Raw genomic sequence first — 288,358 nt, 5'->3', positions numbered from 1 at the left:
GTCTTCTCAACTCAAAAGAAAACAATCCAACCCTACCTAGTCTCTCCTTATAGCTCAATGTTTCTATCCCAGGCATCGTCGTGGTGAATCTCCTCTGTACCCTCCCCCAATGCTATCACATCCTTCCTACAGTGAGTTGACCAGAACTTCACAGAGTACTCCAGCTGTGGCCTGATTGATGCTCTGTACAAGTCGAACATTACCTCCTTGCTCTTATACTCTATGCCATAACTGATTAAAGCAAATATCCCATATGCCTTCTTAACTGTTCACATGTACTGCAACTTCAGGGATCTAGAAATAATTCCCTAAGTTCCTCTGAGCTACCCAGTGTCCTGCCATTCATTAAATACTCCCACAGCTTGTTTCCTCTTCCAAAGTGCATCACCTCGCACTTATCAGGATTAAATACCATCTGCCATGGTCTGCCTATTTTGACCATATCGTCCTGTAACCTACAATTATCGTCTTTGCCATTAATTGCTACTGATCTTGCTGTCATCTGCAAATTTGCTTAACATTCCCCTCACATTATCATCTATATCATTTATGTACATAACAGACTATAATGGTCCCAGCACTGATCCTTGTGGTACACCACTGGACACCAGCCTCCAGTTATTCAAACAGCTTTCTACCACTACCCTTTGTGTCCTATTACTAAGACAGTTGCTTATCCATCTTGCCAAGTTTCCCACAATTCCATGTGCTTTAACTTTCTCAATCAGTCTCCCATGTGGGACCTTGTCAATATTTGCTAAAATCCATATATATCAACACAGCTTCCCTTATCCACACACTTGATCACATTTTCAAAACCTTCTACCAAGTTTGTTAAGTATGACCTCCCTCTGACAAAACCATGCTGACTATCCCTACTTAACTTATGCTTGCCAAGTAGATATTAATTCGCTCCTTCAGAATTTTCTCCAACATTTTCCCTAGCATGATATAAAGCTAACCGGTCTGTAATTTCCTGGTTCATCTCAACCACTCTTCCTAAAAGCTGGAACCATGTTTGCCGTCCTCCGGTCCTCTGGCATGTCCCCGATGGCCAGAGAGGAAATACCTTCCAAAATGTCCCAGACTCCCCCATTACTATCCCTGGATATGTCCTGTCCCACCAGCAGGACATACTCAGCAGATGTGGTGGCACGGTGGGATACAGTCAAGATGGAATTGCCCTGGAAGTCCTCAAGATTGACTCCAGACTCCACAAGTCTCATGGCTTCAGGTTAAACATGGGAAGGAAACCTCCTGCTGATGACCATGTACTGTCCTCCCTCAGCTGATGGATCGGTTCTCCCCACGTTGAACAACACTTGGAGGAAGAACTGAGGATGGCAAGACACAATATGAATTCTGGGTTTTCTTTTATTTATTTATTCATGCGATGAGGGCATTGCTGGTAATGCCAGCATTTATTGTCCATCCCTGTTTGCCCAGAGAGTAGTTAAGAGTCAACCACATTGCTGTGGTCTGGAGTCACATGCCGACCAGACCAAGGAAAGATGGCAGTTTCCTTCCCTAAAGGACATTAGTGAACCCAGATGAGTTTTTTCCAACAATCGACAATGGATTCATGGTCACCATTAGATTCTTAATTCCAGATTTTTATTGAATTCATATTTCACCATCTGCTGTGGTGGGATTTGAACCCAGGTCCCCAGGACATTAACTGGATCTCTGGTTTAATAGTCCAGCGATAATACCACAAGGCTATTGCTTCCCCCTAGGGGGATTCCAATGTCCACCAGCAAGAGTGGCTCGGCAGCAGCACTACCGATCAAACTGGTTGGGTCCCAAAGGACATAGCTTCCAGACTAGATCTGCAGCAGGTGGTGAGGGAACCAACAGGAGGAAAAAACATATTTAACCTTGTTCTTACCAATCTGCAAGCTGCAGATGTGTCTGTCCATGACAGTATCAGTAAGAGTGACCCCTGCACAGTCTTTGTGAAGATGAAGTCCCATCTTCAATTACGAATAACCTCCATCATGCTAAATGGGAGAGACTTAGAACTGATCTAGCAACTCAAGACTGGGCATCTATGAGGTGTCGTAGGCCAGCAACAGCAGCAGAATTGTAATCCAGCACAATCTGTAACCTCATGGCCCAGTGTATCCCCGATTCACCCATTATCATCAAACCAGGGGACCAACCCTGGTTCAATGGATAATGCAGGAGGGTATGCCTGGAATACCTGAAGATGAGGTGTCAACCTGATAAAGACACCAAACAGGATTACTTGCATGCCAAACAGCATAAGCAGCAAGTGATTGACAGAGCCAAGTAATCCCACAACCAGTGGATCAGATCTAAGCTGTACAGTCCTACCACATCCAGTTGGGAATGGTGGTAGATGATTCAACTACTCACTGGGGGAGAAGGCTCCACAAATATCCCCATCCTCAATGATGGAAGACCCCAGCATATCAGTGCAAAAGGTAACGCTGAAACTTTCACAGCAATCTTCAGCCAGAAATGCCAAGTGGATGATCCATCCTCCAGTGGTCCCCAGCATTACAGATACCAGTCTTCAGCCAATTAGATTCACTCCACGTGATTCACTCCAACTCTCAAGAAATGGTTGGAAACACTGGATGATACTATCAGCCCTTGACAACAGACCTATGCTTCAGAACTCCCCAAGCCAAGCTGTTCCAGTACAATTACTGGCATCTCACTGACAATGTGGAAAATTGTCCTGTACATAAAAAACAGAACAAATCCAACCCAGCCAATTACCAACCCATCAGACTACTCTCGATATCAGTAAAGTGATGGTATGCGTCATCAACAGTACTATCAAGCAGCACCTGCTTCGCAATAACCTGCTCAGTGATGCCCAGTTTGGGTTCCACCATGGCCATCCTGACCTCATTACAGCCTTGGTTCAAACTTGGAACAAAACAGCTGCATTTCAGAGGGGAGGGGAGGGTGACAGCCCTTGACATTCGACCAAGTGTGACATCAAGGACCCCTAGCCAAGTTGGAATCAATAGGTATCAGGGGGCATACTCTCTGCTGGTTGGAGTCATACCTGGCACACAAGAAGATGGTCATGGTTGTTGGAGGTCAGTCATCTCAGCTCCAGGACATCTCTGCAGGAGTTCCTTAGGGTAGTGTCCTAGGCCCAATCACCTTCAGCTGCTTCATCAATGACTTTCCCTCCATCATAAGGTCTGAAGTGGGGATGTTCACCGATGATTGTACAATGTTCAGCATCATTCACGGCTCCTCAGATACTGAAGCAGTCCATGTTCAAATTCAACAAGATTTGGACAATAACCAGGCTTGGGCTGACAAGTGGCAAATAACATTTGTGCCGTATAAATACCATGCTATGACCATCACCAATAAGAGATAATGTAACCACCAACCCTTGTCATTCAATGTGTTACCATCACTGAATCACCCACTACCAACATCCTGAACTGAATTGGATTCAACACATAAGCACAATGATTGCAAGACCAGATCAGAGGCTAGGAATACTGCAATGAGTGACTCACTTCCTGACTCCCAAACCTTGTCCACAAGGCACAAGTCAGGAGAATGATTGGATACTCTATATTTGCCTGGATGGGTGCTGCTCCAACTCAAGAAGCTTGACACCACCAAGGACAAAGCAGCCCACCTGATTAGCACCACATCCACAAGCATCCACTCCTTCCATCACTGACACTCAGTAGCAGCAATATGTACTAATTACAAGATGCTCTGCAGAAATTCACCTCAGATATTACCTTCCAAACCCATGACCACTTCCATCTTGAAAGACAATGGCAGCAGATAAATGGAACATCACCCCCTGTACATTCCCCTCCAAACCACTCACCACCCTGGCTTGGAAATATATCGCTGTCGCTGGGTCAAAATCCTGGAATTCCCTCCCTAATGGGATTATTTGTCAACCCACAGCAAGTGGACTGCAACGGATCAAGAAAGCATCTCACCACAACCTTCTCAAGGGGAGTTAGGGCCCAGGCAGTGATGCCTACATCCCATAAATCAATGAAGACAAAAATTTGCCTTGCCTCCCACAGCAGCCTGGCCATCCAGGCCAGGGGATTTTTCTGTTTTTAAGCCTAATATTGCCTCCAACAACCTCCCCATTTCCTATATCAAACTATGCAAGTTCCTCACAGTCCTTTTTCCTGAATTCTGTGCCTATGTTCTCCTTTTCCAGAATGAAGTCCAAAGAGAACTATTCCAATATCCTGCAGCTTCACACACATGTTGCCCCCTTGGTCCTTCATGGGCCCTACGCTTTCCCTGGTTAACTTTTTCCCTTTAATATATTTATAATGTAGTTGTTGGAGGTGATTCTTAAACATAGGATTTACATGCATTTGGAAAGGCAAGAAATGATTAGGGATTGTCAGCATGGATTTCTATGAGGGAAACCATGTCTCACTAATTTGATTGAGTTTGTTGAGGAAGCAACCAAAAGGATTGATGAAGGCAGAGGGGTAGACCCTGTCTACATGGACTTTAGTAAAGCCTTTGACAAGGTTCTGTATGGTAGTCCACTTAGTCAGGCTAGATCTTATGGATTCAGGAAGAGCTTACCAACAGAGTAAAAAATTGGCTTGATGGTAGGTGACAGAGGGTGGTTTGGAGGGTTGTTTTTCGGACTGGAGGCCTGTGACCAGCAGTGTTCCACAGGGATCAGTGCTGGGTCCATTGATGTTTGTGATTTATATAACTGACTTGGATGAGAGGGTAGGTGATATAGTTAGTCAGTTTGCAGATGACACCAAAATTGGTGGTATAGTGGACAATGAAGAAGGTTTTCAAAGATTACAAAGAGATCTTGATTAATTGGGTCAATGGGCTGAGGAGTGGCAGATGGGAGTTTAATTTGGATAAATGTGAGGTATTGCATTTTGGTAAAATGAACAAGGGCAGAGCCATGCGTGGTGCTGTAGAACATATCTCATAAAACCTTTAACATTCTAACAGGACTAGACTGGGTAGATGTAGGAATAATGTTCCTAATGACCAGAGAGTCCAGATCCAGGGATCACTGTTCAAGCGTGTGTGATTGGCCATTTAGGATTGAGATGAGGAGAAATGTCTTCACATACAGAATGGAGAGTCTGAGGAATTCACTCTCTCACAGAAAGTGGCTGATGCCAAGACATTGTATGATTTCAAAAGAGTTAGATACAGCACGTGATGCGAAAAGGATTAAAGGATAGCGAGGAAAAGTAGGAGCAGGATATTAAATTGGATGATCAGCCCTGATTATGATTGATGGTGCAGCAGGTTCAAAGTTTATAAAATAATGAGGATACAGTTAAGTTAATGATAGGTGGCTTTTCTCTAGGATGGGGAATTTCAAGGCTGGGGCATTTTTTTAGGTGAGAGGAGAGAGATTTTAAAAAGACATGAGAGGTTTTTTTTTACACGGAGGATGGTTCATGTGTGAATGAAACTTTCTGACGAAGTGGTAGATGAAGGTACAATAACAACATCTAAACGCATTTAGATAGATATGTGAATAGGAAAGGTTTAGAGGGATATGGGCCAGGATCAGGCAGGTGGGACTAGTTTACTATTTGGGATTATGTTGGGCATGGACTGGTTGGATCAAAGTATCTGCTTCCATGCTGTGTGACTCTATGACTGAAGATGGTGCTGGAAAAGCACAGCAGGTCAAACAGCATCTGAGGAGCAGGAGAATCGACGTTTTGAGCAAAAGCCCTTCATCAGACATTCCTGATGTGGTGCTGCCTGACCTGCTGTGCTTTTCCAGCACCACTCTCTCGACTCAAGTCTCCAGTATCTGCAGTCCTCATTTTTCACCTCTATGACTGAATGGCATACTCCTATTCCTACTTCCAACATCTCTCTGCTTATTTTCTGTGACTAGAATCTGACAACATCCAGATGTCATTGCACCTCCCTCATTACCAATCTAGCACCATTCAGACAATGATCCACTTTCATGTTTTTGTTCCCAAAGTGAATAACCTCAAATTTACCCACATTATACTGCACCTGCTATTCATTTGTCCACTCAGCCTGTCCAAATGGCACAGAGCATCTCTGCATCCTCCTCACAGCTCACCTTCCATCCAACTTTGTGTCATCTGCAAACTTGGAGAGATTACATTTAGTTTTCTCTTCTAACTCCTTAACATATATTGTAAATAGCTGGGTCTAAGTACTCATCCCTGCATATAGCATTCTTCATTGCCTGCCACTCAGAAAATGACCCATTCATTCATTCTCTTTGTTGTATTATTTGGCAAAAGTGTGGCGGGTGTAGAAAACTGTGGAAAATGTGAAATTATTCACTCTGGCAGTTAGCATAAAAATGCAGAATCATGCTAAAATGGACAATGATTGCAGAATTCTGACACATAAAGGGAAAGAGTAAGATTATTTTAATGTATTCATGGAATGTGGGTGTCACTGGCTGGGCTCAGCATTTATTGCCCATCCCTAATTGCCCCTTGAGAAGGTGGGGGTGAGCTGCTTTCCTGAACCGCTGCAGTCCGTGTGCTGTAGGTTTGCCCACAATGCCTTTGAGAGGGAATTCCAGGATTTTGACCCTGCAACAATGAAGGAACATTGGAGGGATTTGGAGGGAAATTTACAAGGGGTGGTGTTTCCATATGTCTGCTGCCCTTGTCATTTTAGATGGAAGTGGTTGTGGGTTTGGAAGGGATTGTCTGAGGGTCTTTGGCGAATTTCTGCCGTGTATCTTGTAGATGGTATACTCTGCTGTTCTGAGTGTCAGTGCTGGAGGGAGTGGATGCTTGTAGATGCAGTGCCAATCAAGTAGCTGCTTTGTCCTGGATGGTGTCAAGCTTCTTGAGTGTTGTTTGAGCTGTACCCATCCAGGGGCAAGTGGGGAGTATTCCATTATACTCCTGCCTTGTGTCTTGTAGATGATGACAGGCTTTGGGGAGTCAGGAGGTGAGTTACTCAATGCAGTATCCTGCCTCTGACTTGCTCCTGTAGTCACAGTACTTGTATGGTGAGTCCAGTTGATTTTCTAGTTAATGGGAACCGCCAGCATGTTGATAGTGGGAGATTCAGTGAGGTTAACGCCATTGAATGTCAAAAGATGATGGATGTATTGCCTCTTGTTGGAAATTGTCATTGCCTGGCATTTATGTGGCTTGAATGTTACTTTTGCCACTTGTCAGCCCAAGCCTAGATATTGTCCAGATCTTGTTGCATTTGGAAATGAGCTGCTTCGGTTTTTGAGAACTCACAAATAGTACTAGCCCCAGATGTTAATAAGAGGTTGTTTATGTCATTAACACTTTCCCTACTTTGTTTCTGACCCATTAGGAAGAGCTGATGGACAAAGTGATCCAAACTGCTACGAGTCTGCTCAATGACAGGAGCATCCAGACAGCAGCAGTGGAAAGTCAGGATACCAAGGAGCAGATACACGGTTATCTCAAAACCTTGAACCCAAGTAAGAGGACTGCCATTGCAGTGACTGAGGACCCGTATGTCACCATCTCTAACATCGGCTCTGAAATGTACTGGGCATTAATCCAAATCTGTCGACTCAATCCTCTGTATTATTTCTCAAAAACCAGTTTCATAAAAGTGGTGAGGGAAATTCTGTCAAAACGGAATTTGAAAGTTCGCTCTTTAGGGACTGGAACCTGCACAGACCACTTCATGGACCTGATGTACCACCTCATGTCTGAGCTCTACAAATACTTGCGCTGGTGTCTCTTTGTGCAGCACGCCCGGTTGTACAGGTTCCTTGTAGCTGTTGGCCACATGAAGGTGATGAACACAGTGACCAAGTTAGAGTGGGAGCTCTTTCTGAGGGGGACCCAGGATCTGAATTATGATGTATCAGCCCAGAGTACGTGTGTCCTGAAGCCCAGCTGGGTGAGTCAGGAAACCTGGGACAGTTGCTGCATATTAGAATTGTTACCTGCATTTCAGAACCTAAGAATCTCTCTCGCCAAGAAAGCCGATCAATGGCGAGAATACTTTGGCCTTTCATCAACTGTGATCAGTGCAATTCCTTGCTCCTCATTTGCACATCTTAACACCTTCCAGAGGGCTATCCTGTGGAAATTCTTCCAGCCCCACAAGCTGAGTGTGATCATGAATGATGTGGTCAGCTGTGAGCTGGGAGGAACATTGACCAGAGACCTGCGACCTACCACCACATCTCTCTTTAACTACAGCTGGCAGAATGTTCCAGTCATGTTTCTGCTGCCTGAAGATGGTTCACTGAGTCTCTCCACACACCCACTCTACTGGATTGAACAGATGGCCAGAGAGCACCAGATGCACGTGAGTGTCTTTCACTGACAGACTTGGTCAAGCCATGAATGTTGTTGGCCTCAGCACCATACCAGTTGAAACCAGTGCAGGAGGGGGTTGCAGAATCAGATGGTGTCGGGGGGGGGAGGTTGGGGGGTGGGGGGGGTGGGGTTGGTATCTGGCCATCATGAACCCTCCAGTCGGCTGACCAATCAGCCAGAATCTGTTTGGCCACTGGATCATTCACTCACCTTCCACCCATTAGGTTCAAGGGATTAAATTCCAGTCATATTCCATGTTCTTTCCACTGTGCAACATCCAATGATCAGTGTGGCTGGAGAAGGTGGGGGTGAGCTGCCTTCTTGAACCACTGCAGACCATGTGCTGTAGGTAGATCCACAATGCCTTTAGGGAGGGAATTCCAGGATTTTGACCCAATGACACTAAAGGAATAATGGTATATTTTCAAGTCGGAATGGTGAACGGCTTGGAGCAGAACTTTAGGGGAGTGGCATTTCTATGTATCTGGTGCCCCTGGCCTTCCAGATAAAAGTGGTCATGGGTGTGGTCATGGGTGTGGTCATGGGTGTGGAAATGCTGTCCAAAGAGCTTTGATGAATTATAAAACCAAAAGATATAGGAACAGATGTAGACCATTCAGCCTGTCAAGTTTGCTGCACCATTCAATGAGATCCTGCCTGTTCTGATAATCCTCAACTCCATGTTCCTACCTTTTGTCCATAACCTTACAGATTAAAGTCTGCAGATGACACAAAGCTAGGTGGGTGGTTAAACTGCTTCAGTGTGATTTGGGCATGTTAAATGATGGGCAAATACATAGCAGATACAATTTAATGTAGCTAAATGTGAGGTTATCAACTTTTGGAGCACAAAACAGGAAGGTAGATTATTATGTGAATGTCAATAAATTAAGAGAGGGGAATATGCAATGAGACCTGGGTGTCCTCAGGCACCAGTCACTGAAATTAAGCAGCAGGTACAGCAGGCTGGGTGTAGGCAAGTGGTATTTTGGCCTTCATAGTGAGAGGATTTGAGTACAGGAACAAGACTGTCTTGCTGCAATGTACAGGGTCATGTGGGACCACATCTGGAATACCATGTGCAGTTTTGCTCTCCTTATCTGAGGAAGGATGGTCTTGCTTGAAGTTAGTGCAGCAAAGGTTCACCAGACTGATTCCTGGGATGAGGAGTAGATTGAATTATGAAGAGAGGTTGACTCAGTTGGGGTTATATTTACTGGAGCTCAGAAGAATGAGGTGGAATCTCATAGAAACCTTTAAAATTCTAACAGGACTAGGCAGGGTGGATACAGGACGGATGAAAATGTGTTGCTGGTCAAAGCACAGCAGGCCAGGCAGCATCTCAGGAATAGGGAATTCGACGTTTCGAGCATAAGCCCTTCATCAGGAATGAGAGAGAGTAGCCAAGCAGGCTAAGATAAAAGGTAGGGAGGAGGGACTTGGGGGAGGGGCGATGGAGGTGGGATAGGTGGAAGGAGGTCAAGGTGAGGGTGATAGGCCGGATGTTCCCAATGGCCAGGGAGTCCAGAACCAGCGGTTACAATCTAAGGATATAGGTGGGCCATTTATAAGACCATAAGACATAGGAGTAGAAGTAAGGCCATTCGGCCCATCGAGTCCACTCCACCATTCAATCATGGCTGATGGGCATTTCAACTCCACTTACCCGCATTCTCCCCGTAGCCCTTAATTCCTCGTGACATCAAGAATCTATCAATCTCTGCCTTGAAGACATTTAGTGTCCCGGCCTCCACTGCACTCTGTGGCAATGAATTCCACAGCCCACCACTCTCTGGCTGAAGAAATGTCTCCGCATTTCTGTTCTGAATTGACCCCCTCTAATTCTAAGGCTGTGTCCATGGGTCCTAGTCTCCTCGCCTAGCGGAAACAATTTCCTAGCGTCCACCCTTTCCAAGCCATGTATTATCATGTAAGTTTAAGACTGAGTTGAGGAGTAATGTCTTCAGCCAGAGAGTGGAGAGCCTGTAGGATTTACTGCCACAGAAAGCAGTCCAGGCCAAAACATTGCATGATTTCTAGAGCAGTGGATAAATCACTTGGGCTAAAGGGATCAAAGAATATGGAGGAGAAAAAGGAATTGGCTATTGAGTTAGATGATCAGTGATGGCCGGGGTAAATAGTGGAGCAGGTTTAAAGGGCTGAATGGCCTACTCCTTCCTCTTCTCTGTCTTTCTAATTAATCAGTTCCTTCTCAATGTTGCAGTGCAACAATCAGTTGCTGGAGGATGAAAAAGTTTAGACAATAGCAACCAAAAGCATCTCTTTGCCTTCCTCTGCTGAAGTCTCTGAAGGGTTGAACTCTTGTCACTCTAATGTAACTTGCACTCAAGAGCAAGGGGTGCACTGTATAGTGGCCCTTTTCAATGGACACACTGCTGATCCTGGGCTGCAATAGTGGGAGGAGTCAATGTTGAAGGCAGTGATTTGGCTATTGGTTCAGGAAGCTTCTTTATCCTGAATGGTGTTGAGCTTTATGAGTGTTGTTGGGGAGTTTACCTAGAGAGATAGGTAACAGTGTTTGACAGACCATTCTGTGTTTCAGAATAAAGTCCATGTCATTTCTTGTGGAGCACATGATGATGTGGACAAGGTTCGAAATGAGTTGCAGTTGGCCATGAGCAAAGGAAGATGGCTGATTCTGAACAATTGTCACCTATTGGAACACTGGGACAACGAGCTGCTTAACATTCTCCTTCAGCTAACCACTACCTATAAAGGTGAGGACAACATCCAATCAACAAACCACAAGAGAAAATCTTCCTCCACACTGTCACCAACACTCAAACATACCTAGGACAGGTTTAGATACAGAGTAAAGCTTTGTCTACACTGTCCCCATCAAGGGCTCCCAGGACAGGGACAGCACAGGGTTAGATACAGGGTAAAGCTGCCTCTGCACTGTCCCCCATCAAACACTTCCAGGACAGGGACAGCACGGGGTTAGGTACAGATTAAAACTCCCACTACACTGTCCCCATCAAATAAATTTTCAATGAACTAATGAATCAATGGATGACAGGATAATGATAGAAAAAGGTTATCCAGACCATTATTGTCTGTATTCGCTATCTGCCAGAGCAGTTCATCTTATTCCATTCTTTTTTATCTCCATGTAGCTCTGCAAATTTTAACAATCCAAATGCCATTTGAATATCTTGTAGTTGAATGTCACTTCCACACTTCAGGGCCATGTATCCACACCCTAATCACTCAGGTTTCTCCTCACGTCACTATTGTTGCTTTTTGCTGATCTCATAAATTGATGTCCTCTGGTTCTTGATCCAGCCAATGTAACCTCTTCCTTTCAGCTTACCTTCCCACCAAACGCGCTTCCATTACAGTCTCCAAGTATGATGTATGTGATGTTCTTGAAGAGGAGACACTGACAGTTCTAACCAATGCCGGCCTCATCATCCATCGCGATTTCCGCCTGTGGCTCATTTGCAAAAATGGTTCTGCTGTCTCCCTGCCAGGTACGTCTCTCATCTCCATCATGTTGTGTGTGCTGTCACATCTCTCAATATCTCTCGTGCTGTCAAGTGTCCCATGTCACTCATTCATTTGCCACTAATTTCAGTTTACAATCTATGCCACATTGATATTGTCTTCTTTTCTCTTTCTCATTTTGCTTCAGGCCTTGCCTCCATTAAATTACTTTAAAGTTTGGTGCCTCTTAAAATGTGCTGTCCCTGAATCTGTCTTCTCCCAATCATGTTCAACAAATGTCATTGTTCATTCACTCTCCATGACACTTTCCCATTTTGTTACTTTTCTTGATCAGCAAACCCTGCCATTCTCCTCCAAACTCAAATTTTGAAACAAAATTAACAAATAAACCTTGTGTCTCCATAAAGATCAAGTTTTACATCCACACAAAACAGCATTGTGTATGGGAATTCCCTGGTTAAGTAAGCACTGAACATAGAATATAAGTTCCAGGGCATGGGTGCAGTTCTGAAAAAGTTAATGTTGTAGTTGTATTAGGGCAGTAGACATAGTCAGTATGGATATCAGTAAGACCTTTGACACAGTTCCATTTGGTAGACTGCTCTGAAAGGTTGCAAATGTGTTGCTGGTCAAAGCACAGCAGGCCAGGCAGCATCTCAGGAATAGAGAATTCGACGTTTCGAGCATATAATCCAGGGGGACCTGGCACATTGGATACAAAACTGGCTTGATGGTAAGAAGCAGAGGGTAATAGTGAAGGATGCTTGTCAGACTGGAGGCCTGTGACTAGTGGAGTTCCGCAGGGCTCGGTGCTGGGCCCATCACTGTTTGTTATCTGTATCAATGATTTAGTTAAGAATGTACAAGGCATGTGTAGTAAGATTTTTGATGACACTAAAATAGACGGTATCATGGACAGCGAGGGAGGTAATCAGAAATTGCAGCAGGACCTTGATCAACTGAGAAAATAAATGGCAAATGGAGTTTAATATGGATAAGTGTGAGATCTTCCATTTTGGAAAGTCAGATCAAGGTAGGAGTTTCACGGTGAATGGTAGGGCCTTAGGGAGTGTAGTGAGACAGAGGGACTTTGGAGTTCAGGTACACGGTTCTCTGAGAGTGGAGTCACAAGTAGATAAGGCAGTGAAGGCGGCTTTTGGGCTTTTGCCCAAAACATTGAATTTCCTGTTCCTTGGATGCTGCCTGACCTGCTGCGCTTTAACCAGCAACACATTTTCAGTTTTGGCACACTGGCCTTCATCAGTCAAAGCATTGAATATAGAAGTTGTGAAGTTATGTTACAGTTGTACAGGATGTTGGTGAAGTTGCAGTTAGAGTAGTGTGTTCAGTTTCGGTCACCTTGCTGTTGGAAGGATGTTATTAAACTGGAAAGAGTGCAGAAGAAATTTACAAGGATGTTGCCAGGACTCGATGGTCTGAGTTACAGGGAGAGGTTGGACAAGCGAGAACGATTTTTCTTTAGAGCGTTGGAGACTGAGGGGGATCATATAGAGGTGTACAAGATCATGAGAGGCATGGACAGGGGGAATGCACTTAGTTTTTTTTCCTAGGGTTGGGGAATCGAGGACTAGAGTGTATCAGTTTATGGTTAGAGGGGAAATAATAAAAGGGAACCTGAGGGGCAACTTTTTAACACAGAGGGTGGTATGCATATGTAATGAGGGGCCAGCAGAAATGGTTATAGAGTCATAGAGATGTACAGCATGGAAACAGACCCTTCGGTCCAACCCGTCCATGCTGACCAGATATCCCAACCCAATCTCGTCCCACTTGCCAGCACCCGGCCCATATCCCTCCAAATCCTTCCTATTCACATACACATCCAAATTCATCTGGTAGCTCATTCCATACACGTACCACTCTCTGTGTGAAAAGGTTGCCCCATAGGTCTCTTTTATATCTTTCCCCTCTCACCCTAAACCTATGCCTTCTACTTCTGGACTCCCCCACGCCAGGGAAAAGACTTTGTCTATTTATCCTATCCATGCCCTTCATAATTTTGGAAACCTCTATAGGGTCACCCCTCAGCCTCCGATGCTCCAGGGAAAACAGCCCCAGTCTGTTCAGCCTCTCCCTGTAGCTCAAATCCTCCAACCCTGGCAACATCCTTGTAAATCTTTTCTGAACCCGTTCAAGTTTCACAACATATTTCCGATAGGAAGGAGACCAGAATTGCATGCAATATTCCAACAGTGGCCTAACCAATGTACTGTACTGCCACAACATGGCCTCCCAACTCCTGTACTCAATACTCTGACCAATAAAGGAAAGCATACCAAACGCCTTCTTCACTATCCTATCTATCTGCAACTCCACTTTCAAGGAGCTATGAACCTGCACTCCAAGGTCTCTTTGTTCAGCAACACTCCCTAGGACCTTACCATTAATTGTATAAGTCCTGCTAAGATTTGCTTTCCCAAAATGCAGCACTTACATTTATCTGTTTGAAGGTTTTTTTTTTAGATTAGTTTAGATTGCTTACAGTGTGGAAACAGGCCCTTTGGCCCAACAAGTCCACACCAACCCGCCGAAGCGCAACCCACCCATACCCCTACATTTACCCCTTACCTAACACTATGGACAATTTAGCATGGCCAATTCACCTGACCCGCACATCTTTGTGACTGTGGGAGGAAACCGGAGCACCCGGAGGAAACCCACGCAGACACGGGGAGAACGTGCAAACTCCACACAGTCACCTGAGTCGGGAATTGAACCCGGGTCTCAGGCGTTGTGAGGCAGCAGTGCTAACCACTGTGCCACCGTGGGCCCACGGTGGCACAGTGGTTAGCACTGCTGTCTCATAGTGCCAGAGACCCGGGGTCAATTCCCGACTCAGGCGACTGACTGTGTGGAGTTTGCACGTTCTCCCCGTGTCTGCGTGAGTTTCCTCCGGGTGCTCCGGTTTCCTCCCACAGTCCAAAGATGTGCGGGTCAGGTGAATTGGCCATACTAAATTGCCCGTAGTGTTAGGTAAGGGGTAAATGTAGGGGTATGGGTGGGTTGCGCTTCGGCGGGTCGGTGTGGACTTGTTGGGCCGAAGGGCCTGTTTCCACACTGTAAGTAATCTAATCTAATCTGAATTAAAATCTATCTGCCACTTCTCAGTCCATTGGCCCATCTGGTCAAGATCCTGTTGTAATCTGAGGTAACCCTGTACACCTCCAATTTTGGTGTCATCTGCAAACTTACTACCTATACCTCCTGTGATCACATCCAAATCATTTATGTAAATGATAAAAAGTAGTGGACCCAGCACCGATCTTTGTGGCATTCCACTGGTCACAGGCCTTCAGTCTGAAAAACTACCCTCCACCACCACCCTCTGTCTTCTACCTTTGAGCTAGTTCTGTATCCAAATGGCTACTTCTCCTTGTATTCTGTGAGATCTAACCTTGCTAATCAATCTCCCATGGGGAACCTTGTCAAACGTCTTACTGAAGTCCATATAGATCACATCTACCGCTCTGCCCTCATCAATCTTCTTTGTTACTTCTTCAAAAAACTCAATCAAGTTTGTGAGACCTGATTTCCCACGCACAAAGCCATGTTGACTATCCCGAATCAGTCCTTGCCTTTCAAAATACATGTACATCCTGTCCCTCAGGATTCCCTCCAACAACTTGTCCACCACTGACGTCAGGCTCACTAGTCTATAGTTCCCTGGCTTGTCCTTACTACCCTTCTTAAATAGTGGCACCACGTTTGCCAACCTCCAGTCTTCCAGCACCTCACCTGTGACTATCGATGATACAAATATCTCAGTAAGAGGCCTGGTTGAGGTGGGTACTCAACAATATTTAAAAGGCATTTGGACAAATTTATGGATAGGAAAAGTTGAGAAGGATATGGACCAAGTGCAGGGAAATGGGGTTAGTTTGGATGGACCAGTTTGGGCCAAAGGTTCCCTTTTATTCTTTCCTCTTTCACCTTAAACTGATGCGCTCTCATCCTTGATTCCCCAACGATAGAACTATATGAGCTCCATGCAATCACACATCATCTTTGGGTGAAGGCAGGAAGTTCTACACTTACCTTCATAAGCACTACGTGTAGTCTGTGCAAGTCCTGAGATTCGTTAATAAATATTCCTGAACAGAAACTAGTTACTGCTATCATAGAGCACAAAACAGATCCTTCGGTCCAACTCATCCGTGCTGACCAGGTATCCCAATCTGACCTAGTCCCATTTGGTAGCATTTGACTCATATCCCTTTAAACCCTTCCTATTCATATACCCATCCAGATGCCTTTTAAATGTTGTAATTGTACCAGCCTCCACGATTTCCTCTTGCAGCTCATTCCATACTCGCACCACCCTCTGTGTGAATTACCCATCAGATTCCTTTTAAATCTTTCCCCCCTCGCTTTAAACCCATGCCCTCTAGTTTTGAACTGCCCCATCCTAGGAAAAAGACTTTGTCTATTTATCCTATCTATGCCTCTCATGATTTTATGAACTTCAATAAGGTCATCCCTCAGCCTCCGACACTCCAGGGAAAATAGCCCCAGCCTATTCAGCCTCTCCCAATAGCTCAAATCCTCCAACCCTGGCAACATCCTTGTAAATCTTTGTGAACCTTCTCAAGTTTAACAACATGCTTCCTATAGGAGGGAGACCAGAATTGAGTGCAGTATTCTATAAGGGACCTAACCAATGTCCCATACAGCCACAGCATGACCTCCCAACTCATATACTCAATGAAGGCAAGCATACCAAATGCCTTCTTCACTATCCTATATATCTGAAACTCAACCTTCAAAAAACCATGCACCTGCACCCCTACTTCTATTTGTTCAGCAGAGAGACCTACTACTAACTGTATAATGGTTAATATACCCAGAGCCCTATCATTAACTGTGTACATCCTGCCTGGTTTGCCTTAGCAAAATGCAAGACCTCACATTTAAACTACATCTGCCACTTCTTAGCCCATCAGCCTATCTGGTCAAGGTGCCATTGTGCCCTGAGATAATCTTCTTCGCTGTCCACTACACCACCAATTTTGGTATTATCTGCAAACTTACTAATGATACCCTCTATATTCACACCCAACTCATTTGTATAAATGACAAAAAACAGTGGACCCAGCTCTGATCCTATAGTAAAAACCAAAAGAAATTAGCACTGAGGATGTCACCTAGACAGGGGACGAAATGTCTGCAACACAAACTCCCAGCTCGGCGTACAGAACCACAACAATGAGCACCTGAGCTACAAATCTTCTCACTAACTTAATCTATCCAAAAACCCAACAGATTATCCAGCGGCTACTGGACATGCACATGGACAGCAGCCTCCTGTGTGGCACCTTATCAAAGACCTTTTGGAAGTCTAGATAGACCACATCCACTGGGTTTCCCTGGTCTAACCTACTTGTCACCTCTTCAAAGAATTCCAATAGGTTTGTCAGACACGACCTCCCCTTACTAAATCCATGTTGACTTGTTCTTATCAGACTCTGCTCTTCCAAGAATTTTAGAAACCACATCCTTAATGATGGATTCTAGAATTTTACCAACAACCGAGGTTAGGCTAATTGGCCTATAATTTTCCATCTTTTGTCTTGATCCTTTCTTGAACAAGGGGGTTACAACAGCTATCTTCCAATCATCCGGGACTTTCCCTGACTCCAGTGACTTTTGAAAGATCTCAACCAATGCCTCTGCTATTTCCTCAACCACCTCTCTCAGAACTCTAGGGTGTATCCCATTATGGCCAGGAGATTTCCCTTGTTTAGTCTCCCTTGTTTAAGCACAGCACCCGGTTATTGCATTTTATCTTCACACTCTCCATCTGTATTCTAAATTCAACCACACTGTGATCGATCCTTTCAAGAGGATCCCTAACTATGCCCTCATTAATTATTCCTATCTCATTACTCGGGGACCAGACCTAGGTTAGCCTGCTCCCTCTGCAGTTCCATTACATACTGTTCCAGAAAACTATCGCAGATACACTCAATCAACTCCTCCTCAAGGCTACTCCAACCAAGCTGGTTCGACCAATTGACATTTACATTAAAATTGCCTATGATAATTGCCGTACCATTTTTACAGGCATTAGTTATTTCTTTGCCCATCCCAATGTGATATTATAATTTGATGGCCTATAGATTCCCCTAGCTGTGACTTTTTCTTCTTGGAATTTCTAATTTCCACCCAAATGGATTCAACCTTATTCTCCATAGAACCTATATCATCTCTCACCACAGCCCTGATGCCGTCCTTGAATATCAGAGCTACACCACCTCCCTTTCCTTCCCGTCTGTCCTTCCAAATAGTCTGGTACCCCTGGATATTTAACTCCCAGTTGTGACCATCCTGTAACCATGTCTCCGTAATGGCCACTAAATCAGATTCATTCGCGATGATTTATGCTGTTAACTCATCTACCTTGTTACAAATGCTATGAGCATTCAGGTAAAGTGCCCACATGCTAGTTTCCATACTCTCATGATTTCCAACATCTCTAATAATATTAGATTAGATTACTTACAGTGTGAAAACAGGCCCTTCGGCCCAACATGTCCACACCGACCCTCTGATGAGCAACCCACCCCCCTACATTTACCCCTTCACCTAACACTACGGGCAATTTAGCATGGCCAATTCACCTAACTTGCACATCTTTGGACTGTGGGAGGAAACCGGAGCACTCGGAGGAAACCCACGCCGACACGGCAGAATGTACAAACTCCACACAGACAGATGCCCGAGGCAGGAATTGAACCCGGGTCCCTGGTGCTGTGAGGCAGCAGTGCTAACCACTGTGCCACTCTAAATATCTCTTGAGTTATCTTCCTTTTTACTTTTATCATAGTCTGTCTTGTACTTATGTCTGCCCTGCACACATGCTAACTTGCTGCTTAGCTTTTTATTTACCATCACACTTCCTGTCATTTTCCCTTTCCATTCCCCTCAACTCACTAGTTTAAAGTCCCAGTGACCAGCCTATTTATCCTTTTCACTAGAACACTGGTTCCAGATCGGTTCAGGTGGAGACTGTCTCAATGGTACAGATCCCCCTGGTTCCAAAACTGATGCCAATGCCCCATGAAATGGAACCCCTCTTTCCCACACCAATCCCTTAGCCATGTATTTACTTCCCTAACTTTCTTATCCTGTACCAATTTGCACGTGGCTCAGGCAGTAATCTGGACAATATAACCCTTGAGGATCTGTTCCTTAATTTCGTTCCTATTACTCGATAAACCCCAAACAGGTCTCCACCCTAGCCTTGCCATGTTGTTAGTCCCACAACAACTGGATCCTCCCCCTCCCACTCCAATAACTTTTCAAGCTGGTCGAAGGTGTCCTGCACCCTGGCACTGGGCAGGCAATACACCATGCAGGACTCCCGAGCTGGCTCACAAGGATACTATCTGTCCCCCTAATTATAGAATCCCCTATAACAACCACTTGTCTTTTTGCTCCCCCCTTTGCCATGGTCAGCTGGCTCATGCTATCCACAGCCCTTTTCCTCAAACATGCAGGAAGCAAAAATCTCAGACCTGTTCGACAAGGTCAAAGGATGAGGCTCCTCCACTCCTGAACTCAGGATCCCCCTACCTACCTCACTTACAGTCACACCTTGTTGTTCCTGATCGCTAACTGAATTTGAATTAGATTAGATTAGATTACTTACAGTGTGGAAACAGGCCCTTCGGCCCAACAAGTCCACACCGACCCGCCGAAGCGCAACCCACCCATACCCTTACATTTACCCCTTACCTAACACTACGGGCAATTTAGCATGACCAATTCACCTGACCCGCACATCTTTGGACTGTGGGAGGAAACCAGAGCACCCGGAGGAAACCCGGGCAGTCACAGGGAGAATGTGCAAACTCCACACAGTCAGTCGCCTGAGTCGGGAATTGAACCCGGGTCTCAGGCGCTGTGAGGCAGCAGTGCTAACCACTGTGCCACCGTGCCGCCCAATTAATTACTTAATTAGCCAGGTGTGACTGTCTCCTAAAACAAAGCATCTAGGTAACTCTCCCCCTCCCGGATGTGCCGCGGAGTTTGAAGCTCAGATTCTATATAATCAATTCTGAGCCGGAGTTCTTCCAGCAACTAACATTTGCTGCAGATATGGTCACTGCCGTTCACAATGGGATCAGCCAGCTCCCACATTATACAGCTGCAGCACCTCAACTGTCCAGCCATCTCTACTTAGTTATAAAAAGAATAGAAGGAAGGTGTTAATTATTCTCCATTTCTCTCCATATCCTTGGATGTGTTTCACCTCATCCTACTAACTTGCTAACTTTATGTACAGCCTTTCAAATAAATACTTCTTTAACAAATTAGGGCAGTATGGTGGCTCAGTGGTTAGCACTGCTGCCTCACGGTACCAAGGTCCATGGTTCAATTCCAGCCTCAGGCAACTGTCTGTGTGGAGTTTGCACGTTCTCCTCGTGTCTGCATGGGCTTGCTCCAGTTTCCTCCCACAGTCCAAAGATGTGCAGGTTAGGTGAATGGGCTATGCTAAATTGCCCATAGTGTTAGGTGCATTAGTCAGAGGGAAATGGGTCTGGATGGGTTAATCTTCAGAGGTTTGATGTGGACTGGTTAGGCCGAAGGGCCTGTTTCCAATCTAATCTAAACTTTAACCCCATCAAGTGTCTCCTCTTTCCCTGTGACTTAGGGAGTAGCTTTTGACTTGGTTAAAGCCAGTATAAAGTATCTTTTAGTACCTTGGCCCAGCCTCCCAGATCCCTGTGTGTGTCCATCATCGATACATCTTCCTTCTATTCTTTATATGTCAGTCACTGCCAGTTTGTTTTCCAACTCCTCTCCCCTTGTGTCATTCCACTGATACCCTGGGTTTCAGCATGTGACCTGTGACCTATACGACATTGTTTTGCAGGAATATTAAGGCATCATGTGACCAAGTTGATTATTGAGACACCATCAATGCTACAAAACACCTTACATCAGTCGTACACGCAGGCCCGGATCAAACAGGGAGATACAGTGACAGCAGAACGCCTTACTCTCCTCACTGCACTACACTCAATCCTTCTTCACCGGCAGCACTATAGAAACTGGGCTCAGGCGTACTCCTATAACTGGTAAGTCACTCGCAGACTCAGGGAACACACGAGCCTTGTTCCAAAACTCTCCCAGAATCTTCATCCTCAGTCCCACCCTGGCCTCATTCCTCTTTCCAACCTCCTCACCACCCCCACTTCCCCAAACACACATACACCTCCCCACTCCCTTGAATGTCTCCTACAAACCAGGTACAGGGTGTGTGGGCCTATCCAAGATGTAGGGTAAGAAGATAGTTGATGAAAGGGTATAAACAGCTGTGCTGTTCAGCTGCTGACCCGATGGACTGAATGGCCACTTTCTATGCTGCACCAGTCTGATTTTAACATTTCCTGATACAGGACACAGGCAGATTTATTTGCTGCCCTTCAAACTCAAGTGAAACTACAAACGACCTGGGACAACTCGGGCATTCTGCTTGAACGTCTCATCGGTAAGAACTTCTTTTTTATTCACTCATGGGGCATGGGCTGAATAACAAATTGCATTGATATAGCACCTTTAATGATGATGAGACACTGCAGTGCATCTTGTAGATGGCATACACTGCTGTTACTGAACACCAGTGATGAAGGGGGTGGATGAATAGGAGAAACGTCTTCAGACAGAGAGTGGTGAATCAATGGAACTCATTGTCACAGAAGGCTGTGGCGGTCAGGTCATTGAGTATATTTAAGACTGAGATAGATAGGTTCTTGATTATCAAGGGGATCAAGGGTTATGGGGAGGAAGTGGGAAAATTAGGTTAAGAAACTTATCAGCCGTGATTGAATAACAGAGCAGATGCGATGGGCTGAATGGCCTAATTTCTGCTCCTATGTCTTATGATCCTTATGTTGAAGGTGGTGGCTGGAGTGATCAACGTGAGGATTGTGAAGTGAACACTGTAATCAATTAACACAGCAGGGTCCATACCCTGAACCCAGGAGCAACCAGGGATTTCACTAGGTGTAATCATCAACCTGAAAATGACACTGAGTCATCAAGTGAGGATCAGAACAGGAGACCAAAAGTTGGGTTAAACATTTCTGTTTTAAGGAATATCTCAAAGGAGAGTGTTAGAGAGAGAGCGAGATGTGGGGGTTTTAGGGAGAAAATTGCACGTCCAGCTAACTGTCCAGGGATGGATTATGAATTGAATTGAATTGAATTTAATTTAATTTGTTATCATGTGTACCAAGGCACAGTGAAAAGCTTTGTCTTGTGAGCAATACAGACAGATCACAGAGTTAAGTAGCATAGATCAGTAAATACTAGGTAAACAGCGGCAAAAACAAAAACACAGGTACAGGTGAATGTTGAGAGTTTGTGAGTCCATTCAGTATTCTAACAACAGGAGGGGAGAAACTGTTTTGAAACCGGCTGGTGTGTGTGTTCAGGCTTCTGTACCTTCTCCCCAATGGTAGAGGTTGTAGAAAAACATTGCCAGGGTGGGATGGATCTTTGAGAATGCTGGCGGCCTTTCCTTGACAGCGGGCCTGGGAGATGGATTCTATAGATGGGAGGTTGGCCCTTGTGATTGTCTGGGCCGAGTTCACCACTCTCTGTAACTGTCCCCGATCCTGAATGGTACAGTTGCCATACCAGGGAGTGATACATCCAGGCAGAATGCTCTCGATGGTGCATCTATAAAAGTTGGCACGGGTATTCACCATCATGGCAAATTTCCTCAGCTGCCTGAGGAAGAAGATATATTGTTGGGCCTTTGTAACCAGTGTGTCCACATGAAGAGTCCAAGACAGCTTATTGTTGATGACCAGTCCCAGGAGCTTGACACTCTCCACTCGTACCACCTCTGTGCTGTTAATGTGGAGGGGGTCATGAGTAACATCCCGCTGAAAGTCAATAACGAGTTCCTTGGTTTTGCCGGCATTGAGAGCTAGGTTGTTCTCAGTGCACCACTTCTCCAGGTCTTCCACCTCCCGTCTGTAGTCTGTTTTGTTGCATCTGAGATTTGACCGACTATGGTGGTATCATCAGCAAACTTGTAAATGGCATTAGTCTGGTATTTGGTGACACAGCCATGGGTATACAGTGTGTACAATAAGGGGCTGAGTATGCACTCTTGGGGGGGGCTCCAGTGTTGAGTCTTAGTGACAATGAGATATTGTCCCCAATCTGCACTGGTTGTGACCTGTGGGTCAGAAAACACAGGATCCAGTTGCAAAGAGTAGGGTTTAGTCCGAGATCACTAGGTTCAGTAATCAGTCTCGAGGAGCTAGTCGTGTGGAAGGCTGAACTGTAGTCAATGAGTAGGATTCTTACATAACTATTCTTGGTGGCAAGATGTTAGAGGGAGGAGTGAAGGGCAAGTGATGTGGCATCTGACGTGGATCTGTTGGTCCAATAGGCAAATTGGAGTGGGTCAAGAGTAATGGGGGGTGGGGGTGGGGTGGGGGGTGGGTCTGGAGTTGATTAATGCCATGACCAGCCTTTCAAAGCACTTCACGACCACAGAAGCTAGGGCCACTGGATGGTACTCATTGAGACATGCTGCATAAGCCTTCTTAGGCACAGGGGTGATGTTGGCCCACTTGAAACAGGCAGGGACAGGGGCCTGCTGCAGGGGGAGGTTAAAGATGTCCGAGAAGATCTCTGCCAGTTGATCCGCACATGTTGTGAGTGCACGGCCTGGTACTCCATCTGGTCCCATCGCTTTCCTTGGATTCACATGAAGGAAAACTGATCTGACCTCTGAGGCAGTGACTGTTGGGATAGGTTCATCAGGATTTGTCAGAATAGGTGTTACGTCTCTGCCACCCAGCCAGGGAGACCCTCCTCCCATGAATCAATAATAATTAAACAAGAGGAAACAGATTTACAATAAGTACAAGAAAGCAGCAGAGAAATGAGAAAACATTACTTTGTTCAGCAAGTTGTTGCGATCTGGGGTGCATTGCTTGAAAGGGCAGTGGAAACAGATTCAACAAGAACTTTCAAAGAAAATTTCAGAATTGCAAGGAAGGATGAGGGGAGTGGGACTAATTGAATAGATCTTTCACACAGCTAACACAGGCTCAATGGGCCAACAGATCCTCCTGCTGTTCCGTAGCAATCTATGACAAAAAGGGAGACCTGCATTTATGTAACACCTTTCATAACCTCAGATTGTCCTGAACTGTTTTTGAAGTCAAGTAAAGTATTTATGAAGTCTGGAGGAAATGGAGGCACCAACTCGCACAGAGTAAAATCCCACCAACACTGACAGCAGTGTACAGACCAGCCTGTTTAGTGCCACTGATTAAGGGAGAGTAGGGAGGGAGACAGTAGGGAGAATCACCCCTACTCTTTACATAAATATCCTGCACTGTGGCCCCACTCTCTGATCTACATGACTTGCTGAGTTGAGGCAAGATGTCATTTCTTTTTCACCTGTTGTTTCCAGGCATGACTGTGTACAGTGGTCACCTGTTAGACAGAGAGGATCAGGCAGCACTGGACAGCATTATTAACCACTGCCTGACGAGTTCCGAGGGTCCGTCCAGCAAGGGAATCCGTGGCCTCATTACATTACTCATCGGCACCAAAGGTAATGAATCCTGCAACCCATTAGCTTCAGTCCTTTAGAATCACAGTCTTGTTACAGCACACAATGAGGCCATTTGGCCCTTCATGTCTGCACCGACTGTCCAAACACTTCATGCCATTCTGCTGCCTGCTTGCTGTAATATTGCATATTACTGCTTTTCAAATAACCATCCAATTTTCTTATGAAAACCTTAGTTAATTCTGCCTCCCCCACACTCTCAGACAGGACATTTCAGACCCTAATCACTTGAGTGAACCTGCCTCTTTCACCCAAATGGCATCACATGACATAATCCATTTGGAGTAATATTAATGGGCTTTTCTTTAGTTCTTTATGTCAATGGGGCTTGCCAGTATTCCTTCAATTGATCAAACTGCTATTCTTATAAAAGCCATCTTCCAATTGTGGAATTGAGCATGAACCTTTGTGACTGCATTCTCTGAATTTCTGTAATCGATACTGAATCTAGTTGACCCATCCAGTTTAAGAATTAAAACTACTGGTGAACTCCAGCTGCTTTAACCAGGTTCATTCCAGCACACACTGAATCTCTGTTTTCACCGGGCCGAGCTGACAGGCTGTTGTTTTCTTCGTCCTGATTCTCCTACACCCACATTGTGTCGCATTAATGTAGAACACCCAGGCAAATCTCTGCAGATTGCCTTATACCTCCTCAGTGGTTTTAGGAGGTCCTCTCATTGGCCTTTCTCTAAATTTGAGAACAATATAAAGACCAGGCCTTTTTACTTTGTGTGTGTTCTTTTAAACTATGGCCTAAAATGAGAAAGAGCTGCTTTAAAAGCAGTGTTTGTTTTGAAAGGAAATAACCTGAAACATTTGCAGGCATCACGTAAACATTGTGCTGAACAAGCAGTAATCACAGTTGAAGAAAAGAATGAAGGGGAATCGTATATAAACCTGTAAAGGTCTCACAAGACTAAACAGAGTAACCACAGGAAAGATGTTCTCAATCACCAGGGAATCCAGAACTCGGGAGTTATAGTTTAAGGATAGGGAGTAGGCCATTTAGGACTGAGCTGAGTAAAAATGTCTTCATCCAGAACTGGAATTCACTTTGACAGAAAACTGTGAATGTTTTTAAGAAGAGATTGGATATTGTTCTTTGGGCTAAAGAGATCTAAGGGCATGGGGGAAGAGTGGTCTGAGCTGGATGGTCAGCCATGATTGTATTGAATGGTGGAGCAGGTTCAAAGGGCCGAATGGCCTACTACTGCTCCTGTTTTCTATGTTTTTGTGTTGCTTGTAGGCTTCAATACTTTGGTCCTTAACATGGATTCTTGTTATGGAAGGCAGTGAGGTTTTGAATTCCTTTAAGAAAATAACTCTAAGAGCTTCTAATGTTGGTATCCATCTGTCAAAATTACTTTGCTTAATCCTTTCAAATTGACCGAGGGAATAGGCAAATCTGTAGCAGACAGAGTTCAATGTAAGCAAGTGTGAGGTTATCCTTTTGGACTGAAAAAGGACTTTCTAGATGGTGTGAAGTTAAATTCAGTGGATGTCCAAAGATTTACAAGGATGTTGCCAGGGTTGGAGGATTTGAGCTATAGGGAGAGGCTGAAAAGGATGGGGCTGTTTTCCCTGGAGCATCGGAGGCTGAGGGGTGACCTTATAGAGGTTTATAAAATCACAAGGGGCATCGATATGGTGAATAAATAAGATCTTTTCCCCAAGGTAGGGGAGTCCAAAACTAGAGGGCATAGGCTTAAGGTGAGAGGGGAAACATTTAAAAATTTCTCAGGCAAATTTTTCTTGCAGATGGTGGTGCGTGTATGGAATGAGTTGCCTGAGGAAGTGGTAGAGGCTGGTATAATTACAACATTTAAAAGGCATTTGAGTGGACATATGAATCGGAAGTTTAGAGGGATATGGGTCAAATGTTGGCAAATGGGACTAGATTAATTTAGAATCTGTGGTTGGGATGGATGAGTTGACCAAAGGGCTCTGTTTCCATGCTGGACATCTCTATGATTCAATGACTCCATAATAAAGACTTGGTGTTAGACATTTAAGGGACATATTGGGATACTGGGATACTCAGAATAAATAAATGAGGACCCACTGTTTGCTGTTAACTAATGAAGTTAGGGAAAGGATCAAAATTAAGTGAGAAGCTTAAAGTTGCACAGAAATGACGTGCAGCTCCACCTGTCAATGCCCTTTAGACAGCATTATCAGGATACAATCCAAAGTCTATTGTAAACTGCTGTCTGGTCAGTTCCAGAAAGTTCTGCTCTAAGAAACTATCTCAGAAACATTCTGTGAACTCTTCACCCTGTCAATCTTATTGTTCCTTCTTATACTTGTGCTTAGAATCCCGACAGTGTGGAAACAGGCCATTTGGCCCAACAAGTTCACACCAACCCTCCAAACAGTATCCCACCCAGACCCATTTCCCTACCCTATTACCCTACATTTAAACCCTCACCAATGCACCCAGTCTACACATCCCTGAACACTATGGGCAATTTAGCATGCCAATCCACACAAACCTTCACATCTTTTGGATTATGGGAGGAAACCAGAGCACCCAGAGGAAACCCACACAGACACGGGGAGAATGTGCAAACTCCACACAGTCATAGAGTCATAGAGATGTACAGCATTGAAACAGACCCTTCGGTCCAACCAATCAATTCCGCCCAGATATCCCAACCAATCTAGTCCCACCTGCCAGCACCCGGCCCATATCCCTCCAAACCTTCCTATTCATATACCCATCCAAATGCCTCTTAAATGTTGCAGATGTCGCCCGAGGCCAGAATCGAACTTGGGTCCCTGGTGCTATGAGACAGCAGTGCTAGCCAATGAGCCACTGTGTCGCCCTAAGCCATTCAGCCCATCGAATCCACAGTGACCTTCCGAAGAGCAACCCACTCTATCCCTGTAACCCTGCATTTCCCATGGCTAACCCACCTAGCCTGCACATCCTTGGGCGCTATGGGGCAATTTCCCTTGTCCAATTTACCCTAACTTGTACATCTTTGGACTGTGAGAGGAAACTGGAGCACCTGTAGGAAATGCATGCAGACACGGGGAGAATGTGCAACCGCCACACAGACAGTGGTCTGAGGCTGGAATCGAACCAGGGACCCTGGTACTGTGAGGCAGCAGTGCTAACCACTGAGTACCATGGAAAGGACTAAAACCCAACTCTGGTGGGACTCAAACTCACAACCTTTGAATAACAACTTCAATAATAATGTTGAAGTCCAATGACTGTCACCCGTAGTCTTATTGCTGTCCCTTTATCACTAATATTTGTTTGTTTTGGCAATATTGTGGGCATGTGCAGAGGATCAGATCCCTCCCACAAGTGACTTCTTTCTTCTCCTATTCCTCATCCCCACCCAAACCTATTCCACATCCTGATCTCCTGAACCAAGGTCATGTCCAACTATTGCACCAATGCCATCATTGATGAACATTATAGAACATAGAACATAGAAAAATACAGTGCAGTACAGGCCCTTCGGCCCTCGATGTTGCGCCGACCAAATCCTACCTAACCTACACTAGCCCAATAACCTCCATATGCCTATCCAATGCCTGCTTAAATGACCATAAAGAGGGAGAGTTCACCACTGCTACTGGCAGGGCATTCCATGAACTCACAACCCGCTGCGTAAAGAATCTACCCCTAACATCTGTCCTATACCTACCACCCCTTAATTTAAAGCTGTGTCCCCTAGTAACAGCTGACTCCATTAGCGGTAAAAGGTTCTCAGTGTCTACCCTATCTAAACCCCTAATCATCTTATACACCTCTATCAAATCTCCCCTAAACCTTCTTTTCTCCAATGAGAACAGCCCCAAGTGCCTCAGCCTTTCCTCATACGATCTACCTTTACCGAGCTTCTTCATTTCCTCAAAGGTTCAGGACCAGACTTTGACCAATTGGTAGTGTCTGTCGAATCATATTTATTTACTTCACTATGAGCTATCAATATTCGGTCTTTGTTATGAATGTCAGGTATATTTAGATACAGAGCCTTTAGTTTTGTCTTTTTGTTACTTTAGTCAAACTGAGTTATGAAGTTTGGTGTATTTGTAATTGGTTATCTCTTTGTCCCTTAATGCTATTCTCTGACCCTCATTTTCCCATTTTGTTTTTCATATTTCTAACCTTGTTCCGAGCGTTTGAATTACCACATTGAATCTCTTGGTCCCAATATTTTTCTTATTATTCATTCACGGGATGAGAACATCAATGTTTAGGCCAGTATTTATTGCCCACCCCTAACTGCCCAGAGAGAAATTGAGAGTTAACCACATTGCTGTGGGTCAGGGGTCACATGTAGACCATACTGAGTAAAGATGGCAGATTTCCTCCCCAAAATGACGTTAGTGAGCGAGATGGTTTTTCCAACAATGGATAATGGGTTCATATTTGTCATTACAGTCTTAACCCCAGATTTCTTAACAATTTTATTTCTTAATGTATAACAGAGAATAATTAACTAACCACTATTTCTGAGATGTCTTTGATGTAGGTGAGAGTGGCTGGGGTTTTCTGGCCTCCACCTTCTTCTGGCTTTGAAAGGATTAAGCTGAGAGGGGTGTTGTTTTATCGGAGCAGTATTCCCTATGTCTACTTCATGTACAATAGCATTAGCCTTCCCCATCTGATTCTTACATATGTCCTTATACTGCAGTAATAAATCTTTCTATGCTCCTGAGACAGGTTGTTTACTAACTTACTCCACTCCTCAAGGACTTCTTCATTTTTAATCTATTCAAAATCCACATCATCTGGATTTGATTCCTCACTCTGTAGGGCAGTAACTAACACCTGTTTCTCCAGTTCTTTCTCTCTCGTATAATATGGTTTCAACATGTTCACATAACATACCCGATGCCTTTTTTTCAATCTGGCATTTTTACTAGATATTTCACCTGACTCAACTTTTTCTCAATTTGATAGGGACCACTAAACCTGGCTTTGAAGGGATTTCCTGTTAATGATAACTGTACTAACATGTTATCCCCCAGAAAAATGTCCGAGTCTCAGAGCTTTTATTTGCCACCTGCTTCATTCGATACTGTGCCCTCTTTAGGTGCTGTTTAGATAACTCACCTACTCGATTTAGTCTCTGCCTCATCTCTGATACATAATCCAAGTGTGAGATCTCTGACTTTGGTCTTTCAATTTTTCTTTAATTAATTTCAAAGGACCTCTCACTTTATGACCCAATATTAACTCAAAGGGAGTGAACTGGGAAGAGTCATTTGGGGCGTCTCTAATGGCAAATAATCATTCAGATAATCCTGACTCTTAATGTGGTCTTCAAGGTCTGGTGCCCCCTTTCTAAAGCTCCCTGGGATTCAGGATGATCCACACTGGATGTAAAGTGCTGTAGACCTAAACCAGCCATAACCCCCTTAAACAGCCTAGCAGTAAAACTAGACCCTTGGTCCAATCGAATATCTGTGGTAGCCCATACCGTGTGAAGAAAGCTACTAACTCCTCGACCACCCTTTTTGCCTTAATACTCCATAATGGAATTTCCTCTGGAAATCTGGGAGACACATCCATTATGGTCAATAAGTACTGGTTCCTACTTTTAGTTCTCGGAAGGGACCTACACAATCAATTATAACCCGGGTGAAAGGTTCTTCGAATGTGGGAATTGAATGGTTTTATTACTGCCTGTGGCTTTGTTACCATTTGGCACATATGACACGTATGGCAAAAGGTAACCACATCCTTGTGCATTCCAGGCCAATAGAAATGCTTTTGTACCTTAGCCTGAGGCTTTCATACGCCTCGGTGACATTGTACAGGTAGTTTATGTGCTACCTGTAACACTTCTGTCTATATGGTACAATCTGGTGCACTTTGGTCCATTTCTCCTCTGCACTAACCTGTCGCAGTCTCCATTTCTGTCTGAGGATTCTACCTTTTCGATAGTAACCTTCAGGAATATTCTCTGCCTCCTTTTCAGAGTACGCATCCACATATATATCTTTTATCATCTTGTCTTGCTGTTGCAAGTCTCCGAGCCTTTCATGACTAAACACTTCTGTCTGGGCCTCTGCCTGTGCAGGTTTTTCCTGCATCATTACGTCAAACAAGGTATCCGCTAACTGAGCATTGTGCTGTGACTTAGGATAGTGGGATCTGGTTATAACACAGTCTGGGAAAATATCAGGATACTTCTCCTCAGTTTCTTGGTCTTCCTTGGGCTTCTCCAAAGCAAGGGGTGTCACTCACATCTTAGATCCTGCCAAATCATTCTCAAGGACAAATTGAATCTTGGAACTGACACTCTGTCAATCGCTCCCACTGTAACGTCCCCAGTCTTAAGTTGGCACTCCGACCTGGTCTTACACAGGGGTACACTAAATTTCTATCCATCTATGCCACAAATTACCACACTCTTGGGTAACAGATCTGGAAGAGTGCATATTCGCTCATCTCTTAGTATCAGCAACTGGTTAGATCCTGTATCTCTCAAAACTAAAACTTCTTGACCTTCTCCCCCTGTCCTTTCTGAGTAAACTTTACCCACAGAGGTGAACTCTTTGTAGCGATCAGGTATTAACTCCACACCCAGCCCCTATCTAGGCTGGGCACTCTCCTGCGGGTCCTCAGCTCTTTTTGGAGTCTCCTTTACTATCTTCACTAACGTCACTAGCTTAGCTTCTTTTACCACAGCTTTTCCCACAATGCCTTTCTTTAATGACCAGCACTGTGTCTTTACGTGTCCCACTTTACCACACTGGAAACACCTGAGACCTCTTATCTCCTTTCCACCCTCTTGGGCTTCTTTTTTATCCTGTGGTAAATTCTTAACAGTGTTCTCTTCTCTTGGTTTAGATTAGATTAGATTATTTAGACTAGATTATTTACAGTATGGAAACAGGCCCTTCGGCCCAACAAGTCCACACTGACCTGCCGAAGCACACCCATCCAGACCCATTACCCTACACTTACCCCTTCACCTAACACTACGGGCAATTTAGCATGGCCAATTTACCTAACCTGCACATTTTTGGACTGTGGGAGGAAACCGGAGCATCCGGAGGAAACCCACGCAGACACGGGGAGAATGTGCAAACTCCACACAGTCAGTTGCCTGAGACGGGAAGCTTGTCTTATGCACCAACTTATATTCATCTGCTAATTCTGCTGGCCTTCTCACTTCCTGAGCTTTCTGTTCCTTCACAGGAATTCTTACCATCTCTGGAAGTGAGTTTTTAAAAACGTTCAGCAGAATGATCTCTCTTAGAGCCTCAAATGTTTTATCTATTTTCAAAGCACACACCCATCGATCAAAATGACTATGTTTAATTCTTTCGAATTCAACATAAGTGTGACCTGGTTCCTTCTTTGTGTTTCTGAACTGCTGCCTGTATCTTCTGGTATCAATTCAAAAGCACTTAAAATAGCCTGTTTGACCTCTTTATAATCTCTTGGCACCTCATCTGACATCACAGCAAATACCTCACTAGTTCTGCCTACCAGTTTAGTATGAACTAACATTACCCATAAATCCTCGGACCACTCCATCTGCCTAACAAATTTTTCAAATGAAAAAAAGAAGGCTTCAACACCTTTCTCATCAAAATGTGGCAGAGTTTTGACATATTTATATACATCATTATCTTCTCTTTTAATCTCCATCCTGTTAACTTGACTTTGCTACGTCGGAACTTCTCAAGTTCAAATTCACTCTCTCTTTCTCCTGTCTCTCTTTGCTCAGCCAAGAACCTTCTCTCTCTCTCTTTATTCTCTCTCTTTGTTTATCTCCTAACTCCATTTTCCTCAATTCTAATTTAAGCTTTTCTCCCTCTACTGCACTTGTCTGTTTCTCTGACACATTTATGTGTTTGAGTAATTCCCTTACAATTTCAGCTTTACTTTTGACTTTGGTTAAAGCGAAATCTAACTTCTTTGCTAATTTTAAAAGTATGGCCGTTTTCATTGGCAGTTCTCCTCTCAACTGTTCAATTTTCCCCGGACTTGTACCCCAAAAGCATTTGTTGTGTCATTGACTTTTAAGATTATCAATATACTAAATTAAAATTGGATTGGAGTTTGATATTTTTTGGGGTATAATTTAAATTGATTGGCCAAATTCAAATTTGTGTTTTTTTGTCTCACAATAACTTAGTGAAAGCTGTTTGTTCTTAATCAAATGTTACTTCGTAATACTTTGTAAATTCTCCAGCTCTTAGTCCTTCACTTTCTTAAAGGTACACCCACATCTTCATAACATACCTGCTAACTCTTAAAGTACACCCACATCTTCATAACATACCTGCTAACTCTTCAGTACACCCACATCTTCATAACATACCTGCTAACTCTTCAGTACACCCACATCTTCATAACATACCTGCTAACTCTTCAGTATACCCACATCTTCATAACATACCTGCTAACTCTTCAGTATACCCACATCTTCGTAACATACCTGCTAACTCTTCAGTACACACACATCTTCGTAACATACCTGCTAACTCTTCAGTATACCCACATCTTCGTAACATACCTGCTAACTCTTCAGTACACACACATCTTAGTAACATACCTGCTAACTCTTCAGTACACCCACATCTTCGTAACATACCTGCTAACTCTTCAGTACACCCACATCTTCATAACATACCTGCTAACTCTTCAGTACACCCACATCTTCATAACATACCCGCTAACTCTTCAGTATACCCACATCTTCATAACATACCTGCTAACTCTTCAGTACACCCACATCTTCATAACATACCTGCTAACTCTTCAGTACACCCACATCTTCGTAACATACCTGCTAACTCTTCAGTACACCCACATCTTCGTAACATACCTGCTAACTCTTCAGTACACACACATCTTCGTAACATACCTGCTAACTCTTCAGTACACCCACATCTTCGTAACATACCTGCTAACTCTTCAGTACACCCACATCTTCGTAACATACCTGCTAACTCTTCAGTACACTCACATCTTCATAACATATCTGCTAACTCTTCAGTATACCCACATCTTCGTAACATACCTGCTAACTCTTCAGTACACCCACATCTTCGTAACATACCTGCTAACTCTTCAGTACACCCACATCTTCATAACATACCTGCTAACTCTTCAGTATACCCACATCTTCATAACATATCTGCTAACTCTTCAGTACACCCACATCTTCATAACATACCTGCTAACTCTTCAGTATACCCACATCTTCATAACATACCTGCTAACTCTTCAGTACACCCACATCTTCATAACATACCTGCTAACTCTTCAGTATACCCACATCTTCATAACATACCTGCTAACTCTTCAGTACACCCACATCTTCATAACATACCTGCTAACTCTTCAGTACACCCACATCTTCATAACATACCTGCTAACTCTTCAGTCTTGCTGAAAAGAGAGATGTGGCTGAAGCTTTTCATCTTGCACTAATCAGGACAAACACACGACTGTTTGAAAACTATCATAGCAAATCACATTGCAGGAGGAAAGAAGGAAGAACGAGTCAGCTCTAATCTGATCAGGCTCTGCCATCGAGAAGGCACCAGGAAACGAGAGGCTGCCCGGCTCCTGGGTAACTTAAAAAAGATGCACAAGTTTGAACACATTCCAGTTGTTTGCACAAAATGGGTCCCCGCGTATGAATGTCAGTGATAGGAAGCATAATAAATCATGTTCTGAACTTTGGGTTACTTTAAATCAGTTATTGTGCTTCCCAGTTGTGGGATCACCAAACAGTTGACATTGTGTTTTGTGACTGGTTGAATTGATTTTTATGGGACACGGACGTCACTGGCTGGCCAGCAGTTATTGTCATCCCCAGTTTCCCCTAGGGAAGGTGATGGAGAGTTGACTTCTTCACAGCCACGATAGTTCATGTGTTAGAAGTATTCCAGGATTCTAACACAGTGACAGTGAAGGAATGGTGAAGGATATATTTCCAAGTCAGGATGGTGAGTGACGTATGGTGTTCCCATGTATCTGCTTCTCAAGATAGAAGTGGTCATGTGTTTGGAAGGTGCTGTCTAAGGATCTTCGGTGAGTTTCTGCAGTGCATCTTGTGGATAGTATACACTGCTGCTCCTAAGTGTCAGTGGTGGAGGGAGGGGATGTTTGTGAGTGTGGTACCTTTGACAAATGGTTTGATTTTTGATCAACCAATCTCTGGGATGGTCAGACCGGTGTAGCATCAATCCTGAAAATCATATACAACATTGCTCAATTGTGGGGGAGACACAATGGTGTTTTTTGGACTGATGGTAGTTTCCACTCGCAGTGTCTGTGTGTAGCAGCTGGGGTAAGTGTCACTGTTGGTTAATGGTACCTCTTTCCTTACCAATCTCTATGGTACCCGACAGCAGTTAGCCCTCCAGCCTCCTTTTTTAGCGTAGAAACACCCAGATTAGGGGCAAGTGTCACCCAATGAGCCTTCTGAGCCTCTTCCATCATTCAACAAAGATGTGATTGCTCCACATTCTCATCAATCTCAAAAAGCTTTCACATGCAGATTTGAAGCTTTCCCTCAATTCTCTAATTTACAGATTTCCTCCTGGATTTCAATTCTTCTTCCGACTGATCCTTCACGCTCTGTTTTACCCCCACCTTGGCCAGGACCTCAGTCATTAGTTATGTGAGGAACGCTGTCTGATAGTGAGGCGCACTGAGAATAGGAGAAATCGGGAGAATAATGAATTCCAAGTGATGGTCCTCTGTTTTCGCTTCTGTTCCAGGGACACCGTTGACAAATCTGACACATGAAGACATTGAGAAACGGATCAACCAGATGTCCAACTCCATCGAATCTGTCACAATTGGAATTTGCAATGGCTTCGAGGAACAGCTGTTTATCCAGAACAGTGAATTCATGAGCACAATTCTGTTCATGGCCCAGATCCCCGGTCACCCTGGTCACATAGACATCAGCCGCAATGAGAGAGTGATAGCCCTAGTGACTGATATTCTGGACATTCTCCAGGATCTGAAGACCTCAATGACAACTAACCCTGAGATTGAAGACAGAGAGGGGAAGTGGCTCAGTGCAGAGCCCATTAGGAGGTTCCTCCTAAGGGAAAGATCTCATTTCAAGCATTTGGTTGACCAGGTCCTGTGTGATCTCAACAATGTGATGCATGTTCTGGAAGGATCCAGACTCTCCAACCTTGAGTCAGATGACATGATTGAATCGCTGAGGTCTGGCCACCTTCCTGGTGTCTGGAAGTCACTGAGCCGAGTGAGAGCACCACTCCTGCAGTGGGTACAGCTCCTGAGGACCAGGCTGGAACTGCTGAACAATTACTTGGCTGGTCCAGAGGCTCCTGTATCCTACAACCTGACAGCATTTCAGTATCCACGACTGTTACTCAGTGCTCTGCTGCAGCAGAAAGCTCAGTCCGAGCACCTCGACCTGAACAGATACAGCATACAAAGTCAGGTATGTCATTGCAGCAATGTCAGACTGGGCCTGGGCAAGTCTGGGGACTTAACATTGCAGAGCAGAGACCAGAACGTATCCAGCTCCCTTACCAAGCCCAACCTCTGATCCTCTCCAATTCCAGTGTCTACAATAAAGCTAAACCAATAGGCCAGTTACTTCCTGGTTCAGACCCATTCCTCCAATCCCTCGGCTTCAGAGAGAGAGAGAGAGAGAGAAGCACAATTAAATGAAAACAGTTTATTGATCCAGGATTCCATTCCCTTCAATGTGCTTTCACTCTGAGCATTTTCGTAATGAAACCAGGTGGTTCTCTGCTCCTCTCACTAACTTCCATGTGTCGGAAGTTATTCTCCAAAGAACCAGGCAAGGAGATGAGGATTTATTTCCCTTAACAAGCTGCTGTGATCTGGAACATGTTGCCTGAAGGGGCGGTGGGAACAGATTCAACAGGAACCTTTCAAAAGGGAACTGGAGAAATACTTGAAGGGGAATTATTTTGCAGGACCATGGAGGAAGAGCAGAAAGGGTGACACTCAGGAGAGGTGTTGGTGTAGTGGTCATGCCACTGAACTAATAACACAGAGCTTCTGGAGGCATGGGTTCAAATCCCACCAAGGCTTACAGTGACATTTGAAGTCAATTATAAAAAGAATTGACCGTACAGAAGAGGCCATTTAGTCTACACCAGGCCCATTGCCTTAAATGTTATGAGATTTCAAGTGTATACCAAGTATTTTTTGGAGGTTGTGAGGTTTCCTGCCTCACCTCCCCTTCTCCCAGGCCGTGCCTTCCAGACTCCCACAATGGTGACCATGTGACTCCAGAGCCCACGAAGTGGGAATTAAACATGGGTGATAAATGCTTGTCTTGTTAGTGACACCAACATCACAAACTGGACCGGATCACACCTGGAATGTGACCGGATCACACACCCGGAATGCGACCGGATCACACACCCGCAGTGTGACCGGATCACACACCTGGAATGTGACCGGATCATACCCGGAATGTGACCGGATCACACACCCGCAGTGTGACTGGATCACACACACGGAATGTGACCGGATCACACAAACTGGACTGGATCACACATCTGGAATGTGACTGGATCACACAAACTGGACTGGATCACTTCAAACTGATGCTGGAAGCCTAGTGATGGGAGATAAGGAAATAGCAGGAGAACGTAACAAGTACTTTGTGTCAGTCTTCACAGTGGAAGACATGAGTAATATCCCAACAATTAAAGGGAGTCAGGGGGCTGAGTTGAGTATGGTTGCCATTACAAAAGAGATAGTGCTAGAAAAGTTAAAAAGTCTTAAAATTGATAAATCTCCTGGCCCCGATGGGATACACCCTAGAGTTCTGAGAGAGGTGGCTGAGGAAATAGTGGAGGCGTTGGTTGAGATCTTTCAAAAGTCACTGGAGTCAGGGAAAGTCCCGGATGATTGGAAGATCGCTGTTGTAACCCCCTTGTTCAAGAAAGGATCAAGACAAAAGAGGAAAATTATAGGCCAATTAGCCTAACCTCGGTTGTTGGTAAAATTCTAGAATCCATCATTAAGGATAAGGTTTCTAAATTCTTAGAAGAGCAGAGTCTGATTAGAACAAGTCAACATGGATTTAGTAAGGGGAGGTCAGGCCTGACAAACCTGTTGGAATTCTTTGAAGAGGTGACAAGTAGGTTAGACTAGGGAAACCCAGTGGATGTGGTCTATCTAGACTTTCAAAAGGCCTTTGATAAGGTGCCACACGGAAGGCTGCTGAGCAAGGTGAGGGCCCATGGTGTTCGAGGTGAGCTACTGGCATGGATTGAGGATTGGCTGTCTGACAGAAGGCAGAGAGTTGGGATAAGAGGTTTTTTTTGGAATGGGAGCTGTTGACGAGCGGTGTCCCGCAGGGTTCAGTGTTGGGGCCGCAGCTGTTCACGTTATATATTAATGATCTGGATGAGGGGACTGGGGACATTCTAGCGAAGTTTGCTGATGATACAAAGTTAGGTGGACAGGCAGGTAGTACTGAGGAAGTGGGGAGGCTACAGAAGGATCTAGACAGTTTGGGAGAGTGGTCCAGGAAATGGCTGATGGAATTCAACGTGAGCAAATGCGAGGTCTTGCACTTTGGCAAAAAGAATAAAAGCATAGACTACTTTCTAAATGGTGAGAAAATTAGTAAAGCCAAAGTACAAAGGGATCTGGGAGTGCTAGTCGAGGATTCTCTAAAGGTAAACATGCAGGTTGAGTCCGTGATTAAGAAAGCGAATGCAATGTTGTCACTTATCTCAAGAGGGTTGGAATATAAAAGCAGAGATGTGCTACTGAGACTGTATAAAGCTCTGGTTAGGCCCCATTTGGAGTACTGTGTCCAGTATTGGTCCCCACACCTCAGGAAGGACATACTGGCACTGGAACGTGTCCAGCGGAGATTCACACGGATGATCCCTGGAATGGTAGGTCTAAAATATGAGGAATGGTTGAGGATCCTGGGATTGTATTCATTGGAGTTTAGAAGATTAAGGGGAGACTTAATAGAGACATACAAGATAATACATGGCTTGGAAAGTGTGGACGCTAGGAAGTTGTTTCTGTTAGGCGAGGAGACTAGGACCCATGGACACAGCCTTAGAATTAGAGGGAGTCAATTCAGAACAGAAATGCGGAGACATTTCTTCAGCCAGAGGGTGGTGGGCCTGTGGAATTCATTGCCGCAGAGTGCAGTGGAGGCCGGGACGCTAAATGTCTTCAAGGCAGAGATTGATAGATTCTTGTTGTCTCGAGGAATTAAGGGCTACGGGGAGAATGCGGGTAAGTGGAGTTGAAATGCCCATCAGCCATGATGGAATGGCGGAGTGGACTCGATGGGCCGAATGGCCTTACTTCCACTCCTGTGTCTTATGGTCTTATCACACACCCGGAATGTGACCGGATCACACATCCGGAATGTGACCGGTTCACACACCCACAGTGTGACCGGATCACAGACCCGGAATGTGACCGGATCACACACCCGCAGTGTGACCGGATCACACACCCGGAATGTGACCGGATCACACACCCGGAATGTGACCGGATCACACACCCGCAGTGTGACCGAATCACACACCCGGAATGTGACCGGATCACACACCCGGAATGTGACCGGATCACACACCCACAGTGTGACCGGATCACAGACCCGGAATGTGACCGGATCACCCACGTCCGGAATGTGACCGGATCACACACCCGGAATGTGACCGGATCACACACCCACAGTGTGACCGGATCACAGACCCGGAATGTGACCGGATCACCCACGTCCGGAATGTGACCGAATCACACACCCGGAATGTGACCGAATCACATACCTGGAATGTGACCAGATCACACATCCGGAATGTGACCGGATCACACACCCGGAATGTGACCGGATCACATACCCGGAATGTGACCGTGCTAGTTGATTGCCCTCAGTTACCGACTGCTGACAGGTCAGTGTCTCCTCATGTTTCTCTCCTGCTCCTGCCTGGAATCAGTTTGGAGGTGAAGGGTTGAACTGAGCTCTCTCTGCAAACAGTTGATAGTATCACTGAGTGAAGCCAGTCTGTCCATGAGATGCTGATCAATGTCAAGACATTTGTTTAATATGTTTCAGGTCTTGGGTAGTTCCCTCCCTCCCACCACTCCCCCAGTGGATGGTATCTACATAACCGGCCTCAGGATACATAATGCACTCTGGGACACGACACACAGCCTCCTGCAGGATACTCTCTCCATCAAACCCTGCAACATTCCAGCGGTGTGGCTGAGGGCAGAACATAATGAGGCAATCAGCACCCAGCACTTTTACCCAGTCTACAAGTGCCCAGTCTACCAGGGAGCAGAGACCATTATGGTGGACCTGCAAGACAGCAATGTGATCACCCACTTACCCCTCGAGTCAAGGATGGACCCTTTGGTCTGCACACAACGACGAGTTCATATTGTGAGCGTCATCTGAAGCTAATGTTCAACATCAACATTGCCCTGAGCTAAATGAAAAATAAACAGAATAATAAATTTAATTGCTGTAAAATCAAACTGCTGGAAATTATCTTAATCCAGTGACATGCACAACTACCAGTTTCCTGGAGCCCACAAAAATGGAATCTTAGCCTCATGGCCATGAGACTGTTTTCTGCTTCGCCATTCAGTGTGATCTGATAATCCTCAACTCCACTTTCCTGCCTTTTCCCTGGAACCCTCGATCCCCTCACTGATTACAAACCTGTCCATCTTAGCCTTGACTCAATGACCCAACCTTCACGGCCCTCTGTGGGAAAGAATTTCACAGATTCACTCCCCTCTGGGAGAAGAAATTTCCCCTCATCTCTATCATAAATAAATTTTTCCTTATTCTAAGATGATTCCTCCCAGTCCACATCGGAAAACAACCTTTCAGCATCTACTCTATCACGATCCCTAAGAATCTGCAATGTTTCAATAAAGTCACCTTTAATTTTTCTGAACTCAAATAAATACAGGACCAACCTACTGAACCCCTCCTTATAAGGACAGCCCCTCCATAACTGGCATCAGCTGAATGTACCTTCTCTGAATGGCCTGTAAAATCAAACAGCAGGGAAGTGTCTATCTTTCCTTAGAAAAGGGAACCACAGTATTCCAGCTGTTATCAGACTATGCCTTGTATAGTTTTAGCAAAATCTCCCTCCTTTTATACTCCATTCCTTTAGAAACAGTGGCCTTCCTGATTACCTGCTCAACTTCGATGACATCATTTTGTGATTCATGGATGAGGACTCCCAAATCCCTCAGTGCTTTCTCCATTTAAATAATATTTGCTCCTGTACTCCTCCTGCCAAAGTACTTCACATTTCCCACATTATATTCCAACTGACAAGTTTATGCCCATTCAGTTAACATGCCCACATCCCTCCATAAACTCTTTGTGTCATTTTCCCTACCTGCTTTTCCAATCACTTTGTGTCATCTGCAAACTTGCTGATAGTATTCACTTTCCTCATTCAAGTCATTAATCTAAGTTGCAAATAATTGTGACCCCAGCACTGATCCCTGTGGCACTCCACTGCATCTCTTGGCTTCAAACAGGTCAAGAAATCTTTTAACATCCATCAAAATAGGACAATGGAGGCTCACTTTATGTTCATAGGAGAGATTGTGCTTCTGACAGTATGGTGTTCCCTCAGCACTGATCCTCTAACAATGCCGCACTCCCTCAGCTTGGACCCTCCGACAGAGCGGCACTTCCTCAGCACACTGACCCTTTGACAGTGTGTGTTCCCTCAGCACTGACCCTCCGACAGTCCCCACTCTCTCAGCACTGACCCTCAGACAGCATGGCTCCCCTTAGCAATGAGCCTCCGACTGTGCAGCACTCATTCACCTTCCGACAGTACCCATTCTCTCAGCACTGATCCTCAAACAGTGCGGCACTCCCTCAGCACTGACCCTCTGACATGCAGCAGTTCCTCAGCGCTGACCCTCCCGACAGTGCAGCACCCTCTCAGCACTGACCCTCTGGCACTGCCGCACTTCCTCAGTGCTGACCCTCCGACAGTGGGATACCTCAGCACTGACCCTCTGACACTGTGGCACTCCCTCAGTGCTGACCCTCCAACAGTGGGATACCTCAGCACTGACCCTCTGACACTGTGGCACTCCCTCAGTGCTGACCCTCCGACAGTGCAGCGTTCCCTCAGTACTGACCCTCCAACAGTGGGACACCTTAGCACTGCCGCTCTGACAGTGTGGCACTCCCTCAGCAGTGAATCTCCAATGGTGCAGCACTCCTTCAGTAGTGATCCTCCAACAGTGTGGCACTCCCTTGGTAATGACCCTCCGACAATGCAGACCCTCCCTCAGTAGTAACCCTCAGAGATCCAGTTTCTGTCTTGAATGACTCAATTGAACCTGCCTCCACATTTCCAGACAGTGCATTCCAAACTCCAACAATTTGCTAAATCATCTTTTTCTTACAACACCCTTCCCTCGATTGCACATCATTTTGTGGATGGCACGGTGGCACAGTGGTTAGCACTGCTGCATCACAGCGCCAGAGACCCAGGTTCAATTCCCGCAACTGTCTGTGTGGAGTTTGCACATTCTCCCCGTGTTTGTGTGGGTTTCCTCCGGGTGCTCTGGTTTCCTCCCACAGTCCAAAAATGTGCAGGTTAGGTGAATTGGCCATGGAAAATTGCCTGTAGTGTTAGGTGAAGGGGTAAATGTAGGGGAATGGATCTGGGTGGGTTGCTCTTTGGAGAGTCGGTGTGGACTTGGGCTGAAGGGCCTGTTTCACACTGTTAATCATCTAATCTTAACTCTGTGCCTCTGGAAATAGGTTTGCTTTCTGAGTTGGAAGGTTTGTTTTCAGACATTTCATCACCATACTAGATAACATCTTCAGTGAGCCTCTAGACGTAGCTCTGGTGGTGTAGCCCACTTTCTATTTATATATTGGGGTTTTCTTGGGTTGGTGATGTCATTTCCTGTGGTTACATCATTTCCTATGGTGATGCCATTTCCTAATCTTTTTCTCAGGGTTGGTGTATGGAGTCCAAGTCAATGTGTTTGTTGATAGAGTTCCGGTTGGAATGCCATGCTTTTAGGAATTCTCGTGTATGTCTCTGTTTGGCTTGTCCTAGGATGGACCTGTTGTCCCAGTCAAAATGGTGTCCTTCCTCATCTGTATGTAAGGATAGCTGGATGAGGAAGTACACCACTTTGACTTGGACATCACCATAGGAAATGATGTTACCACAGGAAATTACATCACCAACCAAATGAAACCTATATCCAGCATTCACATCTTTCCTATAGTGTGTCACAACTGATATATAATACTCCAGCTCAGGTCTAACAAGTGCCTTGTAGAGGGTCAACATCACCTTCTTGTTCAATAACAAAGGGCCATAATTTTCAAGTGAAAGGCAGAAAGTTTAGATAAATTTCAGGAAATACTTTTTCCATCCAGAGGATGGTGGGAATCTGGAATGCACAGCCTGGAAGGGTTGTTGAGGTGGGAAACTTCACAACCTTAAAAAAGTACTTAGATGAACACTTAAAATGTCATAACAGTCAAGGCTATGGGACATAGAGTCAGAGAGATGTACAGCATGGAAACAGACCCTTCAGTCCAACTCATCCATGCTGACCAGATATCATAGAACATAGAAAAGTACAGCACAGAACAGGGTCTAGATTAGAGTGGTGCTGGAAAAGCACAGCAGGTTAGGCAGCATCCGAGGAGCAGGAAAATCGATGTTTCGGGCAAAGGCCCTTCGTCAGGAATAGAGGCAGGGTGCTTGCAGAGTGGAGAGATAAATGAGAAGGAGGTGGGGATGGGGAGAAAGTAGCATAGAGTACAATAGGGGGATGGGGATGGGGATGGCGGTGATAGGTCAGAGAGGAGGGTGGAGTGGATAGGTGGAAAGGAAGATAGGCAGGTAGGACAGGTCATGAGGGCAGTGCTGAGCTGGAAGTTTGGAGTTGGGGTGAGGTGGGGAGAGGGGAAATGAGGAAACTGATGAAATCCACGTTGATGCCCTGGGGTTGAAGTGTTCCGAGGCGGAAGATGAGGCGTTCTTCCTCCAGGTGTCGGATGGTGAGGGAGCAGCAGTGGAGGAGGCCCAGGACCTCCATATCCTCGGCAGAGTGGGAGGGGGAGTTGAAACCTTGGGCCACAGGGTGGTCTGGTTGATTGGTCCCGGTGTCCCGGAGATGTTCCCTAAAGCGCTCTGCTAGGAGGCATCCAGTCTCCCCAATGTAGAGGAGACCACATCGGGAGCAATGGATACAATAAATGATATTAGTGGATGTGCAGGTAAAACTTTGACGGATGTGGAAGGCTACTTTAGGGCCTTGGATAGAGGTGAGGGAGGAGGTGTGGGTGCAGGTTTTCACAACTCTCTGCATAAAGAACCTACCTCTGACGTCTCCTTTATACTTTCCTCCTAATATCTTCAAACTATGACTCCTCATACCAGTCAATCCTGCCCTGAGGAAGAGTCTCTGGCTATTGACTCTATACATTCCTCTCATTATTTTGTACACCTCGATCAGGTCTCCTCTCTTCCTCCTTCTCTCCAGAGAGAAACGTCTGAGCTTATTCAACCTTTCTTCATAAGGCAAACCCTCCAGTCCAGGCAGCAACCTGGTAAACCTTCTTTGCACCCTCTCCAAAGCCTCTGTATCTTTCCTAAAGTAGGGAATCCAGGACTGGACACAGTATTCCAAGTGTGGTCTCACCAGGGACTTGTAGAGCTGTAGCAAAACCTCACGGCTCTTAACCCCGATCCCCCTGTTAATGAAAGCCAAAACACCACATGCTTTTTTAACAATCCTATTTACTTGGGTGGCAACTTTGAGGGATCTATGTAATTGCACACCCAGATCCTTCTGTTCCTCCACACTGCCAAGAATCCTGCCTTTAATCCTATATTCAGCATTTAAGTTTGATCTTCCAAAATGCATCACTTCGCATTTATCCAGGTTGAACTCCATTTGCTATTTCTCAGCCCAGCTCTGCACCCTGTCTATGTCCCGCTGCAGCTGCAAATGTGTTGCTGGTCAAAGCACAGCAGGTTAGGCAGCATCTCAGGAATAGAGAATTCGACGTTTCGAGCATAAGCCCTTCATCAGGAATAAGAGAGAGAGAGCCAAGCCGGCTGAGATAAAAGGTAGGGAGGAGGGACTAGGGGGAGGGGCGATGGAGGTGGGATAGGTGGAAGGAGGTCAAGGTGAGGGTGATAGGCCGGAGTGGGGTGGGGGCGGAGAGGTCAGGAAGAGGATTGCAGGTTAGGAGGGCGGTGCTGAGTTGAGGGAACCGACTGAGACAAGGTGGGGGGAGGGGAAATGAGGAAGCTGGAGAAATCTGAATTCATACCTTGTGGTTGGAGGGTTCCCAGGCGGAAGATGAGGCGCTCCTCCTCCAGCCGTCGTGTAGTTGTGTTCTGCCGGTGGAGGAGTCCAAGGACCTGCATGTCCTCGGTGGAGTGGGAGGGGGAGTTAAAGTGTTGAGCCACGGGGTGATTGGGTTGGTTGGTTCGGGCGGCCCGGAGGTGTTCTCTGAAGCGTTCCGCAAGTAAGCGGCCTGTCTCACCAATATAGAGGAGGCCACATCGGGTGCAGCGGATGCAATAGATGATGTGTGTGGAGGTACAGGTGAACTTGTGGCGGATATGGAAGGATCCCTTGGGGCCTTGGAGGGAAGTGAGTGTGGAGGTGTGGGCGCAAGTTTTACATTTCCTGCGGTTGCAGGGGAAGGTGCCGGGGGTGGAGGTTGGGTTGGTGGGGGGTGTGGATCTGACAAGGGAGTCACGAAGGGAGTGGTCCTTGCGGAACGCTGATAGGGGAGGGGAGGGAAATATATCCTTGGTGGTGGGGTCCGTTTGGAGGTGGCGGAAATGGCGGCGGATAATACGTTGTATGCGCAGGTTGGTGGGGTGGTAGGTGAGAACCAGTGGGGTTCTGTCTTGGTGGCGGTTGGAGGAGCGGGGCTCAAGGGCGGAGGAGCGGGAAGTGGAGGAGATGCGGTGGAGGGCATCGTCGATCGCGATGACCCCTCCAACCTTTGTGTCATCTGCAAATATACTAACCCACCCCTCAACCTCCTCATCCAAGTCATTTATAAAAACTACAAAGAGCAGAGGCCCAAGAACAGAGCTCTGCGGAACCCCACTCCTGTACTCAATACTGAGCAATAAAGGAAAGCATACCAAACACCTTCTTCACTATCCTATCTACCTGCAACTCCACTTTCAAAGAACTATGAACCTGCACTCCAAGGTCTCTTTGTTCAGCAACACTCCCCAGGGCCTTACCACTAAGTGTATAAATCCTGCTAAGGTTTGCCTTTCCAAAATGCAGCACCTCACATTTATCTAAATTAAACTCCATCTGCCACTCCTAAGCCCATTGACCCATCTGATCATGATCCTTTGTATTCTGAGGTAACCTTCTTCACTGTCCACTACACCTCCAATTTTGGCCTGTGACCAGTGGGGTGCCACAAGGATCGGAGCTGGGTCCTCTGTTTTTCATCATTTATATAAATGATTTGGATGTGAACATAGGTAGTATAGATGGTAAGTTTGCAGAATTGAAAGCAAACCCCCCACCACCACTCTGTCTACCTTTGAGCCAGTTCTGTATCCAAATGGCTAGTTCTCCCTGTATTCAATGAGATCTAACCTTGTCAAACGCCTTACAGAAGTCCAGAGACTACGTTTTCCACTCTGCTCTCATGAGTCCTCTTTGTTACTTCTTCAAAAAACTCAAATCAAGTTTGTGAGACATGATTTCCCACGCATAAAGCCATGTTGACTATCCCTAATCAGTCCTTGCTTTTCCAAATACATGTACATCCTGTCCCTCAGGATTCCCTCCAACAACTTACCCACCACCGAGGTCAGGCTCACTGGTCTATAGTTCCCTGGCTTGTCCTTACCGCCCTTCTTAAATAGTGGCACCACGTTAGCCAACCTCCTGTCTTCCGGCACCTCACCTGTGACTATCGATGATACAAATATCTCAGTAAGGGGCCCAGCAATCACTTCCCTAGCTTCCCATAGAGTTCTCAGGTACACCTGATCAGCTTGTGGGGATTTATCCACTTTTATGCTTTCTAAGATATCCAGCACCACCTTCTCTCCAGCATGTCATTTCCGCCCCACGGAAGACTCTACCATCGACGTCACTTCCGCCGCCAGTGACATCACCAGCCGAGTACCTCCTTCCACAACCACTTCTTCTGTAATATGGACATTTTTTCAAGATGTCACCATCTATTTCCCCACAGTCTGTATCTTCTATGCCTTTGTCCACAGTAAATACTGATGCAAAATACTCATTTAGTATCTCCCCCATCTCCTATGGTTCCACACAAAGGCCGCCTTGCTGATCTTTTATGGTCACTATTCTCTCCTTAGTTACCCTTTTGTCCTTAATGTATTTGCAAAAACCCTTTGGATTCTCCTTAATTCTATTTGCCAAAGCTATCTCATGTCCCCTTTTTGCCCTCCTGATTTCCCTCAAGTATACTCCTACTTCCTTTATACTCTTCTAAGCATTCAACTCGATCAATTTTGTCTATACCTTACATATGCTTCCTTCTTTTTCTTAACCAAAATCTCAATTTCTCTAGTCATCCAACATTCCCTACACCTTATCAGCCTTCCCTTTCACCCTGACAGGAATATGCTATCTCAGCACTCTGGTTATCTCATTTCTGAGGGCTTCCCATTTTCCAGCCGTCCCTTTAACCTGCAAACATCTGCCTCCAATCAGCTTTTGAAAGTTCTTGCCTAATACTGTCAAAATTGGTCTTTCTCCAATTTAGAACTTCAACTTTTAGATCTGGTCCATCCTTTTCCATCACTGTTTTAAATCTAATAGAATTATGGTCGCTGGCCCCAAAGTGCTCCCCCACTGACACCTCAGTCACCTGCCCTGCCTTATTTCCCAAGAGTAGGTCAAGGTTTTCACCTTCCGTAGTAGGTACATCCACATACTGAATCAGAAAATTGAGTCTTGTACACACTTGAATTCCTCTCCATCTAAACCCTTAACACTATGGCAGGCCCAGTCTATGTTTGGCAAGTTAAAATCCCATAACATTACCACCCTGTTATTCTTACAGATAACTGAGATCTCCTTACAAATTTGTTTCTCAATTTTCTGCTGACTATTGGGGGGGTCTATAATACAATCTCAATAAGGTGATCATCCCTTTCTTACTTCTCAGTTCCACTCAGGTAGTGCAGAAGCCTCCTGTGACTATCCTCATTTCAAACAAGTATGTTGCTTTAGAAAATGTAGGGGGTGATGGACTCAGGGGACTGTAGCACAAACAGCCAAGTTTCTGGAATCAAGGTAGGCTCTAATGTAATGAGGGGTATGTCGAGTTCCAAGTGATCGATTGTAATAGGGTACTCCCAAGTCAGAGGCACAGACAGGCATTTCTGTGGCCAATGGTGAAAATTCAAAATGGTGTGTTGCACTCAGTTCCACTCAAATAACTTTCCTGGATGTATTTCTGGGAATATCCTCCCTCAGTACAGCTGTAATGCTATCCCTTATCAAAAATGCCATTCCCCCTCCTCTCTTGCCTCCCTTTCTATCCTTCCTGTAGCATTAGTATCCTGGAACATTAAGCTGCCAGTCCTGCCCATCCCTGAGCCATGTTTCTGTAATTGCTGTGATATCCCAGTCCCATGTTCCTAACCATGCCCTGAGTTCATCTGCCTTCCCTGTTAGGCCCCTTTCATTGAAAGAAATGCAGTTTAATTGATCAGTCCTACCTTGTTCTCTGCTTTGTCCCTGCCTGCCCTGACTGTTTGACTCGCTTCTTTTCCCAACTGTACCAGTCTCAGATTGATCTCTTTCCTCACTATCTCCCTGGGTCCCACCCCCCCACCTTACTAGTTTAAATCCTCCCGAGCAGTTGTAGCAAATTTCCCTGCCAGTATATTAGTCCCCTTCCAATTTAGGTGCAATCCGTCCTTCTTGTACAGGTCACTTCTAGTAAGAGGATTCGCAGTAGGTTACCCCAGAAGAGATTCCAATGATCCAAAACTGTGAACCCTTCTCCCCTGCACCAGCTCCTCAGCCACACATTCATCTGCTCTATCTTCCTACTCTTATCCTCACTAGCTCTTCATTGGATAAACATATGGATGATAATGGAATAGTGTAAATTAGATGGGCTTTAAATTGGTTCCACAGGTCCGTGTAACATCAAGGGTCAAAGGGCCTGTACTGCGCTGTAATGTTCAATGTTCTAGCTTGTAGCATCAGCAGTAATCCAGATATTACTACCCTCGAGGACCTCCTTTTCAAATTCCTGACTAACTTTCTATATTCTTCCTTCAGAATCTCATCCTTTCCCTTCCTATGCCGTTAGTTCCAATGTGTACAATGACCTCCTGCTGGCCTCTCTCCCCATTGAGAACATTCTACACTTTCTCTCGAGACATCCTTGATCCTGGCACCAGGGAGGCAACACACCATTTTGAATTTTCACTGTCGGCCACAGAAATGCCTGTCTGTGCCTCTGACTTGGGAGTACCCTATTACAATCGATCGCTTGGAACCCGACATACCCCTCATTACATTAGAGCACATCTTGATACCAGAAACTTGGCTGTTTGTGCTACAGTCCCCTGAGAGTCCATCACCCCCTACATTTTCCAAAACAACATACTTGTTTGAAATGAGGATAGTCACAGGAGACTTGTACACTACCTGACTACCCTTCTACCTTTCCTGGAGATAACACATCTACTTGACTGTATCTGTGCTTTTTTCTTCTTTCCTATAACTGCTGTCCATCACACTCCCAGCTCCAATAAATTCCTTACTGCCACTAACTGTTGCTTCAATCCATGCGATCTGATAGGATTCACAACCAAAGACACTTCCTGCGGTCATAATCATCAGGAACATGGAAACTCTCCATAAACTCCCACATATTCCTCCCTAATAGTCAAAGGGAAATTGAGAAACAAACTTGTAAGGAGATCTCAGCTATCTGTAAGAATAACAGGGTGGTTATGGTAGGGGATTTTAACTTTCCAAACATAGGCTGGGACTGCCATAGTGTTAAAGGTTTAGATGAAGAGGAATTTGTTAAGTGCGTACAAGACAATTTTCTGATTCAGTATGTGGATGTACCTAATAGAGAAGGTGCAAATCTTGACCTACTCTTGGGAAATAAGGTAGGACAGGTGACTGAGGTATCAGTGGGGGAGCACTTTGGGGCCAGCGACTATAATTCTATTAGATTTAAAATAGTGATGGAAAAGGATAGACCAGATCTAAAAGTTGAAGTTCTAAATTGGAGAAAGGCCAATTTTGACAGTATTAGGCAAGAACTTTCAAAAACTGAATGGGGGCTGATGTTTGCAGGTGAAGGAATGGCTGGAAAATGGGAAGCCTTCAGAAATGAGATAACAAGAATCCAAAGAAAGTATATTCCTTCTAGGGTGAAAGGGAAGGCTGGTAGGTATAGGGAATGCTGGATGACTAAAGAAATTGAGGGTTTGGTTAAGAAAAAGAAGAAAGCATATGTCAGGTATAGACAGGATAGATCGAGTGAATCCTTAGAAGAGTATAAAGGAAGTAGGAGTATACTTAAGAGGGAAATCAGGAGGGCAAAACAGGGACATGAGATAGCTTTGGCAAATAGAGTTAAGGAGAATCCAAAGGTTTTTTTGCAAATACATTAAGAACAAAAGGGTAACTAGGGAGAGAACAGGGCCCCTCAAAGATCAGCAAGGCGGCCTTTGTGTGGAACCACAGGAGATGGGGGAGATACTAAATGAATATTTTGTATCAGTATTTACTGAGGAACAGTAAAAAATGAGGTCTGCAGATGCTGGAGATCACAGCTGCAAATGTGTTGCTGGTCAAAGCACAGCAGGTTAGGCAGCATCTCAGGAATAGAGAATTCGACGTTTCGAGCATAAGCCCTTCATCAGGAATAAGGTTTACTGAGGAACAGGCTATGGAAGATATAGACTGTAAAGAAATAGATGTTGACATCTTGCAAAATGAGGAAGTGCTGGATGTCTTAAAATAGGTAAAGGCGGATAAATCCCCAGGATCCAATCAGGTGTACCCGAGAACTCTGTGGGAAGCTAGAGAAGTGATTGCTGGGCCTCTCGCTGAGATATTTGTATCATCGATAGTCACAGGTGAGGTGCTGGAAGACTGGAGGTTGGCAAACGTGATGCCACTGTTTAAGAAGGGCGGTAAAGACAAGCCAGGGAACTATAGACTGGTGAGCCTGACCTTGGTAGTGGGCAAGTTGTTGGAGGGAATCCTGAGGGACAGGATGTACATGTATTTGGAAAGGCAAGGACTGATTAGGGATAGTCAACATTGCTTTGTGCGTGGGAAATCATGTCTCACAAACTTGATTGATATAAAATAATCAAATTTCCAAAAGCATTTGATACAATGGCACACAAAAGGTTAATACACAAGATTAGGTTTCAAAGAATTTGTGTTATATTAGCTTAAGTGCAGAAATGGTGAATAGATAGGAAATAGACAGCGGGGGAAATGCAGCATTAATACTGACAGGCTGCAATTAGTGGTGTGTTGCAAGGATTAATGCTGGGAATGCATCATGGTTTACAAGCTATCTTAATGACTGAGAGACCAATGCATCCAAATTTGCTGACAACACAAGTCCAGGCAGTATGTAAGCAGCAGCCTCTAAGTTCTCCTCACCAAAGTTTAGAAAGATTAAGTTTGTGTCAATTGATGCTAGATGAAGTATAAGTACGAGGTCATTCACTTCGATGTAAGAACTTCCCTTGAAAAAAAAACTGAAATGACATCACCCACTTTAAGAAACCAAGACCTATAAATAGAGAGGCAGGACATACCAGAAATTCTCACTGATGAGGTTACTGAGTATGGTGACGAAACTTCTGAAAACAAACCTTCCAGCTCAGCAAGCTTATATACTTCCATCAACCTAAGCTACAAATCTTCTCAAAAATCACTAGTAAATGGTACATTAAGTTCCGAGCAATCAACTGTGATAGGGGACTCTCTAGTCAGAGGCATACACAGATGTTTGTGTGGCCGAAGATATCAGAATGGTGTGTTCGCTCCCTGGCCAGGATCAAGGATATCATGGAAAGGGTGCAGATTATTCTAAAAGGGGAGAGGGACTACATTGGAACTAATGACATTGGAAAAGTTTCTGAGGAGAGAATATAGGAAGTTAAGCAGGAATTTAATAAGGAGGTCCTCGAAGATAGTAATGTCTGGATGACTGCTGGTGCCATAAACTAATGAGACTCTGAATGGGATGGTAGAGCAGATGAATGTATCGTTGAGGGGCTGGTGCATGGGAGAATAGATTCACATTTTTGGATCACAGGGATTGTACCTGAATTGGAAAGAAACTAATATACTGGCAGGGAGATTTTCTAAAGCTGTGCAGGAGAATTTAAACTGGTAGGGGGTGGAGGGAGGGGGTGTGGGAGGAAGAGCCCAGGAAGATGGTGAGAAAAGAGATCAGTCTTGAGCTTGGTACAGTTAGAAAAAAAAAGCGAGTCAAACAGTCAGGGCAGGTGGGAACAAAGCAGAGAACAAGGTAGGACTGATAAACCACATTTATTTTGATGCAAGAGGCCTAACAGGGAAGGCAGATGAACTCAGGACATGGTAGGAACATGAGACTGGGATGTTGTTGCAATTACAGAGATGTAGCTCAGGGATGGACAGGACCGGCAGCTTAATACTCAAGGGTATAAATGCTACTGGAAGGATAGAAACGGGGGCAAGGAAGGAGGGTCAGTGCTCTTTTTGATTAGGGGTAACATTATGGCTGTACTTGGGGAGTATGTCCAAAGTTATTTGGGTGGAACTGAGAAATAAGAAAGATACGATCATCTTATTGGGATTGTATTATAGGTACCCCCCAATTGTCATAAGGAAATTAAACAAATTTGTAAAATATTTGTAAGAATAATTAGGGATTATGGTAGGGGATTTTAATTTCCCATACAGTGAAACTGCCACAGGGCTTGAATGGAGAGGAATTTGTTAAGTGTGTTCAAGTCATTCTGCTATAATATAGGTTTCATCAGCATGAATTGGCAATAGTGTGATTGACGAATGTGCATTTTACACAATGCAGACTTTCTGCTGAACGGGTATAGTGAGTTTTTCATAGTGTGATGTTACAGAGGAACACAACTATGACGTTAGATCAGAACAACCCATACAAGAAAATGTTCGGATTCAGTATGTGGATGTACCTCCCAGAGAAAGTGCAAACCTTGACCCACTCTTCGGGAGTAGGGCAGGGAAGGTACCTGTGGGGATGCACTTTGGGGCCAGTGACCATAATTCTATTAGCTTTAACATAGTGATGGAAAAGGATAGATTGGATCTAATAGTTAAAGTTCTAAATTGGAGGAAAGCCAATTTTACGGTTTTAGGCAAGAACTGTCAAAGGTTGATTATGGGTGGACATGTTTACAGGTAAAGGGACGGCTGAAAAATGGGAAGCCTTCAAAAAAATGAGATAAAGAAAGTTCACAAACAATATGTTTCTATTAGAGTGAAGGGAAAGGCTAGGTGGTGTGGGGAATGCTGGATGACGAGAGAAGTTGAGGTTTGTTCAAGGAAAAGAAAGCATGTGTCAGGTATAGATAGCAGAGATCAAGTGAATCCCTAGAAGAGTATAAAGGCAATAGGAGCGTACTTAAAGTGGGAAATCAGGAGGGCAAAAAGGGGATATCAGACAGCTTTGGCCAACAGGGTTAAGGAGAATCCAAAGGGATTCTAAAGACAAAAGGGTAAGTAGGGAGAGAATTGGGCCCCTCAAAGATCAGCAAAGCCTCTAAAGTATGGAATCGCAGGAAATGGGAGAGTTACTAAACGAGTATTTTGCCTCAGTGTTTACTGTAGAGAAAGACACAGAAGATATAGAATATGGGGAAATAAACTGTGATATCTTGAAAAATGTCCATATTACAGAGGAGGTAGTGCTGAATGTCTTAAAATGCAGAAAGTTGGATAAATCGTCCGGGACCAAATCAGGTGTACCTCAGAACTCTGTGGGAAGCTAGGGACCTCTTGCTGGGATTCTTGTATCTTTGATATCTGCAGGGGAGGTGCCAGAAGATTAGAGATTGGCTAACGTTGTTGTAAAGAAAAGCCAGGTTACTAGAGATCAGTGACCCTGACATCGGTGGTGGACAATTTGTTGGAGAGAATTCTGAGGGACAGGATTTAGATGCATTTGGAAAGGCAAGGACTGATTCGGGATAGTCAACATGGTTTTGTGCGTGGGAAATCATGTCTCACAAACTTGACTGAGTTTTTTGAAGAAGTAACAAAGAGGATTGATGAGGGCAGAGTGGTAGATGTGATCTATATGGCCTTCAGTAAGGCATTTGATAAGGATCCTCATGCGAGACTGGTTTGGTTAGATCAGACTCGATGGGCTGAATGGTTGAATTCTGCTTCTATACATCTTATGAACATGGAATACAGGAAGAACGAGCCATTTGGCTCCAGAAATGCCTCAAAGGTAGTGGATGGCTGCCTTTCAGACTGGAGGCTTGTGATCAGTGATGTGCCACAAGGATTGGTGCTGGGTCCACTGCTTTTCATCATTTATACAAATGATTTGTTTGCAGTGACACCAAAACTGGAGGCGTGTGGATAGCGAAATTGGTTACCTAAAAGTACAGCGGGATCTTGATTTAATGGTCCAATGGGTTAGTGTAAAAAATGAGGTCTGCAGATGCTGGAGATCACAGCTGCAAATGTGTTGCTGGTCAAAGCACAGCAGGCCAGGCAGCATCTCAGGAATAGAGAATTCGACGTTTCGAGCATAAGCCCTTCATCAGGAATGGTCCAATGGGTTGATGAGTAGCAGGTGAAGTTTAATTTAAGGTAAATGTGAGGTGCTGCATTTTATAAGACCATAAGACATAGGAGTGGAAATAAGACCATTCAGCCCATCGAGACCACTCCGCCATTCAATCATGGCTGATGGGCATTTCAACTTCACTTACCAGCATTCTCTCCATAGCCCTTAATTCCTTGTGACATCAAGAATTTATCAATCTCTGCCTTGAAGATATTTAGCGTCCCGGCCTCCACTGCACTCTCTGGCTGAAGAAATGTTTCTGCATTTCTGTTCTGAATTTACCCCCTCTAATTCTAAGGCTGTGTCCACGGGTCCTAGTCTCCTCGCCTAACGGAAAGATTTTCCTAGCGTCCACCCTTTCCAAGCCATGTATTATCTTGTAAGTTTCTATTAGATCTCCCCTTAATCTTCTCAACTCCAATGAATACAATCCCAGGATCCTTAGCCGTTCCTCATATGTTAGACCAACCATTCCAGGGATTATCCATGTGAATCTCCATTGGACACGCTCCAGTGCCAGTATGTCCTTCCTGAGGTGCAGGGACCAAAACTGGACACAGTACTCCAAATGGGGCCTAACCAGAGCTTTATAAAGTCTCAGTAGCACAACGGTGCTTTTATATTCCAACCCTCTTGAGATAAATGACAACGTTGCATTTGCTTTCGAAATCACGGACTCAACCTGCATGTTTACTTTTAGAGAATCCTCGACTAGCACTCCCAGATCCTTTTGTATTTTGGCTTTACGAATTTTCTCACCTTTTAGAAAGTAGTCCATGCTTGTATTCTTTTTGCCAAAGTGCAAGACCTTGCATTTGCTCACATTGAATTCCATCAGCCATTTCCTGGACCACTCTCCCAAACTGTCTAGATCCTTCTGCAGCCTTCCCACTTCCTCAGTACTACCTGCATGTCCACCTAACTTCGTATCATCGGCAAACTTCGCTAGAATGTCCCCAGTCCCTTCATCCAGATCATTAATATATAACGTGAACAGCTGCGGCCCCAACACCGAACCCTGCGGGATACCGCTGGTCACTGGCTGCCATTCTGAAAAAGAACCTCTTATCCCAACTCTCTGCCTTCTGTCAGACAGCCAATCCTCAATCCATGCCAGTAGCTCACCTCAAACACCATGGGCCCTCACCTTGCTCCGCAGCCTCCTGTGTGGCACCTTATCAAAGGCCTTTTGGAAGTCTAGATAGACCACATCCACTGGGTTTCCCTGGTCTAACCTACTTGTCACCTCTTCAAAGAATTCCAACAGGTTTGTCAGACACGACCTCCCCTTACTAAATCCATGTTGACTTGTTCTAATCTGACTCTGCTCTTCCAAGAATTTAGAAACCTCATCTTTAATGATGGATTTAGAATTTTACCAACAACCGAGGTTAGGCTAATTGGCCTATAATTTTCCATCTTTTGTCTTGATCCTTTCTTGAACAAGGGGGTTACAACAGCGATCTTCCAATCATCCGGGACTTTCCCTGACTCCAGTGACTTTTGAAAGATCTCAACCAACGCTCCGCTATTTCCTCAGCCACCTCTCTCAGAACTCTAGGATGTATCCCATCGGGGCCAGGAGATTTATCAATTTTAAGACCTTTTAGCTTTTCTAGCACTTTCTCTTTTATAATGGCAATCATACTCAACTCAGCCCCCTGACTCCCTTTAATTGTTGGGATATTACTCATGTCTTCCACTGTGAAGACTGACACAAAGTACTTGTTAAGTTCTCCTGCTATTTCCTTATCTTCCATCACTAGCCTTCCAGCAGCAGTTTGAAGTGGCCCAATGTCTACTTTTGCCTGCCGTTTGTTTCTTATGTATTGAAAGAAACTTTTACTATCATTTCTAATATTACTGGCTAGCCTACCTTCATATTTGATCCCCTCCTTCCTTCTTTCTCTCTTTGTTATCCTCTGTTTGTTTTTGTAGCCTTCCCAATCTTCTGATTTCCCACTGCTCTTGGCCACTTTATAGGATCTCTCTTTTTCTTTAATACATTTCCTGACTTCCTTTGTCAGCCATGGCTGTTTAATCCCTCCCCAGATAATCTTTCTTTTCCTAGGGATGAACCTCTATACAGTGTCCTCAATTATACCCACATACTCCTGCCATTTTTGCTCTACTGTCTTTTCCGCTAGGCTCTGCTTCCAGTCTATTTTTGTCAGTTCCTCTCTCATGCCCTCATAATTACCTTTATTTAACTGTAACACCATTACATCCGATTTTGCCTTCTCTCCTTCAAACTCCAGACTGAACTCTACCATATTATGATCGCTGCTTCCTAAGTGTTCCCTTACTTTAAGATGTTTTATAAAGTCTGGTTCATTACATAGTATTAGGTCCAGAATAGCCTGCTCCCCTGTGGGCTCCATGACAAGCTGTTCCAAAAAGCCATCCTATAAGCATTCCATGAATTCCCTTTCTTTGGATCCACTGGCAACATTATTTACCCAGCTGCAAATGTGTTGCTGGTCAAAGCACAGCAGGCCAGGCAGCATCTCAGGAATAGAGAATTCGACGTTTCGAGCATAAGCCCTTCATCATTCCTGATGAAGGGCTTATGCTCGAAACGTCGAATTCTCTATTCCTGAGATGCTGCCTGGCCTGCTGTGCTTTGACCAGCAACACATTTGCAGCTGCGATCTCCAGCATCTGCAGACCTCATTTTTTACTCGAACATTATTTACCCAGTCCACCTGCATATTGAAGTCTCCCATGATCACCGTGACCTTGCCTTTCTGACATGCCTTCTCTATTTCCTGGTACATGTTGCGCCCCTGGTCCTGACCACTGTTAGGAGGTCTGTACACAACTCCAATTATGGTTTTTTTTGCCTTTGTGGTTCCTCAATTCCACCCACACAGACTCCACATCATCCGACGCTATGTCATTCAGTGCCATAGATTTAATTTTGTTCTTAACTAACAAGGCAACCCCACCCCCTCTGCCCACCTCCCTGTCTTTTCAATAAGTTGAAAATCCTTGGATGTTTAACTGCCAGTCCTGAACCCCCTGTAACCACGTCTCTGTGATGCCTACCACATCATAATCATTCACGATGATCTGTACCATTTTGGAAAGGCAAAGCAGTGCAGGACTTATATCCTTAATGGTAAGGGCCTGGGGTATGTTCTTGAACAGAGAGACTTGAACTGCAGGTTCATAGTTCCTTGAAAGTGGTGTTACAGGTAGATAGGAGAATGAAGAAGGCATTTGTATACTTTCCTTGATTGGTCAGAGTATTGAGAATAGGAGTTGGGAGGCCATGTTGTGACTGTACAGGAGAGTAGTTCGGTCACTTTTGGAATATTGTGTGCAATTCTGGTCTCCCTGCCAGAGGAATGTTGTGGAACTTGAAAGGGTTCAGAAAAGATTTACAAGAATGTTGCCAAGGTTGAAGGGTTTAAGCTATAGGGAGAAGCTGAATAAGCTGGGGCTGTTTTCCCGACAGCATCGGAGACTGAGGGGTGACCTTATAGAGATTTATAAAATCATGAGGGGCCTGGATAGGCTAAATAGCTAAAGTCGTTTCCCCAGGGTTAGGGAGTCTAAAACTAGAGGGTATAGATTTAGGGTGAGAGGGGAAAGATTTAAAAGGGACCTACGGGGCAACTTTTTCACACAGAGGGTAGTGCATGTATGGAATGAGCTGCCCGAGGAAGTGGTGGAGGCTGGTACAATTACAACATTTAAAAGGCATCTGGATGGGTATATGAATAGGAAGGGTTAGAGAAGATGGGCCAAGTGCTAGCAAATGGGATTAGATTTATTTAGGATATCTGGTCAGCATGGACAAGTTGGACTGAAGGATTTGTTTCCATGCTGTAAGCTCTATGACTCTATTTGGTCAGCTTGGAGCACAAACTAGTCTGTATTTCAATCATTTTATTGTTATTTTTTAAAAAAAAGTTCAGCATTTACACTTAATGCTGTTGTTCCAACCCCAAAAAAACCCCATACATTTTACACAATATACAAGGGGGCTGTCTTTGTAGCCTCATGACAGTGAAAACCTTACACACTAGCACACACACGCGGGACTGTTTAGCACCATCCTCTCTCTCTTTCTCTCTCTCACACTCACTCACCCACATGTATAGATTAGCTTTTCCCCCGGTTACCCAAGTTCAATATATAGACATGTAGTTAAGGATGCTCATTTCATTCATCCACATAGATACACATTTATATAATATACAGATATATCCTCTTTATGTACAAGTTTTTGTTACTAACAATTTTGGCAAGTCTTTTTAAAGTGTCTCCAAGTGTCTCGTCATCATCAGAGATGGATGCCTCTGTGATGGCTCCATTATAAGGTGCTTTAAATCTTTCCCAAATCACTCCCGGCTTGAGTGCAGTGGGTTTGTAAAGGCAGTACCGGCCTTCCTCATTCCACTGCTGTTGCAGATCCCCCTCCGATTTTCCCATAAGGTCAAGTCTTCTTTGGCAAATTGGAATGGATTGCGTGGAGTTTGATTGCAGATTGCTGGCCATGCTAGGCCCAGTGAGTGAGCAGACATGTGTGCCAACACACTTCCCAGCCAAGCCCAGCTCATTTCATATCAACATCAAAATCCAGGACTAGCAGCTTTGTCTCCTCTGTTCCATTCCGACTGCCCACTGCACAAATGAGTTTTGTTTTGGAAGCTCTGAGTCTCCAAACCACACCACCACTGCCTCCACTCTCAAGCGCCACCAGGTTACGAATGAATTCACCCGTTTTAAGGTCCCACAGTTTCACTGTCCCGTCGTCAGAACTGGTGACCACAAACTTCTGGATGAACTGCAGGCATGTGACAGCACTCTGGTGTTTGTTTGGACCTGTAATGGGAATGAAAACAAAAAGTACTGGGTTCGTATCTCAATCATCTTTTACCCAATCAGGAGGCAGAGCTGGGAGAGATGCCAGCCCATGGGGCACGTGGCCTCAGATGTCCTGCCCTGTAATCTGATAGGAAGTGCTTCAGTAGACGCCTCTGTGTTGTACAGTCAGTGACTGGGATTTCAGGCTGTGCTGATCTCCCTTAACGTGGAGGACAGGTTGCCACACTAACCCAGTTTCCTTCAACAAAAGGACGGGACAGGGTCATGGCAAGGAGGGGAAACAGTTGTGGCAGGGTGGGGAAGAGCTGGAGATGGAAGGATGAGTGTGAATTCATGTGTGTGTGAGAGAGAGAGAGAGAGAGAGAGAGTAAATGAGACAGAGATAAAAAGAGACAAAATGAGAGAGAGAGAGAGAGACTAGCGCACACACATGACAGTATGTGAAAGTGTGGTTGTGATGATGGTGTATGAGGAGGGACATAGAAGCTTACAAAGTAAAAACGTGTGCAGAATTACCTGAATACATGTCCTACATTAATCTCTATAATGGATCAGGAAGGTAGCGTTTATACGAACATAAGATGACATCGTTTTGGTCTCATTATGTGTTCTTGCTATAGAGGGAGTGCAGCAAAAGTTTACCAAACTGATTCCTGGGGATAGCAGGACTGATGTATGAGGACAGATTGAGTCATTTTAGCATTAGAAGGATGATGGGACATCTCAGAAATCCATAAAATTCAAACAGGACTGGACAGGTTAGATGCAAGAATGGAAAATCTTTTAATTTTGAGATGAGGAGAAATTTCTTTACTCAGTATGGTGAGCCTATGGAATTCACTGCCACAAAAACTATTCAGACCAAAGACTTGTGAGTTTTCAAGAAGGAGGCTGTCATTGCTCTCCTGGTTGAAGGGATCAGGGGATGTAGGGGGAGGGGGGGATTAGGGTACTGAACTTGACTGTCAGCCAAGACCATAATGAGTGACAGAGCAGGCTTGAGAAGCCAAATGGCTTACTTCTGCTGTTTGCTATTTTTCTACTCCCAGAGTGGTGGGCACAGTTGAATTCTCTACCACAAAATTTAAACAAATGACTTGGATGTGAACATAGGAGGTATAGTTAGTAAGCTTGCAGATGACACCAAAATTGGAGGTGTGGTGGACAGCAAAGAATGTTATCTGAGAGTACAATGGGATGTTGATTAGATGGGCCAATGGGCTGAGGAGTGGCAGATATTTTGACACAGAGGGTGGTGTGTTTGTGTATGGAATGAGCTACCAGAGGAAATAGTGGAGGCTGGTACAATTACGACCTTTAAAAAGGCATCTGGATGAGTATATGAATATGGGTTTAACGGGCCAACTGCTGACAAATGGGATTGGATTTATTTAGGATATCTGGTCAGCATGGACGAGTTGGACCGAAGAGTCTGCTGTACATCTGTGACTAATTTTAGGTAAATGACTACACTGCAGATTATTAATGCTTCCCAATATGTACATCCTGACCTTCACCTGCCAGAATTTTAGTCATCCACTTTATTGCCAAATAAACATAGATTCAGCCCATGAGATGAAGATATTGGCACTTGGCTGGGCACATCCCAAACTAGCACGAGATAATGTCAACAATCTGATTCGTTGGTTTTTATCTGGGTCAGGGTTTCTGTGCACTTGTAATCTGCCTCAAATTAATGGAATCATCATAGTACAACACGAACACAGAGTTCACCTTTCAGGTCAGACTGACCATCTTTCAGAGAATTCGGAATGTGAATAGACCCTGACTCTAACTGCCTGACTAAATGTTACCTACAATAAGGCTTGCATTACAGGGAAACAGGATTTTTATTGTACCAAGTGAGATGTTAAAGGGTTAATTTGTTCTGCTAACATGGAAGAAATTGGATATCCCAGAGGTGTGTTTTTCTGTCCTAATCATACTCTGTAAATGCTGCAGTATAAGGAATAACCCAATCGCACACTGCTTTCAGGAATAACCTAATCACACACTGTTTGAAGGAATACCCTAATTGCACACTGCTTTCAGGAATAACCTAATCGCACACTGTTTGAAGGAATACCCTAATCGCACACTGCTTTCAGGAATAACCTAATCGCACACTGCTTGAAGGAATAAACTAATCGCACACTGCTTGAAGGAATAATCTAATCATTTTACATTGTTTGTATCTTGCAAGTATTCTCAGGGGAGCAGCAGTGGATTCTGTTTTGTGTGCATGACTGACTGTGATGTTAAACCCTGTATCAAGGGACGATTGTTCCCTATTCAGGCAGTCTCGCTTGACACGTTCTGCAAACACTTTGAAGTGTGTTAAATCATCCTCCAAAAGCTTGTACTTGCTGAAATAAATTGTGGCTGTTCACAGAAATTGGCGTATTGCAGTTGCATTAAGCATGTAAGAAGGGAGCCTAACACAAGGATACCACAGATGCAACAGGTTACTTCAACTCAAAATAACAAACCAGGCTCCCCAGCTTCCTGTAGCCTGTCAATTATTGGTGCATTTCCCATTTACTTGTCGCATTCAGATCGAACCGGTGTTCAACAGACTGCAACAGTAGGTCATCCAGCTCTAAAAGCGTGCATTTCAATCAAGGCAGCTCAGAATGGTGAACAGCCTCTCTCCCAGTGACAGTGATGAGCACAGCTTCAGAACATGTGGAACCCACGCCCATCACTTCAGTCTGTGATTTTGTTGTAAGCTAGAACTCACCACTAGCATCCACAAAACAGATCATTCATTCCTTCAAATTGTTATTTGGATCTTTGCCACACTAGCATAGTATTGGCTGCCCACTTGCAAATCAACACAGAATAATACAACAGGCAAATGGAAACCAGGGTGGATACTGATGACAGGCTGTCTCCTCAGCCTAGCATTAGGGAACCAGCTGGGACTTATGAAACTTCAAAATCATTTCAGCCAAATGTCATTATATTTGTAAAATTTCTTGTTGAAGGTGAACTACAAATTTCTAACGCTGTGCACAAAACCCCTGGATCAGGTGGCTCAGTCAACAGGCCTCCTGCTCCAAAAATGGATTCAGTTCAGCAAGTCAGACATCAGCGCAGAGGGACAGTCACTACAAAATGAACCCAACCAGAACTCTCCACCTGGGAAGACCAGCCAGCCCTTATCCCTTACAGTGAAAATGTGGAGCACAGATTCAAACCCTCAATCTCACCTTGTAATGTTTGCAAACATTGACCCGTCTTGATATCCCAGATTTTCACAGTGGAATCTGCATTCCCAGATACCAGGATGTTATCCTTCAGTTCCATACCACTCGTCAGAGACTGGTGTCCCATTAAAGTGTGCAAACAGTTCCCATTTTCTGCATCCCACACTCGTATTGAAGTGTCAAGGGAGCCGCTGACAATGTGGACACCATCATACTGTGCAAAACAAAAACAGAACATACAGACTTTACCATCTCAAGTAAGAGGAGAGACACTGACTGACAGAGACTATCAGGAGATTTAGGGTGCAATAACCTCTACATCACACTACCAGCAGGCTACTGTGTTCTCCAGCATTATTCACTAACTCATCAGTGCAGGGCTCAATGTTAAACTGACATTTTGTACTTCGTGTTTCTTCCAAACAATGACATGAGATACTTTCACTTCAAACTTTCCAGCTTTGGAAATTCTAAGAACGGGAATAGCAAATTTCTAAAGTTACAAAGTTTGGAGAATGCAGGAGGAGAACTCCAAAACAGAGCAGATAAGCAATTTTACTGAGTACGAACATCAGAACTGGTGTAGAACAGTAAAGAAGTTCTTTCTGGCCAGTAACCTGTCTGCACTCCATCAGATGCTCAACAATTACCCTTTAGCAACTTCTTCAATCTCTTGTTTCCCAGGATCCTAACATTGTCTTTCTAAAACGCTTTGTGGATTGCCCAGAGACAGGCTTGTGGGTGATCCAGTCAATTACCAGCACACACAGATATGGCTGATATATGGTGACAGATAGAATTGAACATACACTGGGAACAGATTATATTTACCTGAAGTGAGTAGACCCTGTTGGTGTGGCCCTGAAGCGTGTGCACACAGGTTTCAGTTTCTGGATCCCAGACCTTTACTGTGTAATCATAGGCACCACTCACAACCCTCTTTCCATCGTACTGCACACATCGTACTGCAGCCACATGTCCCAGTAATGTATGTAGGCATCGGCCAGTGTCTATGTCCCACACTCGGAGTGTAGCGTCTCTTGACCCACTCACTACCCTGTGGCAAAGAAGCAATAAGCATTAGGATTGGTCAGCTGCAGTTCTCCAAATCACCTTTGCAGCCAGAGCCGTCACTCTGCCCGTGCTATAATATAAAAACTGCAATAAGTTTGTCTTTTTATTTCAGACAGACTCCAGTTACTTTCACAGGATTGCCCGAGATAGTCTCCATTTCAATTATATGACCTTAAAGTTACTTTTGCAAAAACAAATTTGAGATGCTGGTTTGGGCATTTGGACTTTGCTTACGAGCAGAATTAAAAGAAACACTGTACATTTCAACCTGACTGTGTTTACTACTTAAACATGCATGATCTCAAGCTACGTCTGAAGACTTTTAGACAACATTTTCCATCAGATGGGAAAATAAGAAAAATGTTAAATCTTAAAAATATTACTGACACACGTAGGTGTGGTTGTGTCACAGATCATCCTGCACATAGAGTCACAGAGATGTACAGCATGGGAACAGACCCTTCGGTCCAACCTGTTCATGTCGACCAGATATTGCAACCCAATCTAGTCCCACCTGCCAGCACTTGGCCCATATCCCTCCAAACCCTTCCTATTCATATATCCATCCAAATGCCTCTTAAACATTGCAATTGTACCAGCTTCCACCACTTCCTCTGGCAGCTCATTGCATACACGTACCACCCTCTGCATGAAAAAGTTGCCCCTTACGTCTCTTTTATATCTTACCCCTCTCACCCTAAACCTATGCCCTCGAGTTCTGGACTGCCTGACCCCAGGGAAAAGTCTTTGCCTATTTACCCTATCCATGCCCCTCATCATTTCGTAAACCTCTATAAGGTCATCCCTCAGCCTCCGACGCTCCAGGGAGAACAGACCACAGCATAGTCAGCCTCTCCCTATAGCTCAAATTCTCAAACCCTGTCAACATCCTTGTCAATCTTTTCTGAACCCTTTCAAGTTTCACAACATCTTTCCGATAGGAAGGAGACCAGAATTGCACACAATATTCCAACAGTGGCCTAACCAATGTCCTGTGCAGCCGCAACATGACCTCCCAACTCCTGTACTCAATACTCTGACCAATAAAGGAAAGCATACTAAACGCCTTCTTCACTAACCCACCTACCTGCAACTCCACTTTCAAGGAGCTATGAACCTGCACTCTAAGGTCTCTTTGTTCAGCAACACTCCCTAGGACTTTACCATTAAGTGTATAAGTCCTGCTAAGATTTGCTTTCCCAAAATGCAGCACCTCGCATTTATCTGAATTAAACTTCATCTGCCACTTTTCAGCCCATTGGCCCATCTGGTCAAGATCCTGTTGTAATCTAAGGTAACCCTCTTCCAATTTTGGTGTCATCTGCAAACTTACTAACTGTACCTCTTATGCTCGCATCCAAATCATTTATGTAAATGACAAAATGTAGAGGACCCAGCACTGATCCTTGTGGCACTCCACTGGTCACAGGCCTCCAGTCTGAAAAACAACCCTCCACCACAACCCTCTGTCTTCTTCCTTTGAGCCAGTTCTGTATCCAAATGGCTAGTTCTCCCTGTATTCCATGAAATCGAACCTTGTTAATCAGTCTCCCATGGGGAACCTTGTCGAACGCCTTACTGAAGCCCATACAGATCACATTTACTGCTCTGCCCTCATCAATCTTCTTTGTTACTTCCTCAAAAAACTCAATCAAGTTTGTGAGACATGATTTCCCACGCACAAAACCATGTTGACTATCCCTAATCAGTCCTTGCCTTTCCAAATACATGTACATCCTGTCCCTCAGGATTCCCTCCAATACCTTGCCCACCACCAAGGTCAGGCTCACTGGTCTATAGTTCCCTGGCTTGTCCTTACCGCCCTTATTAAACAGTGGCACCACCCTAGCCAACCTCCAGTCTTCCGGCACCTCACCTGTGACTATCAATGATACACATATCCCAGCAAGAGGCCCAGCAATCACTTCCCTAGCTTCCCACAGAGTTCTAGGGTACACCTGATCAGGTCCTGGGGATTTATTCACCTTTACCCATTTCTAGACATTTAGCACTTCCTCCTCTGAAATATGGACATTTTGCAAGATGTCATCATTATTTTCCTACAGTCTATATCTTCCATATCCTTTTCCACAGTAAATATACTGATACAAAATACTCATTTAGTATCTCCACCATTTTCTGCGGCTCCACACAAAGCCCGCCTTGTTGATGTTTGAGGGGCCTTATTCTCTCCCTAGTTTCCCTTGAATAAAAAAGAATTCTAGGTAATCCAAGATGGAGGTCGGGAAAAATTTCTGGATGTAAGAGCTGCTCCTTTTTCTTTGAGGTAGTTTACGTGTTGGAGGTGATTTCCTCGAATTCCAGGAGCAGCAATGACTGGTTTATGTGCTGTTGCATTTTTTGGAAATTTGGAAAAAAAAATTCAAAACAACAGCAGTTTAAACAGGAGAAGAGCAGACAAAGGAAGCACATGGTGAGGACAGTGCAGGGGGGAAGAGAGAGAGAGAGAGAGAGCGCGAGAGAGAGCGAGAGAGAGAGACAGAAAAACAGCGAAATTCACATCTAATCTTGGAAGAACTGTTGGGCGAAGTTCACAGCACAGAATCAGATAAGTTAGTTGTTGTTTTAAGTCTGTCCAAGAGAAAGGCTGCAGTAGTGAGTACAGTGGATTCTTTCTTGATAATATGTTTTTGGAGATAAGTCTCTTGATTAAACTTAAAATATAAGCCATTGCTATTAACTTAACCAGGGGCAGTGTTTGGAGAGGAATAAGACGGTGTTATTTTCTGGGTCTGTAGACAGTGAAGGAGCAAAAATGGCCTTTGCAGTGATATGTACTTCTTGTCAGATGTGGGAGTTTAAAGAGAGTTTAAGTGTTACTGCGGATTATATCTGCCATAAATGTTGTTGGATGCATCGAGTATCGGTTGGAGAGACAGATAGAAGCGATGAGGAATTTGCAACAGCATGTGATGGATGGCAGTTATAGGAAGGGGGGAAAGTCTCAGATACAGTCACGTAGATGGGTTAACTCCAGGACGGGTAAGAGAGGTAGGCAGCTAGTGCAGGAGTCTTTTGTGGATATACCCATTTCAAACAGGTATGCTGTTTTGGAAAATGTAGGGGGTGATGGATTCTCAGGGGAACGTAGCACGAACAGCCAAGTTTCTGGTATTGAGACTGGCTCTAATGCAATGAGGGTTACGTCAGCTTTCAATTGTGTTAGGGGATTCTGTAGTCAGAGGTACAGGCAGACGTTTCTGTGGCCAACGAGAAAAAGCAGAATGGTGTGTTGTTTCCCTGGTGCCAGGATCAAGGATGTCTCAGAGAGGGTGCAGAATGTTCTCACGGGGGAGAGGGGCCAGCAGGAGGTCACTGTCCACACTGGAACTAACGACATTGGAAGGAAAAAGGTTGAGATTCTGAAGGGAGATTACAGAGAATTAGGCAGAAATTTAAAAAGGAGGTCCTCAAGGGTAGTAATACCTGGATTACTCCCACTGCTACGAGCTAGTGAGGGCAGGAATAGGAGGATAGAGCAGATGAATGCATGGCTGAGGAGCTGATGTATGGAAGAAGGATTCACATTTTTGGGTCATTGGAATCTCTTTTGGGGTAGAAGTGACCTGTACAAGAAGGACAGATTGCACCTAAATTGGAAGGGGACTGATATACTGGCAGGGAAATTTGCTAGAACTGCTTGGGAGGATTTAAACTAGTAAGATGGGGAGGTGGGACCCAGGGAGATAGTGAAGAAAGAGATCGATCTGAGACGGGTACAGCTGAGAACAGAAGCAAGTCAAACAATCAGGGCAGGCAGGGACAAGGTAGGACTAATAAAGTAAACTGCATTTATTTCAACGAGGTAATTTCTCCTTTGAATCCTCACACTTCCTCCAGACCAAAGAGGTAGCCATGGGCACACGTATGGGCCCATGTATGGGCCCCATTTATGCCTATCTCTTTGTTGGCTACGTAGAATAGTTGATCTTCCGTAATTACACCAGCACCACTCCCCACCTCTTCCTCCGCTACATTGATGACTGCATTGGCGCCACCTCGTGCTCCCGCGAGGAGGTTGAGCAATTCATCAACTTCATCAACACATTCCACCCTGACGCTAAATTTACCTGGACCATCTCTGACACCTCCCTCCCCTTCCTGGACCTCTCCATCTCCATTAATGACGACCGACTTGACACTGACTTTTTTTTTAACAACCCACCGACTCCCATAGCTACCTGGATTACATCTATTCCCACCCTACCTCTTGCAAAAATGCCATCCCGTATTCCCAATTCCTCCGCCTCTGCCATATGTGCTCCCAGGAGGACCAGTTCCATCATAGAACACACCAGATGGCCTCCTTCTTTAGAGACCGCAATTTCCCTTCCCACGTGATTAAAGATGCCCTCCAATGCATCTCATCCACATCCCGCACCTCCGCCCTCAGACCCCACCCCTCCAACCGTAACAAGGACAGAACGCCCCTGGTGCTCACCTTCCACCCTACAAACATTCGCATAAACAAAATCATCCACCGACATTTCCGCCGCCTCCAAAAAGACCCCACCATCAGGGATATATTTCCTTCCCCACCCCTTTCTGCCTTCTGCAAAGACCGTTCCCTCCGTGACTACCTGATCAGGTCTACGCCCCCCTACGACCCACCCTCCCATCCTGGCACTTGCCCTTGCCACCACAGGAACTGTAAAACCTGTGCCCACACTTCCTCCCTCACCTCTATCCAAGGCCCTAAAGGAGCCTTCCACATCCATCAAAGTTTTACCTGCACATTCACGAATATCATTTATTGTATCCGTTGCTCCCGATGTGGTCTCCTCTACACTGGGGAGACTGGGCGCCTCCTAGCAGAGCGCTTTAGGGAACATCTCTGAGACACCCGCACCAATCAATCACACCATCCTATAGCCCAACATTTCAACTCCCCCTCCCACTCTGCCGAGGACATGGAGGTCCTCATTCACCGCCGCTCCCTCACCACCAGACGCCTGGAGGAAGAACGCCTCATCTTCAGCCTCGGAACACTTCAACCCCAGGGCATCAATGTGGACTTCCAACAGTTTCCTCATTTCCCCTTCCCCACCTCACCCTAGTTCCAAACTTCCAGCTCAGCACTGTCCCCATGACTTGTCCGGACTTGTCCTACCTGCCCATCTCCTTTTCCATCTATCCACTCCACCCTCTCCTCCCTGACCTATCACCTTCATCCCCTCCCCCACTCACCCATTGTACTCTATGCTACTTTCTCCCCACCCCCACCTTCCTCTAGCTTATCTCTCCACGCTTCAGGCTCACTGCCTTTATTCCTAATGAAGGGCTTTTGCCCGAAACGTCGATTTCGCTGCACTTTGGATGCTGCCTGAACAGCTGTGCTCTTCCAGCACCACTAATCCAGAATGCATTCATTTCAATGCAAGGGGCCTAACAGGGAAGGCAGATGAACTCAGGGCATGGTTAGGAACATGGGACTGGGATATCATAGCAATTATGGAAACATGGCTCAGGGATGGGCAGGACTGGCAGCTTAATGTTCCAGGATACAAATGCTACAGGAAGGATAGAAAGGGAGACAAGAGAGGAGGGGGGGTGGCATTTTTGATAAGGGATCGCATTACAGCTGTGCTGAGGGAGGATATTCCCAGAAATACATCCAGGGAAGTTATTTGGATGGATCTGAGAAATAAGAAAGGGGTGATCACATTATTGGGATTGTATTATAGACCCCCCAATAGTCAGAGGGAAATTGAGAAACAAACTTGTAAGGAGATCTCAGCTATCTGTAAGAACAATAGGGTGGTTATGGTAGGGGATTTTAACTTTCCAAACATAGACTGGGACTGCCATAGTGTTAAGGGTTTAGATGGAGAGGAATTTGTTGAGTGTGTACAAGACAACTTTCTGATTCAGTATGTGGATGTACCTACTAGAGAAGGTGCAAAACTTGACCTACTCTTGGGGAATAGGCAGGGCAGGTGACTGAGGTATCAGTGGGGGAGCACTTTGGGGCCAGTGACCATAATTCTATTAGATTTAAAATAATGATGGAAAAGGATAGACCAGATCTAAAAGTTGAAGTTCTGAGCTGGAGAAAGGCCAATTTTGATGGTATTAGGCAAGAACTTTTGAAAGCTGATTGGGGGCAGATGTTTTCAGGTAAAGGGACGGATGGAAAATGGGAAGCTTTCAGAAATGAGATAACAAGAATCCAGAGGAAGTATATTCTTGTCAGGGTGAAAGGGAAGGCTGGTAGGTATAGGGAATGCTGGAGAAGTAAAGAAAAAGGATACATATGTCAGATATAGACAGGATAGATCGAGTGAATCCTTAGAAGAGTATAAAGGAAGTAGGAGTATACTTAAGAGGGAAATCAGGAGGGCAAAACAGGGACATGAGACAGCTTTGGCAAATAGAATTAAGGAGAATCCAAAGGGTTTTTACAAATATATTAAGGACAAAAGGGTAACTAGGGAGAGAATAAGGCCACTCAAAGATCAGCAAAGCAGCCTTTGTGTGGAGCCACAGAAAATGGGGGAGATACTAAATGAATATTTTGCATCAGTATTTACTGTGGAAAAGGATATGGAAGATATAGGAAATAGATGGTGACATCTTGCAAAATGTCCATAATACAGAGGAGGAAGTGCTGGATGTCTTGAAACGGTTTAAGGTGGATAAATCCATAGGACCTGATCAGGTGTACCCGAGAACTCTGTGGGAAGCTAGAGAAGTGATTGCTGGGCCTCTTCCTGAGATATTTGTATCATCGATAGTCACTGGTGAGGTGCCGGAAGACTGGAGGTTGGCAAACGTGGTGCCACTGTTTAAGAAGGGCGGTAAAGACAAGCCAGGGAACTATAGACCAGTGAGCCTGACCTCGGTGGAGGGCAAGATGTTGGAGGGAATCCTGAGGGACAGGATGTACATGTATTTGGAAAGGCAAGGACTGATTCGGGATAGTCAACATGGCTTTGTGCGTGGGAAATCAGGTCTCACAAACTTGATTGAGTTTTCTGAAGAAGTAACAAAGAAGATTGATGAGGGCAGAGCAGTAGATGTGATCTATATGGACTTCAGTAAGGCATTCGACAAGGTTCCCCATGGGAGACTGATTAGATTAGACTAGATTACTTACAGTGTGGAAACAGGCCCTTCGGCCCAACAAGTCCACACTGACCCGCCGAAGCACAACCCACCCATACCCCTACATTTACCCCTTACCTAACACTGCGGGCAATTTAACATGGCCAATTCACCTGACCCGCACATCTTTGGACTGTGGGAGGAAACCGGAGCACCCGGAGGAAACCCACGCAGACACGGGGAGAATGTGCAAACTCCACACAGTCAGTCGCCTGAGTCGGGAATTGAACCCTGGTCTCAGGCGCTGTGAGACAGCAGTGCTAACCACTGTGCCACAGTGCCACCCAAGGTTAGCAAGGTTAGATCTCATGGAATACTGGGAGAACTAGCCGTTTGGATACAGAACTTGCTCAAAGGTAGAAGGCAAAGGGTGGTGGTGGAGGGTTGTTTTTTCAGACTGGAGGCCTGTGACCAGTGGAGTGCCACAAGGATCGGTACTGGGTCCTCTACTTATTGTTATTTACATAAATGATTTGGGTGCAAGCATAAGAGGTATAGTTAGTAAGTTTGCAGATGACACGAAAATTGGACAGCGAAGGGGGTGACTCAGATTACAAAAGGATCTTGACCAGATCGGCCAATGGGAATGAGAAGTGGCAGATGGAATTAATTCAGATAAATGCGAGGTGCTGCATTTTGGGAAAGCAAATCTTAGCAGGACTTATACACTTAATGGTAAGGTCCTAGGGAGTGTTGCTGAACAAAGAGACCTTGGAGTGCACATTCATAGCTCCTTTAAAGTGGAGTCACAGGTAGATAGGATAGTGAAGGCGGCGTTTGGTATGCTTTCCTTTATTGGTCAGAGTATCGAGTACAGGAGTTTGGAGGTCATGTTGCAGCAGTACAGGGCATTGGTTAGACCACTGTTGGAATATTGCGTGCATTTCTGGTCTCCTTCCGGAAAGATGTTGTGAAACTTGAAAGGGTTCAGAAAAGATTTACAAGGATGTTGCCAAGGTTGGAGGATCTGAGCTGCAGGGAGAGGCTGAACAGACTGGTGCTGTTTTCCCTGGAGTGTCAGAGGCTGAGGGGTGACCTTATAGAGGTTTACAAAATTATGAGGGGCACGAATAGGATAAATAGACAAAGTCTTTTCTCTGGGGTCGGAGAGTTCAGAACTAGAGGGCATAGGTTTAGGGTGAGAAGGGAAAGATATAAGAGAGACCTAAGGGGCAACATTTTCACGCAGAGGGTGGTACATGTATGGAATGAGCTGCCAGAGGATGTGGTGGAAGCTGGTACAATTGCAACATTTAAGAGGCATTTGGATGGGTATATGAATAGGAAGGGTTTGGAGGGATATGGGCCAGGTGCTGGCAGGTGGGACTAAATTGGGTTGGGATATCTGGTCAGCACGGACGGGTTGGACCGAAGGGTCTGTTTCCACGTTGTGCATCTCCATGACTCTATAATATAATTGTAAAAACCCTTTGGATTCTCTTTAATTCTATTTAAATCTCACATCCCCTTTTTGCCCTCGTGATTTCCCTCTTAAGTATACTCCTACTTCCTTTATACTCTTCTAAGGATTCACTCGATCTATCCTGTCTATACCTTACATTGCTTCCTTCTTTTTCTTAACCAAATCCTGAATTTAGTTAGTCATCCAGCATTCCCTATACCTACCAGCCTTTCTTTTCACCCTAACTGGAATATACTTTCTCTGGATTTTCGTTATCTCATTTTTGAAGGCTTCCCATTTTCCAGTCGTCCCTTTACCTGTGAACATCTGCCCCAATCAGCTTTCAAAAGTTCTTGCCTGATACCATCAAAATCGGCCTTTCTCCAATTTAGAACTTCAACTTTTAGATCTGGTCTATCCTTTTCCATCACTATTTTAAATCTAATAGAATTATGGTCGCTAGCCCCAAAGTGCTCCCCCACTGACACCTCAGTCACCTGCCCTACCTTATTTCTCAAGAGTAAGTCAAGCTTTGCACCTTCTCTAGTAGGTACATCCACATACTGAATCAGAAAATTGTTTTGTACACACTCAACAAATTCCTCTCCATCTAAACCCTTAACACTATGGCAGTCCCAGTCGATGTTTGGAAAGTTAAAATCCCCTACCATAACTACCCTATTATTCTTACAGATAGCTGAGTCTCCTTACAAGTTTGTTTCTCAATTTCCCTCTGACTATTGGGGGCGGGGGGGCGGAGAAGAGGAGGGGTCTATAATACAATCCCAATAAGGTTATCATCCCTTTCTTATTTCTCAGTTCCACACAAATAACTTCCCTGGATGTATTTCCAGGAATATCCTCCCTCAGCACATAGTTCACCTTCAATCAACGAACAGTTCAGTTTCATTAAAGAATAATAATAAACTTGAAGTCGGTCACTGAGGAGTTAGCATTCCCACATTCAAGGCTTTGGATTAAGCCCTCGGCAAACTTACTGCAACTGATGGTCAAACTGATCTGATTTAGGGTACCTTAAAGTGATTGAGTGCAATGTTGGCGTAAGCTGGTTTTTAATGAGCACCCAGATATAGCTCTATTCAGGCCAAATGCACAACTCAGGTGAAGCTCCAAAACCAACTGGTACAGAAGTGGGTACATCGAATTGACGCAATAAAAAAACTTGTAGTTTCAAACGTTAACATGCAAAATTGTGACAGAGCTGAAAGTGTTTCAGTTTGTATTAAATCTTTGGTGTACTTGATTGTTTTTTAGTTCATGGGATGCACATCGTTTTCAAGTGCAACATTTACTACCCATCTCCAATTATCCTTGAGGTGGTGGTGATGAGGTAGCTTCTTAAAACACAACGGTTCCAGTGTCACGGATACATCACAGTGTTGTAGCAAGGGGATTCCACAATTTTAGTCCAGAGACAAAGTAACAATGATATAGTTCCAAGTCAGAATTGCATGGGAACTTGTAGATGATGGTGTCCCTAGTGTCTGCTATCGTGATCCTTCCAGGCAGGAGAGGTCGCCAAGCTTGAATATTGTCCAGGTCATACTGCATTTGAACATAGAGTGCTTCAATACTGTAGTTATTGTGAATGATACTGAACACTGCATAATCAGTGAATGTCCCCACTTCTAACCCAATGATGGATAGAAAGTCATCGATGAAGTAGCGGACGATGGTTGGCCCCAAGAAGCCCTTGCAGAGGTGGCCTGGAGCAGGAACAACTGACTTTTATTTGTGTTCAGTGTGACTCCAAACCATGCACAGCTTCTCCCGATTCCCAGTTACTCCAGTGCTGCTTGGGCTCTTGTTGCCACACTCAGTCAAATGTTGTTGTAATGTCAAAGACAGCATTACCAGGTTGTTTTATTCCAAGCTTTGCAGAACAATGGAGTTTTTTAAAAAAGAAAAGTTGCCTGTAAAATCACATGACCGGTGATAGGCACTTGGATGCAGACCCTGCTGGGACTGTTTTAAACAATAACTGATTTAGAAACATGTTTGTGTCATCTGGCTTGGTTTGAGGGAAGCTCAAGAGGAACATGAGTTGAAGCAAAGTCCAAGAACAAGCTGTCCAGTTAATCAGCCTCATTTGGACACAGAAAACCCTAGAGTTCAGGCAAAACCAATTCATTCTTGTAGGAAGCTATGTGGCATAGATCTCTAGCACAGAATCTGTCCCTGTTGCTCAGAAAGGAAGGGGGAAGAGGAGCAGAACATTCGTCACTGGGGACTCCACAGTTAGAGGGACAGATAGAAAGCTCTGGGGGAACGAGAGAGATTCACTCTGTGTTGCCTCCCAGGTGCCAGGATTCGTGATGTCTCAGATCGTATTTTCAGGATCCTTGAGGAGGATCAGGGAGCTAGGGTGGAAGCTTAGTGCTAGAACAACAGAGTTGTTATCTCTGGTTTGTTGCCTGTGCCATGTGCAAGGTGAGAAATATAGAGAGAGAAGAGTTGAACATGTGGCTACAGGGATGGTGAAGAAGGGAGGGTTTCGGATACCAGGTTAATTGGGGCTCCTCCTAGGGTAGGTGAGACCTCTACAAACAGGATGGGCTTCACCTGAACCAGAGGGGTATCAATATCCTAAGGAGGAAATTTGCTCATGCTCTTTGGGAGGATTTAAACTAATTCAGCAAGGGGGGGGGGGGGTTGGGAACCAGAATTACATAGTCCAGGAGATTGAGGGTAGCGAGGTCAGAAATGAGGTTTCAAGGTTGCAAGAGTGCACTGGCAAGCAGGAAAGTAGTTTGAAGTGTGTCTGCTTCAATGCTATGGGAATCCGGAATAAGGCGGGTGAACTTGCAGCATGGATTGGTACCTGGGACTTTGATGTTGTGGCCATTTTAGAGACATGGATAGAGCAGGGACAGGAATGATTATTACAGGTTCCAGGATTTAGATGTTTCAGTAAGAACAGAGAAGATGGTTAAAAAAAGTGTGGTATTGTTAGTCAAGGAGAGTATTCCGGAGGCAAAAAGGACATTTGATGAGGACTCATCCACTGAGGTTGTATGGGCTAGGGTTAGAAACAGGAAAGGAGAGGGCACCCTGTTGGGAGTTTTCCATATGCTTCCAAATACTTTCACTGATGTTGAAGAAAGGATAGCAAAGATAATTCTGGATAGGAGCGAGAGTAACAGTGGTTGTTATGCAAGACTTTAATTTTCCAAATATTGACAGGAAATACTATAGTTCGAGTACTTTAGATGGGTCAGTTTTTGTCCAGTGTTCACAGGAGGGTTTCCTGACACAGTATGTAGACAAGCCAACAAGGGGCGAGGCCACACTGGATTCGGTACTGGGTAATGAACCCGGCCAGGTGTTAGATTCAGAGGTAAGTGAGCGCTTTGATGATAGTCACCACAATTTGGTTATGTTTATATTAGCAATGGAAAGGGATAGGTACATAATGCAGGGCAAGAGTTCTTTTTGGGGAAGGGCAATTATGATATGATGAAGCAAGATTTAGAATGCATAGGATGGGGAAGGAAACTGCAGGGGATGGGTACAATTGAAATGTGGAGCTTGCTCAAGGAACAGCTACTGCGTGTCCCTGTCAGGCAGGGAGGAAGTGGTTGAGTGAGGGAGCCATGGTTTACTAAAGAAGTTGAATCTCTTGTCAAGAGGAAGGTGGCAGTTTATATTAGGATGAGAAGTGAAGGCTCAGTTAGGACACGTGAGAGTTACAGGTTAGCTCTCTCCTTAGGTCTTTCATGGCTAAGAAGAGCCAGGAAAGGACATGAGAAGTTATTGGCTGATAGGATCAAGGAAAGCCCTAAGGCTTTCTATAAGTATATCAGGAATAAAAGAATGACTAGAGAAAGATTAGGACCAATCAAGGACAGTAGTGGGCAGTTGTGTGTGGAGTTAAAAGGAGATAGGGGAAACGCTAAATGAATAGTTTTACATCAGTATTCACTTAAAAAAAAGACAGTGCTGTCAAGAAGAATACTGAGGTACAGAGTAGATCAGATGGGACTGAGGTTCACAAGGAAATGGTGTTAGCAATTCTGAAAAGTGTGAAAACAGGTAAGCCCCCTGGGACAAATGGGAGTTATCCTAGGATTCTCTGGGAAGCCAGGGAGGAGATTGCCGAGCCTTTGGCTTTGATCTTTACGTTATCATTGTCTCCAGGGACAATGCCAGAAGACTGGACGGTAGCAAATGTTGTCCCCTTGTTCAAGAAGGGGAGTAGAGACAACCCTGGTAATTATAGACAAGTGAGCTTTCCTTCAGTTGTGGGTGAAGTGTTGGTAAAGGCTACAAGAGGTAAGATTTATAATCATCGAGAGAGGAAGTTTATGAGGGATAGTCAACACGGCTTCGTGAAGAGGGGTCATGCCTCACAAACTTTACTGAGTACTTGGAGATGGTGACCAAACAGATGGATGAGGGTAAAGTAGATGATGTGGTATATATGGATTTCAGTAAGGCATTTCATAAGGTTCCCCACAGTAGGCTTCTGCACAAAATACACAGGCATGGGATTGAGGGTGATTTAGCGGTTTGGATAAGAAATTGGCTAGCTGAAAGAAGTAAAAACAATGACTGCAGATGCTGGAAACCAGATTCTGGATCAGTGGTGCTGGAAGAGCACAGCAGTTCAGGCAGCATCCAAAGTGCAGCGAAATCGACGTTTCGGGCAAAAGCCCTTCATCAGAAATATTTAGCTGAAAGAAGACAGAGTGGTGGTGGTTGATGGAAATGCTCATCCTGGAACTCCGTTACCAGTGGTATATCGCAAAGATCTGTTTTGGGGCCACTGCTGTTTGCCATTTTTATAACTGACCTGGATGAGGGCATAGAAGAATGGGTTAGTAAATCTGCAGTTGTAGAGTTGTGGACAGTGTGGAAAGATGTTGCAGGGCTCGGCGAGTGGTGGTAAATGGAGTTTAATGCGGAAAAGTGTGAGGTGATTCACTTTGGAAGGAGCAACAGGAATAAAGAGTACTGGGGTAATGGCAAGATTCTTGGTAGTGTGGATGAGCAGAGAGATCCCGATATCCATGTACATAGATCCCTGAAAGTTGCCACCCGGGTTGGTAGAGTAAGGCAGCAAACAGTATGTCAGCTTTTATTGTAGAGAGATCGCGTTTTGGCCCCACTTGGAGTATTACGTGCAATTCTGATCACCCCATTACAGGAAGGATGTGGAAGCTTTGGAAAGGGTTCAGAGAAGATTTAACAGGATGTTGCCTGTTATTGAGGGAAGGCCTTATGAGGAAAGGCTGAAGATCTTGAGGCTATATTTATTAGAGAGGAGGAGGTTGAGGGGTGATTGATTGGAGACATAAGACAATCAGAAGATTAGATAGGGTTTTCCTCGGATGGTGATAGCTAGCACGAGGGGACATGGCTTTAAATTGAGGGGTGATAGATATAGGACAGATGTCAGAGGTAGTTTCTTTACTCAGTAGTAGAGGCTTAGAGAACACTGCCTGCAACAGTTGATAAACATGGATGAAAATGGAATAGAGTAGGATGGATAAGCTTCAGATTGGTTCCACAGGTTGGCGCAACATCGAGGGTTGAAGGGCCTGGACTGCGCTGTAATGTTCAAATTCATTCCAAAGTGATCAAAGAAAAAACTCAATATTGTATTTTCTGAGCAAGCTATATCTGCAACACCAGCCAGAATGAAAGAAATAGACTCAAACAATCTAAGCTTTATCCCTTTTATATTCATGAATAACCCATTGGGGAAAGAGGTCTTTATTTTGAAACCCAGAACAACTTGTATGGAAGTCAGTCTTTTTCCTGTAAAGTGAGCACATTTTTGATTTTGTTTTGCCCGATTGATTGATTGCCATGTGTACCAAAGTACAGTGAGAAGTTTGGTTTATGATCAGTACAGGCAGACTACAGTAAGCAAGCGTATACAGATCAGAGGCATACAGGTTACATTGCATAGGGCATGTGCTCGGCAACATCAACATTAGCAAGATCGGCATTATTTGAAATTCGAGAGTCCATTCATCAGTTAAATAATGGCTGAGAGCAAGGTGCTCCTGAACCTGCTGGCGCATATGTTCAAGCTTCTGTATCTTCTGCCTAATGGGAGAAGTTGTAGGAGATCATTACTGGAGTGTGGTGGGTCTTTTTTGATGATGTTGGCAGCCTTTCTGCAGCAGCGAGCCATGTAAATGGAGTCCCTGGATGGGAGGCTGGCTTCCATGATGGTCTGGACTGTGCACACAACCTTTGGTCCTGGGCAGAGCAGCTGCCATACCAGGTCATTATGCACCCAGGCAGTATGCTTTCAGTGGTACATCTGTAAAAGTTGGCAAGGGTCCTTATGGACATGCTGAGTTTCCTGAGCTGCCTGAGAAAGAGGCGTTGTTGTGCATACTTGACTGTCGCATCCACGTGGTGTGTCCAGGATAGGTCGTCAGTTATCATCATTGAGGAATTTGACACTCTCCATCCCCTCCACCTCAGCTCCGTTGACGTAGATGGGGTTGTGTCCTCCTCCTTTCTTCCTGAAGTCAATGATCAGTTCTTTAGTTTTTGCCGACGTTGAGAGAGGTTGTTCTCATTACGCCATGTAACCAAGCCCTCTATCTCCTTTCTGTATTCTGACTTGTTCGCTGTCCATCCTACCATGGTGATGCCATTAGCGAACTTGTAGATGGCGTTTCTTCGGAATTTGGCAACACAGTCATGTGTGTACAGAGAATACAGTCGGGGGCTGCGGATGCATCCTTGGGGGCTCCAGTGTGGAGTGTTATTGTGGAGGAGATGCAGTTTTCTGTGTTTACTGATTGCAGTCTGTGGATCAGAAAGCTGAGGATCCAGTTGCAGAGGGTGGAGCTGAGACCAAGGTCTCAGAGTTTTGAAATCAGTCTGGAGGGAATTATGATGTTGAAGGCGAAGCTATGGTCAATGAGCAGGAGTCTGACACCAATTCCACCTTGTTGTCCGGATGGTCCAGGAATGAATGCAGAGTTAGGGAAATGGTATCCACTATGAACCTGTTACATCAGTAAGCAAATAGGAGATCAAGGCAAGTTGGGAGACTAGAGCTGATGTGGGCCAAGAACAGCCTCTTGAAGCAGTTCATGTTTACGTACTTCAGAGCCACTGGACAGCAGTTATTAAGGCACATTGCATGTACTTTCTTACGTATGGGGATGATAGTGGTCTTCTGGAAGCAGGAGTCCACTTCGGTTGGAGGAGAGAGACTGTGAAGATATTAGTCTTCACAAATTGGTCCACACAGGATCTAAGTGCATGGCCAGGGACACTGTCTGGAGCCGTCGCTTTCCTTGGGGAGATCTCAAAGGATACTTTGAGATACTTTGGTACATCTGACCTTAATGTATTCAATTATTGAAACCTAAATTAACTATATTTTGCTTTGATAGCAAGCCAATACTGCACCTAGTAAAAAACAGAGTTGATAGATTTTGTTGCTAAAAAATGGATTTGGATAAAGTGTTTAATTCGTCATTTCAGTAACTTAAAGTATTTCTGGATGTTGTTGTGACCCAATGAAGTAGCAAGATGAGCGAGTCAGTGCCTTCTGCCACCTTGGTCCTAACTACAGTCCCTCACCTTTTCTGTTGACAGAACCACTCAGAGCATTTGGTTTGCAGCAACATCACTGCTAAAGGCACTTTAGGTTCATGAAATGAGCCCACATTTCAGCTTTGTAGTGGATTACCTAGGATGCCTGTTAGAGTGCTCAAGCCAGAAACTCTCATTACAATGGAGCATTCAGATTGAGTGTGGGGTGCTGGAGAAGCACAGCAGGTCAGGCAGCATCCAAGGAGCAGGAGAATTGACATTTCAGGCATAAGTCCTTCATCAGGAATGAGGCTTGTGGGCTGGGAGGCTGAGAGATAAATGGAAGGGGAGATAGATGAGAAGGTGATAGGTCAGAGGGGAGGGTGGAGTGGAGAGATGGGGAAGACGATGGACAGGTCAGGAAGGCAATGCCAAGTTGGAGGCTTGGGACTGAGATAATGTGGGGGGAGGGGAAATGAGGGAAGTGGTGAAATCCACATTAATTCTGTGTAGTTGCAGGGTCACAAAGCAGAAGATGAGGCATTCTTCTCTCCAGGCATCAGGTGTTTAGGGTTTGACAATGGGGGAGGCCCATGATCTGCATGTCCTTGGAGGAGTGGGAGGGGGAGTTGAAGTGTTCAGCCGTGGGATTGGTTGGTGTGGGTGTCCCAGAGATGTTCTCTGAAATGATCCGCAAGTTGGTATCCTGTCTCCTCGATGTAGAGGAGACCACATCGGGTGCAATGGACACAGTAGATGACATTGGTGGAAGTAAAGAAATTTACCTGTTGGATGTGGAAGAATCCTTTGGGACCTTGGTCGGAGGCGAGGGGGAAGGTTTTGCACTTCTTGCGGTGACAGGGGAAGGTGCCAGGAGTGTGGGGTGGGCTGGAGGAGGCGGGGGGGGGGGGGGGGGGGGGGGGGGGGGGGGGGGAGGGGGGGGTATCTGACCAATGAGTCACAGAGGGAATGGTCTCTCCGAAATGCTGATGGTGTGGACAGTGAAATATATCCTGAGTGGTGGGCTCTGTTTGTAGTTGGCGGAAGTAGCGAAGGATGATGCTACGTATACGGAGGTTGGTGGGATGGAAGGTGAGGATCGGGGGGTTTTGTCCTTGTTGCGCTGGGAGGGGGTGGGGCAGGAAATGGAGGTTTACAGGAGGGAATCATTGATCACGTGGGAATGGAAACTGCAGTCTTTGAACGAGGCCGTCTGGGATTTTCTGTGGTGGGATTAGTCCTCCTGGGAACGGATGCAGTGGAGGTGGAGGAATTGGAATTAAGGACTGGTGTTTTTACAGGAGGCAGGTGGGAGGAAGTGTAGTCCATAGTCCATATAGTGGTTGGTGGTTTTTGTAGAAGATGTACTTGCAGGGTGGATATTGTGCCAGTGCCGGCAGCAGTGGATCTTGTTCTGGTCACAGAGGTGGGTGCCTGGACAGCGGTCCCGGAGGTGGGTGCCTGGACGGCGGTCCCGGAGGTGGGTGCCTGGACGGCGGTCCCGGAGGTGGGTGCCTGGACGGCGGTCGTGGAGGTGACATGGTTGGCCGTGCCTGCAGTCCATGAGGCGGCAGGGTGTAAGTGACGTCATAATTCACCGTGACAGTCGTGGCTGGAGTAGCCTTGTGGCTCATGGTGACCGAGCAGTTCCAGAGGGCAGGAACGGTTGAGGAAACCCATGTATTGAGGCAGTGCATGAAAGTTTGCATAACCTGGGCTCTTTTATGTCCAATATGGTGAAAAAAAATGTTTTTTGAGCATGACAGTTCTTCCAAGGATGTAAAACAGGAGAGGTCCTTTGCAGGTCTGGGAGAGTGTGGCCCTGGAGCTGAGGCAGGGCTGACTGCAGGGAGAGTATGGCGCATGGCTGAGTGTATGGAGCAGAGCATTCAGAAGGAGAACCTTTACTGGAGGCTTTGAATTTGTAAGATGTACTGGTTGTCCTGTTCAGGTCCAAATTGTGTTGGACTGAATATAGTCCAGAGTCTTCAGCATCTGGCAGTCCTCACTTTCTCCTTCAGATTGTATTCAGATGTATACTTGTTATGCCAAGGCATACAAATCCATGGGCCAAGTGTTTGAAAATTGGATTAGAATAATTAGGCGGTTGCTTTTGACCAGCCCGGATTTGATAAGCTGAAAGGCCTTTTTTTCTTTGCGGTTGACATCCACAATTCTGACTTTAAATGTGTCTCAAGTGCTGGCTTAAGGAGAGACAAACAGGCGACTTGGATTCAAAAGGTTCCTTTCATTGGTTCAGAGAGACCAACAGGAAACAAACACTGACACATGTAGGGAGCAGGGTAATGGAGACAACTGTCTGGGAGGGCTGACATCAGATCAATATCACCTCCCAGAACACAGCTTTTAGGCTTCAACATTGATCTACTGGAAAGGAATATTTTAATTAGAAGCAAAAAACTGCATTAAATGTTTATGTAATGCATTTTAAGTGATAAACTGGAAGGATACAATTTTCAGGACTTCATGTCTATCTATTCAATCAAAAGCATGTACACAGATAGCCTCCAGGCTCCATATTTTTGCAAATCTCAAAAACACTAATCTATAGCTAATATGTTAGACTTTACTTGGTTTGGGAGGGAAGTGAAGAGAGAAGAAATCAGGAGAAATTTATTTACCAGAAGGAAGGCATAACTGAGCTTCTTCATTGTTGCAAAGTGAGTGGATATGACATTCTCCTAGAAGTATAGATGGTGAGGGCAAGACTTAAAAGGTATTCAAAATCATCACCTCCGAGTAAATACAGAGAATGGTTTTCCATTGGCAGGAAGATCATTAACCACAGAGACGGAGATTTAACGTAACTAGCAAAATAAACATGGAGAATATTTTTAAAAAGCTGCTGAATGTTATGAAATGTGCTGGCTAAAAGGATGGCGGAAGATGATTTAATTTAAAACTTTCAAAAGGCAATTGAAAAGCTGCAGGTTTGAGCTGTGGAGCACTAATTGGATAGAAGCTATTTAGGGTCGACCACTTTATCTGACATCCAAGTGACATTTCAGCTCAACATTGAACCTCTCAAAAAAAATTACAGATTAATATTTTATAAACTTATCAAATAGCTTAATACAAAAAGGTACTTTTTTTTTTATTGGACCAGAAATGTGTTTACATTTTTCTGGGGATGTGGGTGTTGCTGGCTGGGCAGCGTTTATTGCTTGTCCCTGGTAGCCCTTGAGAAGGTGGGGGGGGTGAGCTGCCTTCTTGAACTGCTGCAGTTCATGTGCTGTAGGTGCACCCACAATACCATGAGGGAGGGAATTCCAGGATTTTGATCCAGTGACACTGAAGGAATGGTGATATATTTCCAAATCAGGGCAATGGAGTGTGGCTTGGAGGAGAACTTGCAGTTGGTGGTGCTCCCATGTATCTGCTGCCCTTGTCCTTCTGGTTAGAAGTGATTGTGGGTTTGGAAGGTGTTGGTTAAGGAGACTGCTTGTGTGATTACAGGAGTTAGGATGTGCAATTTCACAAATATTTTTAAATCAACGTAAGGTTTTCAAAAGGATAACGAGCAGAAGATCATTTAGACAGGTTAGTAAACTGTGGGGAGGGACTCAAAGATTGAGGATCATTAGAAGAATGAAAGGTGAAATTAGAGGAAGATTTCACAGGTTTCAAAGGCAGACCCTGGAAGGTTAAATGATTTGCAGGACAGGAATGTAAGCAAGTTTTGAGAAATGGACTAGCACAGGCTACTCCAGCTGAATAGGTGGCACTGTCCCTTAACCTGGCAAGTATCATCATTCAACATCACATTCCTTATTTAGGCATTACATCTAAGATTGCTTTGAGTACCATTTATCCAGATGTTGCCTTACTTGTTGCCATGGAGATGCATGCAGCGTACGGTGGAGGCGTGTCCGTAAAGCGTGTGAATACATTCACCCGTTTCTGCATTCCATACTTTCAGGGTACGGTCTGTCGAGCCACTGATAACGATATTTCCTCTCATCTGGGAGGACCAAACTCCACCTGTGTGTCCAACCAGCGTCTGCACACACTGCAAAACAAACCAACAATGGAGTTCTAAAAACAACCACGAGCAATATGACAGAAAATAAGAACTCAACAAAAGAAACAGCCTTTTATTTATAAACATGGTTTTATCATGCCTCACATGAAACAGGGCACAGTACCTCACAAAATACACTACTTTGTGCACAGCAAATCATCCATTTTATAGAGAAATTTCCTCTAACCAGATGGAAACGAAACAAAGATCGGATCAGTGGTTAATAGTGAGAAAGAAGATGTGAACTGAAGAATGGGAATCAATAGATTGCTGGGTAGAAAAGCTGCAAATAGAATTCAACTTGAACAAGAGGGAGCAACAAACATGGCAAGGAAATACACTATAAAAGGTCAGATAGTGGAGAGGAACAGAGGGACCTTGGAGTACAATTTCACACATTCCTCAAGGGCAAGTCGATTAGGTGGCCTGAAAAACGGGATTCTTCTCTTTATTAACGGAGGACCAGAATGCTGTGAATAGTACCACCTAACTAGCAGGTTTGGTTGCATTGTGGGAGCTCCACGTAAGACCTAGGGAAGATGTTGTTTGAAGTGGAGAATTTTGGTTCCAAAAATAAATGGAAAGCCCAAGGTTATTCTGTATGGAATAGAGGAGGCCAAGAGAAGAATTTTTAAAAATTATTTTGTGGGATTATGGGCATCACTGACTGGCCATATCTAGTTGTCCTTGAGAAGGTGGGGATGAGCTGCCTTCTTGAACCGCTGTAGGTTGACCCATAATGCCCTTTAGGAGAGAATGCCAGGATTTTGACCCAGTGATAGTGAAAGAAAGGCAAAATATTTCAAAATTAGGATCATGAGTAGCTTGGAGGGGAACGTCAAGGTGGCAGCATCCACTGCTCTTGTTGTTCTAGAAGGAAGTGGTTGTGGGTTTGGAAGGTGCTGTCTGAGGATCTTGGGTGAATTTCTGCAGTGCATCTTGTAAATGGTACACACTGCTGCTACTGAGCATTATTGGAGGGGGGAGTGGATCAAGCAGACTGCTTTGTCTGGACTGATATAGAAAAACGACAAGGAGCATGGGTGAAGTGGAAAGGAAGAACCTATTTACCCTAGCAGGAAGATCAATGGTTGAAGAGGCATAGATTTTACTCACTTAGGAAGGGAAGTTGAGTATTTTTTTCCCCACCCATAGGATGGTGGGGCTCCAGATCGCACTTCCTGAAAGGGTGAAGATGCATCGAACTCCATCACACTGAAATAATAACTCAAGTGCTGTAACCTAGAAGAGCTGAATGGCCAATACCAGTTCCTATATCTAATATTAGCACACAGGATAAGAAATCAAGAGCTGGCAAGTGGAATTAAATTGCAACTCGCTAACTCAGTCAACACAGACATGATGAGTCTAATGGCTTGCTGCCAACCTTTTTATTTTGAGTGAAGAGATACGGCAGCAGTTAAATGGTTTAGGTTCAGGAAGTAATGCTGCCTTGTCTCCATGTTCAACTTTTATTTAAACATGTGAAGCAGACAGACATATTGCAGAGTCTGCAGCCTAGTCTTCCAGCTGACAACCCCATTCTCTATGATCAGTGAAGAGCATTTAGTTGTGTGCAATTCCTCAACCTCTCAGTAGTTGGGAGATCATGTTGCGGTTGTACAGGACATTAGTTAGGCCACTTTGGAATATTGATTTTCTTCCTCTTGGAAGGATGTTGTGATACTTCAAAGGGTTCAGAAAAGATTTACAAGAATGTTCCAGGGCTGGAGGATTTGAGCTATAGGGAGAGGCTGAACAGGCTGGGACTGTTTTCCCTGGAACGGCAGAGACTGAGGGGTGACCTCATAGAGGTTAATAAAATCATGAGGGGCATGGATAGAGTAAATAGACAAGGTCTTTTCCCTGGGGTGGGGGAGTCCAAAACCAGAGGCATAGGTTTAAGGTGAGAAGGGAAAGGTATAAAAGAGACTTAAGGGGCAACTTTTTCATGCAGAGGGTGGTACGTGTTTATAGAATGAGCTGCCAGAGGAAGTGATGGAGGCTGGTACAATTACAACATTTAAAAAGCATCTGGATGGGTATATGAGTAGGAAGGGATTGGAGAGTTATGAGTTAAGTGTAAATGGGACTAGATTAGTTTAGAATATCTGGTGGGCATGGATGAATTGGACAAAAGAATCTGTTTCCATGCTGTACATCTCTATGAATCTACTTTCTATGGAGAGTACTGTATTTCGATGTTGGGTGGATCTCATCTCAAGTGTGTGGAGTACAAACTACAGAGCCTGCGAGATCAAGGGAACTCAAGAGGTAATTTTCTGTGTTCAGGTTTGCCTGCCTAATCCTTTTACACCTCAGCTAACATTCAGAAGGATTTTCACACAACAATCTGACCAATATTTAACTCCTGTTAAGAAATCACTGAATAGGAAAGAGATCGCTTTTTACAGGGTTGGTAAGAGACTCACTTCATTCTTTCCTTCTTACAGATAGATTCCTCAAACAGTACACGTTCCTAAACAGTTGGCTGACTGCAATTTACACTGAAGGAATGAGAGGGGTTTAAAAAAAAACTGGCTCAAACTAAATTATCCACAAAGCTTCAGATCGAGGGACAGGTACAGTGTGGCTTCAGGTTTACAATTCCCTCATTCTACAGAGGCCACGAGGCTGAAATACATTGTCTGAAAAGGTAAGGCCACCCACCTAGATCCCATCCATACAACACAGACAAATGGCAATAGAGTTTCAAAATTGTGCACTTTGAGGGGAAAATCTGGAAAACTAGCAAAAAGCACACAGATTTGAGCAATTCAACTGTCGATAGAATGAGAGGGAAATGGCGGTGAAACAAATAGACAAAACTTTGGGGTGGTGGAGTATTTCTGTTTTTCAGCAGCAGCAGCTTGAAGGGCAGGAGCTTGGACCAAGGGCCTGTCAGGAAAGGTGAGTCACTGATTTAACTTTTTACACATGACACCGGACAGCAGAGGTTTCTGGGAAAGGAGGGACTTTTTTCCCTCACAGCTACATAAGTGAGTGTTTTCTAAATCCAAGACCCTACACCTTTGGCCTCTCACCCAACCACCTACTCTAACCTTAAATACCAGGGACACATCAGGTAAGTTTCTCTTCTTTTTTTACTTTCTGATAAGGCAACTAACAGGGATGGCAGTGCAGGAACAGGAATGTTCCTCCTGCATGATGTTTGAGGTGAGGGACGTCATTAGTGCCCCATCCAAGTACATCTGCAGGAAGTGCACCCAAACTCTCGCTCCTCCAAGAAAGGAAAGAGGGAAAGGAGGAGAGTGTTAGTAATTGGGGATTAAATAGTTAGAGGATCAGATAGAAGATGATTTGTTGGGAGCAAAAGAGACTCATGGTTGGTGGGCTGCCTCTCAGGTGCCAGGGTCCGTGCTGTCTCTGATCATGTCTTTGGGGCCCTGAAGGGAGAGGGTGACCAGCCCCAAGTCATGGTCCATGTAGGTACCATTGACACAAGAAGAAAGAGGGATAGGGAAGTAAGACAGGATTTCAAGGAGCTAGGGTGGAAGCTGAGAGCTAAAACAGTGTTATGATCTCTGGTTTGCTGCCCGTGCCATGTGATAGTGAAGCAAGGAATAGGGAGAGATATCAGCTGAACACATGGCTGCAGGGATAGTGCTGGGGGGGGGGGGGGGGGGGAAAGGGTTTCAGATACTTGAAAATTGGAGCTCATTCTGGGGAAGGTGGAACATCTACAAACAGGACGGTCTTCACTTGAACCAGAGGGGTACTAATATCCTGGGTGGGAAATTTGTTGGTGCTATTCGGGTAGTTTTAAACTAGCTCAGCAGGGGGATGGGAACCGGAGATGCAGTTCCAGTGCACAGGAGGAGGAGGAGGAGACATGACATGGAGGGCATGAACAGGATTTCATGGTCACAGGAGTGTGCTGACAGACGGCAAGCTGGTTTAAAGTGTGCCTTCAATGCCAAAGTATCTGGAATAAGGTAGGTGAGCTCGCAGCATGGTTAGGTACCTGGGACTTGGATGTTGTGGCCATTTCGGAGACATGCATCGAGTAGGGTGAGGATGGATGTCGCAGGTTCCAGAGTTTAGATCTTTTGTTAAGAACAGGCAAGGTGGTAAAAGAGGGGGAAGCGTGGCCTTGTCAGTCAAGGAGAGTAGAAAGGTGGCTGAAAGAACTTTTGACGAGGACTCGTTTGCTGAGGTAGTGTGGGCTGAGGTTAGAAACAGGAGGAGAGGTCACACTGCTTGGAGTTTTTTTTTATATATACACCTCCACAGAGTTCCAGGGAGATTTAGGAGAGGATTGGCAAAATGATTCTGTGTAAGAGTGAAAGGAACAGGGTGGTCATTATGGGGGACTTTAACTTCCCCAACACTGACCGGAAATGCTATAACTCTAGTGCATCAGATGGACTAATTTTTGTCCAATGTGCGCAGGAGGGTTTCCTGACACAGTATGTCGAAGGGCCAACAAGAGGGAGGCCTCACTGGATCTGGTGCTTGGGAATGAACCAGGCCAGGTGTTTGCTTTACTGGTAGTTGAGCACTTTGCAGAAAGTGACCATAATTCAATTAAGTTTAATTTAGTGATGGAAAGGGATAGGTACATGCCACAGGACAAGAGTTATCAATGGGACAAGGACAATTATAATGCAATTAGGCAAGACTTAGGAGGCATAGAATGGGGTAGCAAAATGCACAGGATGGGGACAATCGAAATGTGGAGCTGGTAAAAGGAACAGATATTGCGTGTCCTTGACATGTATAATAAGGTAAGGCAATCTTGGTTTACCATAGAAATTGCATCACTTGTTAAGTGGAAGCAGGAGGCTTATGTGACGATGAGACAAAATGGTTTCAGATGAGGCAATGGAGTGTTACAGATTAACGAGGAAGGATTTAGAGAGAGTTGAGAAGAGCAAAGAGAGGACACGAGCAGTCTTTAGCAATTAGAATAAAGGAGAAACCTAAAGCTTTCTATAGGTATGTGAGGAATAAAAGGATGATTAGGGTAGAAATAGGGCCAATCAAAGACAGAAATGGGAAGCTGGACCTTGTGGAGATTGGAGAGGTGGTGACTGATTATTTCCCCATCTGTTTTCACTCAAGAAAAGGAGAATATTGTTGATGAGAATAATGACATCTGAGGTATTAGACTAGAAAGGATTGAGGTTAGTAAGGAAGAGGTGTTATCAATTCTAGCAGGTGTGAAAGCAGACAAGTCCCCTGGGCCGGATGGGATTTATCCAAGGATTCTCTGGGAAGCTAAGGAGGAGATGGTGAAGCCTTTGGCTTTGAGTTTTGAGTCGTCATTGTCGACAGGTTTAGTAGAGGACCGGAGAATTGCAAATGTTGTGACCTTGTTCAATAAGGGCAGTAGGGATGACCCAGTGAGCCTTACATCTGTTGTAGGAAAGGTTTTGGAAAGGATTATGAGAGATAGGATTTATAATCATCCAGCAAGCAACAATTTGATTGCAGATAGTCAACATGGTTTCGTCAAGGGCAGGTCGTGTCTCACAAATCTCATTGAGTTTTTTGAGAAGGTGACCAAGTAGGATGAGGGTAGGGCAGTTGAAGTGGTATACATGGATTTCAGTAAAGCCTTTGATAAAGTTCTACATGGTAGGCTGTTGGAGAAAATACAGAGGCATGGGACTGAGAGTGATTTAGCAGTTTGGATTAGAAACTGGCTTTCTGTAAGGCGGCAGTGAGTGGTGGTTGATGGAAAATATTCAGTCTGGAGTCCGTTTTCTTGTGGTGTGAGAGCAAAGAAAAAGGAAAATTTACAGCCCAGGAACAGGCCCTTCGGCCCTCCAAGCTTGAGCCGATCCAAACGTACTGCTTAAACCGGTCTCCCAATACTTAAGCATCTGTATCTCTCTGCCCCCCATCGACTCATGTAATTATCCAGACGCATCTTAAATGAATCTACCGTGCCTGCCTCTACCACCTCTGCTGGTAACGCTCTCCAGACACCCACCACCCTGTGTGAAGTACTTGCCGCGTGTATCCCCCTTAAACTTTTCACCTCTCACCATGAAAGCGTGTCCTCTCATTATTGAATCCTTCACCCTGGAAAAAAGCTTATCTCGATCCACCCTGTCTATACCCTTCATGATTTTGTAAACCTCAATCAGGCCCCCCCATAGCAGGTGTGCTACAAGGATCGATTTTGGGACCGCTGCTGTTTGTCATTAAATGACTTAGATGCATAGCTGGATGGGTTAGTAAGTTTGCAGATGACACTAAAGTCAGTAGAGTAGTGGACAGTGTGGAAGAATGTTACAGGTGCAGGGGGACCTGCATAAACTGCAGAATTGGGCTGAGAGGTGGCAAATGGAGTTCAATGCAGATAAATGTGAGGTGATTCACTTTGGGAAGAATAACAGGAAGCAAAACACTGGGTCAATGGAAAGATTCTTGGTCGTGTCAATGTGCAAAGGGATCTTGGTACATAGATCCCTGAAAGTTGCCACCCAGGTTAATAATGCTTAAGAAGGCATAAGATGTGTTAGGTCTTATCGGTAGAGGGATTGAGTTCTGGACCCGTAATCTCATGCTGCAACTATACAAAACGCTACTGTGGCCACACTTGGAATACTGTGTAGAGTTCTGATCACCCCATTACAGGAAAGATGTGGAAGCATTGGAAAAGGTGCAGAGAAGATTTACCAGGATGTTGCCTGATCTGGACCGAAGGTCATATGAGGAAAAGCTGAGAGACTTGGAAAGAAAGCTCAGAGGGGATTTGATAGAGACATACAAGATGATCAGAAGATTAGATATGATAGACAGTGAAAGTCTTTTTCCAAGGATGATGATGTCATCTTGTATAAGTGGCAGCACTACAAATTATAGAGTGATAGATTTAAGACAGATGCCAGAGGCAGGTTCTTTACTCAGGGAGTGTAAAGGCGTGGAGTGGCCTGCCTGCCAATGTAGTTAACACAGCCACATTAGAGAGATTTAAACAATCTTTGGATAAGTACATGGATGAGGATGGGATAGTGTAGGGGGATGAGCTTAAATTAGTTCACAGGTCAGTGCAACATCAAGGGCTGAAGGGCCTGTCCTGCGCTGTATTGTTCTATGTTCTATGCAGGAGTTCTTTAAGGAAGAGACTAAGTTGATAGATGAAAAAAGGGCTGTAGATGTCAGATACATGGGACTTTTGGAAGGTGTTTGATAAGGTTCCCATGGTAAACTAATGGAGAAAGTGAAGTCACTTGGTGTGCAGGGTGCTTTAGCTAGGTGGATAAAGAACTGGTTGAGCAACAGGAGACAGAGAGTAGTAGTTGAAGGGAATTTCTCAAAATGGAAAAAGGTGCCCAGTGGTGTTCCACAGGGGTCAGTGCTGGGGCCACTGTTGTTTGCAATGGACATAAATGATCTGGAGAGCGAGTTGGTGGTCTGATCAGCAAGTTTGCAGATGACACGAAGATCGGTGGAGTAGCATGAAAGCATTGGGGACTGTCAAAGAATACAGGAGAACATAGACAGACTGGAGAGTTGGACAGAGAAGTGGCAGATGGCGTTCAATCTGGGCAAATGTGAGGTGATGCATTTTGGAAGGTCTAATTCTAGAGCGAACTATACCGTAAACGTATAGGGAAAAGTTGATGGGCAGAGAGATCTGGGAGTGCAGGTCCATTCTACCCTGAAGGTGGGTGCACAGGTGGATAGAGTGGTCAAGAAGTCATATGGTCTACTTGCTTTCATTGGACGGGGTATTGAGTATAAGAGCTGTCAGGTCATGTTAAAATTGTGCAAGACATTGGTTCGGCTGCATTTAGAATACCGTGTCCAGTTCTGGTCACCACATTACCAAAAGGATGTGGACGCATTGGAGAGGGTGCAGAGAAGGTTTACGAGGATATTTCTTTGCATGGAAGGTGTTGGCTATGAAGAGAGGTTGAGTAGTTTAGGATTGCTTTCATTAGAAAAAAGATTGGGGGGGTGGGGGGAACTTGATTGAGGTTTACAAAATCATGAAGGGTATAGACAGGGTGGATAGAGATAAGCTTCTCCCACGGTGAGGGATTAAATAACGAGAGGTCATGCGTTCAAGGTGAGAGGAGAAAAGTTTCAAGGGGAACACATGTGGGAAGTACATTGCACAGAGGGTGGTAGGTGACTGGAATGTACATTGCACGGAGGGTGGTAGGTGACTGGAATGTACATTGCACAGAGGGTGGTAGGTGACTGGAATGCATTGCCAGCAGAGGCAGGCACGGTAGATTCATTTAAAGTGGGTCTGGATAGATGCAAGATTAAGTGGGGAGCAGAGGGATACAGATCCTTAGGAATTGGGCAATAGGTTTAGACAGTGGATTTGGATCGGCTCAGGCTTGGAGGGCCGAAGGGCCTATTCCTGGGCTGTAAATTTCCTTTGTTCTTGTGTGTGGAGCAGTCAATGCAGACATACAAGTATTTGGGGATTTTTTTTGAGGGGGTGGGGGCAAACTCAAGATGAGACAAATGGTTGGGCTGATTGTGAGGGAAGCCAAATAGACATCAGGATGTATACCTCGCCTGTTATTGCAGACCATACTTTGAGAGTGTTGTCATCAGAACCACTCAAAATCCGGTTTCCTGAGAACTGCAGGCAAGTGATGACATGATCATCATGACCTTTCAGCACCTGAAAATACAAACAAAATAATTGTTTTACCAGTCAGCAGCACTAACACTGAATGTGAACATTAAATATCTGCAGAATTATTTACATCCTGTTTAATTTCACAATGCAGCTAACTCTGGCATCTTTATCTGCTCTTCATGTCAATTTGGAGATTAAAACCTCAGCCATAATATTCGGCTCCTAGTCCCTGCTCTTCAGTCCTAGGTTTCTCTGCAGCTCTTCTGTAAAACATTAAGTAGATACTCATTTGGTCCGTCACTTTTTATTTTGCAAGAGAAGGCAAAATTAATTGCACAGCACTGCTCTCTTTCCCTGCTAGCATACTTCATACCTGAAAACCTCCTGTACTGGAAATTATTTCCCAGAGCTTGCCAGTATTAACTCGGTTTGTCTATTTTTCACCAACTTATTTCAGTAGCAGTTTGTCTCAACCATAAACAGCTTTGTTTTCAACCGAAAGCCCAAAATTTCATGTTCTGGCAGAAAAGACTGCTGTAACGATCAAGAGGAGGAACCCTCAATCTCCTCCAACCCAGCTGCAATACACCACTCAATGTGGGCTTTTGGTCAGTAGGCAGGATGATTGCCATTACAGAAATGCCTCAAATATGAAAGCAGAATGCTTCCAGATAAAAACTTTGCCACTTCATGAATCATGAGCTTATGGTTCAGTATCACACCATACCTGGTTCAGTGAACTTTCAGGGCTGGGATGCAAGTAAAATAGCTAATTTTCATCATGTCAAAGCTTTACACTGATTAGATTAGATTGCTTACACGTGGAAACAGGCTCTTCGGCCCAACAAGTCCACACCGACCCGCCGAAGCACGACCCACCCAGACCCATTTACCCCTTCACCTAACACGATGGGCAATTTAGCATGGCCAATTCACCTAACCTGCACATTTTTGGACTGTGGGAGGAAATCGGAGCACCTGGAGTAAACCCACGCAGGCACAGGGAGAATGTGCAAACTCCACACAGACAGTCGCCTGAGGCAGGAATGGAACCTGTGTCTCTGGTGCTGTGTGTACATGCTGGATCACTGTCAATGAAGAGCACAGGAACTGATGTAGACCAGAATTCATAAGGCATGTTCTCTCAGGAAGAGAAAAATAAATCTGCACTGGTCACCTTTTGCTTGGTCAATTATCTTATCTCAATCTTTGTCATTAATGGTTTTCAATCCTTTGGTTGAGCTACTGAAATAAGCAAACTAGAAGCTAAATTTTTCCCATCAGGAGCGAGGGGGGAATGAATTCAATAAAGCAGGCAATTCATCGCCTAGTACCAGAAAATAACCATGAAAGCTCATCATTAACAAAACACAACCCTTCCAGGCTGGCCGAGTCCAATACACATGCAACTCATGTAACAACAATACACTTGGCTTGGTACTCAAAGTATTAATTTTACAATTACATCAAATCATTCAAAGACTGCAATGATTGAATGAGAAAGGTCATAAGACTGGACTAGGTAGGGCATTTTGTCCCACAAGCTTGCTGTGTTGTGCCTTTATGATGATCATGGCCAATTTAACTCAAGCTCAATGAAGGCTGAACCTGCTATTATGATCCAGATTAGTTAAACCCTTCCTCCCAGGATTCGGCCTACTGAATCCCTTTTGAACCAATCCCATTGCCAGTGCATCTTTGAAGAAAGAGACTGGTTCATAGTATAGCCTCACCAACAGCTGTCCAATTGGTCACTCTCCTCATCTATTTTTAAACTCCAATCTCCAAGCAATAATCGTCTTGCTATCATTCCCTTGCAGAAATTCAGGAAGGATGCTAAATACAGCATTACATACATCTTCAAGCCAAATAAAAACAAAATGTATCAATCTGTACAAGCTCATCCAAACAAAAGCTAACCAACAAATTCAAGGATTCCAGAAAGTGTGGTTTAACTGGATCCAGAATTGGCTGAGAAGCAGAAAGCAGAGGATAATTGTCAAGGGGCGATTGCGTGACTAGAAGCCTGTGTCCTGAGGGATTCTGCAGGGAGCACCTGCTGTTTGTGGTGTTCAAACTGTCCCTGATTTAGCCATGTCTGACTTATGAACACTATTAGTTCATAATAGATGGTATTAGTAATAACATTAGCAAATTTGCTGATGATACTAAGCTGGGTGGCAGGGTTAAATGTGAGGAGGATGTAAGGAGATTACAGGTTAGGTGAGTGGTCAGATGCAGTTTAATGTGGATAAATGTATGGTTATCCACTTTGGTGGCAAGAACAGGAAGGCAAATTACTACCTAAATGGAATCAATTTAGGTAAAGGGGCAGTACAAAGAGATCTGGGTGTTCTTCTTGTACACCAGTCAGTGAAGGTAAACATGCAGGTACAGCAGGTAGTGAAGGCGGCTAATAGCATGCTGGCCTTCATAACAAGAGGAATTGAATATAGAAGCAAAGAGGTGCTTCTGCAGCTGTACAGGGCCCTGGTGAGACCACACCTGGAGTATTGTGTGCAGTTCTGGTCTCCAAATTTGAGGAAAGACATTCTGGCTATTGAGGGAGTGCAGCGTAGGTTCACGAGGTCAATTCCTGGAATGGCGGGACTACCTTACGCTGAAAGACTGAAGCGACTGGGCTTGTATACCCTTGAGTTTAGAAGACTGAGAAGGGATCTGATTAAGACATATAAGATTATTAAAGGATTGGACACTCTGGAGGCAGGAAACATGTTTCCGCTGATGGGTGAGTGCCGAACCAGAGGACACAGCTTAAAAATACAGGGTAGACCATTTAGGACAGAGAAGAGGAGAAACCTCTTCACCCAGAGAGTGATGGCTGTGTGGAATGCTCTGCCCCAGAGGGCAGTGGAGGCCCAGTCTCTGGATTCATTTAAGAAAGAGTTGGATAGAGCTCTCGAGGATAGTGGAATCAAAAGTTATGGAGATAAGGCAGGAACAGGGCACTGATTAAGGATCATCAGCCATGACCATATTGAATGGTGGTGCAAGCTCGAAGGGTAGAATGGCCTACTCCTGCACCTACTGTCTACTTATAAGCGAGATCTCACACAAATTGTTATTAGCATTAAATTTCAAAGATCCAGCAAGCTCTTCTATCAACAGAACGAAGAGTATGTAGGTTAGTCTGATCTTAGAGTTGGATAAAAGGCTGGCACAACATCAAGGGTTGAAGGGCCTGTACTGTGCTGTACTGTTCTACGTTCTCATATTTTCAAACAACTGTTCAAACAATTTATTGTTCTATATTGCTTACAAGTCGGCTTATGAATGTACCTGACAGTGGAATACATTCGCAACCTGGGAACTGCCCCTATACATACATATTTAGACTTAAGCAATCAGATAAATGGGAAGTGATGGACTTGTGTGGGAGATTAGAAATGTAGTTTCTGCAGGTGGTGGTGGTTAGAGATGTTGTTTTTGCAGATGGGTGAGGGGGTGTTGTGGGGGGAGGGGGAAGGGAACATTACACAAACGGTTGCGGGATTCTTGCAGCATACATAAGGCCAAGATTTTAACGAATATAGAGGTTTTTGTTTAAGAAATAGTTTTGAACTAAGAAATAACTTTAAAGTGTTGTAGCTGACCACAAAGGCAGCAGTAGGGGCATTTCACAATAAGCTTATAGTATGATAAGGGGAATTGGATAAAATAACAGACCAGCTGTAACAGATAAGGACAAGGACAGCAGGGTAGTCAGATCAGGAAAATTAGAGAAAAACAAGTGAGGTAACTGGCTTATGATAGAATGAGATTAGACCAATGAGAAAAGGGAGGCGTGATTCAGCGACTTGCAAACTGAACAAAGAAAGTTTACATGCTTTGTTACGCGTGCATTTTTGCTTGATTGCAGAGGCGTCTGGTACTTGCAAGGCCGTAATAAATTGTTCTTATTTCCAAGGCTTTGTCTCAGGCTGATTTGGGAGTGAGTCTTGTTTCTCACACATGGGCAGGACCAAAAAGGCAAGGGAGTACATGCTGAACAGTAGGACCCTGGGAAGGATCAGAGGGACATAAAGTGCATCGACATGGGCATCTTCAGGTATCAGAACATGTGGATCAAGTGGTTAAAGTGCATTTGGTATACTGGCCTCTATTAGCTGATGCATAGAGTCTAAGAACAAGAAGATTATGCTGGAACTGTATAAACCATTGCTAAGGTGACTGCTAGGGAGTTCTGAAATCCACTCACTGGCAAGAGTTCAGAGAAGATTTACCCGGATCCGGCCTGGGCTGGAGAAGTTCAGTTATGAAAAAAGATTGTTTTAGTTAGAGACGAGATTGGGAGGGAACATGACTGGGATGTATAACTTTGAAAGGCATAGGTAGGGCAGACAGGAAGGAACATTTTTATTTGATGTAGGAATAATGAACAAGGGGCATAGATTTAATCTAAGTGGTAGTAGGTTTAGACCAATGTGAGGAAATTCTTTTCTCCCCATCTATAATGAAGATGTGGGTGAACTTTAAGAGAGTTAAAAGCAGCAGAACCACCAGACATAGCACCAAGTGTTCTCAATAAGGCAACAACGTAACACTTGGTCAAACAACTCAATTATCTGGTTGCCTGGAAATAAAAAAAAATTGAATTTGGCCAGTTTAAATTATCCCCCCCCCCCAAAAATACTAACTTCCAATCAAGTTTGAATCAAGTATATTGACAATCTTAAAAGCCAATGACACCCTTCAGGCTCTCTGCCTGTATTCCTGATGAAGGGCTTTTGTCCGAAACGTCGATTTTACTGCTCCTCGGATGCTGCCTGACCTGCTGTGCTTTTCCAGCACTACTCTAATCTAGACTCTGGTTTCCAGCATCTGCAGTCATTGTTTTTACCAAGGCCAATGACACAATCCCATGCTCTGGGGTATAAGACTGGGGGAAAATTGAATAGTTGGGATGAGAAATGCCAAGCCCAAGAGGGTAAAAGACTGCCTGAAAAATAGCTCTCTTAAAAGGTACCTTTCTCGATCAGTAACCTGTGAAGCAGAATCAAGACTGGAGTGGTGCTAGAGAAGTATAGCAGGTCAAGCAGCATCCGAGGAGCAGGAAAAATCAATGCTTTGGGCAAAAGCCCTTCATCACAGCTTCTGCTGTGAAGCAGAATCCCTAAGAAGACAACGACACATGAAGATCCAAGCAGAAGAGCCAAAAGCTGCCTGGTTTTGAGATAAGTAGTGCTGCTTTGTAAATCTTAATTGGTAGTTTTATCAGCCCAGTTTATAGAAGGGAAGGTAAAAGACAGGTTAGAGTAAGGACTTTTACATAATTGTTAGTTAATTATTCTTTGTTATACTTTAAGAAATAAAGTTGTTAATTTTTACTTTAAATAGTTCTTGGCCATTCAAATTTTTAGATTACTGCACAGGATAAATCTTTTCTGCGTTACTGGCTTTAAATTAAGCAGGACAGTTTACCCCACGTCACAACACCACCCAAAGGGGTGGTGGAAATTTGGAACTCACTTTGTAAAAATGGTTGAAGCAGAAACCCTCACAACACTGAAGAAGAATTTAGATGTGCACTTGCAATGCCAAGACAAACAAGCTATGGACCAAGTGTTGGAAATAGAAAGAGAATTATGAGATGCTTGTTTTGTTTTCACTAGTGAAGACTTGGCGGGCTAAAGGACCTTGTTCTACATAGTAGATCAACATAACACTAAGACTGGGACTAAGTACACAAAGATTTTGCAGTTTAGAAGAATGACAGGTAATCACACTGAAACAGCATGCCTCTTTGGCATCTGCGCTGTTTCCTGCGCTTGTAGAGTCAATAACTACAAGGCACAGTATCATACTGAGCTCCTGGCCATTTGGGACTGACAAGAGTTGATTTCTACACTCAGAACTATTAATCTTCGAAACTCCCAACCCCAAAGCAAAGTACACTCAAGAAAATTATCTATTTATTTTTGCACCCAGAGAATCAGGGATAAAAGGAATGGGACAAAAGTAGATATATGAACAAAAAATGTAACATTATTTAAATAAATGGCAGAGCAGGCTCAAGCAGCTTTGCAGCAAACTCCTGCTTTATGATGTTCCAACATTCCTGTCACTCGAGTGCAAGCTTAACATCAAAGCTGTCTCTAAATGTCAAGTCAACCTCCCACACCTTTTGTTGTGTTTCAATGACTTGACCAGCAACAGAGATCTGAGCATTTCCTCAGTGTTTATAAACTGGAACCATTAATTAAACAATCCAGCCTAACAGGCTAAGGATAAGTTTGTGTTAATTTCTCCGCATTTACAAGGGTTTGCGGCTACACCAGCAACTTTGGTCTTACCTTTGGAGGTTTTATCTCTCCAGAACGCCAGTTTGTGTCTATTTTATGCTGCCTCATGAAGGCAGATTTCCAGGGACTGTACATGAAACCAGTACTGAGCATCCGACGCCGCCGAAGGTACAGGGGCTCCTCAATCACTGGACCAGAAAGAAACAGAACCACGGTAAATTCACTTGAAATACATTTGATTACCTCTCAAACTCTGATCGGTTTTACTGGGGTAGCACTGCTATTCCCAGAGCTGTCACAAAAGTTAAATATTGAGAAAAATTTCAGGCCCAGGTTCTCAAAAAGCACAGAACAGATTCATCATGATTCTTTACAAGTAATTAGACTCAACTACAGGTAAATAGCCATGAATACATTGGCACAGACTGAATAAAACTCTAATTCCCTTATCAACTCCTCCTTACACACAGACAATAATACAACGGCAGGAAAAACAACGTGGGTTGGATGGACAAAGAGTAAATGGCAAGACAGTTCTGTGGATCCTGAGAGGATTCTTACACTGGTCACAATGCTGTTTGTTGGTCGCCCCTTCACTGATTTGGAAGGGGTACTGGATGACTTATCGATTAAAAGTTACCACTTACAGCAACTGAAGTTAAAGTAATTTTCTCAAATCGGAACAGGAGTAGGCCATTTGACCCCTTGAGCCTGCTCTGCCATTTGTTACGATCACAGCTGATCTTTCAACTCAACAGCCTGCTCCAGCTTTTCCCTCCTATCCTATAATCCCTTTACACCAAGTGATATCTCCAACTTCTTTTTGAAATCAGATATCATTTTGGTTCTGATTATGGAAGCACATTCCACAGACTCACCACACACTGGGTCAATATACTTTAAACTCAGCTCAATCCTAATGATTTACCCATATGTTTGGGCTGAACCTTGGTTCTGGACTCTGGTCATCAGCAATATTATTCCTGCATCTAACTTGTCTAGCCCTGTTACAATTTAATAGGTTTCTTAAGATATTCATTCCTCTGAACTCCAATTATAATCCTAACCGATTCAATCATGTACTTAAAGTGCACAATAAACAGGGATGAATCAACAGAGTTTCGTCAGAAGGAGGTCATGCCTGACAAATCTGTTCATATCCTTTGAGGAGGTAATGAGCAAGTTAGGCAAAGGAGAGCCAGTGGACAGGATTTATAGGAATTTCCAGAAGGCCTCCAACAAGGCACTGCACAGGAGGCTGCTAAAGAAAAGGTAAGAGTCCATGTTGATAGGGGCAAGGCAGTCGCATGGATAGAGGATTAGCTGACTGGTAGAATGTAGAGTGTGGGGATAAAGGGGTCTTTTTGCGATGGTAATTAGTGACCACTGGAGTTCCGCAGGGGTCGGTGTTGGGGCCATAGGTATTCATGATATGCATTAATGATCTGGAGAAACTAAGAGCATTATTGCAGATGACACGAAAGGTAGATGAAGAGGCAGGTAGTATTGAATCAGAAAGGCTGCAAAAGGACTTAGACAGGCTAGGAGAATGGGCAAAGAAGTGACAGATACAATACAATGAGGGAACGTGCGAGATTATGCACTTTGGTCGGAAGAACAGAGGCATAAACTATTTTCTAAATGGGAAAAGACTCCAAAATCTGAAGCACAAAGTGACTTGGGAGTACGAGTTCAGAATTTTCTTCAGGTTAACATGCAGGTTCACAGTTGGCAGTGAGGAAAGCAAATGCAGTGTTAGCATTCATCTCAAGAGGGCTGGAATACAAGAGCAGAGAAGTACTGCTGAGGTTGTATAAGGCTCTGGTCAGACCACATTTGGAATACTGTGAGCAGTTTCGGCCCCTCAACCTAAGGAATGAGGTACTGGCATTGGAGGGATCGAAAAGGAGGTTTACAAGAATGATCCTGGGTATGAAGGGCATGTCATAGGAGGAGCTGTTCAGGATTCTGGCTCTGTACTCTATCGAGTTTAGAAGGAGGGGGGCAGGACCTAGTCGAAACTTATGGAATACGGAGGGGCTCGGATAAGAGTCGACATGGAGATGATGTTTCCGCTAAAACGGGAGACTAGAACCTGAGGGCACAGACTCAGAATGAAGGGATTACATTTCAGAACTGAGATAAAGAGGAATTTCTTCAGCCAGAGGGTATTGAGTCTGTGCAATTCATTTCCGCAGACGACTTGAGACAGAGATAGATTCTTAAGAGGATCAAGTGTTACAGGGAGAAGGCAGGAGAATGAGGCTGAAAAGTACATCAGCCATGATTGAATGGTGGAGCAGATTCGATGAGGAGACTGGCCTAATTCTGTTTCTATATCTAAACATGAACAACATTTAAAAAGGTATTTGGACAAAAAGCATGGGTAGGAAAGGTTTAGACTCTATGACAAATTTCCCTCTACTAAACCCAGAGCCCCCCAACATTTCTGGGACATTACCTGTGCCCTCCTTTCTGAGCACAGCACCAAAGTATCTAGAGTCAGAGCCCTACAGCAGGGAGGGGGGCCCTTTGGGCCAAACTGGCCCATGCTGACCAAAATGTCCATCAAAGCTAACCCCATTTCATTGCACTTTCCTATGTATTTGTCCAAATGCTTTTTAAATGTTAATGTACCCGCCTCAACCACTTCTGCTGACAGCTCATTCCATATGTGTACCACCCGCTGTATAAAAACATTGCCCCTCAGGTTCCCTTTCATTCTTTACCCTCTAACCTTTAAATGATACCCTCTAGTTCTTGATTCCCCAACCCTGGGAAAAAGACCGAGTGCATTCACCTATCCATGCCTCTCATGATCTTATCTGCTTGTATAAATGTTCCCCCCTCAGTCTCCTACATGCGAAAGAATTAAAGTTCTTGCTTGCCCAGTCTCTCCCTATAACTCAGACCCTTCAGTCCTGGCAACATCCTTGTAAATTTCTTCTTCGCTCTTCCCAGTTTAACAACATCCTTCCTATAACAAGGTGACCAAAACTGAACACAATACTCCAAGTGCGGCCTCACCAACATCCTGTACAACTGCAACATAACTTCCCAACTTCTATATTCATTGTCTTGACTGATGTAGGCCAGTGTGCCAAAAACCGCCTTCACTGTCTTATCTACTTGTGACTCCACTCTCAGAGAACCATGCGCCTGAACCCCAAGGTCCCTCTGTTCCACTACACTCCCTAAGGCCCTACCATTCACTGTGAAACTCCTACCTCAATTTGACTTATTAAGATACAAGACCTTAACATGTACCTATATTAAAGTCCCTTTGCCATTTCTCAGCCCACTTCCCCAGCTGATCAAGGTCCTGCTGCAATTTCTGATAACCTTCCTCACTGTCCTATAAACAATATCTCAAATTTTAGTGTCATCTGCAAACTTAGTAATGCCTGTTACATTCTCAGCCAAATTATTAAAATAGATAAAAAGCAGTAACTGACCCAGCACTGACTCGAGGCACTCCACTAGTCACAGGCCTCTAGTCCGACAAGCATCATTCCACTACTTCCGAGCATCAAGCCCCCAAATTGTATTCAATTTTCCAGCTCTCCCTAGATTCCATGCGATCTAACCTTCCAAAGCAGCCTACCATGTGGAACCTTATCAAGAGCCTTACTAAAATTCATATAGACTACATCTACCGCCCTGTCCTCATCAACCTTCCTGGTCACTTCATCAAAGAACTCGAATAAATCTGACAGACATGACCTCTCACTCACAAGGCCATGCTGTCTATTTCTAATCTAACACTGTCTTTCTAAATGAATGTATAGCTTATCTCTCAGAATCTTCAAATAACTTACCTGCCACAGATGTTAGGCCTATAGGTCTATAGTTCCGAGGTTTTCCTTTGCAGCCCTTCTTGAATAAGCACACAACATTCGCTAGCTCCTAGTGTCCTGGGGACCTCACCAGTGGCTAACGATGATGCAAAAATATCAGCCAAGGCCCCTGCAATTTCTTCTCTAGCCTCTTGTAGTGTCCCTGGATATGTCTGGTCAGGACCAGGAGATTTATCCACCTTCATACATTCTAATACACCCAACACATCCTTGACTGTAATATGGATTGTGCCCAAGATATGACCACTAACTTCCCAAGTTTTCATTACTTTCCCCACAGTAAACACAGAGGAGAAATGTTCATTGAGGACCTCACCCATCTCTTGCAGTTCTACACATACATGTCTACTTTGGTCCTTGAGGTCCTATTGTCTCTCTAGTTATTCTTTCTTTAATTATATTAAAGAACCTCTCTGGATTCACCCTTACCTTCCCTGCCAAGTCACCTTTTCACCCTCTTGATTTCTTTCTTCAGTAAACTCCTATATTCCCCATATACCTCCAGGGATTCCCTTGATTCAAGCTGCTCGAAGGTGAGCCATACCTCCATCTTTTTCTGGTCAAAGCCTTAATATCTCATCATCCATAAGGATTATTTGTTTTCATCAAGCATTTTCTCTTCACAAGCTTGGAAACATTTACAAACAGTGTATACGTCCCCTGCAAGCTTACTCATGTATTTATTTTCTCTATTTAATCAATTCCTTTGTCCTTCTCAGGTCTGTTGCTTTTTTCTGGTCAATGTGTATGTCTCTTGCTTGGATTGAATACCATCACTTATATTCCATGTCAGCTTTGGTTTAGCCACTTTTTCCATTTTACTTCTATGTCAAACAGGAATTAACAATGGTTGCAGTTCACCCACGTGCTCTTCGAATGTTTGTCATTATCCTTCCAAAGTAACGTGCACCAGTTGATCATAGCCAACTCAGGCCTCATAGCATTGCAGTTTCCTGTGTTTAGATTCAGGACCCTCCTTTCAGAATCAACGACCTCACTCTCCATCTCAGTGAGCAATGCTATCAGACTATGGCTGCTCACCTCCAAGGGGCCTCCACAGCTGGAGTGCCAATTATTCCTTTCTCATTACGCAATACAGGATTGTCTATTGGGACAAAATCTCTTGATTGTAGTTTATGCATATTAAATTCAGTCAAGTATGGGTTTAAAGGTTAGTCTCCAAAATGGTGACCCTGAAATGATCACTGATCATCATAAGAATTCAGCTGGCTCACCACTGATGCGCCATGTCAGCAACAGGACTGACTTGTCATGGACCTGTAATCACAGAATGACTGGCCTCCCTTGTTTGACTTATCCCCCTGACAATTCCTCCCTCCATGGTCCCATTTCCACATGCTTCTATCCAACCCCCTCCCTGGTCCTCAACTTATTCCTCACTCCGCTCCCCCCCCACCTCCCTGTGCACCCCAATCCCACCCCTCACCCTTCTATGCACCCCAATCCCACCCCTCCCCATCTCCCTGTGCACCGCAATTCCACCCCTCCCCACCTCCCTGTGCACCCCAATCCCACCCCTCCCCACCTCCATGTGCACCCCAATCCCACCCCTCCCCACCTCCCTGTGCACCCCAATCCCACCCCTCCCCACCTCCCTGTGCACCGCAATCCCACCCCTCCCCATCTCCCTGTGCGCCACAATCCCACCCCTCCCCACCTCCCTGTGCGCCACAATCCCACCCCTCCTAAAACACTACCACAACTCATCACCCACCTCTGTTTCATTTCAAATGTTCAATTAATCGGAAGGTTCCCAACACACTCATTTACAGGCAATCCTGAATATTTACAAAAAATAATTTGCATACATCACTTCTTAAAAGAATTTCATCATCTTGTAACCTCTAATTAACTCTCTTTGAATTCAGCTTTAATTTTTCCATAAAGAACAAAGGCCTGGAACAGCGTGTGTGCTTATGATGGGACAGGAAGGACGACAATATCACCAATGTACATCTGGCTGCCCACCGACTGACAGAAATGTGCTGCAACAGGAAGGGGAGGAGGGTCAGCACTCACCTCATGTCATTCCTTTGGTGTTAATTTTCCCACATAACATAATTAAAGCAGGGTTCATACACCACAATGAAAACTGATGTGCTCACATCAGGGAAGACTTAATTTTAGCTGCGATCAGTGCCAGTATCAGCAGCAGTGAGGAAATGCAATTGTCAAGTGTATAGCACTTCCTTGTCCTCCTATAGTCATCAGGAGGCCAAGCAAGGAATTAACGACATGCCAGAGATCAAAATTAATTGAAACAAGAATGAATATTGATAATGTTTCCCATGGAGAATAGGATTTTAACAACTTTTCAGGTATGGAGACAAAAAGAAAAAAGGACAACATAAACACATGGACACAATGACAGTAAGGGCGACTGCAAATGGAAGTGATAAACTACACAAAAAAAAAGTGAGAACACTGTTGTACAATCTTGAGCCAAAAGTTTACTTCTACACCGAGAAGGTAGACCAATGTCTTTCCAAAGTCAGTCAGGCTTGGAGGAACACAACATTTTTGTTTATTCATTCACAAATGCACCATCACCAGCTCGATCAACATTTATTGCGCATCCCTAACTACCCTAGAGACAATGGTGGTGAGGCACCTTCTCCAGGAACTGCAGTCAGTTGGTGCTGTTAGGAAAGGAATTCCAGGATTTTTCACTAGTGAAATTGAAGGAAATTATATTTCAAAATTAGGATTCTGCGTGGTTTGTGGAAGGAGCATGCAGATGGTGAGATCCCTGTACTTCTGCTACCCTCACCCTTCAGAGGAAAAGGTTGCAGATTTTGAAGGTGCTGTTGGAGAAGCCTTGATGAGTTAACTGCAATGAATCTTGTAGATGGCACACATGACACCACTGATGGACAGTGGCAGCTAGGGCATGCAGGTTGAAAGTAGTGGATATGGGTGAAAATCATGTGGGCTGCTTTATTCTAAGTTCTTGAAAACTGCAAGTATCCAGGCAAGTGGAGGGTCTTCCACGACACTCTTGGCTTCTGCCTGGTAGACAGTGGATAGACATCGGAAGACATGAGGGAAGTTGATTGCTACAGAACTCTGACACAATGATCGACTCTTGCAGCTATATTATTTCCATAGCAAGTCCAGTTTCGATTCAGATGAATGATAACCAGCAAGATGTGTAGCCTTGCAATAATGAAGGATTCAGCTGTAGTCATTGAATATAAACAGGCAATGGTTACGGAGTCAGTCTCATAACGTGGAAACTAACCCTTCAGTCCAACCAGTCAATGCCAATCATAATCCCAAACCAAACTAATCCTACCTGCTTACGCTTGGCCAATATATCTCCAAACATTTATTTTTAAGTGTACTTATCTAAATGTCTTTTAAACACTGTAGCCCACATTCATCAGTTCCTTTGGCAGTTCATTCCAATCTGTGTAAAAAAACTACCCTTCATGTCTTTTTAAAAATATTTCTCTTCACACCTTAAAATATGCACCTTAGTCTTGAAATCTCCCCCTCTAGCGAAAAGACACCTGTCATTCACCTTATCCATGCCCCTCATGATTTTATAAACTTCTAAGGTCACCTATCAACCTCCTACGCTTGAGTGAAAATACTCCCTGACAATGCAGCCTTTCCTTTTTACTCAAACCCTCCATTCCAGCAACATCTTGGTAAATCTCCTTTGAACCCCCTCCAGCTTAATAATATCCTTCCAATAACAGTAACCAGAAACAGAGAGTACTTCAGAAAAGGCTTCACCGATGTACTGTACAAACTCAATATGATGTTCCAACTGGGAGAAAGTGAGGACTGCAGATGCTGGAGATCAGAGCTGAAAATGTGTTGCTGGAAAAGCACAGCAGGTCAGCCAGCATCCAAGGAGCAGGAGAATCGACGTTTCGGGCATGAGCCCTTCTTCAGGAAGGGCTCATGCCCGAACCGTCGATTCTCCTGCTCCTTGGATGCTGCCTGACCTGCTGCGCTTTTCCAGCACGATGTCCCAACTCCAATACTCAGTGGTCTGATCAATGAAGGCAAGCATGCTAAATGCCTTTTTAACCACTCTTCCATGTGTGACACAAATTTCAAAGACTTATGCACCAGAACCCCGAAGTCTCTGTTCTACAACATTATGCAAGGTCCTTATATAAATTGTATAAGACCTGCCCTTGTTTGTTTTACCAAAATGCATAACCTTTCATTGATTTAAATTAAACTGCATCTGCCACTCTTCAGCCCATTGAACAAATTGATCAAGACCTCTTTGTAATCTTAGATAACCTTCCCTGTTCACTAAACCACCAAGTTTGGGGTATTCTGCAAACTTACCAAAACAGGTCTTCTATATTCTCATCTAAATCATTTGTACAAATGATAGACAAAAATGGACCCAGCACTGATCCATGTGGAACATCGCTGGTCACAGGCCTTTGTCCAAAAAAAAACAAAATCCTTGACCATCATACTGCGACTTTTGTTGATCCAATTGGCAAGCTCACCCTGAATCCCATATGACCTATCTTTATTAATTAGTCTATCATGCAGAACCTTATTAAGGGCTTTACTAAAATTCAAGTAAACAATGTCTACCATTCTGCCCTCAATCTTCTTGGTGACTTCCTCAAAAAACTCATTCAAGCTTGAAAGACAATTTCCCTGACATAAAACCATGCTCACTATCCAGAATTGTCCTTACCTCTCCAAATGCATATAAATTGTGTTTTTCAGAATCCCCTCCAACAATGTACCAACACCAGTGATGTCTTAAACGAAGGCAAACAATTAACCATTCGGTACCTCATCCACAGTTATAGATGATGCAGAAATGTTTCTGCAAGGAGGCCTGCAATTTCCTCCTTCACTTTCCACAATGGCCTGGATGATACTAAATTAGGTCCAGATATATCCACTTTCATATTTTCTAAAAGCCTCCAGCACTTCCAGATTCCCTCTGGTTGCGGATGATCATTGACCGGCAACTGTGCAGCATACGTGTTCTTTGCCATTTGTCAGCCCAAGCCTGGATATTGTGCAGGTATTGCTGCATTTGGACACGGAATATTTCAGTATCTGAAGAATTGTGAGTGGTGCTGAACATTTTTCGTTGATGGCTGCACATCCTCAGTTCTGACCTTATAATGGAGGGAAGGTCCATGATGCAGCAGTTGAAGATAGGTGGACCTAGTTCACTAGTCTGAGGAACTCCTGCAGAGATGTCCAGGAGAGATAGAATGCACAAAGCTCTAGCACAGAGGGATTTGGAAGTCCTCATACATAAATTATAAAACACGAGCAAAGCTTAGCAGGTAATAAAGAAGGTACATGGTTCAAGGGGAATGTAGTATAAAATAGCCAATAGTCAATCCTTCACACAGACATGTCTTAAAGCAACAAGCCATTTAATTGTACAGCCAGTGCACAATTTCTATTTGCTTGCACTTAGCTCTGTTGCTTTTAAGTTGACACTAATCTATGAAACACAGGACAACTTCAGCAGATGAAGCAAAGCCTTTTGATCAATTAGCTTAGCTGAGGAAATTAACAAGTCTTTACACTAACATTACTTTGAAACTAAATCTCTGGAAATTTACCCTCTAGCTGTCCACATGCTGTTGGAATTTCACCTAGTCAGAGATAGCAAGAAACGACTGGTAGGTCTGGGTGCACACAGATATGAACACTTAGCAAATTAAAGCTGAGCTCAGTTACTATATGCTGCATTGTGACAAACATGATGGATAACTTGAGCTATTACACAATGGCTCCTATCCTTGCTGATTCTATTTTGTTGAGCCTTGGGCAATTATAATTTATATGAAAAATAAATTAATATCTTAAACATTGAAAGGACATTGTGGTGTGCAGCCATAGTGCCAAACTATCACATCAAAAGCATCAGCAACATTGAGGCAGCACTGCCATAACTTTCCTTGGAAATAGTTTTCTAAAGGGTCTCAAATAGAGATGATCCTAATGGATCAGATAGTACAGCTTTCTTCTAATGGTTCATGCATTACTGGCATGGCTAGTCATAGAGCTGTACAGCATGGAAACAGACCCTTCAGTCCAACCCGTCCACGCCGACCAGATATCCCAACCCAATCTAGTCCCACCTGCCAGCACCTGGCCCATATCCCTCCAAACCCTTCCTATTCATATACCCATCCAAATGCCTCTTAAATGTTGCAATTGAACCAGCCTCCACCACTTCCACTGGCAGCTCATTCCACACACGTACCACCCACTGCGTGAAAAAGTTGCCCCTTAGGTCTTTTTTATATCTTTTCCCCTCTCATTCTAAACCTATGCCCTCTAGTTCTGCACTCCTCGATCCGAGGGAAAAGACTTTGTCTATTTATCGTATCCATGTCCCTCATAATTTTGTAAACCTCTGTAAGGTCGCCCCTCAGTCTCCGATGCTCCAGGGAAAACTGCCTGTTCAGCCTCTCTCTATAGCTCAAATCCTCCAACCCTGGCAACATCCTTGTAAATCTTTTCTGAACCCTTTCAAGTTTCACAACATCTTCCCAATAGGAAGGAAACCAGAATTGCACTCAATATTCTAAGAGTGGCCTAACCAATGTCCTGTACAACTGCAACATGACCTCCCAACTCCTGTACTCAATACTCTGACCAATAAAGGAAAGCATACCAACAGCCTTCTTCACTATCCTATCTACCCGTGACTCCACTTTCAAGGAGCTATGAACCTGCACTCCAAGGTCTCTTTGTTCAGCAACACTCCCTAGGACCTTACCATTAAGTGTATAAGTCCTGCTAAGATTTGCTTTCCCAAAATGCAGCACCTTGCATTTATCCGAATTAAACTCCATCTGCCACTTGTCAGCCCATTGGCCTATCTGGTCCAGATCCTGTTGTAATCTGAGGTCACCCCCTTCGCTGTCCACTATACCTCCAATTTTGGCATCATCTGCAAACTTACTAACTGTACCTCTTATGCTCCCATCCAAATCATTTATGTAAATGACAAAAAGTAGAGGACCCAGCACCGATCCTTGTGACACTCCACTGGTTACAGGCTTCCAGTCTGAAAAACAACCCTCCTCCACCACCCTCTGTCTTCTACCTTTATTAGTCTTTATTATTCACGCCTCAATTCTCCTGAAAAAATGATGAGACACTGGCAATCACAGCTCTCTCAAAAATTTGTTCAGGGCATCTGGACATCACTGTCAAGTTGTGTATGTGTTGTCCACCCTGCATGGATAGTCATTAGGTGAGCCAGGTATACCTCAGAATATGAGTTCCCTGATTGGACCAAATGAACAGCCTCAATCAGGGAGCCCTGGCTGGTAGATAAGAATAGGAGGGTCGGAGAGTCTATTCACTCAGAGCATGCTCAGAGGGAGCTGAATCAGTGTCAAGGACTCTCCATATGTAAAAAAAAAATGTGACAGGACACTGATCTCTGAAGCTATTTCACACCTGTAATTGCCACTAGAATGGAGTGGCTTTTTTAAAAAAAAAACGCCTCATTCACAGGATGTGGAAGATCACTGGCTGGGCCAACATTTAACACCCATTCCAAATCACCCAGAGGGCAGTTGATAGCCCAGGGTAAGGTCTGGAGTCACATCATGGCCAGACTGCAGAAGTACTGTAGTTTCCTCCCCTAAAGGAAATTAGAGAACCAGACATTTTGTGACAATCATGGCATCATTACAGAGTCTACCTTTTAATTTCCAATTGACTTTCAACTTTCAGTTTGAATTGAAATTCCACTGGCTTACGTGGGATTTGAATCCATGCCCACAAACAAAGAGTCAGGTTCTCCAGATTACTTGGCCAATAATACTACTACAATGCCACCATGACCCTATGATGTTGAGATGTCAGTATTGGACTGAGGTGGATAAAGTTAAAAATCACATAACACTAGGTTCTAGCCCAACAGGTTTATTTGGAAGTACAAATTTTCGGACCGCTGCTCCTTCATCAGGTAGCTGTGAAGCAGGATCATAAAACACAGAATTCATACCAAATGATCAGTGTCATGCAACTGATACGATATACTGAACAAGCCTAGATTGCTGCTAAATTTTTCATCTTTTAGAACCGATTGTTGGTTCTAGTTCATTAATATGTAAATCCTAGAACTTTAAGTCACATTCTTGAGATAACTTAAGGTTTTATTTAAAAAGGGTGACATTTCAGCTTAGACAATGTATTCAAGTTGAGGTTAGAGTCTGTCTGTATCCCAATCTTGAGTCAGACTGGTTCTATTTCATGATCCCGCTCGTATACAGACTCTCTCAGACAGACACACACACACACACACACACTCCTCTCACAGGCTTCAAATTCTGTCACACACAAACACACTCTCCTTCTCATGCATGCACACACACACAAGCCTATGGGGTGAATTTGCATTTGCAGAATTGTAATTGCAGACACATTCTGCAAATTTTGCCAGAGCGGCGAGAAGAGGAGGAGTGGTGAAGTGAGGGCTGCCGGGAAGGGCGAGTTTTCCTGCATTGAAAGGGACTTACCTTGGGAGTCGGGCCTCCATTTGCTGAGAGGTGCGAGGTAGGAGCGAAGGACCTGGGAAGTCATATATTTGTGTGGTTGCGTTACCTGAAACGCTACTCGGGTAGTGTCTCCCACCCATTCTCCTCCTCTAACCAAAGTTCTGTGCGCCAGATTGGTAAGGTAACGAGTTTGTTTATTTTTTTATTCCTTATTTTTACAATGGTCTCTTTGGGAATTTAGAATTGTGGGAATGGAGGTGAGGGCAGTTGAATGTTCCTCCTGCAGAATGTGGGAGGTAAGGGTCACCACTAGTGTCCCTGCTGATTACATCTACGGGAAGTGCACCCAACTCCAGCTCCTCGAAAACCATGTTAGGGAACTGGAGCAAGAGCTGGATGAACTTCGGATTGTTCAGGAGGCAGAGGGGGTTATTGAGAGGAGTTACAGGGAGGTAGTCACTCCTCAGGTACAAGAAAAATGCAGATGGATTACAGTCAGGGGACAGAAAGGGAACCAGTAGGCAGTGCAGGGATCCCCTGTGACCATTCCCCTCAACAATAAGTATAACATTTTGGATACTGTTGGAGGGGGCGACTTACCAGGGGAAAGCAGTGGGGCACAGAGCTCTGGCACAGAATCTGTCCCTGCTACTCAGAAGGGAAGGGGGAAGAGAAGAAGAGCAGTAGTCACTGGGGACTCTATAGTTAGGGGGACAGACAGAAGGGTCTGTAGGGACAAAACAGACTCACGGTTGGAGTGTTGCCTCCCAGGTGCCAGGGTTCGTGATGTCTCTGATCGTGTTTTTGGGATCCCCGAGGGGGAGGGGGAGCAGCCCAAAGTCATGGTCCACCTAGGCACCAATGACATAGGTAGGCAAAGGGGTGGGGATTTAAGGCAAAAATTCAGGGAGCTAAGATGGAAACTTAGAGCAAGGACGAACAGAGTTGTCGTCTCTGGTTTGTTGCCCATGCCACGTGCTAGTGAGTCAAGGAATAGGGAGAAAGAGGAGTTGAACACATGGCTACAGGGATGGTACAGGAGGGAGGGTTTTGGATTCTTGGATAATTGGGGCTCTTTCTGGAGTAGGTGGGACCTCTACAAGCAGGATGGTCTTCATCTGAACCAGAGGGCTACCAATATCCTGGGGGGAGAAATTCGCTAAGGCTATTGGGGTGGGTTTAGACTAATCCAGCAGGGGGATGGGAACCGAGATTGTAGTTCGAGTATAGAAAAGGTTGAGAGTAGGGAGGTCCGAAATCAAGTTTCAGGGACACAAGATGGCATCGGCAAGGAAGAAGATGGTTTAAAGTGTGTCTACTTCAACACCAGGAGCATCCAGAATAAGGTGGATGAACTTGCAGCATGGGTTGGTACCTTGGACTTCGATGTTGTGGCTATTTCGGAGACATGGATAGAGCAGGGACTGGAATGGTTGTTGCAGGTTCCAGGATTTAGATGTTTCAGTAAGAACAGAGAAGATGGTAAAAGAGGGGGCAGTGTGGCATTGTTGGTCAAGGACAGTATTACAGTTGCAGAAAGGATGTTCGGGGACTTGACAACTGAGGTAGTATGGGCTGAGGTTAGAAACAAGAAAAGAGAGGTCACCCCATTGGGAGTTTTCTATAGGCCTCCAAATAGTTCCAGAGATGTAGAGGAAAGGATAGCAAAGATGATTCGCGATTGGAGTGAGAGAGACAGGGTAGTTGTTATGGGGGGACTTCAACTTTCCAAATGTTGACTGGGAACACGATAGCACGAGTACTATAGATGGGTCAGTTTTTGTCCAGTGTGTGCAGGAGAGCTTCCTGACACAGTATATAGACAGGCCAAGGGGCAAAGCCACATTAGATTTGGTACTGGGTAATGAGCCCAGCCAGGTGTTAGACTTGAAAGTAGGTGAGCACTTTGGTGATAACAATTCTGTTATGTTTACTTTAGTGATAGAAAGGGATAGATGTATACCACTGGGCAAGAGTTACAGCTGGGGGAAAGGCAATTACGGTGCAACTGGGCAAGATTTAAGAAGCATAGGATGGGGAAGGAAACTGCAGGGGATGGGCACATTAGAAATGTAAAGCTTATTCAAGGAAAAGCTCCTGAGTGTCCTAGATAAGTATGTATCTGTCAGGCAGGGAGGAAGCTGTAGAGCATGGGAGCTGTAGTTTACGAAGGAAGTGGAATCCCTGGTCAACAGGAAAGCGGCAGCTTATGTTAGGATGAGATGTGAAGGCTCAGTTAGGGCACTTGAGGATTACAAGGTAGCCAGGAAAGACCTAAAGAGAGAGCTCAGAAGAGCCAGGAGGAGACATGAGATGTCGTTGGCGGATAGAATCAGGGTAAACCCTAAGGCTTTCTATAGGTATTTAAGGAATAAAAGAATGACGAGAGTAAGATTAGGCCCAATCAAGGATAGTAGTGGGAAGTTGTGTGTGGAGTCAGAGGAGATAGGGGAAGCACTAAATTAATATTTTTCGACATGAATTCACTCTAGAAAACGACAATGTTATCGAGGAGAATACTGAGGTACAGGCTACTAGACTATGTAGGATTGATGTTCACAAGGAAGAGGTATGAGAAATCCTGAAGATTGTGAAAATTGATAAGTCCCCTGGGCCGGATGGGATTTATCCTGGGATCCTCTGGGAAGCCAGGGAGGAGATTGTCGAGCCTTTGGCATTGATCTTTAAATTGTCATTGTCTACAGGAATAGTGCCAGAAACCGGAGGATAGCAAATGTGGTTCTCCTGTTCAAGAAGGGGAGTAGAGACAACCCTGATAATTACAGACCAGTGAGCCTTACTTCAGTTGTTGGTAAAGTGTTGGAAAAGGTTATAAGAGATGGGATTTATAATCATCTAGAAAAGAGTAATTTGATTAGGGATAGTCAGCACGGTTTTGTGAAGAGTAGGTCGTGCCTCACAAACCTTATTGAGTTCTTTGAGAAGGTGACCAAACAGGTGGATGAGTATAAACCAGTTGATGTGGTGCATATGGATTTCAGCAAGGTGTTCGATAAGGTTCCCCACAGTAGGCTATTGTACAAAATACGGAGGAATGGGATTGTGGGAGATATTACAGTTTGGATGAGTAATTGGCTTGCTGAAAGAAGACAGAGGGTAGTGTTGATGTGAAATGTTCATTCTGGAGTCCAGTTACCAGTGGTGTACCGCAAGAGTTCTATGTTCTATATTTGATTTTGTTGAAGGCAGTCAATCCATGTAACATTTTATAAATTTCTTCTTTGGAAATAGAACCATTCTGACTCAAGATCGGGATACAGACAGACTCTAGCCTCACATCTTTAATGTATTGTCTGGGCTGAGATTTTATTTCTTTTTAAATTATCTTGAGAATGCGACTCAAAATTACATAGGATTTACATAGAATTGAACCAAAATCTGCAACCCATTATAAAAGTTGAAGGAATTAACAGCAATCTCGGCTTGTTCAAAATATCATATTGGTTGTGTGACACTGATCGTTTGGTATAAATTCTGTGTCATTTGATTCTGCTCCACAGCTACCTGAAGAAGGAGCAGCGCTCTGAAAGCTAGTACTTCCAAATCAACCTGTTGGACTATAACATGGTGTTGTGAGATTTTTTATCTATGTCCCCAAGTCTTGGTTCTGCAACAGATGTACTATTGACAGCTCATGGTCAATGCTTTGTGGATGCATCTGATGGACATGCAAGTTCCAGGCTTTTAATCCTGAATTGAATGAATGAATAGCAATATAACTCAGTCATCAGATATGAGCTTTAGAAAGGAATTACAAGCATCATTTCCCCATATATCATCTAGTCTCACTCTTCTTGGTGGTAGCCCCTGCCAAACCAGTGGCTTACTGAACAAAATGGTGTCATGGTATTTGCTCCTGATCTCATGGCTCCTGCTGGAGCGGTGTTTTCTTTAATGGGACATGGAGGAAGAGGAAAGGGTTGAATTGAGCTTTTCCACTCACATGAGTAAGCCTTCGATTGTTTTTCAAGTCTGATCTACTGGTATAGTTAGTAAGTTTGCAGATGACACCAAAATTGGAGGCAGAGTGGACAGCGAAGAAGGTCATCTCGGATTACAACAGGATCTTGATCAAATGGGCCAATGGGCTGAGAAGTGGCAGACAGAGTTTAATTCAGATAATTGCGAGGTGCTGCATTTTGGGAAAGCAAATCTTATAGGATGTATATACTTAATGGTAAGGTCCGAGGGAGTGTTGCTGAACAAAAAGACCTTGGAGTGCAGGTTCATAGCTCCTTGAAAGTGGAGTCGCAGGTAGAGAAGATAATGAAGGCGGCATTTGGTATGCTTTCCTTTATTGGTCAGAGTATTGAGTACAGGAGTTGAGAGGACATGTTGCGGCTGTACAGGATACTAGTTAGGCCACTGTTGGAATATTGCGTGCAATTCTGGTCTCCTTCCTGTTGGAAGGATGTTGTGAAACTTGAAAAAGTTGCAGGATTTGAGCTATAGAGAGAGGGTAAACAGCTTAGGGCTGTTTTCCCTGAAGTGACAGGGGCTGAGGGGTGACCTTATAGAGGTTTACAAAATTATGAGGGGCATGATATAGGATAAACAGACAAAGTCTTTTCCCTGGGGTCAGGGAGTCCAGAACTAGATGGCATAGGTTTAGGGGGAGAGGAGAAAGATATAAAAGGGATCTAAGGGGCAATGTTTTCACGCAGAGGGTGATACGTGCATGGAATGAGCTGCCAGAGGAAGTGGTGGAGGTTGGTACAATTGCAACATTTAAAAAGGCATTTGGATGAGTATATGATTATGAAAGATTTTGGAGGGATATAGACTGGGTGCTGGCTGGTGGAGCTAGATTGGGTTGGGATATCTGGTTGGCATGGATGGGTTGGACCAAAGGGTCTGCTTACATGCTACATACATCTCTAATAACCATGACTGTGGGAGGAAACCAGAGCACCCAGAGGAAACCCACACAGACACAGGGAGAACGCGCAAACTCCACACAGACAGTCGCCCAAGGCTGGAATTGAACCTGGGTCACCAGCACTGAGGCAGTGCTGCTAACCACTGAGCCACTGTGCCACAGGAACAGAAAGTTATTTAAGGTTAGTTTGATTTAAAAAGGCCTCTAGCCGACAGTGGAGAAGTTGTAGATTGTAGATAAGTGCACAGATTAGAAAAGTCTGTTGCACGTTTACAGATTGGATTAAGCAAATAGTTTTGTGCACCTGTGTCCAGGGCATTCTTTGCAGCAAAATTAATTGTTTCTTAATAAACAAATCGGTAATTGGAATAACGGAGTTCAGAGTATTTGAAAGGGAGAAGTGCGGAAATAGCCACAACATTCTACATTTACTTAAGCATGGGCTCAATGTGAAGAAACAGAAACTATCCAAAAATAAACTGAGCCCAGATGATAAAAGAAAGTATGCTTCCTTTTCTAAAGAAAAATCATGAACGGTTTACATTTGATGACCACCTGACAGTTTACTGGTCGCCAGATTTTTAGAAGAACTGAATTCAAAGGCACAACCGACTTCAGTGGGATGTGAAATTACATTCTCTGCATTATTAGGTGAATAAAAGATCCATTACACCACCAAAACATAATTGCTTTTTTACAGGTACTAAAGCAGTCAATGCCCAAATGCAGCAAGATATAGACAACATTCAGGCTTGGGTAGATAAATGTAAAATAAACAGCGTCAGGCAATATCCATTTCCAACAAAAGATAACCTCATCATTGTCTCTTGGAGTTCAATGGCATTATCACTGAATCCTCTGCAATTAATAGCCTGGAGCTTCCATTGACATGAAACTGAACCTGGCCACATAGATATTGCAGTTATAAGAGGAGGTCAGAGGATAAGAATACTGCAGCAAGTAACTCACCTCCTGACTCCCCAGTGACTGTCCGTGATCTAAGAGTCCTGGAATGTAACAGAATATTCCCCATTTGCCTGTATCAGCACAGCTGCATTAACATTCAAGAAACTCGACACCATCCAGGTCAAAATTTATCAGCACTCCAGTTCCCACCTTCAACATCCACTCCCTCACCACTGGCACAGAGTAATGGCATACAGATTTATAAGATGGGCTACAGTGACTCATCAAGACCCTTGCAACAGCACTTTCCAAACATGTGACCTCTGGCACCAAGGGGGATAAATGTAGTGGAACAGCACCACCTGCAAGTTAAACTCCAAGCCATTTGCCGTCCTGACTTGGAAATATATCACCATTCTTTCATTGACACTGGGTCAAAATTCTGGAATACTCTCCCTAACGGCATTGTGGATCAATCTATAGCACATGGCCTGCAGCAGTTCACGAAGGCTGCACACCACCACCTGAAATTGTGAGGCTAGATAAGAGGAAAGAGAAAGCATACATGAGGTCTAGACGACGAAAAACAGATGAAGCTTTGAGAGAATATCGGGAAAGTAAAACCAATCTGAAAAGATGAATTAAGAAGGCTAAAAGGGATCATGAAGTATCTTGAGTAAACGGTGTTAAGGAAAATCCCAAAGCCTTTTATTCATATATAAGGAGCAAGAGGGTAACGAGAGAAAGGGTTGGCCCACTCAAGGGCAAAGGAGGAAAGTTGTGCATGGAGTCAGAGAAAATGGATGAGATTCTTAATTAGTACTTTGCACTGGTATTCACAGGAGGAAAGGGACATGATGCATTTTGGAAGACGTGATTCAAGAGCATATTATAAGTAAATGGAAAAGTCCTGGGGAAAATTGATGTACAGAGAGATCTGGATGTTCAAGTCCATTGTACCCTGAAGGTGGTAACTCGGTTCGATTGAGTGATCAAGGAGGCTTAGAGCATGCTTTCCTTCATTGGATGGGGTTTTGGGCAAAAGAGTTGGCAGGTCATGTTACAGTTGTATAGGACTTTGGTTTGGCCACATTTGGAATATTGCATACGGTTCTGGTTGCCACATTACCAAAAGGATGTGGATGCTTTGGAGAGGGAGCAGAGGAGATTCACCAGGATGTTGCCTGGTATGGAGGGTGTGAGCTATGAGGAGAAGTAGAGTAAATTAGGATTATTTTCATTAGAAAGAGGGAGGTTGAGGGGAGACCTGATTGAGGTGTACAAAATCATGAGATGTGTAGACAGGGTGAATAGCAAGAAGGGCATGTTCCTGTGCTGCAATTTTTTTTGTTCTTTGTTCTCAAGAGCAATTGCAATGAATGCTAAATGTTGGCATAACCATCAACACACACAGCTCTGAACAAAACTACAAAAAAAATTATAAATTTGCTTGTCACGTAAAGTTTTTGGCTAAGATCAAATGGTAGAGCAGACTTGAGGGTTGAATGGCCCATTTCTGCTTCCATGTTAAAATATTAGTCAGAATAGTCAAGTTAGAGAAAGAACACCTGCTGAACAGACTCAAAGACTGGAGAACATCGTGCAAAAATTACAACCAGATCTTTCACAGAGAAACACTGTCAGACTTCTCCACAAAGTTCAGAACCCTCTTCTCCAACACGTTAGTTGAAGGTCTATGAGAAATATTTTGTGCATTCGGCCTATTGCGGATGTTGGTTCAAGTGTATGTGATTGATGAAGCACTATGACCAATATTTAATAATTTGCATCACATGAAGCTATTTACTTCATTTTAGTACACATCTATCAAGTTTTCACTTGCTGTGTCTCTGAGATTAGTGTTTTCTTTGAATAACCATCAACATTTGAAATAAGATTTATGGCAAATGAGATCTTAGTGACCAAAAACAAGTGGAGAATGAGGTTATCGAACACTGGCCATAGTGCACTATGAATCACATACAAATGAGGTGATGTGGGTTGAATTGAGGTAAGAGAAAGAATTTGGCCATTGTTCATTGAATAACCATTCCAGCACAGATATGTTCGATGATACATATGGTCCAGAACTTGTTCGGAGTTAAGTGCAAACAAAAATTCTGCAGCCCGACTGACATAGGTATAAAACTAAAAATAAAAATTACATTTCAATGACACACAACAGGAGAGCCAGAGATCATGGATTTGTTTTGAGATTTCTCTTCCCAGCATACTGGACGAGGGAATTTGCCAGCTGCCCTTAGAAAAGTATGGAAAATGGACTCATTCTCCCAACAATCGAGCAAACTCCACACAACCAAAATCTAATGTGTAGGAGGAAATGAATAAAAGATACTAAATTATTGTTTGGTTTAACACTACCAAATAACCCAGAGTCCCTCAAATCCTACCTCAGTATAGCACTGCAAATGGATGGATCAAGTGGCAGACACACCTCAATGAGAAACTATACGGGGTGTCAAGGATGCTCCGTGATTCTCAGAGAATAAGGTTTCGGTCACCTCTGTGGGCACTGATGCAACTGGCAATTATGATGTTAACATGTCACCACTTTGCACTCACCTTCTTCCCTGCATTTCTCTCTCCACAGCAAGTTATCCTCTGCTAAGATGCGCCAGTACCGACAAGTCTGTGCTGCCCGCAGCAGATCTCGTGGTTCCAGAAATGACAGGACGTAGAGTGCCAGCTGCAAAGAAGAAATACCAGACAGTATAAAACTGCTCCACATAAACAGATGACTATGAATCAGGACACCAGGCGTGATAAAACATGGTCAGCCTGAACAGAGTAACTGAAACCTGTCCCTCTCAAAAAGGTTAAATATCAGTCTGATTGTATGGCAGTTATCTTCAATCAAACAACAATGGATTTTAGTCAGAATTTCATACATCTAATTTCAAATCTCTTCAGACTACAGAGAGAGAGATATACATTTGTCTTCTCAGATGCCAATGAAACGTCACAATGTGAACATTTAATCAATGGTATTTTATAAAGTATGTTCCACAATTATGTCATGGCAAGAAAATAGTCAGTTGAGTTCCTCTCAGGGTTAGTCTGTATACAGACAATGTAGTACTCAGACAACACAGACTTTTAATCTTCACATTTGATTGCTGCTCTGAACTGAATTCCAGTGCACTACAATTGGCCGTATTGGGCTGTGTCTGGATGGTGAGAGGAGGGTAACAAAAGAAAACCAGCCTTGGACTCTGCTCATTACTGACTGCAGGTGTGCCTGTGTGAACTGAACTATTCGCACTTTGAAAACAGAGCAAAACATTCCAACATGGTGCTATATAGGACAGGTGACTAAGTCTCTAAGAGGTAGGCCATAAGACATGTCTTACATGAGTAATGAAATGGAGATGTGAGGTAAAGAAACAGGAATATGAAATGCTAGAGAAATACAGCAAGCCTGGGAGCCTCGGTGGTGAGAGACAGTATCAAAGTTGTGAGGGGCAGGGTTAAGGGAGAGAATTCCAGAGCTCCAAGCAAAGGAACTGAGCAACAGAAGTGGTCTCTCAAAGCTGTTTTACTATTCAGTAAGCTCATTAGTTCCTTAGTTCCAACAAAGCATCTTCGTTGACTGAAAATAGTTTGAGATCTGGTACATATTACACAAGGCACCCAACAGAGAGGCAGAACATCCAGGCCAACCATTTCCCATTTATTCTCCTCTAAATGCAGAAGTGAAACCATCAATTCCTTTCTCAGAGATACTTGCAACACAGAAGACCGTTCAGGCCATCACATCCATACATATCAACAAAGATCTGACTACCCTAATTCCATTTTCCAGCTTTTGGTCCAGACTCCTCAAGGCTGTGACAGTGCAATGATTTTATAAATATAAAAATGTTAGAAGAATTTCTAATTCATCTTCAGCACATAAATGCATGGCTGAGGAGCTGGTGTATGGGAGAAGGATTCACATTTTTGGATCATTGGAATCTCTTTTGGGGGTAGAAGTGACCTGAACAAGAAGGATGGATTGCACCTAAATTGGAAGGGGACTAATGTACTGACATGGAAATTTGCTAGAACTGTTCGGAAGGATTTAAACTATGAAAGTGTGGGGTGGGACCCAGTGAGATAGTGAGAAAAGAGATCCATCTGAGACTGGTACAGTTAAGAACAGAAGCGAGTTGAACAATCAGGGCAGGCAGGGACAAGGTAGGACTAATAAATTAAACTGCATTTATTTCAATGCAAGGGGCCAAACGGGGAAAGCAGATGAACTGAGGGCCTGGTTAGGACCATGGGACTGGGATATTATCACAATTACAGAAACATGGCTCAGGGATGGGCAGGACTGGCAGCTTAATGTTCCAGGATACAAATGTGACAGGAAGGATAGAAAGGGAGGCAAGAGTGGAGAGGGTGGTGCAGGGGGGTTGGCATTTGTGATAAGGGATAGCATTACAGCTGTGCTGAGGGAGGATATTAACAGAAATACACCCAGGGAAGTTATTTGAGTGGAACTGAGAAATAAGAAAAGGATGATCACCTTACTGGGATTGTGTTATAGATCTGCTAATAGTCAGAGGGAAATTGAGAAACAAACTTGTAAGGAGATCTCAGCTACCTGTAAGAACAACAGGGTGGTTATGGTAGGGGACTTTCCAAACATAGACTGGGACTGCCATAGTGTTAAGGGTTTAGATGGAGAGGAATTTGCTGAGTGTGTACAAGACAATTTTCTGATTCAGTATGTGGATGTACCTACTAGAGAAGGTGCAAAGCTTGACCTACTCTTGGGAAATAAGGCAGGGCAGGTGACTGAGGTGTCAGTGGGGGAGCACTTTGGGGCCAGTGACCATAATTCTATTAGATTTAAAATAGTGTTGGAAAAGGATAGGCCGAATCTACAAGTTAAAGTTCTAAATTGGAGAAAGGCCAATTTTGACGGTATTAGGCAAGAACTTTCGAAATGGGGGTCAGATGTTCGCAGGTAAAGGGATGGCTGGAAAATGGGAAGCCTTCAGAAACGAGATAACGAGAATCCAGAAACAGTACATTCATGTTAGGGTGGAAAAAAAGGCTGGTAGGTATAGGAAATGCTGGATGGCTAAAGAAATTGAGAGTTTGGTTAAGAAAAAGGAGGAAGCATACGTAAGGGTTAGACAGGATAGATAAAGTGAATCCTCAGAAGAGTATAAAGGAAGTAGGAATATACTTAAGAGGGAAATCAGGAGGGCAAAAAGGGGACATGAGATAGCTTTGGCAAATAAAATTAAGGAGAATCCAAAGGGGTTTTACAAATACATTAAGGACAAAAGGGTAACTAGGGAGAGAATAGGGCCCCTCAAAGATCAGCAAGATGGTCTTTGTGTGGAGTCGCAGAAAATGGGGGAGATACTAAATGAGTATTTTGCGTCATATTTATGGTAGAAAATGATATGGAAGATATAGACTGTAGGGAAATAGATGATGACATCTTGCAAAATGTCCATATTACAGAGGAGGAAGTGCTGGATGTCTTGAAACGGGTAAAGATGGATAAATCCCCAGGACCTGATCAGGTGTACCTGAAAACTCTGTGGGAAGCTAGAGAAGTGATTGCGGGGCCTCTTGCTGAGATATTGTATCATCGATAGTCACAGGTGAGGTGATTGAAGACTGGAGGTTGGCTAACGTGGTGCCACTGTTTAAGAAGAGCGGTAAAGACAAGCCAGAGAAGTATAGACTAGTGAGCCTGACCTCTGTGGTGGGCAAGTTGTTGGAGGGAATCCTGAGGGACAGGATGTACATGTATTTGGAAAGGCAAAGACTGATTAGGGATAGTCAACATGTCTCACAAGCTTGATGGAGTTTATTGAAGAAGTAACAAAAAGGACTGATGAGGGCAGAGCGATCGGTGTGATCTATATGGATTTCAGTAAAGCGTTTGACAAGGTTCCCCATGGGAGACTGATTAGTAAGGTTAGATCTCATGGAATACAGGGAGAACTAGCCATTTGGATACAGAACTGGCTCAAAGTTGGAAGACAGAGGGTGGTGGTGGAGAGCTGTTTTTCAGATTGGAGGCCTGTGACCAGTGGAGTTTCACAAGGATCTGTGCTGGGTCCTCTACTTTTTGTCATTTACATAAATGATTTTGATGCGAGCATAAGAGGTATAGTTAGTAAGTTTGCAAATGACAGCCAAATTAGAGGTGTAGTGGACAGTGAAGAGAGTTACCTCAGATTACAACAGGGCTGACAAGTGGCAGACGGAGTTTAATTCAGATAATTGCGAGGTGCTGCATTTTGGGAAAGCAAATCTTAGCAGGACTTATACACTTAATGGTAAGGTCCTAGGGAGTGTTGCTGAACAAAGGAGACCTTGGAGTGCAGGTTCATAGCTCCTTGAAAGTGGAGTCACGGGTAGATAGGTTTGTGAAGAAGGCGTTTGGTATGCTTTCCTTTATTGGTCAGAGTGTTGAGTACAGGAGTTGGGAGGTCATGTTGCAGCTGTACAGGACATTGGCTAGGCCATAATTGGAATATTGCGTGCAGTTCCAGTCTCCTTCCTATTGGAAAAATATTGTGAAACTTGAAAGAGTTCAGAAAAGATTTACAAGAATGTTGCCAGGGTTGGAGGATTTGAGCTACAGGGAGAGGCTGAACAGGCTGGGGCTGTTTTCCCTGGAGTGTCGGAGGGTGATGGGTGACCTTATAGAGGTTTACAAAATTATGAGGGGCATGGATAGGATAAATAGACAAAGTCTTTTCCCTTGGGTCCGGGAGTCCAGAATTCGAGGGCTTAGATTTAGGGTGAGAGGGAAAAGATATAAAAGAGACCTAAGGGGCCACGTTTGCATGCAATGGGTGGTACAGATATGGAATGAGCTGCTAGAGGGAGTGGTGGAGGCTAGAACAATTGCAACATTTAAGAGGCATTTAGATGGGTATATGAATGAGAAGGGTTTGGAGGGATATGGGCCAGGTGCTGGCAGGTGGGACTAGATTGGGTTGGGATATCTGGTCGGCATGAACAGGTTGGACCGAAGGGTCTGTTTCCATGCTGTACATCTCTATGATTCTATGACCTCCCCTTTCAGACACTGCATTCCACTCTCCTAATACCTTCCATTCTCCTCTTAGCTTTTTACCTTAATTGTATGGATTATATTGTAATTTTGATTGTGGACTGAAGTGGGAAAATGACTGCTTTAAAACCAGGGATTATTGAAGGATTGTCTGCACTTTTTAAAAGTAAACTGATCCTTACGGACACACTTGAAATGTGGAGCTTATTCAAGGAACAGCTACTGCGAGTCCTGGATAAGTACATACCTATCAGGCAGGGAGGTAGTTGTCAAGACAGGGAGCCGTGGTTTGCTAAAGAAGTTGAAGCTCTTGTCAAGAGGAAGGCGACGGCTTATGTGAGGATGAGGTGTGAAGGCTCACTTAGGGGGGGCTTGAGAGTTATAAGTTAGCCAGAAAAGATCTAAACAGAGGACTAAGAGGAGCCAGGAGGGGACATGAGAAGTTGTTGGCAGATAGGATCGAGAAATCTCTAAGGCCTTACATTGATGTTTCAGGAATAAAAGAATGACTAGAGTAAGATTAGGACCAAAGACAGGAGTGAAACATTGTGCGTGGAATCGGAGGTCATAGGGAAAGCACTTAATGAATAGTTTTCATCAATATTCACTTTGAAAACGGGCAATATTTTTGAGAATACAGATATACAGGCTACAAGATTAGATGGGATTGAGGTTGACAAAGAAGAGATTTTAGCAGTTTTGGAAGATCTGAAAATAGGTAAGACCCCTGAACTAGATGGGATTTATCCTCTGATTCGCTGGAAAGCCAGGAAGGAAACTGCAGAGCCTTTGGCTTCAATCTTTATGTCATCATCGTCGACAGGAGTAATGCCAGAAGGAGGGTAGCAAATGTTGTTCCCTAGTTTAAGAAAGGGATCCAGGACAACCCTATTAATTATAGGCCAGTGAGCCTTACTTCGGTTGTGGGTGAGGTGTTGGAAAGGCTAAGAGATAGGATTTATAATCATCTGGAAAGGAATAATTTGATGAGGGATAGTCAACACGGTTTTGTGAAGGGTAGATTGTGCCTCACTGACCTTCTTGAGTTCTTCGAGAAGGTGACAAAACAGGTGGATGAAAGTAAAGCTGTTGATGTGATGCATGTGGACTTCAGTAAGGCGTTTGATAAGGTTCCACATGGTAGGCTATGGCGCAAAATAGAGAGTTTCGGGACTGAAGGTGATTTAGCAGTTTGGATCAGAAATTGGCTAGCTGAAAGAAGAGAGAGGGTGGTGGGTGATGGGAAATGTTCATCCTGGAGCTCAGTTACCAGTGGTGCGCTGCAAGGATCTGTTTTGGGTCCACTGCTGTTTGTCATTTTTATAAATGACCTGGACGTGGGCATAGAAGGATGGGTTAGTAAATTTGCAATTGACACTAAGGTAGGCAGAGTTGTGGATAGTGCTGAAGGATGTTGTGGGTTACAGTGGGACATAAATAAGATGCAGAGCTGGGCTGAGAAGTGGCAAATGGAGTTTAATGCGGAAAAATGTGACATAGTTCACTTTGGAATGCATAATACTGGCTAATGGTAAAATTCTTGGCAGTGTGGATGAACAGAGAGACCTTGGTGTTCTGGTGCATAAATCCCTGAAAGTTGCCACCCAGGTTGATAGGGCTGTAAAGAGGGAATATAGTGCGTTGGCATTTATTGGTAGGGCCTTACACTAATAAGGCCCCACCTGGAGTATTACATGCAATTCTGGTCACCGCATTATAGGAAGGATGTGGAAGCTTTGGAAAGGATTCAAAGGAGATTTACTAGGATGTTGCCTGGTATAGAAGGAAGGTCATACAAGGAAAGGCTGATGGAACTGAGGCTGTTTTCCCTGGAGAGAAGGTGGTGAGGTGACTTAATCGAGACACATAAGATAATGAGAGGGCTGGATAGGGTGGATAGCGAGAGCCTTTTCCTCGGATGGTGAAAGCTAACACGAGGGGACATAACTTTAAATTGAGGGTGATAGATTTAACACAGATATTAGGGGTAGTTTCTCCACTAGTAAGAGCATGGAACAACCTGCCTGCAACAGTAGTAGACTTGCTGAATTTAAGGGCATTTAAATGGGCTTTGGACATACATACGGATAATAATGGAACAATGTAGGTTAGATGAGCATCAGATTATTTTCACAGGGCAGTGCAACATCGAGGGCCGAAGGGCCTGTACAGTGTTGTGCTGTAATGTTCTATGTTCCATGTTCTTATTGTAAGTGCTGTTTTCATAGCTGTCGAGGAAGCAGTGGGGAAAACATGAGTTATAGACAAGCTGGAGTCAAGGGACTTGGTACAAGTGAAGGTCTGACTGGCTGAAAATGTGTTGCTGGAAAAGCGCAGCAGGTCAGGCAGCATCCAGGGAGCAGGAGAATCGACGTTTCAGGCATGAGCCCTTCTTCAGGAATCTGAAGTCTGACTGGCAACAAGTAGCTCATTGGTCTGTAAAATAGTGACTAGTCCCCGATGGCAAAGGTTGCCTTGCCTGCCAATAAGTGACTGGCTTCCAGAGAATTGACCAGTTTGTGGGTGAGAACTTCAAGGCAGAAACTATCTAACCTCTGGAAAGGAAGGAGCATTTCTGCTTCTCAGTAAAAAGCTTCTCAATCCTGAAGATAGCTACATCACTTCTTCTCATCAGTTGTTGTAAACTCAAACTTTTAAGTCTGAGAGCTTTCTAAGTACGAACTAAACATACTGCGTCTCCAGTGAAAGGATCATCTCAGCAACTGCATGGGCAGGTCCCATTGAACTCTTTCCCTCTGCCCTTCTTCACTATTGGGTGGGTTGGCAGAATGAGTATGAAGGAGTGTTTATAAAGGGGTTTGAGAGTTTTAACCAATAGACTATGTTGGTTTATAATAGTTTGTGTAGCCAGAATCCATTTATCTGCAATAAATCGTGATTATACATCTCTACCAGTACCTCTCAATCTTCGGTGCTTCAAGGAAAACAACCCCAGCCTATCTAATTTTTCCTCATAACTCAATACTGTCCAGTCTAGGCAGCATCCTGATAAATCTCCTGCACACACTCTCTCATTTAGTCACATCCTTCCTATATTGAGGTGAGCATTACTCCACACACAATCTCACTTGTGACAAAACCAGCAATTTGTACAATACCAGAATAATCTCCCAGTTCTTGAATTTTATGCCTTAGGTAATAAGGAAAAGCATCTCATGTGCCTTCTCAGCCACGTTATCTACCTGGACAAAGTGAGACTGCAGTTGCTGGAGATCAGCATCAAGAAGTGTGATGCTGGAAAAGCCCAGCTGGCCAGGCAGCATCCGAGTAGCATGAGAGACTGTGTTTCCAGCATAAGTTCTTCATCAAAGAATGAAATCACATTCCCGATGAAGAGTTTACGCTCAAAACGTTGACTCTCCTACTCCTTGGATGCTGTCTGACTGGTTGTGCTTTTCCAGCACCGCATGTTTTGACACCTTAAATACCCTGCCCTGCTACCTTTAGCAATCTGTGGACATGGTCTCCAACATGGGTCTGGGGTGCACCACTCATACTGAAATTCCTTGTCTCGTTAGCTCTCCCTATGTATTACATCACATTTTTCTGCATTTCATTCCATTTGCAATTGCTCTGCCCACTTAACAAGGCTGTGGATTTCCTCCTACAGTCTACATTTATTCTCACTGTACCAATTTTCATATCTCCACAAGCCTTGATCATACTCCTTATATTGATGGCCTCTAGTATGGTTCTTTCCTATACTCAGTCTACTCGATAAAAATCTATTGTAAAGACCTCAATTAGGTGACACTTCAACAACCTGTTCTTATAATTTTAGTCTTGAAACACAGAAGCTGATTGCGAAATTCACAAGAGGCCAGAGCTAGAGAAAGGCAGAAATTTCTGACCTCGATCATGCAAAGAGCTTTTGGGTAAGATTCAATGGGGCTTACGGTGTCTGAAGAACAGAACCTCAGCTTCAGTCAGCATCTTCAGTAAAGAGATGGTGTAGGTCAGAAATAAACAAATCTCTGACCATTTGCTGATACAAATTTGTTTCAGCAAGTTGCATAGAAGATGCAACTAGAAGCAAACCTGGTTAGGCAGTAACCCTGCTCAACTGGGACAACTTTCTCACATTCCTTTTACTGTGTATCTTAAAAAAACAGAAGTGTAACTTTATGCTCTACATGACCAGCTCCTGATCAGACTGTACAGCATGGGTTCATTACCATTTAGACACGTACCTCTTTTGGAAGGAGGGAAATGAAGTCTCGTTGGAACTGAGGTTCAATGACCTGCATCATGTATTTGATCTGCGAAGTCTCACAGCGATCAATGAGCTCATCCAATGCCAGCAGCTTCTCAGGGCCATTCCACTTCTGTGGAACAGAAAGCAAAGATGTCAGAGACCAAATTAAATACCAAGAATATTCCTCATTACCTACTGACAGATAAGTTTGTAATTATCAGACTGCCAACACTTATTTATATGGCAGGAAGGTCATGGGAGAAGGAAAGTTCACACATTAATTACACTCAAATAGGTCAAAGATGAGCTCTTCAGTCTGTACTCCTTTTAAGTCAAAGGCCTCATAGGGAGAACGGGTTGGAGAATTCATCCAAAAATCACAATCTACCAATTATGACGCTTTTGTCTTTTGTTTCACCCCAACATCCTCAGCACTACAGAAATCAGCAACTCTTGCTAGAATAAGGGTTTGCCAGCAATCTTCTGGCACGAGGTCACTTTTCACTCAGGGTTAAGTTAGCAACATGCACACCAATGTCCCTCTGACAATTAGTGCTTCCTGGATTCCTACCATTTTTCATATATTCCCTGGTGTTGTTTGCCCTGCCTAAGTCCATCATTTCACACCTATCCAGATTGAATTGCTTTATTCTTATTTACCTGCCTGTAGTACTGATCAATTATGGGCTCATTGGCGACATTTGTACCTCTCATGTCATAACCCATCTGGCCCACTGCCATTTCAGCAGATCTGTAACTTAGGACAGACTTCCCTTCACCAGGAGGACCAGCTTCCTCAGACTTGCAAAATTTTCAGCAGGGATTTAACAAAATGCTCCCATGCACAACTTCACATGATTAAAAAATTGTAGGATTTTCCACACACATTCCCTATTAATTAATGAAAACCATTCATGACTTGCCCTCAATGTATGTGGCAACACAGCAGCTGTTTCACATTTGAGATACCAATGGTAAATTAACTAATGAGATGTCCATCTGTTTGGAACAATCACAAAATGACTTCCATCTGGAAACAGAATGTCTGATTGAGGTATCAATAAGCCAAATGAAGAAATGTTAGGGGTAGATGGCCAGGAAACTGTTTTAAACACTTGAAAGAAGATGTGACCAAAGGAGATATTTTGGGGAGGGAGTGTTGGTTCTTACATTTGAGGAGCTGAGTTAATAATCAATTTTAATTTCAACAACAATGAGAGGGCCTTTAAGGTGAAATTCAGAAGAATCAGTGATTGAGAATTCACATCAACTCATTATATCACCGTAAAAGAGGGAACAGAAGGTACTGAAAGAGGTAAATAGAAAAGGGAAGCAGAGATTATAAATGATAAATAAACCACTGATACAGCATTAGGTAGTTTCATGCAGTCTGTCCAAGTGTTTGCATTTGTATTTGCTCATGGCCCATCTCAAATGGTCTACAAAAAGATGGTTGGGAGCCACTTTCCTGAACTGCTGCAGTCTATGCCACATATTCGACTGTGCTGTTTGGGAAGGTGGAGTGGGGATAATGGATTTTGACCAAGTGTCATTCCTTAAATGTTAATGTTTTTATTCATTCACAGAATATGGACATCACTGCTGGAACAGCTTTTACTGTCCATTCGTAGTTGGTCTTGAGATGGCTTGCTTGAACTGCTGCAGTCTATTTGGTTCAGGTAGGTAAACCTGCAATGTCTTTAAGCAGAGTTACAGATTTTCAGTTAGTGACACTCGTGGAATGAGTAAAAAATACAAGTTTGCAATGAGCTCAGGAGCTAAGTAGTCCCGGCAGAACCTAAACGGAGTGTCAGCAAACTATTGCTTAGCAAGTGCCCCTTGCTCGCACTGATGACGACATTTTTCCACCCTTTTTATCCACAATTGAGAATAGTTTGATGTGGCGTTAACTGGCCAGATTGTAATTGTCTTACTATGTGTACACAGGACATAATCAGGCCATTTTCACAAGTCAGACAGATGCCAGTGTTGTAGCTGTACCGAAACAGCTTGGCTAGGGGCACATCAAGCACTGAAACAGATGAGATATCTTATGTCCTGACGCTGGAATCTTGTCAGAGCCCGAATATTTTAAGGTTTGGCTCAATGTTGAATGACTTGCAGGAAAACTAGCAAGGCTGGTGTTCCCACGTCAGTGCCCTTTGTCTAATATAATCCCAAATAGCGTGTGGGCAGCACGGTGGCACAGTGGTTAGTACTGCTGCCTCACAGCGCCTGAGACCCGGGTTCAATTCCCGACTCAGGCGACTGACTGTGTGGAGTTTGCACGTTCTCCACATGTCTGCGTGGGTTTTCTCCGGGTGCTCCGGTTTCCTCCCACAATCCAAAGATGTGCAGGTCAGGTGAATTGGCCATGCTAAATTGCCCGTAGTGTTAGGTAAGGGGTAAATGTAGGAGTATGGGTGGGTCACGCTTCGGTGGGTCGGTGTGGACTTGTTGGGCCGAAGGGCCTGTTTCTACACTGTAAGTAATCTAATCTAATCTAATTGTGTCCCACCTGCCTACTCCTGACCCATATCTCTTCAAACCTTGCCCAATCATGTAACTAAGCAAATGTCTTTTAAATATTATAACAGTACCTGCATCCACCACTTTCTCAGCAAGTTCATTCTACACGTGAACAACCTTCTGTGTAAAAACAATTTGCCTCATAACTTTATAAAAATCTCTCTCCTCTCTTATTAAAAATGTGCCCACTAGTCTCCAATTCCCCCATCTAAGACAACTACCATCAACGCGATCTACACCCCTCATTATTTTATACACTTCTTTCAAGTCACCTTTCAATCTGCTGCACTCCAGTGAAAGAAGTCCCAGCCGATCCAGACTTTCATTCTAACTCAAACCTTCCATACCTGGCAAATCTCTTCTGAACACTCTCCAGCTTGATAATATCCTTCCGATAATTGAGCCACCAAAACTGGACAAGGTATTCCAGAAGTGGCCTCACCAGGGTCCCGTACAACCTCAACACAACAGTCTCGAGGTATAAAAACATTGTCATTCCTTAAATGTCACTCCTGTAAATGTCCCAACTCCTGTATTCAAAGGATTGAGCAATGAATTGAATTTAATTGAATTGAATTTATTCTTGTGTGTACTGAGGCACAGTGCAAAGCTTTATCTTGCGAGCAATTACAAGCAGATCACAGAGTTAAGTAGCATAAATAAGTAAATAATAGGTAAACAGCAGCAAGAGCAAAAACACAGGTACAGATGAATGTTAAAGAGTTTGAGTCTCCATTCAGTATTGTAACAATAGGGTAGAAACGGTTTCGAAACCGGCTGATGCATGTGTTCAGGCTTCTGTACCTTCACCCTGACGACATGGATTGTAGAAAAACATTGCCAGGGTGGGATGGATCTTTGAGAATGCTGGTGGCGTTTCCTTGACAGCGGGCCTGGTAGATGGATTCTAGAGATGGGAGGTTGGCCTTTGTGATTGCCCAGGCCGAGTTCATCACTCTCTGTAATTGTCTCTGAACTTGAATGGTATAGTTGCCATGCTAAGTACTAATACATCTAGACAGAGTGCTCTCGATGGCAAGGGTTTTCACAGTCATGCCAAACTTCCTCAGCGGCCTGCGGAAGAAAAGTTGTTGGGCCTCTGTAACCAGTGCGTCCACATGAAGAGTCCAAGAAAGTTTGTGGATGACCACTCCCAGGAGCTTGACATCCTCCACTCATTCTACCTTTATGCTGTTAATGTGTGGGGGGGTCATGAGTTACATCCCTCCAAAAGTCAATAATGAGTTCCTTGGTTTTGTTGGCATTGAGAGCTAGACTGTTCTCAGTGCACCATTTTTCCAGGTCTTCCACCTCCCGTCTGTAGTCTGTTTTGTTGCCATCTGAGATTTGACTGACTATGGTAGTATCATCAGCAAACTTGTAAATGGCATTAGTCTGGTATTTGGTGACAGCGCCATGGGTATACAGTGTGTACAATAAGGGGCTGAGTACGCATTCTTGGGGGGGCTCCAGTGTTGAGTCTTAGTGACAATGAGATATTGTCCTCAGTCGTCACTGATTGTGACCTGTGGGTCAGAAAACGCAGGATCCAGTTGCAAAGAGTGGGGTTTAGTCCGAGATCACTAGGTTCAGTAATCGGTCTCGAGGAGCTAATAGTGTGGAAGGCTGAACTGTAGTCAATGAGTAGGATTCTTACATAACTATTCTTGGTGGCAAGATGTTTGAGGGAGGAGTGAAGGGCAAGTGATGTGGCATCCGACGTGGATCTGTTGGTCCAATAGGCAAATTGGAGTGGGCCAAGAGTAAGGGGGGGTGGGTCTGGAGTTGATTAATGCCACGACCAGCCTTTCAAAGCACTTCACGACCACAGAAGCTAGGGCCACTGGATGGTACTCATTGAGACATGCTGCATAAGCCTTCTTAGGCACAGGTGATGTTGGCCCACTTGAAACAGGCAGGGACAGGGGCCTGCTGCAAGGAAAGGTTGAAGATGTCTGAGAAGACCTCCGCCAGTTGATCTGCACATGCTCCGAGTGCACAGCATGGTACTCCACTTTGTCCCATCGCTTTCCTTGGATTCACATGAAGGAAAACTGATCTGACCTCTGAGGCAGTGACTGTTGGGATGGGTCCATTAGAACTTATCGGAATTGGTGTTACCTCTCCGCTGAAACTATGCTCAAAGCAAGCAAAGGAAGTGTTGAGACAATCTGGGAGGGATGTGTCATTATCTACTATCTTGCACTGTCCCTTTTAGAATCGGTGATGTCATTTAGTCCTTGCCATAGTCACTGGCTGACTGTCTGGGTCTCTAGTTTGGATCGGTATTGGTCCTTGGCTGTCTTAATAGTTCTGTGAAGGTCATACTTGCGATTCCTTATATTTGAAGGCAAGCATACCAAACACCTTTTTAACAAACCCGTCTATATGTGACGTAAGCTTCAAAACATTATGCACCTGCACTCTTAGGTCTCTCTGCTCTACAACTTGTATAAGTCCTCCTCCTTGTTTGTTGTACCAAAATGCAATACATCGTATTTATCCAGATTGAACTCCATCTGCCATTTTTCAACCCATTGACCCATTTGATAAAGATCTTAAACCTTCTTCACTGTCTACGGTGCCACCAATTTTGGTGTCATCCACAAACTTACTAACCATTCAAAGTTTTCATCCAAATCATTTATATAAATGACAAACAAAAGAGGACCCAGCACTGATCCCTGTGCAAGACTGCTGGTCACAGCCTCCAGTTTGAAAAACAGCCCTCCATCATTAGTCTGTCTCCTGCCGTTAAGCCAATTATGTATCCAATTGGCAAGGTCACCCCGAATTCCAAGTGACCAAATTTTATGAATTAGTCTAGCAAGTGCAACTTTGTCCAAGGCCTTACAAAAATCCAAATAAACAACTTCCACTGCTCATTAATATATGTGCTGTGTGGAGAGACTTTGGGGGAGTCATATGTTGAGTTACTCCTCACAGAATACCTAGCTCTGCTCTTGGAACCATAGTAATGAAAGAACAAAGAATACAGCACAGGAATTAGAAATCCTGCAGAGTGTGGAAATAGATAAGTCCCCTGGGCCGGATGGGATTTATCCTAGGATCCTCTGGGAAGCGAGGGAGAAGATTGCCGAGTCTTTGGCATTGATCTTTAAATCGTCATTGTCTATAGGATTAGTGCCAGAAGACTGGAGGATAGCAAATGTGGTTCCCCTTTCAAAAAAGGGAGTAGAGATAACCCTGGTAATTCTAGAAGTGTTGACAAAAGGTTATAAGAGATAGGATTTATAATCATCTAGAAAAGAATAATTTGATTAGGGATAGTCAGCACGGTTTTGTGAAGGGTAGGTCATGCCTCACAAACCTTATTGAATTCTTTGAGAAGGTGACCAAACAGATAGATGAGAGTAAACTGGCTGACGTGGTGTATATCGATTTCAGCAAGGCGTTCAATAAGGTTCCCTACAGTAGGCTAATGTACAAAATGCGGAAGAATGGGATTGTGGGAGATATAGCAGTTGGGATCAGTAATTGGCTTGCTGAAAGAAGACAGAGGGTGGTGGTTGATGGGAAATGTTTGTCCAGTTACCAGTGGTATACCCCAAGGGTCGGTGTTGGGTCCACTGCTGTTCGTCATTTTTATAAACTACCTGGATGAGGACGTTTAAGGGTGGGTTAGTAAATTTGCAGAAGACACTAAGGTCGGTGGAGTTGTGGATAGTGACCAAGGATGTTGTAGGTTAGAGAGACATAGGTAAGTTGCAGAGCTGGGCCTAGAGGTGGCAAATGGAGTTTAATGTGGACAAGTGTGAGGTGGTTCACTTGGGTCAGAGTAACCGGAATGCAAAGTACTGGACTAATGTTTAAGATTCTTGGTAGTGTAGATAAACAGAGAGATCTCGGTGTCCAGGTGCACAGATCCTTGAAAGTTGTCACCCAGGTTGACAGGGTTAAGAAGGCATACAGTGTTTTAGCTTTTATTAATAGAGGGATCAAGTTCCGGAACCATGAGGTTATGCTGCAGCTGTACAAAACTCTGGTGCGGCCGCACTTGGAGTACTATGTACAGTTCTGGTCACATTATGAGGAAGATGTGGAAGCTTTGGAAAGGGTGCAGAGGAGATTTACTAGGATGTTGCCTGGTATGGAGGGAAGATCTCATGAGGAAAGGCTGAGGGACTTGAGGCTGTTCTCATTGGAGAGAAGAAGGTTGAGAGGTGACTTAATAGAGACATAACATAATCGGAGGGTTAGATAGGGTGGACAGGGAGAGCCTTTTTCCAAGTATGGTGATGGCGAGCACGAGGGGACACAGCTTTAAATGAGGGGTGATAGATATAGGACAGATGTCAGAGTTAGTTTCTTTACTCAGAGAGTAGTAAGGGTATGCCTGCAACGGTAGTAGATTCGCCAACTTTAAGTACATTTAAATTGTCATTGGACAAGCATATGTACGTACATGGAATAGTGTAGGTTGGATGGGCTTCAGATTGGTATGACAGGTCGGTGCAACATCGAGGGCCGAAAGGCCTGTACTGTGCTGTGATGTTCCATGTCCTAAGTTTACAGGAACAGGCCCTTCGACCCTCCAAGCCTGCGCGGAGGCATTTTGCCCTTCCACTTTACAACTATATTCACTTACAGGATCCATATCCCTCCATTCCCTTCCTATTCAAGTATTCACCCAGGTGCTTCTTGAATGCAGTTATTGTGCCTGCTCCCACCACTTCCAGGCACTCAGCACCCTTTGTGAGAAAAGTGTGTCTTGGACATCTCTTTCAAAATTTCACCCTTCTACCTTGAACCTGTGTCCCCAAGCAATTGACACCTCTATCCTGGGGAAAAGTCTCCTTCTCTTCACTCTATCCATGCCATTCAAAAGAAGGAACCACATGTCAGGTATAGACAGTAGCAACTCAGTATGATCAGTTGCAGTCTACTCAAGAGAGAAATGAGGGCGGCAAAAAGGAGACATGAGATAGCTTTGGCAGACCAGGTTTAAGGAGAATCCAAAGGGATTCTATAAATACATTAATAACAAGAGTAATGAGAGTGAGAAGAGGGTTCCTTAAAAATCAGCAAAACTGCCTGTGTGTGAAGCTACAGGAGATGAGAAAGAGTCTAAATGAGTATTTTGCATCCATGTTTACTGCAGCAAAGGATATGGAAAGTAGAGAACTTGGGGAATTAAACCTTGAAAAGTGTCCATATTACAGAAGAGGTGGTGCTAGATGTCCTAAGTCAGAAATCACACAACACCAGGTTATAGTCCAACAGGTGTACTTCAAATCGCAAACTTTCGGAGTGCTGCTCCTTCATCAGGTCTTAAAATGCATAAAATTGGACAAATCCCTGATATACCCTAGAACTCTGTGGGAAGCTAGTGACGTGATTGCTTGGCCTCTTGCTGAGATATTTGTATCATCAATAGTCACAGGTCAGGTGCTGGAAGACTGGGGTTTGGCTTACATGGTGCCACTGTTTAAGAAGGGTGGTAAAGACAAGCCAGGAAACTATAGACCAGTGAGCCTGACCTCGGTGGTGGGCAGGAGTTACATATATTTGGAAAAGCAGGGACTGATTAGGGATAGTTAATGTGGCTTTGAGAGTGGGAAATCATGTCTCACTAACCTGATTTGAGTTTTTGTTGAAGGAGCGACAAAGAAGATTGACAAAGGCTGAGAGTAAGGATAGAAGGCGAGTTTTGAATGATGCGAGATGAGGGGGCCAGGTGGCACAGCAATGATAGTAGTACAGAAGGTTAGGGATGAAATGCCTGCACTTCTGAAGAAATGAAAATTGAGAGAGATTTTTGGAAAATAACCCTGTACAGGCTTCACTACTTTGATGGGTGACTATAAGGTTTCTAAGTTCTTCCCTCTTTTGGGTGTTAATGGAGAGTATATATACACAATTTTTTGACTTTGGTTCAAACCAAAGTCCGTGAGATTCCAGACCCACAATGTGAGTGACTCTGAAATGCTTCTGGACAATTAGGGATGCACCATAAATGTTGGCTTAGCCAACTACACCCACATCTTGTCCATGACTTTTTTTTAAAAAAGTTTGTGGTAATTTGAAAGCTCAAATACAAGCCAAGAAACCAATGTGCTTACATTTTCCTGTCACCTCAGGATAAGAGGTCATAATGAAAATCACTCCCCAGTACCCCAGACCATCTCACCAACAACTGTTAGCTAGCCAGAAGACAGTGTACACATCTTTCTGCCCAGCCCAGCTCAAACCTGGCTCTTCTCAATGTACCTACCTGGAACATGCTAAGCCACTCCTGAAGATCTGATGGAGGCGCTACTGATGTAATGCGTTTCCGATGCTGACCTGGGATGTTGCCGTTGCGTAGATCTCCAAATGTCGTGGCAGTATTTATGCAGGGTGATAAAGAACTGTGAAAAAAAGATAAAAAGACTTGGACTATTTTTCATTGTCACACCCTGACTGGGTTCAACAAGTTGAAAATTTTGGGACATACTATGGATTTTTTTTTAAAAGAGGCGACCGAGGCAGTGGACATATGCAAGTTGTTTATATGGACTTCCAGAAAGCATTTAATAAAGTCACACACAACAAACTTAACTCAGGCAGAAGCCAACAAAAGACAGAAAATTACTGACATGCTCAAGTGATTGAGAGACAGGCGACAGCAAGTAGGGATAATGTCAGGATGTGACCAGTTGTGTCCCAACAAGGATGTGTGTCAGGGACTCAATTATTCACATTATTTGTAAGTGACTTAGACAATGGCAATATAAAGACTTATTAAAAAAAATCATTCATGAGATGTGGGCATCACTGACTGGATCAGCATCGATTGCCCAGGCAGCAGTTAAAAGTCAACTGTGGTTCTGGAGTCACACATCAACCAGAGCAGGTCAGGGTGGCAGGTTTCCATTCCAAAAGGAGGTTAGTGAACCAGATCGATTTTCCCAACAGTTGGCAATGGTTACATAGTCATCATTAGACTCTTATTTCCAGAATATTATTCAATTCAAATTCCACCATCTGCCACAAAGGAATTTTGAAAACCAGGTCCTAAGAACATTACCTAGGTCTCTGGATTAATCGTCTAGTGATAATACTACTAGGATATTGCCAACACTAATTTGCTGATGACTGAAAGTTAGGCGGCATTGCAGATGAATAGCATAAAATTACAAAGGGATACTGATGGGCAAGATGATTGAGCAAAACTGACGCAGATGGAGTTTAATGTAATGAAATGTGAGGTTACCTATTTAGACCAAGAAAGGATAGATCAAGGCCCTTTCGAAATAATATGAAGTTAAACACAGTGGATGTCCAAACAGACTTGGGGATTCAGTTGCATAGATCTTTAAAATGCCACTAACAATTGAAGAAAACAATCAAAGGCTAATGAAAAACTGGCCTTGATTTCAACAGGACTGGAGTACAAGAATGCAGACGTCATGCTGCAGCTATACAAACTCTGGGTGAGACTCGATCTGGGCTCTACAACTTAGGAAGGATAGATTGGCCGTGGAGGGTGTACATTGTTAATTTTAAATCTGATACAGAAGAATATTTGTTAAACAAAGGTATTAAAGGGATGTGGACCAAAGGCAGACACATGGAGTTTTGCTACAGATCAGCCATGATCTAAGTGAATGGCAGAACAGGGTGGAGGGGTTGAATCGTCTACTCCAGTTCCTCAGTTGCTAGGTTGCTTTACCTCTATGATGGATTGGCAGCACTTGACATCTGGTAATAATTATTTTATTGATGAGTTTGCAGGAGTGGAGTGGATTGCTACCCTGCAAGATTTTAAAGTCATTGCTTAAATCATATTAGAGTCCTAGAGATGTACATCATGGAAACAGACCCTTCCATCCAACTCATTCATGCCGACCAGATATCCTAAGCTAATCTAGTCCCATTTGCCAGCACTTGGCCCATATCCCTCTAAACCCTTTCTATTCACGTACCCATCCAGATGCCTTATACATGTTGCAATTGTACCAGCCTCCACCATAGAGTCGTAGAGTCAGAGATGTACAGAATGGAAATAGACCCTTCGGTTCAACCCGTCCATGCTGACCAAATATCCCAACCCAATCTAGTCCCACCTGCCAGCACCCAGCACATATCCTTCCAAACCCTTCCTATTCATACACCCATCCAAATGCCTCTTAAATGTTGCAATTGTACCAGCTTCCACCACTTCCACCGGCAACTCATGTTGTACATGGACCACCTTCTGTGTAAAAAAGCTGCCTCTTAGGTCCCTTTTAAATATTTCTCCTCTCACCTTAAACCTATGGCCTCTAGTTCTGGACTCCCCTACCCCAGGAAAAAGACCTGGTCTATTTATCCTATCCACACCCCCTCACGATTTTACAAACCTTTTCACAACATCTTTCCGACAGGAAGGAGACTAGAAATGCAAAGAATATTCCAAAAGTGGCCTAACCAATATCCTGTACAGCCACAACATGACCTCCCAACTGCTGTCCTAAGTGCTCTGTCCAATAAAGGAAAGCACACCAAGTTCCTCCTTCCTCCTCCTATCTACTTGCAACTTCACTTTCAAGGAACTATGTGAGGCATGGTGCATAGATCTGGACATTAGAAGAAATAGATCTTTGAACAAAGTCCAAGAGGACACACTTGGTGACAACTTTATTACAATCCATAATCCATGGAATACTTACCCCTATGATTACTAGCTCCTGACTTTTTGCAACCAATTCACACTCAATTAACTCTTAATCAATATATCCATTGTCTATTCCTTTGTTCCATTAGGTTGGAGGTATTCCATCATACCTTGAGATGATCACAAACCCCCTCCAACCTTGCAGCTGACTCTGAATTGGGAATATTCGACAGGGCCACTGGAACAAGTTTACCCAGTAGCTTTCATTCAAACACTACAACCAGCATGAACAAAAAAATTACTTGAAAAATGATCCATTGTCAAATGAATCCATAAAATCATAATTTTGTCCTGTTTTTGTTGAAATCCTGATTTTAAAGCTTTGATGTGAGATTAAAGCCAAGTTCAGCTTGTATCCACTCATACTGGATCAAAGCACTAACAGATGGTCATTAATATGCAGCTCACATTTCCTAGTTCTTAATTTCATAAAAAATTAAAAGGACACCAGCTGATGAGAGGCTGTGGCATCTTCCATCACCTATGTAAGGGGTGGGGATCAGCAGCAAGCATGTCAGCAATCATTAGCTGCACTCTCATAGTACCTGCTGTTCGCATGCATCCCAATGAACAGATCAGTGTGGAGAATCGCTGGCAAGCCCAGCATTTGTTGCTTAGCAATAATGGTCCTTGAACAGAGTAACTTGCTCGAGAGTTGCAGTCAGTTAAGTCACCTTGACCAACATAAAGCCTATTTCCTACTGTATAACAACTGACACTGTCACTGTTACTGAAACAAGCTTTTAATTCCAGATTTATTAGTCAAATTTAGATTCCATCAACAGCTGTGATGGGATTTGAACCCATGCCCAAGGATCAGCCTGGCCTTCTGGATTATTAATCCAGCGTTATCACCACTATGCCATCACTTCTTCCGTTTTCCACACTTAATCCAATGCACATTATGCATGGGGAGAAAAAAAAAGGCATTTGAAACCTGGTTTACATCTTCAATTGTATCTTCCACATATCACTTGTCTCGTCTCCAGAACATATTTGCCCGAGGCTCAGGTTACCATGAAGGATTCTTCGTCTCAATCTCTCCCCAACCCAAGGTATGGTGACCCTCTTATTAATCTACCACAGAACAGCCTCATGGCCTGATAAGACGACAGTGAGCAGACAAGTTTTTAGTACTAAACCAAAAAAAAAGGAATAATCTCCAGAATCTGAAAATCAGAAACTAAACGCAGGTCTGGCAGCATCTTTGGAGAGAAAACAAGAGTTATTGTTTTGGGTCCAGTAACAGTTCTGGCTTAAGTTTTCAGTACCATTGGTTAGCTCATCAGATAATAAAGCCAACCTTGCCTACCAGTTACGGCTCTACTATTCAATGGTAAGTAACATGGTTTGATTTATTCTTGTCACACACATGGAGATACAGTGAAAAATATTGTTTTGCATGCTAACCAGACAAATTGTCCCTAAATACAGAGTAATTCATGTTACACAAGTGCCAGGTTGTAACCATCAAGAGTATTCACCTCCCCTTAAAACTGAATGGCATTACCATTGCTGAATGTTCCACAAACATCATCCTTTGGTTTTGGGGGGGGGGGGGGTCCCCACTATTAACCAGAATCTGAAGTGGACCAGCCACAGAAATACTGCAGCTACCACAACAGATCAGAATTTGGGAATTATGCACAGAGTGGTTCATTTACTGATTCCCTTAAGCTTATCATCTACTACACATAAAAATAAATATTGATCTTGTTAACAATGACCATTTTCCAGGAACCATTGTATTTATCCTAGTTTTCTGGAAGTACTATCCAATTAATTTTATTGCCCCATGCTTTCTTCACAATTGCCTGCAAATCCTAATCAAGTATATGGCCAATTCCTTTCGAACGTTTCCCTGTGATCTGTTTTCACAACTTTTTCAAGGAATGCAAATCATTATAAATCCATGGAATAAATTCTCATCTCTCCTCAGTTGCTACCTCTCCCAATTAACAACTGAGTCCATACTAGTGGATTTCGAGAACTTGTTATATGAGAAAGCTGGATTTCACTGAAGCATATTAGTTGGCTGGGTAAGATCTATATCCAGCAGTATATTCAGATTCGGCCACTTTAGCTGCCACTGCATTTTAAAATAATTTCCAAAGAACCAAGCACCTGTTTTTGAGGGTGTTTTTAAGTTATAAAACAGTTCAGTCCAAAAACGAGGAACAGGAATGCTGGCATCTAATTAAATGTATCACATGGAAAGCATATAAAGCAGTAAAGCTGCTGGATTTTTTGTAAGAGGTACTTTCAGATAGTCATATTGAAACGTTAAGCAAGTTTTTAATGAACTGAAATTTTATGTTCTTACATAGAATGCACTGTACTCTCCTGGGATTTTATTTTGAATGAATTATATGGATCTTTAATAGCATTGCTGACATGATTTGACATTAACTTGGCACAGGAATTTTGGAAAAGGAAACTTCCTTACAACAGATATAAACTTTTGGACACTGTAAAGAATGGGACAGATAGATTTTTGATCAGTCAGGTGTCAACAGTTATGGGGAAAGAACAGGAAAGTCAATGTGAGGCATGTCGGATCAGCCATGATCTTATTGAATGGTGGAGCAGGCTTGAGGGAGCAAACGGACTACTCCTTTTGCTATTTCTCTGGTCTTAAAGTTAAAAATCAAACACCACCAGATGATGGTCCAACAGATTTATTTGGAAGTACCAGCCTTTTTGTACATTTTGGCACACTGGCCTTCATCAGTAAGGGTACTGAGTATAGAAATTGGGAACTTATGTTGCAGCTATACAGGCTTGGAGGCCATATTTGGAATATTGTCTTCAGTTTCGATCACCTTACTGTAGGAAAGATGTTATTAAACTGGAAAGAGTGCAGAAGAAATTTACCAGGACTCAATGGTCTGAGTTATAGGGAGAGTCATGGATTGGGTGAATGCACTCAGTTTTCTTCCCAAGGTTGGGCAATCGAGAAAAAGAGGGCAGCAATAGAGTCATAGAGATGTACAGCATGGAAACAGACCCTTCGGTCCAACCCGCCCATGCCGACCAGATATCCCAACCCAATCTAGTCCCACCTGCCAGCGCCCGGCCCATATCCCTCCAAACCCTTCCTGTTCATATACCCATCCAAATGCCTTTTAAATGTTGCAATTGTAACAGCCTCCACCACTTCCTCTGGCAGCTTATCCCATACACGCACCACCTTCTGCGTGAAAAGGTTGCCCCTTAGGTCTCTTTTATATCTTTCCCCTCTCACCCTAAACCTATGCCCTCGAATTCTGGATTCCCCGACCCCAGGGAAAAGATTTTGCCTATTTACCCTATCCATGCCCTTTAATTCTGTAAACCTCTATCAGGTCACTCCTCATCCTCCGACGCTCCAGAGAAAACAGCCCCAGCCTGTTTAACCTCTCCCTGAGCTCAAATCCTCCAACCCTGGCAACACCCCTGTAAATCTTTTCTGAACCCTTTCAAGTTTCACAACATCTTTCCGATAGGAAGGAGACCAGGACTGCACACAATATTCCAACAGTGGTCGAACCAATGTCCTGTACAGCCACAACATGACCTCCCAACTCCAGTACTCAATACTCTGACTAATAAAGGAAAGCATACCAAACGCCTTCTTCACTATCCTATCTATCTGAGACTTCACTTTAAAGGAGGTATGAGCCTGCACTCCAAGGTCTTTTAGTTCAGCAACACTCCCTAGGACCTTACCATTAATTGTATAAGTCCTGCTAAGATTTGCTTTCCCAAAATGCAGCACCTCACATTTATCTAAATTAAATTCCATCTGCCACTTCTCAGCCCATTGGCCCAAGTGGTCCAGATCCTGTTGTAATCTGAGGTAACCCTCTTCGCTGTCCACTACACCTCCAATTTTGGTGTCATCCGCAAACTTACTAACTGTACCTCTTATGCTCGCATCAAAATCATTTATGTAAATGACAAAAAGTAGTGGACCCAGCACCGATCCTTGTGGCACTCCACTGGTCACAGGCCTCCAGTCTGAAAAACAACCCTCCACCACCATCCTCTGCCTTCTATCTTTGAGCCAGTTTTGTATCCAAATGGCTAGTTCTCCCTGTATTTCATGAGATCTAACCTTGCTAATCGAACGTCTTGCTAAAGTCCAGATAGATCACATCTACCGCTCTGCCCTCATCAATCTTCTTTGTTACTTCTTCAAAAAACTCAATCAAGTTTGTGAGACATGATTTCCCACGCACAAAGCCATGTTGACTATCCCTAATCAGTCCTTGCCTTTCCAAATACATGTACATCCTGTCCCTCAGGATTCCCTCCAACAACTTGCCCATTACAGAGGTCAGGCTCACTGGTCTATAGTTCCCTGGCTTGTCTTTACCGCCCTTCTTAAACAGTGGCACCAAGTTTGCCAACCTCCAGTCTTCCAGCACCTAAGGTTAGAAGGGAAAGAATAAAAGGGAACCTGAGGGGTAACTTTTTTTTTAAAAACACAGAGGGTGATATGCATATGGAATGAGCTGCCAGCTGAAGTAGTTGAGGTGGATATGTTTAAAAGACATTTGAACAAATGCATGGATAGGAAAGGTTTAGAAGGACATGGGTCAAGTGCAGGGAAATGGGGTTAACATCGATGGACATTTTGGTCGACATAGACCAATTTGGGCCGAAAAGCCTACCTCTGTGCTGTAGGACTCTATGAATAATAGAAAAACCTCAAGCAAAAGGATCACTTCAGTGAACCTTGTAGATCGGGGCCAATGAATTACTTCACGGTGGCACAGTGGTTAGCACTGTTGCCTCACAGCACCAGAGACCCAGGTTCAATTCCCGCCTCAGGCGACTGACTGTGTGGAGTTTGCACATCCTCCCCGTGTCTGTGTGGGTTTCCTCTGGGTGCACCGGTTTCCTCCCACAGTCCAAAAATGTGTAGGTTAGGTGAATTGGCCATGCTAAATTGCCCGTAGTGTTAGGTATAGGGGAATGGATCTGGGTGGGTGCGCTTCGGCGGGTCGGTGTGGACAAAGAGCCTGTTTCTACACTAAGTAATCTAATCACGAGTTATCTTTTCCCCTTCCAACCATAACATTAATTTGTGTTATCTGTCCTGTGTCTGTAAGCAGGGGAATTTTAGAAGGGGGCTAGAATTTTTGATCAAATTATACACTGACAGTTCCCAGTTGTTTACCTGTAAATAGAATTTTACATTTTTCAAAGTGAGGTAGTTCATTCTGAAGCAAGGATGTTAAATTTCATAAGTGGAAATCATGAATGCATGAGGCACAAACTGGCAGAGGTGGATTGGAAAAATACATTAAGGGGCACTGCAGTAAACAGGCACCGGTTAGTTTTTAAAAGAGCTGCTGCAGGAATTAAATCAAGCATAAATTTCCTCAAGATACAAAATCTGAAAACAGGTCAATTCTAGCGACAAAGGAAGTTCAGGGCTGCTCAAGATTAAAAAGAAAAAGGCTATCAAGTTGCCTGACTGAGGAGCAGAGGGGCAAAATCTATGGCGAGGGAAGGATCAAGTTTAAAAGCTGGTTCAGTTTTCACAACCGATAGAATTTTGGAAGATAATCAATAATCAGTTTAAAATTAATTTAATCAGTAATTTATCCTGTAATGCAAGACGGCACCACAATGTTGGGACATAAACACTTTGCACCATGCCTAGATACAAGTGACAATTTTAAATCAATCAAAGTCTAAAAGAATTTGCAATACACAAAAGGAGAGCCAAACAGCGATGGAAAGGGAAAATATACTATGAACGCAATCACACTAACAAAAAAAAGTGCAGCAAAAGCTTTCATTGGTACATAAAAAGGAAATACTTGGCTAAAATGCATGTATCCATCAAAGGCAGAGTCAGGAGATTTTATATTGGGGAAGAGAAAAACTGCAGAGAAGCTGTAAGGGAGCACACCAGAAGTGTCAGAACATTCAAGGATACAAGTCAAGTGTTGGAAAGAGGGTTCAGTGCGTATTGGCCACAAGGGTCCATAGGACCTCTTCTGTGCAGTTTGATTCTGCAACCTCAGATGTGCTCATTTTCATTGAGAAAGATCCCAGAACTCTCTTAAAAGGAGAGATGCAAGTGGCGAGGGAGAATGAGGAGTTGAAGTAAATTAGTGCTAGCAAGACAATTGCACTGAAGATATTGATGGGGGTTGAAGATGGACAAACCGCCAGGACCTGATGGCCTTCATTCCAGAGTGCGAAGGTGGTGGTTGGAGAGATAGTTGATTAACTTCCTAAATTCCATAGATTGTGAAATGATCCCTCAACTTTGGAAGGAAGCAAATGTCACCCCACAACTTAGAGAAAAAAAACAGGGAACTAAGGCCTGTTAGTGTTACATCAGTAGTAGAGAAAATGCTGGAATCTATTATAATAAAATGATGGGATAAACAGACACCTGGTTGTTAAACATTTGATTAACTATAGTCAACTTCGCATTCGCAAATCTATGTTATGTTTAAAGAACAAAGGACAATTCAGCACAGGAACAGGTCCTTCCATCCTCCAAGCCTGCAATGACGCATTTTGCCCTTCCATACTAAAACAGTCTTTACTTACAGGATCCTTATCCCTCTACACCCTTTCGATTCATGTATTTGTCCAGTGCTTCCTGAATGCTGATATTGTGTCTGCTTCTACCATTTCCTCTGACAGCATGTTTCAGGCACTCACCACCCTTTGTGTGAGAAATGTGCCTTGCACATCTCCTTTAAAAACTTCCCCCTTCGTGTCCCCTCGTAATTGACCCTTCCACCCTGCGAAAAAGCCTCATTTTCCACTCTATCCATGCCATTCATAATCTTATAAACTTCTATTATGTCACCCCTCACCCTCCTGCATTCCGGTGAAAACAAACCCAGTCTATCCAACCTCTCTGAGCTAAAACCCCCTGTACGAGCTAACATTCTGATAAATCTTTTCTGTACCCTCTCTAAAACATCCACATGCCTCTGGTAGTGTGGTGACCAGAACTGTACGCAATATTCCAAGTGTGGCCTAAAGTTCTTTAAAGCTGCAGCGGAACTTGCCAATCTTGATACTCACTATCCCTTCCAACGAAGCAAGCATGCCATTGGCCTTTCTTATTATCTTATCTATCTGCACTTCTATCTTCAGTGGTCTGTGGACCTGCACACCCATATCTCTCTGCACATCAATACTCCTAAGGGTTCCGCCATTCACTGCATAATTTCCATCTGTACTTGACCTTCCAAAATGGATCACCTCACATTTGTCCGAACTAAACTGTACCTGCATTCTTTTATCTGCCCATGCCTCCAAATGATCTACATCCTGTGTATCCTCTGATACTATCTGCAACTTCACCAATCTTTGTATCATCTACAAACTTAATAATTAGACCAGCTATGGTTTTCCTCCAAATCATTTATGTACATCATGAACAGCAGAGGTCCCAGGACTGATCCCTGTGGAACACCACGAGTCACCATCCTCTATTCTGAAAAGGATTCTTCCACCACTACCCTCTGTCTCCTATGACTAAGCCAGTTTTGTATCTACCTTGCCAGCACCTTCTGGATCAGTCTGTCAAGAGAAACCTTGTCAAAGGCTTTACTGAAGTCCATGCAGACAACAACTACTGTTTCTTCCTCAATCATCTCCTCAAAAAACTCAATCAACTTAATGAGACATGACCTCCCCCACACAAAACCATGCTGTCTATTCCTAATCCTTTCTTCTAAGGAGTTAGCAATCTTGTCCCTAAGATTCTGTTCCAATAATTTCCCTAACACTGACAGGAGGCTCACAGGGCTGTAATTTCCTGGATTATCCCTGCTACCCTTCTTAAACAATGGGCCAACATTCTCTAGTCCTCTGGGACCTCACCAGTGGTCAGAGAGGATATAAATGTGTCAGTCAACGCTTCAGCAACTTGTTCTCTTGCCTCCCTCAATATTCCGGGATGGATCCCATCAGGACCCAGGGACTTATCTATCTTAATATGTTTTAAGATGCACAAAACCTTTTTCTTATTAATTGCAACTTGGCTTAGAAATATGACACGCCCTTCCCTGAGATCATCCTCCATCAATGCCATCTCTCTGGTGAATGCCAATATAAAGTATCCATTTAGGATCTCAACTACCCCTTCTGGATCCACACGGATTCCCTTCTTTGTCCTTGAGTGGACTAACCCTTTGCCCGGCTACTTTTTTGCATTGTATATAAAAAAGCCTTGGGATTCTGCTTAATCCTGTTTGCTAGTGACTCAACACGATCCCTTTTAGCCCTTCAAATTCCTTGTTTAGGATCTTTCCTCGTAGACATTACATATCCTTCCTTTTTCATTTTGACCAAGACCATAATATCCCTGGTCATCCAAGGTTCACCTAACTTGCCATACCTAACCTTCAATCTCGTAGGAACTTGCTGCTCCTGAATTCTGATCAGCTCCTGTCTGAAATACTCCCACATGTCAAATGTGGATTTACCCTCAAACAGCTGCCTCCAATCAACACTCTCCAGTTCCTGCCTAATAATTGTTTTAGTTTGCTTTCCTCCAATTTAACATCTGCATCCGAGGACTGCTGCTATGCCTATCCACAAGTATCTTCAAACTCATGATAAAATGGTCACTACTCCCGAAATGCTCCCCCACTGAAACTTCACTCACCTGGCCTGGCTCATCTCACAAAACTAGGTCCAGGGGTATAACCCTTTTCCAGGTTGGACTGATGACATACTGTGTCAAGAAACCCTCCCAAATGGGGCTTAGAAATTCTACTCCATCCAAGCCTCTAATATGGAGTGAGTGCCAGGGGAAGCTAAAATCATAAAATTTAACAGACTTTTGAGAAGATCAGGCAACATCCTGATCAATCTCCTTTTCGTCCTGTACAGTGCAATCACATCTTTGCTATTCTGCAGTGAGCAGGCTGCAAACAATACTCCAACTGTGGCTGAACTAACCTGATATATGGCACCATCGTAACATCCTTGTCATAGATGTCTACAGTATGGAAACAGCTCATTCACCCAACTTGTCCATGCTGCCCACTCTTCAGTATTATTCTATTCCCATTTGCCTGCATTTGGTCCATATCTCTCCATACCATTCCCATCCATGTTCTTATCTAAATATTGCTTAAATAACAAAATTGTACTAGCCACTACCAGTATCTCTGGCAGCCCATTCCAGTCAATCACTAACCTGTGTGGAAAAAAAATGCCCCTCCTGATGCTTTTGTATCTCTTCCCCCTCACCTTAAATCTATGCCCTCTCGTTGTTAAACTTGAGGGGGCTCAGAAGATATTTACATGTGCGTGGCCAGGATTGGAGAGCTTGAGCAACAGGGAAGAGGCTGGAATAGGTTGGGGCTTTTTTCCCTTGAGTGGAGGCGGAGGGATAACCTCACAAAGGTTATAAAATCATGAGGAGCATGGATAGGGCAAACAGCCAAGGCCTTTTTCCCAGGCTAGATAAGTCCAAAACTAGAGGGCACAGATTTAAGGTCAGGGGGAAAAGATTAAAAAGGGACGTGAGGGCAACTTTTTCACGCAGAGGGTGATGTGTGTTTAGAATGAGCTGCCAGAGTAAGTAGTGGAAGCTGGTATAATTACAACCTATTCTTCCAGCATTATTAAAGTTAGTCATAGAAAACGTCAAAGCATATGATAGCAAGTTTAAACAGGCAGGCGGCCTAGTCATCAGGTTTGAGCCAAAGCATGAATGATCATCCCGGCAGCTGCCTACTCTGTCAATACCTGGAATATTCTGACCCTTTGCACAGCTTCTTTCCTGGTGAGAGTGCTCGCACATCAAGGCCATTCTCTGACTTTCGCTTCATCTGTGAAAAGAGAATGAGAATTTGAGAAAACAAATTTAGGTCTGCTGAGTACACCAGTTAACAAAGTATAAACAACAGGAAATGGGATATTAATAGGATTCTTGGTTTGTCATAAACTATTCTACAAAGGGCAAATCAAATAAACAGAGACAGGACTCAGAGTTAATTGTTCCTGACAACTACAAATAACTCCTAATAGCCATCCATCCAGACTGTTAATTGTTTTAAACAATAATCACTCAGTAATCTTTTCTGTAAAACAAGACAGATAGAAAATGTTGAACAGGGAAGCTCTTCTTGTACGAGATCTATTACAAAGCAGACCTGTAGATACTCGGCTCCATCCTTTGCAGCAATTTCATACAACTCTTTTTATACAACCTCCAAGAGAAACAAAAAGCAGCTGATTTAGTGGGGTTATATGTAGTCTCAACCAGTAAAATGACTTATTTAAATACTAGTAGCCCATTTAACAAGCTCTTGTAAACAACGTGGTGAGCCTTTCAGCAGAAAGCACTACAACAGAACATAGGCTGTATTTACAAACCGAGATTTCAGAACCGATCAGTCTATTCAGCTTCTCATATGCTGCAGCTCTTAGTGACCCCATGTCTGAAACTCTTAGCAAATTTTCAGCTCTGTTGCAAAATGATAAATCCTTATGTATTTTAGGGATAATGGTCCTGTTCAACTCCATTCCTCAAAATGCTATACTTTTAATGCATTTTGTTTTTATCTAGTTCCGTAAATGAAATGCTTTGACATACAATCATTCTGAAATTTAGTCTGCGTTATATAGGCTGTAATTTTGCACATATTAGGATCCCAAAAACAACTAACATCGGGGCAATCTATTAAATCTGGTTTTGGTTAAAAGAAATCGGTCTGAAATACTCTGGACAATCACAGCAGAGGAGTTTGTTTGTCCATCAATCTGTTCCAGCTTGGAGAGATGTGTGATGACAGCATTCCTGTTCCCAAGCACTAGCCTCGCAGTCCTGCAACCCATTCTCCTCACCCCCTTTTCAAGGATTTGTCCGATTCTATTTGAAAGCTACAGTAGGATTGAATTTGCCTTCACAATCCTTTCAGGCAGTGGATTCTAGATTATAAAATCTCATACAAAGAAAATTCTTATCCCTTCTGCAATTTTATTGCCAATTGTTCATCATACACTCTGTGCCAGAACAGTAGAACCTTTGACTACTTCATGACTTATTTTGACTGCCAACTCTCCATTTCCAATCCACCCATTCAGATACATTTTCCATTGTCATTTGCACACTCTCTCAAAATAGCTCAATAAAACCAAGAGTTGCAAATGTAAGAGATCTGCAACAAAAAAAACAAAATTGCTGGAGAAACTCAAGAGGTCTGGCAGCATCTGTGGGAACAAAAACAGAGTTAGCGTTTCAAGCCCAGTGAAACATTAAAGGTCCTATTCAACTCCATTCCTCAAAATGCTACACTTTTATATAGCTCCGTAAATGAAATGCTTTAACATACAATCATTCTGAAATTTAGTCTGCGTTATATTTAGTTTGCTTTTCTTCCACAGGTGCTGCCACACTTAGAACATAGAACGTTACAGCAGAGGGTTTCTCCAGCAATTTCTGTTTTCATTCCCTCAAAGTAGTTAACGGGCTGAACAAAAATCAGAAATTTAAGCAAAATACTACGGATGCTGGAAACCTGAAATTAAGTGTTTGAAAAAGTTTGGGAGAAGATTTGTAGCTCGTGTGCTCACTGTTGTTGTGATTCTGTTCGCCGAGCTGGGAATGTGTGTTGCAGATGATACCTTTGTAATCATTAAAAACACAGAAATAGAGAACACACACCGGATCATCAACGCCACATTCACAGGAATCCGATTCACTAGAGAGGAAGAAAAGGACAACCAGCTCCCATTCCTCGACGTGCTGGTACAGAGAACACCGAACGGAGAATTCACCACAAAGGTATATAGGAAAGCCACACACACAGACCAAGTCCTGAACTACGAAAGCAACCACCCCAACACACACAAAAGAAGTTGCATCAAGACACTGTTCAAAAGGGCCACAACACACTGCAGTACACCAGAACTGCAAAAAGAGGAAGAATACTTATACAATGTATTCGCCAAAAACGGATACACCCGCAATTTCATCAACAGATGCCTCAGGGAAAGACAATGCAATGAGGACATGCCACAAACCAAAGGACTAACCACACTATCATACATCAAAAACATTTCTGAACTGACAGCCAGACTGCTGCGACCACAAGGAGTCATAACAGCACACAAACCAACAGCCACTCTCAGACAACAACTCACCAGGACGAAGGACCCGATACCCAGCATGAGCAAAACCAATGTAGTGTACAAAATCCCATGCAAGGACTGCACAAAACACTACATAGGACAAACAGGAAGACAGCTAACGATCCGCATCCATGAACACCAACTAGCCACAAAACGACACGACCAGCTATCCTTAGTAGCCACACACTCAGATGACAAGCAACATGAATTCGACTAGGACAACACTACTATTATAGGACAAGCCAAACAGAGAACAGCCAGGGAATTCCTAGAGGCATGGCACTCATCCACAGATTCAATCAATACGCACATCGACCTGGACCCAATATACCGGCCACTGCAGCGGACAGCTGGAACTGACAACTGGAAGCGGCAGATACAAATCACTATAAATGCCGGAGGAAACATCACAGAAGCGCCTCGCAGGTGGCTCCCAAGCACTGAGGATGTCACCTAGACAGGGGACGAAACGTCTGCAACACAAATTCCCAGCTTGACGAACAGATCCACAACAACAGTGCTTGAAAAACTCAGGTCATTTGGTAACAACTGTGTTGAGGGAAAGAGTTTCAAGTTGAACATGATTTTTTGTAACTGAAATGGATTTGGAAAATGGCTTTTCAAAATATTTCTGATAGCAGCAGAGGAAGACCAAAGGGAATAAATGATGTACAAAGAGAGGAGGAAGAATAGGAGAAGAATGCAGAAAAAAAAATGGAGGACAGATAACATACAGTCAAGTTCTGAAATTGTGGAATTCAATGTCAAGTCTGTGCAGCTATAAAATGTCCAAGTGGAAAATGAGGTGTTGGTCCTTGAGTTTGCATCATGGTCATTTGAACATTGCAGCAGGGCCAGCTCAGAAATATTAGCGTGAGTGCAACATGGTTTATTGAAACGGCCAAGAACTGGAAAGGTCAGGGTCACTCCGGTGGACAAAGTAGTGGTGTTCAGAAAAACAGGTGCCCCCACCTGTTTTTTTGGCCTTGCCAACGTAAAAGGATGGCGATTGGCAAATGAAGTAGACAAGATTGAAAGAAGTGAATTGCTGCTTCACCTGGAAGGTGTTTGGGGCCTTGAATAGTTGGCGAATGGATAAATGTCACAACTGTTCTAATTTGAAGGCATGAACGAAAGCAGGTTGTCCCAGAGAGAAAAGCTCCTGTGAATGCTACCAGTGGAGAGGAGGGGGAATGTGAGAGTGGTGGTGGCATCCTGCTCAAGGTGGTAGAAATGATGGAGGATGATTGTTTGAATACGGAGACAGTGGGTTGGAAAGTGAGGACAGGGGAACTCTATCATTGTTTGGGAAGGAAGAGAAAAGATGAAGAAAGAAGTGCAGGAGATAGGTCAATCATGATTAAGGACTCCGTCAACCATGCAACAGGCTTGAGAGTAAGCTATAGGTCTAAAGCGTTACAGGAATACAGAAATTATCGGAGTGACAGGAAACAGTAATGGTCAATAGATATTTTTTGGGCTCGGACAAGGTTCAAAGAAGGCATTGGACTGCATGTGGTGGTACGAGTTGGGGGTAGAAAATCCTCTGAGGAAAATGGAGATAAATGTAAGCAGCAGCCCACTGGAAGGTGGCATCATTGGAACAGATGCAATGGAGACAGAGAAACTGATAGAATGGAATCCCTGCAGGAACCAAGGAGTGAGGCGGTGTAGTCAAAGTGACTGTGGGAGTCCGTGGGCTTGTAATGGATAGAGGTGGACATCCGAGCCTGAGAAATTCAAAGTGATGTCAAGGAAGAGGTGGACTAGGTCAAGCTGAGAGAAGGACGAGAAATTGGAAGAAATCATCAGTTTTGTTTCTAACTCCAGACAAGAGCAGGAAGCAACAAAGACATGTTTGATATATTGGGGAAAGAGCGGTGGATGGACTGACAAGTTCCCAGCACCTGACACCCTGCATCCTCAGTTCCTCAGGGGAAGGGGCTGCAGAAACAGTGGTTGCAATCTTCCAAAAGCACTAAATGTAAATGCAAGTTCTTTTTTTGATCCTATTTCTATACAGTGAAGTCAATTATCAACATGGTCCTTTGAGCTTTGAGTTGTTTATAAAAACAGGGAAACAACTTTTCAGAAAATTTAGTTTGTGAAATAGATTAATTGTAGATCGGTGACAAATTGTGTGGCAGGATAGAAATAGAACATGGAATATGGAACATATGCCACCCAGGTAAATAGTGCTGTGAGGAAGGCATATGGTGTACTGGGCTTTATTGGCAGAGGAATTGAGTTCCGGAGTCCTGAGGTCATGTTGCAGTTGTATAAGACTCTGGTGCGGCCTCATCTGGAGTATTGTTTGCAGTTTTGGTCACCATACTATAGGAAGGATGTGGAAGCTTTAGAACGAGTGCAGAGGAGGTTTACCAGGATGTTGCCTGGAATGGTAGGAAAATCTTATGAGGAAAGGCTGAGGCACTTGGGGCTGTTCTCATTGGAGAAGAGAAGGTTTAGGGGAGATCTGATAGAAGTGTATAAGATGATTAGGGGTTTAGATAGGGTAGATACTAAGAACCTTTTACCGCTAATGGAGTCAGGTGTTACTAGGGGACATAGCTTTAAATTAAGGGGTGGTAGGTATAGGACAGATGTTAGGGGTAGATTCTTCACACAGCGGGTTGTGAGTTCATGGAATGCCCTGCCCGTATCAGTGGTGAACTCTCCTTCTTTATGGTCATTTAAGCGGGCATTGGATAGGCATTTGGAAGTTATTGGGCTAGTATAGGCTAGGTAGGATTCGGTCGGCGCAACATCGAGGGCCGAAGGGCCTGTACTGCGCTGTATCCTTCTATGTTCTATGTTCTAGAACATTACAGCATAGTACAGATCCTTCACCCCTTGATGCTGCACCGACATTTGAAACCAATCTGAAGCACATTTAACCTACACTATTCCATTTTCATCCATATGTCTATCTAATGATCATTTAAATGTCCTTAAAGTTGGCAAGTATACTACTACTTGCTGAGTAAAGAAACCACCTCTGACATCTGTCCTATCTCTATCACCCCTCAATGTCCCCTCATGCTAGCCATCACCATCCGAGGAACAAGGTTCTCACTGTCCACCCTATGTCTCAATTAAGTCACCTCTCAACCTTCTTTTCTCTAACAAAAAATAGCTTCAAGTCCCTCAGCCTTTCCTTGTAAGACCTTCCCTCCATAGCAGGCAACATCTAGGTAAATCTCCTCTGAACCATTCCCAAAGCTTCCACATCCTTTCTACAATGCAGTGACCAGAACTGTACACAATACCTCAAACGCGACTGCACCAGAGTTTTGGACAGCTGCAACATGACCTTGACTCTCCGAAACTCAATCCCTCTACCAATAAGAGCTAACACACTGTATGCCTTCTTAACAACCCTATCAACTTGGGTGGCAACTTTCAGGGATCTATGCACATGGACGCAGATCTCTCTGCTCACCTACATGACCAAGAGCAAATGTCACTGGGCTAGCAATTTCACAGGCCCAGACTACTTCTCTTAAGAATACAAGTTAGAATCCCACAGTTAATAAATCTGGTCTCATTCATGGTGATCAGGAAACTCAAATAATTCTGATAAAAATACATCAGATTCACTCATGACCTGTAGGAAAGAAATTCTGCCATTCGTAAAGGGACTATAGGATGCAGGGCGAAAGCATGAACAGCACTGAATAGGTTGATCAGCCATGATCTTATCAAATAGCTGAGCAGGTCCAAAGGGCTGAATGGAGAAAGTGAGGACTGGAGATCACAGCGGAAAATGTGTTGCTGGAAAAACGCAGCAGGTCAGGCAGCATCCAAGGAACAGGAGATTCGACTTTTCGGGCATAAGCCCTTCTTCAGGAATCTAAGCATTTTCCTTTAGGTTTTTTGATTTTTCAAGAGACATGAGCATCACTGTCAAGACCAACATTTGTTGCTAATGATTAATTGGCCTTAAAGATTGAGATGAGCTATCTTTATAAACCACTAAGCAAAGATTATGGATGTTGGAAATTTGAAACAAAAACAGAAACCACAGCTGTCTACCAGATATATGTGAACCCACCGTGCTTTAGGAAGGGAATGCCAGGTCTTTTACCCAGCGACAGTGAGAAAACAGCAATATAATTCCAAGTTAGGATGGTATTTGGCTAGGAGGAAAAATTCAACATTGCCAGATTTGAAAACCTCATGCCCTACATCCTGTGGATGAACATTGACCAGAAACTGACTGAGTTCAAAGCAGTTCAGACACTGCAGATTCAATGGTAACTAGCTCAGTGCCAACTCCTCTAATCTTGCTCACCTTCCATAAATCAGGAGAACTTACCTGGATAAGTATGGTAAGGCAAACCACACAAGAATTATATAGTTAGCAGTAGGGCCTTGTTAACCATTTCAATAGTTAGCTAAGCTAATTCACATCATTTATTTTTGTCAGCATTTTAGTGTAAAAATAAAGTGTTTTATTTAATGTTGATTAATTTTGACCAATCAAATTGCACCTGGATTGCAACACTTTATACTTACCTTTAAAATAAGAAAACAACTGCCCTCTTAATATATTTTGAGGGGGTTTAGTCAGGTCCATAATAATGGACAATAGAAAGCTACATCAGTTTATCAAATGGACTGAGAGAAATAAACTCTAGATTTGTACCTGTTCGAAGTGGGAATGGTTGGAGCAAGGCTCAGAAATGTAAAGGAGAAAGTGAGGTCTGCAGATGCTGGAGATCAGAGCTGAAAATGTGTTGCTGTAAAAGCGCAGCAGGTCAGGCAGCATCCAAGGAACAGGAAATTCGACGTTTCGGGCATAAGCCCTTCATCAGGAATGAGGAAAGTCATTCCTGATGAAGGGCTTGTGCCCGAAACGTCGAATTTCCTGTTCCTTGGATGCTGCCTGACCTGCTGCGCTTTTACAGCAATACATTTCTGAGCTGAAAATGTGAAGTAGGAGTTCAGGGTCAGCCAGCAGAACTAGAGGGCTGGTGACAACTATGCATCAAAGAATGCATAGCTTTGTCACCAATCAACTTTAAGCAATTCTGCCCTCAATACCTAACTGCAGCAACTCCTTCGACATCAGCCTGGCAATCACTTTCAATCCTCTCCTGAATTACATTGCATTTGATGGGGAGTGTCGAGGTTGATTTAGTTTGTATATAACCCATCTGGATTTCATGTAAGATGGACACTGGATGCAGAAATGGTTGGGGCTTACTTGTTTCGCATCAACGCTTTTCACTCAGGCAATCATAAAATTTATTATTTTTAAAAATCTTATTTATTAAGTCAGTCAGTCAGAGAAGATAATGTTGGAGACTCATTGCTGTGTGTAATCAGCCAGGTCATAGACGTGCATAACCCATTAGCTTTGTATCCATCACTTAATGCAACTTTAACACTAAGAAACGCAACATACTGCATTACGTATATTGAGTGAAACAGATTATGAATGAGATCTCATTGCTACTATTAATTTAGAGCAAAAAATGACAAAAACAGAGGAACCTTAAGTATCCAAAGGACACAGGAGGGGAGTATTTTGGTCGGTTAAATTGAATTCCAGAGAATCGAATGCCAGATAACAGTTTAACCAATCATCAGGACCTTGCAGGATAATCAGATATTCGGATAACCGAATGTGGTTAATTGAGATTCCTCTGTATTGTGCATGTTAAGTACCTCAATTTTTAAAATATTTTTTGTTAATATTTTTCTTCACAGGAGCCATAAAGACGATGAATACTCAGTATAACGCTGCATCTGGATACAAATTCACACAAATAATGTTTATTTTATAGTATTACAATTATTTGGCAGGATATCCCAAGTTAGATGAACCCTGCATTTGTTATTTTTTATATGCTAAATAAATTATTAAAGTAGGATAGTCTTACTACAAATGTACAGGGCTTTAGACTGCACTTGGAGTACTGCATATGGTTCTGGTCTCTTTGCACGAGAGAAATAAGTGCATTCAAAGCAGTTCAAAGAATCTAAATGCAAGAAGCAGTAGGCTATTTGGACCCTCAAGCCTGCTCTGCCATTCAACAAGATCACAGTTAGCCCGCCCCAACCTCAACTCCTTTTTTGAGCCAGGTCAGCATAGTTGGAAACTTCCTAATATTTATAAACATAAAAACACAAAAGAGGAGTATGCCATTCAGCCCTTCAAGCCTACTCTGCCATCTGGTATGACCATGGCTGATCACCCAACTCAATACCCTGTTCCCATTTTCTCCCTCATGTCCTTGGATACATTCAGGCACAAGAACCGTATTTGGCTCCTTCCTAAAAATCATTCAATTGTTTTGGCCTCAATTGTTTTCTGTGACAGAAATTTCCAAAGGCTTTCTACTCCCTTGGAAATTTCTCATCTCAGTCCGAAATGGCCTACCTCATAGCCTTAGACTGAGACTTCTGGTTCATGATAGGGGAATTACAGGAAGAATGTTCACAATCTCATCCTGTTACAATTTTGTATGTTTGCACAGATTTCCTGATTTTTCTATTTTCACTTTATTTTTTCTTCTTTAATCAAGCCCTTGGTTCTCCTTTGCTGACTTCTGAACTGTTCCCAATCTTCAGGTCCATTGTTTATCTTGCCAATTTCTATGCTTCTTACCTTGTAAGCCAAGGTTTGCCACAACTCCTTGTGCTCTTGCATCAGACAATAATTTTCATAGTTCACCCATTCACTCTTTGAATGTTTGCAATTGCCTATTTATGGTCCTTCCTTTCAGTAACAATTCCCAAACCTTTATAGACAACGTATGCCTCATACCACCATAGGTTCCCTTAATAGCATACAAGACCCTCGTCTCAGAAGCAACTGCCTCACTTTCCATCTTGATGGAAAATTTTTTTCCATTACGATCACACATCCCCGAGGGAGTCGCTCACAATGACATTACCAATTATTCGATTCTCATTGCATAATATCCAATCTAAAGTAATCTGTTCTCCAGTTGGTTCCTCCAAGTATTGATCCAGAAAACCATCCCTTCGCTGTGGTGCCAATCAAGCAGGTGACTTTGTCCTGGATACTGTCAAGCTTCGCGGGTGTTGTTGGAGCTGCACTCATCCAGGCAAGTGGGGAGTATTTTATCACATTCATGACTTTTGTCTTGTAGATTGTGGACAGGCTTTAGAGAGTCAGGAGATGAGTTACTCACTGCAGCATTCCTAGCCTCTGACTTGCTTTTGCAGCCACTATATGATAATTGGTAGTCCAGTTCAGTTCAGTTTCTGATCGATAGTAATCTCCCCCCCCACCAAGGATGTTGATACTCAGACTAAGAGTTTGTGATGCCAATGAATGTCAAGGGGTGATAGTTAGATTCTCACGTGTTGGACATGATCATTGCCTGGTAATTGTCACTCGCCACTTATCAGCCCAAGTTGATAAAATATGGTGAAGGAAAAGTCACAGCAGATCAGGCAGCATCCGAGGAGCAAGAGTCAACGTATCCGGCACGACCCTTCATCAGTCCTGATGAAGGGCCATGCTCGAAACTTCGATTCTTGTTCCTTGGATGTTGCCTGACCTGCTGTGCTTCTTCCTTCACCACACTTTATCAAATCTGACTGTCCAGTATCTTCAGTCCTCACTATCTCATACTTGTCAGTCCAAGCCTGATTATTGTCCAGGTCTTGTTGTGTTTCAACATGGACTGCTTCAGAGAATGGTGCTGAACATTATACTGGCGAGGAACCCCACTTCTAACCTTGCGATCAAAGAAAGGTCATTGATGAAGCAGCTGCAAATGGTTGGACCAAGAACAGTAACCTGAGGAACTCAGGCTCCAGTGCTGCACGGTGTCTCTACCTCTGAGCTAGAAAATTCAAGTTGTACATCCACAAAACAGTGCAATAACATCTTTGAGCAGGGTGATTAGCAAATATATACGTGCAAGATCTTTTACAGGGTCTAAACAACTTGCCCCAATCTGCTCTTTCTTCAGAGTCTGCAAAGTAATTTCTTCACAAGTAATTCATCTGAATCACTTTCAAAAGTTGTTAGAATATGTCTCCAGCATCTTCACCAGTTGCCCAATATGCCATTCAGATCATACCAGTGTACGGTCCTACTCACTCCAATCGTGGCTGACCTTCTACTGCACACTTTGGAGAAACGTCCAGCATGTTTTCAGGGACAATGTTTGCCAACTACTCAGTACAAATAATCTCTGATTAAGCATCACAACAATATGTCTTTCTTTTACTTTAGTGCTGTCTGAAAGTTCCAGTTTCAGGGATGCACACATACAAGCCCAAATCTAAAATGAGAAAATTCTATTCTAAATAAATATACAGCTGAGCAACTAACAATGTAAGTGGATGGAGGTTGGGTGGGGTGGTGGTGTTGGGGAGAGGGGTGGGTCCCACAGAGAGGGAGGGTGAGCAAGACAAGAACCACTTAAGCCTTCATCAACTTTTCACAATAACGCTGGCCTGAAGAGAATGGTCAAAAGTCTATACAACAGATTTAATCAAAATCAGAAAGATGGAATAATGAGTTAAGTGCTCACATTAAGTATCCCTGCTTTCATTTTAGATTTCCAGTATTTATACTACTTTTCATCATATTTAATTATGAATTTCAGCCCTGCAACCAGTTTTATTTGGGTGGGAGGTTGGGGTGGGGGTAGAGAGGGAAGAATCACATACAAGGACACTGCAACTATCACAAAATGTTTACTGCTGCAGTTGTTTCCAGATGACCCTGAGCAAGAGGTTATATGCATCATAAATTCCAAATGCTAAGCTGCACTTTGACATGCTCCAGATCCTTAATAGAAAATAAAGAACAGTTTTAAATCCTAGCTTTCTACCTTAGCAAGCATTTCAATCTAATTTATGGCTCTTAGCAGAGGTTATGGGTTGTGTCTCTGCTATATGGATGCATTCATTGAACCAAAGAATGATTACAGTCCAAGAAGTGGCTATTCGGGCCATCACGTTGAAGAAGTTTCTCTGCAACAACAGTTCAGCCAACTCAGCAAAATTTCTCTCTTTGAATCCCCTTGGAAAAGCACAATTCAATCTCAGGACAGTACAATATAACCCAAAACATGCACTGTGCGCCAAGATTCACCTTTGACTCGTTTGCCGTTCGCCTTAGACTCTGTGCCCTCTGATTCACGGAATTTCAATGGGAATGTCATCCTTTTTTCATCGTGGTCCACAATGGTACCAACAACGTGGGTAGAAAGAGGGATAAGGATATAAGGCAGGATTTCAGGGAACTAGGATGGAAACAGAGTGAGAACAAACAGTTATCATCTTTGGTTTGTTACCCATGCCCCGTGATAGCGAGGCAAGGAAATATGGAGAGATATCAGCTGAACTGCTGCAGGGATGGTGCAGGAGTGATGGGTTTCAGGTATATGGATAATTGAGGCTCATTCTAGGGTAAGGTGAGACCTCTACAAATAGGATGGTTTTCACTTCAATCTGAGGAGTACTAATATCCTGGATGGGGATCTGTAGTGCAGTTCCAGTACACAGGAGGATGAGATTAGGGAGGACATGGAAAGGATTTCACGGTCACATGAGTGTGCTGGCAGACAATAGGTAAGTTTGAAGTGTGTCTACTTCAATGCCAGGAGTATCCGGAATACGGTAGTTGAGCTTGCGCATTGATAGGTGCCTGGGACTTCGATCTTATGGCCATTTCGGCGACAGACGTGGATAGAGCAGGGTCAGGAATGGATGCTGCAGGTTCCAGGGTTTAGATCTTTCATTAAAATCAGGGAAGGTGGTAAAAGGACAGTACAACGGTGGCTGAAAGAACTTTTGATGAGGATCATCTGAGGTGGTACAGGCTGAGACTGGAAACGGGAGAGAAGAGGTCACACTGCTGGGAGTTTTTAAATCGGCCTCCGCAAAGTTCCAGGGAGGTAGAGGCAAGGATTGGCAAAACAATTCTGGGTAGGAATGAAAGGAACAGAGTGATCATTATGGGGGACTTCAACTTTCCCAACATTGACTGGAAATGCTATAACTCTGATAAGTCAGATGGATCAATTTTTGTCCAACGTGTGCAAGTGTTTCCTGACACAGTTTGTCAATGAGCCGACAAGCGGAAAGGCCACACTGGACCTGGTGCTTGGTAATGAACCAGGCCAGGTGTTTGATTTATTGGTGGGTAAGCACTTTGGAGAAAGTGACCATAATTCGGTTATGTTTAATTTAACGATGGAAAGGGTAGGTACATGCTACAGGAGAAGAGTTATCGATGGGGCAAGGGCAATTATAACGTGATCAGGCAAGACTTAGGAGGCAATAGAATGGGGTAGCAAAATGCAGGGGATGGGGACAACCGAAATGTGGAGCTGGTTTAAGGAACAGATATTGTGTATCCTTGATAGGTATGTCCCTGTCAGGCAGGGAGGAAGTGATAAGGTAAGGGAACTGTGGTTTACCAAAGAAATTGTATCTCTTGAGCAGAAGAGGGAGGCTTATGCGATGTTGAGACAAGATGGTTCAGACGACATGATGGAGAGTTACAAGTTAGCTAGGAAGGATTTGAAGAGAGTTAAGAGCTAGGAGAGGACATGAACAATCTTTAGCGGGTAGAATAAATAAGAACCCTAAAGCTTTCTCTGGGATGTGCGAAATAAAAGGATGACGAGGATAGGCATAGGGCTACTCAAAGATAGAAGTGGGAAGTTGTGTGTGGACCCTATGGAGATCAGAGAGGTGCTAAACAAATATTTCCCATCTGTTTTCACTCGAGGAGAATAATGTAGACAAAGACTAAGATACGGGGTATTTGACTTGAAAGGATCGAGGTTAGTAAGGAGATGGTGCTAACAATTCTAGAACGTGTGAACATAAACAAGTTCCCTGGGCTGGATGGGAGTTATCCGAGGATTCTCAGGGAAGTTAGGGAGCCTTTGGCCTTTATCTTTGAGTAGTCATTGCCTACAGGTTTTTAGTACCACAGGATTGGAGGATTGCAAAACTTGTGCCCTTGTTCAACTAGGGCAGCAGAGATAACCCTGGTAATTATAGACCAGTGAGCCTTACTTCTGTTGTAGGAAAGATTTTGGAAAGGATTATAAAAGGTAGGATTTATAATCATCTCGCAAACAACAATTTGATTGTAGACAGTCAACATGGTTTTGTCAAGGGCAGGTCGTGTCTCACAAACCTCATCGAGTTATTTGAGAAGGTGACCAAGCATGTAAATGAGGGTACGGCAGTTGGTGTGGTATACACGGACTTCAATAAAGCCTTTGATAAGGTTCCACATGGTAGGCTGTTGGAGAAAATGGGGGGCATGGGATTGAGGGTGATTTAGCAGTTTGGATTAGAAATTGGCATTCTGTAGGATGGTAGCGAGTGATGGTTGGTAGAAAATATTTAGCCTATAGTCTGGTTACTAGTGGTGTGCCACAAGGATATGTTTTGGGACCACTGCCGTTTGTCATGTTTATAAATGACTTGGAGACAGGCATAGGTGAATGGGTTAGCAAGTTTGCTGATGATACTAAAGTCAGTGGAATGGTGGACAGTATGAAAGAATGTTGCAGGGGGATTTGGATAAACTGCAGAATTATGCGGAGAGGTGGCAAATGAATTTCAGTGTAGCTAAACATGACGTGATTCACTTTGGGAATAATAACAGGAAGGCAGAATAGTGGGTCAATGGAAAGATTCTTGGTAGCGTGGATGTGCAGAGGGAGCTTGGAATTCATGTGCATAGATCCCTGATAGCTGCCACTCAGGTTGATAGTGCTGTTAAGAAGGCACACAGCATGTCAGGTCTTATTGGTAGAGGGATTGAGTTCCAGAGCCGTGATGTTATGCTGCAACTGTACAAAATGCTAGTGTGGTCACATATGGAATATTGTGTACACTTCTGGTCGCCCCATTACAGGAAGGATGTGGAAGCATTAGACAAGGTGCAGAGGAGATTTACTTGGATGTTGCCTGGTCTGGAGGGAAGGTCTTATGAGGAAAGGCTGAGAGACCTGGATCTGTTCTCACTGGAGAGACGATGACTAAAAAGGGGATTTAGTGGAGACATAGAAGATGATTAGACGATTAGATAGGGTGGACAGTAACAGTCTTTTTCCTAGGACCATGACATCTGCTTGTACAAGGTGGCATAGCTGCAAATTGAGGTGTGATAGATTTAAGACAGATGTCAGAGACAGGTTCTTTACACAGAGAGTGGTCAGGGCGTGGAATGCACTGCCTGCCAATGTAGTTAACTCAGCCACAATAGGGACATTTAAACAAACAGTCATTGGATAAGCATATGGATGACGATTGTATAGTGTGGGGGATGGGCTTAGATTAGTTTACAGATCAGCACAACATTGAGGGCTGAAGGGCCTGTTCTGCGCTGTATTATTCTACGTACTCTGAATCCCAAATGACTTTGAACACAAATCATCCAAAGAGTACCCAGGTTCTCCAATTGGTCATCATCATCCTTCAAGAATGTAAACTTACTCAAAACAAGCAGAGGATGTGCAATACAAAAACAAAATTATGTTAGCTTGGTTCAGTTGGCAACAGTCCCATCATAAAATAATAAGGTTTTTGCTTCAAGGGCTACTCTATTCCAGAGGAAGTGGCGGGTTTATTCAGAAGAGAGGTCAGAGTGAGCCTCCACCTATGTGTTCTAATTTTTCCCAATTTCAGATCAACAGAACCCATGGTTCAGAGCAGAGAACAACCACTCTGGCAGGCACTCCTCCAACCATTATTAACACCAGCATGAGGAGTGGCCATTCATCTCTGGGTTGTTCATGGGACCTTTTGTGTGACGCAGTTGGAAACAACAGACACCGCACTTCCAAGTAATGGATTACATCTGAAGTGCTCTAAACTGTTTGAAACCTGTTGAGGCACTTCCACAATGTAAGCTTATCTTTAATTTCATGGAAAGGCAGAATATTTGTTTGAAAGCTAGCAGGCATTTCGTGTTCATACATCCAAATACTGTTTTTTAAAAAGCTATGAAGCTGGAAGAGCACAGCAGATCAGGCAGCATCCAAGGAGCATGCAAGTCAGCATTTCGGATTGAAACACTAACTTTCCTGCTCCTCAGATGCTGTCTGACTTGTTGCGCTCTTCTAGCTTTACATCTATTGACTCTTGACTTCTAGCATCTGCAGTCCTTACTGTCTCCTAGTCACCTCAATAAAGATATCATTAGTTGTCAGACTTTGAAAATGAGGCTGTTTGACTTTGGCTCATTCTAGCTCATGATGTGGAAACAGAGTCATAGAGATATACAGCATGCAAACAGAACCTTCGGTCCAACCCGTCTAATGCCAACCAGATATCCTAAATTAATGTAGTCCAATTTGCCAGCACTTGGCCCATATCCCTCCAAACCCTTCCTATTCATATACCCATCCAGATGCCTTTTAAATGTTGCAATTGTATCAACCTCCATCATTACCCTCTGCATGAAAAAGGTGCCCCTTAGGTCTCTTTTACATCTTTCCCATCTCACTCTAAACCTATACCCTCTAGTACTGGACTGCCCCACCCAAGAGCAAATACCTTGTCTACTTGTCCTGAGAATGTGTATAGGGTATAAGCAGACAGGAAAAGAGTTAAGTTCTGAGTTTTGCGAAACAAGAGGTCAGGCTGAGTATGACTCAGATCAGATAAGAACTTACAGTTAACAATGGGGTGCTGGAGGCAAGGGTAATTGGTTAACAAGGTGGAAAAGCGGTCATTATGTAGAGCCATTTAACAATATTTGAAGCATTCAGTATGTAAGGTCAGCTAACAATTGTATGAATCCCATTAACAAAGTTAAGAACATTCATTGTACAACAGGAAAGGGCTTGGTCTCTGCTATTGATACTCATTGATTGTAATGGTCACCAATTAATACAAATGTTGCCTTATCTGGATGTTCCTCCCTGTAAAATGACTATTTGGTTCATTGAGAAACTGTTATTGGAGGGAAGACCATGAACTCATGTCCCTGTGCACATTGGCGATTGTCCTCTCTCCCTCCAGGGCTCAGCATAAAGAGAGAGGTAAAACCACATGGCATCTCAGAGTGTTTTGCTTCGGCTGAGGTTGGGGGGAGGGGGGAGATGGTAAATGGGATGACAATCCTATCCATGTTCCTTATGATTTTATAAGCCGCTAAGGTCACCCATTAGCCTCGACATTCCAGGGAAAACAACCCAGCCTATTCAGGCTCTTCCGACAGCTGAAACCCTCCAAACCCGGCAACATCCTTGTAAATGCTTTCTGATGTCTTCAAAGTTTCACAACATCCATCCGATAAGAGGAGACCAGAATTGCACACAATATTTCAAAAGTGGCCTCATCAATTTCCTGCCCAGCAGCAACATGATCTCCTAATTCCTATACTCAATGGTCTGACCAATAAAGGAAAACATACTAAATAATTTAATCAATATCCTATCTACCCAAGACTCCACTGTCAAGGAAATAGGAACCTGCACTCCAAGGTCTTCTTTGTTCAGTAACACTCCCCAGGACCTTACCATTAAAGTATATAAGCCCTGCCCTGATTTGCCTTTCCAAAATGCAGCACCTCGCATTTATCTAAATTAAACTTCAGCTGCCACTCCTCAAGACCAGGTAGCACAAATCTGGGTGAGTACAATGACTGTAGCCAAACTCAGCTCCAATTTCATTTACAAATTTGTAATGACATCATTGAAGTGGGTTGGATCTCAAATAACGATGGTACAGTGTATGTTGAGGAGATGGGCAGCTTAGTGGCATGGTGCAAAAGCAATCTTTCCCTCAAAGTCAGCAAAATAAAGGAGCTGGTCATCAACATCATGAAGTGGAGCGGTGTACATTCCTCTATCTGTAACGTGCGTGCTGAGGTAGAGATGGTCGAGAGCTTCCTTGCAGTAAATATCACCAACAATCTATCCTGGTCCATCCACATCAAAACTACAGTCAGGAAAGCACATCAATGCCACTACTGCCTCAAATTGCGGAGGAACTTCAGCATATTGACAATGACTCAACAATTTTTAATGGATTTCTTTTGTGTAGAACCCCTGTTGTGTGGAAACAGGCCATATGGCCCAACAGGTCCACACCAACCCTCAGACGACCATCCCAAACAGATCCCCACCCCCACCCTCTCCCTGTAACCCTGCATTTCCCATGGCTAACATACCTAACTTACACATCCCTGAACACTATGAGCAATTTATCATAGTCAATTCACCTAACTTGCACATCTTGGGACCATAGGAAGAAACTGGAGCACCTGGAGGAAACGCATGCAGACACGGGGAGAACATGTAAACACCACACATCCAGCTGCCTGAAGCTGGAATCAAACCTATATCCCTCATGCTGTGAGACAGCAGTGCTAACCACTGAGCCACCATGCCATCCTGACACACCATAGAAAGTATGCATCACAGCTTGATATGACAACTGTTTTGCCTAAGACCGCAAGTTTCAGAGAGCTGTGAACATAGCCCAGCCCATCACAAAAACGAGCATTATTTCCATTGATTCGGACTACATTTCCCATTGCCTTGGGAAAGCAGACGCATAATCAAAGACCTCTCCCAACCCAGTTATACTTTCTTCCACCCTCTTCCATCAGGCAGGAGATACAAAGGTTTGAAAGCATGTACCAACAGATTATTCCCAGCTGTTAGACTTCTGAACGGACTTCTCAAAACGGAGTTGATCTTTCTCTGTAGCTGTAACACTATATTCTGCATTCTATTCTATTACCCTGATGTACATAGGTAGCATACAATACAATACCTTTTACCGTATCTCAGTTCATGTAACAATAGTAAATCAAATTAATAATAAATCAAATAAACGTGTTGGTAAATTCATTCCAAAATTAATTCCACAAGGCTATCCTTGGGATTGATTTCAAAATTTCTTCTTTAAATGTGGATTCACCATCATGTAGGACTTGCAGCTCATCCCTGATGGCATTAAGGCACAATTTGGGGAGGCTCATTGGAAAGGTATTTTTGTGATTAGACTAATAATTCAGAGGCCCAGACTACCAGGACAGCGGTTCAAATCCAACTACCGCAGAAATTTCGATTCAACTAAACTAACCTGGAAATGAAAGCATGAAACTATCAATTATCATAAAAACCCAGTGATTCACTTGTTATTAGGGAATGAAGTCTGCCATACATGATCTGGTCTACACTCAAGTACAGACCCACAGCAATGTGGTTGACTACTAACTGCCCTCTGAAATACCTTCAATGGTCACTTAGTTATAAGTGAATTTGGGATGGGCAACCAATGGTGATCTTGCCAGGGACACCAACACTTTTGTGAAAACAAGGAAAGTGCACAAGTGAGGGGCGAGAATAACATTCCCTGGTGGGTGGGAAGGTCACCGCCCCAGAAGTTCGTGAATCAATTGGATTTGGTTTTTGCTTTTTCACAATCTGACAACTTCTACCATCATATTCTGATGCCAGCCATAAATTACCTCAATTATTTAACTGGGTATCATAACTTGCCGTGATATGGTTTGATCTCACAACTTTAGTCTGTTACTGAAGGACTAGAATGCTTAGGTTAATAAACTACAATGCAATGAAATCAGTCCACAGATTTCAAAGACATCAAGCAAGGAACTGAATTTGGAGCAGATACAGTTAAATATTTAAAGTTATAATAATTTGGAATTCAGGTTAATTTCCTAACTAGGTTCAGAAACTTTCAGCCAAACAATAACAAATTGCTGGAGCATCTGTGGAGAGAACCTTCTTCTGAAGGCTCATTGGGCCTAAAACTCTGATTTTTTTCCACAGATGCTACCAGATCTGATGAGATTTTCCAGTAATTTCTGTTTTGGTTTCTGATTTCCAGCATCCACAGTTCTTTCAGTACTTTTTTTGTCACAAACTGTCATCCTGCTGTTTGCTTTGAAAATGAACAGAGGTGCTGGTGGTGAAAGACATCCTTGGATAGATACCAATCTCATTTTGCTCCCAACGTTCCTGTCCTCATAGGAATCCTTTTTCTTGCTGGTTTACTTCAATTTAAAAACAGTTTAATTATTCAGTACTGAGCAGTCCTTTCCTGCTGAGAAAGGCACTGTGATTTTATTCATCTCTGAAGCTTGTCTGTCTGTAGAAACCAACATCCCCTAAATGGTATTTGATGTGCTTTAGGTCAACTGCAATATACAACCAGAGATGCTAATAAAGCTCCACATCTACAAAAAAGAAGAATGCATCAGATCTCTGCACAGTGTATGCTATGATTCAACGTAGCGAAGAGAGAAGCAAGATCTATGTACTAATTGATAGACTCTATTAAGTGTTTTTATGCTGGGATAGTATTCCCAAAACAAACGAAGTCAAATTATAAGCAAACCTGTTACAAAACTCCTCACAAAAGCTAACGATCCAGTCTACTATGCCCTCTCAGGTGGAGAAGGTTGATCTACCATCTCACATATGCCAGCAAGCCTAAAAGACAATAAAGATGGACTGGGGATAAAGGTCAGCTGCTACTCCAAAATCCACCAGTCATACCGGTGAACAAATTCTTCATTTTTAATTAAATACGTTGGCTTACAGACAACTTAGTGTCTTGTATGAAATTGAGACCAAAGTCAACTATGACAACTTACAAATATATTCAAGAAAGAAATTAATTTTCTGATACATTTGGAATTCATGTGCACGTGTGACTCCTCAGTCTTTCTGCTGCTCAATGCTAACTCTCCCCATTCAGCAAATATTCACATTTGGTTCAGATACCATGTGGTAACCCATCTTCATAGATTTGCCAGCTTTGACCATGTTGTGCTGTGAACTCTTGCTCTCAGCTCCCTCATGTCATTTACAAATTCAGATAAGAAAATCCTCAGTTCTTCATCCAAGTCCTTCATATGGTTAACATCTTTAGGTGCGTTCTTCAATATGTCTTCCAAGTTTTGCAGGAAATTTAGATCTTGCTGTCCTTGTCCTCAGAAGGAGAGTCTGAAGAGCGTGTGCAAAATTATTGATACTGAGTGAAATTGGCTGCAACGATGTTCTACAAACAGCAAAAACACTCGTTTCTTTTGGTGTTGGGCAAATAAGAACGTCAGCAAGAGATACCAAGGGCAACATCATGCTCTTCTAACATTGTCAAATAGCAATCAAAATGGAGTCTCAGTCAAACACATCACATGATATACCAAAGACTGCATTTTCCATTGGACAGTGCCTTATATTACAAGCCAAGGGTTTTTCCCTCTTCATTCACATCATGTGACATCACTCGTAACCCCTCAAGAAGATAGTGAACTGCCTTCTTGAACTGTTGCTGTTTGAGTTACAAGATTTTAATTAGGCGTTACTAAATAATCTCGTGTGTGTGTGCCTGGACCTCCATCAGTATCATCACCGACTTTCGAAACTGCAAGTTAAAATGCTGGCACAGTCATCAGCAGGCATAGTTCCTCAGAGCGGCTGCACACCCGTAGAATTAAGGAACATCGAGGAAAGGGCCTTACCTTTCTAACCATATGCAGGTCAGGGACTAAGAAACAAGGTTTTTTCCCAAGTTTGTAAATGACACCAAACCAGGGAGAAAAGAGGGGTTTGCAGCACAGCACAGTCAGTGTGAGTGGACAAATCTATGAAAAGGGAATACCTGAATTGCATCAGAAACAAATCTGATTATTTATTGAATGGAGAGAGTAAGCATAGAGTAGAAAGACCAAGCCCTCCACACAAATCCCCACAAATTAGTGCACTGATATGAGAAGTTAACCAGCAAAGTCAAATGGAATATCGGTCTTTACTTTAAGGGCCTGGAATACAAGGCAGTGGAAATGATGCTTCAGTTGTACATAGTCCAGCTGAGACCCCAGTTGAGAACTAAATCTCAGAAAACACTGACTACGAAGGTGTTGAAGTTGAAACTCACCTGAGTCCTATTCAAGTTTTAACAGATGAAGTTACTAGCTGTTCAAAACTGGCTTGTGTTCTGTTTTGGTTCGGAGACTGAGGGGATCTAAATTTGATGAGGACTCAGGGAAAGCAGGAATAGACTTATTTTTCCTACTTAATACCCAAAGTGATTTGTTCCCTAGAGACTGTCAACATAACGACACATCCCATCACTTCAGCTGCCTCAGCTTGACTCAACCCCAATTCAAATTGTTATCCTTCAGAAAGCATCATATTTTAAACTTAACATTCAAGAATTTAGCACTGTTTACAAGTCAGGCTTGACAGGCAGGCAAACCAGGCACGAAAACAGCATGAAAATGTGTTACGAACAGAGGTGAGGCAGGTCATGTCATTCACTCATTCAAAATAAATGAAATCAAACTAAAACAAAATTATTAGTACTATTTACTCAAGAGAGACAGAAGCCAGCAGCAACATGAATAGGAGAAGACCTCTGGTGGGGTGGCGGGGGTGTGAGAATGTATTTAGAATGAGGGAAAAAAAAAAGAGGAGAAAACAGAGATAATGTGGGGATGAATCACTTCTTGTTCATATTCAATTATCAACACTCAGTCTATATAGACTCTAGACAAGGGAAAAAGTACCCTGCTAGCTCCTGCGGATCCTTCAAAATCCTTTTCTCGCTGACAGTGCTGATTGCAACACCGGGACAACTCCATACAGTCCAGGTGAGCAGCTTGAACAGACTTAAATCAACCTCTAAAAGGACCTGAAGATGAAAAGCCTAGAGATTCTGAATTCTTAGAGATCAAAGATGTAAAGACCGATTTCTCCGTAGAACAATCCTGTTATTAACTTGGCAGACTGATTAATAAGAATCCTCCGCAGTAGATAAGAGGAGGCAGACTTACTCTATATAGGAATAGCTTGAAGGTGCTGTAGAATCCCATGATTAGAAGCTCTGCTGTGACACGCACTGATTATCTTTGCCCACTTCTTTCACACAACATGTCCTGGAAACTTCACACAATGCAGATTACAAGAAGAACTCTCTCAGCCACAGATATGAAAATCGAACTGGATCAACTGCTTGCAGGAGGTGGGCCTTGAACGATACCACTGCACTACAGGGAATCTGAAGACTGATGATTGTAATGTATCAAACTAAATTAGCAGTAAACAGGAACTGACTGTCCACAACCATTACCTCCCCCAAAAATGACTACTCCCAGCACAATGAAGTGGTTTTAAATTGGTCAGAAATTCATTACTGGAAGTCACTAGAGAAATCCCCACCCCTGTAGCGGCACAGTCCACCTAGCCAAGTCTATACATCAGGAAGGAAAGCAGTGTGCAAAACAATAGAGGGAAAGAGGCATGATTGCAGCAAGCTTCTCAACACCTAAACCAAAACAAATTGAGTGGCCAGCAGACAAAGTATTTCAATTTAAACAGGATGCTGCCAGTACTGCTGAGTTTCTCCAGCAGTGTGTCTGCTTTAGGAATCTCATGCCCTGATGCCAAGTACCTCTGCACTCCTGTTTGCCAGGCAATCACTCCAGAATACACAGGTTGTAAGCAAAACGTATAATCGGAAACGGGATGGGGTTAACCATAGTCAAGGTAGATTTGGCCAACTGGGACCTGACCACAACTCGGTAGCTGAACAGTTTGCGGCAGAGAATGATAGCAAGAAGCTCTCACTGCACGTTTCCTTTCAGAGAGGACATTAATGAACTAGGTGAGTTTTTATGACAATAAACATTAGATATTCTGTCACGAACAGGCCAGCTCCCTATTCCAGTTTTTTTAAAAAACAAATGTCAAATTTCACATCTGTCATGGTGGGATTCGAACTACATGCTGCAGAACATGTGCCTGGAGTTCTGGATTGCTGGTCCAATGACATTACTACAAAACCACCACCAACAGTACAGCATTGTGGCCTAGGTTTTCCATTAACCTAGGTAAATGGGGGAAAACAATCACAAACATAAATCAATTTGTGCACTACAATATTCACAAACAACAGTGATAAGAAGTCAGAAATGAGAGATCACATGCAGACAGAGACACAGTCCAAGTGAGTATATAGTTCAGGAACGTTGGAGGCAGCATGGGAGTTCAGTGCAGAGGCAAAGATGTGCTTTGTCCTTGCTTACTTTGCTTGGTTTGTCAGTTTTTTTTAACAGGACAATCTCAAGCCTCGGCTCAGAGGCCCAGCACAAAACAAGAATGACATGACAAGAAAGCTGCAAGTTAATTGGTTGGTAATAGCTGCTAATATCATTATTATAGTTGATTTTCAGATTGAAGGTAAATAGGGGAATATTTACAGATTACTAACTAAAAGATCAGTAGGATTTAAAAATCAAATTAAGAATTAAGTAAATAAAATGGGGATGAAAGACCAAGCAATATGGGGAGCTGGTGGACAACGCCGTGGTTTATAGTGACCACATCTACAGCAAGTGTTGGTTTGCTTGAGGAACTCCGACTCAGAGTTGATGAGTTGTAGTCTGAGCTTAGAACACTGCAGCATATCAGTGAGGGGGAGTCACTGTGTTTCAGGAAGCAGTCACACCACTTATATTAACCGATTAACAGTCAGTGGTCAGGGACAGAAAGGTGAGACTACCAGCAAGGCAAGCAAAGGCATCCTCAGCCCTTGATCTTATCTAACATATTTGAGATTCTTATTCCTCGACTGGGTGAGTGTGGGGACTGCAGGGAGGATAAGCAAACTGACCATAGCACCATGGTACATGGAACATTCAAGGGAGGGTAGAAATGTAGTTGTAAAGACTGCGAAGGAATGCTGAGTGGACAGTGACTATAAACAGATAGAATTCACCCTGCAGTTAAGAAGAAGAGGGTTGAATCAGATGTAACAGTTCTCTAATCAACTAAAGGAAGCTACAAAGACGTGAGGCAAGGGGTGCCCTGGATTGACTGGAAGGGGAATGGAGTAGGGAAGAAAACAAAGCAGTATTAACAGGAGTTTTGGGGGTAAATCAGGAGGTGCACATCAGACATTCATCTCAGGAAGGAAGAAGCATAAGAAAGAGAGGATGAGGTGACCATGGCTGATAAGGGAAGTTAAGGACAGCATAAACGCAAAAGGAAAAGCAAACAATATGGTAAGATTAGTGGGAAAACAGAGGATTGGGAAGCATTTAAAAACCAGTACAGGATAATTGAATTAGCAAAAAGCATTTCCTTCAAAAGGGAGGCAATGCCTTAGTGGCATTATCACTTGACTTTCCACCCAGAAACTTCACTGATGTTCTGGGGATCCAGGTTTGAATCCCACCACGGTAGTTGGTGGAATCTGAATTTAATAAAGAACTCTGAATTAAGAATCTAGTGAGGACTGTGAAACCCTTGTCAGTTGTCAGAAATACCCAACAAGCTCACAAATGTCCTGCAGGGAAAACAAACCTACCTTCCTCACCTGGTCTGACCTATGTGACCACGACAATCTGTTGGACTTTTCAACAGCCTCTAAAGTCGCTGAGCAACTCACTCATTTCAAGGGCAACTGGGGATGGGCAATAAATGCTGACCAGCCAACCATACCCACAGCCCACGAGTGAATAGTAACAAATAATTGAGGGGGCGGAGATAAGGTAGCTAGTTAGAAAAAAGATTGCAAGTGTGTTTTTTAAAAGATATACACAAGGCAAGATAGAGGCAACAGTGGGCATGGAATTACTGGAAAAAGCAACTGGACAAGGAGTAAAGGGAAACAAAGAAATGGCAGAGGAACTGAATAGGAACCTTACATTAGCCTTCATATGGAACAGACTAGTAGAATACCACAAGTTCAAGAGTCAGGGGCAGAAGTGAGTGCAGTGACCATCAGTAAGGAGAAGGTGCTGGGGCAGCTGAAAGATTTGAAAGTGGGTAAACTACCCGGACTGGACAGACTACACCTCAGAGTTCTGGAGGAGAAGACTAGGAGATCATAGAAGAATTGGTGATCTTTCAGGAATCCCTGGAGTTAGGGAGAGTCCTAGATGACTGGAAAATGGTTAATGTAACACACCAGTTTAAGAAGGTTGGGAGACAAAAGCTCGGAACTTATAAGACAGCTATCCTGTCCTTGCATGTTGATAAGATTTTGGAGTCCATTATTAATCATGAGATTGCGGAGTACTTGAAAGTACACGGTAAAATAGGGCTGAGTCAGCACAGCTTCGTCAAGCCATCACACTGACAAGTCTGTTAGAATTCTTTGAGGAGGTAGCAGCAAGTTAGGTAATGAAGAACCAGTGGACATGATCTATTTGGATTTTCTGAAGGCCTTTGACAAGGCACTGGACAGGAGGCTGCTACATAAGGTGAGTCCATGGTGTTAGGGACAAGGTATTGGCCTGGATAGATGACTCAATGACTGCAGACAGCAGGGATAAAGGGGTCTTTTTCAGGATGGCAGCCAGTGGCTAGTGGAATTCCACAGGGGTCCGTGTTGGGATCACAACTATTCATGTTGTACATTAATAATCTAGACAAAGGAATTGATATCATTGTTGCTAAGTTTGCAGATGACACAAAGATAGGTGGAAGAACTGACAGGGAGGCTGGAGCGGACTTGGACAGGTTCGCAGACTTGGCAAAGTGGCAGGTGAAAGACAGCGTGGGAAAGTGTGAGGTTATGCAGTTAATAAGTAGAATAAAGGAAATGCAATGCTATCATTGATTTTGACAGGGCTAGTAAACAAGAGCAGAGATGTACTATTGAGGCTACATAAGGACTTGTTGCATGAAGAGCATTAAAGACTCGAGGTCTAAACTCCATCGAGTATAGAAGGATGAGGGGAATTTTGATTGAATCTTCCAGAATACTGAGAAGCCTGGACAGATTAGACGTGGACAAGATGTTTCCAATAGTAGGAAAGACTAGGACCAGAGGGGACAACCTCATTATCTATTAAGTGACATTCCACTGGAACACAACTAAATGCCACAGTTGTGTCCCAGTGAAACCTTGCTTAATATAAAATCACTTAATAGAAATACTGGGAACTATGGGAAATGTGGGGTTAGGGGCAGACCAGCCAAAAATATCACTCACTATCTCTCAATCATCCAAACATCTAATGTAAGGTATAGCACAGCCTGAATGAAGGTTGAAATCATATTGATTAATGGAACAAAAGGAAATTTAACATAGTACATTTTAAAAAAAAATTAAGAAACCTGCTCCATGGATCGCATCTCTCATCGAAAGCTGATGTGTCAGTAGCTGACATTGGTACATGCGTGGTATGGTACAAAGACCAGCGCCGACATGGTGCATGCACAGAACAGGGCAGGGATTTTAGTACGGACTTCGATGCATGCACAGAATGGCACAAAGACCAATACTGACAACACGTATGCAGCAGTGCATGAGACCGTGCAGACACCGGCACATGCGCAGAATAGATCCCAGCTGGAATCATGCTATGGTCAACAGAGGGAATTGCTCCCGAAAATATCATTCCTCAATTCTTCAGTAATGTTGTAGCCAAATCACGCTGCTGAAATGCACAATATCCCAGGACCGCCTGTAGATAGGTTCTTGATTGGTAAGGGGATCAAGGGTTACAAGGAGAAGGCAGGAGAACGGGATTGAGAAACATATCAGCCATGACCAAATAGCAGAGCACACATGATAGACCGAATGGTCTCATTCTGCTCCTGTGTCTTATGGTCTTATGCCAGTTATAGAGATGTCGATTAAGATATAAATATTGTCCAGAACAACAGAATCATTCCCTGCACAAGTTCAATTTTTTTTAGATTAGATTACTTATTGTGGAAACAGGCCCTTCAGCCCAACAAGTCCACACCGACCCACCGAAGCGCAACCCACCCAGACCGATTCCCCTACATTCACCCCTTCACCTAACACTATGGACAATTTAACATGGCCAAATCACCTAACCTGGATTGTGGGAGGAAACCGGAGAACCTGGAGAAAACCCACGCAGACACGGGGAGAATGTGCAAACTCCACACAGAGTCACCTGAGGTGGGAATTGAACCCAGGTCTCTGGAGCTGTTAGGCAGCACTGCTAACCACTGTATTACCCTGCCACCCTATGGCATAGCTTATGCATCTCCACGCATGCATTTTTAAGTAACAATGCATTCATAAAGTCTTTTCTATGCACTACACGTTTTTAATTACTGCACGGCTCAGACTAAACAAACATCACCATGGATAAGAATCAATCACTTTGATTCGAATCACATGAAGGCCAAACCAGGTAAAGACAGACTTTATTTTCTAAAGGACATGATTGGACATTATTGTTTTCAAAAATGTCAAATTGGTAGTGGTTACACAGACATCACTCAGTTAGCATATTTCACAGTTCATTTCCCTGAAGTGCCCAATCAGAATCCTTTTGAAAGTCATTTGACTGTTTCCACATTCCATGCAGGCAGTAAGTTCCAGATCATTACCATTTGTTGCATTAAGAGTGTGTTCTCCCTCATTGTGCCCATGCATCTATTGCTCAAGATTTTAAATCTGTGTTTCCTAATCCTTGCTACAACAGCTAAACAGACCAAAGAAAAAGGTTTCTCTCTCGTTTAAAACCTGTCATAACCTTGCACACTTTCATCTCCTTTCCTCCAATAACCCCACAATCTTCTTCAAACTAGCCTTATAGTTAAAACTCTTTGGGACCAAATCTGAAAAATCTCCTCTATGTTCGACAACACTCTCATCCTTCTGAAAGCGCGAACTTGACATTGTGGCCTAAACACGGCTTCATGTTAAAACAAAAAAAGGTGCAGCATTACATTTTTGTCCTTGCCTCTACTTTTGAAACTAAAGATCCCATATGCTTTGCTCATCTCTCTCATTAAGTCCCGTTACCAAGACTTGAATGAACTCCACCATGTTGGCCCACCTTCATTAGGGCATATATATGTCTAATGACTGTTAAGTTATTGTTTCTAAAAGTTTTCCCACAATCAAGGTTAGTAACTAGTAATTCTCTAATACTGACACCACCCTGACAATCTAAGGAGCTCGAAGACAATGCCTGCCCACCTTCCATACATGCCTTCTTCAGTATTCTCGCATGAGCCCAGTCATACACACTTGTACTTGAAAGTACATAGTGTTTTCCAGTGCTTCCGATCAATATCAAAAGCTTTCACATTTTAATTCACGTGGAGTGGTTCACTTGTCTTATATGGAGCTCAAAATTCCCAAAGCTATTTCAAGTGTGCTCAACTCACACTTGTTCTCCATTTAACACCAATAATCCAATCTGATCTTAATCCCAGATGGTATTGATTTTGCCTACTCTTACCCCACCTTAAAATGGATAGATAATTAAAAGCAATTTGTTGTAGAATGTAATTTGAGATATAAGCAAGTGCTATGAAAGGAATTCAAAACACCGATTTCACAAGTCCCAGTTGAACAATGATTGGTGCCTCTTCAGCCACCATAAATCCTACTGGTAAAAATCATGGAAATAAGAAAAATGGTCTCAAAGAAACAAACAGTCTCTTTGTGAGGAGTAATCCCATGAGATTAGTTTGCTCAAGTACCCCTTGGAAGGGCTGATTTGGAATGTTGTTGTAGCTGACAACCATCAATTTTCGGTGTCAGAAACATAAAGGATCTCAACCAAGCATTACAGTTCTGACGACAAATTGAAGGCTGAACAAGTAACACATTCCATTTAACAACAACAATGACAAAGCATAGCTTTACAAATCCTATTGTTTCATCAATTTATATCATGCTAGATTAGAACTACTAAAGTTAACCCTCAATTCTGACTTGTGAGTTTAGTCCTACAGAAACTGCTGTCACCCCTCGTAACTGTGGCCCATTACCCATACTACTAAAACAGAAATTGTAATTGCTGGTGAAACTCAGCAGGCCTGACAGCATTCATGAGAAGAAAGCCGAGTTACATTTCAAGTCTGGGGATTCTTCATCAGAACTCTTAGCAGTTCAGAAAGAAGTGGTATTTATGGTGCAAAAACATCCACTCCACACCAGTCCTATTCTGACATGGGATGCTTTTAACACAGTCACCCATTCTCATCTACTCTTAGCTCCTCTCACTTATTCAGATTTTCTTCTGCCCTGGCCTGCTAACTCAAACCTCAGTGTTTACCTAAATCTTTCATATCTCTGAACCCCATCGCTATTTATCCGCTCACCTTTTTCCCTTTCTTCCTCACCCAACTTCATCAAAGCATAAACATCAATTCTTCAGAACTATTCTGGAGGGTGGTTGCTGGACCCAAAACATAATTCTGTTTTTTCTCCACAGACGTTGCCAGACCTGCTGAGATTTTCTGGCAACTTGATTGCCAGTTTCTGCAGTTCTTCGGTATTTTGAAAGCAAATCCTGCAATTAGTAACCAATTATTTAAGTGTTAAACCATCACCTTGATAAAAACACAAACTTATCATCAACAGCATTCTAACATTTCCATCACACTTCTGTTCAGTTTCCAGTCCAAATTATCAGCAGCAACTGCTTGTAGCCTCCCAAGTAATAAATACATTACGACAAGATTTTTTAGGTCTCTCAAAATATAGAGTCATAGAGATGGACAGCATGGAAACAGACCCTTCAGTCCAACTCGTCCATGCCGACCAGATATCCTCACCTAATCTAGTCCCATTTGCCAGCACTTGGCCCATAATCCCTCTAAATCCTTCCTATTCATATACCCATCCAAATGCCTCTTAAATGTTGCAATTGTACCAGTCTCCACCCTTTCCTCTTGAAGCTCAGTGGAGCACTTAGCTTAACATTTTAGGATAAAGGTCTTTTTTAAAAAAATTGTAATCAGAACATGGGATCAGTCAAGATGAAATCAGCAAGAACAGTTACAAGATGCAGTCTACACAAATTCTACTTTTTCCCTTCTTCCTCATGCATCCATTTACACAAATTGTAGGTCTCTTGTGTGAGACCAAGGCAGGAAATGCCCTTTTTTAATTCATTCTTGGAATCAATGTGTCATTGGCAACATCTCAGCAATCTCCAATTTTCCTTAAAGCTGATGGTGAATCAAGAGATAACGAAGCAGCCCAGCATCTTGAAAACAGTTAAGAGTTAACCACATAACTGCAAACCTGAAATCACACAGACCACACCAAGTAGATGATAGTAAATTTCCTTCCTGAAAGTGAACCATATGGCAAATCAAATTTTATTCTAGATTTATCAAATAACAGATTTCTGCCATAGTCAGATATACATTTGTCCTAGTCTCTGGATTACTGATGCAGTAATATTGCCACAACACTCCTTACTCATCTCTGACTGCTTCTGCTCAGTCACAAAATCCCTACAGTGCAGGAGGTCATTACGCTCTTCAAGTCTGCATTAACCCTCCCGAACAGTACTTCACCGAATAAAATGTGGAGCTATGTTTATCAAGCTGCTTTGGACTAAGGGAGGAAACCGGAGCACCTGGCAAAAACTCGTGCAGACAGGGGAGAACACATATCCTTCACATAGACAGTCACTTAAAGCTGGAATCAAACCCAGGTCATTGGTGTTGTGAGGGAGCAGTGCTGACCACTGTGTCACTGTACCATCCTAATGTTTGACAGCAGGTAGGCATACCATGAACACTTACGAATAATTTTTAAAGCTACTGGGATTAGGAGTTCATATAAAACTAAATAGGTTGGAACGGAAAATGTCCAAAAACAGATAGTGGAGAAAATAACAACACTGTTTAAACCAAGACCAAGGGAAAGGATGGCTACTTTCATAGCAGATACTTACACAACAGGCTAAGTAGAACATAGAGCATTGAACAATACAGCGCAAAACAGGCCCTTCGCTCCTCGATGTTGCACCGACTTGTGAACTGTTCTCAGCTCGTCTCCCGACACTATCCCATTACAGTGTGCTTATACAAGGATTGTTTAAATCTCCTTAATATGGCTGAGTTGACTACATTGGCAGGCAGGGCATTCGACACCCTTATCACTCTCTGCGTAAAGAATCTGTCTCTGACATCAGTCTTAAATCTATCACCCTTCAATTTGTAGTTATTGTACACACTAGGAAAAACTTTCACTGTCTACCCTATCTAATCCTCTGATCATCTTGTACGTCTCTAAATCTCCTCTTAGCCTTCTTCTCTCCAATGAGAACACACCCAAGTCCCTCAGCCTTTCCTCATTAAGACTTTCCCTCCAGACCAGGCAACATCCTGATAAATCTCCTCTGCAGCTTTTCCAACACTTCCACATCCTTCCTGAAATATGGTGACCAGAACTGTACACAATATGCCAAGTGTGGCCACACTAGTGTTTTGTATAGTTGCAGCATGATGTTGCGGCTCCGGAACTCAATCCCGCTACCAATGAAATCTAACACACCGTATGCCTTCTGAACATAAATGCCTCCATTTCAACTGCAGGATTCTCAACTTATGAATAATAATGTCAAAAGTTAAGGAATTTGTGTGAAAGAGCATATCAAGCATGAACCATGGATCCTAATATTTTCAGGAAATAAGATTATCTGTAACACTTTAAAAGGTTAGATGTATTTTCAAATTTGGCAAGCAAATGGTTGCAATTGATAAACTAACAAGGCTAAAGAAAATCAAAGTCAGCATCAAGGTACTTTTTAAAAAAAAACTTAAGACATGATCGTCACAGTCTGGACCAGTATTTATTGCCCTTCACTGGATACCCTGGAATTCAGATCAGCTGCCACCTTAAGCTGCTGCAGTCCATTTGCAGCGTGAATGGTGATGAACATAATGCTGTCATTAGTGACCATCCAGACTTCTGACCTTATGATAGAGGGAGTGTCATTGATGAAGGGGCTGAAAATGATTCAGCTTATGACACTACCCTGAGGAATTCCTGATTTGGAGATGTCGGTGTTGGACTGGGGTGTACAATGTTAAAAATCATACACCACCAGGTCATAGTCCAACAGGTCTAACTGGAAGCACTGGCTTTCGGAGCACTGCTCCTTCATCCAGGTGGTTGTGGACATAACCTAGTGTTGCGAGAGTTTTAACTGAAGAATTCCTGCAGAGATATCCTGGAGCTTAGATGGCTAACATTCAACAAATAGAACTAATCATTCATTGTGTAGACATGTTTTTAACCAGCAGAATGCTCTCTGCAATTTCCACTTGCTTCAGTTTTGCTCAAGTTTTGTGATGTCACGGCTGGTCAAATGCTGCCTTAAATGTTAAGGGTAGTCACACTCTCCTCCCCTTTGGAACTCGGCTCCTTTGTCCACGCTTGGATTAAGGCTGTAATTAGATGCTGTGTGGCTTTTCAACAATCCAAACCGAGCATGAATAGACAGCCTCTTTCTTTGCAAATGCCATTTGAAAACACTGTCGATGACCCATTCCATCGCTTTCAGATGGAGAGTAGACTGAAAGGAATGTATTTCCCAGGATTAAATGCTCTCATTTTATGCATAGGATACGTTGTAGTTGCATGGAACAGCTGGTTGAGGGATACAGATACATATGGAGCTTGAGCCGTCATTGCCAGAGCGTTGTCAGAGCCCGGAGCCTAGGCAATATTCACCACCTTCAGCCATTTTTTTTTATGTTAGCTAAATGGTTGAAAACTGGCATCTGTGATGGTGACCTCAGGAGAAGGCCACAAGGGGTTCATTTGGAACCTCCGACTAAAGATCAACGTATATACTACTACAACTTTTGCTGTTTGCCTTGATGTGTCCAGCTCCCCATACTTGTGGAGCTTCCATCTCGTGTAAATTGTTCAACTGTCCATCACCTTTCATGATGAAATAAACTCAAAAGAGAAAGCAAACAATGTGATAAAGTCAAAGGATTGAGAAGCCTTTAAAACCAGAGGATAACTTTATTTAAAAAAAACAATAAAGTGGGGTAGATTACCACTCCACTCATCTCTAATCCCTGACTCTTGAAGTTGTGGTATGCTGCTGATGTCTTCCAGTGGGAGGACACAGGTAAAGTATCCATTCAATTCCTCTGCATTTCTTTGTTCCCTGTCATTGCTTCACCAGCCCCAATTTCCTGCCGTCTAACGTCCACTTTCATCTCTCTCTTACCTTTTATATATCTAAAAGACTCTTGCAAGCTATGTTATTAGCTAGCTTACCCGCATATTTCATCTACTTCCCCACATTTTAATTTTTACATCAAGTTACCCTCTGCTGGTTTTGAAAGGTTTCTCTTTAAATCTTCACTACATTGTATGCTTCCGCTGAGTTTGTGCTGGCCCTCCCCTTAGGATGAATTTCTGTTCTGCCTCCCAATTTATCTCCAGAAACCCCTCCTATTGCTGCTCCACTATCTTCCCTGCTAGCCCCTCCCCCCTTTCAGTCAACTCTGGCCAGCTCCTCCATGTGTTTGTTGTTACCTTCACTCAGTTGTAATACCGTTATATCCGATTCAAGCTTCTCCCTCAAACTGTTGGATGAATTCTATTATAGTCAGTGTCCCTGATGGTTTCCTTCAACTTCAGCTCCCGGATCAAGTCTGCCTCATAATACATGACCAAATCCCTAGTAAGCTCTACCATAAGCTGCTCTTAAAAATAAATCTGACATTCCTTGCATTCCTTTATGAGATGCATTAGCAACTTAATTTCCCCAGTCCCCCTGCATATTGAAGTATGTCATTATTATTGTAGTGCAACTTTCTTACAGGTCTTTTCTATCTTCTGTCCACATCCTGACTACTGCCCAAGGACCTGAACATTACTCTCATTAGGGTCTGTCTTCCTTTGCAGTTCCTCAACTCTACCCACACAGATTCTACATCTTCTGATGCTGTATCACTTCTTGTTAATCAATTTCATTTCATTTCTTACTAACAAAGCAACCCCACCCCTTCTGTTCATCGCCAGGATCCCAGACATCTTCCCAACACACTAAGCCCAGGATGTGTTGAGGTGGAGAGTTACACTGCAAGTTCAGTCAACACTGAAATTAAGGATAGATTATGAAATGAAGGATAGATTATGAAATGCATTTTGATGTCCTCCAAAACATGTACTATTTCCTCCCTTTTACAGTGCTACAAATAAATCTACTCAACAGCACAAATGTGCTGTTTACGTCTTACAGCCCCAAGGAAATAAGATTTTTCAAGTAAATCACAGAACCTCTTGCTCTAAACAGCAACATAATAAATATATCATGTTTCTTTAGTTCTTTCGTAAAAATACAAAGAAGCCCAGTGTTCATCTGAATTGTAAACAGCAGGTTTAATACAGTGCGCTCAAGTATTTTGCCTGGAATTGTTGATAAGACTGAAAATCTTGTCCACATCAGTTGAGTAAAACGGACTCCTGTGACCTATGACCTGAAAGAAATGAAGCAATTATTGCTGTCAGTTTTGACTTATGTCAGTGTCAACGTCAATGCAGACAATAGAGTCTGATCTGGAGACAGTTAAGAAGCGACCTTGAGCGGGCATTTCCTGAACTGTTGCAGATTTTACACCAACAACGCAAGCAAATTTCACGGGGGCGGAGAGGGGGAGAAAAAAAGCTGCCTTCAGGAATTTAAAAGGCCACAGCCACCAAGAACTGTCTTGTCCAAGGCAACAAGGCGTTGCTCTCCAATTCAGGCAATATCAGCATATGCTGACAGATTGCTCACATCATGTCAACGTGTTCAATGCTGGAATTCTACATTTACCTCTATTATGACACAAAGAACTGATTAAATATGTTGACCACTTCAAGAAATAAAATGAAGGCAGTTTGTCTTTCCAGGTCTCCAAGTTGGCAAGTCATCCAATTGCAATTACACTCCAAGTATATTTCACATAGCCAGCAGCAATGGAGAATTTATCTGCATCAGTCTAGACTGAATTTGCACCCAGGTCACGAGTCTAAAAGCAGGTGTGCAACCCATCCTGCCATTTTGAATCCAGCAACTCTGCAATGGTTCAAGTGATGTACATTTCAACTGGAGAAATGTACATCACTTGAACTGCTCCTCAGCGTACATCCCAACCGTGACACTACATTCAGCAGTCACATCAGCAATTGGTCAAAAATAAATCACTACCTTGCCCAGTATGTATTAACAAGCAAATTTCAAAGATTTGACCACATTATATAGCTTCATTTCTTGTTATTGATTTAATTTCATTTCTTACTAACAAGGCAACCCCACCCCACTCTGCTCATCCGCAGGATCCCCAAAGTGTTGAGGCTAAGAGTTACACTGCAAGTTCAGTCAAGACTGAAATTAGGGATAGATTATGAAACATATGATTATCCTCCAATACAATGTACTATTTCCACCCTTTTACAGTATAAAATGGAAGTAACACTGTGCCATTGCCTCACAGTAAGAGCTGTCTTATCAATTCAAAAGCCCAGCCTTTTCATCCCATCCTCTACAGACCTAGCACACAAGTATGTGTCTAACTACTTGTTGGAAATTCCTGCATACCTGACCAACATCATTATTAAAGGCCATATGTTCATGGTCTGTTGGATTCATTTTCCCTCTCATTCTTTTGCCAATTATTTCAAATCCGTCCCCTGGCCCTCAACCTGCTTGCTGGAGGAAAATTTCTTCCCAAATGTTCTTTCAAGAACTACCATCATGCATGAACACATACCCTATAAACATACGAACTGGGAGCAGGTGTGACTATTTGTTCCTCAAGATTGCTTCACCATTTGATTTGATTTATTACTATCATGTGTACAGAGCTACAGTGAAAAGCGTGGTCTTAGATACTTTACAGACACTTCATACTATTCAAGTACATTAGGGTAACAGAACAGAGGGCAGGAGACAACATTACAGCTGCCGAGAAGGTGCAGAGAGATCAACATTAAGAGAGGTCCATTCAAAAGATCTGCTAACAGCAGGGAAGAAGCAGTTCTTGAATCTGTTTGCATGTGTATACTAAAGACTTTTATATCTTCTGGATGTAGGTTTGCTCGCTGAGCTGGAAGGTTCGTTTTCAGACGTTTCATCATCATGCTAGGTAACATTTTCGATTAGCCTCCGGACAAAGCACTGCTGATGATTTCTACTTTCTATTTATATGTGTGGGTTTCTTTGGGTTGGTGATGTCATTTCCTGTTTTTTTTTCCCCTCTCAGTGTAAATGGGGTCCACATTAACATATTTGTTGATAGAGTTCCGATTGGAATGCCATGCTTCTAGGAATTCTCGTGAGTGTCTGTTTGGCTTGTCCTAGGATGAACATGCTAGGTTAAGACAAGGACTGCAGATGCTGGAAACCAGATTCTAGATTAGAGTGGTGCTGGAAAAGCACAGCAATTCAGGCAGCATCCGAGGAACAGGAAAATCGACATTTTGGGCAAAAGCCCTTCATCAGGAATAGAGGTACAGTGCCTGCAGGGTGGATCTCTCTCCACCCTGCAGGCACTCTGCCTCAATTCCTGAAGGGCTTTTGCCCAACTGTCGATTTTCCTATTCCTCTGATGCTGCCTGAATTGCTGTGATTTTCCAGCACCACTTTAATTTAGGATGAACGTGTTTTCCCAGTCAAAGTGGTGCCCTTCTTTATGTGTACGTAAGAATACAAGTAAGGGGGTGGGGGGGGGGGTGTCATATCTTTTTGCGGCTAGTTGATGTTCATGTACCATGGTGGCTAGTTTTCTGCCTGTTTGTCCAATGTAATGTTTGTTACAGTCCTGCATGGTATTTTGTAAATGACATGAGTTTTGCTTGTTGTCTGCATAGTATCTTTCAAATTCATTAGCTGCTGTTTCAGTGTGGTGGTGGCTTTGTGGGCTATAATGATGCCAAGGGGTTTTAGTAGTCTGGCAGTCATTTCCGAGATGTCTCGGATGTAGGGCAGAGTGGCTAGGGTTTCTGAACGTGTTTTGTCTGCTTGTTTGGGTTTGTTGCTGAGAAATTGGCGGACTGTGTTCGTTGGATACCCATTTTTTCTGAATGCACGGAATAGGTGACTTTCCTCTGCTCTGCGTAGTTCCTCTGTGCTGCAGTGTGTGGTGGCTCGTAGAAATAATGTTCTGATGCAGCTTTGCATATGTTGGGATGACTGCCTCTGTAGTTCAATATTTGGTCCACGTGTTGTTTTCCTGTAGACGCTGGTTTGAAGTTCCCCACTGGCTGTTCGCTCTACTGTGACATCTAGGAATGGCAGTTTGTTGTTGGTTTCCTCCTCTCTAGTGAATTTCATGCCAGTAAGGGTATTATTGATGATCTTGAAGGTTCTTTACTGATGACAAAGATGTCATCCACGTAGCAGACCCAAAGTTTGGGTTGGATGGTTGGCAGAGCTGTTTGTTCAAGTCTCTGCATTACTGCCTCTACTAATAACCTTGATATCAGAGATCCTATGGGTGTTCCGTTGGTTTGTCTGTAGGTTTTGTTGCTGAAGATGAAGTGGGTGGTAAGGCATAGATCAACTAGCTTGACGATACAGTCCTTTCTGATGAAGTTGTTGGTGTTTGGTGTGTGTGTCTTTGGATCTTCTAATAGTATAGTCAGCGTTTCCTTGGCCAGTTTGATGTTGTTGGATGTGAACAGGGCTATTATATCAAAGGAGACCACGATTTCATCCTCTATCTTTGTGTCTTTGATGGTCTTCAGGAATTCTTGGGTGGAGCGGATGGAATGGTGTGAGTCTTCTACTAAGTGGTCTTCAGTGTAGTTCTTTGGCCAATCTGTAAGTTGGTGTTCCAGGTAGCGAGACTATGGGTCTGAGTTGGGTGGGGGTCCTGGTTTGTGATTTTGGGTAATCTGTAGAAGCGTGATGCATTGGATCCATCTGGTTTCATTTTTTGGAAGCCCATCTTATTTATTTTTCCAGATCTCTTAAGTTTTTTGAAAAATGAAACTAGAAGATTCCCCAGAACAAGATTTCCAGCACTCACGCGCAACATGATCTGACATTTTTGTTCAACATTATTAACTTCACACAAGATCCAATTTCCTGATGTGAGCATTAACAAGCTGTTTTTCCCGGTTTCATGACCTGCATTTAGATCTTAGCTAACCTAAGTAAAATGGTAGAGTCCACGTTTCGAATTAGATTTAGGGTTTATTGTCACATGTATTCGAGTACAGGGATACAGGAGTACAGTAAAAAATTTAAAATGTCGCCATTTATGCCTCCAACTTAGATACAAGGTTATTAGATAAAAATCTTAGATAAAGACTGGAAAAATAAACAAATAAATGTTACAAATTACAGTCTTTCTTTAGCCATGGGCCTGTAGTTGCTCCAAGCTGGGCTATCCCCACAAATGCTCAATCTCTCTTCTGTACTTGTTTTGATTTCTCGACCACTACAACTCCACACTATTGTCTTGCTGCTGACCACCACATGAGCTCGCCAGTTGCCCCAGCACAGGCCAGGGTCCTGTTCTGGTGCAACTCTGGGGTCCTAACCGCATCTACAATACCGCTGATCACCAACGTTCTACCCGGGATCACAAACCACCTCATGGTCAAATGACAAAGTACGTCTCTGGGCCCCCAGCCATAGCCATCACTACTACTGCCTCGAGACCAAGCTTCCTCCAAAACTTTAGGTAGATAAATTAGATTAAAAACTGAAAAAGAAAAAAAGTGAGAAGAAAGAAAGAAAGGTAGTCAGAATCAATGAGCTCTGGCTCAGCAATCCTAAATTTGTCACTGCTCTCTAACCGTGACTGGGTGGACAGATGCAGGAGTACTTCATTTGACATCTCGAGCCTGCCCTGTCATTCAATATTGTCTTCACTGATGAAGCTCAATACCCTAATCCCCTCCCTCCACATCTTCGATCCCTTCAGCCACAAGAGCTTTATCTTTCTTCTTCTTGATAGCAATGTTTTTGCCTCAACCACTTTACGTAAATTCCACAGGCACACCACTCTTTGGGTAAAGACATTTCTCCTAATCAATCCTGAAATGTTTCTCCCTTATCCTTAGATAAAGACCCCTCATCTGGACTCCTGACTAATGGGAACATCCTCCTGCATCTAACCTGTCTAGTCCTATTACGAATTTTATAGGCTTCCATGGAACGCCCCCATATTCTTCTAAAACACCAGGGAATACAATCCTAACCAAAGCAATTTCCCCTCACACGTCAGTTCTGCCATCCCAGCAATCCATTCAGTAAACCTTTTGTTGCATTGCCTTTCCAAGAACATCCTCTCTTCCAGATAAAGGAGACCAAAACAGTAGATAACATTCCATGTGTGGCCTCACCAATATGTTGTATAATTGCAGCAAAACATCTTTGTTCCTGCACTTGAATCCTCTTGCTATGAAGGCCAACATACCATTTATCTTCTTTACTGCCAGGTATTCCTGCACACTTACTTTCAGAGACTAGTGCGCAAGGACACACTGGTCTTGATGAACCTCTCAATTTACAGTCATTCAAATAATAATCTGCCTTCCCCATCTTTTTTTAACCGAAGTGGACAATCTCATCTCTCCACATTATGCTGCATCTACTATGTATTTGCTCACTCATTCACCTTGTCCCAGTTACACTGCAACATCTTTGCATCTTCTCCACAGTTCACTTTCCACCCAACTTTGTATGATCAGTAAATTTGGAGATATTATATTTAATTCTCTCATCTAAATCGTTAATGTTGTGAATAGTTGAGGCCCTGGTACCAATTCCTACTAGTCACTGCCTGCCTTTCAGGGGAAAAAAAAAGACCATTTATTTCTAATCGTTGTTTCTTGTCTGCCAACAAGTGAGTTTACCACTAAGTGTTTGAATACAAAGTTCTTGAAAATAGACTCTAGCATCTTTCCAAATACTGATGAGAGACTCACTGGTCTATAATTCCTGGCTTTCTCTCTACATCCTTTTCAGAGGTAGTGAAATCAAATTAGCTACCCTCCAATATGCACAAACTGTTCCAAAGCAACCCAAGGTCCTCTTACGAAAAGCCACTGACAATGACATTGGATCACCTCCAAGGTATCAACTTAGCCGTAAGCCACCTGGGGCTGACAAGAATTGCAAAGGTGAAATCAAGGTCATAGTTTAGCAGGCTGTGATGTCCACTTCCCATTTACTTCTGAAAGTTGGATAGCCAACCTCAAAGCAGTGAAGTTGTATTACTAGTGGTGCATTTAAAAAAAAAATCCACATCAGGTTTAAGGAAGTTGGTATCCTCACTCAAACCAACCTGTCCAACATCAGGGCATTCATCACTCAAGAACAGCACCAATGGGACAGGACATGCCACTTGTGTTCTTGACATCAAGGGTGCATCTTAAGGTATTAAAACAAGTACCTACAGATAAAGTAGATGCACTGGCACTTTTCCAGAATATGACCAGAGGGTTGGAAAATGGTCAATGTAACACCTTTATTCAAAAAGGGAAGATCATAAAAAAAGTAACTGTTAAGTTAGCATCTGTCATTGGGGGGGAAAAAATTGTAAAGGATCGAAGAGAGAACATTTAAAATACTTCACAATCAAGTAGCATCAGCATGGCCTCACAAAGGTAGCAAATTTGTCAGGCATTATTTTTCCAACTCTTGAAGGAGGTAACATGTGGGACAAAACAGAAGCAGTGGATGTAATAAATTTGGATTTTCAGAAGGCATATGACAAGGCGCCACACACCAGGCTACTTAAGATAACAGCTTGTGGTGTTGGAGCTGGTATATTGATATGGACAAAGGTTTAGCTAATTAATAGAAGACCATTATAATATTGCTCTAGCTCACACAGCAAGACACCTGAAAAAAATCCCACCAATTACCTGCCACCAATATTCAAGTTTGACCAAGTCAAATACTTCCAAATCAGGATGAGAACACAACTGAGGTTGAGGAGAATGATGGAATAAAACTGGGGTGTAGCATTTAACCACTGCTATGAACTGTAGAGCTCAATACTTAAAAATAACACATGCCATTAACTTAAATACCAAAACAATTTATTATCACACAAAAGAAAATTAAATCTCTCTACCAGAACCGCAGGTCTCCAACACTCCATTTGGTGTTCGTGTAAAAGCATAACAAGCATACATTGTAGGAATAACAGAATTCTGTGTTCTCTGATCCTGCCTCACTAGCTACCTGACAAAGGAACAACGCTTCAAAAATGTGTACTTCCAAAATAAACCTGTTGGATTATAACCTGGTGTTGTGTGATTTTTAACTTCATCTACCTTAGTCCAAGATCGGCACCTCAACAGCAGAATTCATCTGGTGAGCTTTAATAGTGCAGAGCTGAACGTTTTGCCACAATTATGTTACAAGAATAAAAAGCCCAGAGGTTGCAACAAGCAGTAGCTCTAGTGAGTTAAAACTCAAATGCTCCTTCAAGAGCTTCATACCTTCGTTGACTCATTAAGTCTCAAAGAACACTGATGAAGATTGGTGTTAACGTCTTACTGCTGCCACCAGACCAAAAGACAGTAAATGATTGATTAATGATTCGATTAGCTTTCTGTAATAGCATCCCTAAATCTTTCCTTCACCTGTAATTTCTTGAAGAGACAAATCAGCCATAGCGCCACAGATGCAACATCAATCACTGGTGAATTTTGCGATTTCTTCCGGACTAAATCAGTTGTTCAAATTTCAAATTCTGCAAGTCAAAGAGGCAAGGGGAATTCCAGTGATAAAAAGGACTTTGCTGCTTACTCCTGAATGCATACAATGGTAAGCAAGCATTTCTTCCTTAAGTCTAAGGAGATATACCTGTCATCAAGGCTGAGCTATTTTGCCACAGACAAATTTTGCGTGATGGCTAGAAACAATACTCTTTCTGCAGTCCTGTGTTTGAGACTACCAAGAGAACAGAACAGAACAGAGATAGATCAAAATGCTCTTTGTTCTTTTAAACAATTGCAAAGAGCTTTGCCAATATAAGGTGGTATTCGCTAAAGAATCTCTTGAGCATCACTGGAATATGGTAGAATAATTGCCTTTCTTGCACTCCCTTAAAAAAAAGAGTCCCAGGTGCCTTACTGAAATATAATTAGAGAAATGGATCAGAAAGAGCTTTGTCAGCTCTGGTTCAGTTGGTACCACAGGTCAGAAAGTTGTGGCCTCAAGTCCCATTTCAGGACTTGACCACAAAAATCACAACCACATCCCAGTGCAAAAAAAGAGACTGCTACAATGCCAGGTGAGATGTTACACAAGGCCTGTTTTACCCCTTCAGGAAGATGCAAGTACACTTGAAATCATATTTACAAGGAGAACAAGTGACTCGTCTTATGTCCTGGCCAACCTTCAGCTTTCTTAACACACTGCAAGAGTAAGTTGACAGAGCACCATTTTATTTCTGCATGAAATCTGACTGCCATATTTCCGATGTTACAAAATGACTGCACTCAAAAGTGCTTAATTGAATGCAAAGTCCTTTTAGACTCTAATGTTGTGGCTGCAAATGGTACTGTATAAATACCTTTCTATTCATTTTTGTTTTCCTTTCATGTTAAAGTTTCATATGGAGGTCAGCTAGCTTGATCACTGGTTTGTAACTCAGCGAAGCCAACTGTGTGGATTCAATTCCCGCAGTGGCTGAGGTTACTATGAAGGACTCTCCTGTTCAATGTCTCCCCTACCCAAAGACATGGTGACCCTCAGATTAAACCATCATCTGCTGTATCTCTAATGACAAAACAGCCCTCTAATCTAATTGGACTATAGCAACTTAACCTTTAAAGGTTTCATAGAAGTTCACTTTTCATCTATGCCACCATGCAGGCCCCAGTTTTACCAACAGAGGTACTTTGGCTATGCTAAACACTGCCCATAGTGTCCACAGATGCAGAGATTATGTGGGTTAGCCAGTTAAAAACCCTATGTGGGATTACAGGAATGAGTGGGATACTCTTCAGAGGGTTGGTATATCCTCGATGGACTGAATAGCCTCTTTCTATACCGCAGGGATTGTGTCATTTCTAAACAGGTTGGGTGGTTGCTTCACTAACCATTTCTGCTCTGCCCACGTGTCACAGCTTCTCCTCAGTGGACTCTAATTTTGAATGCCTGAGAAGCAGCATTGCATTTTCTACAAGACAGTACCATTTTCTAGAATTAATGGTGAAAGTTTTCCAGTTTCTGGAGGCCAGTGGAGTGCCGCAAGGTCCAGTGTTGGATCCTCTAATTTTTTGTCATTTACATAACTGATTTGGATGCGAACATAAGAGGTATAGTTAGTAAGTTTGCAGATGACACCAAAATTGGAGGTGTAGTGGACAGTGAAGAGGGTTACCTCAGATTACAACAGGATCTGGACCAGATGGGCCAATGGGCTAAGAAGTGGCAGGTGGAGTTTAATTCAGATAAATACGAGGTGCTGCGTTTTGGAAAAGCAAATCAAAGCAAATCTTAGCAAGACTTATACACTTAAATGGTAAGATCCTAGGGAGTGTTGCTGAACAAAGAGACCTTGGAGTGCAGGTTCATAGCTCCTTGAAAGTGGAATCGCAGGTAGATAGGACAGTGAAGAAGGCGGTTAATATTCTTTCCTTTATTGGTCAGAGTATTGAGTACAGGAGTTGGGAGGTCAGGTTGTGGCTGTACAGGACATTGGTTAGGCCAATGTTGGAATACTGCATGCAATTCTGGTCTCCTTCCTATCAGAAAGATGTTGTGAAACTTGAAAGGGTTCAGAAAAGATTTACAAGGATGTTGCCAGAGTTGGTGAATTTGAGCTATAGGGAGGGGTTGAACAGGCTGGGGCTGTTACCCTAGAACGTCGGAGGTGGAGGTTTATAAAATTATGAGGGGCATGGATAAGGTAAATAGGCAAAGTCTTCTCCCTGGGATTGGAGAGTCCAGAACTAGAGGGCATAGGTTTCAGGTGAGAGGGGAAAGATATAAAAGAGACCTAAGGGGCAACGTTTTCACGCAGAGGGTGGTACGTGTATAGAATGAGCTGCTAGAGGAAGTGGTGGAGGCTGGTACAATTGCAACATATACTCATCCAAATGCCTCTTATATGAATAGGAAGGGTTTGGAGGGATATGGGCCAGGTACTGGCAGGTGGGACTAGATTGGGTTAGGATATCTGGTTGGCGTGGACAGGTTGAACCGAAGGGTCCATTGCCATGCTGTACATCTCTATGGTGGCAGACCTTAATCAATGCTTCCATTTTCTCTGGGCACAGGGAAAATGATGGATGACTTTTGAGGTAGAGTTCCCTAATAGTGACATGGTTGGCATTCACAATTTCAACAATCAATTCCCCTTGATCAGTTTCTGCTCATCTGTGACTGTTTGTTCTGGCATTGTCAACATCATCGATTTGCTTAGTTGCTACCAGCATTTTATTTCAGGTTTCTGGTGTCTGCTATGCAGGAACCCATTCCATTAGCTACAAAAATCATTGAACTGAGCATTGATTAGGAGAGGAGGTGAAGGAACCTTTCTAAATGCTTGAAAGTGCAAGTGTCTCAGGATTTGTTTGGCCAAAATGCTGCAATGCCTTTTTGAGACAAGACCATGAAACATAGGCAAAAGTGAAGACTGCAGATGCTAGAAATCAGAGTCCAGATTAGAGTGGTGCAGGTCAGGCAGCATGAGGAGCAGGAGAATTGACATATCGGGCAAAAGCCCTTCATCAGGAATGAAGGCAGACAGCCTCTGGGGTGGAGAGTTAAATGCGGGGGGGGGGGGGGGGGGAGAAGGTAGCAAAGAGTACAATTGATTGATGGGGGTGGGGATGAAGGTGATAGGTCAGAGAGGAGGGTGGAGTGGATAGGTGAGAAGGAAGATTGGAAGGTAGGATAGGTCACGAGGATGGTGCTGAGCTGGAAGACTGGAACTGGAGTAATGGGGGGGGGAGAGGGGAGAAATGAGGAAACTGGTGAAGTCCACATTGATGCCTTGGGGTTGAAGTGTTCCGAGGTGGAAAATGAGGCGTTCTTCTTCCAGGCAGCAGGTGGCGAGGGAGCAGCGGTGAGGAGGCCCAGGACCTGCATATCCTCGGCAGAGTGGGAGGGGGAGTTGAAATGTTGGGCCATGGGATGATGGGGTTGATTGGTGCTGGTGTCCCGGAGATATTCCCTAAAATGCTCTCCGAGAAGGCGTTCAGTCTCCCCAATGTGGAGGAGACCACATCGGGTGCAACAGACACAAGAAATGACATTGGTGGATATGCAGGTGAAATTCTGATCGATGTGGAAGGCTCCTTTGCAGCCTTGGATGGAGGTGAGGGGGCAGGTGGGGGTCTTTGCAATTCATGCGGTGGCAGAAGGTGGTGCCAGGAGGGAAGGGTGGGTTGTTGGGAGGGGCATGGACCTGACCAGATAGTCACGGGGGGGGGGGGGGGGGGGGGGGGAAGAGACGGTCTTTGCGGAAAGGGGTGGGGAGGGAAATATATCCCTGGTGGTGGGGTCTGTTTGGAGGTGGCAGAAATGTCAGTGGATGATGCAGTTTGTGCGAAGGTTGGTAGGATGGAAGGGGAGGACCAGAGGAGTTCTGTCTTTGTTAATGTTGGCGAGGTGGGGTTTGAAGGCAGAGGTGCGAGATGTGGATGAGATGCTTTGGAGGGCATCTTCAACCACATGGGAAGGGAAATTGCAGTCTTTAAAGGAGGAGACCAATGGTGTGTTCTGTGATGGAACTGATCCTCCTAGAAGCAGATACAACGGAGGAACTGGGAATACGGGATGGCATTTATGCAGGAGGTAGGGTGGGAGGAGATGTAATCCAGGTAGCTGTAGGAGTTGGTGGTTTTGTAAAAAATTTCAGCGTTTAGTCAGTCATCATTGATGGAGATGAAGAGGTCCAGGAAGGGGAGGGAGGTGTCGGAGATGATCCAGGTGAATTTAAAGTTGGTGACGTTGATGAACTGCCCAACCGCCTCGTTGGAGCACAAGGTGGAGCCGATGCAGTCATCAATGTAGCAGAGGAAGAGGTGGGGAGTGATGCCAATGTAACTATGGAAGATGAACTGTTCTACGCAGCCAACGAAGAAACAGGCATAGCTGGGCCCATACAGGTGCCCATGGCTACCCCTTTGGTCTGGAGGAAGTTGGAGGATTCGAAGAAGACACTGTTAAGGGTGAGGACCAGGTCAGCCAAACGAATGTGTGTCAGTGAAAGGGTATTGTTGGGGACAGTCAGGAGAGAAAGAAACGGAGGGTTTGGAGGCCTTGGTCATGGCAAATGGAGATGTAGAGGGATTAGGTGTCCATGGTGAAGATGAGGCGTTGGGGGCCAGGGAAACGGAAGTCTTAGAGGAGATGGAGGGCGTGGGTACTCCGACTCCTTGGTCAGGTCCACAGCCCCCAACAATCCACCCTCCTCTCCTGGCACCTTCCCCTGCCACCACAGGAATTGCAAAATCTGCACCCACACCTCCCCTCTCACTGCCATCCAAGGCCTCAAAAAGGAGCCTTCCACCTTACCCCAGTTCCAAACTTCCAGCTCAGCATCATGCTCTTGACCTGTCCTACCTGCCAATCTTCCTTCCCACCTATCCACTTCACACTCCTCTCAGTCTTATTACCTTCATCCCCACCGCCATTCACCTATTGTACTCTTTGCTACCTTCTCCCCAGCCCCACCTCCCTCCCATTTATCTCTCCAACCCAGAGGCTCCCTGTCTTCATTCCTGATGAAGGGCTTTTGGCCAAAATGTCAATTTTCCAAGGCCTTGAAACATGCCAACCTTACAGCAAAGAGAAATTGTGACAATGCAGTGTGTCTCTTGAGATGATTAGATACAAATAAGGAAAGCTGATGAAAATCCAGAACCCCAAAATAAATTATCATCTTGGTTGGGGTACGCACTCACTGCAGAGGTCACGTTCTACATAGAGGCACCATTTTCAGATAAACTGAAGTCTTTGTTAATGAGAATACTGTTTGATTCAATGATTCGATCACAATAAATTGCCATACCGTAATGTATTTTTAAAAACAGATCTTCCCAATTTATAACATTAACTCTACATGAATAATTTACCAAACAAAACTCTGAAGCAAGCTCAGAGACAAGGAGGGGGAACAAACAGGATGATTCTGCTGACAGAATGGATCAGCTTTACTCCAGGGAAAGCTTATGTTGTGAGAATTCCCTTCTATTTCTGAACCACCTTCCAACATTCATCATACCACAAGATGGAGGCGTGCTGCTATATAAATCACCTGGAAATGGTGCTTTCACGCTGAAATAATCATTGCAGAAATCATGGCTCTCTATCATGATTTTTGAACAAGAAAATCTAATTTCCAAGATTTCCTCTGTGTTGGCTGAGCCTTAGCAATTCAAAACTTTAGACTCAAAGAACTGTGAAGTTTAAACCTTATTCCACATTCAAATGCAAACTGAAGCAGATGTTGTGCCAAACACAGATAAAAGGGGCTGGACTCTTTTAGAGAAAAAAATTAGACCTATTTTTGGGACAAAGACACCTAATGTAATGCCGTAACTGTTATTAGATACCATACCAATTACATGCAACCTGACTCTGAAGCACTAATCATTTCACAACAACATGTTGCTGCCCTTCCAATTTGGGACAGACATCCTAATAAGTCACTACTTTTACACTTCTAACCTATGATTCACACATTACTGAATGCCTTGGCACCACTATCAACCCAGACACTGCACTGTGCTGTGCTGCAATAACATTTTTAAAATCTTCACTCATGAGATGTTAGCACTCACGAAGCAAACATTTATTGCTCATTCTTAATTATCCTCTCTACAATTAAGAGTCTGTGGGTTTGGAGTCACATGGAGGTCAGGGTGGCAGATTTTGTTCTCTTAAAGATATTAATGAATTGGTTGCATTTTACAACATAGTCCCAATGTAATGGTTGCCATGTAAACATGATTTTGTAACTATTGAATTCAAATTTCATCTACTATTGGGGGGTGTAATTCAAGGTGTCATCTCCAGAACACTGATCTGGACCTCTAGATGCCTCTATAAATGTCATTATCACCACCTCCCATCCATATAACTATATTCCATAGTTAACCAAGGAAGTTAAATTGCACAAGTCCTAGATTCGGTGAACATTCTCTTGGAATGAGAGTCTGCTGTCCAAAAAAAATGAAAAACAAGTGCATCTATAATAAGCCAGTTAGCCCAACAACTAATACAGTGAAAATACCATAATCTACCAACAACAATGTGGCAACAGAATCAACATGCTTTACTGAAAACAGCAATTGCATTTGATAAATGCGCCAATTTGAATGTTTAATTGTTTCATACACTAACACTGAATTTGCACATCACGAGCGAAAATCAGTATTTGTTAACCATTGCTTACTGCCCTTGAACTTGACATTTTCAAAGAGCAGTTAAGAGTCAGCCATTTCCTGAGGGAAAAGCTCCCCTTCACAGAAGAAAACCACAGCCATCGACAACTAAAGAAATAAAAGGACAAAATAAAACTAAAAGAAAGCACTGACAAAAATGCAAAAGTAGCACAGATCCTGGCAAATGGGTAAGGTACAAAGATCAGCAAAGGACTACAAAGCAGCTTCTAAGAGCTATCAAAAGAGATTATGAAAATAAGCTTTCAAGGAACAGCAAAATCAGTAAGGAAAGATTTTATAGTCACAAAGGGAAAGCAGATGATCAGGAGCAATGCTGACCAACTAAAAACTTAAAGTGGGGATACTATCAAATGACTAGAAATTTCAGCCATGCTGTTTAAGTTACTCGGCCTCAACATTTACATTTGAAATGGAGGCTCTCTTTAAAGGAAGTTAAATGAAACTAAAGAATGACAACTCTGGGCCCTGGCACCTTCCATCGGAGGGTGATAAAGGAAGTAGGGGAACACATTATAATGCCCAAATTATAATTTTTCAGACATTCTGAGACACAGAACTGATCCCGCTAGAATGGAAATTGTGCATCTATTCACTTATGGGACAAGGACATCACTGGCATGCCAGTAGCATCCCTGGTTGCCCTCGAGAAGGTGGTGGTGAACTGCTGAAGGAGGGAATTCCAAGACATTGACCTAGTGATATTGAAGGAATGGTGATATCCTCCCAGGTCAGGATAGTGAGTGGGGTTGAAAATGTGTTGCTGGAAAAGCGCAGCAGCTCAGGAATAGGAACTTCGACGTTTCAGGCATAAGCCCTTCATCAGGATAGTGAGTGGCTCAAGAATGGACTTGCAAATCTATGTCACTCCACTTTTTCAAAAAGGCAAAATAGGAAAACCAGAGGGTTACAGGGCATTGGTGAGGAGTGAGTGAAGAGGAGTCTGAGAGAAATCAACGCAGTCATCTCAACTAAAAATGGGATCACAGACATAGGCTAGATTACTCAGGAACCAGGTTTACAGACTGACTGCCTGGTGCCTGTTGACAGATAAAGCATTTAGTTTTATAGTCTAGTTGGACCTCAGAGGATCACCACCTTGTTGTGGAGGAGAGGTTTACGCATACCTCAGAACTTGAGAGCTAAACAGTCTGGTGTATAGCTCTAGCAAGGTCACCTACGATGGTAAGTTCAAAGCGGAGGTACCAGATAAAGCAATCTCCCAGTGATAGATCATCCAGACACCATGCCATCACACCTGAATTAGACAGATTAAGCCACATGCAATTTCTCAACTGCACATCCACTTAAGTGTTGTTCCTCTCATCGTGGTGTCAGCCTTGGCTCTGTCAGTTCAGATCTCCATGAATTCAAAGATTTCAGATTCAAGTTCAAGTTCAATTCTATGTTGTAAGAATCAAAATCAAAGTTGCAATCAGAGTGCTGTCCTAGTACTGTGTTGCACAGCTGGGAGGACTATCATTCAGATGAGGGTCAAATTAGGCCTTGACTGCGCTCAAGTAAATGGAAAAGGTCCCACAGTACCAGGCACCCTTTCAAAGAACAATCACTTCCACCTCACTGAATGACCTTCGTCAGCATCACCGAAACCCATCATATCATTATCACCCAGCTGTTGTGGGAACGGGTGCCATGCTACCTGTGTGAAGTTGCCACACAGTCATACCAGACCAGAGGGCTGCTCTCAGGAGAGGCACATGACTGGCGGTGGTTTAACCTGATGGTCACAATGCTTCAGATGAGAAAAGACGTCGAGAAGGCAGGACCCTTGTGGTAACCTGATCAGGTCTGGGGATTAAACCCATGCTGTTGGCATCACTCTACATCACTAGCTGGCTGCCCAGTCAACTGAGCTAACCAATCCTCAACCTACACTACAACAGTGATTACATTTCATAAAGAATTTCACTGGCTGCAAAATATTCTTGGTAATGGTAGTACCATATTAACACAAATCATGTGATACATCTGTAACAGTAAGTAACCCAAATACAAGATAGATTCGATTCCCTGCAGTGTGGAAACAGGCTCTTTTGCCCAACCAGTCCACACCGACCCCTCCGAAGAGTAGCCCACCCAGACCCATTTTCCCCTGACTAATGCACCTAATACTATGGGCAATTTAACATGGCCCATTTGTCTCACCTGCACGTCTTTGGACTGTGGGAGGAAACCAGAGCACCTGGAGAAAACCCATGCAGACAGGGGGAGAATGTCCAAACTCCACATAGACAGTTGCCTGATGCTGGAATCGAGCCTGGATCTGTCAGGCAATAGTGCTAACCACTGAGCCACTGTGCTGCCCAAAAATGAACAGTTCCTGATGATCTGTTAAGGAGGCATTTGGTGTGTTAGGTTTTATTGGTAAAGGGATTGAGTTCCGGAGCAGTAATGTCATGCTGCAACTACACAAAACGCTAGTGCGGCCACACTTGGAATATTGTGTACAGGTCCGGTCACCCCATTGCAGGAAGGATGTGCAAGCATTGGCAAAGGTGCAGAGGAGATTTACCAGGATGTTGCCTGGTCTGGAGGGAAGGTCTTATGAGGTAAGGCTGAGAGACTTGGGTCTGTTCTCATTAAAAGGATGAAGGCTAAAAGGGGATTTGATAGAGACATACAAGATGATCGAAGGATTACATAGGGTAGACAGTGAGTCTTTTTCCGAAGATTCGATAACATCAACTTGTACGAGGGGACACAGTCCAAAGATGTGCAGGTCAGGTGAATTGGCCGTGTTAAATTGCCCGTAGTGTTAGGTTAGGGGTATGGGTGGGTTGCGCTTCAGCGGGTGGGTGTGGACTTGTTGGGCCGAAGGGCCTGTTTCCACACTGTAAGTAATCTAATCTAATCTATAGCTACAAATTGAGGGGTGATACATTTAAGACAGATGTCAGAGGCAGGTTCTTTAGTCAGGGAATGGTAAAGGCATGGAATGCCTTGCCTGCCAATGTAGTTAACTCAGCCATATTAGGGGCATTTAAACAATTTCTGGTAAGCACTTGGATGAGGATGGTATAGTGTAGGGGGATGGGCAACATCAAGGGCCAAAGGGCCTGTTCTGCGTTGTATTGTTCTATATCTCTGCACACAGCTCCCTTCACATCATATTCTTTCCCTCCCACTGTATATTTCACAATGCTAACATAATTAGTAACTGCAATGGATGCAGCACTCAAAGCATTGCAGTGTTTGGCCACAACTGGAGACGATTGGACAACTACCATGACTATCTGACAAGGAATAGTAACAACTTTATATACTGCTCGACTGAAGGTCATAAAACTTCTGCAACAGCGTGAAATGCAAGACATGATCTTCGTTAATCGCGACAGATGCTTACTGACCTGCCAGTTTGGGTGTGTATTGATGAGCATAATATTACACTCATTGAAGTACCCTGGAGAATGTATCTTAGAGAGAGGCAGACAAAAGAACTTCACACATCTCAAGTTAAATCAAATCAGCAAAGAACTTGTTACACAGTGGAGCAGGCTAAAGGGACTGAATGGTCCATGTATGGTCCTTGTTAATGTATTTGTTTGGACATTTTTTAAGGCAATTAGTTACTGGCTTTCTGTATTATAGTTTAAAAATAAAACCATCTCCCATTTCAAGCTAGGCCCTTACCAGGCTCTCAGCTTCCTCAAAACATGCCATCCTTACTAGGAAGAATATCGCTTTGCCTTCAGTCACTGGATGAAAATGCTGGAAATTGCACATCAACAATATTCAGGGTGGACTTACACTCACTGGACAACAGTGGTTCAAAGAGATAGCTCACCACTACCTTTCAAAAGCAATTTAGAATCAAGACTTCATTCTTACATGGGACATGGATCTCCATGTGGGCTAGGCCGCTGTGTGTTATCTATCCCTATTCATCCTTGAACAGAGTTACTTGCTTTGCCATTCAGAGGACAGTTAATAGTTAACTGCATTGGTGTGGGTCTAGAGTCACATGTACAAATGTCCATTTGAACAAGCAGCAGAAATACACCATTCATTTCCTCTAGCTTGATCCAAGGTGTAATAAGGTCATGGCTGATAATGCTAACTACGAACTGGATTCTCACTTACCCCATACCACCTTTCACCCCTTTGCTCATCAACAAGCCTGGAACCTTTGTCTTAATGTTCAAGGACACTACTTTCAACACTTTTTCAGGAATGGAGTTCCAAAGACTTTGTGCAACAGAAAGAAAATTGTCTCATCTGTTTTAATTGGTAACAACTGAATTTTTAAAAAAATTAGCCCTAGTTCTAGATTCTGACACTAGACAAAACATTCTCTCCACATCCATCCTGCCAACATCCGTCATGATCTGACATTTCAATCAAGTCGCCTCTGGTTCTTCTTAATTCCACGAGAGATACACCTAATTTGTCCAACCTTCCCTCACAAGACAACCCACACATTTAGGTCACAGTCTTTCTAAACTGCCTCCAACACACAAACATCAAGTTCTTCCTCAAACACAATGACTAATACTGTGCACAGTATGCCAGATATGGTCTCCCCAATGTCCTGTACAGTATAACTGAGGCATAATCTCCCGACCTTGTTTTTACATTCAACTCCCCTCATAATAAATGGAAACGTTCTATTTGTTTGCCTAGATACTTCAGGCACATGCAGACTAACCGTTTTCGATTCTGCACGAAGAGCTCTACAATCTCTTACTATTTAGATGTGGTTTTTTTTGGTCTTTCTGTCAGAGTAGATAACTTCTCATTTTTCCATGTTATGGTCCAATTCCCACATCATGCCCACTCAACCAATCCATGTCCGTTTGGGGCATCTGCCATCCCTGTTCATAAACGACTTTGCTATCTATCTGCATCATAAGTAGTTTTCATGCTGTATGACCATGACTATGACCCAACAATAAATTTTATTTCTTCCTCCAAGTAATTTACATGGTATGTTCCCTATGGCATACCACTTATTACATCCTGCCAACCAGTGAGTTATTATTTATGCCACCTCTGTGCTCTGTTAACTCATCAATCTTCTAATTATGTCAATATGCCATGCCCTTCCATTTTCACACTATGTTTTGATGTGGACAGCGTACCAAATGCCTCCTGGAAATCTAAAGTCAGCACGTGCATACCTTCCTGTTTATCCATTGTATTTTACTTCATCAAAGAGCTCCAACAGTTTGGTGAAACATGATTCCCCTTTCACAAAACCATGCTGACTCTACATTTACCTTCAACTTTCCAGCATGCCCTACGATCATTCTTTAAGAACAACTTTTAGCAATTTTCCTATGACAGATGTTAAGCAAACTAGCCTCTAGTTTCATACTTTCTAGCACCCTCCTTTTGTTTTAGAGAAGATTAAGTTGGATTTGCTACCTTCCAATCTAATGAGACCGCTTTCAAAGTTTGGAAGAAGTTAAAACCAATTAACCAACTGTCGCCCAATTTACTACTTTTATGACCTGATAACTCCTGCATTGTCCATCCCTATTTCTGTAACCTTCTGCAGTCCCCTCACAGACCTTCACTCTCCTGTGATCATAGCTTCTTGTGCACAGATTTTAAACCACCACCACTGGTAGCGCACATAAGCTATCAAAACGCCAAAATCCTCTTTCTACACCTTTTAAGTCTTCTGCACATTTCTTCCTTAAATTGATTGGTGAAAACACACCTATTTGAACAAAGTTTGCAAATCTGGTTTGGTGTCAGTGAAGTAGTGTGCGTGTTCTTGGGAAAACACAGGTCAGGCAGCATCCGAAGAACAGCAGAATCCACATTTTGGGTATACGCCCTTCATCAAGAATTTGATCAAGCATGGAATTTTAGTTTCATTCCTTTGTAATCAAAGTATTGGGAGTGGAAGACTTTCCCATCACCTAGTGTCAGCATCTCTTGCCCAAAATGACAGAACTCAGTTTCTCACAGGAGTAATCCATTCATGCAGAATCACCTCGGCCAACCAGCACCAGGTGCACAAGCATCCCTGTGGATGAGGGAGCCCAAACCCCCCACCTGTAGGCCCTGGCACCCAGCGTCCATTATCACCCATCCAACCAAGGCTAGATCACAGCTTCAATGATCCATACTTCAATGATCTTAAATTGCAGATTTACCTTCATATTTTCTAAGGATAGCTGCTTTGAAAATACCAATTAGAAAACTGATACTCAAATGTTTAAAATCACTACACCACTCAGAGTCCCAATTCACATCACTTTTTATCTCAAAACAGTGGCTCATTGCTGTCACGGAGACATTTTGGATAATCTCTCAGCTACAGACTACTGCATATTTCATTTAAAAATTGCAGATATCCCAGGAACATAACGGCTGTGCAGACTGCCATTTAGCACTCCAAATCTGACAGCAGAGAGTGCTGAACATATTGCACTTATACAGAGACAGCTGTAAATTTAGACTAAGCCCACTGATGACAAACTGGTATTTAATGGAATCCTCCAGTTTGAGTGGGACAAATCTGCACAGAGCAGTTTAATGATGAGCTACGTGCTCAGATCCCTCTATGACAACTTCATGCAGTCTCTCTCTCCCCTCCCGTTTCCACAAACGTTTGTTCTTCTGGCCAAACTGAACACCTCTCACTTTCCCACATTACACTCCATTTGCCAAATTCTTATCCATGTCTTTATGCAAGACAGAGGCTGAGAGTTCTGTAGTGAGGAAACAGGGAGGCGGTGATATATTGGCAATATTACTGGGTGAGAAATTAGATTTGAATCCAACCATGACAGATGGTGAAATGTGAATTCAGTAAAAGTCTGGAATAAAAAGCCAGCCGCATAGTGATGCGGCAACAACTGTTGGTTCTCAAAAATTTATTGAAATCACAAATTTCTTTCAGGGAAGAGAAAATGCAGTCCTTAGCTGGGCATGCCCGTGACTCCACATCGACAGAAATATGGTTGACTTTTAAATACTATTTGAACAATTAGGGATGGGTAATAAGCTTTTTCCCAGGGTCAGTGTACGCTAAAACAGAGGAAGCATTACTTTAAGCTTGAGTTCTATTTGCCCTGGCAGCAGTGATGAGACATCAGAATCAAAACTGATTTAATTTTCAGCTAACTGAGCAGCTGAGTCACAATTGCCTTGCCCTGAAGCAGATGGATAGCTTGCCAATCCTCAGTGTTCAAATCCACACAAGTGTGCAAGGCAGGTGGAGAGCTGCCAATGCTGACGGAATAGCAAAATGGCTACAATAAATTACTTAAGAACACCAGGTGGTGAAATTTCCCAAATTGAAACTCTACATTACAGTTATTTTCATCTCTTAATTCTTTTCATTCACATGGCCTGTGGTACTAACAAAATCCCTCTTGCAAGTTACATCTGTACAAAGGAATTCATGGATCAACTTATTACAACTCCTTCGCACTTTCCAAAGCCTCCATCACTTTCATCTTGAATGACAAGGGCAGCAGATACATGGGAACGCTATCAGCTCAACCTTCCCCTCCAACCTACAACTCATCCTGGCTTGAAAAATTGAAGGTGTAGAGGTGCACTGTGCCTTTGAAAGAGTTGAAGAACTTACCAAGCATACAGAATTTACAATATGACATTTGATCCAGCAGCTAGTAGTACCAGGCTTGCTATGAGATAAAAACAAATTTGAATCAGCCAGTTTAAATTTTGCCCTAAGATACTAAACTCCAATCAAGTTCGAAATTACTATTTTGACAGCATTAAAACCAAATGAAATGATCCGACACTTTGGGGTATATATAAAAAAAACCTGAAAAGTTGGAGGAGAACTGCCAAGCCACCATCTTATGCAGACTGCCCTGAGAATAGCTCTCTTAAAAAGGTACCTTTATCTATCGAGTAAAAAGTGAGGTCTGCAGATGCGGGAGATCAGAGCTGAAAATGTGTTGCTGGTTAAAGCACAGCAGGTTAGGCAGCATCCTAGGAACAGGAAATTCGACGTTTCGGGCCAGAGCCCTTCCTGATGAAGGGCTCTGGCCCGAAACGTTGAATTTCCTGTTCCTAGGATGCTGCCTAACCTGCTGTGCTTTAACCAGCAACACATTTTCACCTTTATCTATCAAATGACTTGTGAAACAGAAACCCCCAAGAAGTAGAAAAGAAGACAGAGGAAGATACAAAGAGAAGATTTAACAGCAGGCTGGTTTTGAGAGTTGAATTTTTTGGTAAATCTTAATTGGAGGTGTTATTGGACCAGTATTGTAGAGGGGAAAGTAAAAGATAGGTTAGAGAAAGGAGTTGACAATAGTTGCTAGTTAAGTCCAACATAGAATGTTAACAAGTAAAGCTGTTCAATTTTTTAATATTTAAAATAGTGACTTTTAGGATAGTTCTTGGCCTCTCGATATACAGCACAGACTAAATCATTTGTGTTGCAGGTTTAAATTGGGGAGGGGGTGGGGAGTTTACCAAGTGTCATAACAGTTCCTTCAGTGATGCCGAGTCAAAAACTTTACATTCCTTCTCTAACAGCATTATGGTTGTAACTCCACCAAACAGACCACAGCAGTCCAACATAGCAGGTTACTATCACCTGCGCCAAAGCAATTACAGACAGGCAATAAATGAAAGACAAGCCAGTAACACCAACATCCTGTGAACGCATAGAAAAAATTATTTTTGTGCCAAACACTACATCACTGAACAATCCACTTGATTTTCTCTACTTTTTGGTCTTGGCCCTGCCTCTCACTACAAACCTACCAGTTGGATATGGAAAATCATGTCTGACAAACTTGATTGAGTTTATTGAAGTAACAAAAGAGCGGTAGACATAGACTACAGTAAGGTGTTCGACAAGGTTCCTCAAGGGAGACTGGTTAGCAAGGTTAGATCTCATGGAATACAGGGAGAACTTGCCATTTGGATACAGAACTGGCTCAAAAGGTAGAAGGCAGAGGGTGGTGGTTAAGGGTTGTTTTTCAGACTGAAGGCCTGTGACCAGTGGAGTGCCACAAGGATCAGTGCTGGGTCCATTACCTATCGTCATTTATACAAGTGATTTGGATGTGAGCATAAGAGGTATAGTTGGTAAGTTTGCAGATGATACCAAAATTGGAGGTGTAGTGGACAGCGAAGGTTACCTCAGATTACAATGGGACCTGGATCACATGGGCCAATGGGCTGAGGAGTGGCAGATGGAGGTTAATTTAGAAAAGTGCAAGGTGCTGTATTTTGGAAAAGCAAATCAGAGTAGGACTTATACACTTAATGGTAACATCTTATGGAATGTTGTTGAACGAAGAGACCTTGGAGTGTACATTCATAGCTCCTTGAAAGTGGAGTTGCAGGTAGATAAGATAGTGAAGGCAGCATTTGGTATGCTTTCCTTTATTGGTCAGAGTATTGAGTACAGGAGTTGGGAGGTCATGTTGCGGCTGTCCAGGACATGGGTTAGGCCAGTGCTGGAATATTGTGTGTAATTCTGGTCTCCTTCCCATCGGAATGATGTTGCAAAACTTGAAAGGGTTCAGAAAAGAATGCTGCCAGGGTTGGAGGATTTGAGCTATAGGGAGAGGCTGAAAAGGCTGGGGCTGTTTTTCCTGGAGTGGAGGCTGAGGGGTGACTTTTATAGAGGTTTAGAAAATCATGAGGGGCACGGATAAGATAAATAGACAAAGTCTCTTCTCTGGGGTCAGGGAGTCCAGAACTAGAGGGCTTAGGTTTAGGACGAGAGGGGAAAGATACAAGAGAGAGACCTAAGAGGCAACTTTTTTATGCAGAGGGTGGTGCATGTGGAATGGGCTGCCAGAGGAGGTGGTTGAGGCTAGTACAGTTGCAACATTTAAAAAAGGTACCTGGATGGGTATATGAATAGGTAGTTAAAAATCACAACACCAGGTCATAGTCCAATTGGAAGCATTAGCTTTTGGAGCGCTGCTCCTTCACCAGGTGGTTGATGAAGAAGCAGTGCTCCGAAATCTAGTGCTTCCAATTAAACCTGTTGGACTATAACCTGGTGTTGTGTGATTTTTGACTTTGCACATCTCAGTCCAACACTGGCATCGCCAAATCATGAATAGGAAGGGTTTGGAGGGAGGTGGGACTAGATTGGGTCAGCATGGACGATTTAGACCCAAGGGTCTGTTTTTGCATTGTACATCTCTATGACTCTAAAACCATGACATTATCTTTCCAGATGTGTTATATCTCTGGTCCCAGCAACAGGCCAAAAATAGTCAAAGCTGAAAATGTGTTGCTGGGAAAGCGCAGGTCAGGCAGCATCCAAGGAACAGGAGATTCGACGTTTCGGGCATAAGCCCTTCTTCAGGTTTCCTGAAGGGCTTATGCCCGAAACGTCGAATCTCCTGTTCCTTGGATGCTGCCTGACCTGCTGCGCTTTTCCAGCAACACATTTTCAGCTCTGATCTCCAGCATCTGCAGACCTCACTTTCTCCTCAAAAAGAGTCAAAACAGCTTTGCAATGTAAATCCCCAATGGTTCCCTGGTCAGTGATCAGACATTTAGATGGATTCTTGGAACAGCTTGTGCTGGAGCCTACCAGGGAGAAAGCAATTCTGGATCTGGTGTTGTGCAACAAACCGGATTTGATCAGGGACCTTGAAACAAAGGAGCCATTAGGAGGTCATGACCACAATACAATAAGCTTTAATCTGCAGTTTGAAATGGAGAGGGTAGAATCAGAAGTGACAACATTGCAGTTGAATATGGAGAACTATGGAGCTATGAGGGAGGAGCTGGCCAAAGTTCAATGGTGTAACACCCTAGCAGGGATGGCAGTGGAACAACAATGGCAGATATTTCTGGGTATAATGCAGAAGATGCAGGATTAGTTCATTCCAAAAAGGAAGAAAGATCTAAGGGGAGGCAGGGGTGGCCGTGGCTGACGAGGGAAGTTAAGGACCATGTAAAGACAAAAGGGAAAAAGTATAACATAGCAAAGATGAGTGGGAAATCAGAGGACTGGGAAGCTTTTAAAGTACAACAAAGGATAACTAAAAAGGACATACGCAAAGAAAAAAATAAAGTACGAAGGTAAACTGGCCAAAAAAAAAGGCTTTTTTTAGGTATGTGAAAAGAAAAAAAATGGTTAAGAACTAAAATTGGACCCTTGAAAACAGAAACAGGTGAATTTATTATGGGGAGCAAAGAAATGACAGAAGTGTTGAATTGGTACTTTAGATCTGTCTTCACTGGGGAAGACATGAGCAGTCTCCCAGATGTAATAGTGGCTAAAGGACCTGAACTGAAGGGAATTTATATTTGCCAGGTTATGGTGTTGGAAAGACTGCTTGGTCTGAAGGCTCATAAGTCCCCGGGATCTGATGGTCTGCATCCCAGGGTACTGAAGGAGGTGGCTCTAGAAATCGTGGATGTATTGGTGATCATTTTCCAACATGCTATATATTCAGGATCAGTTCCAGCGGTTTGGAGGGTAGCTAATGTTGTCCCACTTTTTAAGAAAGGAGGGAGAGAGAAAACAGAGAATTATAGACCAGTTAGTCTGACCTCAGTGGTGGGAAAGATGCTGGAGTCAATTATAAAGGACGAAATTACGACACATCTGGATAGCAGTAACATAATAGGCCAGAGTCAACATGGATTTATGAAGGGGAAATCATGCCCGACTAATCTTCTGGAATTTTTTGAGGATGCAACTCTGAAGATGGACAAGGGAGATCCGGTAGATGTAGTATACCTGGACTTCCAGAAAGCCTTTGATAAAGTCCAACAATGGAGGTTAGTGAGCAAAATTAGGGCACATGGCATTAGGGGCAAAATACTGACATGGATTGAAAATTGGTTGGCTGACAGGAAACAAAGAGTAGTGATAAACGGCTCCCTTTCTGAATGGCAGGCAGTGACCAGTGGTGTGCTGCAGGGATCAGTGCTGGGACCGCAGCTTTTTACAATGTACATTAATGATATAGATGAAGGTATTAAAAGTATTATTAGCAAATTTGTTGATGACACAAAGCTGGGTGGCAGTGTGAAATGTGAGGAGGATGTTAGGAGAATACAGGGTGACCTGGACAGGCTAGGTGAGTGGACAGATGCATGGCAGATGCAGTTTAATGTGGATAAACGTGTGGTTATCCATTTTGCTGGCAAGAACAGGAAGGCAGATTACTACCTAAATAGAGTCAAGTTAGGTAAAGGGGCAGTACAACAAGATATAGGTGGTGTTCTTGTACATTAGCTGAAAATGTGTTGCTGGAAAAGCGCAGGTGGTCAGGCAGCATCCAAGGAACAGGAAATTCGATGTTTCGGGCATAAGCCCTTCATCAGGAAGGGCTTATGCCCGAAACGTCGAATTTCCTGTTCCTTGGATGCTGCCTGACCTCCTGCGCTTTTCCAGCAACACATTTTCAGCTCTGATACTCCAGCATCTGCAGACCTCACTTTCTCCTCCGTTCTTGTACATTAGTCAATGAAAGCAAGCATGCAGGTACAGCAGACAGTGAAGAAAGCTAATAGCATGCTGGCCTTCATAACAAGAGGAATTGAGTATAGAAGCAAAGAGGTCTTTCTGCAGCTGTACAGGGCACTGGTGAGACCGCACCTGGAGAATTGTGCGCAGTTTTGGTCTCCAAATTTGAGGAAAGACATCCGGGCTATTGAGGGAGTGCAGCATAGATTCACGAGGTCAATTCCTGGAATGGCAGGGCTATCTTACGCTGAAAGACTGGACTGACTGAGCTTGTATACCTTGAGTATAGAAGACTAAGAGGGAATCTGATTGAGACATAAGATTATTAAAGGATTGGACACTCTGGAGGCAGGAAGCAAGTTTCCACTGATGAGTGAGCCCCGAACCAGAGGATACAGTTTAAAAATAAGGGGTAGGCCACTTAGAACAGAGTTGAGGAGAAACTTCTTCACCCAGAGAATGATGGGTGTATGGAATGCTCTGCCCCAGAAGGCAGTGGAGGCCAAGTCTCTGGATACTTTCAAGAAAGAGTTGGATTGAGCTCTTGAGGATCGTGGACTCAAGGGTTATGGGGATAAGGCAGGAATGGGGTACTGATTGAGGATGATCAGCCATGATCATAATGAATGGTGGCGCTGGCTCGAAGGGCAGAATGGCCTACTCCTGTACCTATTGTCGATTAGATTCCCTGCAGTGTGGAAACAAGCCCTTTGGTTGAACAAGTCCACACCAACCCTCCGAAGAGTAACCCACCCAGACCACTTCCCTCTGACTAATGCAACTAACACTATGGGCAATTTAGCATGGCCAATTCATCTGACCTGCACATCTTTGGATTGTGGGAGGAAACTAGCTCATCCAGAGGGAGAAATGTGCAAACTCCATACAGACAGTCACACAAGGCTGGAGTCGAACCTTGGTCCCTGGCACTGAGAGGCAACAGTGCTAAATGACTGAGCCACCGTGCCACAAATACAAGGAAGCACTACGACCTGCAAGTTCCCCGCTGCATCACACCATCCTGACCTGGAATTGTATTAGGAGATAGTGAGGACTGAATTACTTCACCATTGCTGGGTCACAATCCTGGAACACCCTTCCTAACAGCAATGCACTGTCTTTAAAGTGCATGGATTGCAGCAAATCAAAGCAGCAGCTCACCAGCACCTTCTGAAAAGCAATTAGGGAAGGGGAAACAATGTTGGTCTAGCCAGTGATACTTTACCTTAAAAAGTATAAATGTACAGATATCCAAGACTAAAATTATAGGAGAAACAGAATAAAAAATCATTTGAGCTGTGGGTGAGACAAACAGGTGAGGAAAGACGCTGAAATGGGCAAACAGCCTGAATCATTGCAGTTGAAAGAAAAGTTGTTTTATTGCCTACTTTCTCATTTCCAATTTAAAGTTAACAGTTTGAAAGTAAGCTTAAGGGATTGGTGGGGGTGGAAAAGCAGTTCAGTTGTATAGAATACCTATCATGTGCCACGTGGGAACATAGATGCTTTCTGTGGCCTAGATAATCATGTGGGGACTACGTCCAACTAGATCAATTTTACCTTCAGATTCTGGAGCTCAAGCAGCAGCTGAATGCTGTGATGCATTCACAAAGTTGGAAATAATGGGATAACATGTTGAATAAAGAGTTACTCTATGGATTAAGATCAGGGAAGCTGAGAGAGAAAAATCAGTGACCGTTATGTAGTCTGCATAGACCAAGCAGATAGAACTCAAGAGGCTCCTGCACTATGATTTACTAATCACTTTTCTATTTTGGTTACTGGTGAGGGTGATCATTCAGAGGAAGGTAGGAAGGGCTAAGCTTCTGGTACTGTCATTTGCTCAGCAACACAAGTGGTTGTGGGCCAGGCAAGTGTTGGGGCCAAGAATGGTAGATGATGAGAGTGTATGGGAACAGGCAGATTTTTCTGTGGTTGCATGTGACTCCAGGATGATGTGCTGCCTCGCTGGTGCCAAGGTCAAGAATATCAGAGTGGCTGCCGAATATCCTTTTCCAGGAGGGCGAAAAGCAGGACTTCTTCCGCAGTGATCTGAGGATTTCTCCCAGTACCATGACCTAATAAGTATAGTAATAAGAAGATTGAGCAAATCAATTACATAGCTGAAATTAAAACCATGCAGGAGTTATGGCTGGAGCTTCTGGATATTGAAATCAGTTCTGCGGCAGATAAGTTCTCCTTGTACAGATCCTATCACACTTTTTTAAAAATTCATTCACCAAATTTTGTACATCGCTGGCTTGCTCTGCGTTTATTGCACATCATTAATTGCACACAGGGTAGTTAAGAATCAACTACATAGGGGTGGAGTCACATGTAGGCAAGACCAGATAAGGATGGAAGTTTCCTTCCCTAAAAGGACATTAGGGAACCACATAGGGTTTTTCAATAATTGACAATGGATTCACGACCACCATGAGATTCTTAATTCTGATTTTTATTGAATTCAAATCCCACTATTTGCCGTAGCAGGTTTCGAACCCACATCCCCAGAATATAACCTGGTTCTGTGGATTAATAGTCTAGTGCTAATACCACTAAGACATCACCTCCCAGCAACTTAGCAAGATTTTGACATATTCTCACAAGGAGATTTGTTAGTGCTGTTGTTATTATTTAAACTGGCTTGCTGGGGATGAGATCCTAAGATGGAAGGCAAATACAATAAGATAGCTAGTATGGAAATACAACATTGAACACAATATTTGTAACAAGACAAGTTTAGTGCATTACAACATAACCAGGAGCAAGCAATTCAGCCCCAAAAGCCTGCTCCACCACCTGCTATGATTCTGGCTGATCTCAACTCAGCCTCAACATCACTTTCCTGCCCACTCTTCATAACCTTCGACTTCATGACTAATTAAAAATCTGTTTGTGACCTTCTTGAATTTACTCCATGACCCAGCATCCACCGAGTTCCACAGATTCATGATTCTTTCAGAGAGAGAATTCTTCTCATCTTAGTTTTAAGTCTGCTACCTCTTATCCTAAAACTTTGGACTCCTGTTCTAAATTACCCAACAGGCTACTTTGGCTACTTTGTCAGTCCCCTCTTTAACATCTGAAGCATCTCATTCACATCTCCCCTTCTCAAAGTAAAAACTTTTTTGGTCAATACCAAAGGGCTGTAAATTTGACATTTAGATTTGCAATTTAACTTAGCTATATCTGTTTTGGTCATACTGAACTTCAGTATTGCTAAAAAGGCTAATTTTGTCAATTATTTTTGTCTAATACTCATTAGGGCAAATCACAAGAAATGTCCTAATGAGTGCATGAAAACCTCCCAAACAAAAAGATCTTTTTCCCAGTAGCACACAAGATCAGAAACCACAGTTGTGCAACACAAGAAAATTCTTTGAATTTCTCCTCGCCTCCCCCCCCCACCCCCAGTATAGTCCATCCGCTGAGCGTGATGAAGCTCAATTTTTAAAATTCATTCTCAGGATGAGGGCATCGCTGGCCAAGCCAGCATTTACTGCCCATCCCTAATTGCCCAGAGGACAGTTAAAAGTCAACCATATTGCTGTGGTTCTGGAGTCACTTGTAAGCCAGTCAGGTAAGATTGGCAAATTCCTTCCCTAAAAGACATTAGTGAACCAGATTGTCAATTGTCAGAAAAAACAATGGATTCATAGCCATCATTAGATTCTTATTTCTAAACTTAACCGAGATTCCTGATAAAGGGCTTTTGGCCAAAACATAGACTCTCCTGCTCCTCAGATGCTGCCTGACCTGCTGTGCTTTTCCAGCACCCATTCTCCAGCATCTGCAGTCTTCACTTTTGCCCGAGTTCAAATTACACCATCTTGCATGACGGGATCTGATGCCGGGTCCCCAGAACATTACCTGGATCTCTGGATTAACAGTCTACCAATAATACTACAGGGCATTCTCCCCCCCACTCCCTCCAGATCAATCAGTGTGGATATCCTTATAAGTTATATGGGCAATGACAGAAAATGTCTCTCCATGTGTTGAAAACAGTGTTGAAATCTGAATCACACATCTAATTTCTATTCACAAGTTATCTGTCCAAATACAGAAATAATATTTCAATACAGAAATACTACACCACACCAGATACACCCAAATTAATCTTTTAAACCACTCAAATACTCTGGTAGTTTGAGTTAATTGGCCAAAAGATCAGAATGATGTTTCTGCACATATTTTAAGCTATTCTGCAGAATTATGAATTCCATTGTTTTTCACATCTGTAAGCTTTTAAACTGAACAAACTACAACTAGTCTTGGCCTAACCCTTTCTAACTAAGGATGCCCTAACCTCAACACCTCAATTCAATAGACATTCAACTGCTAACTTCCAGCAGTCATTCAACCTTCAGTTTCACAGATTTTATGGTTCAATCAGGTCATTGGGACATTAGCCCAGAAACACCAGTGGGTGACAATGAAACATCAGTATCGTTGTAACACAGGTCAGACAGAACACTTCAGTGTGACATGGACATATGGTAACCTTTGCAATTTACATTCAGTGGCATTTCAGAAGCTGATTGGGAAGCACTGCACTTAATTTGTGGTTCTAGATCAGTTCATAAACTGCATTACAATCAATCGTTTAGACACATCAATTTGTTACACTGTGCTCATGTTAAAGATGCCAGTCAGAAAACATGCCAAGGAAAATCAGGAATGGAGGTAAGTTCTTGACAACAAGTTAATGAAGGCTGCCATATGAATAAAATTTGGACCAATTGCAAGCGTGGGGAATTTTGTCCAGACAGTCTCTTCGTTGAAAAAGCAATCAAGACCAATTGGATTCAGGAGTGCTCAGTATCGTTAAGAGTATCAGTATCCTGAGCAGATAGCTGTAGTTGTGTGTTCAGACAAGAATTTAAGTTTCCTCTCCCTCCTGAGTCAATTAGTAGAAATTATCCTGGTTGCTGTCCACACTCATCATTTCCCCAAAAATGGCTCTCTGAAAATTATCTTGTCAAAAAGAAAAGGGAAAATCAGTCTTCAGTGGCATGGAAAGGGCAAATCCTCAACCAGTGAATCAAAAGATTGAGTATCTGAGAATTAGATCATCTACATTCCTAATTTATGAGCAAGAAAAATTAAAGGTCCAAAGAAAACCGAAAGGAAAATTCACCAATGCCTGTGATCTGGAATGGTAATAGAACTGTGCTCTTGATTTTATTTGCTTCCAGCACCCATTATATCTTGGTCTTAGCTGTGTGTCTGTTCAGATGTATATCAGAACTTTAAAAAGGATTAGAATTTAAGTTTAATGTGATAAGCACAATCCCAACAGTATGGAAACTGGCCATTCAGCCAATCGAGTCCACACCAGCCCTCTCAAGAGCATTCCACTCAGACACACTCCCCAACCCTATCCTTGCATTTTCGCATAGCTAACCCACCTAGCCTGCATATGTTTGGACACTGAGCAATTTAGCATGGCCAATCCAGCTAGCCTGCACATCTTTGGACTGTGGGAGGAAACTGGAACACTCAAGCTCCAACAGTCAGTCACCCAAAACTGGAATTGAACCCAGGTCCCTGATGCTGTGATGTAGCAGTGCTAACCATTGAGCTACTGTGCTGCCTGTTTCCTTCTTGTCATTGGTTAAATATAGGAGGATGCTGGAGATCAGAGCTGAAAATGTGTTGCTGGAAAAGCGCAGCAGGTCAGGCAGCATCCAAGGAACAGGAAATTCGACGTTTCGGGCATAAGCCCTTCTTCAGGAATTAAATATAGCTTCAGTACAATTAGTTAATTTCTTGTTAATAAAGAAACCTGAATGTTGTTTTAACCTCAAATTAGACAGATGGGTAAAACTGGAGAATTTGGTGGGTCAATCAAATGTTCACGTAGAAACACAAAATCGGAATAGGCATGTGCTATTTGGCACATTGAGCGAATCCCATTAATTTTACTCCTGCTGCAATGGCCACCGAAGCCTATGCGTGAAACAACTTCCAGTAGTTAACACCGCAATCTGCATGCCATATTGCAGTGATCAGCGCCTTGGGGCAGCCACAGCTTAGAAAAAGAACGCTGCTTTCAAGTCAGCTCTGCCACTCAACGTGATCATGGCTGATCTTTCCACCGAGTATCTTGTTCCTGCTTTCTCCCCTTAACCTTTGCTACCTTTAGCCAAGGACTATATCTAACTCCATCTTGAAAACATTCAATGTTTGGGCCTCAACTAGCAGAGAATTCCACTGCGATTGCCTCTCTCTGGTCGGAGAATTTTTTCCTGCATAATAAACTAGTGAGTCATGACAGAAAGTTCTATTAGAGGAGAATCTAAAATGAAGGGTCATTATTTTTAAAAATAACTCACAGCAACCCATACATAATGGTTCAATTGAAACATTGAGAGTCCTGAGTTTTTGGAAATCTTTTCCTAAAAAGATGGTCAAAATGGAGTCCTTAAATTTTCTTTATGGCAAAGATATGTTCCTTTTAAGCAAGAGGATAGAAGCTTACCAGATGTAGATGTGAGGACAGATTCAAGATAACAATTAGATCAGCCATGATTTTATTGAATAGCAGAACAGAGACGAGGGATTGAATGGCCTACTCTTGCTCAGTGCTTATACACCATATGTACTTTGTGATCACCTGAATTGATTTTAATCACCAGAGGATTGGGAGTGAATTTTGAGTACCCATTGTTCAGAGGCCCAATATTTCTGGATGGCTCAGATTACACTGGAGCATATGTGCATGTTTACTTGCGGGGGGTGGTTGAATTTTCAGGGAGGCTAAGTGCTTTGTTGTGATGTTACAGTCATTGTGAGCATAAGGAAGATTTGATGAAGGGCTTATTTTTGCCTGCTTCTTGAATTTGTATTTATATAAAACCCTAATTCACTCTGGATTATTTGGATCAGGCCCACAACACTGTGTGAGTAATGTCCAATATGCTGTGCAGCCTATTTCTGACAATATTGAACTTGATTAGTCTTCAGTTCTCTACAGTTTTCTTCTGTTTAAGATTCTTCACAATGCCTCCAGTGTTAGCTTACATGATCTCTCAAGCGTCACTGTTCATTAGTTTATTGCTGAGATCTTTTCTTCAGTGAACTATGTTGCCATGCTGTTATTCAGCAGTGAATGATTTCCTAATACTTTTGTTATCTTCTTGTTTTCTATTTCAGCAGCATATGTTTTCTTTCGTATGATCTATGCACCCATACACACAATGTGTATATATAGACACATTTTGGGCATTCCACAACTCAGACTGCAGTTATAATACAACATATGACGAATCACAGGAATAGAAATCAGAAGTAGAGCATTCAGTGCATAGAACCTGCTCCCACCCTTTTATAGGGTCATGGCTGACCCTCAATTTTAAATGCCACACTCCAAATCTCCCTACAGTCCTTGATGCCTTTAGCCTCTAGAAATCAAAATTTATTTCTTAAAAATATTGTTTTACAATGGCTTGGCCTTTCTAGTCTTCTGTGGCACACAGGTCCACATATGCAGTATTCTCAGAGTTATGAAATTTCTCATCTCAGTGTGGTCCCTTCACTCTGAAATAAACATCATCTCTGTATCATCTACCATGCTATCTCAAAAGTTTGACATGATTCAATGAGAATTCATTCTGCTAAATAACAGTAAATGTAGGCCCAGCTGAACCAAACTCTCACACAGAACTGTCACTCCAGGAACCATTCCAGCAAACCTTCACTGCGCTCCAGCAAGTATACGTCTTTGCTAAGTAAAACTGCACATATTCCCCAGGCGTGGTCTCACCAAAATCCTGTAACAGGTGAGCCTTCCTCCCATACTCAAACCTGAAAATGTGTTGCTGGTTAAAGCGCAGCAGGTCAGGCAGTATCCAAGGAACAGGAAATTCGACATTTCTGGCACAAGCCCTTCATCAGGAATCCAGGGCTTGTGCCCGAAACGTCGAATTTCCTGTTCCTTGGATGCTGCCTGACATGCTGCGCTTTAACCAGCAACACATTTTCAGCTCTGATCTCCAGCATCTGCAGACCTCACTTTTTATTCCCATACTCAAACCCTCTTGCAATGAAGACTAACATACCACTTGCCTTGCTTACGCTTGCTGCATCCGCATGCTTGCCACTATCAACCGATGCCAAGTCAAAAGTATCTTCATATATTAAGATCGGATGACATGGGATCTGGGGAAGCTAACCAAACGGATACAAAATTGGCTTGAAGTAGCATACAGAGGGTGGTGATGGAAGGTTGTTTTGTTCTTCGGACTGGAGACCTGTGACCAGTGGTGTGCCGCAAGGATTAGTGCTGGGTCCATCGCTTTTCACCATTTATATAATGATTGGCAAATGAATATAGGAGATATGGTTAGTAAGTTTGCAGAAGATAGCAAAATTGGAGGCATAGTGGGCAGTGGAGGTGGTTATCTCAGAGTACAACTGGTTAATCAAATGGGCTGAGGATTGTGCTACTGAGACTTTATAAAGCTCTGGTTAGGCCCCATTTGGAGTACTGTGTCCAGTTTTGGTCCCCACACCTCAGGAAGGACATACCGGCACTGGAACGTGTCCAGTGGAGATTCACACGGATGATCCCTGGAATGGTAGCTCTTACATACGAGGAACGACTGAGGATCCTGGGATTGTATTCAGTGGAGTTTAGAAGATTAAGGGGAGGTCTAATCGAAACTTACAAGATAATACATGGCTTGGAAAGGGTGGACACGAGGAAATTGTTTCTGTTAGGCGAGGAGACTAGGATCCGTGGACACAGCCTTAGAATTAGAGGGGGCAAATTCAGAACAGAAATGCGGAGACATTTCTTCAGCCAGAGAGTGGTGGGCCTGTGGAATTCATTGCCGCAGAGTGCAGTGGAGGCCGGGACGCTAAATGTCTTCAAGGCAGAGATTGATAAATTCTTTATGTCACAAGGAACTAAAGGCTACGGGGAGAATGCGGGTAAGTGGAGTTGAAATGCCCATCAGCCATGATTGAATGGCGAGTGGATTCGATGGGCCGAATGGCCTTACTTCCACTCCTATGTCTTATGATCTTATTTTAAAAGGTTGCGCTGTAGAAAAAATGTCTCCAACTCGTCAATGACATTACAGCAAATTCGTGTTGACAAAATGCGGATTTTTGCATAACAACCTGTACATCCAAACTGTTGATATATGTTGTGAATAGCTGGGGCCGCAAGCTCTGATCCTTCTTATACCTCCACTCATAACTGCCTTCCACTCAGAAGGTCATGTATTTATTTCGACTGTTTCTGGTTTGAGATTGTTGAGAAGATTTGTAGATCAGGTTGAGGTTCGCTTGCTGAGCTAGTAGCTGAAAAATGTGTTGCTGGAAAAGCGCAGCAGGTCAGGCAGCATCCAAGGAGCAGAAGAATCGACGTTTCGGGCATAAGCCCTTCTTCAGCAATGAAGAAGGGCTTATGCCCGAAACGTCGATTCTCCTGCTCCTTGGATGCTGCCTGACCTGCTGCGCTTTTCCAGCAACACATTTTTCATCTCTGATCTCCAGCATCTGCAGTCCTCACTTTCTCCTCCTTGCTAGCTAGTAGGTCTGTTCTCAGACATTTTGTCACCATGCTCGGTAACATCATCAGTGATGAAAATGTGTTGCTGGGAAAGCGCAGCAGGTCAGGCAGCATCCAAAGAACAGGAGATTCGACATTTCGGGCATAAGCCCTTCTTCAGGAATGATTCCTGAAGAAGGGCTTATGCCCGAAACATCGAATCTCCTGTTCCTTGGATGCTGCCTGACCTGCTGCTCTTTTCCAGCAACACATTTTCAGCTCTGATCTCCAGCATCTGCAGACCTCACTTTCTCCTCGAAGATTTTAACATCATCAGTGAGCCTCAGTTGAAGTGCTGGTGTTCCGTCCCGCTTTCTATTTGTGTGTCTGGGTCTGTTAAGGTGGATAATATAATATTCGGTTCTTTTTCTCAGAGGTTGGTAATGCAGAGCTATGCAGTTATGCAGAGACTAAAATGAACCAGCCCTCCCCACGATCCAACCCAAGTTTTGGGTCTGCTATGTGGATGACGACACCTTTGTCATCATGAATAGGAACAAATTAGAGGAAACTGACAATAGCATTAACAACATTCTTACTGGCATAAATGTCACAAAAAGAGAACAGCAGCAGCAGTGGAAGGAACAGTCAATGGAGAACTGCAGGCCAGTGTCTACAGTAAAGCAATGCACACACACCAGATACTCAACTACAGTAGCAATCATCCCAACACTCTCAAACGAAGTTGCATCAGGACATTACTTAAACGTGCCACAACACATTGCAGCACACAGGAACTATGAGCAGAAGAAAAATACCGATAGTGTTTTCAAGTACAACAGGTACCAGTTAAGCACAGTCCGTCGATTCTTAAACAACAAACCCTAACAAGTTGGCACAACACATCCAGAGACTCGAGCCACACTACCATACATCAAAGACATCTTGGAGATGACTATTAGACTACTCCGACCCCTGGGCATCATGGTAGCTCGCAAACCAACCAACACACTAACAGTCACTGATGAACCAAAAGGACCCTGTACCAACAACCAGCAAAACTAATGTCATTTGCAAAATACTCTGCAATGACTGAAACAAGCAGTATATAGGACAGACAGGCAGGCAGAAAACTAGCCACCAGGATATATGAGCACCAATTAACCACCAAAAGACATGACCAGCTATTATTAGTATCCTTGGAGGGCATCTTTAACCACATGGGAAGGAAAATTGCGGTCTCTAAAGAAAGAGGCCATCTGGTGTGTTCTGTGGTGTGACTGGCCCTCCTGGGAGCAGATACGGTGGAGGCGGAGGAATTGGGAATACGGGATGGCATTTTTGCAAGAGGTAGGGTGGGAAGAGATGTAATCCAGGTAGCTGTGGGAGTCGGTGGGTTTGTAAAAAATGTCAGTGTCAAGTCTGTTGTCATTAATGGAGATGGAGAGGTCCAGGAAGGTGAGGAAGGTGTCAGAGATGGTCCAGGTAAATTTAAGGTCAGGGTGGAATGTGTTGGTGAAGTTGATGAATTGCTCAACCTCCTCGCGGGAGCACGAGGTGGCGCCAATGCAGTCATCAATGTAGCGGAGGAAGAGGTAGGGAGTGGTGCCAGTGTAATTACGGAAGATTGACTGTTCTACATAGCCAACAAGAGACAGGCATAGCTGGGGCCCATACGTGTGCCCATGGCTATCCCTTTGGTCTGGAGGAAGTGGGAGGCTTTCTTGTCAAAATCATGTTGACTGTCTGAAATCAAATTGTTACTTGCAAGATGATTATAAATCCTATCTCTTGTAATCCTTTCCAAAACCTTTCCTACAACAGAAGTAAGGCTCACTGGTCTATAATTACCTGGGTTATTTCTACTGCCCTTCTTGAACAAGGGCACAACATTTGCAATCCTCCAATCCTCTGGGTACGAAATCTGTAGACAATAACGACTCAAAAATCAAAGCCAAAGGCTCCAACATCTCCTCCCTAGATTCCTAGAGAATCCTCGGCACAGGGGACTTGTCTACTTTCACTCCTTCTAGAATTGATAACACCTCTTACTTACTAACCTCGATTCTTTCTAGTGTAATATCTCATACCTCATTATTCTCCTCTATAATATTCTCCTCTTCCTGAGTGAAAACAGATGAGAAGTGTTCATTTAGCACCTCTCCGATCTCCACAGGGGTCCACACACAACTTCCCACTTCTGTCTTTGACTAGCTCTATTACTACCCTAGTCTTTCTTTTATTCCTCACCTACCTATAGAAAGCTTTAGGATTCTCCTTTATTCTATTTGCTAAAGACTGCTCATGCCCTCTCTTTGCTCTTCTTAATTCTCTCATTAAATCCTTCCTAGCTAATCTGTAACTCTCCATCGCCTCATCTTAACCATTTCATCTCATCGTCACATAAGCCTCCTCCTTCTTCTTAACAAGTGATGCAATTTCTGTAATAAACCATGGCTCCCTTACCTTATCACTTCCTCCCTACCTGACAGGGATATACCTATCAAGGACACGCAATATCTGTTCCTTAAACCAGCTCCACATTTTGATTGTCCCCATCCCCTGCATTTTGCTACCCCATTCTCTGCATCCTAAGTCTTGCCTAATCGCATTATAATTGTTCTTGTCCCATTGATAATTCTTGCCCTGTGGCATGTACCTATCCCTTTCCATCGCTAAACTAAACATAACTGAATTATGGACACTCTCTCCAAAGTGCTCACCCACAACTAAATCGAACAACTGGCCTGGTTCATTACCAAGCACCAGATCCAGTGTGGCCTCTCCTTTTGTTGGCCCTTCAACATACTGTGTCAGGAAACCTTCCTGCACACATTGGACAAAAACCAATCCATCCTACATACTAGAGTTGTAGCATTTCCAGTCAACTTTGGGGAAGTTAAAATCCCCCATATTGACCGAAGGGTTCACAGCTGTGTTGTAACAAATGTTTAATCTCAACCTAAAAAAGGCTTTTAATCTCAATGAAGCAATTATTTTAATAATTTTACTCTACCAAGTACGAGTTCAGTAACATCTTTAATGTATGCCAATTTTTAATGGTGAATGACAATACTTCTATACGACAATACGAGTACTATAAATGGGTCAGTTTTTGTCCAGTGTGTGCAGGAGGGCTTCCTGACAGTATGTAGACAGTTGTTGTGGTTCTGTTCGCCGAGCTGGGAATTTGTGTTGCAGACGTTTCGTCCCCTGTCTACGTCAGGAATGATGAGAGTTAAATTAGGGCCATCAAGGACAGTAGTAGAAAGTTGTGTGTGGAGGCAGAGGAGATAGGGGAAACACTAAATAAATATTTTTCAACACAGTGTTCAACACAGAAAATGACAATGTTGGTGAGGAAGATACAGAGATAATCTCTTCTAGTCTAGACGAAAGTGAGGTTCATAAAGAAGAGGTATTGGAATTATTACAGAATGTGAAGATAGGTCAGGCAGCATCCAAGGAGCAGGAGAATCAGCGTTTCGGGCATGAGCCCTTCTTCAGGAATCCTTATTCCTGAAGAAGGGCTCATGCCCGAAACGTCGATTCTCCTGCTCCTTGAATGCTGCCTGACCTGCTGCGCTTTTCCAGCAACACATTTGCGGCTCTGATCTCCAACATCTGCAGTCCTCACTTTCTCCTAGAATGTGAAGATAGACAAGTCCCCTGGACCAGATGGGATCTATCTTAGAATCCTCTGGAAAGCAAGGGAAGAGAGTGCCGAGCCTTTGGCATTCATTGTCAAATCATCATTGTCTGCAGGAACAGTGCCTGAGGACTGGTGGATAGCAAATGTGGTTCCCCTGTTCAAAAAGGGTCGTAGAAACAACACTAGTAATTACAAACCAGTGAGTCTCACTCTTCAGTTGTTGGTAAAGTGTTGGAAAAGATTATAAGAGATAGGATTTATAACCATCGAGAAAAGACTAATCTGATCAGGGACAGTCAGCACGGTTTGGTGAAGGGTAGTTCGTGCCTAATAAATCTTACTGAGTTTTTTGACAAAGTGGCCAAACAGGTAGATGAGAGTAAACCAGCTGATGTGATGCATATGGATTTCAGCAAGGTGTTTGATAAGGTTCCCCACAGTAGGATATTATACAAAATGTGGAGGAATGGGATTGTGGGAGACATCGCAGTTTGGATAAGTAATTGGCTTACTGAAAGAAAACAGAGGATTGTAGTTGATGGAACATGTTCATCTTGGTGTCCAGTTACTAGTGGCGTACCACAAGGGTCAGTGTTAGGTCCACTGCTGTTCGTCATTTTTATAAATAACCTGGATGAGGGCTTGGAAGAGTGGGTTAGCAAATATGCGGACGGCACTAAGGTAGGTGGAGAAGTGGATAGTGACGAAGGATGTAGTAGGTTTCAGAGAGACATAGATAGGATGCAGAGCTGGGCTGGGCTGAGAGGTGGCAAATGGAATTTAACGTGGACAAGTGTGAGGTGATACACTGTGGACAGAGTAATCGGAATGCAAAGTACTGGGCTAATGGTAGGATTCTAGGGAGTGCGGATGAGCAGAGGGATCTCTGTGTCCATGTACACAGACCCCTGAAAGTTGCCACCCAGATTGACAGGGTTCTTAAGAAGGCATACAGTGTTTTGGCCTTTATTAATGGAGGGATTGAGTTCCGGAACCAGGAGCTTATGCTGCAGCTGTACAAAGCTCTGATGCGGCCAATACTTGGGAGTATTGTGTACAGTTCTGATCACCGCATTATAAGGAGAATGTGGAAGCTTTGGAAAGGGTGCAGAGGAGATTTACTAGGATGTTGCCTGGTATGGAGGGAATGTCTTATGAGGAAAGGCTGGGGGCCTGGAGGCTGTTCTCGCTAGAGAGAAGAAAGTTGAGAGGTGACTTAATAGAGACATACAAGATAAGAGGATTAGATAGGGTGGACAGGGAGAGCCTTTTTCCAAGCATGGGGACAGCAAACACGAGGGGACACAGCTTTAAAGTGAAGGGAGATAGGTATAATACAGATGTCAGAGGTAGTTTCTTTACTCAGAGAGTAGTAAGGATATGGAATGCATTGCCTGCAATGGTAGTAGATTCACCAAGTTTAAGTTCATTTAAGTCTTCATTGGACAGGCATATTGATGTAAATGGAATAGTGTAGATGGATGGGCTTCAGATTAGTAAGACAGGGCGGCACAACATCGAGGGCCGAAAGGCCTTTACTGCGCTGTAATGTTCTATGCCCCTATTAACGCTCAAATAGCCAACACCATGATCTGCTTCAGTTTACATTACAAATAATGGTTCAAAGAAGAAATTTGGACCTCCCAAGGAAACAGAAACACAATATGTGGTTAGATACTGCATTCAATTTGCAAGGCGACAAAATCAAATTCACAAGAATTCTGCATAATTTGTAGAACTTTCACAATATATTTAAATGGTTCAATTAACATTTGAATAGTTCCAGTTGATGAGATTTTCCAATTTAGGACCACTGTATCTGGGGTATATTTTCTCCTTCAGTAACTCCTTCATTTCTGACTCTTCCAGGAATCACAATAATGGAGTACAAGGTGAGGGTATGGGGAAGAACATGTTTATTCACAATGCTCTGGTCATGAACAAAGATGACAGAATTGAAAGCAGATTTTGTCTTTTGTTTAACTGTATTTGCACATCCCATGAAATGCCCATCCCTTTTGTTGAATTATTCAAATCTGAGAAATACATCGATGTTTTTCATTATGAACACTGATGTGTAGCGTAATAGCAACAACTCTCAAAGAATACCCATATTTTTGCAATGTTGGCAGCTCGACTTTGTCCAAGCAACTGCTCCACACCAAGGCATGAACAGGTGGTTTCAGAAGAGCATGGAGAAGAGTGGGCCTTCCTCTAATAAAATATGGAATCACTAATTAGTCTCAATGATTACTACCTTGAAAGTACCAAACTACCATAAAAAAGCAGAGAGGTTCACCAGCATCCCATATGGAAAGAAAGCTGCCATTCTCATACTCAGTCTAAGGTTCATTTGACTCCAGATACTCAAAAAAGAAAGATTGTAGTCACCAATAGTAATAGCACTAGATTAGTAAGACAGACACTCAGGTTAATATTCTGGAGATATCCACTCAAATCTCACCATGGCAGATGATGAGATTTGAATTCAGTTTTAGAAAGTCTAGAATTCAAAACTAAATGGGACTATTTGATCATTGCAATCATTTAGGACAGATATTAGGGGTAGTTTCTTTGTTTAGAGTAGTACGGGCATGGACCAGCCTGCCTGCAACAGTCGTAGACTCGCTCTCATTAAGGGCATTTAAATGGACACTGGACATTATGGATAATAAAGTAATGGTGTAGGTTAGATGGGCATCAGATTAATTTCACAGATCGGCGCAACAAAGGGATGGAGGGCCTGTACTGCGCTGTAACATTCTATGTTCTATTGCCAACTATCATAAAAATCCACTTGGTTCACTAATGTCTTTTAGAGAACAAAACTGTTGGCCTTACCTAGTCTATCCTGACATGTCACTTCAAGCCAAGGCAAAGTGGTTGACATTTAAATGCTCTGTAAAATTAGCCAGTGAGTTGAGGGATGGACAATAAATGCTGACCCAGCCAACACCACCCATATTCCATGAATGAATATCACAAGTGGTCAAGGAAGCCAGTCAGAGATATTCAAGAACCACCTTTATGACGTGACTAATACATGCTGACCTAGCCAGAAAGGGGTCAGAGACTAAACAAGTTTGCAGAAAATAAAGTTTGGTAATGCTGTAAACTAAGTGAAACATAGTAACAGATTTCAGAGGATACATACAGACTGGAAAATGCGCAAACACAGAAGTGTGAAATGATATTTTTGATAAGAATGGATAGAGTCAATTTATCCTAAAATGGTACAATTATAAAATGGAAGCAAGAAAGCAAAAGCGGAGGTGTATGCATACAAATTTTAAATAGCAGTGCAAGGCTGCCAAATATGATGGATTCCTTTGAAAGAGATAAATCACAAAAGGAAAGGGAGTTATGCTGATACTTATAAAAGACTAGTATGAATTCAGCATAAGTTTCAATTCCAATCACAATACTTTAGGATGGACAAAGCATGAAGAAATCATCTTGAAGAGATTTACTCAAATGGTACGAGGGGTTAGAGACCCCTAATTTTTTTGTTGAGACCATAGAAGCTGGGATTGCTCTCTTCAGAGCAGGAGATTTGATGGAGTTGTTCGAAAATCATGAAACATTCTGATTAATTCAAAAGGGGAATTTGTTTCCAGTGGTAGATGGATTGGCAACTGGGGAACACAGATTTAAGGCGATTGTCAAAATAATCAGTGGAAACATGATAACAGGATTCAGTTCTTGTACAATTGTACTCCGGCTTCCTCACTCCTAACCCCTGTGAAACAAGAGCCTTCTTGATTACCTGCTGCACCTGTGTGTGAGCTTTATATTTTTTTCTGCACACATACTCCCAAATCTCTATGCTGCAGCTTCCTGCAGTTTCTCTCCACGTAAATTATTTGATCCTCACCTCCAAAATGAACTTCACATTTTCCCACATTATACTCCATTTACCAAACCTATCAATACCTCCCTGTAAACCATTTGTAACCCTCTATCACAAGCTGCCTTTCCACAAGTTTTTGGATCGTCTTTCATCCAAGGCATGACAACCCTCAGGTGAGCCTCACCATAAATCATGTCTCTCTGAGATGACAGCACTATGGTCCTGTGGGATGACAGCAACTTTATCTTTAAAAACAATGCCTATTGGCACAAAGAACACACTGAACATGGATATTGCTTGCCGGCCAGCATTTATTGCCAATCCCAAGTTGCCTTTGAGAAGGTGGTGGTGAGCTGTGTCTTAAACTGCTACAGTCTGTGTTGTAGATTGACACCTATTTAGGGAATGAATTCCAGGATTTTGACCCAGTGACAGTGAAGGAATAGTGATATTTTCCAAGTCAGAAGTGGTTTGGAGGGAAACTCGCAGGTGGTAACGCTCCATGTATCTGCTGCGCTTGTCCGTCTAATTGGAAGTGTTTGTGAGCTTGCAAAGAGCCGTCTTAGAAGCTTTGGGTGAATTTCTACATAGTACTTACCACACACTGCTGCTACTGAGCTTCAGTGGTGGGAATCAACATTTGTTTTATTTGGTTAGGTCATGGCAATCTACAACTGCTCAACAAATAAAATCCCAGAAAGAAATTTTTAAAATGTGTTATGCCTTTGATACAGCAGATACGTTACCTTTAATCTAAATTAAAAACTGACAGCTAGGTAGAAATCATCTAGAAACTCAGCACAGGAAAAAGTCATTTATTCCAATTAAACTTTCATTGTGGTTGATATTGCAGATACATCAAGGATAATCACCCCAGGTCATATTAATACCTCATGGAACACCACAACAGTCTATCACTTAAATTCATTGCTTTTTTAAACTATGGATTTTTAAACTGAATTCCTCCTTGCAATGATGCAACAATTCCTCAATACCCATCTCAGATAACATTGAAGTGTGCTGCAAAAAGAAGTGATTGGTAATTAAAAGGGGTATTTTTGCAACTTTTTGGAGCTATGCCTCCTTTCCAGGCATGATCCGCACTCATTCCGCATCAAAGACGCACTGCTGGAAGCCAAGAGGTCAATGTTTCATCTGTTTCCCTAACAGCCTCAAGTTAGAAATGTTACAGATTTCACACCCACATTCCACAATATAAATACAACCGCTTGTTTCCTGACCTTTCCTCTTACCCACAGCATCAAGAGCAAGTCTGTGAAAATGCACCATAATCTACTGAAATAGACTGGCAGTGCCATCTTACCAGATGCTTATTCCGTAGGAATGTCAGCAGGAATTCCATCATTGCTCTTGGCAGGGAACATTCAGAGACGACAACAATGATATGAAATAACTGCGGGAAGTTCCTCTGCAGGCTGCTGATCCACTGTAATTCATTTAATTCTTCATGACAACACACTGGCCATGCCTGCTTCTCCCAACTTGTGTCACCATGGCAACAGGCTACTGAAACACTGTATGCAACATGACAGGGAAACTACTATCTGTAATCCCCAGTGACGCATAAACTTCAATTTTGGGAATAAATGCCACTTTAAATCAGATGTGCAATAGCTTTCTCCAAGTCCAGTGATTCAGGGTCAACAACAATAGGCAGGGTCAACAAGCCCAGGATTTATTGAATTTATCACAATTAAAATAATTAAAAGAGAACAAGCTTATTCTCGAAGAGCACACTGATCGGGATATCTGATCCAATGTGAGGAGTTTCCAAACTGAAAGGATAGAAAGGAATTGCTTCTGAGACTGCAGATAACATAGGCACACACGGGTTTTAACTGCTTGCATTCAAATTGCAAAGATTCATCACAGATTTGTTCCTCCCTGGACAACACTTGACAGGGAAAGCAAGGTTCTAAATCCAGGTTCACCTCCCTTCTGTGTTGTTGGCAAATCAGTCACAATATGTTGGAATGCAATTCTGAGAAGATAGCAAGGCCGTCACAATCCATTCTCCAAATCGGAGGGAGTTATTTTCAACTGTACTGGCTCATGCTGAACAACTCCCCCATCCTTGCCACTCACTATTTCCAAAAAATGTTCAACATACGGATCATTGACACCAAGACTTTGAAATTTCACAAAAAACATCTAGCAATTATTTGGAAATTGCCGCTCCTTGCCAAGATGCCTTGAAGAAAGACGAGAATTCACTGTGCCAGAGCGTTGGAAATTTTAAAGAAATACTGACAGACTATACATGTTTTATTTTTTGGCAGGTAGGAGGTAGATATTTGAAGTTCAGCGAAAGAATACACTCCGAGCTTCTGGATGCCAGTTTGAAGCTTGAGCCATCTCTTAACGAGAAAGGGCCAACAGCACAGCAAGAGAGATCAGTTTCATAACATACGGCAGATCCATGACTTCAGCAATGTACAAGCGTGGGACTGTGTGCGGTGCACAATCCAAAGTCACCGGTGAGGTGTTCAGCTCACAGGGGTATTCTGTACATTACAATTTTTTTTAATTTTAAAAAGCTCAAAACAGTTGCACAGAAAGGGAGGTTGATGCAGGCTTTGCAGGAGCTTAATTTGCAGAGTTGTGAGACGCACTAGCAGTCAGTACATACCCGAGATTTCAGAGTACTGCAGAGTACTGCAGCAAAGAGCTACTCATTTAACAAGTCCTTGAAATGTTTCGATATCAAACCAGAAATGCGTGTAATTCCTTATTCCAGTCAGCTACTAGTGCATATGTCAAACATCACAATGCAAACAGGCAAAAAGCCGCTGGATGCAGATAAAGCAACTGTACTATATTTCATTTACATGCTATTCTTAACAGCCAATAATTACTGCAATCTTGGCAATATTTTCATAAAATCAGTGTTAAAACATTATTCGTGCTAAGAGATCTCTATTGGTGCCAGTTTTTCCAGTCTCATGTTCTATTTGGCTTCACTCACTTAGTCTTAATTCCTGCATTACCATGATCAATAAATCACGTCCCTATGGAACTTGGACTCCACTGCCTCCGCGCTTCAGTCAGACCTGACACTTCAAACCAGGAAGTCTCAAAGAATGAAAACCAAACCGCAGTTCAATGTTTTCTCCAATAAACTCCCTTCGGGGGGAGAGCGAGTGAAAGAGAGAAAAAAAACAGCTACAAGATGACTCGATTGCAGCTCCTCCTTCCTCCAGCAAAGAGGATTTCACACACTTTCACTGTCAGGATCAGTAAGCTAAGCAGGAGTCAGACCATTACCAGAGATCTGGCAGACAATTAGATGCATTTCTGATGTCAACGCAGCTGTTCGAGCTCATTTACAGCCAAGACTCACCAAAAGCCTATTAAAACCCAGGGTCCCCAAAGGTTCTTCTTGTGTCATAATTCATAAATATATTATTCACTGTTCTGACAACTTGAAACTTTTGTTCTGACAACTAAGTGCTATTTTGAGATGATTTATAATTAGGTGATAAAACAATTTCAAAGTCGTTTCGCCAGTTTTCAGCAATGGAAACTGGAAACTGGTTCATTACAGTTTTGGTAAAACTATCAAACGTGAAAACCAGTAAGTTAAAATTGAACATACAATACTAAGCATTTTGCAAGGAGTAACACAAAGTAAATCCCTAATGACTGAGGTCAACAGACTCTAGATCCTATCAAATTGCCCAATAGCGTTGGAATACATTTATTGTAACATTTTCAACAAGCCTGAAATTATACAAGAGTTAACTGTAAAATCATGGTTTAAGAACACCAAACTGTCCCACAGTTCACAGGCTGTCAGAATATATACTTTTGACTGGAGTAACTTGGTTTTAACATCACAGAAGGATAAGAGTCCCACAGATTGTAGACATTTAGAGTGGATTTGAAATGGAGTAGATAAGCTGCCAAGAGAGTGCAGAAGAGATAAACAGACGCTCAAAAGATCTTTTCACAGATGAATCGTAAGATAAAAAGCTGTGCAAATACATTTTAGAAGTGAAAATGAACAAAAAATAACTTGCCTGATAAATTCTGAAAGCAATGAAAGATCAAAGGATTTTCAACAGTCCAGATGAATCTTTAAACAAGTGATGCTAAATTTGCAAATTTCTATGAAGAGACCAAAAGTATGCATCCTGATGATTCCGTACAATTATTTTTAAATCATCCATGGAAGGTAGGCTTTGCTGGCGAGACCAGCATTCAAGGCCTATCCCGAAAAAAGTCTAACTCACATTTGAAGTCTGGATGTAATTTTGAGCTTTGAGGAAGACATAGTAACTCTTGGGGGAAAAGAAAGGTAACATTTTCTAAATGAGAGAATGGTCTGAATTCAGGTGCAAAGTCATAGTAATGAAAGCTGTACTCTGAAGCCAAGAGTGATGGGAAATTAGATCAATACTCAAAGAAACATGGAAGTAGAATGGTCATAACAAACAGATTATTCCATTGGCAGGTAAATCAAAGACTATTGCCATGATCTGAAGATTAGCAATTCTGCACAGGAGGCAAAGATAAAAAAAACTAATCAACAAATGCATACATAGAGACTCCGACAAATTTGAAGCAAGAAAGTTCACCACCAAACCACAGAGATTGAATATATGGTCTCAGACAATTGTTTATATAAATTTCTAATTTTATCAAGAAAAGTAGGAGCTTGTCTGAACTCAACATAAAAAAACAAAACAACATAGACTCATACGACTGTTGATGCAGGGTGGACAAAGAGAAACATGCTGTTTTAGCAATAAACTGAAGCATGCATGCAATCGACCAAGCCAATTAGTCACAGGTTATAAATGGCACATGACACTTCAACAATTCCAATTAAACAACTTTAACATAACATTGCAGGAGGCTTCACAGGAGCAATAAAACAAAATATGATGACATAAGGAAGATCAGAGTGGAGAGCATGGTGCTGGAAAAAGCACACCAGGCCAGGCAGCATTCGAGAAACAGGAGAATCGACGTTTCAGGCAAAAGCCCTTCATCAGGAATGAGGCTGGGAGCCAAGAGGTGGAGATATAAACAGGAGGGGGATAGGGCTGGAGGGAAGGGAGCTGTGAGAATGCAATAGGTGGGTGGGGGTGGGGGTAACAGTGATAGGACGGAGAAGAGGGTGGAGGGGATAGGTGGGAAGGAAGATGGACAGATAGGATAGGTCACGAGGGCAGTGCCAAGTTGGAAGTTTAGATCTGGGATAAGGAGTGGGGAGGGGAGATGAGGAAACTGATGAAATCAACATTGATGCCATGGGATTGGAGGATCCCAAGGCAGAAGGTGAGGTGTTCTTCCTCCAGGCATCAGGTGGTAAGGGAGTGGCGATGGAGGAGGCCCAGGACCTGCAAGTCTTTGGCCGAATGGGAGGGGGAGTTCGGCCATAGGGCGGCGGGTTTGGTTGGTGCGGGTGTCCTAGACATGTTTTCTGAAGCGCTCTGCGAGTAGGCGACCTGCCTCCCCAATATTGAGGAGACAGCATCAGAAGAAACGGATACAGTAAATGGCATGTGTGGAAGTGCAGGTGAAACTTTGATGGATTTGGAATTCTCCTTTGGGGCCTTGGACGGAGGTGAGGGAGGTGTGGGCACAGGTTTTGAAATTTCTGTGGTGGCAGGAGAAGGTGCCAGGAGCAGAGGGATAGTTGGGGGGGGAAAAGAGACCTGCTGAGAGAGTTGCGGAGGGAACTGTCCGTACGGCAAGCAGGTAGAAATGGGGAGGGAAATATATCTCTGGTCGTGGGGTGAGAGTTTGTCGTTGGCAGAAATGGTGGAGGATGACATAATGTATATGTAGGTTAGTTGATTAGATGATGAGGATCGGGGGGGGTGGCTCTGTCCTTGTCGCGGTTGGAGGGGTGGGGTTCAAGGGCGGGGGTGCAGGAAGTGGATGAGATGCACTGGAGGTAAAAAAAAAATGAGGTCTGCAGATGCTGGAGATCACAGCTGAAAATGTGTTGCTGGTTAAAGCACTGGAGGGCATAATCAAATCACGTGGGAGGGGAAATTGCCGCCTTTGAAGAAAGAGGCCATTTGGTGTGCTCTGTGGTGGAACTCATCCTCCTGGGAGCAGATGTGGCAGAGGCAGAGGAATTAGGAATAAGGGATAGTATTTTCACAGGAGGCAGGGTGGGATGAAGTGCAGTCAATTGCAACACTTAAGAAGCATTTGAATGGGTATATGAATAGGAAGGGTTTGGAGGGATATGGGCCAGGTGCTGGCAGGTGGGACTAGATTGGGTTGGGATATCTGGTCGGCAGGGACCGAAGGGTCTGTTTCCATGCTGTACATCTCTATGACTCTAAGTGCAGTCCAGGTAGTTTTGGGAGTCAGTGGGTTTGTAGAGATGTCAGTGTTGAGTTGTTCACCCTTGGAGATGGAGAGGTCCAGGAAGGGGAGGCAGGTGTCTGAGATGGTGCAGGTGAATTTAATGTCAGGGTGGAATATGTTGGTGAACTGCTCAACCTCTTCGTGGGTATCAAAAGTAGTCAACCAGTAGTTTAATCAAAGTTCAAGTTCAAGAACTTATTCAGAAGAAGGTGCAGAATTCTAAAACTAAGTCAAAGGCAACTGAACAATTTCAAAGCATTAAAAATGGAGAATGCCAGAATAGAGAACGGCAACACTGTTGAAGGACTTGGAGATTAAAGAAATATACACTGACAACCATGGAGGAATTTAAAAACAAAGGCCAGAATACTAAAACCGGATCACAGTCAAGCAATGTATTAACATAGGTATTTTGTATCAGCATTTACTGTGGAAGATATAGGATGTAGGGAAATAGATGGTGATACCTTGCAACGTGCCCATATTACAGAGGAGGAAGTGCTGGATGTCTTCAAATGCTGAAAAGTGGATAAATCCCCAGGACCTGATCAGGCGTACCCTCGAACTCTGTGGGAAGCTAGGGAAGTGATTGCTGTGCTCTTACGGAGATATGTGTATCATCAATAGTCACAGGTGAGGTGCCGGAAGACTGGAGGTTGGCTACCGTGGTGCCACTGTTTAAGAAGGGCGGTAAAGACAAGCCAGGGAACTATAGACTGGTTAGCCTGACCTTGGTGGTGGGCAAGTTGTTGAAGGGAATCCTGAGGGACAGGATGTACACATATTTGTCAAGGCAAGGACTGATTAGGGACAGCCAACATGGCTTTGTGCGTGGGAAATCATGTCTCACAAACTTGATGGAGTTTTTTGAAGTAACAAAAACAGATTGAGGAGGGCAGAGCGGTAGATGTGATCTATATGGACTTCAGTAAGGCATTCAACAAGGTTCCCCATGGCAGACCGATAAGCAAGGTTAGATCTCACAGAACACAGGGAGAAGTAGCCATTTGGATACAGAACTGGCTCAAAGGAAGAAGACAGATGGTGGTAATAGAGAGTTGTTTTTCAGACTGGAGGCCTGTGACCAGTGGAGTGCCACAAGGATCGGTGCTGGGTCCTCTACTTTTTGTAATTGACATAACTGATTTGGGTGTGAGAATAAGAGGTACAGTTAGCAAGTTTGCAAATGACACCAAAATTGGAGGTGTAGTGGACAGCGAAGAGGGTTACCTCAGATTACAACAGGATCGTGACCAGATGGGCTAATGGGGTGAGAAGTGGCAGATGGAGTTTAATTACTTGTGCTTAAGTAATGTTTGACGACTCCTACCTCTCAGGCTCAAAAACATGACTTTTGTTTTTCTCTTTCTCCATAAATGCTGCCAGATCTGCTGAGTTTCTCCAATACATTGAGGGAACTAAAACCTGAGGATCTGCCTAGATCTTGAAATTACTGAGGAGAAGCTGAGGACTGCAGATGCTGGAGATTAGAGCTGAAAATGTGTTGCTGGAAAAGCGCAGCAGGTCAGGTAGCATCCAAGAAGCAAGAGAATCAGCGTTTCGGGCATGAGCCCTTCTTCAGGAATGACACATTCCTGAAGAAGGGCTCATGCCCGAAACGTCGATTCTCCTGCTTCGTGGATGCTGCTTGACCTGCTGCGCTTTTCCAGCAACACATTTTCAGCTCGAAATTACTGATCCAATAACAACTCTTCTGCTGCATATTGCTGAATGTTAAGTCGTAAACCACGGTAAGATGGATGTCCAGCTGCATGGAAATCCTACACATTGGAATTAAGTAACATTAGAATTTGCAAACAGAAAATAATGAAATCCTGCCTTTGAGAACACAAGAATCTCAAATATTTAAATTAAAAACAACTGAAACTGGGTGTTCAAATTCCAAATAAAAATATGTCCTTTTCCTCAATTCTGCTAAAAATGGTATTTTTTTTATATACGTGCAGAGAAACAGTATCAATTCATGTTCAGAGCTAAAGATTATATATGCACATGATGCTAGGTGCAAAGGTCTCCATCGTTCTTGTTTCCATGGATACAGACAGCATCCCTGTTACATCAATAGTGATGCATTTCAACTGGACCTCAAAACAGTTTTTTTTAAGTTACTCCCAGAGAAAAGTGGCTGCAGTTATTTTGAAAGAAAGTCAACTACACCCAAGGTGAAACATGTAGCAGAGTCGGTAGTTCAGCTGGAAATGGAAATAAAGAAAAATAATTCTTCCCACCCCATTTTGGTCCTGCTGCCTGAATGAGAACCTACAGCTCAAGAGATCAACGTCCACACATTGAGCCCTTGCAAAATGGAGTCAATGGAAATCAGGGGACAAACACTGCTGGTTAGAGTCATACCTCATGCATAGGAAGATGGTTTATGGTTGGTCAAGTCAGTCATCTCAGCTCCAGGACATCTCTGCAGAAGTTCTTCAGCAGTTCCATAGGTTTTATTTTATTAAACCTATTTGTTAATCAACCTGTACAGAAATGTTATTCCACACCTCTGCAACAGGAAGTCCTCATGGCCCAACCATCTTCGGCAGTGTGGCTGAACGGGCCACTTAAAATAACAAACTTATCATGGAGGTACAAAAGATGGACAATGATTAAAGCATGCTGGGAAAGGGAACCCGATTAAAGACAAAAAAAAACTGCAAATGCTGGAATCCAAGATAGACAAGCAGGAGGCTAGGAGAATACAGCAAGCCAGGCAGTGGAGAAGTCGACTGAAGAAGGGTGAGACCCAAAATGCTGACTTCTCCACTTCCTGATGCTGCAGGAAAACAGAACCCAGCCCTGACCAAAGTGACAAGCCAAACAACATGCTGCAGAATCCAGATAGGCTCCAGCTACCAACAGACAGTTTGCAAACAAACCTGGCAGCCGCAGATCCTGCAATACATGCCTGAATTTGGATTTGAATCAGTCAATGGAATGTCATCCTCAGGGCAATTAGAAACATCAAGGTGTGCACCACACATGGAGGCACCTCGCACCCATATTTGGCAGCCAAGTGCACCCAGCACTTCCAGTAATGGACACTTCAGGAACACCCTGCCATCAGTGTGCCAATACACGGTTGGGTCCATCAATCGGGGGTGATGGAACCTGACCTCCCCCAAAAAGGCTGCAAAGACTTGAGCATAAGAACTGCTGCGACACCACCCTCAGGAGCAGTAACAAGAAAGAGAAGATATCTTTGAAACTATCGGAGGAAGACCAGGCGACGGCATCATGTGGAGTTCGGCAAAGTTCCAGTGTGGTCACGTGATCAACTAAAGTCAAGATAAAGCATCAGGTAGATTTGTAGTGTTTATCATGAGTTCATAGTGTATTTGTTGTTCTAATATTCATTTATTTCACCCAAATAATATCTTACTATTATTAAGAGCTGACTAGATGTAAGAGCTCAGGTTTGTGAGACAAGATTTCCCACACTGTGTGGCAGATGCAACAGGTGCTTCAATGACCTTCCCTTCAAAGTGAGGGTTTTTGCCGACTGTGCAATGTTTAGCACCATTTTCAACTCCTCAGATACTGAAACAATGAGTTCAAATGCAACAAGCTCTGGGCAATATCCAGATTTGGGCTGACAAATGGCAAGTGACATTTGCACCACACAAATGCCAGGCAATGGCCATCACCAATAACAGACAAATCTAACCAATTTCCCCTTTGCATTGAATGGTATACCATCATTGATTCCCTCATCAACATTTTGGAGCTTACCAAGAACAAAGAATATACAACATTACAGGGTCTTCGGCCCTTGATGTTGTGCTGAATTTTTACCCTTCTCGAAGAAGAAACTAACCTACGTTATACTATCTTCATGGCCTACCCAAGAGTCGCTTAAATGCCCCTCATGTATCTGACTCCATGACCACTGCTGGCAATACATTACACACAAAGTGTTGGGTGTGTAGAAATAACTGGCCTCTGACATCTCCTCTAAACCTTCCTCCAATCACCTTAAAATTATGTCCCCTCGTGATAGACATTTCCACCTTGGGAAAAACTCATTATTTAACTGGAAGAAAGTGAGTGCTGCAGATGCTGGAGAGCCTTGGGACCCTCTAACCAAATGGAATCGATGTCGATTTAACTAGTTTCCTCATCTCCCCATCCCGCACCTTATCCCAGATCCAACCCTCCAACTTGGCACCATCATCTCAAACTGTCCTACCTGTCCACCTTCCTTCCCACCTATTCTCTCCACTCCAATCCAATTATTATTGTCTTCCTATCTTCCGCCCTCAGTCAAAGTAAACACTCAGACACAGTAGTTTTACCTCTGTCATCTTTATTCTGGGCCCTGGAGGGAGACAGAACCATCGCCCATGTGCACAGGGACATGAGCTCACTGTCTTCTCAGGAACATCAGATTTTCAATGAACTATGCAGTTATTTTACAGGAAGGAGTATGCAGATAAGGCAACATACATATTGAGTGACCATTACTTTTGATGCTAGCTGATTGTAAAGATTAAGCCATCTGCTGTTACACAATGAATGCCCTTAACCTTGTTAACTGGCTTCACATAAAGAATAATTTTCACCTTGGTAACTGATATTATACACTGAATCTGACCTAATCTTGTTAAATGGCCCTACACAATGAATGCTTTTTCCACCTTGTTAACCCATTACTCTTGCCTCCAGCACCCCATTAACTAAGTTCTTATCTGATCTGAGTCATGCTCAACTGCACCACTTGTTTCACAAAACCCAGAACTTGTACTGACCCAAAAATATTCAAAGTGCCATTGGTTACTGATTTGTACTGACCCAAAAAAATTCTAACTCCTTCCCTGCCTGCTTATACCCGATACACATTTTCACCATTACCCCCCCCCCCACCTTTATTTACCTATCACATTTCCACCTTCCACCACCCTCCTTGCTCAACACCACATCCACTGCTCTGCCTTCATCAGTGTGTTCTGTCACATCCTCAAAAGAATTCAATAAGGTTTGTGAGGCATGACCTGCCCCTCACAAAGCTATACTGACTATAGCTAATCAAACTATGGTTTTCCAAGTAAACATAAATCCCGCCTCTTAGAATTCTCTCCAACTTTGCCCACCACTGACAAAAGATTGACTGGTCTGCAATTCCCAAGATTATCTCTATTCCCTTTCTTGAACAAGGAAATAACACTTTCCATCCTCCAATCATCTGGCACTACTCCAGTGGAGAGTGAGGACACCAAGATCATTGTCAAAGGCGCAGCAATCTCTTCCTGCAGTGACCTTGGATATATCCTGTCTGGCCCATGGGATTTACCTATCCTTATGTTTTTCAAAATTTTCAACAGATCCTCCTTCTTAACATCAACCTGCTCAAGCATATATCTGTCTGTTTCATGCTGTCCTCAGAAATGTCAAGGTCCCTCTCAGTAGCAAATTCTGAAGCAAAGTATTCATTAAGGACCTCCCCTATTTCCTCCGACTCCAGGTGCAAGTTCCCTCCACTATCCTTGATTGGCACTACCCTCACTCTAGGTGAAAATGGGTACTGTAGATGCTGGAGATCAGAGTCAAGATTAGAGTGATGCTGGAAGAGAACACCAGGTCAGGCAGCATCCGAGAAGCAGCAAAATTTACATTTCGGGCAAAAGTCCTTCATTAGGAATGAATTCCTGATGAAGGGGTTTTGCTATGAATGGCTTTTGCCCAGAATATTGATTTTCTTGCTCGTCAGATGCTGCCTACCCTGCTGTGCTCTTCCAGCACCACTCTACCCTCCCTTTGGCTACCCTCTTATTCCTCACATCAGTGCAGAATGTCTTAGAGTTTTCCTTAATCATACCTGCTAAAGCAGTTTTCATGCCCCCATCTAGCTTTAAGTCCATTTTTCAGTTCCTTCCTGGCTACCACTGACCAGAAACTCAACTGTTTTCACCACATAAACACAGTAACCACAACAGCAGGTCAGAGGCAAAAAAATAGTGCAGCAAGTAACTCACTTCTTCACTCCCAAAAGCATGTTCACCATCTAAGGCACGTATCAGAAGTGTGATGCAATACTCCCCTCTTGCTTGGATGGGAGCTCCAACAACACTCAAGAAGCTGAACACGATCCAGGACAAAGCAATTCACTTCAGATTAGATTACTTACAGTGTGGAAACAGGCCCTTCGGCCCAACAAGTCCACACCGACCCGCCGAAGCGCAACCCACCCATATCCCTTACCTAACACTATGGGCAATTTAGCATGGCCAATTCACCTGATCTGCACATCTTTGGGCTGTGGGAGGAAACCGGAGCACGCGGAGGAAACCCACACAGACACAGGGAGAACGTGCAAACTCCACACAGTCAATCGCCTGAGGTGGGAATCGAACCCGGGTCTCTGGCGCTGTGAGGCAGCAGTGCTAACCACTGTGCCACCGTGCCGCCCACTTCATTGGCAACACATCCACAAACATCCACTCCCTCCACCACAGATACTCAGTAGGAGCAGCTTGTACTATCCACAAGATGCAATGCAGAAAATCAAAAAGTCCTTCGATGTTATCTTCTGAAATCAAAACCACTCCCATCTAGAAGGACAAAGGCAGCAGATACATGGAACAACCCACCTGCAAGTTCCCCTCCAAACCAGTCACTATCCTGACTAGGAAATATATTGCTGTTCCTTCACTGTCACTGGGTCAAAACCATGCATCAAATTCCATCACCAAGGGAATGGGTCTACCTACAGCACATGGACTGCAGTGCTCAAGGCAGCAACTCACCACCACCTTCTCAAGGGCAATAAATGCTAATCAGCGAACAGCCACATCCCATAATTAAGTAAAAATTCATGCAAGTTAGAAACATGAATTCAAAGCCCAATGGAACAGAAAGGTATTGGACAAAAAAAAGTCAGATTCTTGTTAAAATACAAATCCGTTCATACCTATTACAGAGCAGGGAAAGGACATGGAAGATATAAAATGTAGGGAAATAGATGGTGACATCTTAAAAATGCCCATATTACAGAGGAGGTGGTGCTGGATGTCCTGAAACGCATAAAATGGATACATCCCAGGACCTGATCAGGTGAACCAGAGAACTCTGTGGGGGAAGTGATTGCTAGGCATCTCACTGAGATATTTGTATCATCGATAGTCACAGGTGAGGTGCCGGAAGACAGGAGGCTGGCTAATGTGGTGTCACTGTTTGAGAAAGATGGTGAGAACAAGCCAGGTAACTACAGACCAGTGAGCCTCATGTCGGTGGTGGGTACATTGTTGGAGAGAATCCTGAGGGACAGGATGTACGTATATTTGGAAAGGCAAGGACTGATTAGGGATAGTCAACATGTCTGTATGTGTGGGAAATGTCTCACAAACTTGATTGAGCTTTTTGAAGAAGTAACAAAGAAAGAGAATTGATGAGGGCAGAACGCTGGACATGATCTATATGGACTTCAGTAAGGCGTTCGACAAGGTTCCCATGGGAAACTTATAAGCAAGGTTAGATTTCATGGAATAAAGGGAGAACTAGCCATTTGGATACAGAATTGGCTCAAAAGGTAGAAGACAGAGGGTGGTGGTGGAGGGTTGTTTTTCAGACTGGAGGCCTGTGACCAGCGGAGTGCCAAAAGGATCAGTGCTGGGTCCTTTACTTTTTGTCATTTACATAAATGATTTGGATGCAAGGGCAAGAGGTACAGTTAAGTAAGTTTGCAGATGACACCAAAATTGGAGTTGTAGTGGTCAGCGAAGATTATCTCAGATTACAATGGGATCTTGATCAGATGGGCCAATGGGCTGAGGAGTGCAGATGGATAAATGTGAGATGCTGCATTTTGGGAAAGCAAATCTTAGCAGGACTTACAGTCACTGAGTCAGAGATATACAGGACAGAAACAGAACCTTTGGTTAAACCTGTCCATGGTGACCAGATATCCCAATCCAGTCTAGTCTCACCTGCCAGCGACCGGCCCATATCCCCCAAACCCTTCCTATTCATATATCCATCCAAATGTCTTTTAAATTAGACCATATGACCATAAGACATAGGAGTGGAAGTAAGGCCATTCGGCCCATCGAGACCACTCCGCCATTCAATCACGGCTGCTGGGCATATCAACTCCACTTACCCACATTCTCCCCGTAGCCCTTAATTCCTCGTGACATCAAGAATCTATCACTCTCTGCCTTGAAGACATTTAGCGTCCCAGCCTCCACTGCACTCTGCGGCAATGAATTCCACAGCCCACCACTCTCTGGCTGAAGAAATGTCTCTGCATTTCTGTTCTGAATTTACCCCCTCTAATTCTAAGGCTGTGTCCACAGGTCCTAGTCTCCTCGCCTAACGGAAACAATTTCCTAGCATCCACAAATGTTGGAATTGTACCAGCCTTCACCACTTCCTCTGGAAGGTCATTCCACACTGAGAATTTTTTTTGTCAATTCACTCTCACCATGAGCACAGCTGACAAGGACAGCTTTTACTGCTTGTCCCTAGCTGCCCTGAAAATGTAGTGACTTCCCGCTGTGAAAATGTTTGATACCGAGCTTTCGTTTCAAAGAAATCTTAATAGCTCATGACTTGGTGGGAGACCAAAGTCACATGGTTAGCAGATTTTCTTCCCTAAAAAAGGTACTAGTGAATAAAAGAAAACAAATGGCTGGAAAAGTTCAGCCAGTCGGTCAGGAACTTTCAAAAGAAATCAGAGTTAATATTTCGGGTCCACTGACCCTTCCTCAGAACCTGAAACATCACCAGAACCAAAATGTTAACTTTGATTTCTCTCCACAGATGCTGCCAGACCTGCTGAGCTTTTCCAGCAATGTCTGTTCCTGTTTCTGATTTAAACAGCATCCATAATTATTTTAGTTTTTACTACTGAATCAGTTATGTTCTGAAAAATCTGGCAACTTAGTGATTTCAATGTTAACACATTAAACTGAAGTCCTATCCTCCCTCATAAGGTAGAGGCATAAGATCTGAAAATGTGTTGCTGGTTAAAGCACAGCAGGTTAGGCAGCATCCAAGGAACAGGAAATTCGACGTTTCGGGCCAGAGCCCTTCATCAGGAAGGGCTCTGGCCCGAAACGTCGAATTTCCTGTTCCTTGGATGCTGCCTAACCTGCTGTGCTTTAACCAGCAACACATTTTCAGCTCTGATCTCCAGCATCTGCAGACCTCACTTTTTACTAGAGGCATAAGATACCAGAGCATGGTTCAAAGAGGAATGGAGTTATCCCCTATGCCCCAACCAATTCAGAGTCCTCAACTAACATCACTGAAATGGATTATCTAGTCATTATTCTACTGGGTTTTTTTGCTTTATTCATTTATGAGATAAGGGCATCGCTGGTCAGCATTAATTGCCCATCCCTAATTGCTAAGAGATTCTATTCTCAAAGGTTTGCTGTATTTAAAATATCTGGCATGTTCTTCAATACTTGCAATTTCTCCTTAAGATACGGGTGGCAGTTTTCCCTCTAATTTTCTTACCAGCTGCCTGTCAACACCAATTGCCATGCATAGTAAATTGGGGCAGTGCAGTGGTGCAGCTAAGAGGCGACGCTGCTGGGCAGAATGATGATCTGAGGAACAACTGTCCAATCATAGCCTTGCAGAGCTGCAGGCAATAGCCAGAACCTCAGAGCTCTGTTAATATATTCTGGCTCCGCTTCATTGTCAGTAGACTCTGCTGGTGTGAAACAATGGAACTACTTTCAGAGTCTCAATTAACAAAGGACAGTACAGCACAGGAACTGGCCCTTCAGCCCACCAAGACTGCACCAACATGATATCTTTCTAAACTAAAAGCCATTTGCTTCTATGCTGTCCAGATCCCTCTACTCCCTGCCTATTCTCTAATGTGTCAAGATGCCTCTTGTATCCATTGTACCTGGTTCTTCTGGCAGCGCATTCCAGGCGCTCACCATCCTCTCACCTAACAAAAAACACCTCTCACATATCCTTTAAATCTAACGCCCTCCCCTTTTACCTTAACCTATGTTGTTTAGTGATAGACTTTTCTACCCAGGGAGAAAGACTCAACCTATCCATTCTAAACACACCTCTCATAATTTTGAGAAGTTTTTCAGATCACCCCTCATCCTTCAACATTCAAGTGCAAACAAAGCAACTTTGTCCCATCTCTTCTCAAACTCATACTCTACAAATCGGGCAACATCCTGGTGACCGTTTCTGTACCGTCTCCAAAGCCTCCACATCTTTCGTAGTATGGCGACCAGAGCTGTTCTAAATATTTCAAAACGTGGCTGAGGTAAAAATTCAGTACAGCTGCACACACTTTTTTTTATACTCTTAGCCTCAACCGATGATGAAGGCAAGCAAACAAAGTGCCTTCTTGACCACCTTATCCGCTTGCGCTGCCACTCTCAGGGAACGGTGGACCTTGGATACCGATTTCCCTCTGTATTGCCATGCTTCGAAAGATTCTGCAATTTACTGTACACTTCCCTCCTGCATTAAATTTCCAAAAGTGCATCACATCACATTTGTTTGGACTAAACTCCATCTGTTTCTCCACCCAAGTCTTCAGCCCATATTAGAATGGGAACGTCCTTGATTGTAATATATATATATATCCTGCTGCAAACGCTGGCAATCCTTCTCACTATCCACGGCTCCCTCACTCTTTGTGCCCTCCACAAACTTACTAATCAAGTCACCCACATTCTCCTCCACATCATTCATATATTTTACAGAGACAACATACCTAATGACTACTGCCCAATTGTCCTGACCTCCATCATTATGAAGTGGTTCAAGGGGTTAGTCAACTCCCTCCTCCAAGATTGCCTTGATTTATCACAATTTGCCTACCGTCGTAATAAGCCCACAGTAGAGCCATCTCTCAAGATCCTACACTCATTCATGGAATAGCTGGATAACAAGGACACTGACATCAGACTCCTACTTATTGACTTTAGCTCCGCCTTCAACACCATAATTCCAAACAAACTAAACCCCAAACTCAGATTTAGGGTCTGCTGCCTCCCTCTACAATTGCATCTTCAATTTACTTACTCCAGCCTGCGTGTCAGGAAGGATAGTCGACAAAACCGCGTACTTGATAATTCTCAACACTGACATCCCACAGGACAGCATACTCAACCTCTTACCATACTCCTTTCAAACTCACGACCATGGGGCCAAATTCAGTTCTGACTCAATTTACAAATTTGCTAATGAAATGACCATTGTGGGTCAGATCTTAAATGAGGAGACATGTTTTAACGACAATCTTGCCCTCAAATGTCAGCCAAACAAAAGCAGCTAGTCATCTTCTTCAAGAAGCAGACTGGAGGACATGCCTTTGTCTGTATCAACGGTGCTGAGGTGCAGATGGTCACGAGCTTTAAGTTCCAAAAAGTAATTAACACCTATCTACCCTGGTCCATCCACAATGACTCTACAGTCAAGAAAGCACACCAACACCTCTAATCTTCTGACGAAGTAAGGAAATTTAACATGTCCATAATGACTCTTAACAATTTCTACAGATGTGTCAAATAAAGCATACTTTCTGGACGTATCACAACTTAGCATAGAAACTGCTCTGAGCTGAAAAATGTGCTGCTGGAAAAGCGCAGCAGGTCAGGCAGCATCCAAGGAGCAGGAGAATTGACGTTTCGGGCATTAGCTCCTGCTCCTGGGATGCTGCCTGACCTGCTGTGCTTTTCCAGTAACACATTTTTCATCTCTGATCTCCAGCCCTCACTTCCTCCATAGAAACTGCTCTGCCCAAGACTACACGTAGCTAGACTTGTGAACATATGTAGGTTTCTGTGATGTACAAGGCTTTCTTCCATTAACTCTATTTATACTTCCACATATCTCGGAAAAGTAGCCACCATAATCAAAACTCATTCAACCCTGTTATACTCTTTCACCCTCTTCCATCAGGCAGAAGATACAAAGGTTTGAGAACACAAACAGCAGATTTAAGAACAGCTTCTTACCTGCTGTTATTAGCCTTATGAATGACCTGTTACATGTCAGAGATTATCTTTCTCTCCATTTTCTCTGTAGCTGTGGCTTTCTGCATTCTGTTCTATTACCCTGATGTACTTATAGAAAGGCATGATTTGTCTGGTTAGCATACAAAACAATACTTTTCATTGGCACACGTACAGAGATACAATACTAAATCAAATCAAATCAAATCAAATCAGACAACAGGGGTGCCAGCACTGATCTCCAATCTGAAAAGCACTCTTCTATGACTATGCTAGTTTTGTATCCAACTTAACAGAAAGATCTGCAGATATCGAAAAACAAAAGCAGAAATTGCTAGGAAAGCTCAGCAGGTCTGGCAGCATCTGTGGAGATAAAGTGGAATAAATGTCCAACGACTTTTCAAGGATGCAGCTGGATCTGCTGAGCTTTTTCAGTAATTTGTTTTTGTATCCATCTTACCAGCTCACGTGGATCCCATGTTACTTCAGCTTTTGTATCAGCCTGCCATGAGGGACCTTATTAAAGCACTTGCTAAAGTCCATAAGGACAACATCTGCCATCCTGCCCTCAATCAGCTTTGCCACTTCCTCAAAAAACTCAATCAAGTTTGAGATACACAACCTTTCCCGCCAAAAGCAATGCTGCCTGTTGCTCGTAAATACATCTTTTTCCAAATGTGAGTAATTCACATCCCGAAGAAACTTCTCCACCGATTGCTCTACCACTGACAAAGCTCACGAGCTTGCAATTTCCTGGATTATCCCTGTTGCCATCCTTAAACAAAGACACGAGGTTGGCTATTCACCAGTTCTCTGGGACCCCATCTGTGACTAAAGAGGATACAAACATTTCATACAAGGCTCAGCAGTTTTCTCACCAGCCCCTCCCCTGGGCATTGTGGAATAGATCCTACCAAGTCCTGGGGAATGGTCTATCTCAATGCTTTTCAAACCTCCCAATACCTTTTCTTTAATATTGACATTTTCCAAAATAACAATATAGCCCTCCCAAAACTCACCATCAACCATGTCCTTTTCTTTTGTGAATGCCAATGCAAAATATTCACTGAGGACCTCACTCACTTCCTCCAGGTCCACATACCAGCTCCCTCCCATATCCTTGAGTGGACCTATCCTTTCCCTAGGTTATACATATATAAAACACCTCAGATTTTCTTTAAATAAATCAGAGTTTGAATTCTTTTGAATCACCCTCAATCTTAAAAGGGGTTTCAGGTACCAATTCTGTGCTTTGTGGGAATACATTGACCTCTGGTAACTGACTGTTTGTAGTCATTGCTTTGGTCACTGTTCGTAGTCATTGCTTTGGTCACTGTTCACAACTGAAAAACAGACAGAACCTGGTTTAATTGTTCTGTCCCTCTAGCCTCACTTTGGCTTAGGTGATAAGCAAAGCTATAGTTTCTCGATTGAGCCAAATTATTCCCCGCAGGACATCAACTCCATCCACAGTTAATTTAGATTAAATTCCCCACAGTATGTAAAACAGGCCCTATGGCCCAACAAGTCCACACTAACTCTACGAAGAGTAACCCACCCAGACCTATTTCACTTACTTAGTCCTGACTAATGCACCTAACACGACAGGCAATTTGGCACGGCCAATTCAGCGAACCTGCACATTTGAACTGAGAGAGAAAACCTGAACACCCAGAGAAAACCCACACAGGCATAGGGAGAATATGCAAACTCCACACAGAGTCACCCAAGGCGGGAATTGAGCCCGGGTACCTGGCACTGTGAGGCAACAGGGCTAACTACTGAGCCACCATGCCGCCCTCTAAACCTCTCCAACCAAGTCACATTTCAATTGAACTTTACATAATGAAACTAAAAAATATATTCTCCACCATGCCTGTTGCAATTAAAGCCACAATTTGATTCATGACATTTTCCTTGAGTCCTGGTATTGCACTTATTTTTATGAAACTCAGTAAGTACAGCACACTTCTCTCAGGACTTCTAATATCCTGAACCAGTATGTCCCACTTGATTACAATAGAAATACATTGGCCATTAACTTTCACCTCCACCCTCAGTATTTTCCATCTATTTGCTTTTTTGATTGTATCATTGTAAGTTCAGACTTTGTCCCCTCTCATCATTAATTCCAGCTTTTACAGAAAGGTAAGAGTAAAGAAAAATGTATGTGCCTTACAATTAGCTGAGGAAATAACGGGAATTAAATTAACGATAAAACAAATGAGCATATTTGGATTTTAACTTATGGATTTATGAAATAAGTGATCTCCCAGCTATGTTAGATACCAATCACAGTGAGAGGGTGGATTTGCAGGAGAAAAAAGAAAAATCAGTAAGGAGGCAAGCAAAATTAATGGAGTTAAAGGCTGACAAATCCCCAGGCCTGATAATCGACATCCCAGAATACTAAAAGTGGCGGCCCTGGAAATAGTGGATGCATTGTTGGTTACCTTCCTTCGTCCAACAGAGTTTGGAGCATTGGAAGGTAGCTGGCAAATACTACCGCACTACCTAAACATGGGTGAGAGAGACAGAGAAAATAAAATAGAATTACACATCAATTTTCTGAACATCAGTACTGGGGAAAATGACAATGATAAGAAATGTGAAAACAGAACATTTTAGAAAATGAACAGGTTTGGACAAAGCCAACATGGGTCTATAAAAGGAAAATCTTGCTTAACAAATTCACTGAGTTTCTGTAAGGCTGTAACTAGTAGAATAGCTAAGGGCAAACCAGAGGATGTGGTGCATTTGGATTTTCAGAAGATTTTTGCTAAGATCCCTCATTTGAGCTCAATGGGCAAAGCACAGAATCGGGGTCATATATTGGCATAGGCCAATAATTGGTTGACAGGCAGGAAGCAGAGTGGGAATAAATGTGCCTTATTCTGAGTGATAGGTAGTGACTAGTGCATGGATGAGCACTTGGGTTCAACTAATTCTCAATATGGAGAAACAACCTGGATGAGATAACCAAATGCAATATTTCCAAGTTTGCTGATGACACAATTAAGCAGGATTGAGACTTGAGGTCACAAAAAGACTTCAAGATGATTCAGACAAGGAAGTGAATTATTTAAATGGTTGTACAAAGGAATCTGGGTGTCCTTGTAAAGACAGGCAAGTGTACTAAACAATGCGGAATGCACAGCTATAATGGCCTTCCTTGCTCACTCAGTCCTGTATGGAATCTCAGCCTCAGTCAGGTTAACTCCAGAGACGATCTTGAGCCCCCAAAACACCCGAGTCAGAGACCAGACTGCAACCAGCTAAGCCAAGCAAATTGGGCAAGCTTGAATGGACTTCTAGTTTTGCTGCATGGGATTTTGTACACTACATTGGTTGTGCTCATGCTGGGTATCGGGTCCTTTGTCCTGGTGAGTTGTTGTCTGAGAGTGGCTGTTAATCTGTGTGCTGTTATGAGTCCTAGTGGTCGCAGTAGTCTGGCTGTCAGTTCGGAAATGCTCTTGATGTATGGTAGTGTGGCTAGTCCTTTGCACAAAACACTACATAGGACAAACAGGAAGACAGCTAATGATCCGCATCCATGAACACCAACTAGCCATGAAACAACACGACCAGCTATCCTTAGTAGCCACACACTCAGATGTGAAGCAACATGAATTCGACTGGGATAACACTACTATTATAGGACAAGCCAAACAGAGAACAGCCAGGGAATTCCTAGAGGCATGGCACTCATCCGCAGATTCAATCAACACGCACATCGACCTGGCCCCAATATACCGGCCACTGCAGCGGACAGCTGGAACTGACAACCGGAAACAGCGATTTGTATCTGCTGCAAATGTCGGAGGAAACAGCACAGAAGCGCTTCACAGGAGGCTCCCAAGCACTGAGGATGTCACCTAGACAGGGGACGAAACGTCTGCAGCACAAATTCCGAGCTCGGTGAACAGAACCACAACAACGAGCACCCGAGCTACAAATCTTCGCACAAACTTTAATATTGCTTGGATGACTGTGTGTTGAAGGATTGTTGGAAAATGTTTTTTTAACCTTTGCAGAAATACTCAAAAGTAGTTTATTTAAGGGTCATTAAAAGTTTGTTCATGACATGGTTTAAGGAGTTTCTAGCAATCATATGACTGGCGATAACTGCTTGCTTTGCTCTGGACCCTGTTCAGGCTGTTGAAACATTGACTGGCTCAGTGAGGTCCTGGTTTTGACAAGATAAATCGAAGTCCAAGAACCAATGTTGCTAGCTTACCTTTCTATTTCTGAAAAGAAAACCTTGAACTGATGGAAAGGATCTTCAAATCACAGAATCCCGACAGTGTGGGAGTAGGCCATTTGGCCCATCGAGTGCACAGCTGACCTCTGAAGGGTATCCCACCCAAACCCAAATCATCCCTGTATTTCCCATGGCTAATCCACCTAGGCTGCACATCCTTGGACATTGGGCAACTTAGCATGGCCAAACCACCTAATTGCTGCACAGAATAGTTTTCTCCGCACTTCACCTGATGAGAGTTTGTATTTGTTTGGAATTACTTATAGGATAACCATTTACATTTCTGCATCACTGGCTGTGTATTTTATCTAATTGCATATTCACTGAATAGTTTTTGGTAATAATAAACAAGTATGAGTTATTCAGAAACGTGGCTGATCCCTCTTTGATTCAAATCCAAGATCGGCAAATTATTTAATTGGTCATCTTAATAAAAATGGAAAACTTTGTGTGTTCTGACCTGTGGAATACTGAGATTAAAGCACAGATATACTCCTCAGTCCTCTGCCCTCAGTCATAAAACTGACCTGACACTGAGTCAGACTTCTGAATTTCTGAGTAGGGAGTAATGTATTCAGGAGAAAGGAAACAGCAAAACAAAAATCTTGCATCAAAAGAAAAAAAAATTCCGTCCACTAAACCCAGTATTAGGTAGGTCAAGAGTAACATGGTCTCCAAATGAGGTAAAGCAGGGCAGATAATGGCAACAAAGGCACACTATCCCAGTTCAGCGCTTCAGCAGGAGGAACAGGGAGGAGGGAGAAGAGTCATACAGCACAGAAGCAGACCCTTCAATCCAAGTCATCCACGTCAACCAGATTTCAAACTAAACTAGTCCCATTTACTTGCGTTTGGACCACATTGCTCTAAACCTTCTCTGTTCATGCACCTATCCAAATGTCTTTGAAATGTTGCAACTGTACCAGCATCCAACACTTCTGCTGGCAGTTCATTCCACATTCAAACTACAACCTGTGTGAAAATGTTACTCCTCAAGACACTTTTAAATCTTTTTCCTCTCATCTTAAAATTATGCCCCTAGTTTGAACTCTCCTATCCAAGGAAAGACATTTGTGCTCCAGGGAAAAAAGGACTCAGCCTATTCAGCCTCTCCTTATATCTCAAACTCTCTAGCCCTGGTAACATCCTTGAAAATCTCTTCAGCAGCCTTTCCAATTTATTTGTATCCTTCCCACAGCAGGATAACCAGAACTGTACACATTACTCCAAAAGTGGCCTCACCAAAGTCCTGTACAACTACTGCATGTCACCTCAACTCATATATTCAATGGTCTAAGCTTTGAAGGAAAGTACACGGAATGCCTTCTTCACCACCTTATCTACCTATGATACTTAGTTTCTTGAAAACTGTATTTGAATCCCGAGGTGACTCTGTTCAACAACATTCACCAGAGCCTTATCATTAAGTACGATATTCCTGCCCTTGTTAGTCTTATCAAAATGTAACACATTGTGTTCTATCCAAATTTAACTCCATCTGCTGCTCCTCAGCGCAATGGGATTTTGATCAACTGGGCCAATGCACTGAAATAACCTTCCCTGAGGAGGCAGTGTGTAAATATTGTATTACAATTGTACTGAAGTTCAGTAATTCCTCTGTACACTCTATGAGATACCCTACATCCAGCTGGTTGCAGTAATATTACAATTTCATTAATACCTCCCCTAAACAGATATTGCTGAAGCCTGATGTCTGCACATGATTCCTGTAAGCCTGGTGTTCATACTCATTGAACATGTTAATAGGAGGATTACTTAAATAGACAAGCTTGACTTTTCCCTTAGCATTAATAAGTTGATTTCTTGCTCGAGCAAACAATTATACAGTCAGGCAAAAGTGAAGACTGCAGATTAGAGTGTGGGGTGCTCGAAAAGCACAGCAGGTCAGGCAGCATCCAAGGAGCAGGAGAATCAACTCTTCAGGAAAAAGCCCTTGATCAAGAATGAGGTTGTGAGCCAAAGGGGTGGGGATGGAGAGAAGGTAGCTGAGTGCAGTGATGGAGATGGTGGTAATGGTGATAGGTCAGAGAGAAGGGTGGAGCAGATTGGTGGGAAGGAACATAGACAAGTAGAGCAGGTCAGGAGGGCAGTGCCGATTTGGAAGGTTGGAACTGCGATGGGGGGTGGGGGGGGGGGGGAAAAAGGAGGAAACTGGTGAAACCCACGCCGAGGCGGAAGATGAGGCATTTCTCTTCCAGGCCTCGGGTGGTTAAGGAGTGGCAATAGAGAAGGCCCAGGACCTGCATGTCCTTGGAGGAGTGTGGAGGGAGAGTTGAAGTGTTCAGCCACGGGCCGGTGGGAGTTGGTTGGTGCAGGTGTCCCAGAGATGTTCTCTGAAGTGCTTTGCAAGTAGGCACCCTGTCTCCCAATGGAGAGACAACCACATCGGACGCAGGTGGTGCCAGCAGAATGTGGGTTGGTGGGAGGGGCAGTGTGGAGGGAATTGTCTTTGGGAAAATGGATAGGGGGGAGGAGGGAAATGTATATCTCCAGTGGTGGAGTCCATTTGTAGATGGCAGAAATAGCAGAGGATAATGAGACGTGTGCAGAGGTTGGTGTGGTGGAAGATGAGGACCAAGGTGGGGGATCCTTGTTGTGGTTGAACAGGTGGGTTCCCAGGGCAGAGGTGCAGGAAGTGGAGAGATGTGCTGGAGGGCATCAAAGAAGGTGGTCATCTGGTGTATTCTGTGGTGGAAATGATCCTCCCGGGAGCAGATGCAGTGGAGGCCAAGGAATTGGCAGTAATCGATAGATTACTTACAATGTGGAAACAGGCCCTTCGGCCCGACAAGTCCACACTGATCCATCGAAGCTCAACCCACCCAGACCCATTCCCCTACACTTACCCCTTCGCGTAATACTACGGGCAATTTAACTTGGCCAATTCACCTAACCTGCACATTTTTGGACCGTGGGAGGAAACCCACGCAGACATGAGGAGAATGTGCAAACTCTACACAGTCAGTCGCCCGAGGAGGGAATTGAACCCGGGTCTTGTTTTTACATAAGCCAAGGTGGGAGGAGGTAGCTTTGTAGAAGATGTCCATGTTGAGTTGGTCACCATTGATGGAGATAGTCATCAATGTAGTGGAGGAAAATGTGGAAACGGTGGTGGTGTAACTGCAGAAGATGGACCGGAGAAAGAGGCAGGTATAGATAGGAGCATGCAGGTGTCCATGGCTTGCCCTTCGTCCAGAGGAAGTGGGAGGATTCAAAGGAAAAATTATCGAGGAAGAGAAACAGTTCAGCCAAACAAATGAGTGTCAGTGGAAGGGTACTGGTGGGGTTGTCGGGAGGGGAAGAAACAGTGGGCTTGGAGGATGCTTTGCTCTGCTCTGATCATTCGTTCTCAGTTCGGCGGGAGGGGAGAAAGTGTGAAAATTCAGCAGGGCTGTGAGCCAGGACCTGGTGTAGGGCTGGAGCTAGGAATGGGGGCGGAGACTCTAACTGGAGTCGACGCGGTCATAGAGACACGTTAGGTGACATAATTTATCCAAGTGACCCTCCCCCGGGGCATAGGTGGAGAATGTGGGATCCACAGAGGAAATGTCGTAGGCAATTCTGCCGACAGTGTTCAGGTGAGTGGCATCAGTGGGAACAGAAGTGGCTGCGGTGGCAGCAGCAACGACGGAGGCCAAAGTAACATTCCTGTTCGGCCTCACGCTGGTTTTGGTGGCAGCTGATCTCGTAGCGATTACAGCAGCGGTTGTCTGGCCGGTGGTCACAGAGACAGCATGGTCAGCCAGGGCTGCAGATTATTGAGTGGCAAGAATGGAAGTGATGCCAGCATTCGCCGTTGGCAGCAGTTGCAGCAACTGTGTGGCTGATGGCGCCCGAGCAGTTTTCAAGACTGGTGCAAGCTTCTGGAATGGTCGAGGAATCCAGACTATTGAGTTGGGTACATGAAAGTTTGTTATACTTAGGTGTTTGATGTCCGATATGGTGTAGAAAAAGTATTTAAGTGTGTGAATTCTTCAGAGAACGTAAAACAGCAGAGGTTCTTTGCAGTTCTGAGTGCGGCCCTCAGCTGAAGCTGGGCCGACTGTAGAGAGATTAGGTGGCGGCACATGGTAACAATTGTGGAGCTGGGGAGCCAGAAGGAGAACTGTTTCTGGAGGTTTTGAATTCGTAGTAGATACTGGTTGTCCTGTTCAGATCCAAATTGTCGTCTGATCCAGAATGTAGTCTGAAATCAATGTGGGTTCAGTTGGGTCTGTAGGCAGGCACTGAGGAAGGAGGAAATGTGGCTCTTGTAGCGAGTCTGTCTCAGGACATGGCTGAAGAGCTTCAGGGCAGAGGAGATGACCTGGGGGTTGCAGTGAGAGAGTCTCACTGCCAGTCAGTCAATCTGGGCTACACGCATTGAACTAATGAATGAATCTTAACTATCAGTGAATTTAGGTGAAGTGCCCTGAAATGGTGTACTGTGTCTATGGCAACAGCATTCATGTACAGACATTGGAATCTCCACAGTGCTCTACAGGCGACCAGAGACATGGTATCCACTCAAGCAACATCAGAGCAACCGAAACAAGCTGCTGCAGTGCTCTCTTAAATCTCTCTAGATTATCAATCCACCACAAATTGATTTTTAAAAATTCCCTCACTGGATGCAGTCATCACTGACTGGCCAGCATTTATGGCCTGTCCCTCAATGTCTCAAGAAGATGATGCTGAACTGCCGCAGTCCATGTGCTATAGTTTGTCCCACAATACTCTTTAGGGAATTCCAGGGTTTTGACCCAGAGACGGTGAAGGAACAGCAATATATTTCCATGTCAGGAAAGTGAGTGGTTTGGAGAGCAACAAATAAATTTCAAAAGATACCGTACAACAGCGCTTCACAGGAGGCTCCAAAACACTGAAGATGTCACCTACAAAAGGGATAAAACATCTGCAAATCAACTTCCCAGCCTGGCAAACTTACCCACGACAATGGCAATTTGTAGATTTGAGCTACAAATCTTTACACAAGCTTTAACATCTTTCCATGTTCCAGGTATTAGTCCAACAAAGCATGCCCCAATACCTATTGTTTCTAGTTTTAATAAGGCTCCTCAATGCCACACTCGGACTGACGTGGCTTTGATGTCAAGGGTTGTGCCTCTCATCTCCCCTCTGGAATTCAGCTCTTTTGTCAATGTATGAACCAAGGCTGTAATGAGGTCGGGAGCTGAGCAGGCCTCACAGAATCCAAAATGGGCGTCATTGAGCAGGTTGTTGACAGCAATGTTGATGACACCATCACTTTAGTGATGACTGTTGAGTAGACTGACGGGATGGTGATCAGCCAGGTTGGATTGGTCCTGCTTTGTGTGTGTATAGGACATATCTGGGCTATTTTCCACTCGGTTGGGTAGATATCAGTGTTGCAACTGTACTCAAACACTTGGTTGAGAGAGTAGCAATTTATGAGAGACAAGTCTTCGGTACAAATTGCCAGAATGTTGTTAAGGTCCGTAGTCTTTGCAGTATCCAGTGTCTCCAACCGTTTCTTGATATCATGTGGTGTGAATCAAATTGGCTGAAGACTGGTATCTCTAATGCTGGAGACCAGTGGAGGAGGCTGAGATGTATCATCCACGTGGAACTTATGGCTGAAGATTTTCGCATGTGCTTGAGTCTTTTCTTCTTTGATTCAGGTGCCGGGCTCTTCCGTCATTGAAGATGATCAGAAATTTCCTCATATTCAATGCAGAGAAGAATAAAATTCCCTCTCCTCTCAAGGACAGAACCAGAGACTGAATTAGACTGTTCACAACTTAGATTTCATATATGCTCTTTAGAGGAGCTTCCAAACATACATCACCTGCCAGACTATCCCTTCCCCAGCTCACCTGCTGAAGCCCTCAGTCAGGCCTTATGTTAATTCTAAACCAACATTCTTCAGACTGGCCTCAAATTGAAGCCTCCATATAATGTGTGGTGAGCCAAAACTCTGCTATTGTACCCTAATTCATACATAATTATATTCACATTTGTTCTTACTGATTCACATTTCTTAACTGTAAATTAATCTTAATTTTGAAGTACTCAATTTTGTTTTGAGATTCCTTCATTGCCTTAACCCTACCTTAAATCACCCTCAGTAGCACAACGTTCTCGACTCTGATCTCCAGCATCTGCAGTCCTCATTTTCCCCTCAGTAACACAATCCCTAATTTCAGCTTCAAACATCCTGGGTCACTGGTCACTAAATCAATGGGTATTGTCCAGTACCATTCAGAGCTGCTCAGATAACCAAACAGTCTGCATCCATGTGCAGCAAGATGTAGACATCATCCGGGTTTGGGCTGACAAAGAGCAATCGTTGTGATATCCAAATCTGGGAAATGACAGATAATAGGAGCAAGAATCAGCCGTTTGCCCCATTAAGTACACTGTACCATGCAACATGATCGTGGCTGATCCTTAAATTGGAAGGTCTGACACCCGCTCTCTCCATATTCCTGGATACCTTCAGCCTCAAGAAATCTATGTCTTTCTTGACCATCTCTATCACGAGAAAATAATGAAAGCTTTCCTCCCTGGTTCTTGAAAACACCTAATCTTATTCCCAAGTTCTGTTCCTTCCTTCACCATCACCAGAGAGCTAGAATGGAGACTCAGGATTCCAAATCTCACGCTCATCTCTTCCCCAGGAACAACAGCATGCCTTTCAGCTTTCTTTTCCTTTTGAAAAATCAAATCAGCTCACATTCATTCAATCAATCACTTTAGAAGATTCAAATCTCCCAGCATGGGATTATTTATCCAGTTTTATAAGTTACCCAACATCTGATGGGAATGTCAGTTAGAGTGGCAACTGAGACGAGTGCAGCTCAGGTCTCTCAAAAATCAGAAGTTTGAACACCATATTCTGCATTCTATTCTATTACCTTGATGTACTTATGCAAGGTATGATTTGTCTGAATTATATGGAAAACAATACTTTTCATTATATCCTGGTACATGTGACATTAAATCAAAATGAAACATTGGCAATTTCACACATTTACAGTGTCACAGTTTCTCATGACAGAAGTGCTCCAAAGATAGAAACCAAACAGATGAGTAATCCAGTGAATACACTGGCGATCTTCGATTGCTAACTCTTACCTTAGGTTTAACACGTTGGACTAGATGTCTACCCTGTGCTTCCTGAACGAGGTCAATCCACTCCTTATCCGCAACAAAATAATAATACGACTCTCCACAATCGTCCTCTATCCCCTCCGCTGTGTCACTCAGATCGTCCTGTTCTCTTTCATCCATTTCTTCATTCTCTCCTTCCTCCCACCCACCACGAACGCCACCCTCTTCTTCGAGTGCACCATCAGAGAAGCTCTGTACGGGGAACAAACAGAAAGAGCAGTGTTGCTGTGAAACTTAATACATTTATTGACTGATTACTGTTTGAAGCCTCACTAACTTTTCACTTCATTCTTGTATCAGTTTTGGTATGGAGCTGTGAAGTGAGGACTGAGCTAAAAATGACCTTCGGATATGACCTATGGATAGCAGTTTGCGTTTGGGAAAAAGGGAGAGAGAACAAAGCAAGTTTTCGGCTGTGTGAGAGGCCAATTCTGGAAGTTAACTGTAGGTTGAACCTTGATCAAAAAACTCCAGACTCTTCAACATCTAAGCATGGAAGGTCCAGGGAGAGCAATTTGTTTAAGAATCGACGTTTCGGGCATGAGCCCTTCTTCAGGAATTCTGAAGAAGGGCTCATGCCTGAAACGTCGATTCTCCTGCTCCTTGGATGCTGCCTGACCTGCTGCGCTTTTCCAACAACACATTTTCAGCTCTGATCTCCAGCATCTGCAGTCCTCAGTTTCTCCTTGAGCAATTTGTATAAACAAGTAACAGATGCTTGGCTATTAATAAGGTCAGCACGTGGAAATTGGTTCCAGCAAGTCTGGAAGAGATCTTATGCTCCAATAAACGTTGAATGCTAAGTGGGATCTCGAAGAGAGGTGGCCAGTTTGGCAGGGAGAGGCCAAAGTTTGAACTGGATGTTGTACTGTGTTTTCTGTGAGAAGGCCTTTTGCTCTTGATGTTCCAGCATGAAGTTTTGAAAGCACAGTGCTGAACTTCCCAATACCACCTATTTTAAGTTCAGATAACAGAAATTAATTGTTCCTGACTTAGGAATAAACTGAAAAGATAGCTGATCAACAGCCACAGAAACATCAACCCAGAAACAAGGTAAGCCCGTGGAACAATATTTCAAGTGGTTTTTGAAAATCTGGCCAGTTTTGTTATTTGCTTTTACTTATCCCTTAAATATGTTTAGTTGTCGGTCTTTTGTATGAGGGGGCTGAAAACAAAAGTTGTTGAGTTTACATCATAGACAATTAATTACTTTATTGTGTGACTTTAGCAGAGCAAACTCACTGGATTGTTCATACGGAAGAACCTCAATTATCTGAAAGAACAGGCAGGCAGTATTTTATTTACTTAATCAACTTCCGGATTATCAAATGCCGGATAACAATTTAGCCAAGCATCGGAACCTTGTGATCTTGCCGGATAATCCAATATTTGGATAATCGAATACCAGATAACAGAGGTTTCTCTGTAAATTGCTCAATCTTTTGTTTAAGCTACAGATCCTGTGTCTTGAATTGATTTTTCATAGAGTCTGGGATAGGTTATTCAAAAAGTCTGGTTAGGAGCCACTGGGATCAACTGAGGGCCTTTGCAGATTTCAATTTTACTGTGCCTTGAACACAAAGGTCAAACTGCTGATTTGGATTAGCTGTCTGTCACCAAGTCGTAACATTACGAAGTACAATGACTACACCTGCCAACTGGGCATGCTGATCAACAACTTATTCTCTAGCTGCAAGTTTTACTTCCCCAGCTGATGTCAACAATGCTTCAACAACCACCATTTTAGTTACAAGTGTCAGCTCAGCTGGTAACACACTAGCCACCAAGACAGAACGTAGCAGAGTTAAGCTTCTATCCATGGCATAATTTTGTCTGACAGTCTAACAAAGTACTGAGGGAATATCATAGGTGCAGGTGGAAGGAAATCTCATGGCACCAAGAGATAAGCAGAACCATTCTTTGAAACATCTGAGATGTTACAGCATAGGAGATGACTATCCAACCCAGTACCAGCTGTCCAAATTAGCAGCTTGGTTCACTGCCATTCTTCCACATTTTCCAGTATCGTTGCATATTGCTTCTACTCAAATGAGTCAATATTGTGTTTCAGTCAGCACCAATAATTTAAGAACATAGAAACAGGTCAGTCAGCTTCACTCAGTTTTCTGAACTTGATCACCAATTAACTGGTCACACTCTGCTATGGAACTTGGTGATGTACAGATTGGGCACTACCTTCAGATATGTAGTTGATTGGTCGATGCTCAAGGATATTGCTGATATAAATAATAAACAACTTCCTTCAACACACTGTACCATCAGGATAGAATTTATCACTTGATCCACCTTGACAACATTAATCAATTACATAGCAGTCACTAGGCAGCCAAAGAGCCAACCACCACACTGCATTCGGTTGCAATCCTAAACATAGTTATTTAGTATCAATGGCCTGGCAGATATCAAAACAAAATGACACAAACGAACCCCATCACACAAGCAGGGAAGGCCAACGATGCTGCCAAATCTGTGTAGGCTGGGTCTTCACTTCACCTACATTATAACAGTAGACCTCAAGTCACATAAAAGACAACTTAAGATGATTCCAGGTGTTGCACAAATAAAGTTTCTTCCTTTAGACTAAAAATATGTGAATTTCAAGTTAACTTCAGTTCACTGCAACAAAAAACGTGCTTGATGTCAAGAGAAGAAACAACATACCAAACAATTAGAAACAACAGATATCTGGGGGGAGGAAGTTGGGACATCAGACATCATGAAAATCTACCAGAAATACCTCAAAGCTGACACTTGCTGTTTCAATAAAAAAAATTGAAAGTAAATCACCGATCAATGCACCAAAGTGAAAAACACCTTGGGTAGTGGATAATGCAAGTTTATAAGTGAAACAGAGAAGAGAAACAATGTCTTCTAAAACCTTTAGATCAAACAAAAAAAAACTACAACCATTCTTTTGTTTTTGAAGTATTTAATTCAATTATTCTTTACAGCATATGGTGTCTTGAACTCTGCTACATTTTATTTGGAAATCGTCTTGATCTGAATTATATTCAGATGCTAGAAATCCTGCAACTCGTAACCCCCCACCCCACCCAACTCCCCAAAGCCTCACCACTATCTACAAGACAAAAGAGTGTGATGGAATACAGATGACACTCCAAAGATATTTGGGGATCACTCAAATCCCATGAATCTGGCCAGAATCCTAAAGGATTAAGTGAAGTATTGTTGAGATATTGGCATGGGCTTTGCTGAAGGTACTGGTTAATCTCATGCTCATCCAAAAGCAATGGGGCAGAATCCTGGTCTGAGCTTTTTTTCAGCTGTTTTTCTCACTCTTCAATCTGACTTCCAAAAAGTAGACAAGATTTTCAAGCAGTAACAACCTCATCTAATGAAACACCAGATAACTGACTTAATTGAAATTTGAACTTGAACTAAGAGGATCTTGTCACGTTAGATATACCTCCAAAAAAAAAGTCAGAGCTATGTTAAATTTTACAAAACAGTTATCACTTGCAACTGAAAGCATGACCTTGCTTTTTGCTCTGTGTTTGACATATGGGTCAGTCTTCATGTCCTTTCCTCCAGGAGTTTGGATAGACAGAGGAGAGGTGATGACTCTCTTAATTTCCCTTCCCTGATCATAACTCAAACAAAGACAACAGCTCTCTATTTTTCAGAGCCAAACATGAAGCTCTTACAGACAGGGCTTTCTCCTTCTTGTCTTCATAGCCCTTTCACTCCCTGCACTGCCACCAGGTACCCTGATTACTGTAGCAGCCAAATATTGTTCACAAAATTCCTTCTGGGAAGATCCAACAACCCATCCGTTTTTCACTACCAATTATCTGTTGCTTCGATCCACACTGTCCTACCATGATAAAGATTAATTAATACTTTCCAAAACCTAGCCGAAACAAATACATCCCCTTACAAACTTTCACATTTTGAGCTTCTGCCATCATACACAGCCCCACCACACACCTTTATATAAACCATTTGCAACAGTGAACAATTTACCTGGATCAGTTTTGTTAATTCTCTTCTTACTCCTGATGACTACAATGAGGCTGCCTCGATGGGTGTCCTTCACTAATATGCAGCTCATGTTTCAATCACATCAAATCCAGAGTCATTAACCAGTTATTGTATTACGAGATTACTGAACAAAGACTGGTTTTAATTAATTCCACCGCAGAGTAACAAAGGAGCACGATCACAGCTTAAAAAGCACAGTTGTTATACCTGTCAACAGCCAGCAGGTTGCAGCACGGTGCCACACTCACCAAACCGTGCGCTGGGGAAGAGACAGATGACAAAACAGCAGATTCGGCAGCACATTATCCAGACTAAATGTAAACTCAGCAGTCATATTCCTCCAAGGCCACAAATTAAACTTTTGCATGTACAGATTTAAGTGAAGCTGATGATTCAGGAGATAAAGTTGCAAGTTTAAATTCAACTATGAGAATTCAGTCTCCAACATCCCCAACAGTGGGTGTACCTATATACTAAGGCCGACAGCTCAAGAAAGCAGCTCACCATCACCTGTCATTTAGAGAATAATTAGAGACAGACAAATTCTGGCCAATGACATCTGCATCCCAAAAACAAATTTAAAGTAAGTCTAGATCAACACCACTGGTACTCAGGTAGGCAGAATATTCAATGGAAAGTAAACCAAGGCCCATCAGCCCATTCTTTGGGGCTTAATAACAAGCACATTTTAAATTTTATTTCTATTCATGGGCTCTGGATCGTCCATTAGTAACATAATTCACAACTGTGCACACCAAACACAACAGTTTTTCTTCTATTTATGCAATGTGGATGTCACAAGCTGAGCCAGTATCTATTGCCTGGCCAGAGTTTCCTTTGAGAAGGTGACGATGAGCTGCCTTCTTGAGTCCATGTGCTATAGGTAGGCCCACAATGCAACTAGAAAAGGAGTTTCAGGACTTTGGTCCAATGACACATTTCCAAATCAGGATGGGGAGTGATTTGGAACTTACAGGTAGTGGTGTTCCCATGTATTCGCCACCCTTATCCCGCTGAATGGTTGTGGTCATGCATTTGGAAGGTATTGTGCCTAAGGATCCTTGGTGAATTTCTGCAATGCAACTTATAAATGGGACACCACTGCTACTGAGTAATCAGTGGTGGAAGCAGTAAACATTTGTGGATGTGGTACCAATCAAATGGGATGTTAAATTCTGGATGGCATCAAGCTTCTTGAGCGTTTTTGGAGCTGTATTCATTTTGGCAAGTGGGAGATATTCCATCACACTCCTGACTTGCAGTTTGCAGATGGTAAGCCAAGAATGCAGCGCTGGAAAAGCACATCAGGCCAGGTAGCATCCAAGGAGCATGAGAATCTCAGGCACAAGCCCTTCAAGAGGATTCCTGATGAAGTGCTTGTGTCAGAGTCGATACGCCTGCTTCTCGGATTCTGCCTGGCCTGCTGTGCTTTTCTAATGCTGCTCTGTCAGCTCTGATAGACAGCATCTGCAGTCCTCACTTTCTCCTGGTAGATGATGGGCAGGCTTTGGGGTGTCAGATGGTGAATTACTCAATGTAGAATTCCTCACTACTGACCTGCTCTTTGAGCGACAGAATTTGGACAGTCCAGTTCAGTTTCTGGTCAACGGTAATGACCTAAATGTTGATAGTGTGGGATTCAGTGATACCAAGGCAATGAAATGTCAAGCAATTGTCATGCTCCATTAACTATTTCTTAAGGAGATATTTAGCAGTCATATTTATGCAAAAATCATCTCATTATTCTTCATCTCTCCAAATACCATCCCACAAGAGGATGAGGGTTTGGAAAAGGTCATCACATTCAGACAGAAAGCGTGGTAAACTTAACTGACAATTATTATCTTGATTTTGACAACCTTCTTTCCACTTGCCCCTCTTCTACTGACATGGCAGGACTCGGAGGTGGCTATCAATTAAGATCACACTAGGAACTACTTTGGTAGAAAAACAGATTAGCAAGGCAGATGAGCTGAATGGTGATAGATTGGGAAAATGGGGAGGTACAAGACGGCCTAGATGTTCTTGTCCACCAATTGGCAAAAATGAGCAGGCAGATGCAGTAGGCACTGAAGACAAGACAACATCTGGATTATAGTTTCATCAAAGGAAGGATGCCTGGCTAGAGAGGGAGTACAACAAAGGTTAAGCGCAGCAGATCAGGCAGCATCCAAGGAGCAGGAGAATCGACGTTTTGGGCATAAGCCCTTCTTCAGGAATGACCAAAACATCGATGCTCCTGCTCCTTGGATGCTGCCTGACCTGCTGCGCTTTTCCAGCAACACATTTTTCAGCTCTGATCTCCAGCATCTGCAGTCCTCACTTTCTCCTAATACAACAAAGGTTACTAGAGTAATTTCTGTGATGGCAAGACTGACATATAAAGAGAGACTGGATTGGTTAATGTTAATTCACTGGAGTTCAGAACATTCAGGGGGTGATCTCACAAAATCCCTATAAAATTCTAACAGGACTAAACTGGATAAGTAAGAGACAGAGACACATAGCACAGAAATAGGCCCTTTGGCCCAACTTGTCCATGCTGAGCAGGTTTCCTAAACTGAACTAGTCCCATTTCCTGCTTTTGGCCCATATGCCTCTAAATGTTTCCTACCCATGTATCTGCCCAAATATTGTAATTGCACTCAATTTTACCACTTCCTCTGGCAGCTCATTCCATATACGCACCATCAACTGCATATAAAAGTTGTCCCTCAGGTCCATTTTGAATCTTTTCTCCTCTCACCTCGAGTCATAGAGATGTACAGCATGGAAACAGACCCTTCGGTCTAACCCATCCATGCCGACCAGATATCCCAACCCAATTTAGTCCCAACTGCCAGCACCTGGCCCATATCCCTCCAAACCCTTCCTATTCATATACCCATCCAAATGCCTCTTAAATGTTGCAATTGTACCAGCCTCCACCACTTCCTCTGGCAGCTCATTCTATACACGTACCACCCTCTGCATGAAAATGTTGCCCCTTGGGTCTCTTTTATATCTTTCCCCTCTCACCCTAAACCTATGCCCTGGAGTTCTGGACTCCCCGATCCCAGGGAAAAGACTCTGCCTATTTACCCTATCCATGCCCCTCAATTTTGTAAACCTCTGAGGTCATCTCTCAACATGCAGGAAGAATGTTCTCAATGACCAGAGACACAAAAACAAGGGCTCATAAGACCTTATGACATCAAAGCAGCACTGTGCGATTCAGCTTGAATCTACTCTGCCATTCAGTTATGCCTGATACGTTTCTCAACTTCATTTCTCCTGCCTGCTCCCCATAGCACTTGATCCTCTTATGAATCAAGGACCTCTGTCTTAAATACACTAAATAACATTGCCTCCACAGCCCTCTGTGGTCATGGTTTCCACAGATTCAACCAGCCTCTGGCTGAAGCAGCTGTTGGCACGTGTTTTCAAACTTCTGAATCATCTGCCCGATGGAACAGAGCATAACTGGGGTGGAAAGGATCTTTGATTATGGTGGTTGCTTTCCCGAGGCAGGAGAAGTGCAAACAGAGCCAATGGCGGATGGCTGGTTTATGTGGTGGACTGGGCTATGTTCACAGCTCTCTGTAACTTCTTGCAGTCTTGGGCAGAGCAGTTGCCATACCAAGCTGTGGTGTATCAGGACAGAATGGTTTACATGATGTCTCTCTAAAAGCTGGTAGGAGCCATTGCAAACATGCTGAATTTCCTTAGCCTTCCAAGGAAGAGGAGGAGTTGGTGTGCTTTTGCGATTGTAGTGTTGACGTGGATGCACCAGGATAGATTATTGTTAATATTTACTCCTAGGAACTTGAAGATCTTGACCACCTCCAACTCGGCACCATTGATAGGGTTGTGTCTTCACCTGCATTTCCTGAAATTGATGACCAACTCCCTTTTTGCTGACTTTGAGGGAGAGAGTGTTGTCTTTACACCATACCACTAAGCTGTCTCTTTCCTGTACTCTGTCTCATCATTGTTTAAGATCCAACCCACAACAGCGGTATCATCAAATTTGTAAATGGAGCGAGCGCGGAATTTGGCCACAGTCATTGTGTATGAAGAGTAAGGGGCGAAGTAAAGATCATTGTGGAGGAGATGTTATGGCCTATCCTTACTGATTGGACTCTGCAGGTCAGGAAGTAGAGAATCCAGTTGCAGTGTAGGGAGCAGATTCCAAAGTCTTTGGAGAGGAGTTTGGCTGGACTTATGGTAGTGAAGGCAGAGCTAAATTCAATAAATAAAAGACTAATGTAGGTGTTCTTGTTATCCAGATGTTCCAGGGATGAATATATGGCCTGGGAGATGGCGACTGCTGCGGATTTATCATCCTTTATCCCTACTCTGTACCTTCTGCCAGTCAGCCATTCCTCAACTAATCATCTTGTCTTCTTTAGCTGTCCTCTGAGGAGCACCTCAAAAGGTCTTCTGGAAATCCAAATAGATCACATCTAGGGGTTCTCCTTTGTCTAACTTGTTTATTCGCACTTCTAAGAATTCTACACCATTTGTCAGGCATGATGTCCCCTTGACGACGCACGACTGACTCAGCTCTACTTTACCGTGCACTACCACATACTTTGCAGTTTCATTCTTGATAACGGGTCCTAAGATCTTACCAATGACTGAGGTTGTGTTAACCAGCCTATGATATCCTGCCTTCTGCCTTCCTTCCTTCTTAAAACACGAGTGTGACATTTGCCAGTCTTCTGAGACCCATCTCGACTCCAGTGATTTACTTCTCAAAAAGAAATAGGGCTGCAACAACCACATCATGTAAATGAAATAAAAAGGGTATTCAAGGACAAGCAACAGTGAGTTTCAAAAATTTTGAGAGAGAGAAAGATAGAGGCGCAAAAACATTTTCGGTATTGAACCCGAGAGTCCATGAGAAAGGCAGCTGGAGGCATTCCAATCCCAACCCCTCCATGGTGATGCGATTAAAATTAGTGCTGCCAAACGAGTAGAATTGGAGATCAAGAGTGTTCTTGGAAGGTTATACAGTTGAAGGAAACTAGCAGGATTGGAAGGTTTATGCAGCTTTTTTTTTTAAATCAGAAAAATAAATTGGCCCTGCAGCACAGATCTGAACTGGAAAATAATCCCTGCACCGCATCATATCTTGGTAAACAATTATGGTTTCATGAAGGTATGCTTCAAACTAGCCCCTCTCTCCTACTTATGGCCTTTCAATTCTTCATGAACCCACCACAGATAGAAATGAGAAATCCTGATACCAATGCCTCCCAGCAACATTTGCCAAATTGGAGTGCAGGTGTTGACTTACACTATCAGAGCTGCTGGACAGGCCTTGCGTACTGGTCTCTGTACTCAGCTTACTGGCATGGCACAGCAGTAGCTCACAGTTCCTTTCCAAAAGATGGCCCGTGATGCCTTTGATATGCAGGAGGTCATCCAGCGATGAAAAGCCTTTCAATTCCTAAAATTATGGTTTGGATAGGAATCAAAGAACAGAAAATTGCATGAGTAACAGTAACAGGACAAACATTATAACAACACATATCAGCTGCACAACGATTGTCAGTGTTCACCCTCTTTTTTTGATGCTATTATGTTTATGCCAGGTCTGGTATGCAATACAAAGGTTTCCTTGACCTGGGCAACATCGTTGAGCAAGACTCAAAATTTGTCAATGCACAAGCAAATTTTATCTCCCTCCAGCCCCAGATCAAACTGAACTTCCTCCTCCTCCTGTTTCGTTCACAAACCTTTTGTGATACTGTATCAAACTTGTTCTTAAAATCCATGTTACAAAAAAAAATCACCTTTCAACAATCTTCTGTTAGTTTAAAAAAATTGATTGGATTCACTGAGTACAATCTTACAAAGCTGTGTTGGCTCACCCTCATTTCTGCCCAACACAAGGTTCTTTGAACCTTGTTCGTAAATCTTCCCCATCACTGATGCTAAATTAGCTGCTCATAGAACAGCCCTTGCACCCTTTCTTCAATATCGTGCCACTCTCCAATCCTCTGGCACCTCATCTATATCAATGCAAGGTTGAAAGATTAAGGAAAGTCCTTCTGCAATTGCAAATCCAACTTTCTTCAGCAAACTGATCCAAGGCATCTGGACCTAGCAACTTATACAGATACAGACAGGATGTAATGAATAGTTGGTTATAGATTTACCACCCATCCATTATCACCACAGATCCACTTCTACTGATGTTACATCAGCTTCCTCTGCCTCAGTAAACACCAACACAAAGCATTCAGATTTATAGGTTCACCCTGTTCACGTCACTTTCCTCAAAAAAAAACCCACCCTTTCAGGGAATGTGGGCATCACTGCTGGTCAATATTTGTGGCCCATCCTTAGTAGCTCTCAAACCACACTGCAACAGGACCTGGACACATACATCAGCCAGATGGGTCAGGATGGCAGATTTCCTTCTGAGGAACTTTGTAAAATGAAAACAGAAACATCTTCCAGCATAAAGCCTTTTATTTCTGTGCCCTATCACTTGTCAAATTTGAATAAGTCAGAGTCAGAGAGATGTACAGCATGGAAACAGACCCATTGGTCCAACTCGTTCATACTGATCAGATATCCAAAATTAATTAGTCCCATTTTTCAGCATTTGATGCATATCCTTCTAATTCATGTACTCATCCAGATGTCTTTTACATGTTGTAATTGTACCAGCCTCCACCACTGCCTCTGGCATCTCATTCCATACATGCACCACCCTCAAATGTTGACCCCTTCCCCCTCAAGTTTTGGACTCCCACACCCCAGGGAAAAGACTGTCTATTTACCCTAAGTATGAGGGGAGTGATTTTAGAAATCCTCAGCCTCTGACTCTGACTCTCCAGGGAAAATAGCCCCAGCCTATTCAAGCTCTCCCTATAGCTCAAACTCTCCAACCCTGGCAACACTCTTGTTAATCTTTTCTGATCCCTTTCAAATTTCCTGTTGTAGGGAGACCAGAATTGAATGGCTTACCCAGAAGTGGCCTCACCAATGTCCCGTACAGCTGCAACATGACCACCCAAACCCTCTACTCAATGCTCTAATCAATAAAGGAAAGCATACTTAACGCCTTCTTCACTATCCTATCTACCTGCGACTCCATTTTAAAGGAACTATGAACCTGCACTCCAAGGTCTCTTTGTTCAACATCATTTTCCAAGCCCTTCACATTAAATATATAAGGATGCCCTAAATTGTGTTTCAAAAACACAGCACCTCACATTTATCTAAATTAAGCTCCATCAGCCACTCCTCGGACCATCAGCCCATCAGATCAAGATCTTACTGTACTCGGAGGTAACCTTCTTTGCTAGGCGCAAGTGGATACTGCAGATGCTGGAGATTAGAGTCAAGATTAGAGTGGTGCTGGAAAAGCACAACAGGTCAGGCAGCATCCGAGAAGCAGGAAAATCAACGTTTCAGGGAGGAGCCCTTCATCAGGAATAAGGCTGGGAGCCTCAGGGGTGGACAGATAAATGGGAGGGGGTTGGGGCTAGGAAAAAGGTAGCTGAGAGTGTAATAGGTGGATCGAGGTGGGGGTGAATGTGATTGGTTGCAGAGGAGGGTGGAGCAGATAGGTGCAAAGGAAGATTGACAGGTGCAACAGGTCATGAGGATGGTGCCGAGCTGGTTGAGGAGCATCAGGGCAGAGGAGATGACCAGGGATTGTGATCCCACCTGTCAGTCTTCCTTCCCATCTATCTGCCCCACCCTCCTGTCTGACCTATCACCTTCACCGCCACCTCCATCTACCTATTGCACTGAGCCATCTGCTTCCCCGCCCCAGCCCCTCCCAATTATCTCTCCATCTCAGAGGCTCCCTGGCTCAGTCCTGATGAAGGGCTTTTGTCCAAAATGTTGATTTTCCTGCTGTCCGGATGCTACCTGACCTGCTGTGCTTTTCCAGCACCACTCTAATCCTAACTTTCTTTACTGTCCACTACACCTCCAAATTTGATGTCAACTGCAAGTTTACTAACTATTCCTTCTGTATTCACCTCCAAATCATTTATACAAATGACAAAAAGCAGTGAACCCAGCACCAATCTTTATGGCACAATGCTGGACACAGGCATCTAGTCTGAAAAGCAACTATCCACCTGTCTCCTACCTTCAAGCCAGTTATTTATCGAGATGGCTACTTCTGTCTGCATCCCACGTGATCTAACTTTGATAATCAGTGTACCATGAAGAACCTTGTCAAATGCCTTACTGAAGTCCATATAGAGCACATCCATTCTCTGCCTTCTTCAATCGTCTTAGTCACTTGCTCAAAAATCTCCTTACTATCCTTAATTAGCCTAAATTCCATTCAACAATGTGCCCATCACTTATGTCAGGCTCACCGGTCTATGGTTCCTTAGCTTTTCCTTTCTTAAACAGAGGCATCACATTATCCATAGGCGAGGTGCTGGAAGACTGGAAGGTGGCTATCAACGATACAAATATCTATCAGCATGAGGTCCGGCCATCTCTTCCCTAGCTTCCTGCAAAGTTCTGGGGTGCACCTGATCAGGTCCCGGGGATGTAACTACCTTTATACATTTAAAGGCATCCAGCACCACCTCCACTGTAATACAGACACTTGTCAACATATCGCTATTCATTCCCCTAAGTTCTATAGCTTCCATATTCTTCTCCACAGTAAACACTGGGCAGCACGGTAACAGTGGTTAGCACTACTGCCTCACAGCACCACAGGCCTAGGTTCAATTCCCGCCTCAGGCGACTGTCTGTATGGAGTTTGCACATTCTCCCCGTGTCTGCGTGGGTTTCCTCCGGGTGCTCCGGTTTCCTCCCACAGTCCAAAAATGTGCAGGTTAGGTGAATTGGCTATGCTAAATTGCCCGTAGTGTTAGGTGAAGGGGTAAATGTAGGGGAATGGGTCTGGGTGGGTTGCGCTTCGGCGGGTCGGTGTGGACTTGTTTCCACACTGTAAGAAATCTAAAAAAAAACTTTTTCTGTATCTCACTCATCTCCAGCAGTTCCACACACAGGTAGCCCTGTTGATCTTTAAGAGGAGCTTGAAAAGCACAACTCGTCAAGCAGCATCTGAGAAGCAGGACACAATGTTTTGAGCATAAGCTCTTCATACCGACTATCCTGTCCCTTGGATGCTGCCTTACTGGCTGTGCTTTTCCAGCACCATATTTTTTTACTCTGATCTCCAGCATCTGCAGTCCTCACTTTCTCCTGAACTTTGGGATGCCTTTTCTCTGCCTCATTACCCTTTTGTCTGTAATATATTAGTAGAATATTTCTGGAATGCCCTTAACCCTATTTGCCAGTTATCTCATGTCCTCTTTTTGCCCTCCTGATTTCCCTTGACTATTCACCTATTGCCCTTATAATTATCAATTTTTTTGCTATACCTTGTTGATTATACCTCCCTTTCATCTGATTCACAATTGTTTTAGGACAAAGTTATTTGTATCTCAACACACCTGCCTTTTCTTGTTTTTCATAATTAATTCTCTCAACCACAGCTCCTCTTAGTCATTCTTAACACTTACACCTTGCTAGTTTCCTCAGATTATAATTTCACTTTTTTAAAATATCATCTTAAAACTAATCTGTTGACCTGCCATTAGTCTTCTAGAAAGATATTTCTTTTAGTTTACCAGCAAACGTTACTTTTTCATTATTTCACCACGATGGTGCTGTCTTCTGAAATCTCTCACAGGAAAGTATTTGAGTGGGATCAGACTGAATCACTGTTTCAATAAATACAGATGTAGCGGACTGAAAGGCCTACATCAATCTCACACCTTTTAGTCCTCGCCCTCTAATCATCCCAATCACCTCGATAACCATGCTCTCCCCGACCCACTCCTGTTTCTCCCCCTGCCTCCCTGGTACCTTCACTCTCTCATTGCTCCCCCCAAACTCACTCTCCCTCCATCCCCCCCTTTCTCCTCTGCTCACCTCTCTCCTCCTCACGATGGCTCTCGCCCTCTTCCTCCCGATCCCAAACAGCGCCGTTTCCAGTTCTTCGGCGCTTGCCCTGTTCACATCGACTTTCTCGGGCGACTCCATGGAGTTAGGCCGCGAGGCCTCGATCTTTCGCCTATTATTCAACCGGTCGGCGTCAGTCGATTCAGGGGAATGCCAGATTTTGCAGCCTGCCGTAAGGTCCAAGCAGGTGCTTTAGGGATTAAATGAAGGGACTACTTCGTCCACCCCCACCCCCTACACTCCCCAGGGATTTTCACCCAAAACTTTCCTGAGGAAAAGCGGCGCCAGAAACCGGCAGAAAAACAAACGGAAAACCCGCCACTTCCGCTGGCTGCCGGTCAGCAAACCAACACCCATTGGCTGAGCCTGTTGTCAATCATTCGTCCACAGCTCTGATTAGTTACTATAACCAGGCCGACAGGGCAATGCCCCATTTCTATTGGCCAGGGTCCATGTCCATTAGAGATCAAACGCCTATCAGACGCCGGACACTCTATTTCCCCGCCTACTATCCAACGCACCTGAATGGTTAATACAACAGCCACTCACAATCACCCAATGTTTCATTGGTCATTCCACCCGTCCCTCAATGTTTCTCGCACCAGTCAGATTGAGCCTGAATTCAGATTAGCTGAGAGAAATGCCGGTCAAGGCAGCACATCACTGATTGGGTACTGTCCACCCCGCTTGGCTCTCGCTCCAAACATCGCGTTTGTTTCTTTTCTTTACTTGGCTGAACTTTATTTGAAGGATTGGAATTAGAGACCATAACACGAACCTGGACCGGATACTGCCTCGATGGTTTTATTGTAAGTCAGACTATAATGGCCGCCTGGACAGCGCCCTCGCCCTCCGTTCTATTGGCTAACCGACATGGCAATCATTGATTCTATCACCCATTGGCCACTGCAAGCACTGGGGCAGGATTCCGGGCGCGCGGTGGCACGTGGTCACCTGGGAGCGGCAGGAGTGTAGACAGCGCATACTGCGCTTGCGCACTGGCTGCAGTCTGCTCCTCCCCGTGCGAATGGGCAGTGTTTCCAAACAATAACATGAGGTGGGAGATGGTGAGGTCTGCAGATGGAGATCAGAGTGGGGAGGGTGGTGCTGGAAAAGCATAGTAGGTCAGGCATCATCCGAGGACTAAGATAAACGACGTTTCGGGCCGGAGTCCTCCATCAGAACTGAGGCTGGGAGCCTTGGGGGTGGAGATATAAATGGGAGGGGGAGGGGGGCTGCTTTGTTATTACAGATGTCCAGCTTTCACAGTAGAGTCATAGAGATGTACAGCATGGGAACAGACCCTTCGGCCCAACCCGTCCATACCGACCACTTATCCCAACCCAATCTAGCCCCACCTGCCAGCACCCGGCCCATATCCCTCCAAACCCTTCCTATTCATATCAGTAAAAACAATGACTGCGGATGTGATAAACCAGGTTCTAGATGAGAGTGGTGCTGGAAAAGCACAGCAATTGAGGTAGCATCCAAGGAGCAGGAAAATCAACGTTTCAGACAAAAGCCCCCGATTCATATACCCAGCCAAATGCCTCTTAAATGTTGCAATTGTACCAGCCTCCACCACTTCTTTGGGCAGCTCATTCCATACACATACCACCCTCTATGTGAAAAAGTTGCCCCTAAGGTGTCTTTAATATTTTCCCCTCTCACCCTAAACCTATGCCCTCCACTTCTCGACTCCCCGACCGCAGGGAAAAGACTTTGTCTATTTATCCTATCCATGCCTCTCATAATTTTGTAAACTTCTATAAGGTCACCCCTCAGCCTCTGACGCTCCAGGGAAAACAGCCCCAGCCTGTTCAGCCTCTCCCTGTAGATCAAATCATCCAACCCTGGCAACATTCTTGTAAATCTTTTGTGAACCCTTTCAGGTTTCTCAACATCCTTCCGCTAGGAAGGAAACCAGAATTGCACGCAATATTCCAACAGTGGACCAATCAATGTCCTGTACAGCCCCAACATGACCTCCTAACTCCTGTACTCAATACTCTGACCAATAAAGGAAAGCATACCAAACACCTTCTTCACTATCCTATCTACCTGTGACTCCACTTTCAAGGAACTATGAACCTGCACTTCAAGGTCTCTGTTCAGCAACACTCCCTAGGACCTTACCATTAAGTGTACAAGTCCAGCTAAGATTTGCTTTCCCAAAATGCAGCACCTCACATTTATCTGAATTAAACTCCATCAGCCACTTCTCAGCCCATTGGCCCATCTGGTCACGATCCTGTTGTAATCTGAGGTCACCCTCTTCGCTGTCCATTACACCTCCAATTTTGGTGTCATCTGCAAACTTACTAACTGTACCTCTTATGCTCGCATCCAAATCATTTATGTAAATGACAAAAAGTAAAGGGCCCAGCACCGATCCTTGTGGCACTCCACTGATCACAGGCCTCCAGTCTGAAAAACAACCCTCCACCCCTACCCTCTGTCTTCTACCTTTGAGCCAGTTCTGTATCCAAATGGCTAGTTCTCCCTTTATTCCATGAGATCTAACCTTGCTAATCAGTATCCCATGGGGAACCTTGTTGAACGCCTTACTGAAGTCCATATAGATCACATCTACTGCTCTGCCCTCATCAATCTTCTTTGTTACTTCTTCAAAAAACTCAACCAAGTTTGTGAGACATGATTTCCCACGCAAAAAGCCATGTTGACTATCCTGAATCAGTCCTTGCCTTTCCAAATACATGTACATCCTGTCCCTCAGGATTCCCTCCAACAACTTGCCCAACACTGAGGTCAGGCTCACCGGTCTATAGTTCCCTGGCTTGTCTTTACCGCCCTTCTTAAACAGTGGCACCACGTTTGCCAACCTCCAGTCTTCCGGCAGCTCACCTGTGACTATCAATGATACAAATATCTCAGCAAGAGGCCCAGCAATCACTTCTCTAGCTTCCCGCAGAGTTCTCGGGTACACCTGATCAGGTCCTGGGGATTTATCCACCTTTAACCGTTTCAAGACATCCAGCACTTCCTCCTCTGTCATCTGGACATTTTGCAAGATGTCACCATCTATTTCCCTGCTGTCTATATCTTCCATATCTTTTTCCACAGTAAATACTGATGCCAAATTTTCACTTAGTATCTTCCCCCGTTTTCTGTGGCTCCACACAAAGGCTGCCTTGCTGCTCTTTGAGGGACTCTATTCTCTCCCTAGTTATGCTTTTGTCCTTAATATATTTATAAAAGCCCTTTACTTAGCTCTCAAGAAAAATCGGACAACATGTGAAAGAGAAATGAATAGACGCTCATGGCTAGTAGGCAAAAATGAGGACTGCAGATGCTGGAAACCAGAGTTGAGATCAGAGTGGTGCTGGAAAAGCACAGCAGGTCAGGCAGCATCTGTAGAGCAGGAAATTCGATGTTTCAGGCAAAAACCCTTCATCAGGAATAGAGGCAGGAAGCCTCCAGAGTGGAGAGATAAATGGGGCTAGTATGTTTAACATTTATGGATGAGACAAGTTTAAAGCTTTAAATACCTGGAAGGATTAGATTGTCACATGACCATATCTGGTGGAGTTTAGAAGAGTCAGAGGTGTAACAAAATTAAGAACTGCAGATGCAAGAGATCTGAAACACAAGTAGAAACTGCTGGAGAAACTCAGCAGATCTGACAGCATCTGTGGGGAAAAAGCAGAGTTAATGTTTACAATCCAGTGGTTCTTCATCAAATCACCAGACTCAATCAGAATTGACTTCTTTTCTCAGACCACAACAGCAAGGTCGTGTTGAAGCTGTACAGGACTTTGGGAGGCTACAGTTGGAGTTGTGTGTTCATTTCTGGTCACTGTACTGTCGGAAGGATGTGATTGCACTGGAGGGGGCGCAGAGGGATTCACCAGGACACAGCACTTCAGTTATGAAGAGAGGTTGAATAGGCTTGGGTTGGTTTCTTAGCAGAGAAAGCCAAGAGGGGGACCTGATAGTGATGTATAAGATAATTAAAGACATGGACAGGCGAGATAGAAATCAGCCTTTTCTCTTGGTCAATAACAAGAAGGAGCACATTTTTGTCGTGAAAGGCAGGAGGTCGAGGGGATTGTGGAAGTCTTTTTTTCCACCTCGAGGATGGTGGATGTCTGACATGCACTGCCCGGGGGGGGGGGGGGGGGGGGGGGGGGTCACTGCCCGGGGGGGGTCACTGCCCGGGGGGGGGGGTCACTGCCCGGGGGGGGTCACTGCCCGGGGGGGGGGGTCACTGCCCGGGGGGGTAACTGCCCGGGGGGGGTCACTGCCCGGGGGGGGTCACTGCCCGGGGGGGGGTCACTGCCCGGGGGGGGTCACTGCCCGGGGGGGGTCACTGCCCGGGGGGGGGTCACTGCCCGGGGGGGGGTCACTGCCCGGGGGGGGTCACTGCCCGGGGGGGGGGTAACTGTCTGACATGCACTGCCCAGGGGGGTCACTGCCCAGGGGGGTCACTGCCCGGGGGGTAACTGCCCGGGGGGGGTAACTGCCCGGGGGGGTAACTGTCTGACATGCACTGCCCGGGGGGGGGTAACTGCCCGGGGGGGGGGGTAACTGCCCGGGGGGGTAACTGTCTGACATGCACTGCCCGGGGGGTCACTGCCCGGGGGGGGTAACTGTCTGACATGCACCGCCCGGGGGGGTAACTGCCCGGGGGGGTAACTGTCTGACATGCACTGCCCGGGGGGGTAACTGCCCGGGGGGGTAACTGTCTGACATGCACTGCCTGGGAGGGTAACTGTCTGACATGCACTGCCCGGGGGGGTAACTGCCCGGGGGGGTAACTGAAGTAGGAAAACTCACAACCTTAAGAAATAATTGGAAAAGCAGAGTTCACATTGTTTTGTCAGTACAGACTTGATGTGCCAAAGGACCTCTTTTGTACGATGTGATTCTATGAAAGTCAAGAGCCTTTACTTAGTGTAGTGGTTCTGTTCGCCGAGCTGGAAGTTTTTGTTGCAAACGTTTCATCCCCTGGCTAGGAGACATCATCAGTGCTGTGGTGCCTCCTGCGAAGCGCTTCTTTGATGTTTCTTCCGGCATTTATAGTGTTTACACTATAGAGGCATATACAGTTTTAGGGCAGGGCCAGCTGGAATCAATGTGCAAAGTGATATTGTCGACTCATTACAAAGTCCTACTCAGCCATTGCTGTTTACTCAGACTTTTGATGTCCCATCATCAAAATTTATACAAAAATACAAAAGTCAAAATCTACAAATTAATCACAAATATAGAAACCTAACCGGCATAGATTCCAGTCAACTCGAGCAGTCCAAGGGTCACTGCTTCTCTAAGAACAGGCCAAACTCTGCCTTCATGAGGTATTACAAAATCCTTGTGAATCATCCCATTTGAAAAAGGCAGCAAAATAATACTGAATGTCTTGTTTTCTATAGTTCTCCATCAGTCTGTGGGGAAACACCCTCCCTCCGTAATCTCTGTTCTGACATTCTGTAGTTTACTCAATCTCCAGAGGATCTCAGCGTTTTTTGTAAAGGCAAGGCTTTAGTTGCAGACGAGGAAGTTTCCCTTTCTTCACAGGAGACCCATTCTTCATGAAGTCAAACAGATAAAAGTATCTGTTCTGCGTGTCCTGTGGGAATGAGCAAACAACATGCCTGAGCACCAAAATATCACACGATACAATGAAATTTCTGGGCCAGAGACCTCTCTCTCCAGAGACCAGCTGTCCCTCCCCGGATCATCCCTGCTGTTTAGTCCCACAACCAACTCCCACCACTAACTCCGACCACCCACATTCCCCACCAGCCCCTGCCATGACACCAGCTCCAAAACTGGACTCTGAAACTCAACCTCATTACGAGAACATCTCCTTCCACAACAGTACACATTCCTCACCCCTTCCCCAAAACCAGCATCCCATCACCAAGTCACCCTTTACTTCCAAGTGGAAAGTCCTTGACGCTGATCCAGCTCTCTCAGAGCCAGCTGTTAAGAGTGATCAGAATCTTAGAATCCCCACAGTGTGGAATCAGGGCCTTCAGCCCAATAACGTGAAACTGAGGACTGCAGATGCTAGAAATCAGAGTTTAAATCAGAATGGTGCTGGAAAAGCACAGCAGGTCAGGCAGCATCCAAGGAGCAGGAAAATCGATGCTTCAGGCAGGAGCCCTTCATCAGGAATGAGGCTGGAAGCCTTGGGGATGGAGAGATAAATGGGAGGGGGTTGGGGCTGGGAAGAAGGTAGCTAAGACTGCAATAGGTGGATGGAAGGAAGTGGGGATAAAAATGATAGGTCGGAGAGGAGGGTAGAGTGGAGAGATGGGCAGGTAAGACAGGTCATGAGGATGGTGCTGAGCTGGAAGTTGAAACTGGGGTAAGGTGGGGGTGGGGGGGAAATGAGGAAACTGATGAAGTCCACATTGATGCCCTGGGATTGAAGTGTTCCCAGGCGGAAGATGAGGTATTCTTCCTCCAGGTGTCAGGTGGTGTGGGAGCGACGGTGGAGGCAGTCCAGGACCTGCATGTCCTCAGCAAAGTGGGAGGGGGGTGTTGAAACGTTCGGTCACAGGGCGGTGAGGTCGATTGGTGCGGGTGTGCCAGAGATGTTCCCTAAAGCGCTCTGCTAGAAGGCGTCCAGTCTCTCCAATGTAAAGGAGACAATAAATGACATTAGTGGAAGTGCAGGTGAAACTTTGGTGGATGTGGAAGGCTCCTTTGGGGCCCAACAAGTCCACACTGATCCTCCGTAGAGTAAGCCATCCAGAATGATTCTCCTAACCTATTATCCTATATTTTCCCCTGACTAATGCACCTAATCTGCACATCCCTGAACACTGTGGGCAATTTAGCATGGCCAACCCACCTAACCTGCACACCTTTGGTTTGTGGGAGTAAATCAGAACATCCAGAAAAAACTCACGCAGACATGGGGAGAATGTGCAAACTTCACAGAGGGGTTGGAATCGAACTTGGGTCCCTGGCACTGTGAGGCAGCAGTGCTAACCAGTGCACCACCATGCCACACCCTGAAACTCTTTTTTTTCCACTTTACCTGCCCAAACGTGGACTATTAATCTCGTGGGATGAGAGGGATTTATTAAAGGAAATGAAGGTGATAGCTGAAATAATTCTATAGAGTCTGGTATTTGTCACCAAGTCCACCCTTTGCTTACACATGGCGCGTCCTTGACACTGATCCAGCTCCTTCAGAGCCAGCTCTCAGTGAACAGAACCTCTGACACTCCTGTTTTTTTCCTCCCTTTTTACCCCCACACCACCGCCTAACTGCAGTAGTGGAAACTCTGTTTATAACAGTCAGCCAGGGCTACCTGACTGAACCAGGTTAACAGCCCCGAACAGGGAACACATTCTATGATGTCCACCTGGCTGACCTTGTTACAATCACTACAATCCCTACCCCCAATTAGACAAGTCAAGTGTAGTTTTAAATGATACCTTTGAAATCAGTTTAAAACCAAGAGATCCAAGGACACTGGTAAAACTCCGAACATCTTCAAATCTGCTGGCCACTTCAGCAATCTTTAGAATCCCCCTGGTCAAACAGAAAGATCCAGAGATGGATAGCACATCAACTGTGAACCTGTTGTACTGGCCCCAGAGTCATTTTCATGATCAGCTCTTCCTCCTCCATCCACCCACACAGTAAGTCCATGGCCGCTCTCCCACGCCTCTCCACCCTCACCATTCTTTCTTCCCTCCCGCTGTTGTCCCCTCAGGTTTTCTGGTGTCAAGAGTTAAACAGCTGAAGCCCACGTTTCAGCTCTCCTGTATTCCAGATTAAAACAATTTCTAACTTCTTTCCAAAATTCAAAAGCAGGTCACAAAGGGGCTACAGAAATAAATCTTTTTAGGAGGCGTACATGAGAGATATGCAGGATTTGAGAGTTGGATTAGGAAAATGCTGCAGATTTGAAAGGACCTGTGCCAATGTGTTGAGTGACTAAGTGAGAGGGAGTCACCGGGCTTACCCTGGTCGAAGGATACGATTGGCCTCTGTCAGGAAATCCACAAGGTTCGTGCCCATCAGTGCAAGACAGAAGACAACGATATCAACTGATTCAGCATGCAGAGGAACCTGAAGCACCACAAGCAAGATGTCAAAAGCAAGCTCAGTTTCTTTGAAAATCATAGAAGAGACCCACTGAGTACACCAAAGAACAGTCCAGTTAGTCCCTGCTCTTTGCCTGAACCTTCAGTTCTTTTCCCATCAAATGTTTTGTTTTCATGAACAGTGTGTTGCTGACAAAACAAGCAGTTATTGCTCATCTCTAACTATATCCAGAAGAAGTGGCAAATATGTTCTAATAAATACACAACACAGATGACAGATAAAGAAATGGCAAACATTCAGTCCAATCAGAATAGAGAACACTAAAAAGCCCAAATTATGGTGCTTTATCCCAATGTACATGGTTGATGGTTTGAATACACAAATAGAGATAATTGGGTATAGTTTAGTTGTGGTAACAGAAACAATTGGCAACTGCAAATCCAGCAAATTATACATCTAGGAGACACAAACAAGAAAAGAAAAGGAAGTGGGTTCACACTTCTCATGCAGGTCAACATCAAAATGATCTTCGATTGAAGGATCAAGATGGAAAATCAGTCTGGGTGGAGTTAAGAAAGAGCAAGGGGAAAACATCAGGGGAGTTCTTTAGATCAGATTCCCTACAGTATGGAAACAGGTCCTTTGGCCCAACAAGTCCACACCAACCCTCTGAAGAGTAATCCACCCAGACTCATTCCCCTACCCTATATTTACCCGACTAATGTACCTAACACTGTGGGCAATTTAGCATGGCCAATTCACCTGACCTGCACATCTTTGGATTGTGGGAGGAAACCGACAGACATCAGGAAAATGTGCAACTCCACACAGAGAGTCGCCGAGGCAGGAATCGAACCCAGGTCTCTGGCGCTATGAGACAGTAGTGTCTAACCACTAAGCCACTGTGCTGCCTGTTTATAGAATGCCAAATAGTAATGTTAAGACACACTGCGAAACCCGAAAGTACAGATGTATGTAACATGGATAGCAGAGTAGTGGACCACCTTAAACATCTTCCACTGTTCCTCTACCGTATTTTCAGCTAAATACCTTTCCCAGTCCACTCCAACCAACTCTGCACTCATCCCCAAAAAATTATCTTTGTTGAAGTCGAGCACAATTGTTTCCAGCCCTAGTTTCTCACTCTGTAACCGATTATGTCACATTATGGTCATGATTCCCGAGGGGGTCTTTTGCTCTGACATTCATGAAACCAGTTTCATTGCATACCACCAGATCCCTCACCTGATACAGAAATTGTTCTGCCAACTGTCCCAAATACATGCTATGAATTCTACCTCATGGTTACCTTTTCTAATTTGATTTTCCCAAATAAAAGATGTTTAAATACACTCATGATTAATGTACTAGCTAGTTTAGCAGGTAATAAGGAAGGCAAGTGGAATGTTGGTCTGAATTTCAAAGGGAATTGGGTAGAAAAAGAGAGCAGTTTTGCTAGAATTACAAAAGTTGAATGTGTGGTGCTGGAAAAGCCAGACAGCACCTGAGGAGCAGGAGAATTGATGCCCCGGGCACAAGCCCTCCCACCAGGACTCCACTGCCCCCACTCCCCCAGTAAGGAGTCCTGATGAAGGGCCCAAGTCAAAAACCTCAACATGGATGCCACTAACCCACTACTGCGCCCACGCCACCACCCCACCCCCCCCCAAAGTAAGGGAATCCAAGGTTATGAGGAAAAGGCAGGAAACTGGAATTAAGGATCAGATCAGCCATGATCTCATTGAATGTCACAAGGACTCAATGGGCTGATTGGTCGACTTCCACTTCTTTGTCTTATGTTCTGATTGTAAGACAGCAAGCACAGGAAAATCAGGGTAAACACATACCATGAGAGATGGGGAATCAAGTTGAAATTGTGACCAAGGAAGAGAGGGGAAATCAAGCAGAAACCAGAGTCAACACAGGGGGAAATCAGAGTGAAACTGAGTGAGAGCGTTGGTGGAATCAGTGACAAACTTAGACGTAGGGAACAAAAGGCGTCAGGGACATACAGTTACACATTAGCAAAGGAATGTCTAGACAGTCAGGCCTAGCTGTCCCCAGAGATATGACTGAATGATCTTAGGTAAATCCCATGTCAGTTGCAGAGAGGTGATTGGATACTCGCACGCTGGTGAACAGAGTTGGGTTCTATCAATACTTACATTCGCCATGTCACAGACAATTACATGTTCATTGAGTGCGACCAAATCAAATGAGTGAACCTTGTTGCTCACGCTCTGGGCAATCTTACAGTCCCCGCAGCCAAAATCAGCCACAACAGCAGTGGATGGCCTGTGGGAGCATGAAAGAGAATTTAGAGGCTGGCTGGTCCTTCACTGAATAAACGCAAAAAACAAAAGACATTCTCAACAGTTTACACTGGGGCAAAAACAGAAACCGCTGGAAAAGTTCAAGAAGTCTGGCAGCATCTGTGGAGAAAAATCAGAGTTTACGTTTCAAGTCCAGTGCCCCTTCTTCAGAACTGACTATAGCTTGGAATGTTGGCTTGTATGCAGAAGGTAGGGAGACGGTAAGGAGTAACGATAGGTAGTAATAGACCCCCAGGAGAAAGAAGAACAATTGGACAAAAGGAGCGGACAGTGGTCAGCCCAGGAGAATGAATAGCTGGTAACGGGGGCTGTTAGTGGCTAACAATGAGTTGTGTGTACTAGCAGTCTCTGTGATAATAATGCCTGGTGTGTGAGGGTTGCAGTACGGACATGGGAGAAGGTACCTTAAGGCCCAGAACTGTTGAACTTGATAGTGAGTCCAGAAGGCTGTAATGTTCCCAAGCAGAAATTGGCATGTTCTTCCAGCTGGAATGAGCTTGGCTGGATTACCGTAGCAAATGAGACAGAAATGTTGGCCAGGGAACAGGGTGGTGTGTTGAAGTGGCAGGCAACTGGAAGCGGAGGGTCTATTATGCAGACAGAACACAGGTGTTGTGTGAAACGGCCACCCAGTAAATGCTTCATTTTCCCAGTGTAGAGAAGATCACATTGTGAACAGTGAATACAGTAAACTAGATTTCGTTAAATGCATGTAAAGCGCTGCTTCACCCAGGTGGTGTGCTTGGGCCCTTGGTTACTAAGGAAAGAGGAAGTAAACTAGCAGGTGTTATACCTTGTCCATTTGCAGGGGGAGGTACTGTGGGGGTGGGGACAGTGTTGAGAGTGAGCACAAATGGACCAAAGTGTCTCGGTGGGTATGGTGGCTGTGGAAGGCTGACAAGGGAGGGGAGTCTGAGTCTGATGGTGGCATCCTGCTGGAGGTAGTGGAAGTGGTGGCTAATGATTCTCTGGTTGTGGATGCTGGTGGGATGGTAGGTGAGGACGAAGGGGACACTATCGTTGTTGTGCAAGGGAAGAGAGGGGTGGAGGGCTAAAGTGTTCGAGATGGATTGGACATGTTAGAAGATCCTGTCATTTGTGGTGCTGGAAAGTTCTCAGTTGAGGAAGAAGGTGGACATTTTGTCAAAATTGTCAAAACATTAACTGATTTCTCTCCACAGATGCTGCCAGACTTTGAGTTTTTCCACCAATTTGATTCTATTTACAATTCTTTCATTTCTTTTACTTCACACTGAGGCTTGGCTAATCACTTAGTTCAGGGATACACTCTGGAGGGGTCCTTGCAGATGCTCACATTCCCACATCTCTCCTGCTCCTATCCCTCATCCCTCTTGGATTAAGAAGGAACCTCAAACAAACTCTCACACTTGCCCGTTGCCATTGCCACCACATTACCTTTCTCCCCAGCATTCTCCCCCACCAGCACAGCAACATTTTTAAAACTTCATTCACAGGAAGTGTCACTGGCTAGGCCAGTCCGAGTTGTTCTTGAGGGTGGTGGTGAGCTACTGTTAGCATGCTACTCCTCTCCAACCCGCTAACCCCGTGCTCTGCCCAGCTGTACCTGTTTCGGATGTACTGAATGATTTTGTTGACTGGGTTTTCTGGCCAGCGCTCCATCTGAGCTGTGAAACCTTGGTGATAAAGCTGGAAGGAATCACGGTCCTCAGCGAAGAGCTTCACAGCCTCTGCACTGCTCAAGGTGTACAGCTGCTCGTTAATGTAACGGAAACGGGCTGACTTTAGGCGTTCTTCCATCTTGTTTCTCAAAGCCGCTGAGCGATTTGAGGTCAGGCTGGAGGGACCTGATTCAGTGGTATTTACCCCCACAGCAAGTGCCAAGTCTCTGGCCAGTGGACCTGAACTGCCTGAGGTACAGTCCCTTTGCTCTGCATGTGACAGATGTTCACATATTCTCTTCCGTTTTTTCTTAATTTTTGTCACAGTCTCACTGTTCTGGTTCTGAATTTTTATCCTCTTGTTGAGGTTAGACATATTTTTATGGTTAGTCTCAGAGATTGTTCTCTCTGTTGGATCACTCCCTTCTTCTCCTTTTCCTTTCTTTTGCTTTATTTTAATTTTGTGTCTGTCTGTGATGTGTTTGCCTTCACCTTGTTCAGGTTCTAGTTTTCCCAAAGTCCTTTCACAGTCAGTCTTCCCCTTCATTTCTCCTTGGTTCTTCACAAACAATGTGACCACAGGGTGGAATTTGTTTTTGTTCCGACGCTTGTTTTTCATTTTGTTTCTCCACTGTTGGCGGGTGAGCAATCCCTGGGTTGTGTTTCTTCCCAGCTCACCTGCCTTCAGCAGCTTTGAGCTAGGAGCTGAGCTTCTGTCACCCTCCTCTGCATCTCCACCTTTTACATGTCCAATATCCTTGCTTCCTATGCTGCTCCACTTTTCATTTCTTGTGACAGCTTGTGCAAATGGCGATTTCAGAGGGGCTACATTTCCTTTTTCTGCATCCTCTTTAAATGGGTTTGTACCCAAAGTCTCCTCACTCTCCTCCTTTCCCCGGCTTCTCTTCCTTTTCCTCTTGAGTTTCAGCCTAGCTTTCTTTGCTGTTCCATACTCGGGCTTGGACTGTGTTGCCTCTAGATGCTGATCAGGTGCTCCTGCTGCAGAAAGAGTCTGCAGCGTTTGCAGAAGTCTCTGTTTCATCTTTCCACCAAGTGTCTGTACATTCTAATAAGAAGGAAGAGTTTATGTCAGCGATTCCTCTTCTTAGCATGTAAATACTTAACAGGTTACTGATCCAAATCTATTCCAGCATAGGGAATGGCTGGAAGTAAATGTCCTCAGCACATTGTGTTACAACACAGGGTAAACCCTACTGCTAATTTAAACCAGACACACAGAAAAGCTCACCTCACCTCACCTCATAATCTGTTAAATTTCGAGAGGCAAAGAACCATCCCAATTTTATTCTTTAAGCCCAAAAGAGAACATTAAACAACTATTTACAACTCCTTTCTCTTAAACCTATCTTTTACCTCCCACTCTACAATACTGGTCTGATAAAAAAACCCTATTAAGATTTCCAAAGGAAAAATGTAAACACTTTTCAAAATCAGTCAGCTTTGTCAATTCTTCTTCATAGATTTTTCGCTGTATTTCCCAGGGACATCTCGTCTTCTACTGCACAACTTTTCTTATGGACAGATACCTTTCAGAGGTTAAAAACAATGACTGCAGATGCTGGAAACCAGATTGTGGATTAGAGTGGTGCTGGAAAAGCACAGCAGTTCAGACAACATCCAAGGAGCAGGAAAATCTACTTTTCGGGCAAAAGCCCTTCATCAGGAATACAGGCAGAGTGGCTGAAGGGTGGAGAGGAAGGTGGGGGTGGGGAGAAAGTAGCATATCGTACAATAGGTGAGTGGGGGTGGGGATGAAAGTGATAGGTCGGGGAGGAGGGTGGGGGAAGGTAGCAAAGAGTACAATGAGTGGATGGGGAGGGGGATGAAGGTGATAGGTCAGAGAGGAGGGTGGAATGGATAGGTGGAAAGGAAGATAGGCAGGTAGGACAAGTCATGAGGACAGTGCTGAGCTGGAAGTTTGGAACTGGGGTGAGGTGGGGGGAGGGTAGACGAGGCAACTGGTGAAGTCCACATTGATGCCCTGGGGTTGAATTGTACCAAGGCAGAAGATGAGGCATTCTTCCTCCAGGCGTCAGGTAGTGAGGGAGCAGCGAAGGAGGCCCAGGACCTCCATGTCCTTGGCTGAGTGGGAGGGGGAGTTGAAATGTTGGGTCACAGGGTGGTGTGGTTGATTATGCGGATGTCCCAGAGATGTTCCCTAAAGCGCTCTGCTAGGAGGCGTCCAGTCTCCCCAATGTAGAGAAGACCGCATCATCTTCACCATGGATATCCAATCTCTCTACATCTCCATCCGCCATGACCAGGGCCTCCAAGCCCTCCGTTTCTTCCTCTCCCAACGTCCCCAACAGTACCCTTCCACCGACACTCTCACTTGTTTGGCTGAACTTGTCCTCACCCTTTGCAATTTCTCCTTCGAATCCTCCCACTTCCTCCAGACCAAAGAGTAGCTATGGCACACGTTTGGGCCCCAGCTATGCCTATCTCTTTGTTGGCTACGTAGAACAGTCCACCTTCCGTAATTACACCAGCACCACTCCCCACCTCTTCCTCTGCTACATTGATGACTGCATTGGCGCCACCTCGTGCTCCCGCGAGGAGGTTGAGATATTCATCAACTTCACCAACACATTCCACTCTGACCTTAAATTTACCTGGACCATCTCTGACACCTCCCTCCCCTTCCTGGACCTCTCCATCTCCATTAATGATGACCGACTTGACACTGACATTTTTTACAACCCACCGACTCCCACAGCTACCTGGATTACACCTCTTCCCACCCTACCTCCTGCAAAAATGCCATCCCGTATTCCCAATTCCTCCACCTCCGCCGTATCTGCTCCCAGGAGGGCCAGTGACACCACAGAACACACCAGATGGCCTCCTACTTTAGAGACCGCAATTTCCCTTCCCATGTGGTTAAAGATGCCCTCCAACACATCTCGTCCACATCCCATACCTCCGCCCTCAGACCCCACCCCTCCAACCGTAACAAGGTCAGAACGCCCCTGGTGCTCACCTTCCACCCTACAAACCTTTGCATAAACCAAATCATCCGCCGACATTTCCACCACCTCCAAAAAGACCCCACCACCAGGGATATATTTCCCTCTCCACCCCTTTCCGCCTTCCGCAAAGACCGATCCCTCTGTGACTACCTGGTCAGGTCCACACTCCCCCAACAACCCACCCTCCCATCCTGGCACCTTCCCCTGCCACCGCAGGAATTGCAAAACCTGCACCCACACCTCCTCCCTCACCTCCATCCAAGGCCCTAAAGGAGCCTTCCACATCCAAACGTTTACCTGCACATCCACCAATAAAATTTATTGTATCCGTTGCTCCAGATGCAGTCTCCTCTACATCTGGGACACCATCTATCCACTCCACCCTCCTCCCCAACCTATCACCTTCATCCCCACCTCCAATCACCTACTGTACTCTATGCTACTTTCTCACCACCCCCACCTCTTCTCTTTATCTCTCCAGGCTCTCTGCCTGTATTCCTGATGAAGAGCTTTTGCCCGAAACGTCAATTTTCCTGCTTCTTGGATGCTGTCTGAACTGTTGTGCTTTTCCAGCACCACTCTAATCCAGATACCTTTCAAAGACCTATTTGACTAACAGCCTATACTTGTTGGTGCTCTTTGCTGTTCTCCCCCCTAACTGTTCAAAATGTTTGATTTTATACCCCAAAATGTCAGACCATTTTTTGGTTTGATGTGATCCCAAACAATAAAATTCAAATTTGATTGAATTTTGGTATCGGGGGTATAATTTAAACCATTTGGCCAACTTGGAATTTGTTTCTGTTCCATGGCAATGCAACTCCAGCCATTTGTTTCCACCAAATGTAACATTTTTAAATTGTTCAGCACACTCTGCGCTTTCAGTCAGTCCTTGCTAGCCTCCTCTTCTCAAAGGTACAGTACACACCTTCACCTTCATAACAACTGGCCTGGAATAACCACTAAACCACCATCTCCCCAGTTTGACAGATTGAGACTCGTCTCTGACAGTGCTAATGGTTTGTCAGGCACTGACCTGAAACATTAATTGTTTCTCTGCATGGATAATGCCATAGACAATGAATATTTTAAATACTTTGAGTTTTATATCTGTGACAAAGGATATTGTAGGAAAGGATAATTAGTTCGCAACTTACTCGGTTGCTATTGCAGTGGGGAGACTCAGTCTTGTGAACAAGTGCTTTACTCAGGGCCCTGGCTTCCACATCATCGTTCCAATCCTCCTCATCAAACATCTCTCCTCTGTGGCAGGGAAACAGTCAGCTGGGGCAGAGCAAGGGTTGTCTGCATGATCGACAAAACATTGGGGTGACAAAACAAACACCATTCCATTTACGCACATCACTGACCCCATCAATATAACAAGAGACTAGGGTTAGAACTTTAGCTACACCACTCTTACCCTGAAGCCCAATCCTCTGCCCCAGTACGAACCCAAACTTCTGAAGACCAAAAGAACAGAAGATGCTAGAAATCAGAAAAAAAACAGAAATTGCTGGTGAAGCTCAGCAGATCTGGTAGCAGCTGTGCAGAGGGATCAGAGTTAATGTTTCGAGTCCTGTGACCCATACTGTTCTGAAGAAGGGTCGTGGGACCCAAAACGTTAACTGTTCTCTCTCCACAGATGCCACCAGACCTGCAGAGTTCCTCCAGCAATATTTGTTTTTGTTTCTAGCCCCAACATCCTTCCCCACTGTCCCCGAATCCCCTTGCCACACTTCAGCAAACCCCACAACACTTCACCCCCACACCTATTCTCGCTCCTCACTCTCAGTCCACCTGATTCCCCTCCCACACTCCAACACTCTCCACCCCAGACTTACCCTCATCTTCACCCCACCCACACACCCCCCATCTTCCTCCGTCCCCACACAACCCCTCATCTTCCTCACCCCTCACACACACACCCCTATTTTCTTCACACCCCACACACACCCCCCTCAACTTCCTCCCCGCCTCCACATCCCCCCTCATCTTCCTCCCCCCACAACCCCTCATCCTCCTCACCCCCCACGCCCCATCATCTTCCTCTCCCCCACACACATCCGTTCCTCCCCCTCATCTTCCTCCCCCCCCACGCCCCCCATCTTCCTCCTCCCCGACACACCCCCTCATCATCCTCCCCCACGTCCCCCCTCATCATCCTCCCCCACGCCCCCCCTCATCTTCCTCCTCCCCCACGCCCCCCCTCATCTTCCTCCCACCCACGCCCCCCCTCATCTTCCACCCCCCTCATCTTCCTCCCCCCACACCCCCCCCCATCTTCCTCCCCCCACACACCCCCCTCATCTTCCTCCCCCCACACACCCCCCTCATCTTCCTCCCCCCACACACCCCCCTCATCTTCCTCCCCCCACACACCCCCCTCATCTTCCTCCCCCCACACACCCCCCTCATCTTCCTCCCCCCACACACCCCCCTCATCTTCCTCCCCCCACACACCCCCCTCATCTTCCTCCCCTCACACACCCCCCTCATCTTCCTCCCCCCACACACCCCCCTCATCTTACTGCCCCCACACACCCCCCTCATCTTGCTTCCCCCCACACACCATGTTCCTCTCCCACACCCCCCTCATCTTCCTCCCCCCCCACGTCCTATTCTTCCTCCCCCCCACACCCTCCTCATCTTCCTCCCCCCCACCCCCCTCATCTTCCTCCCCCCTACACCATGTTCCCCCCCCACACACCCTTCATCTTCCTCCCCCCACAACCCCTCATCTTCCTCCCCCCCACGCCCCCCATCTTCCTCCCCCATCCTCCTCCCCCACGCCCCCCTCATCCTCCTCCCCCACGCCCCCCCTCATCCTCCTCCCCCTACACCCCCTCATCCTCCTCCCCCTACACCCCCTCATCCTCCTCCCTCACCCCCCCATCATCCTCCTCCCCCACGCCCCCCCCATCTTCCTCCCCCCTACACCCCCATGTTCCCCCCCCACACACCCTTCATCTTCCTCCCCCATCCTCCTCCCCCAGGCCCCCCCTCATCCTCCTCCCCCACGCCCCCCCTCATCCTCCTCCCCCACGCCCCCATCTTCCTCCTCCCCCACGTCCTATTCTGCCTCCCCCCCACACCCTCATCTGCCTCCCCCCCACACCCTCCTCATCTTCCTCCCCCCCACCCCCCTCATCTTCCCCC

The 288,358-nt window shown here is 43.8% G+C and overlaps 2 protein-coding genes across 4 annotated transcripts in view; both read right to left on the bottom strand.

The window, feature by feature from the left end:
- Positions 1-58,097: 58,097 nt before the first annotated feature.
- On the bottom strand, positions 58,098-270,515 carry LOC132816916 (F-box/WD repeat-containing protein 7-like). 3 transcript variants are annotated; one of them, XM_060826939.1, is made up of 13 exons: positions 270,175-270,515; positions 265,541-265,693; positions 256,201-256,428; positions 148,620-148,702; positions 136,470-136,605; positions 127,701-127,835; positions 119,019-119,142; positions 98,329-98,465; positions 91,943-92,056; positions 83,243-83,424; positions 63,095-63,320; positions 62,267-62,477; positions 58,098-59,051 (listed from the first exon to the last, which is right to left on the bottom strand). In XM_060826939.1, the coding sequence occupies exons 1-13, from the start codon at positions 270,283-270,285 to the stop codon at positions 58,783-58,785; spliced, it is 2,109 nt and encodes a 702-aa protein (XP_060682922.1). In that variant the 5' UTR covers positions 270,286-270,515; the 3' UTR covers positions 58,098-58,782. The 3 variants fall into 3 exon arrangements, with proteins under 3 accessions (XP_060682922.1, XP_060682924.1, XP_060682923.1); XM_060826941.1 differs by lacking the exons at positions 256,201-256,428; positions 265,541-265,693; positions 270,175-270,515 and adding an exon at positions 179,656-179,715; XM_060826940.1 differs by lacking the exons at positions 256,201-256,428; positions 265,541-265,693; positions 270,175-270,515 and adding an exon at positions 170,794-170,927.
- A 4,810-nt stretch (positions 270,516-275,325) lies between these two features.
- rrp8 (ribosomal RNA processing 8) overlaps positions 275,326-288,358 on the bottom strand; it is a 14,655-nt gene continuing 1,622 nt past the window's right edge. Inside the window, exons 2-7 of the mRNA XM_060826405.1 lie at positions 286,357-286,504; positions 282,155-283,275; positions 280,402-280,531; positions 278,154-278,260; positions 277,621-277,717; positions 275,326-275,794 (exon numbers count right to left, since the gene is read on the bottom strand). Coding sequence (XP_060682388.1) covers positions 275,681-275,794; positions 277,621-277,717; positions 278,154-278,260; positions 280,402-280,531; positions 282,155-283,275; positions 286,357-286,455 — 1,668 coding nt within the window. The 5' untranslated portion in view covers positions 286,456-286,504 and the 3' untranslated portion in view covers positions 275,326-275,680. The remainder of the gene's footprint in view (positions 275,795-277,620; positions 277,718-278,153; positions 278,261-280,401; positions 280,532-282,154; positions 283,276-286,356; positions 286,505-288,358) is intronic.

The sequence above is a fragment of the Hemiscyllium ocellatum genome, chromosome 6, assembly GCF_020745735.1.
Source record: "Hemiscyllium ocellatum isolate sHemOce1 chromosome 6, sHemOce1.pat.X.cur, whole genome shotgun sequence".
In the NCBI taxonomy this organism is placed as follows: domain Eukaryota; kingdom Metazoa; phylum Chordata; class Chondrichthyes; order Orectolobiformes; family Hemiscylliidae; genus Hemiscyllium; species Hemiscyllium ocellatum.
The sequence above is the reverse complement of the archived record's forward strand: the minus strand, read 5'-3'. Positions and strand labels throughout refer to the sequence as shown.

Bases quoted from the DNA above. Each gene is read 5' to 3' on its own strand.
- LOC132816916 (XM_060826939.1), bottom strand. From the start codon at position 270,285: ATGGAGTCGCCCGAGAAAGTCGATGTGAACAGGGCAAGCGCCGAAGAA. The intron at 148,703-256,200 runs GTAAGAGTTAGC...CTCTTTTCACAG, and splicing joins TCCAACGTGTTAAACCTAAG to ATGAAGCGAAAGTCAGAGAA. The intron at 127,836-136,469 runs GTAGGTACATTG...TCTGTTCCACAG, and splicing joins AGTGGCTTAGCATGTTCCAG to AAGTGGAATGGCCCTGAGAA.